The sequence below is a fragment of the Pelophylax lessonae genome (assembly GCF_965119305.1).
Source record: "Pelophylax lessonae genome assembly, chromosome: 5".
NCBI classification, from domain to species: domain Eukaryota; kingdom Metazoa; phylum Chordata; class Amphibia; order Anura; family Ranidae; genus Pelophylax; species Pelophylax lessonae.
In genome coordinates, this window is record NC_138772.1 from 84090557 (window position 1) to 84378914 (window position 288358).

Here is a 288358-nt window from a genome sequence, read left to right on the forward strand (position 1 = left end):
CCCATAGCAACTATAAAAAGGTATTCTTTCAATTAGAATTACTGCAACAAACTGATTAAAACTGATCAGAGATTGGTTGCTATGGGTTACTGCACATCATTGCAAGGGGTCTTTACATGAAACTCTGATTGTGGTCATGTCTCTATTGTCGCCCATAGCAAAAAAGTCAGCTCTGTTGCACAAAATGTAAGCAAATGGAATGTTAATGCACTGGATTGGTCTTGCTGCATTGCTGCTTATCATTTATTTCCTGTATTTATAGAGCAGCAATATGCTATGCAGTGCTTTACAGAGAGCCTAGATTCATTCACATCTGTGTAGTGCCATTAAATAGAGGTTCCATGTTATTCGTATTTATTATAGTCCTTGCAGATGCTTGTAATTGTACAAATATAAGTTCTGCAACTCTCTGAGGCTAGATTTTGACTTGCTTCTAAATCCACAGCTCCTCTGAAGAGCGATCCACATTCAGATCACTTTTCAGAGGCGAATGCCAGGTGGTGAGGAGGTGATGAGATGCCTCCTAACTACCTGTTTTAACCCATTTTTTAAATAAATATTGCCTGAAAAAAGGCTAAGTTCACGACAGCCAGTGGTACAAACAGGTAATTGAACTTTGTCTTTACTGCCCCCCACTACCCACCTGCAAACAGACAAAGCGGCTGCTCGGGTCTGTTTCCATTGCCACGGCCACGATGCTTTGCTTTGTTGTGCAGCAATTTTACCTTGGCAAATCTAGTTTTGACAGGTGTCACCAGCTGTCAAATTTGCCTGTTGACGTCAATGTGACAAATGCAGCTATGGTGGTTGCAGGGCTGTAATTCAATATAAAATCCCTATTGGTGCCTCCTCCATGCCTGTAACTGTCCCTAAACCATCTCTGAAAAAACAATTCACCGCTGATTGCTTTTCAGAGGGGCGGTAGAGCCTGCCCCTCATGTGAATGAGCCCCTAGTGTTGTGAACCTCAGTAAAATGTCAGAACATTAGCAGACTTGCATCCTAGCCTCCTGATTATTATTAACTGATTTAAAAATCTAATCTATACCTGTAATAATATATGTATGGATACATCCTTTTTATTTTAGCAAAAACATGTAGGCTATTGGCAATTAGCACAGCAAAGCTTTGCCATGTGAAATACACAATCTGCTCTTTACTGATAATATATTACCTTGGCTATAAAGCACTGAATAATGATATAAAGGCAGCAATGTAGTGCAAAGTATGGGGAGGGGAGTGAAAACATCTCACATTAGTTCTGCCATGTCTGATCACAATGTTGTAGAACCTGTAGGTACTACTTTTACATTCTGCATCCATGGCTGGTATTGTCAAGTAGTCAGCAGTGTAAAATCAATAGTTTATGTATCATCTGGTACAGGTTCTGACTCCATAGCAGAAAGTTGCGGAACTGTTGTGTCACTGGAAATAATTCTTTAGAATGGTGATGTGCATGATGAATTTGGTATTGTTTGTAGGAAATAGAAAAGAAGGAAAGGGATGTAGTTTGGCATTGCTGACTTCCTTCAGGAAATGCTATTTGCCTGACTGTCTCCAACTTCAGTTTTTTCTGGAACAAGCAAGCAGCAAGTAATTTCAGTTAACTCCTGCTATGCGTGCTTACTTCTGGTCAGTGGCTCAGATTCTTTTTGAAACCAGTGGATCAGTATGACAAGTGGGTCGGCAGCAACCTCTGGGGGAACCCTGGTTGGTTTGGACTGTAAGGTCACTTGAGCAGGGTCCTCCTAACCCATACTTTCCAACTGTCCCTTTTTTCCTGGGACAGTCCCTGCAAATAGGAGCCTGTCCCAGGTAATTTATATTGTCCCTGGAAGCGCCTGTTAGTTGGGCTGCCCAGAAATGTTATGCAGAAGTAGTGCAGCTGAATGGGAGAATTATTCCAACTCTGCTACTGTGGCCTTAAATTTGAAATTCCCTTTTTAATTTCCTGTAGTTCTCTCTATATTGAGTAGACTCTATAATCTGATAAATAGGCGAGATTAATTATGGAGAGTGGGCGGAGCTTCAGGGAAGTGGGTGTGGTAATTGATAGCTGTGCTGCAAAGTGTCCCTGGAATTTTTTTTTAAATGTTGGCAACTATGCTAACCTGTATTGAATTGTATTGTAACTCTACTGTCTCTTTATCCTGTATAATAATAATAAAAATAATAATAATCATAATACTTCAATATAATGCATTTAATGGTGCATTTCACACTGTGAATTTAGAGGCGATCAGATTAGCTGCATTTCAAGAAAAAAGGATTGTGTGCATCCGGTGTCCGATCGGAAACGCTAAACGCATGTAAACGCGGCTAATCCCGCGTGAAGGCAGGTGCATCTAAATGCAAGCAAACTTGATCTAATACGCATTACGTTTTTTTACACTTCCAATATAATTTATCTCACTTTTAAAGAACCGCAATGCAAGAATGCTAGTATAAGGCTGCATTCTCACTTTAGCGTTTCCCAAACAAGTGCGATTTTGTGCAAGTTTATGAAATGCGCAAAAATGCATTGCCTTATACTGGTAATGGCACCCCAAATGCATTAAAAAAAATGCGCGTTTGTCATGCAAATAAAGAGCACCAACTACAGAAAAAAAGCGTTAAAAAAAACTTACAGTTAAACGCTCCAAGGGGTTCAATAGCTACTTTGCTGTCTGATGGTTGAAAAATGCGCACAAATGTGTCAAAAAAAATGCACAAAAAAATGATCATCAAATGCAGAAAAAAACGCGGTTAAAAAAATGCACAGTTCAATGCTCCAAAAAGTTCATCAGCTACTTTGCCACACTTGTCACACGTATGGCGCAAATACGCACACCAAATCGCAAAAAAGCAGGGCGATTTTGCGTGCGTTTACAAAACGCAAAATGTGAACGCAGCCCGAATGTAGCCTAAAAATCCTCCATACAGCAGCGAGCTTTCCTTTATTTTGACATTGATAGAAACGAGCTATAAACGCGATAAATGTCTGCGGATGCGATTAAGGCGCTAAACTTTGGCGTTTTGCACCTTTAAAACTTTCAGACTGGCTGCAAAATCATTAAGCTGTTGAGGGAACCTTATCCTCTTGTCGCTGCTTTTCCAAGTGGCTGCATTTACTAGGCATGCTCACCAGTAGCTTCATGCAGTGCTAGATTACAATTCTGGAGCTGCTGCACACCAACTAGACGGGGATGCAAGCATGGGGGACGCACAAGGTAAGTCCTTGCCTTTCCTCAGTGTCTCCCTACACACCACCAATTCTGCACTGCATACATGCACGGTGGGGGGGAGAACGTTTAATCCGCCAAACTAATTGGAAGCCCACGAAATGAAAATCAGCAGAAGCTACGACAGAGGGGGGAGAATAAAAAAAAAGAGCCAGTCAGCAGCTGCTTGTGATGAAGTGGATCTAAGTTTCTCTATGGATTTTAGGCAGGTTTCTTGTATGGCTGGAAGATTTGTTCCATGTCTGCTATGGCATGCTTGTCACAGAGGCTATGGCACCATAACCTTCCCGTCCCACTGTGCCCGCTGCCTAGATTCCTCTCTGCATGTACAAGTGTGCCTCCGAGGATAACCTTCAATCCTACAGAAAGAAGTGTCGGAGAGACACAGACGCAGGGAGGCACGCTCTCATCAATTCTGACAATTTGGATTTTTTTTGGGAAGGTAGCTGAGTATTATTTCTCAATGATTTTCCATTTGTTGTCTTTTTTATTTTAATTATTTTTAGGTTGCAGGGTTTAGTTTAGAAGCAGTTGCAGCACTGACACTTCTCTGGTGGTAGATTATGCATTTTGTGCAGATTCTGGGCTAGGGACTTGGGGGTGGGGTTCAATCACAGACATAACATAGATTTTAGTGGCAAAGTACTGTCCAGTCACAAGACAGATAAGGCACTGTAACCGGGGGACAGGACGAATGGGTAACAGGGGCACAAGATAGATGGGGCATTGTAACCAGGGCACAAAATAGATGGGGCACTGTAACCAGGGCACAAGACGAATGGGGCACTGTAACAGGGCACAAAATAGATGTGACACTATAACCAGGGCACAACGCGAATGGGGCATTGTAACCAGGGCACAAGACGAATGGGGCACTGTAACCAGGGCACAAAATAGATGGGACACTATAACCAGAGCACAACACAAATGGGGCATTGTAGCCAGGGCACAAGATGAATGGGGCACTGTAACCGGGGCACAAGATAGATGGGGCACTGTAACCAGGGCACAACGCGGATTGGGCATTGTAACCAGGGCACAAGATGAATGGGTCACTGTAACCAGGGCACAAGATGAATGGGTAACAGGGGCACAAAATAGATGGGGCACTGTAACCAGGGTACAAGACTGATTGGGGCATTGTAACCAGGGCACAAGATGAATGGGGCACTATAACCTGGGCACAAGATAGATGGGGCACTGTAACCAGGGTACAAGACTGATTTGGACATTGTAACCAGGGCACAAGGTGAATGGGGCACTGTAACCGGGGCACAAGATAGATGGGGCACTGTAACCAGGGCACAAGATAGATGGGGCACTGTAACCAGGGCACAAAATAGATGGGGCAATGTAACCAGGGTACAAGACTTATTGGGGCACTGTAACCAGGGCACAAGACTGATTGGGGCACTGTAACCAGGGCATGAGGCGGAGGGAGCACTGTAACCAGGGCATATGGCGGATGGGGCACTTTAACAAGGGCACAAAATGGATGGCGTACTGTAACCAGGGTACAAGACTGATTGGGGCACTGTGACCAGCACACAAGATGGATGGGGCACCATGACCAGGGCACAAGATAGATGGGGCAATGTAACCAGGGCACAAGAAGGATCGGGCACTGTAAACAGGACATGAGATGGTTGGGGCACTGTAACCAGGGCACAAGACGGTTGGGGCACTACAACCTGGGTGCGGGATGCATGGAGTACTAAAACCAGGACACAAGATAGATGGGGCACTGTAACCAGGGCACAAGATAGATAAGGCACTGTAACCAGGGCACAAGATGGATGGGGCACTGTAACCAGGGCACAAGATTGATGGGGCGTTGTAACCAAGGCACAAGACTGATTTGGGCACCATGACCAGGGCACAAGAAGGATAGGGCACTCTAACCGAGGCAAAAGATGAATGGGGCACTCTAACCAGGGCACAAGATAGATAGGACATTGTAACTAGGGCAAAAGATAGATGGGGCACTGTAACTTGGGCACAAAACTGATTGGGGCACTGTAACCAGGGCACAACAAGGATGAGGCACTGTAACCGGGGCACAAGAAGGATAAGGCACTGTAACCGGGGCATAAGAAGGATAGGGCACTGTAACCAGGGCATAAGAAGGATAGGGCACTGTAACCGAGGCACAAGAAGGATAAGACACTGTAACTAGGGCATAAGAAGGATAGGGCACTGTAACCGGGGCATAAGAAGGATAGGGCATTGTAACCGGGGCACAAGAAGGATAAGGCACTGTAACCAGGGCACAGGAAGCATAAGGCACTGTAACCAGGGCATAAGACGGATGGGGCACTCTAATTAGGGGCACATTGCTGCCTATTTTAGTGATATTTCAACGGTTGAATTGCCTTTGAATTGCAAATTTAGTATGGAATGGAGGCTGCCATTGTGGACATCCTTTTGGAAATGCTAATTACCTAGCTGCTTTGCAGGACTTCTGGCTTCAATTTTTTCTAGGTCATAAGTATGCAGGAAGTTTGCCACCTCGCTGACTTTCTAATCCACATGCTCCTTCTGGGTCATTGATTGGAGTGTAAGAATCCAGAGACAGCCAGGCAACTGGCATTCTCAGAAGGATAGCAACCCTTGTATACCCCCCAGTATGGGTTTACTTTAAGACATTTAAGAAGAAACATCAAAAGTCTTTATCAGCATCCTTGTTTGCGGTTAGTGAGTTAGTACTGCAGTCAGCGATTCAGCATACCAGACAGGCATATAGCATTTCCAGGAGAAGTTTAGCAATGGCATCCTTTATATCTCTCTCAGGACAGTTTTACATTCAGACAACTAAGAACAAAAGTCAAAAATCCTTTTTTGCATTCTTGTTTGGGGTTGGTGAGTTAATATTAAAGTCAGCAATTCAGCATAACAGCCAGGAATCTAGCATTTCCAGTAGAAGGTCAGCAATGGCAGCCTCCATGATTGTCTATGAAAAGGTTTCCTATAAGGAACTGTCCATGGAGGTATTTGTGCATGGCGGTTCCTCTGAGATTGATCATTTGTCTTCTGCTTCCCGTACTGCTGCGCGGACTGTAGTCCTCAGTTTCAAGTCAGGATAATACATTATAGTGACTGTATTCCGGAATAACATTTGGAGCGGTTGAGTGTTGGAATAAGATCCATTACTACAGGAAATTAAAAGCTACTCTTTGGGCTAGTGTGAGAGAGTAGTGTTAAAAGTCACCGACAGGAACAACCTACCTGCTAAATGTCTCTAATGTTTATTCTGACATTCATTTTCTGCAAACTGTTACCCCACTCATTAAATCCTTGGGATTGCCAATGTCCTTACTATTAGGATAACCCTATGAGCATGGAAAAATGCAGACTAGTGTGTTATCTGAGCATCACTAAAAGGGAAAACTCACAGCACAGAATCATGTGACAAGAGGCTGCAGATCCACCCAGAGGCACTGTGGAAATCCTGTTGAATGAGACTGTAGCTGTTTATATGAAATACAGAGTAAAGGAGGCCATGCATCAAGCAATTTTCTTTCGGGTTACAGGTAATTAAATTGCTTGGTTCCCCATTAACACATTAAGTGTACTTGGGGGAATCCCTCCCATGGAGCTTTTGTATTTTGACAGGGAGAGGTTTCCCAAGAATCAAACTAAAATCCTGACAGGCTGGTTATACTGAAGTGGATCGATGGATCCACTTCAGTACAAGCAGCCTGCCCATAGATGGATCAAAATGTAACCAGTCCCTGCTGACCTGGGCGAATTTCGATCCATCTATGGCCTAAAGGTATGTTGAGGGGTATTTCTTTCCTTTAGCACAGATCTTGATAGTAGCACCCTAATGCAGCAGCATAAGAGAGGCATCTCCGTTTATTAGGCCCTGATGCTGACTGGAGGAGAGAGCAGAGTGATAACCTCATCTGTATGCTGCTGCTCCTTCGTTGTCCAATCACAGATAGGGCAGGCCCTGTACTTAGCTGTATTGCTCAATTGCAGTGAATTGTGCAAGGAAATCCAGGATGTTGCTCACATGCAGCTTGTTTACTGGCGGTTTTAGCCACTGCGGCTTCAGATTGCATGACCCAGAACCAGAGGAGGAGTTAACTTTTTTGGGGTGTAAGGTCATTTTTTGTTGTCTTGCACCCTTCTACCCTCCCTTCCAGATTCTTGGATGTAAGGTTATTATGGATCTACAGTTTGGGAAAGGGTTAATAATACATACCCTATATAAAAATCCCCAACACAAAAAAGCAAAAAGAACATAACATGGCAGGAAGGGGGAGGAGGGGTACTGTTGGTCACAGAGCTGGACCCTTCCATGGACTGTCAGTCCTATAGATATGGCTGTCCCCATTGCTGTATTATTGCATTGATTGAAATGGATGTGTACTGAGATCTTGTCCTGCAAGCATAGTACATTATGACTGTGATGTCCTGTGTATCTATAGAGGTTGTCACACAACCTAGACTCGCCTGGCCAATCACTGAGTGTATCTAGAAGCCATTCTCCAATCCAAACAGGCAGGAGTTTCCCAGGCTAATTCACGGCTGCCTTTTAAAGAGACACATTTCTTCTCCTTCTGATACGGATTGGCCTTTTTATACATTTCCTATTTATATAGCAATCGTATCAAAGCGTTCTTTTTCTGCATCATCAGCATTCAGGAGTTAAGGCTTGAACAGTACACAAAAATGATCGTTACTCCAAAATAATCAATCGCTCTATTCGTCCAGGAATAAAATAACCGTCATTTCCATTCTATTTGTCTGTATGTTTGCCTTCGGTTTTAATTTAAACTGAATTGAATGAGATCTGTCTGGTGAAAATGAAAAATCTGCTGTTAGGTAGCAGCTCTCAGCTAACGCTATCCAGAATACAAGTCAGCAAGTGCAGTCAGTTTACACCTATCTGACTGCAATCAATCCATGGCAGCCAGGATGAGCAGGCTTTTCACGGTGCTTCTGAGTAGTGATGAGCTTGGGATCAGCCTTGGGATCAGTCCAAACCCAGAAATTAGCTGTTTTTGATGGGTTAAAGCCCAACTCCAGGAAACTTGAAAATTCTCCCTTGCAGTGGGGATGAGTCTGCACTGCAAAGGTTAAAGTATATTCCAGAATTCGCCCCTTCCTGACTAACGACATCACAAAACAACTTATTTACTCCTTGGTTAGTTCCTGCCTTGACTACTGCGACTCCCTTATCACTGGCCCACCTTTACACAGGCTATTAACCCCCCCCCCCCCCCTTCAGTCTTTTATGAATGCTCCTACACTAATGGCTCGTTTCCACTGAGCGGTACGGTACGGTACGGTTCGGTACAGTTCAGTACGGTTTGGTACGGTACACCTTGATCAGGCTTGCGTTTCCACTGCCAACAGTACCTAAGCTCAACAGTACCTCAACAGTATTGCTCCACCCTGTTGGTACGGTACTAATGTGCTTGGTACCCCAATGAAAGGGTACAAAAAAAGTGGTACGGTACGGTTCAGAATTATGCCTCGTTTCCACTGAGTGGTACGGTACGGTTCGGTTCAGTACGGTACGGTTCGGAACAGTACACATTGCGTTTCCACTGCCAATAGTACCCATTCATGATATGTGTGGTGTAGCCGGAAAGCTGTGATAAACGATTCTCTTTCAACCAATCAAAGTTCTGCAGAGTGTAGCTCCACCCTGTTGGTACGGTACTAATGTGCTTGGTACCCCAACGAAAGGGTACCAATAAAGTGGTACGGTACGGTTCGGAATTAGGGTACCATTCATAATGGAAACAGCAAAAATTGCGTACTGTACCGAACCGTACCGTACCACTCAGTGGAAATGAGGCATAATACACCTAATACACCTTATTCACCGATCCATAACTGCTGCTCCTCTCTGCCAAACCCTTCACTGGCTTCCCCTACCCCATTGTATAAAATTCAAAATGCTAACCACAACATACAAAGCCCCCAGCTACATCACCAACCTCTTCTGCAGATATCGCCCAAATTGTCCTCTCCGCTCCTCCCAACACCTCCTGCTCTCTAGCATAGTATGTATACTGTATATATATATATGTGTGTGTATTTTAGTGTAGCATTCACTCCTGTGACGACCATTGATCTGTCCCAGGTTCACTTCCCACTAATGTAGCAGCATCCAGGCAAACAGCAACATTCAATTCCCCTGGCTCAGTAAACAGTCTAGGGGTTGCATTTTTTAAAGTTTATTGCTGAGTAACTTTGATGAAGATAATCCAGAACACCAAACAGGAATGGGAGAACACTCTTCTCCCTGAAGCTACTTCTTTAACCACTTAAGCCCCAGAAGATTGTACCCCCTTCCTGACCAGGGCCTATTTTGCGATTCAGCACTGCGTGACTTTAACGGACAATTGCGCGGTCGTGCAACGCTGTACCTAAACGAATTTGGCATCCTTTTTTTCCCACAAACAGAGCTTTCTTTTGGGGGTATTTGATCACCTGTGCGATTTTTTAATTTTTGCGCTATAAACAAAAAAGAGCGTCAATTTTGCAAAAATAACAATATTTTTCACATTTTTTTATATGAAATTCCCAAAAAAAAAATGTAAAAATCAACATTTTTTAACATTTTAGGCCAATTTGTTTTATGCTACATATGTTTGGTAAAAAAAAAATCATAAAAGCGTATTTGATTGGTTTGCGCAAAAGTTATTGCGTTTACTAACTAAGGGAAAGATTTTTGTCATTTTTGGTGTTTTTTTATTTTAACGCGTAATGGCCGCAATCTGCGATTTTTTTTTTTTGCGGTACTGCAACATTGCGGCGGACAAATCGGACCCTTGACTGACATTTTTGACACTTTTGGGGTTACCAGTGACATTACTACAGTAATCAGTGCTATACATATGCACTGTTACTGCAAAATGACACTGGCAGGGAAGGGGTTAACTTTATTGGGGAAGGAGAGGTTAAGTGTGTCCCTAGGGGCGTGATTCTAACTGTGATTGGACATGGCTACTGGTGTAGGAACCGTATGATCACTATTCATACACAGGGGAGAATGACAGGCGGCTTTTCTACATCAGCCGCCTGCCTTTCTCCCTTCACAGCGGACGATCGCGAGTGACCGGTGGACATCGGGTCCGCCGGTCACACGCACGGACTTCCCAGGGAACGAGCTGGGGCGGGAGCGCGCCTCCGCAGGCGCGCGCTCGCCCGCTATTGGTTCACAAGCAAGTGACAGGCTAGTGACGTACCGGTACGTAACTTTGCCTGGCCGGGGCTGACCGCCGCAGTATATGTACTTGCGGCGGTCGGCAACCGGTTAAAAAAGACCCTTCAGAAAGGGCTCAGGAAATAATTAGCACTGGAACACCAAAAGTAATGTTCTAGGCCAGGCAAGCCTTAGTGTCAGTGCACCAGGGGTTAAAAGCAGCAACAGTCACTAGGATCCTGTCTGTACTGACAGTGTCCCCGGGTATCTGGATGCCTTCTAGCTTCAGGCAGAACATTTCCTCAGTGAACCTTCCAGACTGAATACCCAGTGGAATCCCTCTCTAGCTTCAGAGAATTGTAGCATAGTAGCCCCTCCAACTCTGTCACAGCTGGGACCTTGATGAATACAGGTGAATCTGTAGCTGGGCTGTCTCAGTCTTCAGACTATTTATGGACTCTCCCTGCCACCTTCTGGGTACCCTCCCACAGGGATTGGCTAGAACCACAGAAATTTTCAGACTGCTTATTTGACTTTTCTACCCACTATATTCTGGAATCCTCCAAAAAACAGGGGAAGCAATTAAACCTGCAGTGTGCAGAGCCCAGAGCAGCCCAAATCACACGCTGTTCTCCTCATTACAGGAGAGCCATAAGAACTACATTTACCTAACCTGGCTAGCAACCTATCTAGGAGGGTGCTGCCATACATATCATAGCCTCCAACATTTTTATGTACTTCTTCCATCCAAAGTTTCTGGTTGATCCTGCCAGTTCCCTTTTCTCTTGTTCTAAACTAACTATGCAAAGTTTAGAAGCTGATCTGTGCTTGTGTGAGCAGTCTGCGTCCCAGTGCTGACCATCCGGAGGTACTGTATCTTCCCTAGCCTGCTCAGCCACCATACCCCCCACCCATTGAATGCGGTCTCAAGCCCTAAATGCTAATATGGTAGCTAAACATTATGTACAGTTTAAGCATGTGAGTTCACATCTTTGTGTTCACGTATTCTATAGGGCTCATTCACACCATAACGCAGTGTGCTGTGAATGGGCCCACACAGCGTTATGGTGTGAACTGACCCTATAGAATATGCATTTTCCTGCATTGAGGCATATTGCAGGATGCTAAGTTAAGCAGCACATTTAAAATTAATAAACTGCAACACATCCCATCAAATAGACGCTGTTTGCAGTTTATCTCAGTGCAGAGCTATGCAGTTGTATTGTGGTGCGTTGCAGTGCACATGATGTTTGAAGAGGTGTTTGGGTGCAATTCACAATGAAATGTAGCATAGCGCACCAATGCACAAATCATGCATTACTTCAATGGTCTGGGTGTGAATGAATGAATAAGGGTGTGAATAAGGTTTAGGAGGGCAGTATTTTTTTTTATGAAACTAAGATCAGGAACCTGGGGAAAGCTTTACGAAATATTATTTTACAGGAATAGTAGTAAATGCCTGGAACAGACTTCCAGTGGGGGTAGAGGGTCAATCATGAGTGATTTGAATTGCTCATTCAGGGCAAAGTGACAGTGTCTTTGCAAAGTTGCCCCCCCTGAGCAATTGATACTCACCTTGCCAACACCCCCTCGCAGCCAGCACTAAATTCCCCCCGGGTATCAGAGGTCAGGGGGAGCAGTGACATCACTCCCTCTATCATACAACAGGGTTTAGGCCTAGCAAATGGCTGCTAGAGTCCAAGTACTGAGAAATGGGAGGAGGTCGCATGCTCCAGCATACAGGGCGTACTGGACACTGTCGGCGACGGCGCTGGGGGAGCGCTGGCAGGGTGAGTTTCAGCGGGTCTGGGGGGGGGGAGCATAGGTGTGCGCAGCCTGTTGCATTAGGGTGTGCACTCCATATACAGTGCCTTGCGAAAGTATTCGGCCCCCTTGAACTTTGCGACCTTTTGCCACATTTCAGGCTTCAAACATAAAGATATAAAACTGTAATTTTTGTGAAGAATCAACAACAGGTGGGACACAATCATCAAGTGGAACAAAATTTATTGGATATTTCAAACTTTTTTAACAAATAAAAAACTGAAAAATTGGGCGTGCAAAATTATTCAGCCCCCTTAAGTTAATACTTTGTAGCGCCACCTTTTGCTGCGATTACAGCTGTAAGTCGCTTGGGGTATGTCTCTATCAGTTTTGCACATCGAGAGACTGAAATTTTTGCCCATTCCTCCTTGCAAAACAGCTCGAGCTCAGTGAGGTTGGATGGAGAGCATTTGTGAACAGCAGTTTTCAGTTCTTTCCACAGATTCTCGATTGGATTCAGGTCTGGACTTTGACTTGGCCATTCTAACACCTGGTTATGTTTATTTGTGAACCATTCCATTGTAGATTTTGCTTTATGTTTTGGATCATTGTTTTGTTGGAAGACAAATCTCCATCACAGTCTCAGGTCTTTTGCAGACTCCATCAGGTTTTCTTCCAGAATGGTCCTGTATTTGGCTCCATCCATCTTCCCATCAATTTTAACCATCTTCCCTGTCCCTGCTGAAGAAAAGCAGGCCCAAACCTTGATGCTGCCACCACCATGTTTGACAGTGGGGATGGTGTGTTCAGGGTGATGAGCTGTGTTGCTTTTACGCCAAACATAACGTTTTGCATTGTTGCCAAAAAGTTCGATTTTGGTTTCATCTGACCAGAGCACCTTCTTCCACATGTTTGGTGTGCCTCCCAGGTGGCTTGTGAAAAACTTTAAACAACACTTTTTATAGATATCTTTAAGAAATGGCTTTCTTCTTGCCAGTCTTCCATAAAGCCCAGATTTGTGCAGTATACGACTGATTGTTGTCCTATGGACAGAGTCTCCCACCTCAGCTGTAGGTCTCTGCAATTCATACAGAGTGATCATGGGCCTCTTGGCTGCATCTCTGATCAGTCTTCTCCTTGTATGAGCTGAAAGTTTAGAGGGAAGGCCAGGTCTTCGTAGATTTGCAGTGGTCTGATACTCCTTCCATTTCAATATTATCGCTTGCACAGTGCTCCTTGGGATGTTTAAAGCTTGGGAAATCTTTTTTTTTTCCAAATCTGGCTTTAAACTTCTCCACAACAGTATCTCGGACCTGCCTGGTGTGTTCCTTGTTCTTGATGTTGATCTCTGCGCTTTAAACGGACCTCTGAGACTATCACAGTGCAGGTGCATTTATACGGAGACTTGATTACACACAGGTGGATTCTATTTATCATCATTAGTCATTTAGGTCAACATTGGATCATTCAGAGATCCTCACTGAACTTCTGGAGAGAGTTTGCTGCACTGAAAGTAAAGGGGCTGAATAATTTTGCACACCCAATTTTTCAGTTTTTTATTTGTTAACAAAGTTTGAAATATCCAATAAATTTCGTTCCACTTCATGATTGTGTCTCACTTGTTGTTGATTCTTCACAAAAAATGACAGTTTTATATCTTTATGTTTGAAGCCTGAAATGTGGCAAAAGGTCGCAAAGTTCAAGGGGACCGAATACTTTCGCAAGGCACTGTATATAAATACTATAAGTGTATATATATATATATATATATATATATATATATATATATATATATATATATATATATATATACATATGTGTATTTATATATATATCAGTATGGCAATGGACAGTGTCAGTAGAGCAGTGGACAATGTTAGCAGGACAGAGGTTGGTGTTAGTAGTTTATTTGTATTATTTTTTTATTATTACTTTTTTACAACTTTTTTTTTTAATTTTTATTTTTTTTTAAATAATTTAGTATGACTTTATTTTTTTTTACAATTTTTTAGAAGCCCCACAGACCCCTAATGTCTAACATTTGGGACAGAGAAAGGGACTGAGGACAGAGATTCCCCAGTCCCTTTCTCTGCAACCAAGCAGCAGGGGAAATCTGCACAGCACAGGGTGATTAGGGTGTGCCTGTGCGCACGTCTATGGGGGGGGGGGGGGGGAGCCTGAATGGACAAGGTTACTGTATTTACAGTTAGTCTATATCTCCTCTGCTGTCCTGGAATACTCCTAGAAACATAGTTACCGGTAAGTCTAACTCTGGTTTTTCAGCCTGTCATTGATTTTGACAGGCTGCTGACAGTGCTGGCAGTGGGTCGAACACACCACATGTTGCTCCTGAGCGCAAAAATAGGGCAACTACACCTGAGCGCGTGGGGTTTTCATTATTTTTGCACTTTAAAATGGAACTTCACTAAAACAATGAAGTCCTGCTTATGCGCAGGTAGACATCAAGTCATCTTCATTATGGAAATAAAATACAGCTGGAAACATCCCCATCTTACCTACAAAATATTGAGTAGAAGTCAACAATATATCAAGCTTTATATAAAGATTTTGCCTTGCCCTGCCCCCTCCCCTCCCTCGGCCTCCTGGGATAAATCACATGTCCCAGGTGGCTGCAGGACCATTCACAAAGTGCCATGCGAGCTTGCGCATGCGCAGTGGGAGCCAGCTGTGATTCCTCAGGAAGCCTCAACTGGCTCCGGTATCCATGAAGAACCAACTGTGGGAAGACATCGCCAAACCCCAGGCAAGTTTGTAAGTAATAGATACAAGAGAATGAGAAGCACCTCTAAGTGTAGGAGTAATACCACTTTAATAGTTTAATTGCCAGTTCACCCATATACGATGCAGGAACCCTGCGAATCCACTGCGGGTTCCTGCATCGCACTCAACTCACAGACAGTTCACACTGCCATATGCAAATCGCTGGGGGTGTCAATACAAAGTTAACGACACCCCAGATCAGTTTGCATATCATAGTGTGAACTGTCGGTTCGGACATGAATCGGATCACATAGGTGTTAACACCCATGCGATCCGATTCTGGTGGGGACCAAAAAAAGGGTCCTGTGCGACTTTGGTCTGAATGCAATGCAAATTCAGCCATACAATCTGTATGGCTGAATTCGCAACACACAAAAAAAAGAAAGATTCTGCACTTCCTAACTCATGATGATGATAAGAAGACCCTCCCCGTGGGGGCAGCCTTCTCATCCAACATCCCTGTCTAAACGATTGGTTCCTCTGGCAGTCTTGACCCGGCGAGCAGTCCACTCCTCCAAGGTGGTCCTGAGCCCTGTCACTGACTACCTACTTCAGCCCATTAGGTTTCTCCCCACATAAATTCGGTCGCTGGAGCCTGAGCGAGCAATCCAACAGTACCATGGGGAATAAAAAAAAAGGATCTCTTCAGGGGTCCCTAATGACATCAGGGCACCCCCTATCAAACTCTTAATATGCTGCCCACTTCCTCCTGGGCAGCTGCTTTCAACGATCTAGGCCTGGCCCGATGGCCCAGTAGTCCATCTGGAACTTGAGGTAAATCCTTTTTTATTATTTATTTATTTTTTTTTGTAATCCGTGACCCCAGCCTGATGGCCCAAAGGGTCTCGACCCTGGAGAGGCCCCAATTCTGCACACGACAAGGCCCGAGTGACTCCGGTCTCCCACAGCACACACAACTTCTTGGGTCGACCTTCACTCCTCTCCGCCTGCAGCAGCAGATGGCTGCAATGCCTGCACTGGCTCCAAGCTTTCACCCGCATGGTCACATTCAAACACTGGGGACATACCAGGCCCAAATGCTCCATGCCTCCTCCGATGCATAATGCCAGTCCTCCATCAGGCACCCCTGTAACCCACAGGGTGGACGTCTTCGGCTCTCCAGTCTGCTGCCCGGTCCGCCCAGCAGGTTCTCCGCCAACATGTGAGGTAATCACTGATGTGCTCCGACTTGTTCCGACATTCGCCATTTGCTCCTCCGCACATGTGTCTCCTTCTCAGCCACACCTGGAGGCGGAAGTAATTTATGGACTCTACCGCTCGCTCCTGATTGGCTGTGCGTGAGCGGTGTCTCCACCCACATTTCCTTATTGGCAGTGGCTCCTCATGCTAGGCAGAAACTCTTCAGCGGACGCTTTCCCGCGCGTTACAGTAACCCCTCCAACGCCGCTCTCTCTCAACTCAGCCGACATGGAAAGTGAACCGTGCCCCTCACCAGACACGTATCCACTCTTCTTGCTTGTAACAGGGCTCCAGCTGCGCCTCCATCACCCTGAGCCATCTGACCCTCCTTGCCAGTCCGGAGAATTGTCCCGCTGTCGTATGCACGGTCAACAGTCCTCTTCCCAGAACATGTACAAGCAAGGCCCACCATACTGTATCCGAAAAATGTCCCACTGTCATTAACTGCATGGGCGACAGATTTCTTCACAATATCCACACTGCCACTGTACAGAAAGAATGCCCTGCTGTCATCATATGCACAGTCAACACTTTTCAATATAGTCTTGGCACACACATGGCCCCCGACACACCGATCCACGTGCCCTGGGCCACCATTTTCTCTGTCCATACTTGCACCCTTTACTGTTAAGCAGACACAGTCAATTTTCACAGAAGAATGCATTTCTCTCACCTCCCAGTACTTTACGGGATTGTACAACTTATAGCTCAGGCGGAAACTTTCCGGAAATAGTAGGTACAGATTGCGATTCTGACAGGAATCTTTCCATGGCCACAGGCAACCACTATTGTGCATTTTTTTTTTTTTCATCCAACTCTCCCTATCTCCTGTAGAGCAGGCCTCACACTTGTATTGAGAATTAGAACACAGTCTCTGGAGCAAAAACTAAATTTTTGAAAATTTTCTTAGGCTGTTGCCATTAGCAACAGGGCCAGTAACCCAGGGCTACATCCCGGACGAGCCCCCAAATGTAGCACTACTCAATTGGGAGCTGCTGGTTATGGATTCCCCTGGGTTACACATAGCAACAACTTGACAAAATAGCAAATTCTAAATGCTTGGCTCAGTCAGAAAACAGTCCAGGGGTTTCGGTTTTTGTTGATTTATTTGAGAACTGGGATAGGAGAAGGGATGAGTGGCATACTCCAACTGAAAAAACTATGCACAATTGCTGGGACTTCTATGTAACACTGAGTGCGGCAAGGCCGCTGCTTCACCTTGCCACTTTAGTGAAGAAGAATTAACTGAACTGTACTGTACTGCACTGTGAATCACTCTTCAGGGTCCTACTCGGCACCCCCTTTGTTCCTAGTCTTCAGGGTTATAAACGGCACCCCCTTTTACTCTGACACTCTGTGTGAGCTGGCCCCTTGATCCTCTGACTTCACTGTAGTGGTCCCCCTTCCTGGGCAGACCCTTTGGCAAGTCCCCCGGCACTCACGGACTCTGTTTTTCCCGGAAGACTCTGCCAGCAGCTCCACTGTCAGCTCTACTGGATCCTCTGCAGCTCAGCTCCACATCTGGTTCAGTAGGCCGACTGCCTAAGACCATCTTCCTCATACAGCAGGAGGAGAGACCAGCCGTCAGCCTCCTCCTGGAACTCTGCTTCCCACCAAAGATGCCCTGTCACATGTCCCCCCCCCTCACAAAAGCCAATGTGTCATTGGCCTGGTTTCCTTCACTGCCCAACAGGCTCCCCTATTGGATGCAGTGGGGACACTCCCTTAGACCCAGTGAATCACACATGGGAACATGCAACAGGCAACCTAATATATCAGGCTTCCCTGATAGGCAGAAGGAGCATAAGATGCTTTTACCTAGCACCTACCTATGAGGGTGCTACACATTTGTATGAACCGGCACTAAAACAACAATTGGCAACTGACATAGTGAGTATTGAGGATATAGACACATCAGAAGGAAAGTATCCTGTAAGAAAGTCATCAGTGTTGCTCAGCCATTTTAGCTGCTGCTGGAATCCATTTCAGGTTTCAAACCAGGAAGATGCCTTTTGTGAATTAACTATAATATTACCACTATAAGGCCCCATTTACATATTGGCGTCCCGGATCGTGGGCAGAATCGCCTCAATTTTGCCTGAAATTCTGAATCACAGCTAATCGCTTCCCATCACTTCCAATAGCACATCAAATGTGGCATGATTTTGCCGCGATTGTCGCCCGATGAATCGTGGTAAAATCGTGCAAACAGAATCGCGGGATGCTTGTCGCCCAAAAGAAGTTCTTGTACAAGTGACAGGAATTGCGTGGGCGTCCCACGATTTGCCGTGATTCGGAATCGCGGTCAGAATCACAGAGATTCTGCCCACGATCTGGGATGCCAAAATGTGAACGGAGCCTAAGACTTTTGAGACAGTCAGTGTCTCTTCTTATGGACACTTTTATTATTCTTCAATAATCTTTAGCGTTCCCCCTTCCTCTGTTTTATCCAGATTCCCTATACAGTATTTATATTCTTCCCTGGTCACATCACATTGTTATTTTACAAGTTTTGCGCCATCACTACTGTAAGTTTGTGAATAAGTACCTGATTTTTAGGCCTCATGCACACTGGACGTTTTTACAGCTGCTGTTTTTGGCTTCAAGATTTTTTTTTCTGCAGCCAGTAAACTCCCCAGCATGTTATCCTGTGTGTCCATGTAAACAAAGTAGAGCTTCACGATTAGGCCCCTTTAACACTTGTGTGACTTGTCCTGCAATTTGGGACTGCAAAGTCGCATGACAAGTCGTACTCCATGATTTCCAACGAGTACCGTTCATATCTGTATCTTACTCATATCGACTTAAAAAGTTGGCCCTGCACTACTTTGGGCCGATTTTAATGCGTTTTGAGGTCCAAAGACATAGGCATTGCTTCAAGTCCAGTCAAAATTGCGTCAAAATTGAGTCAAAATCGCGGTAAAATCATGGCAACAAAATCGAGGTAAAATTGCACAACTTGTAGGTCGCGCAAGTGAGAAAGGAGCCTTAATCGTTAAAAAATGTGATCTCGATTCAACCCCCCTCACAATCTTAATCCAGCATTTCCTCGATTCATACAGTGCAGAGCAGTTCTCTGCTCACTCACAGCTGTAAGATAACTATAAACATTGTATTATTTGGTTCTTTTAGATCAAAGGGATGAGCTTTGGTCTGTGAGCGCCAGTTCACATATATGCAATGACAGACATCGCATGTGATTCTCAGCGCACTGCTCTGCAAATCACATGCTTTGTCTGCGCGATGCGAATTCAGGCATACAGATTGTATATATATTAATAGACAAAAAAGAGGTTCAGCTCAATCTCACATAAATAAAGACAGGGAGAAAAAATTCCCATTAACCCTAACCTAAACCGTCACTCTCCAAGAGTGTTCACCTCTAGCCTATATGAACATCTCACAAGAAAGAGGATAACCTCAAAAGTTGCATCACAGTAGCAAATATATGTGAATGCTTTATTGAATTTACAAAAAAACCTACCAATTAGAACATATTCTACAAAACACCTCCACCAATCTAATTAAAAAGTGACAATGTTGGCAATCCAGACAGGCAGCTCCATCAATCAACCTGCCAAGCAAACACCCATATAAAAAATAGGAATGAAACCAATTGGAAATATTGTCATACTCCTGGTTGAGATTAAGATATTGGGTAATGGCAGTCAGTGAAAATTACAGTAGAAAGGAGGTTCATATAAACTTGTATATACAGTATCTCACAGAAGAGAGTACACCCCTAGCATTTTTGTAAATATTTTATTATATCTTTTCATGTGACAACACTGAAGAAATTACACTTTGCTACAATAAGGCCCCTTTTACACGGGCGCACCACCCGACAGCTCCGTCTCCACTCTGTGTGCAGAAATTGAGCTGTCAGATCCCTGCTGTCCTCTATGGGGGATCAGATAGGGTTTCCATCCATCTGGACAGGTTTGGAATCAGATAGCAGCGGGTGTCAGCGGAGATGTCTACGCTGACACCCGCTCCCCCATAGGGATGCATAGAGCATCCGATCAGGTCTGCCTGAAAAACTGACAGGCGGATCGGATCGGATCAGATAGCCCGTGTGAAAGGGGCCTAACAGTGTAAATTTGCTGTCCCCTCAAAATAACTCAACACAAAGCCATTAATGTCTAAACCGCTGGAACAAAAGTGAGTACACTCCTAAGTCAAAAAGTCCAAATTTGGCCCAAAGTAATAAATAAAAAAGGTACACGCCTCCATTCCTAAATATACATGAAAAGAAAGGAGAGTATAGCTCTGGGACTTTGAGTGAGGTGAACACAATTGGCCATTTGTAATAAAGTAGATATAGTTACAAATTTATTGAAAATGTAAAAAATCATCATATAAAATTGCATATGCATATGCCATACGGCAGGGCCGTCTTTAATATTGATTGGACCCTGGGCAAACATTTTCTTGGGTTCACTTATAAACTATTTGCAGACAGTGCGGGCTCAAGGGGCAGCTGCTTTTGGTCCCACAACAATGACTGGGCCCGGGGCAGCTGCCCCTTTTGCCCTGTGTTAAAGACAGCCCTGCCATACGGACATTTTTGCAATACATAGTAGTATACATGCTTGAAAATATATATTTTCTAGACATGTTTGTGCGCATCTACTCCTGAAGAGTGAGTAGTGACTCACGAAACACGTCGAGTTAGAAAGATGCTTCTTATCTACTATGTTATATTACAATTGTTATTTTCAAGCATGTATACTATTATGTATTGTTGAAATATTATGTTTATTAAAATGTCTGAATGGCATATGCATATGCAATTTTATATGATGATTTTTTACATTTTCAATAAATTTGTATCTATATCTACTTTATAACAAATGGCCAATTGTGTTCACCTCACTCAAAGTCCCAGGGCTATACTCTCTTTAATTTTCACAAATTTGGCCCAAAGTGTCATTATTTTGTGTGGCCACCATTTTTTTTCAGCACTGCCTTCACCCTCTTGGGCATGAAGTTCACCAGAGCATCACAGGTTACCACTGGATGCCTCTTCCACTCCTCTATGACAACATCACTGAGCTGGTGGATGTTAGAGACCTTGCGCTCCTCCACTTTCCATTTGAGGATGCCCCACAGATGCTCAATAGGGTTTAGGTCTGGAGACATGCTTGGCCAGTCTATCAGCTTTACCCTCTAATTCTTTAGCAAGGCAGTAGTCATCTTGGAGGTGTGTTTGGGGTTATCATGTTAGAATACTGCCCTGTGGCCCAGTCTCCGAAGGGAGGGGATCATGCTCTGCTTCAGTATGTCACAGTACATGTTGGCATTCATGGTTCACTCAATGAACTGTAGCTCCCCAGTGCTGGCAGCACTCTTGCAGCCCCAGACCATGACACTCTGTTAGCTCAAATCTCGTCAGAAGGCAATTACAAGATGATATACAGCCCTTCAGTCCTCACTCCCCCTGTATAGTGAATTCTCTCTCCTCTGGCCAGGAGACGTAACGACACATAGCACTCAAGCTTAGCGTAGAAACATCTGACTTTATTGCAAGTTTCGCTCACATTTAAAGGACGTTTGAGCGGCAAAAACTGCTTTAAACCGGTTACAATTCATGGGTCAACTTAACAATAGAGCATATCTCACAGAAACAATACATGAAAAGGTCCTTGCGTTCCCCATACATCTGTGTCAATATGAGGTGTCTTGTGTCTGAAATTGTGTTTTGTGGGACAGCCACTCCATCTGTGTTCAGCTATCTGATGTGTTAATGTAAGCAATTGTCAATTGTGTTCAGGTGTTGTCTGTCATCTCTATGCGAAGCCTTAACTTGTCAAGTGTCCAAATGAATGAATGAAAAGGTGTTTGACATGTAAACACCTATCACTGTCTGTCGTCTATATGCAAAATACAGCTGTCTGATGTCCAGTGTGTATGAATGAGGTGTGTCAAATGGCTCGTTAATGTCATTTGCAAGAGCCCACATTCCATCGTAGAATGGGCCCTAGCTGAAATGAAATATAATATTTTAGTAAGGCATGTTGATACACTCTTTCACACTCCTAATACAATGCTTGACTGTAGGCAAGACACACTTGTCTTTGAACTCCTCACCTGGTTGCCGCCACATGCGCTTGACACCACCTGAACCAAATAGGTTTATCTTGGTCTCATCAGACCACAGGACATGGTTCCAGTAATCCATGTCCCTAGTCTGCTTGTCTTCAGCAAACTGTTTGTGGGTTTTCTTGTGCATCATCTTTAGAGGAGGCTTCATTATGGGATGACAGCCATCCAGACCAATTTGATGCAGTGTGCGGCGTATGGTCTGAGCACTGATAGGCTGACCCCTCACCCCTTCAACCTCTGCAGCAATGCTGGCAGCACTCATACATTTATTTCCCAAAGAAATCCTCTGGATATGACTCTGAGCACATGCACTCAACCTCTTTGGTCGACCATGGCGAGGCCTGTTCTGAGTGGAACCTGTCCTGTTAAACCGCTGTATGGTGTTGGCCACCGTGCTGCAGCTCAGTTTCAGGGTCTTGGCAATCTTCTTCTAGCTTAGGCCATCTTTATGTGCAGCAAGAATTCTTTTTCTCAAATCCTCGGAGAGTTCTTTGCCATGAGGTGCCATGTTGAACTGCCAGTGACCAGTATGAGAGAGTGAGAGCAATAACACCAAATTTACCACACCTGCTCCCCATTCATACCTGAGACCTTGTAACACTAACGAGTCACATGACACCGGGGAAGGAAAATGGCTAATTGGGCCCAATTTGGACATTTTTATTTGGGGGAGTACTCACTTTTGTTGCCAGCGGTTTAGACATTAATGGCTGTGTGTAGAGTTATTTTGAGGGGACAGCAAATGTACACTGTTATACAAGATGTACACTCACTACTTTACATTGTAGCAAAGTGTCATTTCTTCAGTGTTTTCAAATGAAAAGATATAATAAAATATTTACAAAAATGTGAGGGGTGTACTCACTTTTGTGAGATACTGTATGTATATAGCAAGGAAATATTCCTCAGTACGGACTGATGCCAAGCCAAGCTTCAAACTACACACCGCCGAATATTGGAGAACTTTATAGGCTAGTCCATAGCAGTTGATTGTAAATAATTGGAGGGTGAACAGCATAGAGTTCAAACACTGAGAGGATGCTGAGCAGGGATCGGGTAGAGGGATGTGCGTATTGTTCAGCATACAGCTGTTAAATTTCTCCCCACCCCCCGTCAAGCCGATCGTGTCATGTCCTGCATACAGTTCATCATAGACATAAAACCTTCTTCAGTGTATAGTGATCCCCGCCTGCGCTCTCCTTCAGACTGCACTGTGTGCTCAGGCACGGGGGTCTATGTCCAACCCACCTTCAGGAGGTATGATGATGGTTGCCTGTCCTGGTTTTTTTTTTTTAAACACTGTAACAAACATGTTATACTTACCTGCTCTTTGCAAGGGTTTTGGCCATGATCCTCCTTCTCTGGGGTGCCCCAGCAATGCTTCTGGCTCCTCTTTTTCATCGAGTGCCCCCACGGAGAGCCGTTTTCTATGGGGGCACCCATGCGGGCACGCTCACGAGTCCCGCTGCTGCATCCATTGACACAGACAGCAGGACTCGGCTCCACCCCTGCTCTCGTGTCGTGGGATTTGAATGACATTATTAATCTATCCAATGAGGACCCGAGACAGCAGCTAGAGCTGCTGGGCTCGTACTTGTCGCTGGAATGTTCGGGTTAAGGTAAGAATAACGCAGAGTTTGGGGGGCAGCAGTAACCAAGAAGGTTTTTCACCTTAATGCAATGCATTAAGGTGAAAAACCTTGAAACTTTACAATTCCTGTAAACGTAAAGGATGTAAACGCACTCTGCAGGTTTGTACCTACAGGTAAGCCTAAAAAATAGGCTTCCCTATAGGTACTATGAAAATCTCCTAAACCTTTACGGCTTACCGACACACGTGCTCTGAAGGGACGGTATGCCCGTGCTGTCCCTTCAGAGCTCTGTGCTGCGGTTCGTGACTCCTGTGCACATGCATGGGAGTGACATTATCACGGTGCTGCCAAACAGACAACCCGAGGACGCAAACCCTGAAGGAAGACCAGGTGAAGATGGAAGTGTCTGACAAAGCTGACAGCGCGGCGGTGCAGGGCTTTGTTCTAAGGTAAGTATTTCATAATGTGCTAGTATGTTATGCATACTAGCACATTATGCTTTTACTTAAAATCAGTATCTTTTGCTTGAAAATTACTTATAACCCCCAAAAATTATATAAATTCTTTTAGCAGAGACCCTAGAGAATAAAATGGAATATTTTATGTCACACTGTATTTGCGCAATTTTCAATCGCAATTTTTTGGGAAAAAATACACCCAATTAGCCCAATTTTTTTGTATAATGTAAAAGATGATGTTATGCAGAGAATCATGAGAGAATTGTGATCCTTATTCTAAGCAAAAAAATTTGGATTCTTGTTTTATACAGAATCATGCAGCTCTAATACATAGGCTGTTTTTGGCAGGGGTGTTTTCTAGCTAAAAACAAAACCCCAGAACTAGGGGGTTTTCAGAGGAGTTTTTCAGCTGTAAAAATGCTCTAAGGCTGGCCATACATTATACAATTTTCTTCTACAATTTTCCTTTAGATTTACCAAAACCATATAATATGAGGTCACACCTAAACACTCTCAAATTTGGATGTAGTCAGGCAGGCCCTTGTATTAGTACATAGTTGAAGATAAATCTAAAGAAAATTGAACAAGAAAATTGTATAATGTATGACCAGCTTTAGTTTGATAAAAGCTTAACCTCTTCTGGACCGCCCCACTCATATATACTGCGGCAGGGCGGCCCTCCTGCGTGAAATCACGTACCTGTACGGGATTTTGTGCAATGGGCCTGGGGCACGCACTACCAGTGACCCGCTCCCGCTGTGATTGGGCACAGCAGGATCCGATGTTCGCCGTCACCTCACGATTGTTCAGGGGAGAGAGGCAGAATGTGTAAACAAGGCAGACCACCCATTCTGTGAGAGGGGAAGATGGAGATCTTATGTTTCTTATGATCTCTGTCTTCCCCAGTCAAAGCACCCCCCCCCTTCCTACAGTTAGAAAGCACTCCCAGGGAAAACATTTAACCCTTTAATTACCCCTGATGTTAACCCCTTCACTGCCAGTGTCATTAGTATAATGACAGTGCACTGATCACTGTATTAGTGTCACTGGTCCCCAAAAAAGTGTCAAAAGTGAATGTTATTGTCCAATTGTCTTCTGCAATGTCGTAGTCCCACTAAAAATTGCAGATAGCCGCCATTACTAGTAAAAAAAAAAAAAATTCCATAAAAATATCCCATAGTTTGTAGACGTTATAACTTCTGCGCAAACCAATCAATATACACGTATTGGGATTTTGTTTACCAAAAATACATAGCAGAATACATGTTGGCCTAAATTAATGAAGAAATTAGATTTTTTACATTTTCTTTAATGAGTATGTTTTGGAGCAGAAGGTAAAAAATATTGTTTTTTTTTTTTTCAAAATTGTGGGTCTTTTTTTGTTTATAGCGCATAAAATAAAAACCGCGGAAGTGATCAAATACCACCAAAAGAAAGCTCTATTTGTACTGTAAAACGCTGTAAAACTTGTTCTACAGCTACAGCTTTCTACAGCTAACTTTTCTGGCATTTTTATATCATGTCCAGTGTGCATGTGGCCCTAAAAGCCAGCAGCTGCATTATTTGCAGCTGCTGACATTTAAAAAAAAATGTTCCTCTTTAATATATACTTCCCTAACAACTATTTTTGTTGCTTCAAAATTGGCCAGATAATATAGCACTACAGTGTTGGAAAGCCCGCAGCTACTTCTGTGTAAATTCATTTTTACTGTGCTCTTCATCCTCACAAAGTACGGGGTTGGAATTTGTACTTCTGGGTGTGACAATAAAACCTTCCTGGGAAGTTACAGCTGAGTAAATCTAAACCAAGAAAATAAGCTCAATTCTCATTTTATAATAACGGCTTCTCCTATTTTGTCACATGTAGAGTGTGTTGACTATGTAATAGAAGGGATGATGAGCCTAACAACTTCATTTGTAAGGGTGACAGGGACTGGACTGCATGTAAGCTGCCCCCTGCTGGAAGGAAAGTAGCTAACAGTATTATGTTATATTAAAAGATTTAAATTCGTATTTTAAAGCAGAGCTGTCATGAGTCCACGGGCGTCCTCAAGGGGGGGCAAGTGAGCCCCCCTGGAAATTTCCTGGCCTGCTCTAAGAGGGGAATCTATGGGGACCCTGGCCCCGCTCTAAAGGGGGATCTATGGGGGACCCTGGCTTGGCCTGCTCTAAAGGGAGATCTATGGGGACCCTGCTCTAAAGGGAATCTATGGGGGACCCTGGCCTGGCCTACTCTAAAAGGGGACCTATGGGGACTTTGCAGGGAGTGCCTGGAGTACCTGGTGGTGCAGGAAAACCTGGTAGCACGGGGAATATAGGTGAAAAGGTAAGACTAAAGAGGGATCTATGGAGACCCTGGCCCACTATAAAGGGAGATCTATAGGGACCCTGCTCTAAAGGGGATCTATGGGGGACCCTGGCCTGGCTTGCTCTAAAGGGGGATCTAGGGGGGCAAAACGGGGCAGAGCATGGGTGACCATAAAATGATGCCCCCCCCCCCGAAAAATGTTCTGCAGACGCCCATGCATGAGTCCACTCTATGTGGGCTTCCAACTGCTCTCTTTCTTCTGAAAATGCTTGCTAGCTGGCTGTCTTGTTGAATTTCAGGGTTCATCTTCTTCTCTTTTCAATAACCCAGAAAATATATACAGATTAAAGCTGGCCATACACAGATCTAATTTTTATCTGGTTCCTAATGAACTGGCCGAAATTCAAGCCATGGGTGGTCCTTCCACTTGACATCCTTCAACTTGAAACTCAAAGCAGTCGGAGGAAAATTGTCCACACAGATGCAGCCACTGTTTGAGTATTCTGACAGCTCTGGGCACCGGCTATCTGAATACAATAGCCAGCAGGAGAGATTAATTCATCCAGGGGCACAGGGGGCTGAACTAGGGAAATCTTCCAGTATATGGCCAGATTAGGAATGCATATACTGCATATTTATTGTGGGTCATTAAGTCACACTGTAGTGATTCCAAGAACTCGGTAAGAGAAACATACAGCTACCAGGTGTCAGTAGTAGTAGCCCTCATATGAAAGGCTTTCTATAATGCTGAATTGTGTTTAACATAAAAGGAGAAGTATGGTCAAAGCTTATTTGGTTGTACTTCTATAGATCACAGGAGTGCAGTTAGTTCTGCACTCCTGTGACCTGTTTCAGCTGACTTTGGTCTAAAGCTGGTCCAGACTGGGGAAAGCTCTCGACTTTACAGTCGGGATTCACCCAGATAACTGGACTGGCAGCTGGCTTGCCCTCTCAGCTGCGCCCCTGGGACACTGAGCCAGCCAATCCCTCCCCAGACCAGTGCTCCAGTGAGCAGAGATTTGGTGACTGACAGTTGCCGCTCTCTGCTCAGAGCAGAGGGCAGAACTGAGTGAACAGCGGTGTTTCTCAGTGCAGAAGCAGCAAGGGATAGATGCAACATTGGATCGATGCTGCATCCACCTAGGTTAGTAAAAGGTTTTTTTTTTCTCACAAACTCATCTTTTCATTAAAACTTTTAAACACGAATGAACACAGAAATGCATTTATTAAAAGCGCTCAGTGTATTTATAAATGCTGTCTCGATATCAGCCTCTGGCAATTCTCTGTACAGCATCATTTCCATCAGCACTAGCAGCCAATCAGATCCTACTTCAGTGTACATGTATTGAAAAGAAACATGCTGACAGAAGCAGAGATCTAAGTGACCTCCTAATTTTGCTGCTGCTCCTTCATTGTCCAATCAGTGGATTGGAGGTGTAGTCTTCAGGCTGTGCTGCGGTTTCCATGGAGGTCAGTGACATGGCTGTATTGTCTGGCAGAGGTGTCTGGATCACAAGAATGTCTGAGCAGAATTATAAATGCTTTGTGAGGTTTAACAGTTTCCATCTATGTATTTCTGCTGTGCATTTTGCTGCTTTATTGGGGTTCCACCTTAATACAATATCCTGCTGGCAGCTGGAAGAATCCGCCATTCGTTACTGGGAAACCCAGGGAGCACATATGGATGCTTTTGCCAACGCTTGTTGCTATAATCCAGGGGTTCTACTCCTACAGTTTCTTTTTCCACATGATTTTTTTTCCCCTCTTGCCAGCTTTTCTTTACAGCAGGTAATACACAAGTTCTTCTACTTAGAAAAGAATATGCATTCACTCTTAGACCCCCCTCCCCGAGCAATTATAATAAAACGTCTGCAGATTTGCATGCAGGCAGAACATAGCACAGTGGTACTCTGTTGTGTGCCCACAGAAATAGGAAAATGCCGTTAATGCAAACAGAGGTGCTGACTGCCGGTGTCCTTCCCGAGCAGTGACGGACTTCTGCATGCACAGGGAAAGGCATCCAGCGTGAATGGTGTCTGAAAACACAAAGCGCAAACTCCTGTCTCCCTGCACTAAAAACACAATCTCGGTAATTATAGCCTTGGGCTTTTAGAATGTTTGGAGATGTCACATCTGACTATCGCAGAAAATTGCAGCAGTTTTATCTAGTTCAGATAATCTCCGAGGGACCTCTACCACCTAACTGCACCGGTTTTACTTACTGAGCAGCAGGTAATAAAAGAAAAAGATTCCCATTGTATTGGAATTGAAGCAGCATTGAATAACAGACATTATATTTATTCTCAGGTGCCACAAATTATTAATTTGATGATATCCTCTTTGTAACCTTTATTCTGCAGGGAGTTTTGGAGGAGTATAGGTGCGCTAAACTCAACAGCTTCTTGATTGGCTGCTGGAAGTTAAGAAACATTCAAATAGAGAAGCCTTTTTTTTTTCGGTTCTATTAGACTACATGCACGCTTGACATCACGGCCATGTGCATCAAATCTTGGTACTTTTGGGTGCCAAGGAAGCAATGGTGCAGCATTCAGCCTCGCTGCCAGCAGCCTGTCAAAACCATTGACAGGCTGAAATACATGGCGACTGGTCACTGTACCAAGTGTTACTTGCGTTACGGCTACATGCATTCAGGGACATATGCCTGGGAAGGCAGAATACCTGAACTTGGGGTATTTGGGGCATATGTCCCTCAACGCATTGTGACAGTAATGTTCCCTGTTATGGTGTTTGTCGCCCAGGATTGTCAACCAGACAGGTTAAGGGGCTCTAGGATGATTATTTAATGTGGAGGAATCTGTTTTGTCAGTTTCCTCCGAGGTTTGTTAAATCCAGTTGGGGACCTGGAGCCTAGAGATTTCACAGCGATCTCGGTTGGAGGAAATCTCCAATCCTGGGACCAGGATTTAGGATTGGCCAGGACACTGATTGTGCAGGTGGGTTCTGGGCTTTTTGGAAGAGTCAGGACCAGGGTTCTGGGCTCCACCCTCCTGAGGAGTCCTGGTGTGAAAGGGGGAAGCCAGAGGGCTGCACAGTACAGTCAGCCAGAGGGCCCAAGCCTGTTGGCTGGAGCAGCAAGGAAGCTGGAAAAAAGAGTGCTAACCGATGTACGGTGTTTGCACAGGAATACAGGGACTCTGTTATATGGTCAAAAGAGCCGAGGCACAAAGCCTAAGCAGCGGTGCTACTAAAAAGAGCCAGGAGGCTGAACATTATTTTGTGTTGATGGTGGATACCCCTGCGAGGGCAACTGTTCTGTTATTGGACTTATTTTTCTTTTCCTTTACTAAAATGGTGCCAACAAGCCCTTAAACGTCACAACTGGTGTGGACTCAGCTCACTAGTAGGCTCTACACTAAGCTAAACAGCCCCAAATATCACAGCATACAGGCCTAAACGAAAAGGTTAACTAACTCCCTTCACCCTCCCGATCACCCAGTCCTCACTATAGATACCTCTGTAGGTGATGAGTCGCTCGTCAGTGCCCACACAGCCGGTGTAACAGTGTGAGAATTTGAAATTCCAGCACTTTTCCCCCTTTTTTCTGTAGGGCTTTCGGGATGGATCAGAGTGATTCTGATTGGTCAGCACCTGCAGACCGGCCAATTTGAATCAATCTGATCCATACTGGAAGCCCTACAGAAAGAAGGGGCAGAAGATGCGGATTTCAAATCCCTGGATCGTTACACCAGCTGCATGGGCACCGACAGCTCATCACCTACGGAGGTAAATACAGTGAGAACCGGGGAGGTGGTTGGGTAGGGTGTTGGGTGTGAGTTCACCTTTTCATTTTAAACCCAAATTTTGATTTTGAACATTTATTTGCACTATTGTTCTAAAAAGTGCCTTGTCTGGATTTTTAAAAAAAAAAAAAAATTATTGAAAGTAAACCCAAATTTTGCTATTCTGACAGTAATGATTGTCAGGACAAAAAAAAAAAAAAAAACTCGATGTATTTCCAGCATTGTTTCCTTGTACAGGATCTTGAATTATATATTGTGCCTTATTAGATATCACATTTAATTTTTTGATATGGAGGAACTAATAGAACAGCTGTATTTTTTTCGGGAATGCTGTGTAAAGCTGGCCATAAACAGATGGAAATTTGGGCCATCTGAGCAGGAATTAATTCTGTGGGTGGCCCGTTCTGTTAGCCCCAACTGGCTTGACAAAAGTCCATCTTTATAACAATTTTTTGTTGAAGGAGCCAAACAGAAAACTGAAGAGTGCCTGCATCAGGGCTGTAACTAGGGTGGTGCTGCAGTGTGTCTAGTAGTGCACCACCAGGAGTCAGTTCCAGTGCACAGGATGAGTGCACAGTGCCCTGCCCAAAGCACACAGGATCCCTACAGCTAGATGTTAAGGCAATGCATCAAACATGAGATCCCAGAAGCCATTGGACAGCTCACTCTGCATACAAGGGAAAATTGGTGATCTAGAGCAGGGGTGCCAAACTCAATTTAATCATGGGCCGCAACAGCATTATGATTGCCCTCAAAAGGGCCGTTGTATGTGTAAGACTATATGTCCATTGCATTCCCTACTCTTACATAAGACATCAAGAGCTCTTCACCATCAGAAGTTGAGTCCTCTCCCCTCCCTTACATCACAGTGCACCCCCCCCCCCTCCTTTGCCTTGTGCTGCTGTTGGGCGGAAGCTGGAGGCATTGCTGGAAAGCAGAAATTACAGAGTCTGGAGGAGGACCAGAGGAGGGAAGGAGCTCTCCTACAGCTGCAGGAGAGGTGTGAGTGCTACATAAAAAAACCTGGTGGGCCAGATTCGGCCCGCGGGCCTTGTGCTTGACACATGTGATCTAGAGTGTTTGACAGCAGGAGAAGTCATGGAGAATGCGGGCCTCCCCTTGGATGCAACACAGCTAGCTGGCTGGTCACAAGATGGAGAGTCTGACACAGATATGCAAACCTGAAAGGGACAGATAGGACTGTGAATGAAGGACATCTAGGGGTATAACTGAGAGACATGGAGGGGATAACAAGCAAGGCCAGATATAGGTTGCCAAACACATACTATGCAGGGAAGTCAACTAGGCATTCCCTGCTCACTCCAGCACTGCATCTCCTCTGTACTACTTGGAAGCATTCTGGACCGGACTCTTGCACCAGATTCTCCAAAAAGCTTGCTGAGTGAAGTCCACTGAACAGAACAGTGTATGCTGCTGGACTGATGGTTCAGTTCGTTGCATTTCTGTCACTTTCTGTCACATCATCACATGGGCAGTGCCGTTATGCCAGTAGGGAGAGAGAGCCAGAAAGACTCAACACGGTTACAGGGAAAACTAAAACTAGCTGTATGAAACAGTTGAAACTACAGTTTACGTAAAATAAGAAAACAAAATTAAATCAACCAGGAACAAGTTCTCTATAACCTATGGACAGAAAAACGGGGGCTGGAGAGAAAGGAAAGCAGAGCAGCAGCGGGGTGGCATGGGGCTCAGCAGTTTCATCTGTGGTGTGGTAGTGCACCAGAGTCTGTGCAGCACAGCATGCGCACGTGTTAGGCACTTTCACAAGGGCGGTGCGCCCGACGGACTCAGTTTTTGCTCAGCGGGTATCGATCCCCGCTGAGCAGGCGGAAGACAGCTCCATCTCCGCTTACTTTCCAGAGACATGTCTGTCTCCTCTATGGGAGATCGGATGAGAACAGACCGCCTGTCCACTTTCATCTGATCTTATCCCATCCGATCCTCCAGACGGATGGAAAATAGGGTTTCCATCCGTCCGGATTTCACGGACTGGATCGGATCGGATAGCAGCGGGTTTCAGCATAGGGCTGCATGGAGCATCCGATCAGGTGGACCTGATCGGAAAGCCCGTGTGAAAGGGGCCTTATGCCCCATACACACGTGCAGATTATCTGCAGACTTTTGTCTGCAGACTTACCAAAACCATATAATATGAGGTCAAACCTAAACACTTTCAATTTGTATGCAATCCGGCAGGCCCTTGCACTACATAGAAAAGGTAAGTCTGCAGACAAAAGTCTGCAGATAATCTGCACGTGTGTATGGGGCATTAGTGTGCTTTATTTGTCTGACGTTACCTAGCTCATTGAGTATCTGTTTTTTTAGTTCACAAAGCAGACACTTGTCTTTGACCCAGATAGCAACACATGCTCCCAGTTCGATGTTTCTCAGCTGAAGAATCCACCAAAGCTCCCATGCACCAGCCCTAATACAAGCACTACCCCAAACCCTACTAACCATAGTGCGGTTCTGTGGCCAAAAGAGGGAAATGCCACAGCAAATATTTAGATCATGGTTTAAATTGGTAGTAAACCGCAAAAAAGTAAAAAAAAAATAATACTTCTCCCTGCACGTTAAGAGCACAATGTGCTAGCATTCCATCTTCATCTGGTCTTCCTTCCATGGGCCGCGGCCATGTGACTGGCCAAGCCGCAATGATGTCAGTCCACGTCATGGTCGCAGCATGGCTCTGTCTTTGGATGCCACGCTGTGCATTGAGAGCGCAATGTGCATGCGCCGATGACATCACCAGCACTGCAAAAGTAAATATCTCCTAAAGGGTGCACCTTATTATAGGCTTACCTGTAGGTATAAATCATGAAAAGACCTTTACTTCCACTTTAAACACCAACACACCATCACAGCCTGTTCTGAATTCATACCCACTGTGAATTTGTAGCTAGGGTTTCAGCCATGGCTAGAATACTCAGCAAAGAAATGTTCTTGCTTTTGCTCTCCAATGTTAAAAATTCACAGCCTTGAATGATAAGTATGTTGTGTTTAATAAATGAGGAAAACATTTTTGGAAACACGTATTAGAGAAGGAACTAGGATTCAATAAGCACACATGTAGCCACTTCCATGTTCAAGCTTCTTCCCTGTGGTTGAGATGATGAAGAGAGGGGCACCCAGTAAGACTGTATCCCGGTATCACCCGTAGTAGTGTAGTCCAAAACCAGATTGAGAAGAAAAGGTACTATGTGAAAAGCCTAGAAGGAGTGGTAAAATTCCTCGCTGTGAATAGGTTTACCCTGTGTGGGACCTCTGAGAGCCGGGAGTCTAAGAAAGATGATAATGTGTCTGCTGAACTTTTCCTGAAGCTATTTGGATTTACATTGCTAAAGGATACCATAATCTCTCAATTGTGATCCAATTTGTCTGCGGAACACCTGATTTGCTGGAGCAAGTTGAATGCCAAGTACATCACAACACAGATGCTAAAACATCTCTCAGATGGGGGCAACAGTACTGACAACATAATCAGTCAGTGCTATGATGGTGCTTCAATAATGAGTCGAATAAGTCGAATAAGAGGTCGGGTGCAGGCATTGATACAGAAAAAGATTGGTTGACATGTTCTATGCATACACTGCTACAACCATCAGCTTCATCTGTCAGTGGCCACTGGCTATCAGGTTCACTACACCATTTATTTTATTTTATTGTCACCACATTACACAGCAATACAACGTGCCATCTCTTAAAAGACTACTGGAAATAGCTGGACCAGTCACTACGATGTGCCATCTACTGGAAATTTGCTGGATCAGTCACTATTATGTGCCATCTACTGGAAACACACAGGACTAGTCACTATATCGTGCTATCTACTAGAAATACATTGCACCAGTCACTACGATGTGTCATCTACTGAAAAAATGCACTGCACCAGTCCCTACAATGAGCCATCTACTGGAAATATGGTGGACCAGCCACTGCGATGTGCCATCTACTGGAAATACATTGCACCAATCATTACGATGTGTCATCTACTGAAAAAATACGCTGCACCAGTTACTACAATGTGCAATTTACTGGAAATATGGTGGACCAGCCACTGCGATGTGTCATCTACTCTCAATACACTGCACCAGTCACTACAATGTGACATCTACTAAAAATATGGTGGACCAGCCACTGCGATGTGCCATCTACTGGAAATACATTGCACCAATCATTACGATGTGTCATCTACTGAAAAAATACGCTGCACCAGTCACTACAATGAGCCATCTACTGGAAATATGGTGGACCAGCCACTGCTGGTCCACCATATTTAGTATTTAGAATAGTGTTGCAGGAATGAATATATGTACAGAAGCATTAGGATTTTTAGTACACCTAAAAAAACAGACGTTCTGTTACATAGACTAATTTCTTCTTCAGATTCGTGGTGTCTTGAAGCCTGCTAATTCTTTTCTACAAGCTTACTTTGTGGACCTCTGCAGTGCTGGGGAGGTTATCATGGTCTCTGTGAAGTTACTGAAAAATAAGCAAGGAAAATCTTTTATGTACTCAGTTTGAATCAACACATAATCTACCTCCTATGAAGCACCAGAGAACAATGACCAAATAGCTCACTGACAGGGCTGTTCTCTAAACTCCTGGTCATGCTGAGACCGATTCCTCCAAAACACAGTCAGTGTCACTAAATAAGAGCCCTTCTAGACATCGTGGACCCAGGCCATTGCTAAAACTGAAACTCTGGGCTACGTGAAGGCAGTAAATTGCCTTCTCAATCAGTCAAGTCATTTTCTAGATCTGGTGCTTTTGCATCCTCTTCTGCTGCTGTAAAGCCTCGTACACACGCAACGAATTTCCGCTGACCGGTCGTCCATCTTTTGTCCAGAGTGGTGTCTGTTGGTTGGAATGTGCCTAGACTGCACACTAATTTTCCCGCACAACAGAATTCTACTTCAGAAGCGATGTCATGTGTTGGATTGCTTTCTATGTGTTCTTTCATCTCTGAGCATGCCTAGTTTTGCTCATAAGATTTTTTCCCATCGAAATCTGTAATAATGAGACGAAAATCGGACGTGTTTTGATGGTCGACAAAAATTTTATAGCCTGCACACCAGGATTTTTTCGGTCGGAGTCGGTTGTCGGAAGCATCATACTAACAAGCCGAAAATCGGCAGATCGGTCGTCGGACGAAAATTCCCAGCCGAATTTCCACTCGTGTGTACGGGCCTTTAGTCTCAAAATGTACTGAGAGATGAAATTCCCCTCAGTGGGCGTGTCTGCATACATGGCGGAGAATACAGGGGTGTATGGACTGTATGAGACTGCTTTGATGATTGGGGTAATCTCATGTGTGAGTTCATTCTGTAACAATGTTAACAGGAAATAAAATTCAGTGATTTTGGCTCGTGAGGAAGCAATAGCCAGAAATCTAGACTACATGGGTTTTTCAGAGTTTTTTTTTAACCAAAAAAGCAGAAATAAATCTGAATGTGAAATTTTACAGGGGGAGGAATAAAATAGAATATGATAACACCAGTTTTGAATAGTCAGTATTGCTCTGCATGATTTGTCCATGTACTTCAGGTTCATTATTACTCCATTTATGTGAATGCACATTCTGCACTAAAATATAAAGACCCAGGGTAGAAATAATAATTTCTCAGAGGTCGTGACACACAAAGAGAAAATGAAGAACTGTTCAGACACATAGAACCACACAAATAAAACAAAGGGGTGATAACAGGATGCTCCCCCCCCCCCCGGCTTTTTTTTTTACTGCACCCCCGGATCAGACAGGTTGATGCAGCCATGGTCGGCATCCAATCGGATTCTGATTAAGATTTTGACAGCCACAGATAGGTAAATTGAGTGAAATCCTGATGTGTATGGCCATGGCCAACTTAAGGCTTGCTGATACCCATTTCTATAGACGCAACTGAAAGAGCTGTAGTACACTTTAACCCCAAACAATTTAGTGCAGGCTGCATTATTTTACTGCATAGTGCACCTCAAATCATATGTTCAGATTTACTGTGCATTGCAGTAACAGGCACATTTTAACATGCCTTTATGCAATAGCCAGGTGTGAATAGTATCCTAAGGAGTGATCTGTAAGTGTGTGCTGTTAAAAATCTGTCCGCTAAGCATTTTGTACATAATTATGCAGACACAGTTTTATCTGTGGTTGCTGGCAGCCATTAGAAGAGATTTGTGAAGATACAATCACATTAAGTTAATCCAAAAGAAAAGGAATAGTCTGACTTTACCGGTACATATTGAGACCACACAACATGTAACGGTAATGTCATCTTTTTCTTTTTCTTTTCTGATTTTATAATTTATGGATGTGGTACCAGGGTGATCTTTTTAATTTTTTTAAATATAATCCCATTAAGTTAATAGAATTTAGGAAATGCTGTGGTTATGCATTCTGGAAACTAGGCAAGCATTCTATTGACATGGACTGTGTTACATGGACACAGCTGTGTCTGAGAAATGCTTTTTCTGTGCATGTTGAGAACTGTCAGGATATTTAATAGACACAAATGAGTTATCTAGACCAGTCTTTCTCAACCTTTTTTCAGTCAAGGCACCCTTTAAAATTATGGGCAATCTCGAGGCATTCCATTCTAAAATGTAAAAAAACGAATGTAATAATTTTATATAATACATCAACATCCACACACATAGGACACCCATCTTTAGAGGTGATTTATTCTTCCTAACCCAATACACCTTTGCACACTGGTACTGACTGGTATTCCAATGTTTCTCTTCTCCCTCAGTTTTTCTCTATCACTCAGCTAATGTGACCCCCAGCACTGACAGAGAGGGGCAGGGGAGGGTCCTTAATTGTTAGGACGCCGGCAGCTAGAAGGTTGTAATGGTGCACAATGAAAACCTGCGGCTTTGTGTAACTTAAAGGCAGGCTTAGATAATAATGATAAAACAGCGCTTGCCTACGTAAACTTATATATATATCAAAATCAATAAAGTGTTCATGTGCAAAAATATGGTAAATTCATAACATCAATAAAGTGCTATATTAATCCAATATAAGTGCTGAAAGTGCTCCAAATGTCCACAAACGTGTATTAAGTTGCTTAAAGATATAAAATTGCTGGAGTGCTTCAAACAAATCAAACTATGAGGGGTGCTTCACTCCCCTCCTGTGCCCCCACTCACCAGAAATAATGGACCCTCAGCTATTTCAGTCTGGGGTCAATAAGGCTTAGGATTGGTGAGGTGAAGGCCAATACACCTGCTTGATACTGCCACACTGCCCCTGTACACCAACTTGCATAGGGTCTTTGGGGCTCAAATAAAATAGATAGCTGACATAGTGAAGTCCATTCAAAAAGTAAAAGGCAGGCTTCATCCATTTGCTATACAATTTTGGGTCAATTGTTAGGCATTTCGTCTGGGCACCCTGACTGAAAAAGGCTGATCTAGGCAATGGATAAGTAATTCTGTATGAACGTGAACCATTAATTAGAAGAGAAGCGGTTTAACCTTAAACTGCATAAAGGGTTCTTTACCGTCAAAGCGGTAAGGATGTGGAATTCTCTTCCACAATATCACGTACCTGATCCGAGGCCAAGGTGCTGAGAGGGTTCCCCTTGCGGCTAAGTGCAGCACATCCCTGAAGAAGGTACAAGAGGATGTATAGCGCCCAAAGAAGCACAGTTTGCCAACAGGGTGCTAAAGAGCTGGCCACCTGGTGGGTACTGGAGAAATCAGGATACACAGCCAGACAGATGTCTATCAGGAGCTTCAGAAGAACTTGGCAAACTTGTGCACACAAGAAGCAGTGGTAAAGACAAGGCTGAAGATCAAACATGGGTAGTCAGTCCGGGGGACCGGGGATAAGGCAGATAACGGAAACAGGAACTTGGCCGAGGTCACAACAGGAAAGCAGGCAGGAGGTAATTGCAAAGTCTGTAAAGTGAGCCGGGGTCATACACAGGAAAGCTGGCAGGTAGTATTTAGGAGTCCATGAGGCAAGCCGGGGTCATACACGGGTGATCAAACAGGAGCAAGGTTGGTAAAGCAAGCCAGAGGATCAACGGCAGGGGAATGAGATCAAGCAGGTCAGGAACAAGCCGGGTCACAACGGGGAATCCAAGAGAAGTACACAGAAGATCAGGAACACATGACAATCCAGCAATCTAATGGATCCCACAGCAGTCCTTTATAGGCCACCGAGTGGCCGCATCTGCCACGCATCGCCAATTTGCACCGTTGCATATTTACATTCGTCTGTTCGCCGTTCCTGCATCGGGGAGCATGGGGATGCCCCGGATGCGCCCATTTCTACTTTTGGCAACATTGCCAGTTCTCATACGGCCATTTCCCCTGACACACAAGCAGTGGTATCAGCAGAGAGCATCAATAGTTTAAAAAAACTATAAGATGGCCACCTTAACGACCACAACATACAGAGGTATACAATGGTACTACTGACATAAACACACAAACACATACTCGCATCCTTGGTTGAACTTGATGGACTGCTGTCTTTTTTCAACCTCAATAACTATGTCACTAACTATGTAACTATGTAATTAAGGGAGCATGCTTTAGGCATGGCTACATTATATAGTTAAGGTGACAGTTTTCATTCAATTCCAACCACTTTCAATGCATCAAGATTCGTAAATACATTAACAAGTAATCCCCAAACTACCACCCACAAGTATGATCAACCATTAGGATTCAGACAACTGTGAGATAAATATTGGACAACAACTCGACAACTTCAATTCAGTTTATTGATAGGTTGAACAGCAATAGAATCAAAACAAGAAAAACGATGTGATTTTATAAAAAGATCTAAAATGTTTCCATTACATTCAATTGGAGCAGTTTTAATACCATCTCCTTGAAGTTGATTAAAATCTTCATTTTGTGGCTTTGAATGCTTTGCATATTCAACAAAAAATGTAATCCAAAATTTGACTGCTCCATAACAAGTGTAAGGACAGTTTAAGACAGACCGTTGAAAAAACTGGGCTTCCAACAAATTAAATATCATACATGTTACAAATTTTTGGCTGCAACACATCATAGTTCATTGCAATGCATGTGTGTTGCTTTAGTGCCTTGGGGTGCTATTCGAAATTAATAATACTGCAATGTGTCAATGTATGTACCATGCTATGCTCTGTGTTGCAGCAATGTGTTTGTTAATGTGAGCATTGCTACAAGGCATAGCTATAAATCCACTCCCAAAGTAGGACCTAATTCAGAGATTTTAATTTTTGATAGTGCTCGCTTCCGAGTGTAGGGCAATCCTCTAACCCAGACTGCACACCAAAGAACCCTTGGATAGACAAAAGATCAGTTGATAATGAGGATTTCGGGAGCTCCAAAATCCCAAATCCTCATTTTCAACTGTTCTTTTGATGGTCTATCCCATTGGTCTTTGGTTTCTGAAAGTTTCCTTACCCTTACTGCCCCCACCACTAAACGGAACCAACCAACTCTCAACCCTCAAGCCGCATACTTACCTAGTTCTGGTACTCAGTTAGGCTGTGTCTCACCACTATGTTTACCTTCGACTAGCCATCCACTAGTTGTATGTGTGTATGTTGCCTAGAATAGTCCAGTATTAAAGCAAATGGAATGAAATTACATATATGCGTGTGCATGTATGCCAGTACGTTCCATGTAGCCGCATATGTGCTTTTGAAAGTCTTACATGGAGGGTTTTAGCTCAAAAGGTGGCAACTTTTTGATGCTGGAAGGATAGACACGATTGCATCCAGAAGCCACATGATTGAACAATCTATTGAAGGACCTGAGCTTTGTAATGGCAGGTTGGGGTGTGCTTGCTATCCAACTTTCAGAAAGTCCAAATTTAAATAAGCAAAGCACTGGAGCCATTTTTAAAGAAACTGGATGTACCTGCCTGCATCCATCAGTCCAACTATAAGTTAAAGTGTTACTAAACCCACAACAGTAAAATCAGTCTATATATGCAGTAAAGCATGCTTGTTATTCTCACTGTGGAACCGAAGGGGTTTGCATTGTGTGAAAAGGCTGTTTGATCCTGTCTCCTCTGATCCTTTCCTTCTTCCACAGTCCCCAATCTATCTCCTGAAAGTACAGAGCCTTGGGGGCACTCTGCACATGCTCAGTTTTGAGTGTCTTGCTAGAGAGTTTATTTTCTTTTTGGGTGAATGCATGTGATCAGCACTGTCCAGACAGAGGGTCAGGGGTCATGCAGCCTCATAGGACAGTCAGAGGAGAATGAAAAATCATCCTACAAGGTTTAAACAGTGCTCGGCCAGACACTGATAGAAGTCACAAGACTGCTATACAATATGCTGCTGATGGGAAAAGGTATTTAGCAGTTTACATTTACTAAAATAATTGAATTTCCATGTTCTGTGTACTGTGAGAGACCAGATATAGTGAATGCAGGCTCCTGGGTTTAGTAACACTTTACACTCAAACTTAGACAAAATAAAGGTTCACTTTAAAGTGAATGCTGCATCTCTGCCCAAATAGAATATCTACCTCATTAAGCTTTGTCGCCGTGCAAGTGAAAGGCGGAAGATTGCTGCTATACAGCCAAAAACAAAGGCCAAGGGGAAACATTATCCAGTGTTGCAGAATAATTAGGCCTAAATTATACTTGAGTTTATTTCCCTTTTTAGAAATGTTAAAAGAGCACTAAAGAAACTGCATCGCTAAAAATATTTTACAGTTAGTCTATATCAGGCACATTTAGGGCAAAGGGCAAAGCTACAATGCGAAGTTAGGTAGCTTGTAGAAACCAATGAGATGTCTCCTTACTGTACCAGTATCAGTAATAGAGCAAATTTGTGAAACAAAAGGTTAATGCTGCGCTATGGTGATATATAAGGTGCCTCCAAAAGTGCTGCTGTGCGTGAAATCAAAAGGATTTTATAAATGTTGATGCAAAAAAAACAGCGCAGATTTGGTGTAATGGATCATAAAGTGCTCAACGTGGCTGAATATATATAAATATAACAAATTTCAAACTCTATAATAAAATTATGACACCCCGTGAAGTGAATAAATAAATAGAGTTCATGAAAAATAATAATAATAAATTTCTAATAACAATCCAAAAAATGTCAGTCCATGTTATTGATTCAGTGCTTCAGCAAGTAGCCAGTGAAAGTTGCTGAAAATAAAATAAGGTGCTCAGGTGCTGGAAATCAAGTGCAATGGCATGCTCCAATGGTGTGGTGACAAGGTGACTTTATCCTCTCCCCTAGGTTATTCCACTTACCGGACTGAGTGGACCCCCAGACCTTATAGTATAAGGGTCACTCAAGCAGAGTCCGGCATACAATCCGGGTGGTGATCCTTAGATCTTGGCTGTGACCACTAAGTGTCTCCTATGGACTCCCGGCAGGATATGACCATATGGAAAGGGCAAAACCCAAATAGCGTAATATTGCTACAAAATATTTATTAAAGAATCCAAGATTAAAAACTCACATTTGATACGATATGTACAGGCGGTGAATGTCTATATTTCGTGACGTCATTTCCGGTAGCGGTGGAACGCACGCCGGAGCCAAGGGAGCCCGCTGCACACCGTAATCCTAGAGATCTACCGATCTATGACATTCACCGCCTGTACATATTGTATCAAATGTGAGTTTTTTATCTTGGATTCTTTAATAAATATTTTGTAGCAATATTACGCTATTTGGGTTTTTTCAGAAATAAAGAGATTATTCTCCCACTCTACAAGACGGCCACATCTGGAGTATGCTGTCCAGTTCTGGGCACCGGTCCTCAGGAAGGATGTGCTGGAACTGGAGAGAGTCCAGAGAAGGGTCACAAAAATAATTAGGGGAATGGATGACATCGGCTATGAGAAAAGTCTACAAGCATTGAACCTATTCTCTCTGGAGAAGAGACGCTTGAGAGGGGATATGATATCAATGTACAAATATTGTACTGGTGGCCACAAACTTTTCAGAGAAAGGGAATACAATAAGACATGTGGCCACTCACTAAAACTAGAGGAAAAGCGGTTTAACCTTAAACTACGTAAGGTGTTCTTTACTGTGAGAGCAGTAAGAACATGGAATTCTCTTCCACAAGTAGTGGTATCAACAGGGATCATAGATAGTTTTAAAAACTATTAGATGGGCACGTTAAAGACCACAACATAAAGGGGTATGCAATGTATGGTTAACAACAAACACACATCATAGGTTGAACTGGATGTCTTTTTTCAACCTAACTATGTAACTATCCTGGTTAGTTATGGCAGCCTTAGTCCCTCTCTAAGCACTAAGCTTTCCACAATTTTACGCTACTTTGTAGCTGGTTAGTTTATTCATGTAGTAATTTTACCCTTGATTTTCTCCAACAACTTACAAATATTTATTTTAGAAAGTTCCCCCTGATAGCACTGTGTGCATCTGGTCCACCATCCACATCAGCACTACATGTATGATAGACACCAGTGCTGTTGCTGTGTCTTAGCCCCTGCCTCCTCTTGACCACAAGCTGCATTTTGGAAATGGCCCAGAGGAGACAGGGGCAGAGACACGGCACCGCGCTGATATCCAGAGGTGGCCAGCAGGCCAATGCATGTACTATCTGGGGAAACTGAAAAGGAGGTTGTTTGAGCTGTTAGTCAAAATAGCAAAACTAGCAAAGAATAATACTTAAAGAGGAACTGCAGTCTGTTCACATAATTGGTAATAAAAACATATTTGTCATTCTGAAGCTTCCCTCCAACCACTTTGCATATTATATTATATATACTGTGATTCTGCACATGCAAAATATGCTGCAGAAATCTCCCTCCACTAAGTCTCGCTGCAGCCTTTTAACTGTGGGCAGCTGAAGCTGCTGCCTTTTCACTTCCAGAATTTACACAGACACACACATACATACACAAATACACACATACACACACACACACACACGCACAAATACACAAATATATACTGTACAAACAGACATGCACATTTCTCCTCTCTTGATAATAACTCATGGATCTCTGCAGTCTCCTGCTATCTTAACCCTCACCCAGCCCCCTCCAGCTCTGCAGCTCTCCTTGGCTCTCCTATGACTCATCCCTTGCTGGCAAACTCTCAGAAGAGTGAGAGAGAGCTGCGCATGATGTTATTAGCCTAGGCTAATTACCAGACAAGAAAGAGAAAGTGAGCTGTATAAGGCATTTAGTGGCAGAAAAAAAATGTTTCACAATCCAAAGTTAAAATAACAAGGGCAGAAATTTTAACAGATGGAAAGATGAAAAAATGACTGAAGGTCCACTTTAAACTAAAAGTCCAGTTTGGAAAAATAAAAACTAAGTAGCTCAGCAAGTAAATGGAAACAAAGTAGTTCTCACTGCAATACTCCCAAACCAAAATTTTCCCAGTACACTTATCAGCTAGCCTGGAAAAAAATTGACCTTGTCCAATGATATACACGCAATGTGCAACTAAACCCTCTTTTTTAATCTGAAATGTTAGACAGGGTCAGTTTTTGTTTTTTTTGCAGGCTAGCTGGTAAGTGTGCTGGGACATTGTCCTTCCGTGTGCACCTTGCTGCAAAGGCTAGTTAAAAATTTGGGTGGTAGCCATTTTTTGTATAGCTTGCTTACTGCAATACTCACCTCCTCCCCAGCACTGTCTCCCAATGACTCCCAAAAAATGACCACTCCAAACATACAGGGCTGGTCCACTTCCAGTGAGCCTAGGCGCACCCGCACTTCACACGTGTGGGCATACCTGCTGGACAATAACCTTCTTCTGTTAGAATTGAATTACATGGGATTACTGCAGAAAGTAGACCAGTGTAATGATGTCAGCAACACTCTCTACCGTATAGATGACCATCCACTGCCAATGGGCAGAAGAAGGGGACCCATCACATCCCATATTCAACAAGAAAAACCCTTGATTTTAGATATGTATAAGGGGAAAATACGTTTTAGCGGAACATATACAGTAGATGGTGGATCAGTGGATCAGAGCTACACAGTAGCAGTTATTAGATCAGTACTCAAAATGTCAGGAAACATTTGGACATAAAATAAACAGAAGAGTAAGGGAAAAAAAAGATTAAGCTGGCCTTACACTAGTAGATTTTTGAATGAACATTCATGCGAATGTTTGTACGAATATTGTCGCTACATTAGATGACCTGACAAATGTTGTTAGAACGGGCTTCAAAATTTTGTTTTATTTTATCATTCCATTTTGGATTGAATGGACTTCCAATTAAAAACACATTAACTGTTAGAAATACGTTACTTTGAGAAAAATTTTCCACCTCTCCTTTGAATGATTTAATCACACGTTGAAAACAAATGTCAGTTTGATAACACTAACGATTAGAAAATTGAACAAACATTCTTGAAACTAAACATTTGGAATAAGTTCTACCAGTTTATGACAAACTAAGCGATCAAACAGTGTGAATAAATTAGTATACAGAATAAACACATCGTAAAAAGCATTAATCAGTGCAAAAGTGAATCGAAGGTAAACAATAAAAAGTCCAAAGTGAATCAGAAGTGAAAGATAACAAAATCCCAAATATGACTCCTTGTGTACTTGAAAAGAAATCCAGGAGCAACCCAAGTGTCACTCGAATGTGGAGAAAGTCCACACAGGAGGCTTAGTAGAAAGCCAGTGACCCCCTTTTACAGGGTGGTCAATGCTCGCTTTTATAACCAAAGGGAAACCAAGGCCAGCACATAGGAATCCCAGTGGTATATTATCCGGCAAGCAATCTTCCATTTGTTCTCAGCAGACCAGAACATATGCAAAATGAAGGCTCCACATAGCGTAATACTGTAAAATCCAAACAATTTATTAAGAGATATATTGCACTTACATGATACAAACTTGTAAACCACATGTAGAACGCCAGAGGTGCAAGATAATCACTTCCTCCAGTCATAAAAATGGCTGTCGTTCAGCCTCGCATGCAAAGTAGTGTGTGTAGGTGTTCCTCCCTATGCGTTTCGTCATACATGACATCATCAGGGGCACGTACATATGCCCCAACCATGCCATTATATAGTAGATTGAACGGGGAGGATCCACCTGTGATTGGACAATTACCATTCCAAAGCAGGCTGAAAACTAATGAGCGCAAAGAGCTTGTGAAGCTGAGCGGCATCATTTAAGTATTGCCATCTTGTGGAACAAAATAAGAATACATCAGAATTGCCTAAGCCAATAGTAGAAAAATAGAATTAACCTATCGCGTCCACTAGTCGCTCCTTAAGAAAAATATGTATAATCCCTTTCAACACAAAACTGCGCCGTCTTGTGGTCTAGTTCAAATAGTCACAGAAATATAGTATAAAAATTCAAAATTTTAATATATTCCAAATATAAAAATTACACATGTGGATCCTTACCTTTCAAGTCTCCTAGAACAACTATCAATTGTAATCAGATACATAATCCACAAATGGTAAATAAAACAGTATTTAAAATTAAATATTACCATATATACTTGGGAATAAGCCGACCCGAATATAAGCAGAGGCACCTAACTTTACCACATAAACTGGGAAAACGTATTTACTCAAGTATAAGCCTAGGGTGGGAAATGCAGAAGCTACTGGTAAATTTCAAAAATAAAAATAGATACCAGAGGCTGCGGGCATGGTACAGGAGAGGAAGAAGCTGCAGGCATGGTGCAAGAGATGCAGAGGCTGCGGACATGGTGCAAGAGATGCAGGGGCTGCCGGCATGATGCAGGGGCTGCGGGCATGGTGCAGGAGATGCAGGGCTGCAGGCATGGTGCAAGAGATGTAGGGCTGAGGGCATGGTGCAGAAGATGCAGGGCTGAGGGCATGGTGCAGGAGATGCAGGGCTGAGGGCATGGTGCAGGAGATGCAGGGCTGAGGGCATGGTGCAGAAGATGCAGGGCTGAGGGCATGATGCAGGAGATGCAGGGCTGAGGGCATGGTGCAGAAGATGCAGGGCTGAGGGCATGATGCAGGGCTGAGGGCATAGTGTAGGATATGCAGAGGCTGCGCAGGAGTCTTACTTACCCATCCCCGAGGCGCCTTACATTTAAAAATGGCGCCGTCCTGCGCCACACAACATTGCGCATGCGCCGTCTGCCCGAGAATGTCCAAGTGCATACAGGCTCTCTCGATCGGCGGCAGCGCATGGGAAGTGTAGATGTCGGGCCGGCCGGCCGGCCGGCCGCCGCTGACATTCGGTCAGCCCCAGGGAGAACAGGTAAGTGGGACCCTCACTCGAGTATAAGCCGAGGGGGTCTTTTTCAGCATAAAACATGTGCTGAAAAGTCGACTTATACACGAGTACATATGGTAAATAAAATAAATTATTATACAAAAGTTATAATGTAAATAAAAACATGAATAACCATAATATATCCCTAATAGCCCCATCAATTGAAATGAAGAAAGAGGAGAAAGAAAACCAGGAACTTTAACAGTTATTAATATAACAGTTGATATCCCACTCTACATTCAAGCCCAGAGGGGTACGACCTGAGGCGATAAATCCAGCTGGTCTCTGCTTTGGAGATACTCCTTTTTGCGTTTCTACCTCTCCAATGGGTAATGTGTTTCTCCAAAGCTGCAAAAGTAGTACCTCTAGGATCCCTTCCATGCTTAAGGTCATAGTGTTTAGACACACTGTGTGTACTAAGGCCTTTTCTGATATTTGCCACATGTTCACCTAGCCTGATATGTAGCATATGTGTTTTTCGCCCCACATATTCCAACCCACAAGGGCACCTTAAAAGTTATACTTTATTTTTAGTTGCACAGGAAATAAAGGAAATCATTTTGTATGTTTTTCCAGTGCCCAATGAAGTGTACCCCATCATTCTCCTGCCTCCAAATTGATTTATTCTACAGGCCTGGCATTTTCCACATAAAGAGAAACCAACTAAATTGCCAAAAAAAGTTGGCCTAGAGGGGGGACGTCTAGAACATTAGGTGCAACCTGATTCCTCAAATGATATGCTCCCCTAAAAATAACCAGTGGATTAGCAGTAAAGTGTTGACATGAAAAAGTAGCAAAAAAAGCTGTACCAAAGCTATCCACGTGCCCTATCCACAAGCAAATCATCACGGCTGAGACGCACCACTTCTTGTATGGGTTTTATCCAGATAAATCTCTCGATACCCTTTATCCAAGAATCTAGCTTTTAAAACAGATCAGGAGCTGGCAAGTATATAGTTCGATATTTGCAGCCTCTGGTGATAGGCACCCCTTCCTATTTGAGGGATACAAGGCATATGATTAATATATTAGGTGAAGTACAGTGGAAATCCACATATCTTTATTTTGCATATGCTCTGGTCTGCTGAGAACAAACAGAAGATTGCTTAACTGCGGGTTAACATAAATATTGCCACCAGGATTCCTATGTTCTGGCGTTGGTTTCCCTTGGGTTATAAAAGCGAGCATTGACCACCCTGTAAAAGGGGGTCACTGGCTTTCTGGTAAGCCTCCCGTGTGGACTTTCTCCTGAGTGTCACTTGGGTTGCTCCTGGATTTCTTTTCAAGCACACAAGGAGTCTTATTTGGGACTTTTTTATCTTTTACTTCTGATTCACTTTGGACTTTTTATTGTTTACCTTCAATTCACTTTTGCACTGATTAATGCTTATTACGGTGTGTTTATTCTGTATACTAATTTATTCACATGGTTTGTATATGCACAGCACTGTTTACTTATATGATTTTCTAGATTTCTGGTATCAGAGATATTAGTGTTCAGCTGCATCACATTATTTAGGATCACTAGCGCAGTTTTTGTTCCATTATTTATTTTTTTGGGGACAGATGCAACACTGGATCGATGCTGCATCCAGCTAGGTGAGTATAAATGTTTGTTTTTTTACAAACTCAATCTTTTCTTTTAAATTTGATGGAAGTTCCAAATTTTGCTATACTGCTAAGGGGTCACTTACCAAAGACAACCAAAGAAAGATACACAAAAAGAGAAAAAGTTCTACATGTAAAAAGCAGATATTACAATAGCTTGAAACAGACTGAACTTCATTCATGGGAATTTTCTTTATGCCATCAATGAGAGACAGGCATAAAATAGCATTGAGCCGAATAACATTAAAGCTGATATAATTAAGTGAATAAATGCTTAAACGAATTATGTTTAAACAACACATTTTTGGCAAAGACTTTACACCTAATGCCAGATTTTTCTTTTTAAACCAGGACAAAGTTTAGAGTTTTAACGAACTTGGCCACAGTCCATCCTAATTAACCCTACGGGATTTAGCGGCAGGGAAATCGCTGCAGGAAACAATTGTTCGCTTGTTATTCTCTTTATAAAAGAGCGTTGACCCAACTCAGGACCGTATCCCTAATTTTGTTAGGTCTAACCACGAGCTCCAGTTTATTTGGATTTCCACCTCTTTAGTGGAAAAGATTATCTCATTTGCTGAAAATCCTATTCACTATTGTGCTTTGCTTCACGGAGGCTTGAATGTGTAGAACATCAAGGGGAAACATGTTCACTTCTTCCATCCACATAGGAAATTACTGTATATCTGAAGTAAGGTGTTATAGAAAAAAGTGTTTAAGGTTCCAGGGAACTTTGCACACAGCCCACATGGGGTCAGTTAGAAGCAAGGTGCTATACATAAATCTGTGCAGTATTAAAGTGCCATAGTACAAATAACTTTGCAACATTAAGGTGATATAATAGAAATAAAGTGCTTGTAATGAATCAAATTCATATAATATATAAATAATTGATAGATCCAACGAGTCCAGTGTTCTTGTGCTGGAATTGGTGCAAAATTAGCTTGATGACGATAATCCAGCCAGTGTTTTACAAGTGAATCTGTGCGTCTTCCACCACCAACATCTAAGATAATTTGCCTCTCACCTGAAGTTTTGACCACAAGGTCAAAATATGACCCCTACTGAGGAAGTCGAGCGTCTGATTGATGGATGACGTAACGCGTATAGGGGGGCGAAGTCTTCTCCGGCAACCTGGAAGCTTGCAGCTAGTTTGCTGCTCTGTAATTGCTGTTTCCATGCACTATCAGTAGTGCCTGTACATGTGAGTTTTTTACCATTTTTTGTCCTGAATAAAAACCCCTGTTCATACTAAGAGCATTAGATCCTGTGCCTTTTATTTTTTATGTGATATCCATGATGAGATCCGTGTGCCTATGTTTGGCTATCTTCGGGCAGCAGTGTGTCTACTGAGAGGCTGTGAGAGAGCCTGCTAATCCCTGCTGGTGATTATTTGCTTATTTTGACCTTGTGGTGAAACACAGGTCAAAACTTCAGGTGAGAGGCCAATTATCTTAGGTGTTGGTGGTGGAAGACACACAGATTCACTTGTAAAACACTGGCTGGATTATCGTCATCAAGCTAATTTTGCACCAATTCTAGCACAAGACCACTGGACTCTTTGGATCTATCAATTATTTATATATTATATGAATTTGATTCATTACAAGCACTTTATTTATATGATAGCACCTTAATATTGCACAGTTATTTGTACTATGGCACTTTAATACTGCACAGATTTATGTATTATAGCACCTTAATATTGCATAGATATATGTTCTTTTATTTTTACATATTATCACTGAATGCACCTTATTAGCGCTGTACCGTTGTTTTGGATTATTGAATTGCTTTGTAGTGGTAAACTCAGTTGGTATAGCAGCTTATTTTAGCACCTTTATTTGATTGCATTCAGCCAATTGTTTGCGCCAATATATTCACTTTTGCAGTTAGAAGTAAGCAACACATTCTAAAATGCATCTGTTTGTATGGATAAAATATAAAACAGATATTCTGTATACAACTCACTGCCGGGTGCCATTATTTATTTTATTACAGGTACTTATGTAGTGCCATCCATGTAAGCAGCACTTTACATATTGTATATATTGCATATTACCATTGGTTCCTGCCCTCAAGGAGCTTACAATCTAAAGTCCCTAACTCACATTCATACATACACATACCGGGGCCAATTTAGACAGGAGCCAATTAACCTACCAGCATGTCTTTAAGTGTAGGAGGAAACCTAAGCAAGCAAGCACAGGAAGAACATGCAAACTACATGCAGATAGTGCCATGGTTGGGATTCTAACCAACTACCCTAGTGCTACTAGGAAGAAGTGCTCACTAAACCGCTGTCATGGTTGATTCTCCATAAAGAGCCCTGAATATCATGCTCTGTATGTATTGATCACTGTACATGGTTACTAGCTCTCCCTGCCCCCTCCTGCCTTGTATGTCCTAATGTGGATTAATGAGGCTGCACATCATGATGGGGCAAAAGAAATGCATAAAAAATAGTAGAGGATAGCCAAAACTAGTAACTATGCAAGGTGAGTGCTTTTTGCAGTGCCTTGGCACTTGAGGGTTCCCAGAGGGCGCTACAGATAAGTACTAGTGGGTGACTCCAGAAGAAGAGGTAAGGAACTGCGCTGTGCAACACCATTGCACATAGCAGGTAAGTATAACACTTTTTTTTTTTGTATTTTAATGAAAAAACATAAAGCCTTTACAATCACTTTAAGGCACAACATCACCATAAGCAACAACAGCAAAACAGCACACCAGTGTGGCCAAAAGGCCTCTCATCACTCTCATCTCATCAGAAATCAAAGTTCTCCTGGGGGTAGTCCATGTTGGGAATGGCTGCTGTCACACTAAGGGTGGATGTAGATTAAGCTGGACCACACCTTCTCAATGGAATCAAGAGAAAGGTAACCCATTAGGGTTTTGGCCTACCTCTCAAGCCTGCACCTCACTGATTGTCCAGCAGTCTGCTTCTTCCTTGCTGCACTGCTCAGCAGCCTGTGGTCTCTGCAGCTCAGTTCCCTCCAGCAGCTCTCACAGCAGAACAGCATGCAGTCCTGTACAGCAGCACAGTCTCTGGTGCCAGTCCAATACAGGCAGAAACATACTTCAGGAGTAGCACAGCAATAGCAAAACATAGCCTTGGGGTTCTTCAGCACACTGATCCCCAAGACCAGCATCACAGCCGTCTTTTTTCATCTAATGTTCAGTCACACTTCTTTTGCCAAGCAGCCCAACTACCTCTGGGTTCCTGGCTCAATTTACCAAATGAGGGTTCCTGGCTCAACTTAACAGCAGTCCTGAGACCTTTACTCCTGGTCTCCAGACAGCTTGGGGAATGGCTGTGGCAGTTGCTAATGGAAACCCTTCTAACCCCATTGCTGGGGCATACAGTATTTGCCTTTTGGCTGTAGCATCAGCCAACCAATGTCCTCTTTTCAGCCTCCTCTCCCTGTGCTGTCAACTACATGCAAAGAAGAAGGAAACAAGCTGTAGCAGCCAAGGAGGAATGCGCTGCAGAGTGGCTTAAAGGGGCCGCCAACTGGCATTGCCTATAGATCATGCCTGGAGAGCTTGCTAGAAAAATAGTGTTCTTGTCAGTTCCTGCACATTCACATGGGGTGAAGGTATACCATCCCAGGCCTGCCAATCAAGATGGGGGAGGATACCGACCTAGAAAATAAGGAAAAACAGTATAGTGGACTTTAGTTCCACTTTAAGCTCAAAACTCCCAGAAATCTGCAGAAATCTCTTTCTGTAGAACAGTTTAAAATATTTCCACATTTTATTTTAAAACTGTTTAAAGGAAATCTGTACAGATGAAGTAGGCAGTATGTCACTGCTGACCTCCCTACTGGCTGTCATACTTATCCTCTGGCTTCAGTACTTTCTGAGTCACTGACTTTGAACAAATATGCAGATTAAGAGTTCTGATTTCCAGACATGGGAGTAAGTCACACATGTGCAAGTCACAAGCAAGTCTCAAGTCTTAACCTTCAAGTCTCAAGCAAGTCCCAAGTTACTGTGGCGAAAAGCAAGCAAGTCAAGTCGAGTCACTGCTAGAAGTCAAGTCATTTATTTTGGTCAAGTCACAAATCAAGTCAAAATACTGATCTACCCCAGTTTTCACCTTTAAATCAGTTAAAAGTCAGTGGTCAGGAAAGGTTTTGTTTTATTTTTAACATTAACAAAACTGCTTAGTGCTTTTTGTGTCCTAAAAATCAGAACACACTGAGGTGTTTTTAGTGACTGTGGTGTCAGAAACATAACAGGCACATTCATTTTGCTTTAACACATCTTGAGAAAATGCAAATATTTAATAACTTAAAAAATTAAAGTAATTTCGAGTCATATGTCTCAAGTCATGAATACCAAGTCAAAGTCAAGTTGAGTCTTTTATTCATTTTAGTCAAGCAAGTCTCAAGTCCTCAAACTGGTGACTTAAGTCTGACTTAAGTCAAGTCATGTGACTCAAGTCTCCCACCTCTGCTGATTTCACTCTTTCACTCTTTCACTCACAGACTTTCCCAATCTGCATGATTGTTACAGGTCAGTGTTTTAAAGTCTCAAGTATTAACTAGAGATTTAGCCAAGCAAGTAGCATTTTCAGAAGGAGCTGTACAATGTCATTCTCAGTATTTCCCTCGGTACATGTTTTCTCTTACCTACAAGTATGTCTTTGAACTGTGGAAGAAAATAGAAACAACCAACGCAATCCAATACAAACATGGTGAGAAATTGGGACTGGTAGACATTTGTAAAGTGAACTACTTGAGATTTGGTTATCTCTATACTTGACCTACACATTCCATGCATGCTAACAAAACAGAGCAGTACTTAATAATGATTATTTATCTTAGTGGATGGTGCCCTATATGTAATAAATTCCCTGTTTACAGCATATTTCATATTTGTGTCCCCCTTCAGATTTATCCATTGCAGTAATAGGAGGTTAAAACCAGTGTCTTACTGGGTGTTGCCAAGAGGCAAAGTAATTTAATCCATGGTGCAGTGTGTTGCAATGCCATTCATTTAGAATGGCAATCCAATGCACAACTACAGTAGCCGGCAACACACCTATCCTGCAGCTCACCTTAGCCCACATACTATATATTGTGGTATGCTGCATCGAAAATAGTTACATCTTTATTTTTGTGTATTAAAGTGCACTGCCTACCCATTCAAAATATGGGCTGCCTTAAAGTGGAATTTTAGTCAGAAAATTAAGTCCTGCTACATCATTTCAGGCTGGACCATTTTGCAGGTATAGCTATGTAAAACATTAAAAATAAGTGACTATACTGGTTAAAATCCAGTAAGTAAGTAAGTCCACTGTCTCACCCTGCTCTGCACATACTCAGTTGCTCTCCCATTTTAGGCATTTTTAGGCACTTCCGAGTTTTTATAGGTCGATCTGTTGACAGCCTTAAAGCAGAATTAAACCCTCCTATCCTTTACAGCCAAGGCAGCTGCTTCTGTTTGATCTGCAACTGCCATGGTGCTGCACATGTGATCAGTTATGACACCAGCCATTTGATGGTTTGACAGTTTGGTTGAGGACACAAGCAAATGTGACAGTTAGCAATCCCGTCATTCCAGAAATGTAACTTTTTTAAACCGTTAAATCAATGGGTTTAGTTCTACTTTATGTTTTAATGCTTTTTGGGGGCCTTGGGCTTCAGCAAAATGGCAGCCTCCAGCAAGAAGCAAGTTGTTTTGGGTAAAGTTCCACTTTACCATGCACCAACACCTTAAAGCGGAATTACCCCATCATTTTCTCCTCTCCTGACAAACTGGAATATTCTGTAAAACTCAATAACCATAGGCGGTCATTGCGTTCACTAAGGTTTTTTTAGACAGATAAAAGCTGAATATTAGAAAACACCATGCAGTGGGGTATTCCTTTGAAAATGATTCAATGTATGTTTGCATACAATCAGCATAATTACCTAAACCTTGATATTAGCTGGAACAGGGAGCGTGCTGATGAGAGGAAAGTAAGCAGAGTTAATGATTGGTGCTGATGGTAGAACTTCAAAGGGAAGGCACGGTGGGGAAGGTAATATTGGGCGTATGCTATAGGCCCCCCAACCTGAGGGAGGAGGGGGAGGTGGACCTCCTTTTACAGATAGGATTGGCAGCAAAAATGGGAAATGTCATTATAATGGGGGACTTTAATTATCCAGATATAGACTGGGCAGAAGGAACCGTGCATTCAGCCAAGGCTCGGCAGTTCCTAAATGTTTTGCAGGACAATTTCATGGGTCAGATGGTGAATGCACCGACAAGAAACAATGCAGTACTAGACCTACTGATTACCAACAATACAGACCTGCTCATGGATATAGAAATATGGGGCAACTTAGGAAACAGTGACCATAGGTCAATTAGTTTCAGTATTAATCATAGTAATAGGAAACATAAGGGTAATATAAGAACACTGAATTTCAAAAGAGTCAATTTCCCAAAACTGCGCTCTCTGCTAGAAAATATCAAAGGGGATAGAACCCTGCGAACAAAGAACACAGAGGGAAAATGGGAGTGCTTCAAGAGCATACTAAACAAAGGGATTGACCAGTGCATTTCAAAGGGAAATAAATTTAAAAGAGCAAAACTAAACCCTGGGTGGCTAAACTCCAACTTAAAAATGCATATTAATGCTAAAGAAAAGGCCTTCAAAAAATACAAGACTGAGGGGTCATTGGCAGCATTCAACAGCATTACAAAGAGTGTAATAGGAAATGTAAAGATGAAATCAGGGCGGCTAAAATAGAACACGAGAGACATATAGCGGAAGGGAGTAAAAAGAACCCCAAGAAATTCTTTAAGTATATAAACAGTAAGAAAGCGAGGCCAGAACACATTGGCCCCATAAAAGACGACAAGGGAGATTTGGCAACAGAGGACAGGGAAAAGGCGGTAGTGTTAAATCATTTCTTCTCTTCAGTCTTCACAAAAGAATTGGGGGGCTACACTAACCCAGCTTGTAAGGCCAAACTAAACAACACACCTCAGGAAGTACCGCCATGGCTAACAGAAGATAGACTTAGAACTAAACTAGAGAAACTTAACATAAATAAATCACCGGGACCGGATGGCTTGCACCCGAGGGTTCTTAAAGAGCTCAGCCCGGTGATTGCCAGACCATTATTCTTGATCTTTAAGGATAGTTTACAGACGGGTATGGTGCCAGCTGATTGGAAAAAAGCCAACGTGGTACCAATATTTAAAAAAGGGCCGAGATATATCACAGGTAACTATAGGCCGGTCAGCCTAACATCAGTAGTCTGCAAGATTTTGGAGGGGATGTTAAGGGACTATATACAAGACTTTAGTAATGAAAATGGTATTATTAGTAGTAATCAGCATGGATTCATGAAAAATCGTTCTTGCCAAACCAGTCTATTAACCTTCTATGATGAAGTGAGCTGCCACCTAGATAAAGGTAAGCCTGTGGATGTGGTGTATCTGGACTTTGCAAAGGCCTTCGACACCGTCCCCCACAAACGCTTACTGTTCAAACTAAGGAAGGTAGGTATGGACCATAAGGTGAGTACCTGGATAGAAAACTGGCTCCAGGGGAGAGTGCAAAGGGTGGTGATTAATTGGGAGTACTCGGATTGGGCGGGTGTGGAAAGTGGGATCCCCCAGGGTTCTGTCCTGGGGCCAATCCTGTTTAATTTATTCATAAATGATCTAGAGGAGGGGATATCTAGTACAATCTCAGTATTTGCAGATGATATTAAAATAAGCAGGGCAATATCTTCTATGCAGGATGTGGAAACCTTACAAGCGGACCTGAACAAAATAATGGGGTGGGCAACTACATGGCAGATGAGGTTTAGTGTTGAAAAATGTAAAGTAATGCACTTGTGTGCCAGAAACCAGAAAGCAAGCTACTCACTAGGGGGGGGGGGGGGACCTCTGGGTGAGTCTAGGATGGAAAAGGATCTGGGGGTACTGGTAGACAACAGGCTTGGCAGTGGCATGCAATGACAAGCCGCTGCAAGCAAAGCCAACAGAATACTGGGATGTATAAAAAAGAGGATTCACTCCAGAAATAAAGAGATTATTCTCCCACTCTACAAGACTCTGGTCCGGCCACATCTGGAGTATGCTGTCCAGTTCTGGGCACCGGTCCTCAGGAAGGATGTGCTGGAACTTTAGAGAGTCCAGAGAAGGGCAACAAAAATAATTAGGGGAATGGAGGACATAAGCTATGAGGAAAGACTACAAGCACTGAACTTATTCTCTCTGGAGAAGAGACGATTGAGGGGGGATATGATATCAATGTACAAATACTGTACTGGCGACCCTAGCATAAGGAACAAACTATTCAGAGAGAGGGAATACAATAAGACACGTGGCCACTCACTAAAACTAGAGGAAAGGCGGTTTAACCTTAAAGTACGTAAGGGGTTCTTCATTATCAGAGCAGTAAGGATGTGGAATTCTCTTCTGCAAGCAGTGGTATCAGCAGGGAGCATCGATAGTTTCAAAAAACTATTAGATGGGCACCTTAAAGACCACAACATACAGGGGTATACAATGTACGGTTAACAGCAAACACATACACACACACACACACATCATAGGTTGAACTGGATGGACTGATGTCTTTTTTCAACCTCATTAACTATGTAACTATATCTTTTTAATTGTCCAAATAGCATTTTGTGGGTGGGGAAGTGACATCACTGTATTTCATGACTAATAGAGAAAGCTGCATCACCCTTTGATATGTGAATTATTGCTTTGTTTTAGCTGTTTTTCTGGAGTTTTAAAGGCCAGTTTTACCTTTTACATAAACTGGCCTATGCTGACAAGGGGTCCCGATAGTTTCAAATGCGCTTTGTCATTTTTAAAAATGTTATGCAAATTCCATACCTGTAGGCCTTTTCTGTCACTCATGAAGTCTGGCCAAAATACTTCAAATGTTTACATTCCTATGTTCTGGTCATTGAGCACTTGCCCCCAGTGTCACAGGAGTGATTCATAAGCTAGGCATGTGCAGTCCACTCTCTCCCGTTTTAGCAAAGACTCTCTAGAAGCACATCCCTACCAGGATTCTCCTACTGTAGCATCTTTCCATCTTATACTCTGGACTACAAAAAATGGCTATTGAGCCTCCTTCTTTGAGGACAACTAAATGGATTCTCACTTTAGTTGTCCACAAAGAAGAGGGATCAGAAGCCATTTATGTTGTAGCCCATGTTCTGGAAATAGGCCAGAGCACAGAATGTAAACAGTAGGAGTATTTTAGCCAGGATTCATGGGTGACAGAAAAGGCCTACAGATGTGACATTTTCATTAAACAAAAATGTTACAAACATCATTTTGTTTTTTTAACTACCAGGGCCTCTTGTCTGCATGGAGCACTTCAATGTAAAAGTTGAATTTCGCCTTTAGGAACAGTACATAACATTCAAATCCACTAAAAACAAAGGACATAAGAAAAGCACATGGTTTGTTGTGAAACAATAAATGATAACAATTTGTAATTAAATAACTTGATGTCAGGTTTATAAATCCTACACTTGAAAATGTCCAGAAATATAATAATAATAATATAATTTGTCTCCTGTCAGTACATTTTTTATTTGGTTGTAGATAACTGCACTCATCCCCGACCCTCTTAGCTGTTCTTGGAAGCGTTAAAACCTTTCTATATCAGGGAGGAATAGTTCACATACTTCTATGTGATTTATAGCAAGTAGAAGTCAGTTTTGTGTTTTGGCACAGCCAGTCTCCAAGGTTGTGCAATTAAGATAAGAAAAGGAATCTTGTTTCCTAATGCAGATCTCTCCAATATAGACTCACAAAGGGTGGCACCATTTAGATTCTTGAGTAAGGGTCATAACTGACGTATACACTTTAGTCTGAAGGCCATTATTAGAGCTTAAGTCCAGAAGCCCTGGCAGTCGTGGTTCATCTCAAGGTCAAGCATGTATCTTTTCAAGTATACCGAGAGTAGACCCATGGCAATCAATCTACCACAATCCATATATTTGGATAGAATTGTTTTCAATGCATTGTGCATAGTGTCAATGTTCTTGTGAACTTCTCTTCTCCTTTAATAATTATATTTGTTCTTATTTTCTCTGTGATTTGATACATTCACATAACAATTGTGTTATAGCAGAAATATAATAACAATTACAGAAGATGAAAGCACCACTAATATCACATAACAGTGGGACTGTTTGTGGTCAATCATTGTTTTAATGCACCAAAAAATGTACATTTGTAACTGAAGCTGGTGATGTCAGAGGGACAGCAATTTAATAAACGATATGTAGATAGCACATGTACATGCCTAAAGAAGACACACTTTGGGACTTTGGTATGCTGGAAGTGGAGAGGTAATGAGCTGGGATAGAAAACCACTGGTGGTAAACAGCGGCTAGTTATTAAAAGTTGCTTGACAACCCTAGAACTTCATGAGCAAAGGTGTCAATCTAGCTGTAGGATCTGAAACTCATCTGACCTTGATCATAGTCCAGTGAACCCTTGCCATTAAAGAGATTGTATATAGTTGAATGTCCTGCTTGTAAAGCAGAAAAGGTATAGCTTTCATCTCTCCCTCTTGGGACCTGATTAGCAAAGTTTGTGGCACCGTTTAAGCCAAAGGTGGCCGCTTCCCTGGATCCACTGGAAGACAGGGTGCCAGGGTGTCTGTGTACCACTACAGAAGGTTAAATAGAAGGATCAACGCTCTCCCGATCAGCGGTGTAGACTGAATATAAAAGGGGTGACTTAGTCATAGGGTTTATATGGTCTTTCTTAGTCTATATGACTAAGCCCTGGTGGCTGGGGCAAAACGCATCAGTGGGGCGTGGTTGTGGCATAGACACGTAGGCTGAGCCCACCTATTATTTTCTGTCTACAGGGGCTGATCGGGAGAGCAGCGATCCTTCTATTCATATAAGATATCCCTCTTGGGAGCCATATTTCCTTGCTTTTTTTTCCTCCACGTTTGTCCTTTTTTAGATCTGATGGATTCTGTAGGATGAATACTTCCTCAAAGAAAAGGATTTGTAGGATGAACACTTCCTCAAAGAGAAGGGATTCTGTAGGGTGAATACTTCTTGAAAAAGAAGGGATTCTGTAGGGTGAACACTACCTCAAAGAGAAGGGAATCTGTAGGGTAAACGCTTCCTTAAAAAAGAAGGAAAGAGCCAGAGAGAGCAAGCAATTAGGGTTGGATATGAAGACAGTTTTAGACCAGCATGTGTGACATATATTCCATACTTGATTCTTGTTAGTACATCAATAATCAAAATTGGTATGTATTTTCTATACAGGGTTAGTTACGAGAGGCTTCAGGGTGTTATTATTCGTCCACATAACTCTTTCTCCATGCCAAGATTTGAAAGTAAATAATGTTAAACACATTTTTTGGCCTTTCTAACCATTAACATTTTGAAGTTTATAATTTAAAAAAAAAAAAGAAAACGTTTGTATTGTACTGTATACATAATATAAAACATAAATCACCTCTGATGGTTTTAACAAATATCCTAATATCAGGGGTGTTCAACCGTTTGAAGAGCAAGGGTTACCTAAGTGATCTGGTAACCAAACGTGGGTCACAATCAACAATGGTGTTTTACCCCTCCCCCCCAAACCGCAAATGTAAACGAGCCCTTACTGTCCTTATAAGGCTCTTTTCACAATGATGTGCTGCGGGTTATCCTGAACAACGGGTGCAGTGCACTGCACCGTTGACTTTCCTGCAGGTTAGCTGTGCTTTGCTATAGACTTCTTTTACATCTTGCAGGTGTGGTGCACTTTTGAAAGCGCACAAAATCTCCTGAATTCAGGATGTTTGGCGCACTTTCAGAAAGTCCCCCGAACTTGCAGGATATAATAGAAGTCTATGGCTCAGTGCGGCTAACCCGTAGGAAAGCAGCAGGTGCATTGCGCTGCACCTGCGGATCAGTGTAAAAGCAGCCTGAGCCTAATAACCCTTTTTATAGGTTCTAATATGCACATTGCAAAAGTGCAGTGTATGCTATGTGATGTTTCATACACTAATCTTTTTCTTTTCCAGCTTCTGCTGGCATCGCTCTCCAGGCTGCTAGAAAGGTCCCAGGCGAGGTGCACTTGGTAACACTCCTCTTGGGACAGGAGCCAGCGCTACAGGGGAAGCATCGGCTTATGAGGCTCCTGCTCCCTATGCTTCTGGCACTGGCTCCATGCACTCCTATGCTCTAGGATGGCGGGAACGGCAACCCATTGATCGTGATCTGGGCTTGCCGACTCATCATTCCAGAGCATGAGGTCGCGGGCCACGACAATTCTTACAAAGTGCTGTAAAGTAGTTTCTCCTCCTAGTAGGCATGTCAGTAACTGGTTGTCGGATTTACATTTGAGGACACAGCCATATTATAAATGATGATCTCAAGAAGAAATTTAGCTTAGATATGGAGGCTACATTACTTTTCTTTTTTTTCTGGCATTTTTTTCCACCGGCAGAGGACACTTTTCCTGTCCTAGGGTAACAACGCTAACTCCGCCACTATATCTATGAAGGAACCATAGTTTACACCCTAGGCTGCCTACCTGATTCCAACCTCAAACTCATCCTCTTATCTTCATCTCCATTACATGAAGCAGGGTAATTTGTAGTTTGCAGATAATGGCATTTAAGGAAGATAACATTTTATATGATCTTAGTTCAAATCACAAGAATTGACAATGACAAGGCATTTCTGGTGAAATCAACAGGTATTTTTTGGCCTTGCAGTAAATATTTTTGACTGAAAAAAGAAAATGAATGCAGCCTACACATCTAAGGACTTGTAAGATGCAAAATAATGCATTTTTGTTCTGAGGTTTAGATATCCTTTCAGTGGGGTTACAAAAAGAGGGAGCTCAGGTTGAAGTAAATTCATGTGATAAAGAGCAAACAGGAGAGACAAGTAACACCAAATGTTGTGAAAAGTGTTTTCACCATGCTAGTCAAAGTCAAATACCACTGCAGGGGTGGCTAGGTTTATGGCTCGATTCACACTACTGTGATGTGATTTTGACTCAATTTGCAGTGTGATGTAGTATGGGGCCAAATCGCATCAAAGTAGCAAACGACTCTTTCCCAAAGTCACATTGCAGCTGCCCTGCATTGATATGAATGGGTACCATTGGAAGCAATGTTATTTCCATTTTCATGTGATTCAGGGCAACCCAAGTCGCATCTTAAAATCACATCAGTGTGAACCACTCTTCATCATGAATTTAGTTGATTGGCTAGATATAATATTATGTCTTGTGAATGCTTTGCTTTACTGTGTACATCATTACCATTCACATTACCCCTGGTGCTTGGGCAAATTCTCATGCAGTAGTTAAAAGCTGATTTTCCTTCCAGTACAGTGCCTTGAAAAAGTATTCATGCCCCCATTTTTATGTCTATCACATAAAATCCCAATAAAATACATTTACGTTTTGGTTGTAACATATCAAAATGTGGAAAATTTCAAGTGGCATGAATATTTTTCAAGGCACTGTATGTTTTTGAACCAAAAGAGGACCACACAGACACAGAACAAACAGACCTTACACTGATAACATCCCTGGTCGGGACTGGAGCCATCGCTGCAAGGCCACTCCAGCGCTGTCCTGCCCTGGAATCATCACATGACATGCAAAATCCTCCAAAACTGTGCAGTGCAGCATCTCAGGGACACCATTTTTTACTATTTCTGGAAAATTATAAACTAAAAATAATTCATTGCCTGGAGCTATCTGACTTATTCAGAGTAAAGACTTGCAATACAAGTAATCTTTCTCCTCTGCTTGCCCTCTACACGTCAAATCCATGCCCATACAGCATAGAGGAAAAAAAAAATATTTCAGTTGCCGCAGGTAGACATGCTACTTAGGATAGAGAGACATAACTAAGTAACCACTCTTATGCAAGGACGCAAAACCGTTTTCTAAGAAACACAAGGTCATTTACATGATATTTGGCTTGCTAGATGATTACAAAGAGCGCTTTGTTTTATGTCCCAATAGGCCCAGTTTTAGGTGGAGTGACGCAGTTTTATATATTCAATTGAAGCCATATTTAACAGGATGGAGATGATGTGCAGAATTCTTCTGCGGGATCTACATAGGACAGTGATGATGGTGTTAAACAGAAAAGCACCTTTATGGTAGTAGATGTGCTCCAGAACATAACGTGTTTCCCTGAAAACTAGACCGGGTCTTATTTTAATTTTGGCTACAAAAAAAAACTCTAGGGCTTATTTTCAGGGGATGTCTTATTTATTTATGGTATGTACAAAAATCTACATTAGGAGTCAGTATTTTAACATAATTTAAATCCCCAAAACCCCATCTTGGTTGAAAAAAGATTATACCAGTATAAGGTGCAGTGTCTCTCCCTTTGTAACTGTATTATGGAAAATACTTTATTTACAGCGCCCCTGGGCACTTACGTGACCTGCCTGAGCCTTTTTTCTCCACCCTGAGATCTCCATTGACGTCAGCCTGCTCTGAGCACTGCAGAGGGAGGGGCCACAGAGGTCAGCCTGGAGGAGAGGAGAAGAGGCAAGGGCTGAGATTCCCGCTGCTGTCAGCCCGCTCCAAGCACTGCAGAGGGAGGGGCTGCAGACCTCAGCTGGAAGGAGAGGAAAAGAGGCAAGTAGCAAGATTCCCGTTGACGTCAGCCCGCTCCGAGCACTGAAAAGGGTGGGGGCCACAGACGTCAGCTGGGAGAGAGGAGAAGAGGCAAGAGCTGAGATTCCCACTGATGTCAGCCAGCTCCGAGCACTGAAAAGGGATGGGCCACAGACTTCAGCTGGGAGGAGAGGAGAAGAGGCAAAAGCTGAGATTCCTGCTGACATCAGCCTGCTCCGAGCACTGAAAAGGGAGGGGGTCCACAGACGTCAGCTGGGAGGAAAGGAGGCAAGAGCCGAGATTCACGATAATGTCAGCCTGCTCTGAGCACTAAAAAGGGTCGGGCCCAGACGTCAGCTGGGAGGAGAGGAGAAGAGGCAAGAGCTGAGATTCCCACTGATGTCAGCCAGCTCCGAGCACTGAAAAGGGAGGGGCCACAGACTTCAGCTGGGAAGAGAGGAGAAGAGGCAAAAGCTGAGATTCCTGCTGACGTCAGCCTACTCCGAGCACTGAAAAGGGAGGGGCCACAGACATCAGCTGGGAGGAGAGGAGGCAAGAGCCGAGATTCACGCTGACGTCAGCCTGCTCTGAGCACTGAAAAGGGAGGGGCCACAGACATCAGCTTGGAGGAAAGAAGAAGAGGCAAGAGCTGAGATTCCTGCTGACGTCAGCCTGCTCCGAGCACTGAAAAGGGAGGGGGCCACAGACGTCAGCTGGGAGGAGAGGAGAAGAGGCAAGAGCTGAGATTCCCACTGACGTCAGCCCGCTCCGAGCACTGAAAAGGGAGGGGCCACAGACATCAGCTGGGAGGAGAGGAGGAGAGCCAAGAGCTGAGATTCCCGCTGACGTCAGCCTGCTCCGAGCACTGAAAAGGGAGGGGCTACAGATGTCAGCTGGGAGGAGAGAAGAAGAGGCAAGAGCCGAGATTCCCGCTGATGTCCGCCTGCTCCGTGCACTGAAAAGGGAGGGGGCCACAGACGTCAGCTGGGAGGAGAGGAGGCAAGAGCCGAGATTCCCGCTGATGTCAGCCTGCTCTGAGCACTGAAAAGGGAGGGGCCACAGACATAAGCTTGGAGGAAAGAAGAAGAGGCAAGAGCTGAGATTCCTCCTGACGTCAGCCTGCTCCGAGCACTGAAAAGGGAGGGGGCCACAGACGTCAGCTGGGAGGACAGGAGGCAAGAGCCGAGATTCACGCTGACGTCAGCCTGCTCTGAGCACTGAAAAGGGTCGGGGCCCAGACGTCAGCTGGGAGGAGAGGAGAAGAGGCAAGAGCTGAGATTCCCACTGATGTCAGCCCGCTCCGAGCACTGAAAAGGGAGGGGCCACAGACGTCAGCTGGGAGGAGAGGAGAAGAGGCAAGAGCTGAGATTCCCACTGACGTCAGCCTGCTCTGAGCACTGAAAAGGGAGGGGCCACAGACATCAGCTGGGAGGAGAGGAGGAGAGCCAAGAGCTGAGATTCCCGCTGACGTCAGCCTGCTCCGAGCACTGAAAAGGGAGGGGCTACAGATGTCAGCTGGGAGGAGAGAAGAAGAGGCAAGAGCCGAGATTCCCGCTGATGTCCGCCTGCTCCGAGCACTGAAAAAAGGGAGGGGCTACAGATGTCAGCTGGGAGGAGAGGAGGCAAGAGCCGAGATTCCCGCTGATGTCAGCCTGCTCCGATCACTGAACAGGGAGGGGCCACAGACGTCAGCTGGAAGGAGAGGAGAAGACCTCTGGTGGGTCAGTGGTGCTGTAAATAAGGTATTTTACATAATAAAGTTACAAAAGGATTACATTTTTTTACATGAACTTTGATAGGTCTTATTTTTGTTGTTAGGCTTATTTTTGGGAAAACACAGTATTAGAGTTCATGTACAGTACTTTTCCATTTTTATTTGCATCTCAGGTGAAATCATTGTGAATGCAAATACAACTCAAAAGCCATTCAAAGCAACTCCTTGAACGACTCAAAGCAATATATAGCAATCCAGAAACACATGAAAGTATACAGCATTTGACAATGCATTAAGTGAGAGGATGAATATGGGTTAGAAGCAACATAAGTGCTTTTATAAACTTTTTGTATATTTCTCTTGTACAACTCTCCACATCAGACACAAATAAGGACTATTATGGAGTAAGAAAGGACAGGGAGATTTAGCTCCAAAGGAATGTTCACAAACTATATGGATTGAAGCCTTTACCACTTGGCCTCTGGAAGATTTACCCTCCTTCACGACCATGCAATTTTTTTGCGATACCGCACTGCGTTACTTTAACTGACAATTGTGCAGTCGTGCATCGTTGTACCCAAATAAAGCTTATGTCCTTTTTCCTACAAATCGAGCTTTCTTTTGGTGGTATTTGATTACCTCTGCGATTTTTATTTTCTGCGCTATAAACAAAAAAAAAAGGCTAACAATTAAAAAAAACAATATTTTTTTACTTTCTGCTATAGAACATATCCCATTAAAATTGAAAAAATCTAATTTCTTTATAAATTTAGGCCAATATATATTCTGCTACATATTTTTGGTAAAAAACAAAATCACAATAAGCGTATATTGATTGGTTTGCGCAAAAGTTATAGCATCTACAAACTATGGGATATTTGTAATTATTTTTATTTATTTATTTTTTACTGGTAATGGCAGCGATCAGCGACTTACAGGCTGGACTGTGATATTACGGTGGACATTCAGACACTAACTGACACTTTTAACACTTTTTGGGGACCAGTGATACAAATACAGTGATCAGTGCGATCAGGAAGGGGCTAACATCAGAGGTGATCAAAGGGTTAACTGTGTACCTACCCAGTGTTTTACTACACTGTGTGAGGTGCTTTTGCTAGGGGAAGACATGGAATTTGGCTGTTCTGCCTTTCTGTCAGATGATCGGCAGGTGCCGACAGAAATTGAGTCCGCGGTACCCACCGATATACTCCTGCTGTGTATAATCAAAGTGGGAGCGAGCCCCCTACCTGGACGAGTCAGAATACATATACTGTATATACGTGATCCAGGGTAGAGGTGCTGCCCTGTAGCAGTAAAACTGCTATAGGGCAGACCTTAAGTGGTAAAGTCTATATAAACTTAAAGTGGAACTATGGCCTTCAATTTAAAGTGATTCTAAATCTTACTTTTTTTAAAAATAAATAAATAAACATGTCATATTTACCTGCTCTGTGCCATGGTTTGGCACAGAGCAGCCCCAATCCTCTTCTTCTAGAATCCCCCACCGGAGCTCATGGCTCCTCCTTTTTGGCATAGGAAGCTACTTCCTGTGGAGGCACTCGTGTCAGCTCGATCCCATGCCGGGAATCTAGACAAAGACAGTTTGGCTCGGCCCCGCTCCCTATTCACAGGCTTTGATTGACAGCAGCGAGAGCCAATGGATCCCACTGCTGCCTCTTTGTCTTGTTTGGAGAGAGAGAGCAGAGAGCATTGGATCAGTATTAGGTTCAGGTAAGCTGGGGGGAGAATTATCGATTGGGGAGATTTGAAGGGAGGTGGGAGAGCATAGCAAGTTGTACATTTTTTTTACCTTAATGCAGGGAATGCAAAGGTAAAAAATGTTTTAGCTTTAGAACCACTTTAAGTTTTCCTTACCTGCTGAAGTCAGTTATACTCACTTAGGTTCCCCCATCCTGTTCTCTCACTGACACTGGCTTCAACTGTTGGAACTGCTAGTCCAGATCCCTTCACTCCCCTCGGTCTGATGTCAGTCCCTTTCTAGATTCTGAGAGGACCCCTCTGCTGGCCAGCCATTGGGAACTTTCTGCATGATGCTGACCCCCAGAAGAAGGACACATCCTGGGAAGTAAACAGAAGAGAAGAGCTCATCACTAGATGATCGTGTGACTGTAGCCTAATTGGAACTGAGAATTTGGAAAGATATTTTGTTTAACCCAGCAAACTTGTCTCATGTAGTTGGGCTTTGGAAAACAAAGAGTGATATTTTTCAGCTTACCGGCCCTTAGACAAGGTGGCCACATTAGTTTTCCTTTTTTAGGCTTTTATTCCTCGTTAGCACGTCCTGTCCTAGGGTGATAATGCTTTCTCACCATGGTATATTTACCAGACCAAAAGGTAGCAAATAATAGAAGTTCACTGTCAGGGTTTAACAAAGGAGGGTGCTGAAGCAATAGGATGGCACTACTGATTATATAAGATTATGAAAAAAAAAAACATTCTGAGGGCTGTTTATTATAGGAAATGCGGTTCGCTTTTCGCGCACTGGATACTTCTCCAATTATTGCACAGTGGGCCTGCATTTTACATAATATTTAAAAATTCAGAGTGTAGTGTGGATCCTGTGAGGTGTTCTCTGCATTACGCTACAGAGAACAAGCCTGGATAGGAAGAGACTGAGAGCCCTGTCATATGACCTGTCAAAGCAAGAATTAACGGGGTGGAGCAAGTTTGATGCCTCAGGTCAAGAGATTGGGACTTTGCGGGCTTAGTAAAATGCTATATTTATTAAAAAATAAAAATAATATGCTGATAGCAAAATAATGATACAAACAATATAAACACAGTAAGTGCCAATGGGTTATAGACCCATGTGAGTAGGTGAAGATAGAACGAAAGGTGACAAAGTGGAAATGGTGACTTTAAAGAACTCTGTCTATTTAAGGCTCATAAATGTGAGCTTGAGAGAGAGTATCTTTGTCAGACTTCCGACGCGTTTCGGCATAGGTATATTGCCTTTGTCAAGGAAGTGGGAAGGGGTCACCATATCTGAAAAATATAGTGAGTATATATTAGAGATTTATTGTAGTATAACACTATTTGTAAAAATAGTGAATAATAGAATATGCACATACATGTGATTCAACGGTCAGGTCCCAGGATTTGGTATTCCCATTGCCCTCCAAGAATGTTCAACAGGATTTCTGGAGGAATGGCTGTCTGTAAAGATATGTGGTAATGGTGAATGTTGCCAACTGAATATAAGTAAAATTGAGTAGAAATGTGTGAAGCAAACTTACATGTTGTAAGAGTTGCTTGATAATGTGAGGAAGGGGGTAATCCTTCTCAATGGCCTGAAGAATATATGACATATATGACACCAATTAGATAAAAATATTTATTGTGATTGTATTTAGAGCACTATCAGAGTTAGTGCTGATCACTTACAATTGGTGTTGAAGGTCTTGGTTATGGTAGTCCAAATGCAGTAGAGGCTGTGTTCTCACTTTGCTTTATTTTGAGCCTGCATGATAGGGCAGATTGGGTTTGGTGTTGGCCGGATTTCTTTGCTTGATATGCATACATATTAAAATATTAGTGACTTACATTTGCAGGGAGTTCCGGATTCTAGACAGCAGGGGGAGCCCTGGTTAAGGATCCTGGTGTTTCCCTGGTAAGAATAATTAGTGCTGATGAGCCTTAAGGCATTGTGAGCACTAGTAAAAAGTACATCCAACAGTGCAAAAGGTAAAGCATTGTTGGATGATGAACTTACGTTTAGGTAGGGCTGTGTGGTAGAGTGGGAGTCCAGAGCTGCGTATCCTGGGGCGTCCGTATCATCCCTCGGCTGGAGGGAAGTGACGGCCTGTTAGAAATCCCCGGCCTTTTATATCCCTCGGCGCATGCGCAGTAGCGCCGCCGTACGTCATGACGTCGATCGGGAGTCCGGGTCGACGTGGGAGATTGATGCGCGCGCCGATGGAGTTGCGCGCGCATATCTCAGGACGGTCCGGGCTCAGGTCGGCGTAGGGCCGTGGTGCGCGCGCCGATGGGCTGCGCGCGCACCCTGCCTATTTGACGTGAAGGATATAATGAAGATGTTCCGAGGCCGCCGACACAGGAATGGGACAAGGATTTGAGGGGGTATGATCCCCATCGTCCTTGTCAGTCCCCAGAGTGTCATGCTCTGGGGTTACCTGTGCCGGGTGAACTCTGGGAGGGCAAAGAGGGGAATATGACAAACCTGGGTGATGGAACCTGTACTAATTGATCACAGTGTAATGGGCATATGTAGCATATATATAAAAGAGAGTTTTTTTGGTAAATACAGTAAATAATGGATAATTACAATCATACAATAAAGTGAAGTAACAATATTAACAGCAATATAAATTACAACAGGAGGAATAGGGGACTATCCAAATAAGGGTGACTCCTGGGCACGGAGGGGTAGAGCCCAATGCCAACAAACATGTCACGTACAAGAAGGATTTTATGAATGAAAAAATGAAAGAAAAATTATATAATGGAAATAATAAGAAAAAAAAAAAAAAATATATAAAAAAAAAAAAATATTAAAGAGAGAAAAAAATATATTAATAAAAAATAATAATAATAAATAATAATAATGAAGAAAAATAGAAAATAAGAAATAAAATAATATAATAATATAATAATAAAAAATAAAAATTAAATGATGTCAAGGGATATGTATTATCAATCGGTTTTGCCTGAGGCAAAGCCTTCTAGGAAAGGGCGATAACTCGCGCTTTCGTTTAGTCCAGGGGGTGTGGTTGCGTTAAGTTTTTTTATCCAGCGCAGTTCTTTCTGTAGGAGGGATTTGTTCCAGTCCCCTCCTCTGGCTGGAATGTGGATGCGTTCTAATGCAGTAAAGGAAACTTTAGGCATCTTATATTTATGGTGTTGGGTTATATGGCGGCCTAACGGAAGATGGAAATTGCCGATGGTCATGCTTTGGATGTGTTTATTGACTCTCAGTCCAAATTCTTGTTTTGTTTTTCCGATGTAGAATGCTCCACATTCGCAATTCATAATATATACAACCCCCTTAGTTTTGCAATTAGCAAAATGACGGGGGATGAAAGTTTCACCATTCGGTAAGATTAGGTGTGTGGATTTGAGTATTACTGCGCATTGGGCGCAGGAGCCACAGGGAAAGGTTCCCACGGTGTTGCATGGGTCTTTTTGGGACTTCATTTCACTCCTTACTAGAGTCTGTTGTACAGATCGTGATTTCCTGTAAGTGATGAGAGGATGAGTAGGTACCAGTCCTTTGATTGTGGGGTCCTCAGTGAGGATAGGCCAATTCTTTTGTATAATATTTCTTATTTTTTTGTGCTCGTTTGAGAAGCGCATGATAATTCTTGTGGGGGGTACATCTGTTGTTTTGTCCTTTTTGGTTTGTTTGTACAGAATCTCATGTCTGTCCAATTGGTTGACTCGGTTAAACGCTTTTCTCAGGCATGTTTTTGAGTATCCTCTGTCAATTAATCTGTCTCTTAAAGCATTAGCTTCTTTTTGGAATTCCAAGGGTTTAGAGCAGTTTCTCTTAAGTCTGAGGAACTGGCTGTAGGGTATCGAGTTTTTGAGAGGATCTGGGTGGAAGCTCTTGGCGTGGAGTATTGTGTTACCAGCTGTTGGTTTTCTAAAGAGTGTTGTTAGGAGATTACCCGCATCATCTTTATAAATGTAAGTATCCAAAAATGGTACTTTTGTTTGGTTATATATGATAGTGAAATACATATTGAAGTGGTTCTGATTCATTTGGTTTAGGCATTCCAATAGAAGGGCTTCAGATCCAGTCCATATGAGAAAGATGTCATCGAGAAATCTTTGCCACAGGATAATGTGGCTCGTGTATCTGGTGTGGTATTCGGATGATAGGAAATCCTCTTCCCATTCGCCTAAATATATGTTAGCGTATGTGGGCGCACAGCTTGTGCCCATCGCTACACCGCATATTTGAGCATAATGTGTACCACAAAAAGAGAAGACATTGTGGTTTAGTATAAATCTCAACATCTGTAGAATAAAAGTGCTAAAATTGGCATCATATCTACTTTCTTGTTGGAGTACTTTTTCTATCGTTTTTAGGCCTTTTGAGTGAGGAATGTTATTATAGAGAGTTTCGACATCAATAGTAACGAGAAAGGCATCTATTGGTATAGAGATATTATCAAGTATCTGAAGTAGATGTCCGGTGTCTTTGACATATGATGCCAGTTTGGTGACAAAAGGTTTTAGGTGAGCATCAATCACTTGACTAATATTTTCAGTAATGCATCCGTTACCTGAAACTATGGGTCGTCCGGGCGGGTTTAGTGGGTTTTTGTGCACTTTGGGGAGTGCGTAGAATGTTGGTACTCGCGGGTGTTTTGTGCGTATGAATTCCCAAAGGGTTTTGGTAATGGTTTTATTGTTGTAGGCTCTGTCAACGAGTTTGTAAAATTCCTCATTGAAGCTGTGTATCATTAGGGGAGAGATTGGTTGATAGTATTTTTTATTTTGCAAGATGTTAAGACACATTTCTTGGTATTTTTCGTTGTCCATTAGGACAACGTTGCCTCCTTTATCCGAAGGTTAGATAGTGATGGAATCATTTTCTTGTAATTCTTTTAATGCTTGTCTTTGATTGCGTGTGAGGTTAGTAGGATATGTTGTTTGACGCAAGTTTTCAAGGTCATTTGTGGTTTGGCGTACGAAAAGTGCAATAGCCGGATTTGAGTTGAGAGGGGGAAAAATGTGTGATTTCTTCTTAAATTATGTCTCTGTGGTGGGTCCTGTGTTGATATCTTCTTCTTCACTGTCTATACATTGTTCCGTATCCTCGAGATCATCTAATCCTCCTTCCTCTAGCAGTAAATTGAGGTCTCTAATTGCTCGATATTCAGCCGCAGTTAATGGTGTGGTTGTAGGTTCCGTCGTGGGTTGTTTGCTATACATGGTTTTTAATAGTAAATTTCGGGCAAATAAGTTGATATCTTTTATAGCCTCGAATTTATCCATGCCCTGATTAGGGCAGAATGAGAGTCCGAAAGAGAGTACTTCTTTTTGTGCTTCTGTGAGAATATGTGAAGAGAGGTTAATAATATTTAATCCTTCTTGTACTCCGGTCTCTTCTCCGTGAGGTCTTGGTTTGATGAGTTTTTTGTGCTGGGTTTCCCTAAAAAAACCCCCTTAACTTTAGATCTAGTAAATATTTCATGAGGTTTAAGGTTTTTTTGAGATGCTGCGGTGTCGAGTGTCTCAATATCGGTGACATATGTGTCTCCTTGTTCTTGCGGTGTTTCACGTAGGCGTCTATCAAGGGTTTTCTGTGGGTGACTTCTGTCTTTTCCCCTGTTTATTTCGGTGCCGGAGTTATGGGAGGATGAGTCAGAGGATTGCTGGTAGTATTGATTTCTTGGAATGCGATTCCTGTTGCGATTTGTTCTAGTTTGATTGGTCCATTTGTAGGCACGACCTTGGGTGAACGCGTTTTTGTCTCGCCAGTACTTTTTTTCTTTTTTGACTAAGATTTCTTTACTGTATTCTTCAAGATGGTCTTTGAGTTTTTTTTCCTGGTCACTGTATAGGACAGCTGTTTTTAGAGGTGTGAGTTGATCATATATTTTCTTTATTTCTCCTTCTAAATTTTTGCTTTGTTTGAGGTATTCTTCTTGCAGAAGTAACATGAGATTTTTTGAACATTGATTGAGTACTTCCTCCCAGTCATGTTTTAACTGTGAGGTGATGTTTTCAATTGTGGGAAAAATTTGAACCCTTAAACCGGCCGGATTTATGTTTTCTTTGATATATCTATCAAATGTGCGAACATGCCAGTGTAGGGATGCTTTCCTTTCCAAGTGCTTTTTTAGCGTAGCGAAGAGTGCGAATATGTCTGAATTGAGTTGTTCTTTCTCCTTGAAAGTGGACTGTATGTTCGACATAAGGGAATCCCACTCAGTGCCCATGAGGTCACCCATGGTGTCCCTCCTTTCTCCTGGAGGTGCCTCCAGCTTGTAAGGAGATTTTTCTGGAGGGGAAGGGGGGTGATTATCCTGCAGCGGCTTGGCTGTGAGAGAAAGGACTCTCAGTCAAGGAATGCCGGGATTGATATTAGTCACAAGAAAATATTGTGTTTTTGCCTTGCTGTTTAGGCAAAAACAAAAAATGTATTAAGGTGTTAGGTCAGGGGTCTAAGAGGGCGCGGATGTGTTATCCATCCAAAAACTAGACAGGAGAAAAGGGTCGATCCCTGATACCTAGATAAGTAGGTGTAGCCTCCGTCCCAGAAAAACGTTTTGGAGCAAGTTTGATGCCTCAGGTCAAGAGATTGGGACTTTGCGGGCTTAGTAAAATGCTATATTTATTAAAAAATAAAAATAATATGCTGATAGCAAAATAATGATACAAACAATATAAACACAGTAAGTGCCAATGGGTTATAGACCCATGTGAGTAGGTGAAGATAGAACGAAAGGTGACAAAGTGGAAATGGTGACTTTAAAGAACTCTGTCTATTTAAGGCTCATAAATGTGAGCTTGAGAGAGAGTATCTTTGTCAGACTTCCGACGCGTTTCGGCATAGGTATATTGCCTTTGTCAAGGAAGTGGGAAGGGGTCACCATATCTGAAAAATATAGTGAGTATATATTAGAGATTTATTGTAGTATAACACTATTTGTAAAAATAGTGAATAATAGAATATGCACATACATGTGATTCAACGGTCAGGTCCCAGGATTTGGTATTCCCATTGCCCTCCAAGAATGTTCAACAGGATTTCTGGAGGAATGGCTGTCTGTAAAGATATGTGGTAATGGTGAATGTTGCCAACTGAATATAAGTAAAATTGAGTAGAAATGTGTGAAGCAAACTTACATGTTGTAAGAGTTGCTTGATAATGTGAGGAAGGGGGTAATCCTTCTCAATGGCCTGAAGAATATATGACATATATGACACCAATTAGATAAAAATATTTATTGTGATTGTATTTAGAGCACTATCAGAGTTAGTGCTGATCACTTACAATTGGTGTTGAAGGTCTTGGTTATGGTAGTCCAAATGCAGTAGAGGCTGTGTTCTCACTTTGCTTTATTTTGAGCCTGCATGATAGGGCAGATTGGGTTTGGTGTTGGCCGGATTTCTTTGCTTGATATGCATACATATTAAAATATTAGTGACTTACATTTGCAGGGAGTTCCGGATTCTAGACAGCAGGGGGAGCCCTGGTTAAGGATCCTGGTGTTTCCCTGGTAAGAATAATTAGTGCTGATGAGCCTTAAGGCATTGTGAGCACTAGTAAAAAGTACATCCAACAGTGCAAAAGGTAAAGCATTGTTGGATGATGAACTTACGTTTAGGTAGGGCTGTGTGGTAGAGTGGGAGTCCAGAGCTGCGTATCCTGGGGCGTCCGTATCATCCCTCGGCTGGAGGGAAGTGACGGCCTGTTAGAAATCCCCGGCCTTTTATATCCCTCGGCGCATGCTGAGGGATATAAAGGACATACCCCCTCAAATCCTTGTCCCATTCCTGTGTCGGCGGCCTCGGAACATCTTCATTATATCCTTCACGTCAAATAGGCAGGGTGCGCGCGCAGCCCATCGGCGCGCGCACCACGGCCCTACGCCGACCTGAGCCTGGACCGTCCTGAGATATGCGCGCGCAACTCCATCGGCGCGCGCATCAATCTCCCACGTCGACCCGGACTCCCGATCGACGTCATGACGTACGGCGGCGCTACTGCGCATGCGCCGAGGGATATAAAAGGCCGGGGATTTCTAACAGGCCGTCACTTCCCTCCAGCCGAGGGATGATACGGACGCCCCAGGATACGCAGCTCTGGACTCCCACTCTACCACACAGCCCTACCTAAACGTAAGTTCATCATCCAACAATGCTTTACCTTTTGCACTGTTGGATGTACTTTTTACTAGTGCTCACAATGCCTTAAGGCTCATCAGCACTAATTATTCTTACCAGGGAAACACCAGGATCCTTAACCAGGGCTCCCCCTGCTGTCTAGAATCCGGAACTCCCTGCAAATGTAAGTCACTAATATTTTAATATGTATGCATATCAAGCAAAGAAATCCGGCCAACACCAAACCCAATCTGCCCTATCATGCAGGCTCAAAATAAAGCAAAGTGAGAACACAGCCTCTACTGCATTTGGACTACCATAACCAAGACCTTCAACACCAATTGTAAGTGATCAGCACTAACTCTGATAGTGCTCTAAATACAATCACAATAAATATTTTTATCTAATTGGTGTCATATATGTCATATATTCTTCAGGCCATTGAGAAGGATTACCCCCTTCCTCACATTATCAAGCAACTCTTACAACATGTAAGTTTGCTTCACACATTTCTACTCAATTTTACTTATATTCAGTTGGCAACATTCACCATTACCACATATCTTTACAGACAGCCATTCCTCCAGAAATCCTGTTGAACATTCTTGGAGGGCAATGGGAATACCAAATCCTGGGACCTGACCGTTGAATCACATGTATGTGCATATTCTATTATTCACTATTTTTACAAATAGTGTTATACTACAATAAATCTCTAATATATACTCACTATATTTTTCAGATATGGTGACCCCTTCCCACTTCCTTGACAAAGGCAATATACCTATGCCGAAACGCGTCGGAAGTCTGACAAAGATACTCTCTCTCAAGCTCACATTTATGAGCCTTAAATAGACAGAGTTCTTTAAAGTCACCATTTCCACTTTGTCACCTTTCCTTCTATCTTCACCTACTCACATGGGTCTATAACCCATTGGCACTTACTGTGTTTATATTGTTTGTATCATTATTTTGCTATCAGCATATTATTTTTATTTTTTAATAAATATAGCATTTTACTAAGCCCGCAAAGTCCCAATCTCTTGACCTGAGGCATCAAACTTGCTCCAAAACGTTTTTCTGGGACGGAGGCTACACCTACTTATCTAGGTATCAGGGATCGACCCTTTTCTCCTGTCTAGTTTTTGGATGGATAACACATCCGCGCCCTCTTAGACCCCTGACCTAACACCTTAATACATTTTTTGTTTTTGCCTAAACAGCAAGGCAAAAACACAATATTTTCTTGTGACTAATATCAATCCCGGCATTCCTTGACTGAGAGTTCTTTCTCTCACAGCCAAGCCGCTGCAGGATAATCACCCCCCTTCCCCTCCAGAAAAATCTCCTTACAAGCTGGAGGCACCTCCAGGAGAAAGGAGGGACACCATGGGTGACCTCATGGGCACTGAGTGGGATTCCCTTATGTCGAACATACAGTCCACTTTCAAGGAGAAAGAACAACTCAATTCAGACATATTCGCACTCTTCGCTACGCTAAAAAAGCACTTGGAAAGGAAAGCATCCCTACACTGGCATGTTCGCACATTTGATAGATATATCAAAGAAAACATAAATCCGGCCGGTTTAAGGGTTCAAATTTTTCCCACAATTGAAAACATCACCTCACAGTTAAAACATGACTGGGAGGAAGTACTCAATCAATGTTCAAAAAATCTCATGTTACTTCTGCAAGAAGAATACCTCAAACAAAGCAAAAATTTAGAAGGAGAAATAAAGAAAATATATGATCAACTCACACCTCTAAAAACAGCTGTCCTATACAGTGACCAGGAAAAAAAACTCAAAGACCATCTTGAAGAATACAGTAAAGAAATCTTAGTCAAAAAAGAAAAAAAGTACTGGCGAGACAAAAACGCGTTCACCCAAGGTCGTGCCTACAAATGGACCAATCAAACTAGAACAAATCGCAACAGGAATCGCATTCCAAGAAATCAATACTACCAGCAATCCTCTGACTCATCCTCCCATAACTCCGGCACCGAAATAAACAGGGGAAAAGACAGAAGTCACCCACAGAAAACCCTTGATAGACGCCTACGTGAAACACCGCAAGAACAAGGAGACACATATGTCACCGATATTGAGACACTCGACACCGCAGCATCTCAAAAAAACCTTAAACCTCATGAAATATTTACTAGATCTAAAGTTAAGGGGGTTTTTTTAGGGAAACCCAGCACAAAAAACTCATCAAACCAAGACCTCACGGAGAAGAGACCGGAGTACAAGAAGGATTAAATATTATTAACCTCTCTTCACATATTCTCACAGAAGCACAAAAAGAAGTACTCTCTTTCGGACTCTCATTCTGCCCTAATCAGGGCATGGATAAATTCGAGGCTATAAAAGATATCAACTTATTTGCCCGAAATTTACTATTAAAAACCATGTATAGCAAACAACCCACGACGGAACCTACAACCACACCATTAACTGCGGCTGAATATCGAGCAATTAGAGACCTCAATTTACTGCTAGAGGAAGGAGGATTAGATGATCTCGAGGATACGGAACAATGTATAGACAGTGAAGAAGAAGATATCAACACAGGACCCACCACAGAGACACAATTTAAGAAGAAATCACACATTTTTCCCCCTCTCAACTCAAATCCGGCTATTGCACTTTTCGTACGCCAAACCACAAATGACCTTGAAAACTTGCGTCAAACAACATATCCTACTAACCTCACACGCAATCAAAGACAAGCATTAAAAGAATTACAAGAAAATGATTCCATCACTATCAAACCTTCGGATAAAGGAGGCAACGTTGTCCTAATGGACAACGAAAAATACCAAGAAATGTGTCTTAACATCTTGCAAAATAAAAAATACTATCAACCAATCTCTCCCCTAATGATACACAGCTTCAATGAGGAATTTTACAAACTCGTTGACAGAGCCTACAACAATAAAACCATTACCAAAACCCTTTGGGAATTCATACGCACAAAACACCCGCGAGTACCAACATTCTACGCACTCCCCAAAGTGCACAAAAACCCACTAAACCCGCCCGGACGACCCATAGTTTCAGGTAACTGATGCATTACTGAAAATATTAGTCAAGTGATTGATGCTCACCTAAAACCTTTTGTCACCAAACTGGCATCATATGTCAAAGACACCGGACATCTACTTCAGATACTTGATAATATCTCTATACCAATAGATGCCTTTCTCGTTACTATTGATGTCGAAACTCTCTATAATAACATTCCTCACTCAAAAGGCCTAAAAACGATAGAAAAAGTACTCCAACAAGAAAGTAGATATGATGCCAATTTTAGCACTTTTATTCTACAGATGTTGAGATTTATACTAAACCACAATGTCTTCTCTTTTTGTGGTACACATTATGCTCAAATATGCGGTGTAGCGATGGGCACAAGCTGTGCGCCCACATACGCTAACATATATTTAGGCGAATGGGAAGAGGATTTCCTATCATCCGAATACCACACCAGATACACGAGCCACATTATCCTGTGGCAAAGATTTCTCGATGACATCTTTCTCATATGGACTGGATCTGAAGCCCTTCTATTGGAATGCCTAAACCAAATGAATCAGAACCACTTCAATATGTATTTCACTATCATATATAACCAAACAAAAGTACCATTTTTGGATACTTACATTTATAAAGATGATGCGGGTAATCTCCTAACAACACTCTTTAGAAAACCAACAGCTGGTAACACAATACTCCACGCCAAGAGCTTCCACCCAGATCCTCTCAAAAACTCGATACCCTACAGCCAGTTCCTCAGACTTAAGAGAAACTGCTCTAAACCCTTGGAATTCCAAAAAGAAGCTAATGCTTTAAGAGACAGATTAATTGACAGAGGATACTCAAAAACATGCCTGAGAAAAGCGTTTAACCGAGTCAACCAATTGGACAGACATGAGATTCTGTACAAACAAACCAAAAAGGACAAAACAACAGATGTACCCCCCACAAGAATTATCATGCGCTTCTCAAACGAGCACAAAAAAATAAGAAATATTATACAAAAGAATTGGCCTATCCTCACTGAGGACCCCACAATCAAAGGACTGGTACCTACTCATCCTCTCATCACTTACAGGAAATCACGATCTGTACAACAGACTCTAGTAAGGAGTGAAATGAAGTCCCAAAAAGACCCATGCAACACCGTGGGAACCTTTCCCTGTGGCTCCTGCGCCCAATGCGCAGTAATACTCAAATCCACACACCTAATCTTACCGAATGGTGAAACTTTCATCCCCCGTCATTTTGCTAATTGCAAAACTAAGGGGGTTGTATATATTATGAATTGCGAATGTGGAGCATTCTACATCGGAAAAACAAAACAAGAATTTGGACTGAGAGTCAATAAACACATCCAAAGCATGACCATCGGCAATTTCCATCTTCCGTTAGGCCGCCATATAACCCAACACCATAAATATAAGATGCCTAAAGTTTCCTTTACTGCATTAGAACGCATCCACATTCCAGCCAGAGGAGGGGACTGGAACAAATCCCTCCTACAGAAAGAACTGCGCTGGATAAAAAAACTTAACGCAACCACACCCCCTGGACTAAACGAAAGCGCAAGTTATCGCCCTTTCCTAGAAGGCTTTGCCTCAGGCAAAACCGATTGATAATACATATCCCTTGACATCATTTAATTTTTATTTTTTATTATTATATTATTATATTATTTTATTTCTTATTTTCTATTTTTCTTCATTATTATTATTTATTATTATTATTTTTTATTAATATATTTTTTTCTCTCTTTAATATTTTTTTTTTTTTTTTTCTTATTATTTCCATTATATAATTTTTCTTTCATTTTTTCATTCATAAAATCCTTCTTGTACGTGACATGTTTGTTGGCATTGGGCTCTACCCCTCCGTGCCCAGGAGTCACCCTTATTTGGATAGTCCCCTATTCCTCCTGTTGTAATTTATATTGCTGTTAATATTGTTACTTCACTTTATTGTATGATTGTAATTATCCATTATTTACTGTATTTACCAAAAAAACTCTCTTTTATATATATGCTACATATGCCCATTACACTGTGATCAATTAGTACAGGTTCCATCACCCAGGTTTGTCATATTCCCCTCTTTGCCCTCCCAGAGTTCACCCGGCACAGGTAACCCCAGAGCATGACACTCTGGGGACTGACAAGGACGATGGGGATCATACCCCCTCAAATCCTTGTCCCATTCCTGTGTCGGCGGCCTCGGAACATCTTCATTATATCCTTCACGTCAAATAGGCAGGGTGCGCGCGCAGCCCATCGGCGCGCGCACCACGGCCCTACGCCGACCTGAGCCCGGACCGTCCTGAGATATGCGCGCGCAACTCCATCGGCGCGCGCATCAATCTCCCACGTCGACCCGGACTCCCGATCGACGTCATGACGTACGGCGGCGCTACTGCGCATGCGCCGAGGGATATAAAAGGCCGGGGATTTCTAACAGGCCGTCACTTCCCTCCAGCCGAGGGATGATACGGACGCCCCAGGATACGCAGCTCTGGACTCCCACTCTACCACACAGCCCTACCTAAACGTAAGTTCATCATCCAACAATGCTTTACCTTTTGCACTGTTGGATGTACTTTTTACTAGTGCTCACAATGCCTTAAGGCTCATCAGCACTAATTATTCTTACCAGGGAAACACCAGGATCCTTAACCAGGGCTCCCCCTGCTGTCTAGAATCCGGAACTCCCTGCAAATGTAAGTCACTAATATTTTAATATGTATGCATATCAAGCAAAGAAATCCGGCCAACACCAAACCCAATCTGCCCTATCATGCAGGCTCAAAATAAAGCAAAGTGAGAACACAGCCTCTACTGCATTTGGACTACCATAACCAAGACCTTCAACACCAATTGTAAGTGATCAGCACTAACTCTGATAGTGCTCTAAATACAATCACAATAAATATTTTTATCTAATTGGTGTCATATATGTCATATATTCTTCAGGCCATTGAGAAGGATTACCCCCTTCCTCACATTATCAAGCAACTCTTACAACATGTAAGTTTGCTTCACACATTTCTACTCAATTTTACTTATATTCAGTTGGCAACATTCACCATTACCACATATCTTTACAGACAGCCATTCCTCCAGAAATCCTGTTGAACATTCTTGGAGGGCAATGGGAATACCAAATCCTGGGACCTGACCGTTGAATCACATGTATGTGCATATTCTATTATTCACTATTTTTACAAATAGTGTTATACTACAATAAATCTCTAATATATACTCACTATATTTTTCAGATATGGTGACCCCTTCCCACTTCCTTGACAAAGGCAATATACCTATGCCGAAACGCGTCGGAAGTCTGACAAAGATACTCTCTCTCAAGCTCACATTTATGAGCCTTAAATAGACAGAGTTCTTTAAAGTCACCATTTCCACTTTGTCACCTTTCGTTCTATCTTCACCTACTCACATGGGTCTATAACCCATTGGCACTTACTGTGTTTATATTGTTTGTATCATTATTTTGCTATCAGCATATTATTTTTATTTTTTAATAAATATAGCATTTTACTAAGCCCGCAAAGTCCCAATCTCTTGACCTGAGGCATCAAACTTGCTCCAAAACGTTTTTCTGGGACGGAGGCTACACCTACTTATCTAGGTATCAGGGATCGACCCTTTTCTCCTGCAGAATTAACGGGGTTTCCATTGCTTTGGAGGAAATAACACACAAATTTCCAGCTGCTTTTATCTTTTGTGTTGGAGAACAGGTCAGAAGTTATCATGCTGATAACAGAGGAACGGAGAAGCAGAAAGACACGAGACTTAGGGCTTTGGAGAGAGATAAGTAAACACTACAGATATATGTGCCCAAGTCAAATTTCATGAATGGGGTTTACATCCACCTTAATTTACAAAACTCTGCTTTGTGTGTTATTTTGATTGGTTCTCCCTCAGCATGCTGCCCTGTGTGCCAGTTAAGATGACTCTGTATGAAATGTCATTCAGCGGCATGTAACACCTCTTTCATGGCAGCAGGTGAAGAAGACTCCAAGTAGCCAGGCCCAAATTAAGAGTCAACTGGACCTGTAGTAATAAAGACATACGTAGGTATTTTTACAAGCTTTGGTTTTGTTTTTTGTTTCTCAAAGCCTTATTAGTGCTTTAATTCTGTGTATGTGCTTACCAAGGCTGCAGATATTAGCTCTACGCAGATCTTTAACAATCATTTCCAATTCTTTGCATAATTACACTATTATAATGGTTTCCTGATGGAATGTTGTGGACCTGTGGTTGTTTGAATACAGTTACTATGTGGAACATGCTTTATCGGCTGATTAAATTAGCAAAGTGGAAATGAATACACTAGTCTGCATCCTCAGGAAGCAACATGTAATGCTGGGTGATGTCAACCCGTTATAACAAAGGGTCTCTTGGGATAGCCAGGGCCTTCGAATTTTATTAAAGAAACTCTGTTGCTAATGTAAAACTGTAAGAGAATGCAAAGAGGATAAAAGGATGCAAAGAGGATGATAGATACTCACCTCTCCTGCTGCCCGCATTTCTGATCTCTGTTTTAATAGAGAGAAACCTCCACTTGAAGACTCTTCAGAGACCAACACTTCTGGGAGTGTTAGAATCCTGACCCCTGCTTCACTCATTGGTTCTATTCCCCAGCCCCTACATTGATACTGTGTCTTGTGGTGGCATATTACATATGTATAGAGGAATTTTGATCTTCTACTGACTAAAGGGCCATACACATGGGCCAAATATTGGGACGCATCAGCTAGTTCAATAGAAACTGGCCGACATTTGGCCTGTGTGTACAGCAGCCAGTCCAACAGAAGCTGGCCCTGTGGGTTGCTTCTCTCGAAGGGGCATGACCGAAAAGGTCTGCCGATCGGCACCCAGTCAGTGCTCTCAGCCAATGGCTGAGAGAACTGACTGGTGTGTTCTGGTGGGGATGGGGGGCAGTCGCCCTGTCAGGACACAATAGCTTAGCGGGGGGATCGCTGTTCTAATATCAGATTGCTAGTACAGCAGCCCGAGCTCTTCAGGTTTTTTTTTGTTTAGCCCACTAGGTCGAAAAAAAAAAAGAAAGCAGTATATATATGAAACTTGCTGCGCATTGTATATATCATACGCCTGCGTAAGCTAAGATTTATACAGCAGCTGACATCCAATCCTGAATTAGAAAATCAGATCAAAAAGGCAATGGTAATAAATGATGTAGCACTATAGAGACATAATAGACATAAGCAGATTGTCCATCAGTCCCTAAATTAATCAAGTCCAAAAAATTGGTACATAAACATAATGTTAAGAAGATTCCACAGAACGTGCAGTCCCAATAGTAGTCATACAAATGATCCACCACTCCAATCAAGATGTGAGGATAGCCACCACCAAGGAGATAAGATGAGCCTCTTACCAGAGCACCATGATCCCCATCACAGAGATCATGAACAGCGGGGGAAAACAAGTCCTGGAGACAGCGAGGTAACTTACACCAGCTCCTTCAGCCACCGCACCCGCTCTCATCAGCCCTGAAAAGTTAGCCCACCGGATAGGGTAATAGATGGTAGATATAATATGCCCTAAATTGGCTTGAAGGCAAGGGTAGCCACATACAGGGATGATAGAATCCAGCTCTCAGTCCTGCTCAACGTGTTTCACGACAAGTGCGCATCTTCAGGAGCTTATTACACTTTCTCTTTATGGTGCCTTTGATTTTTCTGCTGTCTGCTTCCAAACACATTTGCAATTCACATGAAGAAAGCGTTAGTGTGTACCAGGCTTTATTTTGGATAACATTTTTAAAAATGCTGTAATTGTTTAAAAGATCATGCAGATCACCTTGCAAATATAAAGGTCCACCAACTGCCAATGGGTTAGTGGTTTCTGCATGAGGCATTTGAAAAATGAGGGTTGGTGTATGCTCTGCCCTTTGCTGAACTAGGAAATGTGTGCCCATTCATAAAAGGACCTGTTGCATGTAACATGTTTATACTGTACATCCTATTGGACTTCTTTGGACTGGCCTATCTAGTCCATCATAATGTCATGATTGCATAAGCTATAGTCTTGGAGAGATCCCAGTCACAAAAGTTAGTGGAAAAAGAGAAACCAGAAAATGTAGGGTGGGGTGGGTAGAGTTGACAAGAAACATTGGGACTGATTTACTAAAGGCAAATAGACTGTGCACTTTGCAAAGTGCAGTTGCATTCTGCAAGTACAGTTGCTCCATAGCAAGTAAATGAGATAAAGTTTCACTCTGCAAAGAATACCCAATCACGTGCAAGGAAAATAAAAAAAACAGCATTTTACATGCACATGATTGGATGATGGAAACCAGCAGAGCTTCTGCTCATTTACAAACTGCACTTTGCAAAGTGCATGGTCTATTTGCCTTTAGTAAATGAACCCCATAGAGTAGATTGGGGAAGTTGCCAGAAAACTTAGTGTGGATGTCAGGGTGAGGAGCTGTTATAAATAACATATGCAATGGCATATGTAGCATGGACAATGGTGGGAGGCGACAGAACCTACATTTCAGGATGCAAGAAGAGGAGATTTGACAGAAAACATTGTATGGATGAGTGCCTAGCATAGATTTTTGTAAATAAGGAAGAGGGTGTGCTGTCAGAGAACATGGATGGGGTAGATACCAGGAAATATTGTATAGGAAATGGTGTTGGTGAAAGTGCTTCCAAAGAGGCCATTTCAATCGCTGTTATTACATCTGTCATTTACCTCCTTAACCCATAGCTTCCAACCAGGGCCAGGACAAGGGGTGGGCAGGAGGGAAAGCTGGGCGCTGTAGTATCATGTTAGGTGGGGGCACCACAAGGAGATTGGGGGGGAGAGGGTTTGTGTTGGAAGGGGGAATTTGGGGGGTGGCAATGTGCTGGGATGAGGTCATCCAGCGCCCAGGGCAAAGATGCCAAACTGCGCCCCCTTTTCCTTAGGGTTAGGGTCAGGGTGCCCCCATCCCTGCAATAAACCATTGCGCCCAGGGCAGCCTCCCCTCCTGGCCACCCCTTGTCCCAGCCCTGGGCAAGGGGTATGTATTGTTCTAGTTGAGGAAATTCTGGGGGTAGTGCTAAGAGTGGTGATTTAGGGGAATATAGGTTGGGAGGGGGGGGATAATATTAATGCTTGCAGAGGGGAATTGGGGGCATTTGTGCTGGAAGGGGGGTTTGAAGTGGGGGGGAGAAGATGTGGGGTAGAAGAGTGATTTTTGTTTTGGGGGGGGGATGTTTGGGGGATGAGGGGGCAAATATTTGTGCTGAGAGGGGAGATTTCAGCAGGGGGGAAGATTTGTACTGGGAGAAGGGGGAATTTATGCTTAGGGGGTAAGCTTGAAGATTAGTGTTCAGTGTTTTTGTGGAGGGATTCTTTTCTGACACATAATGCTTATACATCTTGGAGGGGGGGGGGGCGCAGTTTGGCATGTTCGCCCTGGGCTCTAGTTGACCTTGTCCTAGCACGGCTTCCAACTGTCCCTCATTTGGAGTAATTATTACCAAGGAATTAAAGCCTACTGTCCCTCATTTGGAGGAATTATTCCCATGGAACCGTCCCTCATTTGTACCTTTTTTTTGGTCTGATGTATAGACCTCTATGAACAATGTACTATTTATCTCCCAGAAGTGTCATGCTACATTTAAAACCTAACTCCAGAAAATTTAAAAATCCATCTTTACATTGCAAGGGTTAAATGCTCATTTGGTCTAGGGGCCGAGGATTAAAAAGTTAATACTTACCTTACTCCTCGCTCCAGCATGCTTCCTCCGGCACTGTGACGGGTCCCCTGCAGCCTGCTCTGTAAGCTGCAACCAGCTCCAGGCACACTTCAGCCTGTTCAGTATATCATACAAGGTTAATGTCCCTGTATGGTACCCAATGACACCAAGGTTCTGCCTGCAGACTGTAACTTTGTGTGCAGGAGGAGAGCAATGGAGCTGGGTGTACAGGAGGAGAGCACTGGAGCTGGGTGTACAGGAGGAGAGCACTGGAGCTGGGTGTACAGGAGGAGAGCACTGGAGCGGGGTTTACAAGAGGAGAGAACTGGAGCGGGGTGTACAGGAGGAGAGCACTGGAGCTGGGTGTACAGGAGGAGAGCACTGGAGCTGAGTGTACAGGAGGAGAGCACTGGAGCTGGGTGTACAGGAGGAGAGAACTGGAGCTGGGTGTACGGGAGGAGAGCACTGGAGCTGAGTGTACAGGAGGAGAGCACTGGAGCGTGGTGTACAGGAGGAAAGCACTGGAGCGGGGTGTACAGGAAGTTAGCACTGGAGCGGGGTGTACAGGAGGAGAGCACTGGAGCTGGGTGTACGGGAGGAGAGCACTGGAGCTGGGTGTACAGGAGAAGAGCACTGGAGTGGGGTGTACAGGAGGTGAGCACTGGAGCGGGGTGTACAGGAGGAGAGCACTGGAGCTGGGTGTACGGGAGGAGAGCACTGGAGTGGGGTGTACAGGGGGAGAGCACTGGAGCTGGGTGTACAGGAGGAGAACACTGGAGCGGGGTGTACGGGAGGAGAGCACTGGAGCTGGGTGTACGGGAGGAGAGCACTGAAACGTGGTGTACGGTAAGTGATAGAGCCTCTTCCTCTCTCTGCTACACATAACAAGCACTTAACCGTTCCAAGGTGGGGAAGCTCACTGCAAAGGTGGATTTTTTTCATTCTCCTGGAGTTTTGCTTTAAAACTGTCAAACAACCTTTTAAAATTACTGCAACTGTTATTAGGAAAAGTCAGTAAAAAGGAAAAGTTTAGTGAAAAGAAAGTTCTCTGGGGTTTATCCAATCATATTTTGTGTATCAGTTTTTCAGGGTCTGTGTAACCGGGGTAACAGTGGTGTGTCCCTAGCCAATATACTTTGTGCTGAAAGGTGTCCTTCTTTCTCATCTTAGAGTGGTTTTAAACCCAAAAGCAAACATATATAATATTGCAGCTTACCAATTCTTAGATATGATGGTTGCATTTGTTTACTTTTTAACCGTTCTTTCTTTTGTTTTCACCTGGTGATCCAGCAAATAAGTCTCTTGTTTTTCAAAAGAACAAGCTCTCCAGCAGAATGTATCAGTTACAGAGACGAGACAAACCATTTAACACTAGCCGCAGTGCTTACAATGATCAGCTTTTATTTATTTATTTAAAACCTTTCTTCCAAAAGAAATAAGCTGTAACTGCTTATAAAGTATCAGCTGGAGTTTTTCTTCAATGGGTTAGTGTATTTATCTGTTAGTCCATCTAACACCCCCCCCCCTCCCCTCAGACTGATAATGTTGCTGTCTAAAGGTGTCCCCTGTGCCCATTCATCCAGGGTGGGGGCGCTTTAATACAAGAGACGTGTTACTGGCCAGATCTTCAGATGAAAAGAAAAGGGGAATGAGCCTAAAAAAAAATAAAACTAAAGCAGCCACCACAACTAGTGATCGGTAAGCTGCATTATATTACATTTTTGGTTTTGGGTTTAATACCACTTTAAGCTAACTATATAATAAGCAAATTTCAGTTGGTTCCTATATAATGCTGGTGCCAGCAGTCAGATTACAGTAGACCAGCGTTCACCAACCGTTAGTCTTTTGACCACTGATGGTCCACGAGAAAATGTTGCTGGTCCCCAGGGGTTCTGCTGGAAATGATGTATACCACCCAATGTCGTTTCCAGTATTGTTCTTAAACCAGAGTTCCACCCAAAAGTGGAACTTCCGCTTTAAATCCTCCTGACCCCCTGACATGCCACATTTTTTTTGGGGGGGGGGGGAGCGGATACCTAGTTTTGCTAGGTACCTGCTCCCACTTCCACTCGGGCCGCCTAGGTGGCTCAAGCGGAAATTTTCCTCTCCCCCTCCCTCCCTGCAATCTTCTGGGACACATCAGAGGTTCCTGAAGATTGCCTGGCCATTCACAATGCACAGCAACCCAGCTGTGAAGCCGCAAACTGTCACAGCCAGGTGCCCATGCTAGAGATGCCGGTGCCGTCGAGAGGAAAGGGCGAGGAGCGAGACTTCAGGCGGCCACTTTGCTGGAGCGTGGGACAGGGGAGTGTGTGTTTATTAAAAGTCAGTAGCTACGCTTTTTGTAGAACACAAAATAAACACAAAAACAAGTGGAACTCCGCTTTAATGCATACTGACAGTCAATACTGTCGGCGCACATTGATAACCGATGCCTCCTCTGTAGTTCCCACTCCTGTGAACTCAGAGGGAGTTGCTGGGAGTAGCGCAGAGAGCTGGAGGTGAAGAACGAGGGGACTTCCAATGGCAGTGCTGATCACAGACTGTGGGAGGGAGCACAAAGCTTGATCACATGGCTAGATAAGGAGGTGAGATCCAATAATGTGTCTGTGTCTGTAAGCAATGTGATGCAGAGTGCAGGGGGGGTCGCAAAGAGCTAGAGAATTGTCTGGATAAGGCATGTAAAATCCATGTTAGTGGTCCGCGGGATTCAAAATTGTGAGTTTAGTGGTCTGTGGGGTCCGAAAGGTTGGTGACCACTGCACAAGCCATAGTGGGGGATTCGTCCATCTGTGCCGTATAGTGTGGATGGAAGAATCTGTTAGAATTGTTTGACATTCAGCTCACAAGCTACTAGATCTAGCAAAGAGCTAGAGAATTGCATGGATAAGGCATGTAAAATTCATGTTAGTGGTCCGCGGGATTTAAAATTGTGAGTTTAGTGGTCTGTGGTGTCCGAACGGTTGGCAACCACTGCACAAGCCATAGTGGGGAATTGGTCCATCTGCGCCGTATAGTGTGGATGGAGGAATCTGTTAGAATTGTTGGGCATTCAGCTCACAAGCTACTAGATCTAGCAAAGAGCTAGAGAATTGCATGGGTAAGGCATGTAAAATCCATGTTAGTGGTCCGCGGGATTCAAAATTGTGAGTTTAGTGGTCTGTGAGGTCCGAAAGGTTGGTGACCACTGCACTAGCCATAGTGGGGGATTCGTCCATCTGTGCCGTATAGTGTGGATGGAGAAATCTGTTAGAATTGTTGGGCATTCAGCTCACAGGCTACTAGATCTAGCAAAGAGTTAGAGAATTGCATGGATAAGGCATGTAAAATCCATGTTAGTGGTCCGCGGGTTTTAAAATTGTGAGTTTAGTGGTCTGTGGGGTCCGAAAGGTTGGTGACCACTGCACACGCCATAGTGGGGGATTCGTCCATCTGTGCCGTATAGTGTGGATGGAGGAATCTGTTAGAATTGTTTGGCATTCAGCCCACAGGCTACTAGATCTGGGATTTGGGTAATCAACTAGACCCACTCTAACCACGATTTGTTAGAGAATGTGTTGTACAGCAATCATGACACCGTGAAATATCTACTGTTCATTATATAGCAGAGCAGTGTGGAAGTAGTGAGGTTAAACTGAAATCAGCACAGCGATGTGACCTCTCCTCCCTTTCTGTCATCACCAGAAGAATAATCTTGGAGCACAATCCATCACACTTCCACTCGATTTGCACACTTAGTTGCTGATGGAGCATGTATTTTGGAAACTTGTTTGCTTTTATCTGCGTTCTGTCTGAAATGTGAACTGGATGTGGGTGCAGCCATTGGAACCTCTTATTTGTGTATCTTTATGTGTGGTTTCAGTAAAGGCAGGGCTCTTTGCAAAGAACATCCAAGTGGCTGTCTGTTTTAACTTTGGCCGGGGGCCAGCAGTAATCCAGCTGTGAGTCTACAGTAGGTATTAACTTCAAACATTAGGAATCAGTTCCATGGCCATCTATGGAGAGTTTCTGGCCCTATGTACCAACGAAGGTGAAGAGAAGGCAGATGAATGGGGCTGATTTATAGCTTAAGTATAACATGCTGTATGGGGCGTCATTTCATTATTGAATTATGGGTCTGAAAAGTGTGTAATGATTATCAAACTTCCATTATATAGCAATAGCAGAATTGAAAGGCTGAAAACTCTTAACCACTTGCCAACTGCCTAACGACGATTTACGTCGGCAGTCAGCCCCTCACAGGCAAAGTGACATAGTACTACGTCGCTAGCCTGTGAGGCTCTAGGGAGCGAGCGCGCGCCACTGGAGGCGTGCTCCCGCTCGCTCACGGACCCCCTTCCCCCCTGCGCGAGTGACCGGCGGACCCGATGTCTGCCGGTCACTCGCGATCAACGGTTACACCGGGAGAAAGGCAGGCGGCTAATGTAAACAAAGCCGCCTGTCATTCTCCCCTGTGTAACAGCAGAGATCATACGGTCCTGCTATGTAGGACCGTAGATCTGTGCTGTTACATCACAAGCCACATCCAATCACAGTAAGAATCACGCCCCTAGGGACACACTTAACCCCTCCTTCTCAAATAAAGTTAACCCACTTCACTGCCAATGTCATTTTTACAGTAACAGTGCATATGTATAGCACTGATTACTGTAGTAATGTCACTGGTAACCCCAAAAGTGTCAAAAATGTCAGTCAAGGGTCCGATCTGTCCGCCGCAATGTCGCAGTCCCGCAAAAAAAATTGCAGATCGCCGCCATTACTCGTTAAAAAAATAAACAATAAAAATGACAAAAATCATTCCCTTAGTTAGTAAACGCAATAACTTTTGCGCAAACCAATCAAAATACGCTTTTTGCGAATTTTTTTTTTACCAAACATATGTAGCTGAAAACAAATTGGCCTAAAATGTTAAAAAATTTGGATTTTTACATTTTTTTGGGGGGGGGGGATTTCATATAAAAAAATGTGAAAAATATTGTTATTTTTGCAAAATTGTCGCTTTTTTTTGTTTATAGCACATGATCAAAAAATCGCACAGGTGATCAAATACCACCAAAAGAAAGCTCTGTTTTTGGGAAAAAAAGGACATCAAATTCGTTTGGGTACAGCGTCGCACGACCGCGCAATTGTCCGTTAAAATCACGCAGTGCCGAATCGCAAAATAGGCCCTGGTCAGGAAGGGGGTAAAATCTTCCGGGGCTTAAGTGGTTTAATTAAACATAAAAAGTTTTGCATTGAACTTGACTACATGGGAACAACTAACCTGCACACAGATGTCCAGCTAGCTAAATTTTTATGGCTGTCATTATCATCTCCCCATTTTTGGCTTTGAGAGTGTAAAAAAAAAAAGCACAGATTGGTGCATTCCATGGTTCAAACACCACCCTCTTCAGCCATGCCCGCATACAATGGAACATGAAAGTGATGATGTATAGCAGGGAATCACGTGACAAGAGGATGCAGGATCACTCAGAAGTGCATGTGAGAATGCAGACGAAAGTTGTTTTATAGAACTTAAATTATAGGTAAAGGCAATTTTTTTTAGTTTTGGATGGAATGATGAAGGATTAGAACCCCTGTCCATTTTTATTGCTGTCTGTGCCCCCATTAGGGAGATTCTCCCTCTCTATTCATCCTGTTTACCATTATCATTGAAAGAGAAAGTAAAAGAAAATCCTATATTTTAAGTTGTCCTCAGAAAAGTAATAGAGGGGGGAATCTTCCAATGGAGACACTAGTTCTGGTGACCTGGGGATCCCCAAGGAATTCCTTTAATTTTCAGGGATTTCCTCTCACTTCCTGTTTGACTATGGGACAGGAAGTGAAGGAAAATCTTCACAATGGAACACAGATTGAGAAAAAAAACTCACAGAATTTATAACCCTCCCTTACTCTATCCAAAATGAAAAAAATATGTTTTGCCTGCTTTAAGCCAGCCCTAGATGGATAGAATCTCAGCCGGTTCAACAGGGACCGGCCTAGATTCGATCCATCTATGGGCAGGCTGGTTGTACCCAAGTACAACAGCCTGCCGGATCTTTTACATAGATTACTGCTGGTGGCCGGCAGAACACAATAGCGATGTGGGAGGAAAGAAGTTTGCTTGATTCCCCCATCAACACAGTCAGTGTTGATGGGGGAATCAAGCAAACTTCTTTCCTTCCATCTGTGGTGGAAGGAAAGAGGATCGAATCATCTATGACCTGCTGTAGTTTCAAGGAAATCTTTGATTAAAGAAATACAGACACTGCTGTTGCCTCCATTTGAAAATGTTATGTTAATGCTAATTTGGTAACTTCAGTATTTTCTGAGTGGCTGATTTAAAAAAGTATGAAGATCTGGAGTTCTGACTTCACTTGCAGCAGCGGTCACTTCCGTCACTCAAAAAGTATAGGCACGGCCAGCAGAAGGCCGTCCTTATTTCTTTAAAGTGGAGTTCCGGCCTATTTTGCAACTTTAGTGATTCCTGGAGTGCTCGCTATGCTGATCAACAATTGGGCATTTTCAATTTTTTTCGGGGTTCCCTTACCTTATTTTCAGGGCACTTTTGATTTTACTTCCTCCTTCTCCCCCCCTCTGTGGCCACGGCCACAGACATCACTTCCGCCTTTGCATTGCATCCTGGGAGCTTTTTGTCATCACTCCCAGGAGGTTGGAATCAGGAAGAACTCCCAGAACACTCCCTGGAATCAGGAAGAAAGACATAGCAGATTACACTGTGGCTTCAGATGCCCACATCCAAGATGGCCGCGCCCAGACAGCGTTTTTAAAAGTAAGATTTTGACTAAAATCCAATACTGTACACCTTGTAAGTATGAGAATAGCGGTTCTGTAAGGGGCGATGGATTAGTATTATAGGGGTATTTTTAGTTAAAAAAGGCATTTGAGGCCGGAACTCCGCTTTAAGCATGGGTTTCCTCTGACCTAAAAAGACTGTGTCGGTATACTTTTTATTTTTCAAATCTAGCCATACTCATAAAAAAGAGCATACAAACTCCCCTTTCCTGCAGCCAGTACTGCTGACCGCTTCTCCATTCCTGAGAAACCTTCTTCTGAAATCTGCATAGAAGCCAACACGTCATGGGGTATCAATCTCCTGGCTCCCCTACAGCTCTCATTGGTGCCTTCTGCAGACATCCAGCTATTACAGGAGACAGCGGTGATGTGGAGGTCAGCAGGAGGAGTCATTGAGAGCTGTGGGGAACCCACAATATCGACACTCCAGGAAGTGTCAGTTGTCCTGCAAACTTCAGTAGAAGACTTCTCAGGATTGGAGTAGATTGGCAGCAAGAAAGGTAAGTGAGTATATTCTTCTTTTACAGGTATGTCTTGATGTTTATTATGGCACTAGATTAACAGGGTTACTTTAAAATGACGGACATTCTGTCGCTGTTTTCAGACTTTAAAACATCTGCTCTGAGGCTGCTGGAGCACTAGAAGCTGCTCATCCTTGCTCAGCTCCATGGAGCTCTGGCATTAAGTCACTGACTGCATTTGTTGTATCATATGCAATGGAAACTCCAAACTTTAAATTAAAAGGTACAGAGAATGCCATAATGGTAAAATATATGGTGGAACTAGTCATGAATGGTCTTATGTAAGCATCTCAATAGTAAAAATGATCATAACTTTGCAGGCTTTTGTATGAAAGATGTATACTTGCCCCATTACTTTCTTTTTCTGAACTTGACTCTGTCTGAGGATGACTCTGGAGGGGAAAGGACATCTGAAATGTGACAACTACTACTCTGCCAACTTTTTTGACCGCTGATAACACACACCGCCTCCTGAATGTGCATAACAGTATCACATAACAGAGCCCTGTAGTTGGAAGGAATGTAAATAACTACAGCGCCATGTGTTCTGGGCTGGCCATACATTATACAATATTCTTGTACAATTTTCCTTTAGATTTACGAAAACCATATAAAATGATGTTAAACCTAAACACTTTCAATTTGTATGCTATGAGTCAGGCCCTTGCTCTACATCAGGGGTCTCCAAACTTTCTAAACAAAGGGCCAGTTTACTGTTCCAGAGACTTTAGGGGGACTGGACTGTGGCCATCAGGAGTACAAATTGTCCCAGCATCAGTGGGAGTAAATCCCCCATCATTGGAGTCATTGGGAGGAATTGTGCCCTATTGCTGGTGTCATTGGGCCCCAATGTTGATGTCATTGATAGGAACTGTGCCCCACCGTTGGTGTCATTGGGAGGAATTTTGCCCCTCACTGGTGTCAGTGAATAAAATAGTGCCCCAAGGGCTGGATAAAAGCAAGCAAAGGATCACATCTGGCCTCCAGGCCGTAGTTTGGAGACCACTGCTCTACATAGTTTAAGGCAAACCTAAAGGAAATTTAATAAGAAAAGTGTATAATGTATGGCCAGCTTAACACTGTTATAGTGACTTAGGAGCTGGAAGATAACGTGTATTATCATCAGTTTACAGGGCAGAAATTCTGACCACAGAAGGTATCTTACCTCTGACTCTGAGCTCCGGGAATCATCCCCTGACAAGGTAAGATAGCTAAGAGGGTAAATATAAATCTTTCATTGTTTCCCCTGCATATTTATATTAAATTCACTATAGATGTACAGATTTATGTGTCAGCACACTCATGACAGGTTTTCTTTACAATGTGTTCATACAACCCATTTGTCACCTTTTTTAAAAAATGAAATACTGTCTGAAACTTTTTAACTAAGCTATGAGTATAGCTGATACCGATTGGTGATCACACTGTGCAATCGTCTGGAGCCTAATGGCACTTTTCCACTGCAAGTCCCGGCTCAGGTCTACTCGGCCCTGCTTGGCCCTGTTTGGTTTTCCACTGCATGGTACCGCATGGTACGGGGTTGGAACGGTTCTGTACAGTTTGGTATGGTTTGCTTTTCCACTAAAGTAGTACTAAAGTAAGTGGGTGGGATAACAACGATTTTCTGACCAATCAGTGGCTAGTAGTGACTGCATGCAAAGGATTGTGGGATATGGTACCTGTATGGTACCTCTTGGAACCACAATCGAGGTGGTACTGTTTTAGAGAGCCGTACCGTTCGGTTCTATGTAGTGGAAAAGCGCCGCCGTACCGTACCGAACCGTTCCTACACCATACCATGCGGTACCAGCGGTGGAAAAGCACAAAAGCGAGCCGAACCGTTCAGTTCCATGCAGTGGAAAAGCCCCATAATAGGACCTCAATGTTGGACATCCAGTAGAAAATGTCCACGTCATTCAGGTGGTGGCATGCACACCCGCGACACTCTTTCTCCATAGTACAAAAGATAGAAGACTCAGGATCTGCCAAGTCAAATTACCAAGGATTAAAGTGATTAGGATAGTGTTTTGGCTTTTGATATTTTTTTATACCTCTCTTTAAAACGAGAGAGAAGGGACAGGAAGCCTGTGTATTATAGGTCTTGCTGGAAAAATTGCCACTGCTTTACATGGATCCATCCCGTTTTACTACTATGACAGAGCAGCTGTTAGGACGAGTACCCCCTAGTGCTACAGTAGGATGTGGCGTCTTCTTCCTGAGGACCATACATTTGCAGTGCGCTCTTTTTCTGTCATCTCAAATGAGCCTAGTGGAGACTAGGCTCCAAATGAGAGAATGGAGAGAGAGCACACTGCCCATGTGCAGGCCCTCAGGAAAGGATTTAAAGGATTGTACTACCTCCTATTGGACTAAGAGATGCTCATCCTAATGGTATCATGGTAGTAAGACAGGACAGAGCCATTTAAAGCAGTAACAATGTAGAAGTAGCAATCAGTTAAGTTACCAAATGAGAGGCATAGTTGTAAGATCTGATCAGCACAGGGTGCTGCTATGGTGTAGAGCAGGGGTCTCCAAACTATGGCCCTCCAGTTCTTCAGGAACTACAATTACCATCATGCATAGTAGTGTCTGTGAATGTCAGAGTTTTACAATGCCCCATGGGGCGTGTAGTTCCGCAACAGCTGGAGGGCCGTGGTTTGGAGATCCCTGGAGCAGAGTTACAGCATAGTGGGTATTTTTTCTAAAGGTATGCTAACCTTTTAACATATCCAGGGCCCCTCTAAAGTGTATGCATAGCCAAAAGATGGAGAATGCAGCAGAGTGTGGCACCGCTCTTTGCGGAATTCAGGATAATTCCATAGCCAGAGGTAAAAGAAGATGAACATGACCTGTGATGTCATCAGACTGGGCCAAGTACACCAAGAATAAAGTAAAAAAAAAAATAATACATTTCGGATGAGGGGATTGTGAGCCCAAAGTTAGACATTTATGCACTGTCCTGTCAAAGTTGATTTCTACAAAGCAAGGGGTAATTCTCTCTCGGATAGCTGTCATCAGAATAGGTTTTTGTCTGTTGCTCACTGAACCAATAATGTGGGGCAAATCCCCCCAGAGGGGACACAGACAGCAATAACAACCTAACAGAGGGTATAACCCCTCTACTCTATCCAAAACTTTAAAAAATGCTGTAACGTTACATGCTCTCTAATGGAAACCCGTACTGAGGGGGTGTAGAGGCTGCAATTGCCGAGCTCTTCTATAAATGTCGGTTGCATGTCTCCCATTCTAATCCTATGGCTTCAATACTATCTACGCATCTGATCCAAAACAAGTGTGCAGAAGCTCTGATTGCATTCTGATTTGCAAGCTTGTTCTAGGTCATAAATTGGGAAAGTACTGGATCCAGAGACAGCCAGGCAGATAGAATTCCCAGAAAGAGGTCAGCAATGGTGGCCTTTCCACTGAAGGACCACTGAATGGCCCCATTATTTACTTTTAATGGCTGGACAGAACTGGGACCTCTGGTAAGTGTATCTCACAGCTAGATTCCCCCAGAATATATGAGAAACTATCCTATGATTCAGCTTGCTAGCTTCCAGGCAAAACTGAAATCTGTAGAGTTGTTGGGTGGCATTTCTCGTTACAGTTATTCTTTGGTTTATGCACTGCTGTGAAAAGCTGTGGGTCTCCAGCATTACATTCGACAGCTCAGGAATGCAGATCTACTGCGAGGACACACACACTCTATGCACTCCCAGGCCACAGAGCTCAGCAAAATGTTTATATGTCTTGGTCCTTAAATTATGCAATCAGTTATAGCAAGGACTTGGCAGAGTAACATGAAAACAATGTATTTTGTATTATTTTCTGCACATTGGCCAGATTGCTGAGGCTTTCTTTCCTTGTACATAATGTTCACGCAGTTTCAAACTGAAGTTGTTTCATACAATATGTTCCCATGCTGGGCTGCTGAAGAGTAAATGCTTGACATGTTTAAATGGTATTTGCAATTATGTATTTTCAGAACTTTATTTGATAAAATGGTTTGTAGATTCTCCCTTTCATGGTGATCTGTTTCAGACAGGGCGGTCAGCATAAAGTAAACCTTAAAAGAGTTCTTTGGTCACAGGATACACTTTTATTTTATAACACCAGCATTATAATAACAGTACAAACAATAGTTACATTTTTCATTCCATATAAGCTTATTTTAAAAATCTACTTTAACCAGTTCCTACCTGCCCGCCGTCAAATGACGGGGAGCGGGGCATCCATTGTTCTGGGAGGCCGTCATATGATGGCGTACCAGAACTGCCACTCTCGCGCGCCCGCGGGGGCGTGCAGATCGGCGATTGTGGCCGCGCCGTGTTGCTAGGACACGGCGCCACCTGATCTCAGTAAAGAGTCAATGACATGACTCTTTACCCATGTGATTGGCTGTATCCAATTACACCTGGTCACATGTAAATGAGGAAGTGCCGTTATTCAGCTCTCCTCGCCTGACACTGTCAGAGTGTCAGGCGAGGAGAGCCAATCAGCGGCTTCTCCTCACAGGGGAGACAAAGACAGGTAATCAGGGCACTGATCATCAGTGCCCTGATTACACAAAAGTGAAATAAAGTGCCAATCAATGCCCACCATCAATGCCAACAGTGCTCACCATCAGTGCCCACCATCAGTGCCCATAGTGCTGGCAGTCAGTGCCCATCAGTGCCTGCTCATCTAGGCACTGATGGGCACTGATTTGTAGCACTATGGGCACTGATTGTGGGCACTGATGGTGCCGCCCATCAGTGCTCATCAGTGCCGCCCGTCAGTGCCCATCAGTGCCATCCATCAGTGCCGCCTCTCAGTGCCCATCAGTGCCACCTTTCAGTGCCCATTAGTGCCACCTATCAGTGCTCATCAGTGCCGCCTATCAGTGTTCATCAGTGCTGCCTATCAGTGCCCATCAGTGCAGCATATTAGTACCTCCTCATCAGTGCCACCTCATCAGTGCCCATAAGTGCCACCTCATCAGTGCTCATAAGTGCAGCCTATCAGTGCCGCCTCATCAGCCCACATCAGTAAAGGAGAAAAATTATTTATTTTCAAAATTTACTCACAGAAAATAAGAAAAACTTTTTTTTTTCAAAATTTTCTGTCTTTTTTCTTCTTTTTTGTAGGAAATAAAAAAACACCAAAAGAAAGCTCTATTTGTGTGAAATTTTCATATGGGTACAGTGTAGCATGATTGCACAATTGTCATTCAAAGTGTGAGAGCGCTGAAAGCTGAAAAATGGCCTGGGCAGGAAGGTGAAAGTGCATTGCATTGAACTGGTTTATATTGTGAGTTCTGCCTCAGTCTGTCTGCTGCCCATCTCTTTCCACAACTTCCTAGGTTCCCTGCATGCTTTCTAGCTTCTCTACTGCTGTTTACTTTTCATTTCTAAGGACTACATATCCCATAGTACCTTGCTGCCTGCAAGCTGTGATTCTTATACTGACTGCTCCTCCTGAATCTCCTCCTCGCAGCACCTCTGTAGCTCGTAAGGCAGCCTCTGTAAATGTGTGACACAAAAGTGCATAATTACAGGGCATAGTGCATACATGTTACAAAAATTCAAGGAAGTAAATATGTGTGGCCCTTCGCAAAGTTAGTTTAAAGGGGAAGTATGGCCAAAACTTTTTTGTTTTTGGCTATACTTCTCCTATGGATCACAGGAGTACAGTTCGTTTTGCACTCCTGTGACCCGTTTTCAGCCAACAGCAGGCTAAAGTCCACTGTTGGCTGACATCACTGAGCTGGTCCATGCTCCTAAAGTAATTGTAAAGTCTAGTTTTTAAAAAAAAATAATAATCATCTTATACTTACCTCCTCTGTGCAGTTCATTTTGCACAGAGCAGCCCAGATCCTCCTCCTCTGGCCCCATCCTCCTGTTGAGTGCCCCCACAGCAAGCAGTTGCTATGGGGGCACTGGAGCAGAGTCGTGGTTCCCTGTGTCCATTTAGGCACAGAGTCGCGATCCAGCTCTCTCTCCTGACTGGCTGAATGATTTTGATTGACAGAAGCCGCGCTGCTGTCTCAGCTAATACGGAGGGGACTTCCAGATAGCTTAGGCACTCTTGCAACATCACTGGATAAAGACGGGCTCAGGTGAGTATTAGGGGGGCTGAAGAGTGAAAATGTCCAAATTGGGCCCAGTGTGTCAATATTTTGTGTGGCCGCCATTATTTTCCAGCACTGACTTAACCCTCTTGGGCATGGAGTTCACCAGAGCTTCATGGGTTGCAACTGGAGTCCTCTTCCACTCCTCCATGATGACATCACGGAGCTTGGGGATGTTGGAGACCTTATGCTCCTCCACCTTCCATTTGAGGATGCCCCACAGATGCTTAATAGGGTTTAGGTCTGGAGACATGCTTGGCCAGTCCATCACCTTTACCCTCAGCTTCTTTAGCAAGGCAGTGGTTGTCTTGGAGGTGTGTTTGGGGTCGTTACCTTGTTGGATTATTGCCCTGCGGCCCAGTCTCCAAAGGGAGAGGATCATGCTCTGCTCCAGTATGTCACAGTACATGTTGGCATTCATGGTTCCCTCAATGAACTGTAACTTACAAGTGCCAGCAGCACTCATGCAGCCATAGACCATGACACTCCCACCACCATGCTTGACTGTAGGCAAGACACACTTGTCTTTGTACTCCTCACCTGGTTGCCGCCACACACGCTTGACACCATTTGAACCAAATAAGTTTATCTTGGTCTCATCAGACCACAGGACATGGTTCCAGTAATCCATGTCCTTAGTCTGCTTGTCTTCAGCAAACTGCTGGCTTTCTTGTGCATCATCTTTAGAAGAGGCTTCCTTCTGGGACGACAGCCATGCAGACCAATTTGATGCAGTGTGTGGCGTATGGTCTAAGCGCTGATAGGCTGACCCCCCACCCCTTCAACATCTGCAGCAATGCTGACAGCACTCATACGTCTATTTCCCAAAGACAACCTCTGGATATGACGCTGAGCATGTGCACTCAACTTCTTTGGTCGACCATGGCGAAGCCTGTTCTGAGTGGAACCTGTCCTGTTAAACCACTGTATGGTCTTGGCCACCGTGCTGCAGCTCAGTTTCAGGGTCTTGGCAATCTTCTTATAGCCTAGGCCAACTTTATGTAGAGCAACAATTCTTTTTTTCAGATCCTCAGAGAGTTATTTGCCATGAGGTGCCATGTTGAACTTCCAGTGTCCAGTATGAGAGAGTGAGAGCAATAACACCAAATTTAACACAGCTGCTCCCCATTCACACCTGAGACCTTGTAACACTAACGAGTCACATGACACCAGGGAGAGAAAAAAGCTAATCGGGCCCAATTTGGACATTTTCACTTAGGGGTGTACTCACTTTTGTTGCCAGCGGTGTAGACATTAATGGCTGTGTGTTGACAAATTTACACTGTTATACAAGCTGTACACTCACTACTTTACATTGTAGCAAAGTGTAATTTCTTCAGTGTTGTCACATGAAAAAATATAAGGAAATATTTACAAAAATGTGAGGGGTGTACTTACTTTTGTTAGATACTGTAAGTGCCCAATGAGCAAGTGGTTAAGTACAGCTAGTGTAAATACCATAATATGACTTTATTTTAGCATTGTGTAATGCCCCATACAGGAGGGACAGCACTAGGGACCAATAAGGCTCTGCTACAGGAGTATATGCTCACAAGCAACATGCTGATTGGAGAAGAAGGCAGGATTTTAATTTATTGCTGCTTTTTAATGTTCAAACGTTATTGGGAAGCAAGGAAGTGACAGAGTTGTGTTGCTCTACCTACAAAATACTGTGGTCAGCTTGGCAGCCTGGCTGTGCTGCCCAGTGGAGATGTGTAAATCTCAGAATTTGATGGACAGAAATATAAATCCTTTAGCAGGTAAAACAGTTGCCATGAGTGTATTTTCACATTGTATATAGTTGTTTGCCTGTAGTTCAGCTTTACCTCGACTCCGAACACAAATGTTACCCCTTACAGCCTTACAGCCTAATACCTAAACCAAGGTTAAAGTAGAACAATAGGTATTTATTTATTTTTTTGATAAAGGAGGGTTATAATGCTGGCCATACACGCACAGAATTTCGGCCGAAAATGGTCGATTTAGGAAAGATCGTTCGATTATCGGGCCATTAGTGAACACAAGTTTACCGACGATTTCGATCCTGCTCCCGGCTAATGTCGATGGATCCATAGCGAAAATTCTTATCGCTTCAACGAAAGTGTATACGTCTATGGTAAAATCGAAAACGAAAATAATATACTGAATCGTACTGCGCATATTGTTATCGAACGATCATTATGCTCATCAAAACGATTCTTGAAACGAGTTTATTCTATCGGTTAGGTGCCAATTCGCTTTCGACCGCCGAATAATCGTTCATTCTGCAAACGACCGAAATTCTGTGCGTGTATGGCCAGCATAACACTTGTATGTTGTTTTTTTTTGTTTTGTTTTTGCTTTGCCATCTGTGTCCCAGCCACACAGACCAAACACTTAAGAAACCACTTAAGGACCACTTAAGGACCACCCCACGCAGATATACTGCAGCAGGGCGGCTCCCCTGCACAAACCAATGTACCTGTTTGTCCGCTCGTGCTCTGGGTCTGGAGTGCGCGCCACCAGCGACACGCTCCTGATGTGATTGGACACAGCAGGAGCCAATCAGCGGGTCTGGCAGATACAATGTCCACCGGGACCTGCCGATCGTCCCACCGACACCAATGAGGGGACACTATTCCTCCCAATGACAACAACTGTAGGAAAAGGAAAAGGTTTAAGAGGTACACAGAATCCCTGCAAGCTTCATGTAAACCAGCTGTCTCCAAACTTCCTGGGGTTGAATGCGGCCCTTTGTTCTTGCCTATATCTGGCCCCCTGGGGAACTTTTCATCCTACTGGTGCATAACACTATTTCTCCCACTGACACAGACAATGGGGTATAATTCCTGTTACTGACATCAAAAACAGGGCACTAATTTTCTCCCATTGACACCAATGATGGGGCGCTATTCCTCCCACTGACACCAATGATGGGACACTATTCCTCCCACTGACACCAACGATGAGGCCCTAATCCTCCCACTGATACCAACTGTAGGGCACCATCTCCCACTGACGCCAACGATGGAGCACTATTCCTCCCCATTGACACTAATAATGGGACACTATTCCTCCCACTAACACCCACAATGGGGTATAATTCCTCTTACTGACATAAAAAAACTGGCACTATTGTAGCAATATTTCAAGGCCTTGGGCCTGAGGTAGGTCTGCCATCAGTACCGGTAACACTTCCAACACATTTAAGTTGTGAACCCAGGTGTGAGAACTGAGACAATGACCATTCCGGCATCTTTGGTTTGTTTTGTTTATTGTATATTGGGGATGGGAGAAGGGAATGAGTGGGATACTCCTCTGGCTCTTCTAGGCTTAACTGGGACTTTGTACAAAAAAATGCTCACTAGCGCTGTGCTGACGCCAGCTGAATGCCGACCAGCGCTTCCTGACACTTGTAAATACTACTTGGCTAAATTAGTGCTGGAACCTCGACTTGTTTGTTAACTCAGAAGATGCAGGACTGTCTTGACTCCTGACACTCGATTTAGCTCAAAAATCATTGCACAGCTCCCTCCAGCTCTTCACTGGCTGAGGTAGCTCCTTGTCACTGCTTGTGCTGCTGCAACTCTTAACTCTGTACACTACCACACTGTACACTGACTCTTCAGGGCCCAACCACAGGTACCCCCTTTACACTTCAGTGTCCTCTGACTAGGTACCCCCTCTAACACTTCAGGGTCCTCTGACTAGGCACCCCCTTTACAGCTATTTGACTCCTGGATCCTTGGAACCTTCTCTGGAGTGGTCCCCTCTACACTTGGCAGACCCCTAGGGGCAGTTCACAGTACTCATGACCTTGGCAGGCTTTCCTGGAACTGAACCCCTCTTCCTCCACTGGTCCTCGGCACCCCGGATCCCCTCTGCAGCTCAACTCAGCACTCTCTGGATTCCCAGGCAGCCACCCGGAACAGCCGAACCTTCTGACAGGAGGAGAGACAGCCTGGGACTCGGCTTCCTGTCAAAGACACTGCGTCATGCGTTCCCTCAAAACGTATACCCACTCCCAGAATCCTCTGCAGCAGAATCTGCCTTCTGGGGTAGATACAGGCATGAGTGTGTCTCTGATTGGGTTTCCTCCACTGCCCAATGAGAACCCTCTCATGGAGCCAGTGGGGAGACTCCCCTCTCAGCAGACACACCTGGGAGAAATGACAGCCAGCTGAAATCATGGCCCTGCTTTTAGGCAGCCAAGGCCCACTATACTTTTACCTTGCACCTACCTGTAGGGTGCTACACTATTTTTCACATTGACACCAAGAATGAGGCACTATTCCTCCCACTGACACCAATGATAGCACACTTTTCCTCCCACTGACACCAACAATGAGGCACTAGTCTTCGACTGTCACCAACGGTGAGGTACTATTCCTCCCACTGACACCAACGATGAGACACTATTCCTGCCACTGACCCCACCTATGAGGCACTGATCCTCCCACTGATACCAATGATGGAACACTAATCCTCCCACTGGCATCAATGATAGGACACTATTCCTCCCTCTGACACCAATGATAGGACACTATTCCTACCAATAACACTAACTGTGGGGCACTACTGTTCCACTGACACCAACAATGGGGCACTATTCCTCCCACTGACACCATTGATGAAGCACTATTCCTCCCACTGACACCAATGATAGGACACTATTCCTCCCAATGACACCAACTGTGGGGCACTATTCCTCCACTGACACCAACAATTGGGCACTATTCTCCCCACTGACACCAATGATGAGGCACTATTCCTCCCACCAACACCAATGATAGGACACTATTCCTCCCAATGACAACAACTGTAGGAAAAGGAAAATGTTTTAGAGGTACACAGAACCCCTGCAAGCATCTTGTAAACCAGTGGTCTCCAAACTGCCTGGGGTCGAATGCGGCCCTTTTTTCTTGCCTTTATCTGACCCCCTGGGGAACTTTTCCTCCCACTGGTGCACGACACTATTTCTCCCACTGACACCGGCAATGGGGTATAATTCCTGTTACTGGCATCAAAAACAGGGCACTATTTTTCTCCCATTGACACCAATGATGGGGCGCTATTCCACTCACTAACACGAATGATGAGGCACTAATCCTTCCACTGATGCCAACGATGGGGTACTATTCCCCCCACTGATGAGGCACTAATCCTCCCACTGATACCAATGATGATACACTATTCCTCCCACTGGCACCAATGATGGAACACTATTCCTCCCTCTGACACCAATGATAGGACACTATTCCTCCCAATGACACCAACTGCGGGGCACTATTCTTCCACTGATGTGAACGATTTGGCACTATTCTCCCCACTGACGCCAATGAAGAGGCACTACTCCTCCTACTGACACCAACAGCAAGACAATTTCTACTCCTATTGGCCACAGTTCAGCCCCCCTTCAAGTCCAAAGGACAGTAACCTGCTGGGGGGGGGGGGGGGGTGGGGGATGCAAACATAGTATAGTACACTTGATGGACAGCATGCTAAATACAAAGAACTGTGTTTTTTTTAATAACTCTTGATTCATCTTGAAGACCAGACTCCTCTCCTCCACTTTAAATGTAACCCAGTGTGAGATCCTGACCTTTTGCTCTGGCACTCTCCTACTTAGAAAGATAATTTATTGTGATACAGCAATCCATCATCCAATCAGCTTCAATCTTCACCCTGCCTTCACTATCTCCCTCCATCCCATATTTCTCTAATTGCAGGAATTCTTTGACGAGGCACCAAGTGCAGCCTGTAACACCAGCGGAATGAACATAGCTTATAATGTTTTATTATTTTTTATGTTTTGGCCACATAACATTGCTGTCACATATCGCTAATAAATGTAGTGTACTATTACTCCACACATATTTAAAGTTTGTTATTGCAATACTTACCTTAAATTGGAGGTTTAGCTACAGTTTTACTTACATTACTTACCTGTAATCAAGTAAGTCCCATCATGTGCAGACTACTGGATTCTGTACAAATCTTCACTGCCCTGTCCTTTTCTGTACAAATATTCACTGCCCTGTCTTCTTCCGTACAAATCTTCACTGCTTTGTCCTCTTCTGTACAAATCTTCACTGCCCTGTCCTCTTCTGTACAAATCTTCACTGCTTTGTCCTCTTCTGTACAAATCTTCACTGCCCTGTCTTCTTTTGTACAAATCTTCACTGCCCTGTCCTCTTCTGTACAAATCCTCACTGCCCTGTCCTCTTCTGTACAAATCCTCACCGCCCTGTCCTCTTCTGTACAAATCTTCACTGCCCTGTCCTCTTCTGCACAAATCTTCACTGCCCTGTCCTCCTCTGTACAAATCCTCACCGCCCTGTCCTCTTCTGTACAAATCTTCACTGCCCTGTCCTCTTCTGCACAAATCTTCACTGCCCTGTCCTCTTCTGTACAAATCTTCACTGCCCTGTCCTCCTCTGTACAAATCTTCACTGCTCTGTCCTCTTCTGTACAAATGTTCACTGCCCTGTCCTCTTCAGTACAAATCTTCACTGCCCTATCCTCTTCTGTACAAATCTTTACTGCCCTATCCTCTTCTGTACAAATCTTCACTGCCCTGTCCTCTTCAGTACAAATCTTCACTGCCCTGTCCTCCTCTGTACAAATCTTCACTGCTCTGTCCTCTTCTGTACAAATGTTCACTGCCCTGTCCTCTTCTGTACAAATATTCACTGCCCTGTCTTCTTCTATATAAATCTTCACTGCCCTGTCTTCTTCTGTACAAATCTTCACTGCCCTGTCCTCTTCTGTACAAATCTTAACTGCCCTGCCCTTTTCTGTACAAATCTTTACTGCCCTATCCTCTTCTGTACAAATCTTCACTGCCTTGTCCTCTTCTGTACAAATCTTCACTGCTCTGTCCTCTTCTGTACAAATCTTCACTGCCCTGTTCTCTTCTGTACAAACCTTCACTGCCCTGTTCTCTTCTGTACAAATCTTCACTGCCCTGTCCTCTTCTGTACAAATCTTTACTGCCCTGTCCTCTTCTGTACAAATCTTCACTGCCCTGTCCTCCTTTGTACAAATCTTCACTGCTCTGTCCTCTTCTGTACAAATCTTCACTGCCCGGTCTTCTTCTGTACAAATCTTCACTGCCCTCTCCTCTTCTGTACACATTTTCACTGCCCTGTCTTTTTCTGTACAAATCTTCACTGCCCTGTCCTCTTCTGTACAAATCTTCACTGCCCTGTCCTCTTCTGTACAAATCCTCACCGCCCTGTCCTCTTCTGTACAAATCTTCACTGCCCTGTCTTCTTCTGTACAAATCTTCACTGCCCTGTCCTCTTCAGTACAAATCTTCACTGCCCTGTCTTCTTCTGTACAAATCTTCACTGCCCTGTCCTCTTCTGTACAAATCCTCACTGCCCTGTCCTCTTCTGTACAAATCTTCACTGCCCTGTCCTCTTCTGTACAAGTCTTCACTGCCCTGTCCTCTTCTGTACAAATATTCACTGTCCTGTCTTCTTCTATACAAATCTTCACTGCCCTGTCTTCTTCTGTACAAATCTTCACTGCCCTGTCCTCTTCTGTACAAATCTTCACTGCCCTGCCCTTTTCTGTACAAATCTTTACTGCCCTATCCTCTTCTGTACAAATCTTCACTGCCCTGTTCTCTTCTGTACAAATCTTAACTGCCCTGTTCTCTTCTGTACAAATCTTCACTGCCCTGTCCTCTTCTGTACAAATCTTTACTGCTCTGTCCTCTTCTGTACAAATCTTCACTGCCCTGTCCTCTTCTGTACAAATCCTCACCGCCCTGTCCTCTTCTGTACAAATCTTCACTGCCCTGCCCTTTTCTGTACAAATCTTTACTGCCCTATCCTCTTCTGTACAAATCCTCACCGCCCTGTCCTCTTCTGTACAAATCTTCACTGCCCTGCCCTTTTCTGTACAAATCTTTACTGCCCTATCCTCTTCTGTACAAATCTTCACTGCCTTGTCCTCTTCAGTACAAATCTTCACTGCCCTGTCCTCCTCTGTACAAATCTTCACTGCTCTGTCCTATTCTGTACAAATGTTCACTGCCCTGTCCTCTTCTGTACAAATATTCACTGCCCTGTCTTCTTCTATACAAATCTTCACTGCCCTGTCCTCTTCTGTACAAATCTTCACTGCTCTGTCTCCTCTTCTGTACAAATCTTCACTGCCCTGTCCTCTTCTGTACAAATCTTTACTGCCCTGTCCTCTTCTGTACAAATCTTCACTGCCCGGTCTTCTTCTGTACAAATCCTCACCGCCCTGTCCTCTTCTGTACAAATCTTCACTGCCCTGTCCTCTTCAGTACAAATCTTCACTGCCCTGTCTACCTCTGTACAAATCTTCACTGCCCTGTCTTCTTCTGTACAAATCTTCACTGCCCTGTCCTCTTCAGTACAAATCTTCACTGCCCTGTCCTCCTCTGTACAAATCTTCACTGCTCTGTCCTCTTCTGTACAAATCTGCATTGCCCTGTCCTCTTCTGTACAAATCTTCACTGCCCTGTCCTCTTCTGTACAAATCTTCACTGCCCTGCCCTTTTCTGTACAAATCTTTACTGCCCTATCCTCTTCTGTACAAATCTTCACTGCCTTGTCCTCTTCTGTACAAATCTTCACTGCCCTGTCCTCTTCTGTACAAATCTTCACTGCTCTGTAGGGATGATCGAACGGTTCGGGTCCACCATCGGTTCGGCCCGAACATTGGGTGTTCGAGGTTCGGCCGAATTTAGAACTTTTTGCCCAAAAAGTTCGGAATTCGGCAACCAGAACCGCCCAAAATGCAATGCTTCAGGAAATGGGCTTTAAAAGCCCGTGATTGGACCAGAACCATTAGCAAAAGCCAATTGAGGGGGCAGGAGAATGCTAGGAATGTGATTGGAGTGACTAGGGGGTCCCTAGACCAATCATTAGTGAATACGCCCCCCAGTATATAAGATCGCCCCCGCCATATTCCCAGCATTGTTATACTGGACATGGAAGAGAGTGGAAGCAGTTCGGTTAATTTTACTTTAAAAGTGTCATTTAGCTATTTTTAGTGTGAGGAAAGGGATATCTAGTGTAGTTAGAGTGCTCCTTTACACTTAAGTTAGCTTCAAAAATTTAGTTTCTGTAGGGAAAGTGTTAAGTGTCAGGGGACCGTAGTGTAGTGTAGGGTTAACTGACAGTGACTGCTATGGCAGGGTGACAAAACCCTTCCATAGCAGGGTGACCGCTATAGAGAAATGATCATTTCTCTGAATAGCTTCGGGACACCAATATGGCTTCTCACCAGCCAAGCATTTTTTATGCTGCAGGGGCTGCCACTGCCAGTGCTTTTTTGAGGACATGTTTGATGTCAGACATGACATCTGAACATGTGTATAGGGGGTATATATAGACATATATGTCTGAATATATTCCCCTAGACATATATAGGTGTGATAGTAGCAGAAATAAATGCTTGCGCTAATGAAATCATTTACAGTAATATATTTCTGCTACTATCACACCTATATATGTCTAGGGGTATATATTCAGACATATATGCCTATATATACCCCCTATACACATGTTCAGATGTTTTGCCTGCCTCAAAAGAACCCCAAAAAATGCCAAAAAAACGCTAGCGTCAAAAAAAAAAAATGCCCAGGTGTGTTTTTGCTGGCATTTTTTGGGGGGTTTTGGAGGCAGGCAAAACATCAGAACTTGTGCACAGTACCACTATACACAAGTTCAGATGTTTTGCCTGCCTCAAAAGAACCCCAAAAAATGCCAAAAAAAACGCTAGCGTCAAAAAAAAAAATGCCCAGGTGTGTTTTTGCTGGCATTTTTTGGGGGGTTTTGGAGGCAGGCAAAACATCAGAACTTGTGCACAGTACCACTATACACAAGTTCAGATGTTTTGCCTGCCTCAAAAGAACCCCAAAAAATGCCAAAAAAACGCTAGCGTCAAAAAAAAAAATGCCCAGGTGTGTTTTTGCTGGCATTTTTTGGGGGGTTTTGGAGGCAGGCAAAACATCAGAACTTGTGCACAGTACCACTATACACAAGTTCAGATGTTTTGCCTGCCTCAAAAGAACCCCAAAAAATGCCAAAAAAACGCTAGCGTCAAAAAAAAAAAAAATGCCCAGGTGTGTTTTTGCTGGCATTTTTTGGGGGGTTTTGGAGGCAGGCAAAACATCAGAACTTGTGCACAGTACCACTATACACAAGTTCAGATGTTTTGCCTGCCTCAAAAGAACACCAAAAAATGCCAAAAAAAACGCTAGCGTCAAAAAAAAAAAAATGCCCAGGTGTGTTTTTGCTGGCATTTTTTGGGGGGTTTTGGAGGCAGGCAAAACATCAGAACTTGTGCACAGTACCACTATACACAAGTTCAGATGTTTTTCCTGACTGCAAAGAACCCAAAAAAATGCCTGCTATTAAACCGGCAAGGTGTTACAGCAGAGAAGCCATATTCCTGTGCTTAAAGTTTTTATGGTTCTGGACATGCTACAGAGCTGAAACTTCACATGTACACTTTTTAGACCCCCCCAGATCTGAAATCCAAAGTAAAAATCAAAAAATCTCTCTTTTTTTTTTTTTTTATAATTTTTCAATCATTGGCTTTTTTATCAAAAATGACAATTTTTAAGAACTTTTTTTGTGTGATTTTGTGTCTGGGGGGTCTAAAAGGTGTACCTGTGAAGTTTCAGCTCTGTAGCATGTCCAGAACCCCAAAAAAAGATCATATAAGTGTAAAAGAGGGGTCCCACCATCCCTGCTCTACTGAAAAATGATCTTTTTTCTGGTTCTGGACATGCTACAGAGCTGAAACTTCACAGGTACACTTTTTAGACCCCCCAGACACTAAATCCAAAAAAAGTCATGCCTGCCTCCAAAAATGCCCGATAAATGCAAGAAAAAGCGCCGTAGAGAAGCCGTATACCTGTTCTAATAAAAATTATAAGAAAATGCTAATTTTTGGGGGGTTCTGGACATGCTACAGAGCTGAAACTTCACATGTACACTTTTTAGACCCCCCAGATACTAAATCCAAAGTTAAAATCAAAAAATCTCTTTTTTTTTTTTATAATTTTTCAATCATTGGCTTTTTTTTAATCAAAAATGACAATTTTTAAGAACTTTTTTTGTGTGATTTTGTGTCTGGGGGGTCTAAAAGGTGTACCTGTGAAGTTTCAGCTCTGTAGCATGTCCAGAACCATAAAAAAAGATCATATAGGTGTTAAAGTTAAAGGAGGGTCCCGACCCACATCCCTGTTCTACTGAAAAATTATCTTTTTTTTTCATGGTTCTGGACATGCTACAGAGCTGAAACTTCACATGCACACCTTTTAGACCCCCCAGATACTAAATCCAAAGTAAAAATCAAAAAATCTCTTTTTTTTTTTTTCATTTTTCAATAATTGGCTTTTTTATCAAAAATGACAATTTTTAAGAACTTTTTTTTGTGTGATTAATAGTTAATGGGGCATGACCCAGAACCCTAGGCACTTTTTAGGGGCATTTATTGGGTTTTAGGGCTTAAAAATGGTGTTTTTTGATTACAGAAGTTCGGGTCCCATTGATTTCAATGGGGTTCTGAAATCCGAACCGAACTTTCGTGAAGTTCGGGTGTTCTGGTCGAACCGAACTTTTCAAAAGTTCGATCATCCTTACTGCTCTGTTCTCTTCTGAACAAATCTTCACTGCCCTGTTCTCTTCTGTACAAATCTTCACTGCCCTGTCCTCTTCTGTACAAGTCTTCACTGCCCTGTCCTCTTCTGTACAAATCTTTACTGCTCTGTCCTCTTCTGTACAAATCTTCACTGCCCTGTCCTCTTCTGTACAAATCCTCACTGCCCTGTCCTCTTCTGTACAAATCTTCACTGCCCTGTCCTCTTCAGTACAAATCTTCACTGCCCTGTCCTCTTCTGTACAAATCCTCACCGCCCTGTCCTCTTCTGTACAAATCTTCACTGCCCTGTCCTCTTCAGTACAAATCTTCACTGCCCTGTCCTCCTCTGTACAAATTTTCACTGCTCTGTCCTCTTCTGTACAAATCTTCACTGCCCTGTCCTCTTCTGTACAAATGTTCACTGCCCTGTCTTCTTCTATACAAATCTTCACTGCCCTGTCTTCTTCTGTATAAATCTTCACTGCTCTGTCCTCTTCTGTACAAATCTTCACTGCCCTGTCCTCTTCTGTACAAATCTTCACTGCCCTGTCCTCTTCTGTACAAATCTTCACTGCCCTGTCTCTTCTGTACAAATCCTCACCGCCCTGTCCTCTTCTGTACAAATCGTCACTGCTCTGTCCTCTTCTGTACAAATCTTCACTGCCCTGTCCTCTTCTGTACAAATCTTCACTGCCCTGTCCTCTTCTGTACAAATCCTCACCGCCCTGTCCTTTCCTGTACAAATCTTCACTGCCCTGTCCTCTTCTGTACAAATCTTCACTGCCCTGTCCTCTTCTGTACAAATCTTCACTGCTCTGTCCTCTTCTGTACAAATCTTCACTGCCCTGTCCTCTTCTGTACAAATCTTCTCTGCCCTGTCCTCTTCCTGCTGCTGAACTTCTGGAAATGTGGAAAGTAACCGCTTTAGACTTAGTTGCACTAAAGATGATGTGACGGGGACACACCCCTCCTCCATTGACAAAAGTTATTTCACTGATTTTCACTGATTATACAAATATTCACGGCCCTGTCTTCTTCTATACAAATCTTCACTGCCCTGTCCTTTTCTGTACAAATCTTTACTGCCCTATCCTCTTCTGTACAAATCTTCACTGCCCTGCCCTTTTCTGTACAAATCTTTACTGCCCTATCCTCTTCTGTACAAATCTTCACTGCCTTGTCCTCTTCTGTACAAATCTTCACTGCCCTGTCCTCTTCTGTACAAATCTTCACTGCCCTGTCCTCTTCTGAACAAATCTTCACTGCCCTGTTCTCTTCTGAACAAATCTTCACTGCCCTGTTCTCTTCTGTACAAATCTTCACTGCCCTGTCCTCTTCTGTACAAATCCTCACCGCCCTGTCCTCTTCTGTACAAATCTTCACTGCCTTGTCCTCTTCTGTACAAATCTTCACTGCCTTGTCCTCTTCTGTACAAATCTTCACTGCCCTGTCCTCTTCTGTACAAATCCTCACCGCCCTGTCCTCTTCTGTACAAATCTTCACCGCCCTGTCCTCTTCAGTACAAATCTTCACTGCCCTGTCCTCCTCTGTACAAATTTTCACTGCTCTGTCCTCTTCTGTACAAATCTTCACTGCCCTGTCCTCTTCTGTACAAATGTTCACTGCCCTGTCTTCTTCTATACAAATCTTCACTGCCCTGTCTCTTCTGTACAAATCCTCACCGCCCTGTCCTCTTCTGTACAAATCGTCACTGCCCTGTCCTCTTCTGTACAAATCGTCACTGCCCTGTCTTCTTCTGTATAAATCTTCACTGCTCTGTCCTCTTCTGTACAAATCTTCACTGCCCTGTCCTCTTCTGTACAAATCTTCACTGCCCTGTCTCTTCTGTACAAATCCTCACCGCCCTGTCCTCTTCTGTACAAATCGTCACTGCCCTGTCCTCTTCTGTACAAATCCTCACCGCCCTGTCCTTTCTTGTACAAATCTTCACTGACCTGTCCTCTTCTTTACAAATCTTCACTGCCCTCTCCTCTTCTGTACAAATCCTCACCGCCCTGCCTTTTCCTGTACAAATCTTCACTGCCCTGTCCTCTTCTGTACAAATCTTCACTGCCCTGCCCTTTTCTGTACAAATCTTCACTGCTCTGTCCTCTTCTGTACAAATCTTCACTGCCCTGTCCTCTTCTGTACAAATCTTCACTGCCCTGTCCTCTTCTGTACAAATCTTCACTGCCCTGTCCTCTTCTGTACAAATCTTCACTGCCCTGTCCTCTTCCTGCTGCTGAACTTCTGGAAATGTGGAAAGTAACCGCTTTAGACTTAGTTGCACTAAAGATGATGTGACGGGGACACACCCCTCCTCCATTGACAAAAGTTATTTCACTGATTTTCACTGATTAGACCGCCTGAAACATGATCTGTGAATAGAGGCGAGTCTGATCAGCAATTGTATCCCAAATGTTGAGTTGTCGCTAGAAAAGTAATAGAGAGGAAATCTTCCAATTTGGATGACACTAATTCTGGTGACCTGGGTTCCCTTAATTTGCTGAGATTTCCTCTCACTTCCTGTTTTGGCTATGGGACAGGAAATCAAGGAAAATCTCCCCAATGTGACAAATATGACAAAAATAAAGTCTACAGTAACGCATGCTTGTTATACTCACTGTGGAACCTAAGGGGTTAATCCTGTGCATCTGTTTAAAAAAGCTGTTTTCTCTGATTCTCCCCTTCTTCCACAGTCCCCAATCTATCTGCTGATACTACAGAGCCTTTGAAGCAAGCTGCACATGTGCAGTTTTGTGTGTATTGCTATTGAATTTCTTTTTGTCTTCTTGGGGGAGTGCATGTGATCAGCAAAGGGCCAATCATCACTGTCCAGACAGAGGGTATGGGGGTCATGCTAGGACACAGCGCGACCCCGATCTTGGTAAAGAACCAATGACATGCCTCTTTACCCATGTGATCGGCTGTGTCCAATCACAGCCGGTCACATGTAAATGAGGAAGTGCCGTTTATTGGTTCTCCTCGCCTCACACTGTCAGAGTGTGTGGCGAGGAGAGCCGATCAGCAGCTCCTCCTCAAAGGGGAGACTACGACAGGTAATCAGGGCACTGATCATCATACTCATCCTGCCTGCTTATTTGAGAGGGCCTATGAAGAGAAACCACCGCTTCTACAAGGTGCTGGCCTGGGACAGGCTTTTCTACTCAGGCTGTGTCTGCTTTTTAAAGAAAAAAAAATGTAAGACTGCAAACATTTTGCTTTAATGCATCTGGAATGTATTTAGCCTATTTAAACTGAAAGTACATTTGAGCTTTAGGCCCCATTCACACTTATAGCAGGAACTTGAATTCCCGCTCGGGATTTTGTGTAAGCGATTTTTTACGCGATTCCGCGTGTCATGCATAGGGAAGCCATTCACTTCCCAGCTCCTTTCTGGGTGAAAAGTTTCCCGTGATTTTATAAAGTTTGTGATAATTGCGGCAAAGTTGCACCGCATTTAGGCTGCAATTTAGAATGAATGGCGCCCAAACGCACGTTAGGCTTTTTTTTTTCGCTGATTGCCTTGCAATTTGGAATCATAGACAACTGCTCATTCACGCTGTACGTACCACAGCATCCGAGTGAATGAGTCCTAAGGGCTCATTCACACCATAGGTGCATAAAAACTGATGGAAAAAACACGGAAAATTCACTTGCAAAGACATACAGTTCCATGCCCGTTCCAGTGAGACGTTGACATCAGTTTTTATGTGCGTCAGTTATGTGCCCTGTTCACACAGTGTTGACTTTGTGTCAGTTTTTTTTTCTCGCAGAAAACTGCATACACTTTGCAGATTCCTGCGCAGGAAAATCCGCACATGACACCAGTGTTGTGGTATGAACAGGGCATATAGCGAACAATTGTTTTTTTATTTGCTCTTGCAGATTGCATGCAAAACAAAACTGACGTCTCTGCACCATGATGTGAATGAGCCCTAACTCTGATCTATGGTCAGCTTTGGTCTCACTGTGATACTAAAGCTCAGAGTCCACCACATGCAACTCTTGTGTCATGTCACGTCATCCTATTTTGAGTATTTTAGACATACGCTATATTGTCAAAAGCATTAGGACGCCTGCCTTTACACGCACATAAACTTTAATGGCATGTCAGTCTTAGTCCGTAGGGTTCAGTATTGAGTTGGCCCACCCTTTGCAGCTATAACAGCTTCAACTCTTTTGGGAAGGCTGTCTACAAGGTTTAGGAGTGTGTCTAAGGGAATGTTTGACCATTCTTCCAGAAGCGTATTAGTGAGATCAGGCACTGATGTTAGAAAGAAGGCCTGGCTCGAAGTCTCCACTCTAATTCATCCCAAAGGTGTTCTGTCGGATTGAGCTCAGGACACTGTGCAGGCCAGTAAAGTTCCTCCACCCCAAACTCACTCATCCATGTCTTTATGGACCCTGCTTTGTGCACTGGTCCAAATCATTTGGTGGAGGGGGAATTATGATGTGGGGTTGTTTTTCACGGTTTGGGCTTGGCCCCTTAGTTCCAGTGAAGGGAACTGTAAAGGCATCAGCATAGCAAGACATTTTGGGCACTTTTATGCTCCCAACGTTGTAGGAACAGTTTGGGGATGGCCCCTTCCTGTTCCAACATTACTGTGCACCAGTGCACAAAGCAATGTCCATAAAGACATGGATGAGCTAGTTTTGGGTGGAGGAACTTGACTGTCCTGACCTCAATCCTGATAAAACACCTTTGGGATGAATAAAGCCCCGTACACACGTACCGATTGTCGGGCGTAAATATTCGGCCGACGACCGATCAGCCGATTGTAGGCTTGTTAGTATGATGCTTCTGACAGCCGTCAGCGCATTTTCAGCCGAACAGAATCTGTCGTGCAAGCATTAAAATATTTGTTGGCCGTCACCAGAACGGCCGATTGTTCGCTAGTCAGTACAGATTTCGGCCGACAGACAGCAGATTAGCAAGACTGGGCATGCTCAGAGAAGAAAAAAGACAAGGAAAGTTAACCATCACATGACATCACTTCTGCAGTCGGCTGTTGTTGGCCGACAAAATTCGTGTGCAGTCTTTTGCAGTTTTCAACAGACACGACAGCCCTGGACAAAAGATGGCTGATCGTTCGGCCGACGATCAGTACGTGTGTACGGGGCTTTAGAGCGCAGACTGTGAGCCAGGCCTTCTTGTCCAACATCAGTGCCTGATCTCCCAAATGTGCTTCTGGAAGAATGATCAAACATTCCCATAGACACACTCCTAAACCTTGTGGACAGCCTTCCCAGAAGAGTTAAAGCCGTTATAGCTGCAAAGGGTGGGCCAACTCAATATTGAATCCTACAGACTAAGACTGGGATGCCAATAAAATTCATATGCGTGTAAGAGTGGGCGTCCCAATACTTTTGACACTATAGTGTATACCATTTCATAAACTCTTCCCGGTTCTAAGGCACCTTCTAAAATAAGCAGAGTCAGCAGCCTAATCTCATCCCTGCTGCGGCTTCATATACAGGCCCTTTCTTGGCTAGGACCTCACATTAGTCATCAAAGCATCTGCATATAATTTACCATTAGGTAACTTAACAAAGTCTGTCATGAAAAAAAAAAAAAAAAGTTTGCAGAGTGCTGGATTCTTAAACCAGCATGTAACACGTGCTGAGTGATATTTATTTTACTCTTCTTCCTTTCAGTGATGAAAGACCCTTTGAAAGTAAGGTTTGCCCCGGCATAGCAGTTCCTCCAGGAAACACAGCATGTTCAGCGTGGAGGACCTCCTAGTTTCTCATGGGTATAAAGTGTCCAAGAGCACGCTCGCCTCATTTCAGCACAGGACTGACGGCTACCAACATGAAGCAGCAGACTGCAGGGCTGCCAATGGGATTTTGAATGGTTTTCAGCCTGACTCAGAGCTTGTTGCTGCAAACCCCACACAGACCAAGGGCCTCTTCGGTGACCATGAAAAAAATTGTGTGAACAAGAGAAGACAGATCTCTGCCGCAGGCTATCCCAGGAGCAATCAGTCCTCGGACTCATGTCATACATCAGAAGTGGGGTATGTGCCTAACCTACATTTCCCATCGCATGGTAAAACAATGCGCCACTGTGCAGCCCTCCTCTTGCGTTAGCATTTTTGTCATTTTTCATGCTAACTCTCCTTTTGCAGAGGCTACTATATTTAGCAAAGGCTATATCGTGATGGTACGCGTTAAACTATCAGAAGGGAGCGCAGTCCTGGAAGCGAATCCGCTCATTTGTATGCGGCAGATTCATTTTTAGGGTGCTTAGGGTATAGATGATTCTGTAAAATAAATAACTAAAACAAGACAGAAAAACATTTCTCTAATAATTTTCTTTTTGTAGCGACTTTATGTTAATTTCAGTGAAATTTAGGTGCTTAGGTGTCGGATATTCCCGATGAGCAGTGGTGTATTTTGGTTTTTGTGCTGCCCTAGGCAAGACTAAAATAGGGGGGCCCCCCATCTAAATTTGTCCCATCCCAGCTGCTTTGAAATTGAGCACACCTGTGCAATGGAGACAAATGGCGTACATTTTATTATCCATAGGCGACGCTTTAAAAGCCTTTACAGGTTACCACTTTAGATTTACAGAGGAGGTCTGGTGCTACAATTACTGCCCATGATCTGACGTTCATGGTGATACCTCACATGTGTGGGACGATCGCTGCGTGCGGGACCGACACGCGCTTTTCTCTTTGTGTAGAAGGACGAGGGCACTTTAGCTGTTTTATTTATTTATTTATTTGACACTGTTGCTTTAATTTTTTTAATCACTTTTATTGCTGTCACAAGGAATATAAACATCCCTGTGACAGTAATAGCCATGTGACAGGTACTTTTTATCGAGAGATCTGGGATTCCTAAAGATCCCAAATCCCTCCTCTGCATTTAAAAGCATTTAAAACACCAAGATTGCCAATGGTTTCACCAAAACACCAAGATTGCCAATGGTTTCACCAAAACACCAAGATTGCCAATGGCTTCTGAGTAAACCAGAAGTGATGTCCATGGGCGTCCGCAAGGGGGGGCAGGTGCCCCCTCTGGATTCAGGGATCGGCAAGGTGTCCGCACACTGACACTGGTCTATTGGGGACAGTGGCCTGGCCTCCTCTAAAGGGAGATCTATTGGGACCCTGCTCTAAAGGGGATCTATGGGGGACCCTGGCCTGGCCTGCTCTAAAGGGGATCTATGGGGGCGAAAAGTGGCGGGGAATGGGTGACCTTAAACCAGTAAAGGTAAACCTTGGCAACCCAGATGTTGTGGAACTACATTTCCCATGATGCTCATGCATTCTGCAGTGTAGTTGAGCTTCATGGGAAACGATAGCGGGGTGATTCCCGCAACTGCAGGCATTATCCCAGGTACAGGCGCCACCCCCCTGAAAAATGCCGTCCGAGGCAAACACCTTGTTTGCCTTGCCGTAGATATGCCCTTGTTGATGAGGATTGACCCTTTCTGTTGAATCTGTAAAATAAATAACTAAAACAAGACATCAGAGAATTTTTCTGTAATACTTTATCTTTGTAATGACTGTCTGTGATTTTTATTTTTTATTTTAAAGCAGAATTAAAGCCAATATCAAAAATGTAATATGTTGCAGCTTACCAATCCTTTAAGTGGTGTTAGCTTTGGTTCACACCATGGGTTTAAAATCTTGCTACTTCAGGTTGATTTCAAAGCTGATTTTCATGCAATGAAATCAGAAAAAAAGTAGTAGTACCTTTTTGAAAGTCGCTGCGACATAAGTTGCAGCAATTTGAACAGTTCCATTTCCAGCAATGGGGTGCCACTTGTCAGTTACAAATTGCATGGCAAATCGCACTGGTGTGAATGATGCATTGAACCCAAAAGCAAATATTACCAATTGTTAGATATGGTGGCTGCATTGGCTTTCTTTTACCTGCAGATTTAGCAGTTAGAGGGTTGAGAAAATCATTTACTATTAATAGGGGCACTTACAATGATTAACTTTTATTTATTTATGTAAAACCCTTATCTCAAAAGAATGAAAAAACTGTTTCTGTAATTTTTTTTATAAAATGTTAACTGGAGTTTGGCTTCAATTTGTGATTTAGTTTTTCAAAATCTGCAAGTACATCTAACATTCGTCTCCCCCAAGACTGACAATGCTGATGTCTGCTGTGCTCCTTCATCCAGAGTAGCAGCACTCAAATACAGGGGGAGTGTTACTGGCGAGATCACTAGGTGAAAACAGTGAAAAGTGGTGAAAAACTTAAAAAAAAGGAAACTAATGCAGCCATCACATATAAGGATTGGTTAGCTGCAATAAATATAGTTTGGGTTTTATCCTGCTTTAGGTGTAGTGGCTGTTTTCCTTTTTTAGGTTTTATCTTTGTTTTCACCTGGAGATCCGACCAGTACCATGCTCCCTGTCTTAGGGTGTCTCTACTTTATTGGGGGAGCCAAAGAAATACCCTTGTACAGCCACTTCGTTACCCAAGGGAGAGGATAGTGTTAGATGCACTGGCAGATTTAGATGGACTTGAATAACAAATTAAAGCCAAACTCAAGCTAACACTTTTACCAGTAACAGTTTTTTCCCTTTTGGGATAAAGGTTTTAAATGAATAAAAGATGACAACTGTAAGCACCCCTGTAAGCGTTAGTGGTTTGTCACAACCCTCCAGCTGCCACTTTTGCTGGACAGCTTGGTTTGTTGAAGAAAGTTGAAAAATAACAGACTTATTGGTTGGATCCCCAGGTGAAAATAAAGAATAAAAGCTTAAAGCTCCTTTCACACGGTCCACTGTCCGGTGCGGACCGTTATCTGCTCAGCGGTAATCGATCCCCGCTGAGCAGGCGGATGACAGCTCCGTCTCCGCACTGTGTGCAGAGAGGGAGGTGTCAGAGCCCCGCTGCTCTCTATGGGGGAATAGGATGAGAACGGACCGCCTGTCCGCTCTCATCCGATCCCATCCGATCCGATCCCCTGGACAGATGGAAAATAGGGTTTCCATCTGTCCTGATTTCACAGACAGGATCGGATGCGGATGGCAGCGGGTGTCAGCTGACATGTCACCGCTGACATCCGCTGCCCTATAGGGATGCATGGAGGATCCGATCAGGTCCGCCTAAAAAAAACTGACAGGCGGATCTGATTGGATGGTTTGTGTGAAAGGGGCCTAAAGCAGAACAATGGGCAATACTTTTGTTTTCATTTTGGATAGAGTAAGGGAGAGTTATAACCCCTGTCAACTTTTGTCGCCATCTGTGTCCCGTTGTGGAGATTTCCCTTCACTTCCTGTCCCAAAGCCAAAACGGGAAGTGAGAGGAAATCCCTGCAAATTAAGGGAATTCCTTGTGGACCCCCAGATCACCAGAACTAGTGTCCCCATTGGAAGATTTCCACTCTTTTACATTTCTGGGGACAACCCAAAATTTGGGATTTTCTTTTACTTTCACGTTTAATGATAATTTTAAACAGGACAAATAGAGAAGGTGAATCTCATTAACAGGGACACAGACAGCAATAAAAACTGACAGGGGTTCTAATCCCTCTCCACTCTATCCAAAACTAAAAAAATGTTTTGCCTTTAGTTGTGCTTGAAAAAAGGAAAATGAATGCAACCACCACATATATTCCGCAATATAATTAATGACTGTTTTTGGGTTTATTACTGCTTTAATTACAGTAATGAGGTTTATGTTTTTAGGCATCTTGTATGACTGATGAGTGTCAAGACATCCATTCATCTGTTAGGACTGTGAAAGGAGCAAGCTTTTTACCCATGCTGGTGAGATCTTTGACAGCAGGACCAGGGGGTATTAGGGGGTGTTCTTTTTTCTAGAGGGAAAAGGAAGAGTGATAGGCTACAGCGATTTTCCAACATGCTAGAACATTTCTAAAAGCAATAATGAGGCTTTTGTGTCCTTGCTCAAGTTGTAATATAAATAAGTGGAATTGTACAAAAAGCTAAAAAGATTGGGACTTTAATTATACCTTACCAGTGCTATAAAAAGTTTGATAGCACAATATTACATAACATATCCATTTTATTATACAAAATAATTAAAATTCTGTAGAAAAATACTACATCACATGTGTCACATATAATGTTATAGATATTAAAGCTTCTGTCGTCTACGCGTTTCGTGGTTGGGTCTCGCTTCTTCAGGACATTGGCTTGAAGTAGTTTACATAACAAATGAAGTAAAAAAAATATATTCCAACTGAAAATAAACTATAACATAGGTATACAATAAACACAGGTCTTACCAGGTTTTAATATAAATACTTGATTTTTGTAAGAAAATATCACATCGGATAAAAATTGACCCATATGTAGGTGAGTGAGTATATTCTAAATTCTGGCTGTCCATGTCCCACTTTGTAGTCAAATATATTTTTAGTAGCTTAGCTGGCAATGCAAAGAAGACCCTGGGTTTAGCTTGGTGTGTCGTTCAGGCTCGTTCCAATGTAGGGTATGTGTATGTGGATTCCTCCGCCTCCACTGCAGGGAATGCTGGCAAGGGACAGAGCCCATCCCTAAACTATGGCTCAAGGGAGAAGAAAGAGGTAATCCCCAATGCCGCGCATCCATGCAGTCCTGCAATGGTAATGAGTGTGACAACCTCAGCCAGGACTCCAACCAGGCCATGCCCCCAATGTGTTTCGCTTCACCCCCGGAGCTTATTTATGGGAATCCCTATGGTTAAGCTCCAGGGGCAGAGCGAAAAGCGTTTGGGGCGTGGCCAGGCTGAGGTTGTCACTCTCATCACCGTTGCAGGACTGCATGGATGTGCGGCATTGGGGATTTTCTCTTTCTTCCTACAATGCAGAGAAATCACCTTCTTAGCACTCATTTGGTTTTGTATATGTGATATAAACTTTATTTACAGATTCTGTTCCTTCTTTAGGGCAAATTGATAAAGCAGATATTGATCAATAGACAATAATTAACACTTTTTTCCCATCTTATAATTGCTAAAATAAATCTGTATTCTGGATTGACCCAAACACTCAACCAATAGAACATTTGCTAATGCTGATGTTTTTCAGGGAAAGATTTGGCCGATTCAGCAGGAACTAGTTGAATTTTCAATCCATGTATGACCACTGCGGTTGAACAGAAGTCAATATACCGATCGACTTCTGTTTAACTACCCTGTCTGATAAAAAAAAAAGCTCCTCGATCAGCACAGCAGGCAGTATGCTGCAGCTCTGATCTGCATATTCTGAGGGCAATAAAAATATAACTTTTCCTTACTCTATTTAAAACAGCAAGAAAAATATTTGAGTGGTAATGCAATGCGCCACAATGCTGAGGTGTGGAGGGCCAGTTATCAGTTGTGCCTGCTCATTGGGAGCTTCATTAGCAGTGTAATCCTGCTGATTACCTGTCCATTAAAGCAAGAAATGTGGGATACCTGTAAAGCACTAGACTGTCTGAACAGAAGTAAAAATCCTTTGACCGTTCTCATGTGTATATTTGAGCAATGTTTTTAGCTGTTGCTCAAGTGTTCTCCTTAAAATAAGATAAGCTGCCATATTGAGAGGCGGTCACATTCTCCTGATGTGCGAATCGAATGCAGGGAAAGCCACATCCAATTCTCACTAGTGTGAACCCAGCCTAAATATTTTCATTTTTGGACTCCCTATTATTGCACTTCAAGTGTTTTGAGTTCTTTGAAACTATGTTGAGCACTGCAATGTTTCTTTGTTGCTATTACCATAGTGTTTTGTATATCTGCACTAATTGCTAGCATCTATATATACTAGGCATGTCCAACCTGCGGCCCGAGGGCCACATGCGGCCCAGAACCACAGGCAATGCGGCCCACTGCCCCCTGACAATTTTTTTTTTGCTGGGGAGGAAGGGAGTTGGGTCGGGGGCACGGCCACAGTAGCTTCCAACTAATGGTAGGCAGAGGCTGCTTCGGAGGGGAGGGGAGGGGGGGGGGGAGGCGAGCATGTGCAGGGTTTCTGACTCCTACCACCATGGCCACTTCAAATCACTGAAGTGGTCATGGTGGTTAGAGTGTTCCTTTATTATCTCTCAGAAGTAAACCTCTGTATACTGATTCCATTTCATTTGATCATCCTCTAGTTGTGTTAAATTAGTGCGGGGGGGGGGGCGCGGTGGCGCAGGAAGGGCGCAGCGGCATTTTATTACATACCTTAACTATAGTATATATTTTATATGCGGCCTGAGAAAATATCTCTACACTCAATGTGGCCCAGAGAAGCCAAAAGGTTGGACACCCATGATATATACCATGAAGCACAGACACTTGTTTCCTATATTACATTTTTGAATAGAAATTAATATTTTTTAATTAAATGAGACAACAAAAGAACCTTTTATGTGGCCTTTTATTGGGGTCGAAAAGAAATAAATTAAGGAACACCATAATCATTTAGAAATTGCAAAGAATTTAAAAAAATATATACAAAGGTAATCAAGGCTGCAAAAATTGAAAATGAACAACAGGTTGCAAAAGTAGGACAAACCCAAATCAATAAACTTTCTATAAACCTTATAACCATAAACAAGCCAATTTTTTTTTTTTCAATAAACACCAAACACCATTAAACGTGAACAGTCCAATAAAGTCTTTAATCACACTGTCCACCCACAATAGTGGGCGATAATACCCCCTAAAAAGGATAGCCGGGACTACGGGAATGGAGAGCGGGAAAGTTTGTCTCAACTGAAGAGCTATCTGCTGGCAAACATCTCAATGAGAAGATAGTTAAAAGTGAGCGAGAATTCTGATTGGATAGCAGGTTTCCCTCGAAAAGTCCAGGGCCAATCAAAGGTTGACGTGCAACTAACCGATCCACTTATGCCTCGTTTCCACTGAGCGGAACGGTTCGGGTCGGTACAGTTTGGGAGGGTTAGAGTGGTCCGGTCTATTTAGGTGAGCGTTTCCACTGCAAGTCGGGCCACCAGGGACCATGCGGGGTTTACACCAAATGAGGTGTTTGTTTTGCTCTTTCATTTGACGTGAGCATTGAAGTTTTCCTGTCCGCCAATCAGTGGAATCTATTGTGTGACGCCAGTAGCTCCGCCCTAACCGTACCGTACCATTTCCTATGGCCCTACATCTGAAGCAGGACCAGGAATGGTGCGGTTTGGTTCGGTTGTATGGGCCACTTTCATAATGGAAACACCCAAAATAGCGTACCGTACCGAACCGATCCGAACCGTTCCGCTCAGTGGAAACGAGGCATTAGCGATAGCTGAAATCTTGCTTAGATACAGCAAGGGATGGAACCTGAAACAGGAGAGCCAAGAAACTGCCCAATACAAAACCCTACCAGATTTTTTAAATGGGCTATAATGAATCTAACAAGGGGTTCCGTGGTTTGCAATCCTATGGGGTAATTGGGTTTTGGGGTAAGTTGTCGGTCTGATCTGAGCAAAGAGCAGTGACTGTAAATCACCACCACGCCCCTCCAGCACTCACAGGAGCGCCAGGCTGGGGAGGGGCAGGAGCAGAATCTGAGAGCATTTATGCTTGCACATGATCAGATGATAGAAGTCAGCAGAGTTTCATCTCATTCACTAAGCTCCAGGGAAAATTCCCTTGAAAATTGCAATCTTCATTTGCAAAGTTAACAGTCTATTTGCCTTTAGTAAATCAACCCCATGGTGTGAAAATCCAGCGTCTTGTGATTAGAATGGTTTATTGTGCAGTTATTTATACAGAGTATTCAACATAGAGAGAAAACCATAAATAGGTAAAACTAAAAAAATCAAGTGCACATTACCTGATAGGTGTTTTTTTGGTGATTTATGTGTTGACTGCAGTTATCTTTAAATACCTTTATTGAATATTGTCAAATCAGGTGTTTTGTTTTTTTATTGGTGCATAATAATAAGAAAAAGTTCTAGACATATTCAAACACTCCTTTTTCAAAAACAAACACAGGAAGTGTACAGGATGTAAACAGACATGGGAAAAATGGCAGGCCGAGCACTTCCTGTCAGTCTGTCCAGGTGGCCTGTTCTGTTTATTTATTCTGATTGTGTTAGATGGCTGTATTGTGTACTCAGCTAAACGTAATGATCTAGTGTACATAAAGATATGGCTATCAGTTATAAAAAATGGTTCAGAAAAATGAAAATATTTGCTGAAGCCTGCACATTAAATTTGCCGTTTATACAGATCAGTGCAAACAAGCAGATATTAAAGGGGACCTTAGGGTTAATTTAGTAAATAGGCAAATGGACTGTGCACTTTGCAAGTGCAGTTGCAATCTGCAAGAGTGTTTGCTCAAGTGCTCCTCCAATAATGAGCAGTTTTTTTTTCCTTGCATATGATTGGATATTCTTTGCAAAATGAAGTTTTTCCTCTTTTACTAAGTCCTGGAGCAAATGCCCTTGCAGAGTGCAACTGTACTTACAAAGTGCACAGTCTTTTTGCCTTTAGTAAATCAACCCCATTGTGTAAGTTAAGTATATGATTAAAGCAGTAGTAAACTGCGTTTAAAAAACTTTGCAGGTTCCCTACCAAAAATAGGGGGAGACATACAGTATATACTGCCGTGCATACCCTTTACCACTGGCCAGCTGAGTCATAAGAGCCAATAGTTTACCTTTGGAGCATGTTACATGTTTCACCCGTATTTAGGGTAAAACATGTACTTTATTCCATCTCCTGCTCTCCCCCCCCCCCCCCCCCATAACAGTGGGCGGGGTTTCTTCACCCTGCACCCGCTGTCACTTCTTAAAAACATCATGGCTGTGTGGGGTTCTGCTCATACAGAGGCGTCATTCATTCTCAAATTCCTGTGAATGAATAAGCTACTAGTACCGTTTTCCACCATGGCAGACAATTGTCGTGTCAGTGGGCAGCAGGGGCGCCGATGAGCCCTCTAGTAGTCCAATTCCATTTCCTCCAGCTTTCAAACTAAAATTCCATACAGAGGTACGGGCTGAAAGCCAGAGGACATGTGTGCATTGCACCCACAACCAGTGCTTTCCAGGCTCCTGCAAAAAAAAAAATAATAAACACATTTTTTATTTTTTTTTGCAAAAATGTATATATTTATTATTTCTTCTAAAGCCTGTCAGTGCTCAAATCATACGCTGCACACTGCATCAAATTGGTCTGCATGGCTGTCATCCCAGAAGGAAGCCTCTTCTAAGGATGATGCACAAGAAAGCCTGCAAACATTTTGCTGAAGACAAGCAGACTAGGGACATAGATTACTGGAACCATGTCCTGTGGTCTGATGAGACCAAGATAAACTTATTTGGTTCAGATGGTGTCAAGCGTGTGTGGCGGCAACCAGGTGAGGAGTACAAAGACAAGTGTGTCTTGCCTACAGTCAAGCATGGTGGTGGGAGTGTCATGGTCTGGGGCGGCATGAGTGCTGCCGGGACTGGGGAGCTACAGTTCTTGAAGGAACCATGAATGCCAGCATGTACTGTGACATACTAAACCAAAGTATGATCCCCTCCCTTCAGAGACTGGGCCGCAGGGCAGTATTTCAACATGATAACAACCCCAGACACACCTCCAAGACGATCACTGCCTTGAAGAAGCTGAGGATAAAGGTGATAGACTGGCCAAGCATGTCTCCAGACCTAAACCCTATTGAGCATCTGTGGGGCATCCTCAAATGGAGGGTGGAGGAGCGCAAGGTCTCTAACATCCACCAGCTCCGTGATGTCATCATGGAGGAGTGGAAGAGGACTCCAGTGGCAACCTGTGAAGCTCTGGTGAACTCCATGTCCAAGAGGGTTAAGGCAGTGCTGGAAAATAATGGTGTCCATACAAAATATTGACACTTTGGGCCCAATTTGGACTTTGTCCCTTAGGGAGGTACTCACTTTTGGTGCCAGCAGTTTAAACATGAATGGCTGTGTGTTGAGCTATTTTGTGGGGACAGCAAAATTACACTGTTATACAAGCTGTACACTCACTACTTTACATTGTAGCAAAGTGTAATTTCTTCAGTGTTGTCACATGAAAAGATATAATAAAATATTTACAAAAATGTGGGGGGTGTACTCACTTTTGTGAGATACTGTAGTTCTGACAGGTACCTGCTCCCACTTCCGCAGTGCTCGCCTAGGCAAGAAATATGTCAGCTTAGCCTGGTTCCTGCCTGCTCTAAAACTCTAGGGACTCCTCACACATCTAAGAAGGCTGCAGAACCAGTCTGAAAGCACCACGTAATCTTGGGCATGCACAGAGGAGGTCGGCTGTGAGACATCAAGAAGTCATTGCCGGCTCCCACACTCAAGACCCGAAGCTCAGAAGGATCAGTTCCAGTAAAGACAGCACTGGACTTCTTGGCTGGTGAGTGTCAGTTTGCTAAAAGTCAGCAGCTACAGTGTTTGTAGCTGCTGACTTAATTTAATAAAAACAGGACTGAAACTTTTCTTTAATGTGTTACCTGAGCATGGCCCTACTCCTCACTCATGTAGCCCCTTTGACTGCAAACCATTACATACTACACCATTTATTAAGCTATTTGTCATTCAGCCTGCAGCTCTCAAGTGCCATAGACTTATGCCTCGTACACACGCATCGATTATTGGCCGGGAATTTTCGGCCAACGTCCGATCGGCCAATTTTCGGCTTGTTAGTATGATGCTTCCGACAACCGACTCCGACTTTTCGGCCGAAAAAAATCTGATGTGCAGGCTATAAAATATTTGTTGGCTGTCAACACAAAGGCCGATTTTCCGTCAGTCAGTACAGATTTCGGCAGACAAAAATCTGTTGAGCAAGACTGGGCATGCTCAGAGAAGAAAAAACACACGGAAAGTAAACCATCACATGACATCACTTCTGAAGTAGATTTTTGTTGGCAGAGAAAATTTGTGTGCAGTCTAGGCACATTCCAACCAACAAAACACCACTCTGGACAAAAGACGGACGCTCGGTCGGCCGATAATCGTTGCGTGTGTACGAGGCATTAGTTCTAACATTGTGAGTCCATTCACACCAGCAGCTGCACCAGAACACAACCAATGATGTGCGGTAGGATGACAAGGGTGCTAATGCACAGATTGTGGCACATTACACTGTCTAAGTTTTTCAAGTAAAATTAATTGAAATGATCCAAAATGACATTTCATTCAGTTGTATTGTCTACGGCGCTGTACAAGAATTGCTTTGCACTGTGCAGTGTGAAAGAAACTACTGCATGGCACACTTTTTTTTAGCACATGCCAGAGCAACACTGATTGTGGTGGTGTGTGCTGAAAAAGTACACCATGCAGTAGTCTTGACTAGGGTAGCTCAGATCCTACCTGTTTAACCATATTACCTGGATCAGTACCCAACACAACCCCTTTTACCTTAAAATGACAACACTAACTCAGCACTGGCATTAAATGGCCGGCTCGGCCTTTTATTAAACAAAACCATAAATAACAGAAAACATAAAACAGTCAAACCAATCCAGATCAAAGAATGGTTCAGATCCTTGACGATACCGTCTCCCACAACTTTGGAGTCTGTGGTACCATTAAGTTAGGTTCTGTCCCCAGCCGCCAAAACACCGCCTCGAGGACTATCCTAACTGACCACAGACCCCTATCACCTTACACTACCCGGTGGGTCTAGACTGAACCAGACCAACCATAGGACTCCATACCTTAGATGGGTCCCACCATTTTATCGTTCGACACCATGTTTTGGACCCTCGTCAAGGACCCCAATCGCCAACGTCCAACCTCCTTAGCAGAACAACAGAAAACGGCATCACCAGGGCAGGCGGGAGGGACGTTTCTTCTATGATCTCCAGTCTGCAAGTGAAGCCCCTTCACTCCTCCCCTCCAACTACTCTCTCTCCTGCTTCTCCCCATGACCTTGTCTGCTCTGCCAATAAGGTAAAAGTCCTGACCTCTCATATCCCAACAACTAATTTAACCCCCAACTGCCTTGTTTTCCTTCCACCCTGTCATGTATGCCCTATGCTTATCATTTCCTTCAAGCTCTGGGAATGTCTTTTTGTCTTGTCTTTTGGTGTGACTAGTAGTAATGCATGAAAAGTGAGGAGCAATTCAGAAGGTGGATTTGCTCACAATCTACAGTTAAATCTCAAAAAATGTGAATATCATCAAAAAGTTAATTTATTTCAGTAATTAAATGTAACCACTTAAGGACCAGGCCTATTTCTGACACTTGTTTACAAATTAAAATCAGTATTTTTTTGCTAGAAAATTACCTAACACCCCCAAACATTACATATATATATTTTTTAGCAGCGACCCTAGAGAATAAAATGGAGATCATTGGAATACTTTACTTTTATGTCACACCGTATTTGTGCAGTCTTACAAACACTATTTTTTTGGAAGAAATACACTTTTTTAAAATTAAAAAATAAGAAAACAGTAAAGTTAGCCCACGTTTTTTCTATAATGTGAAAGATAATGTTACCCCGAGTAAATAGATACCCAACATGTCATGCTTCAAAATTGCACATGTTTGTGGAATGGTGACAAACATTGGTACTTAAAAATCTCCATAGGCAAGCTTTAAAAATGTCTACAGGTTTCCAATTTAGAGTTACAGAGGAGGTCTAGTACTAGAATTATTGCTCTTGCTCTAACGATTGTGGCGATACCTCACATGTGTGGTTTGAGCATCGTTTACATATGTGGGCGTGACTTTTGAATGCGTTTCGCTTCTGTGTGCAAGCTTGGAGGGACGGGGGCGCTTTAAATTTTTAATTTATTTTAATTTATTTTATTTATTATTACTTATTTTACTTTTACTTTACTATAATTTATTTTACTTTTTATTTTTTATTGTTATACTGTCCCTTAAAAAAATGTTTGATCATTTTTTTTCCTATTACAAGGAATGTAAACATCTCTTGTAATAATAAGCAGGATAGATCCTCTTTAACTACCTCCCACCCGGGCCATTGTAGATATACGGCCGGGCGGGAGTCTCGTCCTTCTGAATGGATGTTCCGGAACGTCCTTCAGAAGGAGAGAGATCGCGCCGCCGCGGGCACGCGCAGCGGCGCGATCTCGATGTGCCTGTGTCCCTCGGACACAGAGCAACATCATTCGGCAGGAGGGCCCTGTGATTGGCCCTCCTGATCACATGACGGCTGTGTCCAATCACAGCCGTCATGTAATGTAAATAGAGCCGTTGTAACGGCTTCGATCTCTTCTCCTCCTGACAGATCCTGTCAGTGAGGAGAAGAGAAGAGGATCGGTGCTGCTGCTGGGGTGATCAGTGAGTATTTCTAATTACTCACTGATCACAGGGGGGGGTCTGTGCTGGTAATCAGATGATTGATTACCAGTGCAGCCTTGGGGGGGGAGGGGTGCCACTAGAGCCACCAGGGATGCCCACCCATGACCACCAGGGATGCCCACCATGGCCACCAGGGATGGCAAGCAGGGCTCAGAGAGCCCCCCAGTGCCCTCCCTATCAGTGTTGCCCACCAATGCCATCTATCAGTGCTGCCCACCAGTGCCGTTATTGCCATCTATCAGTGCCGCCCACCAGTGCCCATTACTGCCCACCAGTGCTGCCTATCAGTGCCCATCAGTGCCCCCCATCAGTGCCGATCAGTGCCCCCCATCAGTGTCGATCATTGCCGCCCAACAGTGCCACCTATCAGTGCCCATCAGTGCCGCCAATCAGTGCCTATCAGTGCCCATCAGCGCTGCCTATCAGTGCCCACCAATGCTGCATATCAGTGCTATCTATCAGTGCCCATCAGTGCTGCATATCAGTGCTACCTATCAGTGCCCATCAGTGCTGCATATCAGTGCCACCCCATCAGTGCCACCCCATCAGTGTCTCCTCATCAGTGCCTGTCAGTGCGGCATCATCAGTGCTCATCAGTGCAGGAAAAAACATATCTATTTACAAAATTTTATAACCTAAACAAAAAAACTTTTTTTTTTTCTTCAAACTTTTCAGTGTTTTTCTATTTGTGCACCAAAAAAGAAAAAACCTGACGGTGATCAAATACCACCAAAAGAAAGCTCTATTTGTGGGGAAAAAATGACACAAATTTGGTTTAGGTACAGTGTTGCATGACCGCGCAATTGTCATTCAAATTGCAACAGCGCTAAAAGCTGAAAATTGGTCTGGGAAGGAAGGGGGTTTAAGTGCCCAGTATTGAGGTAGTTAATGTGAGATCTGTGGTCAAAAAGGAGATCGCATGTAATTCGGAGCGCACTGCTCCTTCATTACATGCGATCTGATGTGCGGTGCGAATTTCAGCCATACACTTTGTATGGCTGAATTCACACTGCATTCACACCAAAGACGCACAGGAGGCATTTTTTCAGCCGCATCAGAATCGGATCGCACAGTGGTTCACACTTGTGCGATCCGATTCTGTGCGAACTGTCAGATCGCACTGCGATATGCAATCAAACTGGGGGTGTCGTTAACATTTAATTGACACCCCCTGCGTATCGCATATGGCAGTGTGAACTGCCAGAGGTGCGGATGCGATGCGGGAACACGCTGCATATTCGCAGCGTTCCCGCATCGCACAAGTGTGAACCGAGCCTAAAAGCAAAAAAAAAGTTGTTTCTCTTTTGTTCATTGACAGACAGCTCCTGATATTCTTAACTATTGGGTTATACTGCCCCCTGCAGGAGTAGGACACTGGCATTTTTTTTTTCTTTTTAGATAGAACATTTTTCTCCTGGATTTTTTCAGGAGAAAAGATTTACAATCAACTGCCGGACTGGGTGACGGGCTGCATAATCTAGACCCAGTGGTCACCTCAGTCTGGCCAGCAAGCGCACGCAGACCTCAGCTCTGCGCTAGGTCGGCCACAACATAGCCCCACTTGACGAGGGCATGGCCTGTGAGTTAAACGCTTTGTGAGGTCGCATACTACCGGGTCTCAGCCCAAATCGCAAGATTCCTCCTGGCTGACAGCCCTCTCATTTTGATGGAGAGGGGTTCTGTCTGGGGCGGTGCCCGTCTGGTTCCTGGTATAGTGAGCAGCTGTTACCCCTGTCCCCCTGGAGGGTTTTGGGGTGGATGTGGGCCCCTTCTTAGGACGGTCGGACCCCTGGGTTCCCCTCCTTACCATCAGGCACCCCCCCTTTCCAGTGTCCCCCCTCCCCCCCCCCACATATGCTGGGGCTGTTTGGGTGGTCTGGTCCACCTCCTAGGGTGGGGGCAGGGTGCTAGCTGGTGATGGGGGCCAGGGGGGTGTGCTGCCATGAACCATATGATCGACTGTGCAAGGAGGGGTTGTTCCTGATGAGGGCTCCTGCCAGGGCCCCCTGTCCTGCCTGTGTACAATCTTGAGGCCTGGGTTCCCTCCTCTGTCCCTGTACGCCTCGTGGTGCCGCACAGGGCCGCCATTTTGTTATAGCCTGTGTTTCTATAGTCCAGTGGCCATTTTGCTGTAGTTTCCCTTTGAAAATAGCAGCGGCCATGGCAGTGGAGCTCTGTGGGCGCCGATTTCGGCAGGGGGAGCCCTTCCACCTCCCCTGGTGTTGACTCGTGAATCCTTTCACTTCCTGATCGCCACACGTGTAGTGTAGATTATCCTGGTGGCTGCAGGTTCCTATTTCTGCTGGGTGGCGAGTCTGGTGGGGTCCTCTCCCTCTCTGCAGAGGATTGCTTGGTGCTTGTGCCTGGCAACTGGGTGGTGCTGCCAACGTGGTGGGGGTTGTCCCTTTGCAGTGTTTTACACTTTTTTTGTGGGGTCCCCCTGGTGACTCATGGAATCTTTGAGGCACATCTCCCCACCTGATCCCCTCTTTGAGGCTGCGGGGCCCTCTGGTTTCCGACCATCCATCAATGCACTGACGGCAGTCCTGGAGTTGTTTGTGTCCCGGGTGGAGGTGGCTTTCAGGCGACAGGCTGGCAAAAAGCGTCCCTCGCCTTCCCCTGCCTCCTCTGTCTCATCAGATCCTAAATCTGATTTGGCCGCCGCAGACGTGGGTCACCTTCCTGGGTCTGCAACCTCGCGCCCTCTGATAGTGAGGATGATTCCTCCGCGTCTGCAACCGGGCACGAAAAGGCGCTGGTGGAGACACTGATCGTATCTCTGCGTAAGACCCTAAAGATGGATGATGCAGCTGCGATGGAGGCGCAGATTCCCTTTTGCACTCACAAGCCATAGAGAGCGGAAAAGGTGTTTCCTTTCCCTGCTTATTTTAACAGAATTGTCGCTAAGGAGTGGGGATGCCTAAAGCGTCCCTGTGGGGTCCCTAAGCGCTTTACTAGGCGTTACCCCTATGAGGAGTCCCTTCTTATGTAGTGGACTAGTCCACTGGTTGTGTTTAGATTGGTTTAGATTTAGATTGGTTTCCAGATTAAACAAGACAATCATGATTCCGGTTGAAGAGTCCCTGGCCTTTAAGGATCCGGCAGACAGGAAGGCGAAGGCTGTGGCCCACAATATGTACACTCTGGCTGTTTTCGACAATGAGGCTGGTATTCACATTGCTCTGGTGCTGCAAACTCTGACCTAGTGGGCTATGCTCTTACGCCGTGACCTGGAGAGAGAACAGCTTCCCCCTGCTTTTGCTGAGCTTGGCTGCAGTTTATCTGTGATTCTGTGATGCCTCTTTGGATGCGGCTTCCCTAGTGGTTAGTCTCTCTGTTTTGACAGTGGTCCTTCGGAGTGTCTTTTGGCTCAAGTGCTGGTCTGCGAACCAGACTTCTAAAAAGGCCTTGACTGATGTTCCTTTTTAAGGAGATCGTCTATCATTAAAAGTCTCACAGGGGGGAAGAGTCGTAGACGTGGGCCTTCCTTCTCGACTCATGAAAAGTTTTTTCATCCTTCAGGGTCGACTGACAAGGGCTCAAAGCCTTTTAGGGACTCCTCTGGAGGATCCAAACAAACCTAGTCTGGCATGCCGAGAGCCCTGGTGCAAGGCAAGTGGGTCCACAAAGTAATTTGGTCCGGCTACAAGAGCGACTTTCGCTCTTGTCCCCCGGCAAGGTTCTTTCCTTCCAACTTGCGCCTGTCCCCAGATCGCTTGCAGGGCCTGTTTGGGGCAATACAAGATCTGTTACTTCAAAGGGTGATTGTCCCGGTTCCGACTACGGAATGTTTTTTAGAGGTTTTACTCAAACCTGTTCACAGTTCCCAGGAAGGAAGACAAAGTGCATGCAATCCTTGACCTCAAGGCGCTAAACTGCTTTGTGCGGGTGCAAAAGTTCAGAATGGGGTCCAATTGAACGGTGGGGGCATCCCTGTGTCAGGGGGATTTCATCACCTCTATGGACATAAGGGATGCCTGCCCTCACATTCCAATATGTGCCACTCACCAGCGTTTTCTCAACTTTGCTGTGCGAGAGGAGCATTATCAGTTCGTGGCGTCACTTCTGCGGAAGTTCGGCTGGTTTCTGAGTTTTCAGAAGTCTGCTCTGGTTCTGTCCTCCAAGCTTGACTATCTGGACCTGACTCTGGACTCGGCCTTAGCCAGAGTGCTCCTTCCTCTGGACAAGCTCCAGAAATTGCAGGCTGTGTTTCGTCTCCTTCTGTCCAGCAGATGGTAATCCCTATGGACTTGCATGCGGATGCTGGGCCTGATGGTGTCAACCTTTGAGGCGGTTTCGTTTGCACAGTTCCATGTGAGGTCCCTGCAAAGGGAGATTCTGACCAAATGGGACAAGACTCTGCAGTCTCTTGACAATCAGATCTGGCTGAGTCAGGGAACGAAGGAGTCCCTGATATGGTGGCTTTGTTCCCTGGCATTTCGGCTGGGCAAATCCTTCCTCCCCTTGTATTGGACAGTGGTCACCACGGATGCCAGCCTGTCCGGCTGGGGAGGCCTCCTTGGCAAGAATTCTGTTCAGGGGATTTGAACGCTGGAAAAGTCCAGACTACCGATCAATGTCTTAGAACTCTGAGTGATCAGAATGTGTCTAGACCATTGGACGGATCGTCTTCAGGGTTGTCCAGTGCGCATTAATTTGGACAATGCCACATCCATGGCTTATATCAGTCACCAAGGGGGCACAAGAAGTGTTCTGGCAGCTCTGGAGGTAGCCGGCATTCTAAAGATGGGCAGAATGGTTCGTTCCAGCCCTCTCCGCCGTACACTTTCCTGGGGTGGAAAATTGGCAGGTGGATTACCTCAGTCGGCAGGCGTTGGACCAAGGGGAGTGGTCCTTTCATCCGGAGGTGTTTCATTAACTGTGTCTCCGATAGGGCACCCCCGAGGTTGATCCGTTGGTGTCTCGGCTCAACAGAAAGGTGCAAAGGTTTGTGGCTTGGTCAAAGGATCCTCTGGCGGATGCCGCAGACGCGTTGGTGGCCCCGTGGGGTCAGTATCGTCTGATTTACACCTTCCCTACTCTCAAGCTTCTGTCAAGACTTTTCTGCGGGATTGAAGCAGAAGGGATTTCAGTCATCTTAGTAGCTCCAGACTGGCCTTGCAGGGCTTGGTACGCCAATCTGGTGCGGCTAGTTGCTGATGTTCCTTGGAGCTTCCTCTCAGGGAGGATCTGCTGTCCCAAGGGCCGATCTTTTATCCTGCTTTACAGTCACTGGCTTTGACAGCTTGACTGTGGAACGCCAGGTGCTGAAGGATAGGGGTTTATCTGAGTCAGTGATCCCTATCTTATTGAAAGCTAGGAAATCTACTTCTTGGAAGATCTCTATCGTTGGGATTCATCCTCACTCCTTCTTGCTGGCTCGGATCTTGACCTTCCTTCAACGGGGGGTTGAACAGAAATTTGCCTTGAGTATCATCAAGGGGCAGGTGTTGGCTCGGGCGGTCTTCTTTCAAAGACCTTTGGCCACACACTCCCTGGTGCATACCTTTCTTCAGCGTGTCCGACACTGGTTCCTTCAGTGCGGGCTCCGTTGCCGCCTTGAGATCTCAATTTGGTGCTTTAGATTCTCCAAAAGCCTCCCTTTGAGGAACTTCAGTCAATTTCCTTGCTTACATTGTCCCAGAAGGTGGCCTTTTTGGTAGCTATCACCTCTGCATGCAGGGTGTTGGAACTGGTGGTGTTATTCTGTCATTCACCTTACCTGGTGATTCACAGGGATAAGGTGGTTCTTCGCCCCTGTCTGTCGTTCCTTCCAAAGGTTGTCTCTGTTTTTCATTTGAATGAAGACATTGTGTTGCCTTCCCTGTGTCCCAGGCCTAAATATCCAAAGGAAATTGCCTTGCATACCTTGAATGTGCAAAAAGGAAAATTAAGCAGAAGGGAGCTCCGCGGCTAATCCTTCTATCGGCATCCATCCTACCTATTACACCGTTCCATCGGGCACTATATCCCCTAGGATCGCTCCACGAACTCACCCGCACTCTGCATCAAGCTTTTCGGAGCCTGTAAGACCCACCATCCGCCTCTGCAACACCGAGGCCTAACCGCCGACTGATGCCGCGGTCTTTCCTGCGGGGGAACGTGACGCGGCAATCGACACGGTAAGAGCAATCGATCTCCTGAACTGTGCATTCTCTACCGGAACTCACTAAGCCCTAAAAGGTATATTACCTGGCAGCCCTGATCACCAACAGAGGAGTGGAAAAAAGGAAAAATTAAGATACGAATACCTCCTACCTGCGCACTCTAAGTGAATTCTCAAATGTAATGTGTGGAAAATAATTAAGTACTGATCTACAAAGGAAATTAAATAAAATATCAAAATTGTGTATATATGAAGCAGCTGGTTGTAAGGCATAAAACCTAAATTATAAAAAATAAAATAAGCCGCACTCCCTTACAATGTGCAAAACCACTCAATGTACAAGTGAATGGAAATATCTTAATGCAAAAAAGAGTCCATTAAACACCAAAGTGCTCCAATTGTGAAAAAAACGAGGGTTACAGGAATCTTCTCCAGATCCTCCATGCAGTGACCTGTAGTATTTGTGCTCTCATCCACCCCCATCAAGCAAAATTCCTACTCACCAGAGAAAAACCCTCATATCATTAGATGTTCCCCTCTTGCACTCCACTCCAATCAGACTCCAAAGTGATAAACCATTAGATCAAGGAAAGCAGAACAACAGATCCTTCATAGTGCAGTATGTTATTGCGCAAATAAAAAACTCACTTACAATGTTGCAAATCAATTATGCTTCTATCATTCAGCAGGGACGCCGGTGTGTGTTCCACCGTGTCACGTTGATCCCACTCTATGCGTTTCGTCAGAGGCGTCTGCCGTCATCAGGGGTCACATGACCGGACACGTCGCTTCTTTTAATTCATACTAGCCACCTTAATAGGATATCCACTCCATATCAATCTTGGCAAATCACAATTAAAAACAGATCCCAACATCCATCAATACAAATGAATGCCCAAAAACTACATTTTACTGCTCATCTTAATAGAAAAAAAGCTGGATCTAAAATCTTTATTAAATACATAAATCAAGGATTAAATACATAAATCAAGGGGAAATATTCCTTCTATAAAAAGTAAGCTAAAACCATCCCTAATACATATCTAGCCCCATCTAGTGGGGATGAGAAAAATCACACACTAATACATATCTAGCCCCATCTAGTGGGGACTAGAAAAACCACACACTTGTTGGGGCATATAGAAAATAAAATATAGATTTGAATATAGAGTGTGTGAAGTCTCAAATGAATGAATAGAATTAATTAGGATTGAGACAGTTGAAACACCTTTACATTTAAAAATGTGAAATCTAACAATTTAAATCAATATCCACTTTCATTCATGCCGGACACAAAGTACACAATTGAAATATCCATTCTCTTTCATTCTTTGATATTCTCTGTTTCATGTTACCTCCTCTCCACTGTGGTTCAATCCTATCAATCCAATAAAAAATGGGATTTCTATTAAAGAGGAAGTAAACTCCCCCCAAAAAAATGAAAAAAAAAAAAAAACCCTGAAAGACAAAGGCATAATGAGCTAGTATGCATTGCATACTAGCTCATTATGAAATACTTACCTTAGAACGAAGCCCCTGCAGTGCCGCCCGCACAGCGACAGGACGGCCGTCACGTTAGACCGTCCTGCTTCCTGGTTCGTGTTCTCCGGCCATCTGATTGGCCAGAGGCACGATTACATCACTCCCGCACATGCGCGCGCGAGCCGCCATTCACGGCACAGGGCTTTGAAGGAATGGCACGGGTGCTTAGTGCCTCCTGGGCTTTCCGTCATCAGGCGTCAGTGACGCAGGTTTGCAAGGTTGCCACCTGGTTGTCAATACACACTTTCACAAAGTTCTATAAAGTGGATGTGTTGGCATCTGCGGATGCTTCTTTTGGCCACAAGGTTTTGCAGGCTGCTGTTTAAGAGGACCTGATCCTCTTTGAGGTTGTATTGTTTTTTTCACGTGGGCTGCAGTTGGTTTGGTTGAGCTCCTGTTTACCTGGTTAGCTATAGTTTAGCATTGGGAATTTATTTTCGCTGTTACCACCCCTCATGTTTTACACTGCTTTGGGACATCCCAATGGTTAAGAATATCAGTAGCTATTTTTTGCGATATGGCACTGCCATACTTTACTTTAACTGACAATTACGCGGTTGTACAAAGCTGTACCCAAATAAAATTGATGTCCTTTTTTTTAACCACAAAAAAAGCTTTCTTTTGGTGGTATTTGATTACCTCTGCGGTTTTTATTTTTTGCACTATAAAAAAAAACAACAAATCTGAAAAAAAAACAACAACGTTTTTTACTTTCTGCTATAAAACACAGCCAATAAAAAAATATAAAAATCTAATTTTTTCATTATTTTAGGCAATTATGTATTAATATTTTTGGTAAGATTTATAGCATTTTTTATTTTTTTTATTTTTTTTACTAGTAATGGTGGCGAGCAGCAGTTTTTAGGGGGACTGCGACATTGCGGTGGACAGATCGGACACCTAACTGACACTTTTGAGGGGACCAGTGACATTACTTCAGTAATCAGTGCTAAAAATATGCACTGTTACTGTACTAATGACACTGGCAGGGAAGGGGTTAGCACCAGGGGTGATCAAAAGGGTTAAATGTGTGCCTAGGGGATGCTTTCTAACTGTGAGGTGGATGGACTCACTAGATGAACATAGAGATCTGTGTTACTGAATTGCAGGAACACAGCGATCGCGGGTGATCAGCGAACAGCGCGTCTGCCGGTCCCGCTGTTTGGCCCCCCACTGGCTATTACATGAAACGACGTACAGGTATGTTGTTTCATGTAATAGAACTGACTTGCCACAGTATATGTGCAGCGGCTGGTCGGCAAGTGGTTAAAAAGTGAAACTCATATATCAGGGATTCCCAAACTACAGCCCTGCAGCTGTTGCAGAACTACACATCCTATGCTTTCTAACTGAGGTTGATGGACTCACTAGATGAACATAGAGATCTGTGTTACTGAATAGCAGGAACACATGATTCCTGTGTTAATTACTGACAGAATGGCAGTGTGCCTTGTTTACATAGACAGACCGCTGTTTTGTCTCTATGGGGAGCGATTGCGGGTGGTCGGCGAACATCGTGTCCACCGGACCTGCTGTTTGGCCCCCCTTCTGGCCAATCAGCGTGCATGCCCCCACTGGCTTTTACATGAAACGCTGCACAGGTACGTCGTTTCACGTAATAGAACTGACTTGCCACAGTATATGTGCAGCGGCTGGTCGGCAAGTGGTTAAAAAGTGAAACTCATTTTATTACATAGATTCATTACACACAGAGTGATATATTTTAAGCATTTTTTTTTCTTTTTTTTCTATAATTATGGCTTACACAGCTAGTGAAAGCAAAAATTCAGTACCTCAGAAAATGTGAATATTACTTATGACCAATATAAAAAAAAAAAAAGGATTTTTAATACAGAAATGTTGGCTTACTGAAAAGTATGTCCATGTACAATATACAGTATAGTATGCACTCACTACTTGGTCGGGTCTCCTTTTGCATGAATTACTGCATCAATGCGGTGTGGCATGGAGGCGATCAGTCTGTGGCACTGCTGAGATGTTATAGAAGCCCAACTTGCTTTGATAGCGGCCTTCAGCTCATCTGCATTGTTGGGTCTGGTGTCTCTCATCTTCCTCTTGACAATACCCCACAGATTCTCTATGGGGTTTAGGTCAGGCGAGTTTGCTGACCAATCAAGCACAGTGATACCATGATCATTAAACCAGGTATTGGTACTTTTGGCAGTGTGAGCAGGTGCCAAGTCCCACTAGAAATTTAAATCAGTGTCTCCATAAAGCTGGTCAGCAGAGGGAAGCATGAAGTGCTCAAGAATTTCCTGGTAGAGGGCTGTGCTTACTTTGGACTTGATAAAACACAGTGGACCAACACCAGTAGATGACATGGTTCCCCAAATTATCACTGACTGTGGAAACTTCACACTGGGCCTTATGCATCTTGGATTCTGTGCCTCTCCACTCTTCCTTCAGACTCCGGGACCTTGATTTCAATATTAATTGCAACATTTATTTTAGTCGGAAAAGATTACTTTGGACCACTGAGGAACAGTCCAGTCCTTTTTCTCCTTGGCCTAGGTAAGACGCTTCTGACATTGTCTCCGGTTCAGGAGTGGCTTGACACAAGGAATGCGACAGTTGTAGCCCAAGTCCTAGATAACTCTGTGTGTGGTTGCTCTTAAAGCATTGACACCAGCCGTAGCTCACTCCTTGTGAATCTCCCCCAAAATTCTTGAATGGCCTTTGTTTCACAATTCTCTCAAGGCTGCAGTTATCCCTGTTGCTTGTGCACCTTTTTCTACCACACTTTTTCCTTCCACCCAACTTCCATTAATATGCTTGGATACAGCACTCTGTGAATAGCCAGCTTCTTTACCTTCTTGACCTTTTGTGACTTACCCTCCTTGTGAAGGGTGTCAATGACTGTCTTCTGGACAAATGTCAAGTCAGCAGTCTTCCCCATGATTGTGTAACCTACTGAACCAGACTGAGAGACAATTTAAAGGCTCAGGAAACCTTTACAGATGTTTTTAGTTAATTAGCTGATTAGAGTGTCACCCCATTAGTCTACAACTTTTTCACAGTATTCTAATTTTCTGAGATACTACATTTTGGGCTTTCATTAGCTGTAAGCCATAATCATCAAAAATAAGACTGGGTTCACATATATGCAAATTTCCATGACATGCGAGTGTGCCCGGCTCTCAATGGAGCCGCTTCACACATGGTCGGGGCAGGCATGGTCCACATTCCAAAAAGGTCCTGTGCGTCTTTGGGTCCAGTTAAGGTGCAAATTCAGGAAAAAATTCAGACCTGATTTGCACCTGAACCAGTGAACAGCGACGCACAGGACCCCATGCTGTAGGCCACGGCCGCACATATGTGAACCCGGCCTTAAAATAAATACTTGAAATATATTACTCTGTGTGTAATGAACCTATATGCTGTAATGTATGAGTTTAACCTTTTGGATTGAAATACTGAAATAAATTACCTTTTGGAAAATATTCAATTTTTTGTTTTTGCAGATGCACTTGTAATTGCATAAGGCATAGGTGATGGTTCAGAAACTGGGAGACCTTTCAATTTACTATGATAAAAAGGAATGATATAGAAGACGCCATAGATTACAATCATGTAAAAAAAAAAAAGGAGCAATACAAATGGTTGGGGATTGTGTTTTTGTTGATACACGCCCTAGGTCCCTGTGTGGTCTTATTCTGGCTCTGGAACAAGGACTCTGTCATAGTTGAAATATCTGTCAGCCAAGTGTATGGGAACCCCTTCTGTGTTACTACATTGCTATTGTTCCTGATTAGAGAAGAGTTATTTCAGAGGCAATGATTTCACTGCAAAACTCCCAGATTCGCTCCTTGAGTTGATTAAGCAAAATTTGCTTGAAAAACAAATGTTTTTAGAGGGTGTATTTAGAGTATATTTGTTTATTTAATTGAGTGTTCTTAGTATTTATTTATTTAATTATTTTTTGTATATTTAAATGGTTGTTTACTGTCATTTTAAATGTTTTATTTTCCTTTTTTTTATTTCTCATTGGTAAATAAGGGTCCATTTTTGGTCACAGTAACTGTTTTTAAGATAGTTGAAAGCAGCATCCAAAATCCTCAGATTTAGGCCCCGTTCACACTAGGGCGATCCGACTTCCCGGGGCGACATTGAAGTCTATGACGGTCGCTCCGGGTCGCCCCAAAGAAGCTACGGACCCTTTTTCTAAGTCGGAGCGACTTGTGTCGCTCCTATTAGAACGGGTCCGCAGCTTCCCTATGGAAGGCGACCTACGGCGACCTGTGAGGCGACCAGACCAGGTCGCCTCACAGGTCGCCCCAGTGTGAACGGGGACTTATACTCTAAAGCCCCGTACACACGTAGCGATCGTCGGACGAACAATCGGCCATCTTTTGTCCAGGGCTGTCGTGTCTGTTGAAAACTGCAAAAGACTGCACACGAATTTTGTCGGCCAACAACAGCCGACTGCAGAAGTGATGTCATGTGATGTTAACTTTCCTTGTCTTTTTTCTTTTCTGAGCATGCCCAGTCTTGCTAATCTGCTGTCTGTCGGCCGAAATCTGTACTGACTGGCGAACAATCGGCCGTTCTGGTGACGGCCAACAAATATTTTAAAGTCTGCACGACAGATTCTGTTCGGCCGAAAATGCGATGTCGGCTGTCGGAAGCATCATACTAACAAGCCTACAATCGGCCGATCGGTCGGCGGGCCGAGTATTTAAGGCCGACAATCGGTACGTGTGTACGGGGCTTTATGCTGCATCTGTCCCCCGCCACCTCTTGCTGAATGAACAGAGACCTGCGTACCTAAATAGGAGGAACACAGGATCCCTGTGATCATTACTAACAGAACAGCGGTCTGCCATTCTGTTTTGACGGGGAGAGATCGCGGGTGCCCCGTGGACATCGCAGCCATCTGACCCAGTGATTGGCTCCCCCTGTAGCCTATCTGCGCGTACGTGCCCCCACTAGTGGTCCTGCGAAACAACGTACAGTTATGTCATTTTGCGGAACAGAGTCGACCTGTCGCAGTATATGTACTGCGGCAGTCAGTAAGTGGTTAAGCAGTTACATAAACAGTTTATTTTTCTTTTTGGATAAAGGTGTTGCATGAATGAGTAAAAGCTGACGATTATAAGCATTGTGCCATTTTTGTTGGACAGCTTGGTCAGATAACAGACTTGCTCGCCAGATCACCAGAAAACAAAAATAACAGAAAGCATAATAGAAAACAAATGCAGCCATCAAATCAAAGAATTGTTAAGCTGCAATATATATTTTTTTCTTTTGAGTTTAGCACTATCATTTTATTTTTCCGATTGGCTACAGTAGATTTTACCAAAATGGTGCAATTTTGTCAAACTTTCACTTAAATGAAAACTCTCGGTTTCACTCATTCCTATTCCTGATGGTAACTAATCCAAGGCAATCAATGCTGTCATCCTTGGGTCTTCTATGTGCATCCAGGAACAGAGGAGGGCCCCTTCACACAAGGGGGCCGTTTGTCCTTTTTCATCCATCCGTTGACAAATGAAAAACGGACATCAATGCATCTCTATGGAAAAACGGATGTAAATGGATGATCATCCATTTACGTCCATTTACATCTGCTTCTGTCAACATCCGTTTTTTTTTTGGAATGGATCAAAACCCTATTTTTCCTTTTATTAAAAAAATGGATTGGGTGTCAAACGGATATAAATGGACAAACAGTCCACTTTTGCATGAAAAACTAGCTCCAAGACTCAAGTAGTTATAGACTCTATTTGGCAGATGTAAAAAACTGATGTAAAAACGGATGAAAAGTGGATGAAAAACTGATGACAAACTGATGTAAACGTAATCCGTTTTTTCTTTAAAAAAACGTGACTGAACTGATCAAACAAACAGTCTGCATGTAAAAAGGGGTCGTACAGATTTCAAAAGGTATAGAGACAAAACTACAAAACCTGACCCAAACCTTTCCATTAGTGCACTATCAATGACTGTTATTCAAGAGAGAAAAATAAATGTTTTGCCCCTTTCACATTAATGTGACGCAATTTTGCTGCGACTTTGCCGCGATTTTGACGCGATCTTGAAAGCAATGGCAAGGCTATATGCCTCAAAACGCATTCAAATCGTGGCAAAGTAGTGCAGGAACTACTTTGAAGTCGGTGCAACTTCAAAATGCACTGATATGAATGGGGCTCATTGAAAATAATGGAAAACGACTTGTCATGCGATTTTGCGGTCCAAAATCCCGGGGCAAGTCGCACTAGTGTGAATGGGGCCTTACAGATGTTGCAGACAATTTGAGATCATTTGTTTTATAAACTGTAAATTTCTGGCTGGATTTAGCGCCGGTTCACATTGCAGCGACGCTACTCGCACCGCGACCTTGGAGCGGCCGCCACGGACTTCATAACATTGAAGTCTATGGCGGTCGCCTCCGGGTCGCCCCAAAGAAGCTCCGGACCCTTTTTCTAGGTCGGAGCGACTTGTGTCGCTCCTATTAGAACGGGTCCGCAGCTTCCCTATGGGAGGCGACCTGCGGCGACCTGTGAGGCGACCAGGTCGCCTCACAGGTCGCCCTAGTGTGAACCGGCACTTAGCTAGCTGGCATCCAACAGTGCAGGTTAAAAAAGAAAAAAAATCGGTCACAAAGTAACAGGTAGATGTATGTAATGTAAATATCTATTATTTGGTGCTACACTGAGTCTTTCTGAAGTTTCATATGTTAAATTTTCATAGGTACTGTAATGTCAGGCCAGGAATGGCAGAGCTCCCGTGGTGTACATGTTTTCATAATTATAGTGGAAAGCATTGGGGGGAAATTTACTAAAACTGATGCACACAGAATCTGGTGCAGCTGTGCACAAAGCGTAATTGAACAAGATGAAGATAGAAGCTGATTGGTTACTATAATTACCATGCACAGCTGTACCAGATTCTTTGTGCTCCAGTTTTAGTAAATCTCCCATTGTGTCCCATTCAGATGCTTAATGCAGAACCCTGGGCAGTTTTTTGTCTACCATGCAGTGGGGCCGTGTCCGCACTGCATGGATTAGCTGCTTGTTCTGGTCAAGGGGTTCAGAGAGCCTAGATATACTCACCTAATCCTCTGATCCTCCCAGTGCAAGACCGGTCCCTTTGGCTCCTGCCCCCCCCCCCCCCCCACACCCCCGTCCAGCGGTCCTATGTGGTGTACTGTTCCTGACGTCATCAGGCCCATAGACCGGCTCTGGACATGAAGACGTCAGGAACAGTCCCACTTCTGGACATGGGGGACATGTTTTTTTTTTTGCCTGGAGTTGGACTTTAAAGATGAACCCTGCAAATGAGTCGGGCAGAAGTACACACCTCAGGAGTGCTGGCGCACCATGCCCAAGCTATAGACATTTAACTATTCATATACTTTTAACAAACTGTACATAGCTTAGTAGTCATTGCCGGATAATGAGAGCAGCAATGCAAATCATTCTTTTCATCATCATCATCATCATCCCATCAGGAGATGCACACCCAGGACTGCTGATGTATAGCACAAATTATTATTATTATTTAACAGGATTTATATAGCAAAATATATGAATCAGATGTAAAAAATGCATAAAAGCATGGAATCACATTAACAGGAGTCTATAAAGTCCATAGGTATAAAGTGCATATAGCAATGACAGTGCAAACATGAAGGATCGCAGGTGCGACTTATGGGGAACAAACAATGATTTCTTCTGAATAACAAAAGAGGAGTCTGTGCAGCACAAATCAGAGATCTGGAGGAAACCTGATTTTACTATATGCTGTTCTTGCCTCGTCCATGAGAGTGGTTAGGCATAGGCGTCTGGTGAGTCTGAATATTAGATACTTCTCCCGACCTTGCTTGTGGTGGTGGCAAGCAAGGGTGGTCCCCATAAGTCGCATCTGCGATCCTTCATGTTTGCACTGTCATTGCTATATGCACTTTTTACCTATGGACTTTATGGACTCCTGTTAATGTGATTTCATGCTTTTATGTATTTTTTACATCTCTTTTATGTATTGATTACATCTGATTCATATATTTTGGTATAGATTTTATCACCATCCCTGCGCTACTGAAATTCTAATGAAAAAGCAAGTTCCCATTTTTTTTTGGGATACATTTTATTTTTTATATGTACTCATTTAAGTAGCAGCAATTTCTGTTATTTGTGTTTCTGTCAGGTTTGTGTTACCTGTATTTCCTAAGCGCAGTGGATTACAACATCGTCTATAAATTTAGTACAAGTAGTAATATCTATATAAGGATTTATATAGCGCCAACAGTTTGCGCAGCCCTTTACAATGTGAGGGAAGACAATACAGTTACAGTACAATTCAATACAGGAGGAATTAGAGGACCCTGCTCGTTAGAGCTAGCATAATATTATAAATCTATTTATTCCAGACTGCTAAAAACTGTTTCAGGCTGTCTACACTGGCCATCATCAGTACAGTGTATGGAAGCCATGGCTTGTGTGTGTATTTCGAATATATTCAAATGCCCAATCCTGAGGGGCTCTCTTTAAGGTCAAAACTGCTGGGAGAAGTGTGGGGGCTGCCAGTGCTTGTGCTAGTTGTTGGCTATCTCGGTTCCAGTAGCACCAAAGTCACCAACCCAGTACAAGCATGCAACAAGTAAAGTCAAAGTAATGTCAAAACTGCATATTTGTTCTTTGTCAGTAATCACTTGATCAACCAGACAACCAGACAGCTACAAGTTTTAGAAGATGAGATTAGCAATGACATCCTCTATGTTTCTCTCAAGGTAGGGTTCCTTTAACATGGCAGCAGTGCTCCAATCCTCCTAACTAAAAGTGATTGTATCTTAATAGTCAGGACCATGATGACGGGTCTCCAGTACTGTAAATTATGGCATAATAGTGGTTTTGCTGGTATATTATGACTAGAATACTATAAACTAGCTGTGCTGTCAAGGTTATGTTTGAAAGCTTCTGCATTTTGCTAATATAAGGAGAACACTGTGGGGTTAATTTACTAAAAGTAAATGGACTGTGCACTTTGTAAAGTGCAGTTGCACCCCACAAGTGCAGTTGCTCCAGAGCTTAATAAGTGAGCAGAAGCTCTGCTGACTTCCATCATCCAATCATGTGCAAGCAAGAATTTATTTTTAAAAATTTTCCTTGCATGTGCTTGGGTATTCTTTGCAAAGTGAAGCTTTAGCTCATTTACAAAGCTCTAGAGAAACTGCACTTATACAGTCTATTTGCTCTTAGTAAATCAACCCCTTGTACCTTATCATTCCACATGACCGAATGGGGCTATGAGCCATAATAGATATACTGTATAGCCAGCCATATAGATCCATGTATGGCAGAGTCATTTCAACATGCAATTTAAAGAGGAAGTAAACCCTCCTCAGGAAGTTGTACCTATAGGTAAGCATATATTAAGGCTTACCTATAGGTACTGTAAATATCTCCTAAACATGCACCGTTTAGGAGATATTTACCTTTAATGCAGCCAGTGACATCACTGGCGCATGCGCTCTGAAGGAACGGCAGATCGTGCCGTTCCTTCAGAGCCCCGTGCCGTGACCGTCGGCTCCCGCGCGCGTGCGCGGGAGTGACGTCACCGCGGCTCCGGCCAATCAGATGGCCGGATGCCGCGATCCCGGAAGACGGGCGACTATACATGTCGCCCGTCATACAGGTAAGCGGACGGCACGGCGGGGGCTCGTTCTAAGGTAAGTATTTCATAATGAGCTAGTATGCGATGCATACTAGCTCATTATGGGTTTCTCTTTCAGGATGTAAAGAAGAGAAAAAAAATTTTTCTCGGTGTAAAACCTCTTTAACTATGTGTCCCAGCCAATCAAGGTTTTGAATCATGTGTCCAGGTTTCAATCAGCCTGAAACAAGGACACTTTATTCAGATCCGACTGTGGCTCCCCATGTGGCCTCCCTGTCACACCTGGACAAGAGGGGCAGTGGGGGGGGGGGGGGGACCATTTACTAGAACTGATTGGCTGCATTTTCCTCCTGAAGTAGCTGAAAGCCAGCTTCTACTCCTCTCCCTCCTGCTGGCATTCAGCGGTTGCAGGTGGAAAATACAGCCGATCGGTTCTAGTAAATGCCATCCCTGCTGCCCCTCCTGTCCAGGTTCCACTTCTTCCGGCTGCCCGGGCCCCCCACCCATGCAGTGCCGCCAGCCTTTCTCCTCTCCTGCCATCTGCTTCAGGGATGTTTCAGAATGGAGAGTGGGGTAAAGGGCTGGTAAATATGTCATTTACCAGCCCCTTCCTTTTCTGAATTACCATGGTGAGTGATCAGTACCTATCACTCCTGTGTATATTCAGAACTAAAGCATAGTAAACAGTTTACTGTGCTTTCGTTTGTGAATGAACAGTAGGCTGCTCACCGCAGAGCACTCCTCGTTCAATTTACTGTTCAGTGCAGTTGAGACTGCAGAAAAAAGGGACCGGGGAGTCTCGAAAGTGAGATATCTGAGATATTTCACCTAAGCCCCCCTAACAGGGATGGTAACACAATTGTAAAAAATAATTCAATCTTGAATTGTAAAAATAATTAAAATACATTGTTAAAAAATAATAAAACCTAAAAAACTACTGACACCATCCTCTGCCATTCTGTCCTACTGACAAACACCATCTACTGCTCTGCCGACACCAACCTCTGCCCACTCTGTTGAGAGTGGCAGCACAGCCTGAATTTACTACAATTCGACCTGAATCGCATTTTCAGGATACCAACCAACCGCAAGGCCATCCCTCAAGCGCAGGAGTCATTTGCTCTTTGTACCAACCTCTGCCCAACTGACACACCTACAGCTCTACTGACACCGTCCACTGTCCTGCTGACACCATCTACTCCCCTACTGACACCATCCTCTGCTCTTCTGATACTGTCCATTGCTCTTCTGACACCTTCCACTACTCTACTGATACAAATCTATGCTCTTCTGACACCATCCATTGATTTTCTGACACTGTTGACTGCTCTACTGACACCATCCCCTGCCCTACTTGCACCATCCTCTGCCCTATTGACACCAACCTCTGCCCTACTGACACCAACCTCTGCCCTACTGACACCATCTACTGCCCTACTGACACTGTCCATATGTGGTCAATGAGCTCACCCAGGATCTCCCGGCTGCTTTGTATACAAACTGAAGCTGATGGGAATAAAACTGTTATTTAGTAGCAAGGTTTTTTTACCCTCACTGTTGCTTGAGTACATTCTACAGTTGCACATTCTACATGTTTACATGCAGGGTCCAAGGACCCCCCAAGCGTGTTATTTAACCCCCTCCCATCCGCGCTACAGCCTATATACGGCTGCAGCGCGGACTCAAATTTTCGGGAGGCCGTTTTTTAACAGTGACACGCCCCCCCCCCCCCCCCGCGCGCTCCCGCGAGCGCGCATCGGGGAGAATCTGTGTCGGCCATGTCCCTTGGACACGGCCGATCACAGATCGTGGTGAATGGCCAATCACAGCGGCCATTCACCACGTGATCAAGCCGTCCAATGAGAGATGATCTCATATGTAAACATATGAGATAATCTCTCATCGCCGGCGCTCCTTCCTCACACAGACACTGCAGTGTGAGGAAGGAGGGGGAGCCGACAGCCGCTGGGGACACAGACAAATGTAATCAGGGCACTGATCACCAGTGCCCTGATTACTGAAGGTAAAAAAACCACACACATTGCCCCCCCATCAGTGCCCACAGTGCCCGCCATCAGTGCCCCCATCAATGCCCACAATCAGTGCCCATAGTGCTGCCAGTCAGTGCCCACTCATCTAGGCACTGATGAGCACTGACTGGCAGCACTATGGGCACTGAGTGTGGGCACTGATGGTGCTGCCCATCAGTGCTCATCAGTGCCGGCCATCAGTGCTCATCAGTGCCACCCGTCAGTGTCCATCAGTGCCATCCGCCAGTGCCCATCAGTGCCGCCTATCAGTGCCGCCCGTCAGTGCCACCTCTCAGTGCCCAGCAGTGCCACCTCTCAGTGCCCAGCAGTGCCGCCTATCAGTGCCGCCTATCAGTGCCGCCTATCAATGCCGCCTATCAGTGCTCATCAGTGCGGCATATTAGTACCTCCTCATCAGTGCCCATAAGTGCCACCTCATCAGTGCCCATAAGTGCCACCTCATCAGTGCCCATAAGTGCAGCCTATCAGTGCCCATAAGTGCAGCCTATCAGTGCCCATCAGTGCTGCCTCATCAGCGCACATCAGTGAGGGAGAAAAATTTATTTTCAAAATTTACTCGCAGAAAATAAGAAAAACTTTTTTTTTTTTTTCAAAATTTTCTGTCTTTTTTCTTTTTTTTTGTAAAAAATAAAAAAACTCAGAGATGATTAAATACCACCAAAAGAAAGCTCTGTTTGTGTGAAAAAAATGATAAAAATTTCATATGGGTACAGTGTAGCATGACCGCGCAATTGTCATTTAAAGTGTGAGAGCGCTGAAAGCTGAATTGGCCTGGATGGGAAGGGTGTTTAAGTGCACAGTAGGCAAGTGGTTAAAGAATCTTTGTATTCTTTGTTGTTGCTCTTTATCCACATTAAAAGACCCGCTCCCCGCTGAACGTTTTTTCTTTTTAAACATTTTGCTTTTTTGCATTGGTCCATGTCCCCATGGCAGGGCCCAACTACCCACCGCATTTGTTTTAGCAAAGGCTTGTAAACTGAACTTGAAAAAGGCCAGAGGAAAATTATATGATTGGGCTCCCGGAGATTTCAATGGGATTTGGGCACTATTTTCGGGGTTTGTGGATTGTTTTACACAAACGTTCTTCGAACAGAACTTTGCTTTACTCATCAACAAACACAGGTCTAGACATGGAACGGATACCTACAGTATGTAATACTCAGCTTGTCACTGACTGCAGGTCCCACTCTAAGTGAGGGGGGGTTTCTTAACTCAGGGTCACTAGCTGAACATGTATTTTTTGTTTTGACCCAAGAAAAAATACCCAACAGCTCAGTCCTCCCCTGCTGTCAGGATTTTATTGCTGTCAATACTTCCACTGGAGACAGTTTCCCTCACTTCCTGTCCTGTGGACAAGGTGTGAGAGTAAGACTACCCAAAAGGGTAAAAAACCTTAGGAATTGGGGTGGTGGAATATTTTGAACTTGGTGGTAGTTTTGAATGACTGTTGTAATGTGGCAGCTCTCTATTGCCCATGGAATTTAAATGCCCAATGGGGTTTAGCTTTCAAAGAGAGAAAGAATGAGAGCATGAAGACATAGGGACTGGTCCAGATATGAATTTTAATTTTTTTTACAATAAAAATGTATATAAAAAATTGGCAGCTGTTTTGAAAGATCATTTTATGGTGAAATAAAAATGATATCTTGACCAATCCCTTGGCAGGCACTCTCATCCTTTCTCTCTTTACACATAAAAGAAAAACCTGACCAAAACTAAAAAAAAGGGGAAAAAGAGTTTTGGCTGAAGTTCAGCGTTAAGGCTCAAAGTATCCATGTACAAAAAATTAGCAACTAAGGCTTGTAGACAATCTTCTTCTAGTCCTTATTATGAGGCAAATTAAGCAGTAAGTCATTTCTTAGCAGTGACAGACAGCTTTGAGTATGAGGTCATGTTTCTGGTATACTTAATGTACAGTATAATTGTAACATAAAATCAAGAGAATAGAAGCAGAGCAAGACTTTGCAAATGTTATTTGTACCATTTGTTGTAGCAGGGTTATCCAAGGTGGAGACGTCTGCCTGAGGCTACATCCGCTTTTCTTTCCTGGATAACATCCAACACACATTTTACAAGGAACATAGGTCCTCATTACTGCAGAAATCAGCTAGAAATGGTAGAGTATAACTCCTGGTCTGAGGATCTCGTGATATAGTCAATAGCACAAAAAATGCCACCTTAGTGCCATAGCTGGAAATCTGTTTAAAATCGTTGTTAAGGCAAAAGGGTTTTTATCTTAATGCATTCTATGCATTAAGATGAAAAACCTTCAGTGTGCAGCAGCCTCTCAGGCTCCCTAACACTTACCTGAGGTCCATCTAGATCCAGCGATGTTGCACGAGAGACTTGGCTGTCCAGCACTCCAATCCTCATTGGCTGAGACAGCAGCACAGTGCCATTGGCTCCCACTGCTGTCAATCAAAGTCAGTGAGCCAATGAGGAGAGTAAGGAGACAGGGCGGGGCCACGGCTCAGTGTTGGATTGGACACAGGGAGCTGCGACTCAGGTGCCCCATAGCAAGCTGCTTGCTGTGGGGGCACTCGACAGGAGCACAGAAGAGGGACCTGAGAAGAGGAGTATCTGGACTACCCTGTGCAAAACCACTGCTCAGAGCAGGTAAGTATAACACGTTTGTTATTTTTAACGTAAAAAAAAATTGAGACTTTAGTAGTATTTTAAGGCTTTACACCCATGCGTTGGCAACCAGTGGCAAAGTGCTTTTTTTCAGAGTGCAATCATAATGCACGGCACTTTGCGGGGTGTGCGCCGCCATTCTTTTGACCCATTATTTACACATAGTGCTGTAGGTGCCCACAGACCCGCACTGCAGCTCTCCAAAAAAGTGACGCAGGACTGATTTGTGTTTGGGTCTCAAGTGTTTGCAGCCATATGACTGGGCTGCATTAATACAACGCTCTTTAATGCATGAAATACCACATAGTAATATGTGTGCAAAAGAATGGCATAGTGTAAAAGGGGTCTAGAGTAACCTGTGCTGAGAGAACTATGGGAGCTGAAAATTGTAGATGACTAGCTGTTATGTTTACACATTACCTTTAATACTTACTAAATCACTGACCTCAAACAAGTGTGCAGATCAGGGAAATTGGAAAAGTGTTGGAAATCCCAGTTTATACATTAGTAGTGTTATTTTAAAGGGGCACTTACCTTAGAACAAAGAGTTGAAAACCTGCCACAAGCCACTCATTAGAACTGAAGATCTGGCTTGCAAAGGCAACAAAACATCTTCAAAATTACAGTCTAGTTCATGGGTGTCCAACCTTTTGGCTTCTCTGGGCCACACTGAGTGTAGAGAAATTTTTTCGGGCTGCATATACAATATATACTATTAGTTAAGGTATATAAGTAATAAAACACTGCCGCACCCTTCCCGTGCTGCCGCGCCCCCCCCCCCCCAACACTAATTTAACACAACTAGTGGATGATGCCCTCAGAGGCTGCCTCTGTGGCCGTGCCCCCGACTCAACTTCCTTCCCAGCAAAAAAATAAAAAAATTGTCAGGGGGACAGTGGGCCGCATTGCTTGCGGTTCTGGGCCGCATTCGGCCCCCGGGCCGCAGGTTGGACATGCCTGGTCTAGTTAAATGTGACTAACTACATCAAGACAAAGGCAAACAGAATAAATAGCAGGAATGCTCCAGTGGCTACACGCACCTCTTAGTGTTTTTTTCTGATATCCAAATATTAAAATAACCAATGTAGTGAAAATTTGCCAAAAGTCAGGTAATCTTGTTAGCCTCATAGGCATCATTTTTTATATAATGCTTTCTATATAATGCTTTCTATCTTGTCAGTGACCTGAGCAATTGGACTTGGTGTCCCAGCCCTAGTTACCCCTCTGTCCCTGCTTGATGAAGCGTTGCCTATTGCAAATTGTCAGAACCATGAACTCAAGTAATCTCAAGTTCACTAGAAGTACATCACATCAGTAGATAAAGCTCCTGGCGTGCTCCTCTAATTGTAGCCTGTAACGTTCTGCAGGTTTTTTAAAAAAAAAAAAAACGAAGGCACTAATATATTATTGCTACTGCAAAGCAAATATATTTCAACCACATGTTCTTTTGTGTGAAGAGTTTTCCATCTGTTATCCAAGACAGACACGGAAGAACCTGGTTCCTTCTATTGTAGTAAACTGAGATCATCCCCACTGGTATCAGAGTAATCAGTTCCAATGATGTTACCGTATGGCCAAAACAAAGGTCACTATTGTACAAAACACTGTTCTGTTGAACAGATGTACACTGGACAAGCATTATAGTATAGCTAAAGGCAAAACTGATTTTTTTAGTATAGTTTTGGATAGAGTGGAGAGAAATTAGAACACTTGTCAGTTTTCATTGCAGTCTGTGCCCCCTTTGAGGAGATTCGCCCTCTCTATTTAGTTCTGGTGGTCCCCAAGGAATTCTCTTAATTTGCAGGGATTTTCTTTCTCTTCCTGATTGTCTATGGGACAGGAAGTGAAATATCTGCAAAGGGAAACTGATGGTGAAAAAAAAATCTGACATGGGTTATAACCTTCCCTTGCCATATCCAAGATGAAGAAAAAAAGTTTTGTCTACAGTTCTACCAGTGGCAGCTAGTGCATTGGGGGTGCAGGGGCGCCGCCCCCCCCCCCCCCATCCATGCGTCCGGCCCCCTAATCTACATGCAGGGCGCTGAGCGCATGGATTCCAATGTTTTTTTTTGTTTTTTTTGAAGCACGTGATTAGAGCCAGAGATTCTAATAGGCTTCAAAAAAGGGTGGGCTCAGGGGCGCAGAGCACTGCGCCCCAAGCCCACCCAGTTGTGTGACAATAGCGAATGAATATTTGCTATTGCCACACTGATTCTCCTCCTGGCCAATCAGGAAGCGGGTCCTGAGACCCGTTTCCGGATTGTCCGAAAGGAATAGCCATGCTATTGGCCAAGGAGCGGAGAAGGAGGAGGGAAGAGGCTTAGGGGGAAGCCGCCGCCGCTGCCTGCCCAGGGCGAGTGAGCCAGCGACTGAGTGGGGGGGACAGTGAGGGCTGGAGCTGGTGGGGGACAGTGCGGGCTGGAGCTGGTGTGGTCGTGGGGGAGTATGGTGGGGTACCTCTGCCGCCCCCCGGCCCATGGAGCACCAGCCGCTACTGAGTTCTACTTTAAATTTAGTCTTTGAGCTAAATTCAGTTCTATATCAACTTGATTTTTCATCTACAGTCCCCATTCTGCAAAATGCAAGTATCTGTACATGGTGATATAATAGTGGCAAATTAGACCAAAGATGCCCACAGACATGTGCTAATTGGCTACTAGATCTTGCATGGTCTAGCCTTTTTCATCCAGGGTGCCTTCTGTGTTTTTCAGGTGTGCCTAATGCAAAAATACCTACAAATTGCCCAAAAATTGTTTACAAGCCAGCGGGTAGATCAAGCCCGCATTTTTTTTGTTACACAAATCCACAGGTTTTTATTGTGCAGCATTACAACCTTGGGCACCATGCAGGACAACCACCAGCTTCCTAACAACAAAGAGGATGTTGGGCTTCTAAGGACGGTCTTGTTTGCCCCTCCCCTGACAGCACTGGGGTCATGTTAGCTGAGTAAATGAGTAAAACCGGAGGGAGAAGAGATTGTGCATAATATTGGCGAGTGCTTTGACTGTAAAAAGCTTGATAAACACTGGTCTAGATATTGAATTGTTAATGTTCCAGCTAGCTCTGTACAAACATGTATGCTTGTTTGTTGCAGACTAGAATGCTTTATTGACATCCCCAGCATTAGCCTGTCTTTGGAGAAAACAAAATTAATTGGCCAGAAGAAATCCATCCATGAAAATGGATTCCCCACCCAAGATGACTTGGCTAAGGGGTGTCAGCAAAGACTTGCCGACATGAACAGTTGGATTGAACCAATCGTATCTAATGTCTGTAGGCATATCTGATCTCCCAGTAATCTCTTGAATTAAGGCCCGTACACACATGCAGATTGTCGGCCGAAAATATTTGGCCGACGACCGATCGGCCGATTTTCGGCTTGTTAGTATGATGCTTCCGACAGCGCACTTTCGGCCGAACAGAATCTGTCGTGCAAGCATTAAAATTTTTGTATGCCGACACCAGAACGGCGGATTGTTCCCCAGTCAGTACAGAATTCGGCCAACAGACAGCAGATTTGCAAGACTGGGCATGCTCAGAAAAGAAAAAACACAGGGAAAGTTAACCATCACATGACATCACTTCTGCAGTCGGCGGACAAAATTCGTGTGCAGTCTTTTGCACTTTTCAGCGGACACGACAGCCCGGGGACAAAAGACGGCCGATCGGTCGGCCGACGATCGGTACGTGTGTACGGGGCTTTACGCCAATGTGTCTGCTACATATTCATCAGAGAATGTGTAGGACTCCTTTTTTCTCTAAGGTAGTCACACAGATCAACAAAATTTATCAACAGCTTTATTGCATCAGGACCTAAACAGTCAATTTAAAGTGGTTCTAAAGGCTCAAGGTTTTCTAGCTTCATGCATTATATGCATGAAGCTAAAAAAAAAATCTTCTGTTTGCAGCAGCTCTCCCTGCCAGCAACACGGTCCAGCAATGTGCATGAGAGCCTTGGCTGTCAGGGGACTCTCCCTCATTGGTTGAGACAGAAGCGGGAGCCATTGGCTGTCAGTCACATCCAGTGAGCCAATGAGAAGAGTGAGGGGGCAGGGCTGAGCCATGGGTCTGTGTCTGAATGGACACGCAGAGCAGCAGCTCCCCCTGCCAATACTTTTCTGAGCCGCATCACGGTGCAGCAATGTGCATGAGAGCCTTGGCCTTTCATTGGTTGAGACAGCAGCGGGAGCCATTGGCTGTCAATCACGGCGAGTCAGCCAATGATAAGAGTGAGGGGGCAGGGCTGAGCCATGGATCTGTGTCTGAATGGACACACAGAGCAGCAGTTTGGGAGATTGCAAGCTTCTTGCTCTGGGGGCACTTGGCAGGAGGGAGGGACCAGGAGAAGACCCAAGAAGAGAGGGATCGGGGCTGCTCTGTGCAAAACCACTGCACAGAGCAGTTAAGTGTAAATGTGGTACTGCATTATGAACCTTTTAGATGTGCTTCGGGTTGAGACTACATGTGGCCATGCTGACACAAATTGCACAGGCATAGTCCAGCATTGTCAGTATCAGGAAGCTGATACAGAGCAAATGATGTGCATTTGACAGTGGAGCAAGTGTGTATAGTGGGGTTGTGCTGGTGAAGAGGGGATTGGCGGTAAATTGGGAAATAGGCCAGGTCACCTAATCTCTTTGTCATTTTCAAATTGTTTACATCTGCAGTTTCATTAAAACAGTACTTGGTGATCCTGCCATGAAGGCCCCTGTTCGGGAACTTTCTGTTATAGGGTTGTAATTGTTTGTTCCTGTCTACCATTTATGCTCCTGTGTTGTCACCCTGTCACATGGACCTCCGATGGAGACTACATGTGGCTGTTTCAGCACATTACATAGTTGTCATCAGCAGGAAACTAACCCTGACAAATGACACACACCCATCGCTGCAGTGCATTTAGTAAGGAAGTGGCTGCAAGAGATCAGCAGCACTTAGATGTAATAAGGGATTAAAAAAAAAAAGGTGAAAGCTATTATTTTTTTTTTTCTTATAGGAGCTTTGTTTAGGGTTCACATATACTTTAACCTCTTCAATACCAGGCACTTTCACCCTCTTCCTGCCCAGACCAATTTTCAGCTTTCAGTACTCTTACACTTTGAATGATAATTACTCAGTCATGCAACGCTGTACCCAATTAAATTTTTTATAATTTTTTTTCACACAAATAGAGCTTTCTTTTGGTGTTTTGAAAAAAAAAAAAAAAATTTTGTTTTAGTTTCTATTATAAAATTTTGCAAATAAGTAATTTTTTTTCATAAATTTGGCCCAAGATGTATACTGCTACATATCTTTGTTAAAAATAACCCACATTAGTGGATATTATTTAGTCGGTGTGAAAGTTATAGAGTCTACAAGCTATGGTGCCAATCATTGAAAATTGATCACACCTAATCACACCTGATGTACCGACGGCCTATCTCATTTCTTGAGGCCCTGAAATGTCAGTAAAGTACAAATAACCCCCAAATTACCCAGTTTTGGAAAGTAGACATTCCAGGGTATTTAAATGGTAAGAGGCATGGTGAGTTTTTTGAAGTTGTAACTTTTTTCCCACAATTCTTAGGAAAATTAAAAAATAATATATTTATTTATTATATATTATTAAATAATATATTTATTTATTTTCTCCAGAAAGATCTGGAAGTCTTAGTGGAAGATAGACTAAGCAATAGCATGCAATGTCAAGCTGCAGCTGCCAAAGCTGGCAGAATATTAGCTTGCATAAGGAAGGGGATGTATTCCAGAGATAAAACTATAATCCTACCACTTCATAAAACTCTGGTCCGACCACATCTGGAGTATTCTGTCCAGTTCTGGTCGCCAGTCCTCAGAAGGCATGTGCTGGAGCTGGAGAGAGTCCAGAGGAGAGCAACTAAACTAATTAGGGGATTGGAGGACCTTAATTATGAAGAGCGCTTACAAGCGCTTGATTTATTCTCCCTGGAAAGGAGACGCCTGAGAGGGGACATGATAGTGATATACAAGTAACTCAATGGTGATCTCAGCATAGAAATAAAACTGTTCAGTCGCAACGAATGCATGAGGACACGTGGCCAAACAATGCGATTAGAGGAGAAGAGATTTAACCTTAGGCTGTGCAGGGGGTTCTTTACTGTTAGGGCTACAAGATTGTGGAATTCTCTACCACAAGTGGTAGTAACTGCAGGGAGTATGGCTACTTTTAAAAGACTCTTGGACGTACATCTCAAGGATCATAACATTCAGGGGTATGTGAGATGATTGCGTCCACACACACCTACACAGGTTGAACTGGATGGACTGTTGTCTTTATTCAACCTCAACTGCTATGTAACTATGAATATATATATATATATTGTGAGGGATTAGCTCGGTGGTAGGCGTGGATGACCCCTTTGGGGGTGCGTTTTCACAGAGAGATAGCCGATTAGAGGTTGAAAACAAGACTGATTTATTCATGCAATTTACTTAACACAATTGCAAGCATCAAAACAGCCAAAATAAAATAAAAGACAAAATAAATCCTTGCCTCTGTGGGCGGCTACCTTCTCACGCTGGAACCTACCTAAGAAGTCTTTCCAACCTACTGTTGGGCCGACACTGCTGATCCTACAGCAGACACTCAAATGTCCATTTGTTTACTTTTCATCTGAGCACACTGCGTCTCCATAGCAGTTTCATCAGTGTTGCTAGGGACAACAACCTTCCTCTTTAGTAGACTCTCTTTAGGCATGGATGGGGCTGGTTCAGACGGCAACATCCCCTCCATCCAAAGAATCCGGTCTCTCATTTCATCTATCTTTGCATTTTTCAGGCGTTTGGACCGCCCCATCTTCAATAACTCCACAAACAAATTTTTCACAGTCCAGCAAACAATTTTCAGACCACTGTCTCTTCAACACATGTAGTTTTTCTCTCTCTTGCAGGATCTCTTTTCCTGCGCACACAGTTTGTGCAGTCACTCGCACCAGACACAACAAAGTTCATCAAAAAAAATTTTGAGACCCCTGTCTCTTTAAAACACTTTTTTTTTTTTTTTTTTTCTGTCAGGATCTTCTCTCCTGCACACATAGATTGTGCAATCTCATGCACCAGACAAAGTTCATCAAACATTTGCACTTCCTTGCAGGGATCTTGCTGCTTCTGCCCGCATCCTCCACCATATGTGAGGGATTAGCTCGGTAGCGGGTGTGGATAACCCCTTTTGGGGGGGGTTCGTCACACAGGGAGATAGCCGAGGAGTGGTTGAAAACAACAGTTTATGGTTTATTCTTCCAATTTCTTCAAAACAGTGCATGCAGCAAAAACATCAAAATAAAATAAAACACAAAATAAATCCTGGCCACTGTGGGCGTCTACCTTCTCACACACCGGAACCTATCTAAGGAGTCTTCCCAACCTACTCTTTGGGCAGACCCTGCTGGTTCTACAGCAGACACTCAAATGTCCATTTGTGTTTTCTTTACACAGAAAAAATTCAACACCTCACCTTTAGAAGTCTCTCATCTGACTGCTCTCCCCAGCTTACACAGCCTCAGGAGACAGCAGTCCTTCTCCCATGCCCACACGGCGTCGGGAGGTACACGTATGTCTGTCCTCCTCTTCCCAGCTCACACAGCGACAGGAGGCAGCACTCAATAGATTTTCTCTGGACAAATTATAGAGTCCTTGATCTCCTCATTCTGAACAGCTGAATGGTTTTCAACTTCCTGCTGGCTCTCTCTGCAGCCAACACCCTATAGTATCAGTGAACTTTCAAAGCAGGTGGGAATGTGTCTCCTCTCAGTGACTACATTCCCAGATTTACCTGACTTCCTGTCACAATATATATATATATATATATATATATATTTGTTTTACACAAAATTGTCAAATAAGTTATTTATCTCACACAGTATATGCATACTTGCAATTACACCACAAAAATATGTTCTGCTACTCCTCCTGAGCTACTCCTCCTGAGTATGGCAATACCACATGTGTGAGACTTTCACACAGCCTAGCCACATACAGAGGCCCAACATGCAAGAAGCACCATCGGTTGTTCTAGGAGCATAAATTACACATATAATTTCCTAACGACCTATCACACTTTTGAAGGCCCTGGAGCACCAGGACAATGGAATTACCCACAAAATGACCCCATTTTGGAAAGCAAACATTCCAGCGTATAATCTATGAGGCATAATGAGTCTTTTGAACATGTCATTTTTTTCCACGAGTTTTTGTAAAATGTGGAAAGAAAATTAAAACATATTTTTTTTTACACAAAGTTGTCACTTTATAGGATATTTCTAGCACATAGCATGTACATAGCAAAAATTACACCCCAAAATACATTCTGCTACTCCTCCTGAGTATGGCGATATGTCTGTATCCTTGTGCTCAGTGAATCTGTATGGGAGTGATTTTATGATTATCAATCAGCTGCTGCACCTACAGGGCACCAATAAGGAAATTTTCAGGGTCTGCATCCCTTTAGACATGATTTCCCTTTCGGGAGCATCTCACTAGAAATGACATTTTTGTTGCAGGGGATGCTCAAAATTGAATTTTTTTATCTTAGTGAAGACTTAATCAGTATGCCAATTACACAAGCAGGTAATGAAATTTCGGGGGGGGGCATTCTGTACACCATCTGCGTACAGAACGCCTCCAGGTAGTCATATTGCATTGCATTTTCAGAAAATTGCAGCGGCTGCAGATTAAAAAGGAAAGGTAATTTTTAATAACATTCAATTACACTATGACTTGTGTCACAATTGCATATGCTATAATAATTTTTTTTATTTGCTATTTTTTTACCCTTTTTTACATTAATTTAAGCCCTTCGTTCCTGTGTTAAGATTTTCGTCAGTGGCATTTTTACAGTGACGAAAACAAAACGAAAAGTATACCACATTTTCGTCCAGTGACGAAAACTATGACGAAAATCAATTCTGTTTTCGGTAACAAACGAAACGAAAATGTGAAGCAGGGACATTTTACTCTCTGAACTTCCGATTTCCACAGAGCTCTGCCTGCTTCTGCTCCCAGCAAGCGAGTCGAGTATGTAGCATGTATCACTTAGTAGCAGTTGCAGCACTGTGCATCCAGCACTACAGGCCTCCTCCGAGTCCTCAGACAACTGTCCAGAGTAGAGCAGCACTGTGCAGCCTCCCAACGAGAGTCTCAGTCCCACTCCTGACTCACAACAATGATGACCTTCCAGAGTAGAGCAGACGAAAGCACTGTGAGTGTGTACATTACAATTACTGCCCTGAGGCTTCCCCTCAGACCACTGTCAAGCGTCCAGAGCACTGTGTGTGCATTACAGGCCTCCTCTGACCACTGGTATCCAAGGCACTGTGCATTAAAGGCCATCCCACAGACCCTAGACCATCATCCAGCACTGAGCAGCATTACAGGCCTCCTTTGGCTTCTGACCAGTGACCACCGGCATCCAGAGCACTGTGCATTACAGGCCATCCCTCAGACCTGAGACCACCATGCAGCATTGTGCAGCATTACAGGCCTCTTCTGACCACCTGCATCCAGAGCACTGTGCATTACAGGCCTCCCCTCAGAGTCACCATCGTCTAGAGCACTGTGTGTGCATTACAGGCCTCCTCTAACCACCGGCATCCAGAGCACCATGCAGCATAAGGCCTTGCAGACCAGCTCCAGATCACTGTGTAGCATTACAGGCTCTTCAGACCACTGTCCAGAGCACTGTGTGCAATGCATTACAGGCCTCCTTCTCAGACTGTCTATGTCCAGAGCACTGTGTGCATTACAGGCTTCCTCAGGCCACCGTCCGGAGCACTGTGCATTACAGGCCTCCTCAGACTGCCCAGAGTGGCTAAATCTGTAAATTTGTTCAAACCTTAATACCATAAATAATAACACGATATTAGATTTTTTTTTACTCCAGGAGTATATAATAAGTTTGGAAATTCTATAGAAATGCCTAAATAATGCATTACAATTTAATTAAACACAGTAGATTTTAGTTGACTAAAATTATGTTATTCAACCAAAATGTACTGGAGATTTTAGTCAACTAAAATACAGCTATTGCTAAAACAATTGCAGATGACTAAAAATGAGACTAAAACTAAAATGGCATTTTATTCAAAAGACTATAACTAAAACTCAATCTAAATTTGATGCCAAAATTAACACTGCTTTATTCTTATGAGATGCCAAGTACAGAATTTCAGCACCTTCTGGTCAGGGCCCTGTTTTGTCCAAAATAGGCCTAGTCTATAGATTTACATGGAATTAAAATTTTACTTAAGAAATACCTTGGCAGCTGGAGTATGGATTATTTGCAGTATGGATCAGTTCATGCTGACTACACCTCTAAACCTCTTTTGTGTATATCGATGATTTTCCTAGGCAGACATGGGTCGTTTCCATTTCTCAACCCCAAACCATGTGTTTATAGTTAGATGCTTTCACTTTCTGTGTGTCTGCAGTGAGTGGTGAATGTCTAAAAATGACTATGGGTCAGTGCAGCATTAACTGCGCTCAACCATATAATTGACTGAGTGAGCCTGTCTGAATTAGGTCCATGACGATGGACAATCTAGCCAAACACTGTGTTTTCTAATCAAATGCATGCTGTATTTTTAAGGCTATGTTTGACCTGCTTTGCCTGCAGTTCAATCACACCTCAATAGAACATGCTGCACCCAAAGGAATGCAGCACAAATGAGGTCAAACACAGCCTCTGAGCTGCCTTGTACTGCTTAAATAAAGTCAATAGGATTTTCGCTGATTGCGTTTGCAGTGCGTTCCAAACAGGAAAAAAATGCCTGGTGACATGATCCCTAACTCTATGTCTATCTTTTAGAGCTCTGCAATACTTATTAAAGTGGTTGTAAACCGCTGGACGTTTTTTGTTTTTTACCCTGCAAGGTAAAGCCATAATGTGCTTGTATGCATCGCATACTAGCACATTATGGTAAACTTACCTTAAAACAAATGATGTCACTGGCTGCATTTACAGTAAATATATCCAAAACGGTGCACATATAGGATATATTTATACTACCTATAGGTAAGCCTTATTATAGGTTTACCTATAGGTAAAATTCAGTAATGGAAGTTAACTTCCACTTTAACCACTTGCCGACCGCCGCACGACTATTTACGGCGGAAGTCAGCCCCTCACAGGCAAAGCGACGTAGGGCTACGTCGCTAGCCTGTGAGGCTCTAGGGAGCGAGCGCGCCCCGCCGGAGGCGCGCTACCGCTCCCCTGCGTGGTCACGGACTCTCCCGCGCGTGTGGCCGGGCACTCGCGATCGTCCGTTACACCGGGAGAAAGGCAGGCGGCTAAGGTAAAAAAAGCCGCCTGTCATTCTTCCCTGTGTAAGAATGGTGATCACACAGTTCTGCTATGTAGGACCGTTGATCACTGTTCTTACACATCAAGCCACAGCCAATCACAGTTAGAAACACGCCCCTAGGGACACACTTAACCCCTCCCTCTCCAAAAAAGTTAACCCCTTCACTGCCAGTGTCATTTTTACAGTAACAGTGCATATGTATAGCACTGATTACTGTAGTAATGTCACTGGTAACCCCAAACATGTCAAAAATGTCAGTCAAGGGTCCGATCTGTCCGCCCCAATGTCGCAGTCCTGCAAAAAAAATCGCAGATCGCCGCCATTACGCGTTAAAAAAAAACAACAAAAATGACAAAAATCTTTCCCTTTGTTAGTAAATGCAATAACTTTTGCGCAAACCAATCAAAATACGCTTTTTGCGATTTTTTTTTTACCAAACATATGGTAAAAAAAAAATTGTCCTAAAATGTTAAAACATTTTGATTTTTACATTTTTTGGGGGAGAATTTCATATAAAAAAAATGTGAAAAATATTATTATTTTTGCAAAATTTACGCTCTTTTTTTGTTTATAGCGAATGATCAAAAAATCGCACAGGTGATCAAATACCACCAAAAGAAAGCTCTGTTTGTGGGGGAAAAAAGGACATCAAATTCGTTTAGGTACAGCATTGCACGACCGCGCAATTGTCTGTTAAAGTCACGCAGTGCCGAATCGCAAAATAGGCCCTGGTCAGGAAGGAGGTAAAATCTTCCGGGGCTTAAGTGGTTAATATGAGCTGTGTAGCAGAGCAAAATAGGCCCCCCTTTTGCCTTCATTTATGGAATGGCAGGAAGGATGTTATACTTAAATATTTACCTAAATAACATAGCTATCAATCAATAATAAAAAACAGGCACAACAGACACTTGAGCTTTTGGCAAAATAAGGCCGCGGCTGTTTATTACTGGTTTAATATAATAAATAAACATAACACAGTAAATCGCATAACAAAACAACCCAGTCAGAACAACTCGGGCCGTAATAACCAAATAACATATTTCTTAAAATAATTCACCCATACATTTAAAACAGAGAATAACATTGTCCCCCTCAAAACATAGAGGTGACCTTACCACGTAATAATTATGGCCGCGACAAACAAGGGGAGGGAGGGAGGGGAAAATTTGGATCGGAAGATTTCAAGGAAAAGATTGATTTTCAAAGACATGAGAACTGATTATATAGCCCCAAAAGCTGGTCTGAGCGGGCTTATGGGGCGGGAAGCAGGATCAGAAATAACTCCCATTCGCTTACAAATATAGAGGTAAGCCAAATCTACCTAGCTACCTGACTAAAACTCCCTAGCTACTAAAAAGCGGGAAATAAACAGCGGGAAAGAAGGTGCTGACCTAGCTAAGGGGTCAAAAGTTCAGCTACCTAATACCTCAGAGTCTCTTATACTAAACTACCTATATCTAATACTAATAATTGATCAGTCACTAGGGCCTAATATTACCCCTTCCGCCATCCCATAAGAAAAGGGGGGGCTAAAAGCTTCCCTTTTCCCATATTTGTTTAAATGTCCTCCTCCCCATCCCATGGAGACTGTTGCTGGATTTTTTTAGGGGGTGAACTAGCTCACAGGAATATTCACCTTACTCCCAGTTCTGTGAAAGATGGCTGCCCAGTCTTCTACTCTAAAGCGCTGGAATGTGAGTAGACACTTTTCCTATGCTGATGTTGTGGCAATGGGTTGTCCACTGATTGCGATGGAGGCATGGTGGCATCTGCGAAGGGGCAGCAACAAAAAACTATTTGAGATTGGCATGAAGAGTAACTTAGACAAACAGGTCACCACAACCAACACTGGTGGGAATAAAGATCATGGGACTGTGGAGTAAGGTGAGTATTACTGTGTGCTAGCCCATCCACATGCAAAAACAAGTTATTCCACTGAATTTGTATGGATATGACACCATATAGTTACAGGCTTTAAGGGTCAGTACATGTAAAAATGATGTTTCGTTTATATGTGGAATCTATGGTGCTGAGTCACCCACTGGTGCCCTTGTGCCCAACATGCGGCCCGCTTTAAAGGTAAAGTGTCAGCTTGGGGAGAGAAAGAAAGAGGCACGTGTAATAGGGAATGTAAAAGAAGTGATCAACAATGCAGGAGGGATGGGGTAGTTAACTTTCACTGACATAACCACCTATTGTGGCTAACTTTCACTGCCAAGACCGCCAGTGCGGGGGTTGTGGGTGTTAACTTCCACTGCAATGTCCAACGATGCAGAAAGGGGGATGGAGAGTTAATTTTCTCTGGTATAACCACCAGTTTGGGGTGGGGGGGGGTGGGGGAGCTAACTTTCACTGCTAACTTTCACTGCCACTGACCATCAATGGGGTGGTGGGGGGGGGGGGATAGATTTTACTGCAACTTGTGCAATGTGTGGGAGATGGTAGTTAATAGCACTGATGCTGTCATTGCGAAATGTATTCACTGGCACTGATGCTGTGGGTTAGTCTTGCAGTCACTGACACCAGTGTAGGTTGTTATTACTACGTACAATGACACCAATGTTTGGGGTTAATTTTTGCATTCACTTACACCAGTGTTAGGGTTTATTATTACATCCACTGACACCAATGCTGGGGGTTACACCTCTTTATTGTGCATTGCGATATGCTGCAAAAATGCAGCAGGATCAACATTTTTGGGGGTAGAGGTGTGAAATGCACTGCTGTTGTGCTGCCCTCTAGATATTTTGAGGGCCGCACTTGTGACCCTCTATAATTTTCAAGTTGACCACCACTTAGTCCCTCCAAAAATGACATCAGCTTGCCATAGTTTCTGGTTCCTCCCACAACCACCTTAACTTATGGTGCTTCCACCTTCCACCTACCACTGTTCTACTCCCCTAAGGTGCCTTTCACATGGGGCGGATTCTATGTGGGTTCCGTTACGATTAGAGGGGGATCAGCTCAAAAAGCCTGCTCTGCTCTATGGTTGGCCAAGAGTAAACAGATTCCACTGTTAGTTTACACCTGTCTGCCCTCCAATTCAACCAGCCGAAATGGAAGAGGACAGATCCGTGTTTGTTTTTAGCAGACCAGATCAGACACAGAGGTAGGCAAGTGTAAACAGACACAAGTCCATTTACACCCGCCTGTCCATTGGGATGCATTGACCATCTGATCAGGTCTGCCTAAAAAAAGTGACTGGTGGACCTCATCCGATGGTCCATGTAAACTTTACACATGAAATATGAACAAAGCATATCCCTCTATAGAGTGTACTTGTCTTAATTAAGAGCACCAAGTGTCATTTCTGTCTGCTGCTTCATACCTCTGCTATCAGCATGACTCAATTCACTTCTGACAAATTTTCCTAACACCAAGAGAAAAAAGATGGGATCTCCAGCCCACTTCCTGTGATTGACAGCCTCAGCTCTTTTCCTGTGTGATGATGGGGGGGGGGGGGGGGGGTGTCCCTTCCCTCCAATCAGCACTCCTCACTGAACTCTGCAGTGTGTAATCTCAGCTCTCCACCCTATTTTCTGACAGCTCAGATGGGCATTATGTATGCTGGAGTTTGAATAAATGTAGAGAAGAGAGGACTGCAGATAAACAGGTACACTTATGTAGGAGGATTTGTTTTATCTCTGTGTATTACCCAAGGCCAGTCACTTCACTGGAAATATGTAAGCATTTACAACCACTTTAATGTTAAAGTTGCACTCCGGCCTTACCTTCTTTGTTGCAGAATTGTATAAATTCTACCTAAATTATAAGTAGAATGTAGTTTGGGTAGGAGCAATAAAACCAGGTCTTTCTTACAGAAGATATTTGCACAGAGCAGTTAGCAAAGAAATAAGTTTGTGCACGTTTAACCTAAGAAGAATATTTGGTGTTGAATTCTGCTCACATCCTTGTCCTATTTGTGTCAAATTCAATTCTTCTCTGATGTCATTTTGCTAGTGGCTCAGATGAGAAAGGGAATCATATCAGATCGTTTCTAGACACCAAACCCAAAATACAAGATATAATGTATCTAGTGTAGTTTCTATGTACTGTATGCTAGGTTAACAAAATTAAAGGAAAACTATTGCCTTTTAAAATGTTCTGATTTTACATGCAAATCTGATCAGCATAAGGCTAGGCAGTTTCCCTGCGCCTGTGTATGCGTGGTCACAACAGCCCATTCATTTGAATAGTCTGCTCTACCTACAGAAAACGCAGGGAAAAGGTCCCTGCACCTTTCCAAAATTTCAGCCTCAGGGAAACCTCATGATGATATGTAGTTGTACAGCACAGTAAAACGTGCTGTGGTTTCCAGTGCATGGGGGTGTCATTAAGAAGTAATGGCACTCTGGTGTGTCTGCTATGTGGGTGCAGGAAGGCGTGCGATTACACACAGTCCCTCAACTGCCTATAGGGTGAGCCTAGCACTAATGTGGGAGTAAACTCCATTCTATGATTTTTACCTATAGGTAAGCCTATAAAAGGGTTTACCTTTATGTACAGTAAATATCCCCTAAGAGCCCATTCACACCAGCACGACTTGTGAGGCGACTTGTGTGCCCTCAAGTCGCCCCAAGTCGCTTGACATAACAAAAGCAATGTTAATCAATGAGTGCCGTCTTAATTGGCACTACTGAAGTCGCTCCGACTTCAGAAAAGGGTCCTGTACTACTTTGAGGCGACTTGTGATCCGACTTGTCCCATATACTTCAATGGGAGTCACCTCCTTGTCTTATTGGAAGCGACTTGTGATCCGACTTGTGATCCGACTTTCCATAAAAATGGTCCTGAACAAGAAAAAAATTTAATTTTTCTTATAATTTTTATTAGCACATGAATATGTCTAAAAAGTGTCCCTGTGACGTTTCATCACTGTAGCATGTCCAGAACCAGAAAAAAAAAAGCATTTTTCTTATAATTTTTATTAGCACATGAATATGTCTTCTCTCCACCTGGCCGTTTTTCTTGCAGGCATTTATCGGGCATTTTTGGAGGCAGGCATGACTTTTTTTGGATTTAGTGTCTGGGGGGTCTAAGAAATGTCCCTGTGAAGTTTCATCTCTGTAGTATGTCCAGAACCAGCAAAAAAACAGCATTTTTCTTATAATTTTTATTAGCACATGAATATGTCTTCTCTCCACCTGGCCGTTTTTCTTGCAGGCATTTATCGGGCATTTTTGGAGGCAGGCATGACTTTTTTTGGATTTAGTGTCTGGGGGGTCTAAAAAATGTCCCTGTGAACTTTCATCTCTGTAGTATGTCCAGAACCAGCAAAAAAAAAGCATTTTTCTTATAATTTTTATTAGCACATGAATATGTCTTCTCTCCACCTGGCCGTTTTTCTTGCAGGCATTTATCAGGCATTTTTGGAGGCAGGCATGACTTTTTTTGGATTTAGTGTCTGGGGGATCTAAAAAATGTCCCTGTGAAGTTTCATCACTGTAGCATGTCCAGAACCAGAAAAAAATGCATTTTTCTTATAATTTTTATTAGCACATGAATATGTCTTCTCTCCACCTGGCCGTATTTCTTGCAGGCATTTATCGGGCATTTTTGGAGGCAGGCATGACTTTTTTTGGATTTAGTGTCTGGGGGGTCTAAAAAATGTCCCTGTGATGTTTCATCTCTGTAGCATGTCCGGAACCAGAAAAAAAGAGCATTTTTCTTATAATTATTAATACAGCAGTGTGGCGGCTTCTCTACACCTTGCATTTTTTATTGCTGGCATTTATCGGGCATTTTATGGGCGTCTCTGGAGGCAGACATGTCTTTTTTGGATTTAGTGTCTGGGGGGTCTAAAAAGTGTACCTGCGAAGTTTCATCTCTGTAGCATGTCCAGAACCAGAAAAAAAAGCATTTTTCTTATAATTATTAATACAGCAGTGTGGGTTCAGTGGGTTCAGTGTGGGTTCTGGACATGCTACAGAGCTGAAACTTCACAGGTACACTTTTTAGACACCCCAGACACTAAATCCAAAAAAGACATGCCTGCCTCCAGAGACGCCCAAAAAATGCCCGATAAATGCCAGCAATAAAAAATGCAAGGTGTAGAGAAGCCGCCACACTGCTGTATTAATAATTCTAAGAAAAATGCTCTTTCTCTTACGTCCTCCGACAGTCGCCGCCTCTTCATATTCGTCACATATGGGGTATTAGACTTTGCTCCGAAGGAGTAGCTAGGCAACAGAATATGTTAACAATAAAGCTTTAACATATCCCACCCTCAAGGGGTGGTCCCCTCAGTCAATACCCTCCTACTTCCTGCAACCATATCTCAGTTTTAATGTCTAGCTTGTCAGGAGTGGCTGGCTCTCTCTGTGCTGGGACTTTTTGTCCCAGACTCTTTCTTCTTTTTGATATTTTGTTTGAGTTTTCTCTCTACCTTTACTTAGCTGTTATTTTTGTCAGCATTAGTTAGTTCTTCGGACGAAGAGGATCATGCGGACTGGGTCTCGGGCTGATCCCCCTGGTCGCAGGTCGTGGGTCAGTGGCTTCCCAGTCTGCCATCGAGCGTTCAGCCAGGTAATGCTCCTGGCACAGTGAACGACCCATCCCTGTTCGGTGCAGGGATGATTGGTGAGGTGGCTACCTCACCGGACGCTGTGCGGTTTCTGAACCGCCATTGTGTGCGTCTTGAATTGCGACTCTCCCTGCCTCATGTGCAGCGGCTTGTTCGCCTGTGCGGGTTCCCCACGCCATGTGAGGTAAGTGTATCTATGTGGGGACCTGTCTGTCTGGGGGGGGTCTCAGTCTGGGACTGTGTAACCTGCCTTTAATCACACTGCTTGTCTCCCTATCTCTCGGCTGCATGCTGTGGGCTGCAAGGGGGGGGGGAGCTGTATGACACTGAGTATGTCAGGCTGGGCAGTGTGAGGAGCTGTGTGCTGTGGGGCATGTTTTTAATGGCATGTTGGGGCATATACAGCGATCGCTGCGGCGATCTAACATGTATCCATATAATGGGATAATATTGTGTGTGATTTTATGCACTGTGGAGCGGCGATTTCGGCGCCAAACGACGCCATTTTACCGGCGCCCGCTCCGGCCGCATGGTTTACATGCACGGCGGCCATTTTCTTGTAGCCTCCATAGACTTACATAGAGCGCCCTGGCAGCATCACTTCCTCTCTCCTGGAAGCACCGATCGAGGCAGCAGCAGCAGCGGAGTCTCCTCAGGTTTTATCCTTCTATTCCTGTGTTCCATTGCCTGTATTCAGTCTGTATATTCCCTGTGGGGGTCTCATTGTGCCTGAGTGTGGTGCGGTGGGCTGCACTTGCCGCGCTTGCTGTAAGGGGGCAGTTAACCCTTGGTTGTCTGGCATACAGGGGCAATGGATTCTCAGGAGGGCAAGTTTCCCACAGTATTGGTGGAAAGCCAGGGGACCGCTGTTTCCCCCCCAGGGGGGGATTTAGCCACTATGTGGCTGGCCTTGCTGCACAGGTGCAAATGCTGGTGGCTGCTCAATCTACTAAACGGCCCAGAGTTGCTCTGTCCTCTGATTCTGAGGGTGAAGGTGATGGGGCTGTTCTGGCGGGGACCCCCCTATCGGGGTCCCGCTCCTCTCTTGATCTAGTGGGGTCTGAGGTAGAGGCTGAAGTTGAGGGGGTTGATAATTCTCCCCCTGGCTCGCCTGAAGAGCTTGCAATCATGGATGAGTTGATTGCTTCCATTAAGCAGACGCTACGTTTGCAGGACGAGGTGTGTCCCCCAGCTGCCTTGGCGGCTTATGGGACGCAGAGAAAACGCAGGACGCCGCAGGTTTTTCCCTGCAATGCTGATTTTCAGCGCGCTGTTAAGGACCAATGGCGCGATTTGCGCAAGCCTTTTGCGGTACCAAGTAAATTTAAGCTGCGTTATCCTTTCTCGCCTGCCACTGATGAACGGTGGTGTGTGCCTCCGCCAGTGGATCATGCTATTGCGGTTTTGAACAAAGCCACTGCGATCCCTGCAGAGGGATCCCCTGTTTTCCGTGATGCCACGGATAGGAGACTGGAGTCTCTTGCCCGTCATACTTATTCTGTTACGGGTTCTATGCTTAAGGCTCTGTTTGCTTCTCTCATGGCGGCCCAGGCGATCGCAAGTTGGACGCAGATGCTTAGGCGCGTCCTAGTGGCCGATTCGGCCTCGGTGGCGACCCTGGATATGGTGGATCAGATCCACCAGGGTGTCATGTATCTGTGTGATGCGGACCTGGACCTGATTCCGTTGGCCGCGCGTGTGCACAGCGTGGCGGTGTTGTCTCGCCGCCTGGTTTGGTTGAAATGTTGGTCGGTGGACCAATCTTCACGTAAAACCTTAGCCAATCTGCCTTATGATGGGTCCCGCCTTTTTGGGGAGTCCCTGGATGTGTTGATTAAGGGGATTACCGGGGGTAAGAGCACTCTCTTGCCCCATTTCCCCAAGGCTAAGGGGGCTTCTGGGAAGAAGCATGCTCATTTTCGGCCCCCTCAGGGGTCCTTTCGTGCCTTTCGGCCGCACTACAAGGGCAAACCGTTCAAGGGCCAAGGCTCTCAGAAGAAGCCCTGGTCTGGGAAACAGAAGTCCGGTCAATCCGGACCTGCGGCCCATAACAGTTCGGCCTGAAGGGGCGCCCTCACCCAGTTTTGGGGTGGGGGGACGCTTGCTCGGTTTTCTTCAGCCCTGGTTGGCCCGTGTGAGGGACAGATGGGTTCTGGAAATCGTTCGATCTGGTTACAAGATCGAGTTTCTCTCTCGGCCGGAGAGCAGATTTTTTCCCTCAAATCTTCAACTGTCTCCAGAGCGCCTGCGGGATCTGCACCTGGCGGTGCGGGACCTGAGGGCTCAGGGAGTGGTGGTTCCGGTGCCTCATCGGGACAGATTTCGGGGGTTTTATTCCAATCTGTTCACCGTGCCCAGGAAGGAGGGCAAGGTTCGTCCGATTCTGGACTTGAAAGCTCTGAACCGCTCTGTGCGAGTTCGCAAGTTCCGCATGGAATCCCTGCGCTCGGTGGTGGCTGCCCTGGTTCCGGGGGAATTCATGGCCTCCATCGATTTGAAGGATGCGTACCTTCACATCCCCATATTCGAGGGTCATCAGAAGTACCTTCGATTTGCCATTGCGGAGGATCACTACCAGTTTGTGGCGTTGCCCTTTGGGCTCGCCTCGGCTCCGCGGGTCTTCACCAAGGTGCTTGCACCGGTTCTGGCATTATTGAGAGCCCAGGGCATTTCTGTCCTGGGGTATCTGGACGACATTCTGGTTCGGTCTGCGACCAGACAGGGTCTGGAGAAGGACCTGTCTGTCACAATGCAAACTCTGCAGGAGTTCGGTTGGACGATAAATGTTCCAAAGTCGACACTGAGTCCGTCGGTTCGTCTCCCCTATCTGGGAATGATACTGGACTCGGTGCAGGCGAAGGTCTTCCTGCCGGAAGACAAACTCAGGACTCTTCAGGAGGAAGTCAGGTCCCTCAGGGACGTTCCACACTCGTCTCTGCGGACGGGTATGAGATGTCTGGGATTGATGGTCTCGGCCTTCGAGGCGATTCCTTTCGCGCAGTTTCACACGCGGGGTCTCCAAGCGGAGATCCTGTCCAGGTGGGACGGGCGACCTCAATCTCTGGATCTTCAGATCTCGTTGAGTCATCGCACCAGGGAAAACCTTCTGTGGTGGCTCCAGTCCCCGTTGGTGTCCGGGGGCAAGTCGTTTCGTCCGATCTCGTGGACGATAATCACCACGGATGCCAGCCTGTCGGGCTGGGGTGGTGTTCTGGGCGTTCTGTCCGCCCAGGGGACCTGGTCGGAGGGGGAGTCTTCCCTTCCGATCAACATTCTGGAATTGCGTGCGATAAGGCTCTGTCTTCATCGCTGGACGGACCGGCTGCAGGGCTGCCCGGTTCGGGTGCAGACGGACTATGCCACGGCGGTGGCCTACATCAACCACCAAGGGGGCACCAGGAGTGCCCGAGCGGCTCGAGAAGTGGCCGACATTCTGTCTTGGGCCGAGACTCATGTCCCGGCGATAACGGCGGTTCACATTCCGGGAGTGGAGAACTGGCAGGCGGACTATCTGAGTCGCCAGACCCTGGATCAGGGGGAATGGTCTCTCCACCCGGCTGTCTTCCAGATGTTGTGCGCGAAGTGGGGTCTTCCAGATGTGGACCTGTTCGCGTCTCGCCTCAACTACAAGGTGAAGAGGTTCGTGGCAAGGACGCGCGACCCTCGGGCAGACGCGTCGGACGCGTTAGTGGCCCCGTGGCATCAGTACAGGCTGATGTACGCGTTTCCACCGATTCAGTTGCTGTCCAGGTTCCTTCGCAGGTTGCACTCGGAACGCAGCACGGTGATTCTTGTGGCACCGGACTGGCCTCGCCGGTCCTGGTACGCAGACCTCGTGAATCTGGCGGTCGACGCTCCTTGGCGTCTGCCTCTTCGAGACGATCTACTGTCTCAAGGACCGATTTACCATCCTGCTTTACAGTCGCTGGCTTTGACGGCCTGGCTGTTGAGACCGAGGTCCTGAAGGAGAAGGGTCTCTCTCCAGAGGTCGTTCATACTTTGATCAACGCGAGGAAGTCTTCCTCGGGGAAGGTTTATTACCGTACTTGGAAGGCCTATTTTGCCTGGTGTGAGTCCAGGGGGTTTTCACCCCGCACGTACTCGGTTTCCCGTGTGCTGTCTTTCCTTCAGACGGGTGTCGATCAGCGTTTGGCGCTGGCTACGATTAAGGGTCAGGTGTCGGCGCTGGCCGTTCTGTTTCAACGTCCCGTGGCTTCCAACTCCTTGGTTGGCACTTTTATTCAGGGTGTGCGGCATCTGGTTCCTCCTAGGAGGGATCCTTTGTCCCCTTGGGACTTGAATCTAGTTCTATCTGTGTTACAACGTGCTCCTTTTGAACAGATCAGGAAGATCTCGTTGTCTATGTTGTCCAAAAAGGTCGCCTTTTTGGTGGTGATCACTTCGGCTCGCAGAGTGTCGGAACTGGCGGCTTTGTCCTGCAAGTCTCCGTACCTGGTTGTTCATTTGGATAAGGTGGTCTTGCGACCTAATCCTTCTTTTCTACCGAAACGAGTTTCGGAATTCCATCTTAACGAGGATATTGTTTTGCCTTCGTTGTGCACGAAGCCTAAACATCCGAAGGAGGTGAGATTGCACTCTCTGGATGTTGTTCGGGCGATAAGGGTTTACCTTAAATCGACTGAGTCTTTTCGTAAGACTGACTCCTTGTTTGTTCTTCCAGAGGGTCCTCGGAAGGGCATGGCGGCTTCCGCCTCTACCATTGCCAAATGGATCAGGCAGACCATTGAACAGGCCTATGCCTTGCAGGGGAAGGTTCCCCCTGTGCCTGTGAAGGCGCACTCTACTAGATCACTGAGTACGTCTTGGGCCTGCCGTCATGGGGCTTCTGTAGCCCAGGTGTGTAAGGCGGCGACTTGGTCGACCGTACACACTTTCACAAAATTCTACAAAGTAGATGTTCAGGCATCGGCGGATGCTTCCTTTGGCCGCAAGGTTCTTAGTGCGGCTGTTCCATAGGGTCCCTTGTTGGGGACTCCTGGCTGTTGGGATAGTTTTTTTGTATCCCCTGGTTTTTTTGTCTTTTCCTGGGTTGTTGCTCCTGTTGAGCACTTATTTTTGCTGTTGCCCAGCTGGTTTCCTTCCTTTGGTAAGGTTCCTTTCTTTGATGTGGAGACTGCGTTGCCTTTCGGCGCGGATGCGTTTCCCACCCCTCATGTTTGCACTGCTTTGGGACGTCCCCATATGTGACGAATATGAAGAGGCGGCGACTGTCGGAGGACGTAAGAGAAAACTGAATTTTTGTAAAATCTTACCTGTAAAATTCCTTTCTCTGAGTCCTCCGACAGTCGCCGCCCCCGCCCCTCTTTTGGGGTTTGAATGTATACTCTACTGCTATTCCACTAAAACTGAGATATGGTTGCAGGAAGTAGGAGGGTATTGACTGAGGGGACCACCCCTTGAGGGTGGGATATGTTAAAGCTTTATTGTTAACATATTCTGTTGCCTAGCTACTCCTTCGGAGCAAAGTCTAATACCCCATATGTGACGAATATGAAGAGGCGGCGACTGTCGGAGGACTCAGAGAAAGGAATTTTACAGGTAAGATTTTACAAAAATTCCGTTTTTTATTCTGGTTCTGGACATGCTACAGAGATGAAACTTCACAGGGACACTTTTTAAACCCCCCAGACACTAAATCCAAAAAAAGTCATGCCTGCCTCCAAAAATGCCCGATAAATGCCTGCAAGAAAAACGGCCAGGTGGAGAGAAGACATATTCATGTGTTAATAAACATTATAAGAAAAATGCTTTTTTTTTGCTGGTTCTGGACATGCTACAGTGATTAAACTTCACAGGGACAATTTTTAGACCCCCCAGACACTACCCCCCAGACACTATCCAAAAAACATCATATTCTGATTGGCCAAATACAAAGTCGTACAAAGTCGTCTATCATATAAGTCGCGTAAAAAAATTCACAAGTCGCGCTGAAGCCACGCACAGTCGCGCTGAAGTCACGCTAAAAGTCGCACCTTATGAGACGACTTAGAGGTCGCGGCAGTGTGAACCGGCACTAAACGTGCACCATTTAATGTATATTATACTTAGATACAGCCAGTGACATAACCAATGCAATGCTCTGAAGCCATGTCGTAAACAGTGACTCCTGCGTGCATGCACAGGAGTGACTTCATTCATATCACTGAAGCCCGCAAACCCGGAAGGAAGACCGGTTGAAGATGGAAGTGCCTTCAGCGGTGACAGCACACCGCTGGAGGGCTTCATTTACAGCAATGTCTGTCATAAAACGCTAGAATGCGATGCATACTAGCACATAATGACTTAAACTGCTCAATGCCTTTTTTATGTTGTTTACTACCGCTTTAAGAAGCAATAATAATAGCTAAATATTTTATATTGCATTCTAAGGCCCCCAACAGCTCCCCACCCCCCCCCCCCCCCAAATCCAATAGCTATTGAAATGCATATACTGACTGCTTCCAAAAAGCATCACTATTTTTAATGAAGTATTTTATTTTTTCTTGATTTCTGCATCTTGCTGCAATTTTCATCTGATTAGAATTTAATAAATAATGACCACGCAGGGATTAAAACTGCAAAAAAAAAAAACTTGCCTAAATCTGCATTCTTGCTTTCTGCGATGGAAAGATGAAATTTTCTTTTGTATTTTTATTTTGAACTAATCCCCAGGGGAGCTTAAAGGGCTGCAGGGAAGAAGTGTAGCACTCATTGGAGTGGATTTACTAAAGGCACATAGACTGGGCACTTTGCAGGTGCAGTTGCACTCATCTTACCCAGAGTTTAGCAAATGTGGTAAAGCTCTGCTGATTTCCATCATCCAATCCTGTACAAGAAATTATGTTTTTTTTTTTTTTTTTTTCTTGCACCTGATTGGGAATTCTTTACTAAGGAAAATGAGTGCAACTGCACTTACAGTCTATTTGCCTATAGTAAATCAACCCCCTTGTTTCTCCTAAAGTAGCAAGTAACCCATTCCTTTTTCTCTCCGGAAAACTCTTGATTGGTACATAACCTAAATACATTTATTTTTTTTATTTTTTTGTGAGAAGATATCTTGTTACTTCTAATTGTGTATTTGTTGTTTTCATTTTCAAGGCTGGTGATAAAATGAGTCAGATCTGCATGGGCTTTTAATTGTTACAGCAGTTTTGCTAATACTATGGATTTAGAGATTAGGTAAACGTATGACAACTTTTATATTATCATTAATGTAATTAGATGTAAATGTATTCGATCTTTCATACTGAATGCTTGTTTATATTGCAGGGTCTTGGACAGACTTCACTCTGAACGACCATGTTGGGCGAGGACAGATAAAGACATTCAGTACTGGAGAAGGAGAGGCCAAGATTTCAGTGTTTTATTCAGACATGGAGAAAACGGAGCAGCAGACAAGCCAGCCTTGCCAATAAATGTTGATGGAAAGAAGAGATGTAACGTAGTAGATAAAAATGCCAAGGAATGTCACAACACTGTCATAGAAAATGTGGAGAAAACAAGAAAGAAAGTAACAGTAGGTGTAAAAACAGTAGAACAGCAAACATCAGATGGCAGTTGTGAGAAGTTAGAGGATTTAATCTCATCAAATCCAGAATGTGGTCCATTTGTGTGTCCCAGTAAGCAGAAAATACAATTTATTTCAAAGGGTAATTCTCCTGAAGGTCCATGCCACATGGCTATAACGTCAAGTTCAGGTGACAACTCTTGCATCAAAGAAAATACAAAGCAAGATAAGGATAATTATATTGTAAATCAGGACTGCAGCAAGAGTTCTTTCGCAAAACCGAAATATAGTCGACCCTCAAAGCCACCATCATATGAAGCTCACCAGCAGACATGGGGAGCTGTAGACGTTGGTGAAAATAAGGATAATCAACAAAAAGATGAACATCACTCATCTCCTAAAGTTCTAGATCCCACCCAGGACTCTTGTTCTCATGACTCAGGCATGGAACCCCCTAATTACATACCTCCTCCATCATACAAGTCCCCACCTCTCCTACATCCAGCCAGTAAAACTTTTAAAAAAGTGCCTAGACCAAGTGACTGCGTTCGGCAAAATCTTTCAGCTGAGAAAACCAGCACAAGTGACAAAAAAAACATCTGTTTTCTCGGAAACAACGGTCCTTTCACTAAACCAGCCAGCCACAGGCACTCAGAAAATTGTAAACACTCCATACAATATATTCCTTTTGATGACCCTCGAATCAAACATATAGCCAAGGAAGCTGAGAAACACAACCACAGTAAAAAACACTCTTCCACAAATGATCCTTGTAGGGTTGAAAATGTGAATCAGGATAGTAACCTTCACAAGCGAGAACAAGATAGTGCCTTTATCAACCCCAAAAACTTGGGACATCATCATGTAAAAAGAGAAGGTATTAAACATAAGCAGTGGTTGCACATCTCCATTCCAGATCAAATGTGTTGTCCGCTACCCGAAAATAGAGATGGAGCTACAGCATGCAGCTTGCCAGAGGACAGTGAGCCCACTCACAAACTGTCTTTGAAAAAGACCCATTCTGACAGCGTTTGTGAAACTGTGACAAAAGTTAAAAAATTTGAACCTGAGTCTTTTGTTTTTAGCAAAAAAAGTTCCAAGAGGAAACTAAATGAAACAATATTTTGCTTGGTTTCAATTCCAGTAAAATCTGATTCCAGCCCATCTGATATATGCAAGAACAACAAGCGTTTAATGGACAATACAGACAGGATGAACATGCTAAAACACAGTAATGCGGGTCTCCCTGAGCAAAGGCTTTTAAGTGCATCTTCCAGTGACTTAGAGCTACAAACACTTACAGGAAACCTGAACAATAATACAGAGCTACTAAAACAAGCCCAGTTTAAAACAGAGGAAAACAAACAAGCAAATGACCTCAAATCTGGTGAGTTGCAACACAGGGAGCTGACATATTCTGGCTCGTGGCCAGGTGATCAGTACAAAGATCAGCAAACTCAAACATTGGTAACAGACATAGAAATTTATAATGGGAAAAAACAGAGTGAACAATCCCAGATTGTTCCTCCAACAGGACTAATAGATGGAAGGCCATCTGCAGAAAATATGAGACAAAATGTATTTGGTATTAAAGGTCAGATAGGATTTGCACCTTCCACCAACAGTGCATTTTCAAGGACATCCTTGTTATTGACACAAATACCTAGAACAGAGCAATCTCGTGAATTTCCTGGCGTAAATGTTGATGGGAAGGTAAAAGCAGTAAAGAGTGAGAAGAGTGAGGTTGAGGAAGACCATCCATGCAATAAGAAAGAGGTTTTTGGTCAGTTTCTTTTAAAACCTGTCAACCGACGCCCTTGGGATGCTATAAGAGAACTGGAAAGTTTAAATAAAGAATTTCAGGAGCCAGAAAGTTGTGCTAGTGATGGTAAAACGAATGTAGTTAGTGAGCAAAGTAAAGTGATTCCAATGGAAATGTCTTCCACAAGAACAGCTTTGAGAAGAGAAATGTTGAACAACAGTCGTCACATTATAGAGGTAGAAGAGGTGCCAATGTTTGGGGTCCTCCAAAGTAAGTCAGAAAAGTGGTGTACAGAAAAGTTAACATATGATATTTGCGAGCGGACTTCTGAAATATGCAAATCTTCCCAAGTGAAAGAGGCCAACAATCAACTAGGAAAGCTGTCTGATGGATGCACACCAGAACAAAAACAAGCTCAAATTAAAAGGTCTGAAGAGGCAGTTTCTAAAAATGCACCTTTGAATCCAAAAACAGAACAAGAACCTTTAGAACAAAGTCATGCAAATAAAATTATTTCCACCAAAAATCAACATGTTCCAGATGCTTTAGTCCACCATTTCAAAGAAGACAAAACTTGTTTTGACCATACATTTTTTGATGTAGTTAAAGTCAGCTCAGCAAAATTTGGCCAAATTGGTGATAATATGATAAGAAAACTGTCACTAGCTGACAGAAATCATGGGCGTTCTGTTCCTGACCTGAGTAAACATTTTAGTGGCACAAGTCAGAATGGAGACTTTTTCGAGGAGCACAACTTTTTGGACATTCCAGGGAATGAATCCCTTCACGAAAGAGCTGCTAGGATTCTTGGAATCGAAGTGACAGAGGATTCTTTAGTATCAAACGGAAGCTCTGAAGCTCAAAGCCCAGAAGATGTTATGTTTGGTAGTGGAGCACAGCCACAGAACAATGAAAGTCGTAAAGTGAGTGACATTTCATTTTCAACAAACGAGGCAGTAAGGATTTTCAAGAGTGTCCTTCGTTTGCCTGTAGACAATGAGAAAGCTGTTGAAAAATTCAAGAACATACATCAAGATCAGGAACTAGATTTGGCATGTCCATCAGTTTCAGAGCGGAATGAGACAAATATTATGCGTAGTGCTGAGAAAAGGCTAAGGAGCACATCCAAAATGATAGAAACATTACAGGGGAAACTTGCATCTACGCCAGTTCGCACTGCTATAGACCGTCTTGCTCGCATGAAAGAAGTTGATTCTGTTTCCAGAATGAGGCGGCTAAGCATTAAAAGCACAGATTCTGGTGATGAATTAGATGAGGAAAAACAGTTGCATGGAACACAGGATGGAAGAACCAGAAAATTCTCTATGGGTTCCATTTATAAACGAGTGATCTCCCTAGATGAAAACCTTCTCATAACACCAAAAGGCAAAGATAAATTGGATTTACCTTGTGCAGGTAAGAAAACTGTAGAAATCACTGTTTTTAATTTTTGACTAATGTGTATATAGAGGAATGTGTTCAAATCTTGCTTACATTCTACCATACCAGCAAATCATTTGGCAGACACCAGTGGGTTGAATCGCAAACAGGCTTCTTATTGCTCACAGAGAATCATAAGGAAAGACTTTCCGGCATTACTTTGTGTCTCCAACACCTGGCACAAAGCAATGATGACGGTGTCCCATTCCCACAGCTGAATTCCCCAGTTAGTGGTCTGCTCTTCTTTTTTGCAGAATATGTTAAGGTAACATGAAACCTAATTCAAATTTCAACTCAAATAATTAAAACATTTGTTTCTGTGTATCAGATTGCCTTATCTAAATTTCATATATTTCACCCCATGTTAGCCTGCACACCGATAGACATCAGCCAACACTTGTTAAGCTTAATATAGAGTGAAGAAGGGTTTGAACCTTGTCAGCTTTCACTGCTGGCTGTGTCCTTTTGCAGGAGATTTCCTCTCACTGTCTGTTCCAGTAACAATCTCTCAACTTTACAAGAAGTAAGAAGAAATCTTCCTACAAATGGACAGCATTAAAAACCTGACACATATTCTAACTGTTCCCCATGCTGTTAAATAAAGTGTGTTGTCAGGGTTGGTGCTAGACTATTTTGTGCCCCAGGCAAGACCAGCTACTTACACCCTCCCCCCCCCAAAAAAAATAAACAAAACATCTAAATTAATTCAATAATTCTAGCACCAGAACTCCTGCGTAACACTAAACTGATGATCTACAGGGGCTTTGCGTACGTGCGCCCATGAAACGGCGAAAAACATCAGTATCCTATATTTTTTTCATAGGCAACACTTTAAAAGCCCCTACAGGTCATCAGTTTAGCATTATGCAGGGGTTCTGATGCTAGAATTATTGCTCTCACTCCGGCGTGCGCGGTGATACATAAGATGTGTAGGCGCCAAAGCGCATGCATTTGTGTGTGTGTGTGTGTGTGTGTGTGTGTTTAGGGGGGCTTGAAAAAATGTTTTGTTTTTTGTTATGTGTCTCCTTAAATGTTTAAAACTTTTTTATATTTTTACTATTTTTATTTTTTTTACATTACACTTTTATTGCTATCACATAGGGGACCAATAGCCCCCCTATGTGATAGCATATAGATGACATGTACTCTTTATTAGACATTCAGGGTCAATTACACCCTAGATGTCTCCTCTGTATTCCGCTACAGCTGATGGAACACAGATGATGTTCCATTAGCCGCTTGCCCAAGCACAGCTCCTGTAGAATGGCAGTGCCGGTCCAGTAAATGATGTCATACAAGTCCCTTCCTGGTCTTTGCTCAGGAGGGAGGCTTAGTGGAAGGATGTTCATAGTGCTTCTGCCGTTCTTCCTGAAGCACCCCTTATAACTGCACCGGGCCGGCAGGTGGGATGGTGGAGCCCGGTAAACATGACGGGGGGGGTCTCTGGGGGGGGGACAGCACATTGTAAAAGTGATAACCAGCTTAAGAGCTGCTTGTATCACTTCCACATTGAAAACTGATAGTCGGCTTTACTGACGTACACACACTCCTGGCTGGTATAGCTGCTGGGAGTAAAAAACATACTGATGTAGCACTGGCTTGTGCTGGCAATGGCCCCTGGGGAAACTAGAGGCCATGGCTGCGCCCTAGGTGGCTACCTAGTTTGCCTAATGGTAGCGCTCGCCCTGTGTATAGTAATACTAACTGTGTCCCTGTGTACATACAAGGCCAATGTATTTGGTATTATAGGTCAGAAAGAATTTGCACCTTCTAGCAACAGTACATTTTCAGATACCTAGAACCAGAGTGTCCCTGTGCATTGCCTTTTACACATGTTGATGGAAAGGGGAAAATGGTGAAATATGATAAGAATGAGGTTAAGGAAGACCAACCATGCAATAAGAACAAGGTTTTTGGTCAGTTTCTTTTAAACCTGTCAACCGGCACCCTTGGAATGCTATAAGATAACTGTAACGTTTAAATAAAGAATTTCAGGAGCCAGAAAGAAGTGCTAGTGATGGTGAAAAGAATGTAGTTGTAGAGTAAAGTAGTGTTTCCAGTGGACATTTCTTCCACAAGAATGGAATTGATGAGAGAAATGTTGAACAGTCATCACATTATAGAGGTAGAATAGGTGCCAATGTTTAAGGTCCTCCAAAGTACATTATGTCTGAAAATTGGTGTACGGAAAAGTTAACATATGATATTTGCAATTTCTATCTATATGTAATAGATTGTAAAATAAGATTGCAATATGTAGCTTTTAACTAGGATGACAACAATACGGAATTTTGGGGAAGAAAATTCTCAGGACTTCCAGGATGAAGGAGAATTTGACTTGATACTATCTTTGACATTTTAATAATAGCCCCAGTACTGTCAATATGAGAAAGAAGACTCCTCGGCCATGTGTAAGCTGACCCAAGGATAGGCTTGTTTCTTTTGTCCCCTACATCCCATAGCTCATGCATTTCCTCCCACTACAATGGCCATATGCTAAAGCCTTACACTGGGGTGGTCAAATCACTGCCTAATTCAGGATGCTTTCAGCCCAGTGGCACTTTTTGGAAAGTAACAAACATCTACTTTTATTGAAATTGATTTTAGACAAAGTGGGAAAAAATTATTAGAATACCTATATCGTTTTTACTATTATATGTGGCTTTGCTAAAGAGATTTCCTCTTACTTCTGTCCTATTGAAAATAGTTTTAACAGACAGAATTTAGGTGAGGGAAAATCTTCAACTAGGATAAAGACAGAAATATAAATTTAAAATATAACAGGGGTTTTAGCCTTCTCCTACTCTATTGAAAAAAATATATATTTGTCTGTATTGTCATTGGAGATTTTCTGTCACTTCTAGAGCAGGACAGGACATGATTCCTGGAAAGTAGTAAAATCCAGCAAGGATTCTAATCTTTCCTCACTCTATCCTAAATAGGAAGGACTTACACTTTTAGGCATTTTCTGTGACAGCAATATGCCATTTTAGATGCATGTAACACTGTTTGTTTACTTTCCTGTTTATATTCCACAGATGTATATGACCCAGCCAGAGTTGAGCGAGTGTAACTCTTGTCTTGGTAAATGATTGTGTGTTACCGTGAGCATTGCGGGTCAAGGCAACAGAAGGTTTGATGTTCTCTGCTTTCTTATCAAAACGTATTCAAGCTATCTACGCCATTTTCACATTGCCATTACTACTGCCAAAACCAAGTCATCTGTCTTCTGCACCGTTACCACTAAATATCTGAAATGCAAAGGAAGATATGAAAGTCCTTTCCTGAGAAGCACATGAAGGAAAATCCCAGGAGACCTTGACCGACAATGTTCAATAAAACAAGTAATTGTTTTCTAGTTTGCACACTGCGTGCCACAGTCCCGATGAATGTAATGTTGAACTCTGCACAAGTATGAACACAGGAGTCCAGTAACACAACCTGAATGTATCCACACCAACGTATCTTATACTTGGAGAGACCATCGTTGCTTTCTTTTACCTGTTTTATTACTGTTTTATTATATGGATGCTTGTTCGTTACCATGTTTTTGGACAGATGGGTGAACATGAAATGAATCGAGTTCATCCCACATCATTAAACCTCCACGTTGATGACAGTTCCACAATGAAAAATAGGATTGTGTTGAAGAATTGATGTGTGTTCTATGAATGCAGAAACACTTCTAAACATGAGCTTGGAAAGCGAGCAAACACATCTAATTGGCTGTGTATCTTTTCTGTTGGAGAAGCGCAAAACATTTTGACTGTGGGGGAGGATTTAAAGACATGTATGAAAAGGAACTGGCTGCAATATAGAGTGTGGGCTTTCTTCATTGTAGAGGAACCAGTAAACATATTTTTGACAGCTGATTTTTACAATTGAAGCAAGCATTGTTGCTTATCATTAACAGTTGAGAAAAATTGCAATTTGGAACTTATTTCTAAAAACCTTTAAGGGCTTGTACACATATATAGCCTTTAGTAAAAAATGACAGAGGAAGTTTTAAAAAAATGGATGTGCCTATTGCTGAGTCTATCTGTTGGTGAGCATCCAAAAACCAATCATATTATGTCTTTTTTAGAATATGGGAAAACTCTTCCATTTTTAATGATAGTCTTGCTACATCCCTCAGCTCCTACATCTTCTCCCACTATAATGGCTGTATGCCATAGCCTTACAAAGCGTGGACAACTCACTGTTTAATTCGGAAGCCACACTGCACTTTTTAGAAGCTTGCAAACATTGCCTTTTATTGACATTTGACATTAGCAAGCTAAAAAAAAAGAAAATCTAACAAAGTTAGACACAACTTATGATGAAAAAGGAGCATTAATAACTTGACTTTTGGAACTTCTTAAGATCTGGCCACTCAAGCAGTAATTATCTGTAGTACTTAGCATGCAAAAACATTGCCTTTAACTATATTGCTTTTACTTACCACCAAATACCACACCTTGACAGACTTGCAAACCAACATTTGGCCTATTTACAAATTGGGACCTGCTCATTGCTGACGCCTAATGCCATCTATGTGTACAATCCTTAAGTCTCACTTTGGTCTCAACTTCATGAATGAATCATAAATAGCACTTTAACTATAAAGTAGTGTATGCAAAGGTAAAACTTTTTATTTTGGATAAAGTTGGGAAGGGTTCAAGCCTCTCGTTTTTTAAGTTTTTTTTGCTGTTAGTATTCCTGTCGGAAAGATCCTTGTATTCCATTGGAAAATTGTCACAACAGCAAGGGGTGAGGATAAATCATTGAATGGGGACAATTATTAGGGTGACAACTGTCTAAGCTGGGAATTTGCTTCACTTTGAGCACTTTGATTTCCTCTCATTTACTTTTGCTTCTCCAGGACAAGTCATGCAAGAACATCACCCCAGTGGGACACAGACAGCAAAAATAACCCTATAGAGTATTTAACCCTTCTCTACTCTATCCAAAACTTAAAACTAAAAGTTTTTCTTTACATACACTTTAATTTAAAATAGAATAAAATAGAACACTTTTTATTTATTCTAGGTTTGAAGATATATCAATAACAAAGGCCTTATATCAAAGGCCATATATCAATTAGTAAAGGCCTAATAGTATGACATGACTGACTGGTATTTAGAGAACCAGTCTGCCCAAAACAAATATTTCAGTTTCTGGTGGATGCTGTAGAATTGAATCACATGCTGCCTTTGTTAATCTCTCAGCAGTTCTCCGATGACAAAATCTTTGTGTTTCTATGTTAGCTCATGCCCTGCCTCCAGTACATGTGGTCATATTTTACTTGGAGTAGTAAGATTTAATTGTAGGGTAGGCAGTATCTGGGACTGCTGGCACAGAGAGCTCACCATCTAAGTATCAAAGATACAGCAACAGACAGATAACTCAACTTGGCAGTGTCCACCCAGCTCTGATATATCAATGTTGCTTTGATTGACCCTTTTTACAATGAATTCCTACAGTACAAATCTCCGTTTGTAGTCATTTAGGTCAGCCAGTCTGTTCAAGGATGCGTTCAGCGTGACTTATTTTACTGTCGGTAAATACATTTTATTCTTCTTGACATGTTTTTCTAAACTTCTGTAGGACAGAGGTGAGCACTGCTGGGTCTTATGCCTAAAATTGTGGTTCGGTCCTGTAATATGTAAATACGGATCAGTCGTTTTTCATTTAAAGGGGATTACCTTTGTAAGCAATACTGTTACACAGGACAAAGAAGCGCTTTTGTTTACATTCATCAATGCTGTTACTGTAATGTGCAAGGAACACACTGGTCAGTGAATGTGTGTGACCGTCATCTGCTTTTTCAGTCCCTGTCTCCCTCTCTCTTCCCTGGTATTCTACCTTACTATACCTCTCAAGGGCTTGTTCTGTAGAAATGTCTGTGTTACATGTAGCAACCAATTGCCCCTGTCATTTTCAAAATGATACAGATCTGATAGTTAGCTATGAACTTATTTCACACCCAGAGCAATACAGTCACTATTCCCTTATGATTGAAGACAGTTGGGCAGCAGAGATAATTCTTAGCATTCATGCTTTGTTATGGTCGGCCATCAGATAGTCTGCACAGCAATGAGGGGCAGTATCCCATAAAAGCCAATCAAAAATCTGCAATTATCAGAACTGCTATAATCTGGTTTCTGATTGGTTGCTGTCTCTGTTATTTTTTTTGCACTGTTAATAGTCATTGCCTTCTGGGTTCCAATCTTCCCCTCCATACCACAACATGTTTTACGATGTCTCGCTTCCCCTTAACAGGCTTTCAGTTAGATGAGTGTAGGACTATGAGGGGAAAGATCACAGTGTTATAGTCATTGAGATATATAAGAAGCTAATATGTGATTTAGCTCACCAGTATTCACCCACGATTTAAATATCAGTTTGGAGTGGATTTAACCATATATGTTGCAAACCCAACTGTATGTTAAATGCTATTTGCTTTGTAGTTTATAACAATCACTGTTACACCAGAACAGCCTATTGAAGCCCTTTGTTAATGAACTGTTCTAGGAGCCCACGTCCTTGTTTGAGTGTTCTTATACAGCTAAAGGGCCATTGGCTGCAAACTTATAGAAATATGTATTATATGTAGTTTTATGACATTTAGACAATGCTATTAGCTTAAGTGCCTATGTTAGCTTACACCTGGTCACATATGCAAGAAACCAATAGACCCTACATCCAAAGACGCTTCCCCCATCTCCTTACATTTCATACTAACCTGCACTTTATATAACTTGTCATTTTTGGTGGTTTAATGGCCTGTATCAAAATAAGACACATCAGCGCTCACCGTTCTTATTTTATGTGTGCAGCTCAAAAATATAAAGGTAATAACTGTGTTGCTATCCAGATATTGTTGGCTGAATGCCAAATGCTGGGGGAGAGCAATAGGTAGCAGCTTCTCTAGAGCCCGTAGTCTCTGGGGACCCCACTAGACTCTAGGAGGCTCAGTTGTTTTCCAACTTTCTGTAACCATGGAAGTGGCTCTGTTGCCTGTTTATCAGTAACCAGAGCTTTTAAATCACTGTGTGAGAACTGCAAAGAAATAATTCTACATTGTATAGGCCAAGGAAAATATTCTAATTGTGCTGGGTCCATTAAATGGGTCAAAGATCCTTCACAAGACAATTGCTCAAATTTTCACCACAAACCTGCACAAATACATTGGTGGCCTCACATGTAAAGTGTGTGATTGAAGAATGGTGTTTATTTGTTACTCCTAGTAGCCAATCAGTGACTTACTCATCTACTCAGCTCTAGTAACAGGTGACAGCTTGATTGGATGCATGGATGGAAATGCAAATTATTCTTCTGTCAAGCTCTTCATACATGAGACGCTAAGTGGTGGGCAGGTGTGCCCACCTGACATGAGGGTGATCTCTACAGGATTAGCAGAAGTGGCCATTTTCCACACAATTGACACAATTGAGTGGGTACAGGCCGGGGTTTTTAGGTGGCAATGATTATTTTGCAAGTGCATTATGGTCTACCACTGGACCTTTATTAAGACTTCTAAAGGGAGAAGATCCTCCCCCCCCCCCCCCCCAATAACCTAACCTTTAACATAATAAAGATTTATTCACATCTGCTTTGCTTTTCAGCTGAGTCTCTAATGTCACCACATGAAGTGAGCTCATATATTGTAAAGCCCACTAGTAGACAAATTGCTCTTCATTATTGTGTCCACACCCTTTAGTGGATCTTCCACAGGGATTTTCTAAGTGCTTACTTCCGGCTATGGCCATAGTGCTTCAACTAAAATTCTAAACTTAGACCATCACAGCTATATTAGGGTTATCTAATGAAGGGATCCAGGATAGCTGTAAAGGAACAAATCCTTCTCCACATCATTTGAAATCCAGCATTCTGGTTTGGTGTGTTCTGTCATGGACTTTTAAGAGTGCCATATTGTGATGTTATGAAGGGTGTTTACAAGAATGCAGAGTAGAATTCTTTCTAAATGTTTTAAAGTACAGAAAGTTAAACCCCCACCACCAGCCAGCCTGGGCTAGCCCACAGATTCACATTTTGAAACCCTGTCTTTCAATAAATCTCTAATAAATATAGTTTATTATCAAAATAGGCATGAATTAAGAGGCTATAAAGACCAACATCTTTCCAAATGCATATTCCAGTTTTGTATATTTGCTGGGAAGTTGAGTTTTTATAGTGGCATTTGTTCTCTCTATAGCCCCGTACACACGCACAGATTGTTGGCCAACCGATCGGCCGTCTTTTGTCCAGTGTTGTTTGTTGGTTGAAATGTGCTCTAGACTTGCACTGGACTTTTGTTGGCCAACAAAAACCAACTTCAGAAGTGATGTCATGTGATGGTTGACTTTCCGTGTGTTTTTTCTTCTCTGAGCATGCCCAGTCTTGCTCATCTGATTTTTGTCTGCCGAAATCTGTACTGACTGAGGAACAATCAGCCGTTCTGTTGTTGGCCAACAAAAATTTTATAGCATGCACACCAGATTTTTTTCGGCCGAAAATTCGCAGTTGGTTGTCGGAAGCATCATACTAACAAGCCTACAATCGGCAGATCGGACGTTGGCCAACAATTTACGGCCAACAATCTGTACGTGTGTACGTGGCTTAAGTGTCTGCAGTAGCTATAGTAGTAAATAGGTTAATGAGAATTCCTAGCTTCACATACAGTACCTGTGCTATATGCACTATGCTATTGCAACGCCAAAGCCAAAATTGTCAAATAAATGGGGAGTTCAAAGTGACATCTTCGTTATGTCCTTTCCACAAGTTGAATACAGACTATTGCTGGTAAATCCCCCCATTAGAGTCAGTGAAAGATAAGATTCCAACAATTTTTTCAACATACTGTAACTCACACAAAAGCTCTGGGTCAGCTCTTTGTGGGTTTTGGACTTTAGAAAATTGTGATACACAGGGCATGATAGATTTCTTGAATACCTAAAACAGGGTTTCTCAACCTTTTTTAAGTCAAGGCACCCTTTAAAAATTATGGACAGTCCCGAGGCACCCCCATTCTAAAATTTAAAAGCGATTCTAATCGTTTTTCATAATGCAGCAACATTCACAAGTCCAAGTAGGACACCCAACATTAGAGGTTATTTATTTTTCCAAAGCAAATGTTCCAATGTTTCTCTTCTCCCTCAATTTTTCCCCATCACTCAACTAATGTGGACCAATGCTGATGTAGAGAGGCAAGAGAGGGTCAAACAAGGATGCTATGCAGGTGACTGACATCCTCCTTATCAACTCATGACACTATTTGTTGTTAGGATGCTGGCAGCTAAAAGGTTGCAATGGTGCACAATGAAAACCTGTGGCTTAGTATAACTAAAAGGCAGCCTTCATCCACACGCCAGCTTGTATACAATTTTTGGTAAATTTTTAGGCATTTTGCCAAGGCACCTCTGAAGAAACCTCAAGGCACCCCAGGGTGTCTGAGCACCCTGGTTGAAAAAGGCTAATCTAGAAACTAGGGCAGAAGTAAATAGGTAGATGTGACACAATGTTCAGCCTATGCTGTTTTACTTTATACATTTATTGTATTTTAGTGTCACTAGTAGCAGAGTCTAGAAGGTGAGATGGAACAATTTACGTGAAATGGGTGTTTTAGTCATATGTTACATATAGTGTTAAACTACTTTATACAAAATGACTATTTCAATAGCTCTAGCTGTGGGTGGGCCCCTAGCCTCACCAGCAGTGGTCTTATGATATTAGTGATTCAATGTGGAATTCCACTCAGGAGAAGAGTTTCAATAAAAGTAGGTTAATAGATTTATGGATAAATTGTTGAAGGTTAAAGATAACTTTAGTCCATGAACATGATAACCTTACTGGTTTGCCAGTTGCCCCAATAAAACCACCAATAAGATTGTTTAACACATTGTGCCATTTTTGATATATAGCATATTTTAGACTCATTAACATAATCACTAAACCTTTGCAACCTTTAGTATGGTGTGTTGTGATTAGAGACCACAGAAATATGGGTATCTGTCATGATGGCTAGGCATTACTAGATGGACATTAGCATGCAGACTGCTGTAAATAAAACCACAGCTATTCAATTAAGTAAAGGTTTGGCCCGCTGACAGCCAGGCTGGGGTGGACTCCGGTCACCAGAAAGTAATACAGCTGTTATCATAGAAAGGACGACTACAGGTGCACACTGTGAACTTCTCACAGCATAAAGGAGTATCTATATAAAATTGTTAAATTGCCTATATGCACCTACAACTCTTGGCTAATATGGGGCTGGTAAGCAGCTCATAAAGTTGATAAATCTAGGATGAGACAATACTTTTTTTGAACTATGAATCCAAAAACTAAAACTAGATACTGGCATTAGCTATTGATGTGAATTGTGTTATGACTGGTGTTCTTTAACATGGAAAGATTGCTTTCTACCCTGAATCTTGTATCTTGTAATGCTTACGTTTAAGTTTTTTTAGGGGAAACATGTGGAAGAGACCATTATGATGTGAGCTGCTTTCAGATGCCACACATTCTACTCAGATGTGTGCTAACTACTATGGACCTTTTGTTACTTTTTTTTTTAGAAATGCACTTTTCTCAGAGCATGACGTAACCTTTAATACTATTAGCAACATTATCTCTTTTATATGAAAGGATGTTCAATGTGAATATACAGCACTATTGCAAACAAATGGTGTTGTCACTGTGGATGCTAAATGTATACAGGTGTTTGCTTCGACTACATGATATTATCTCATGTTAAATACTCTTTCTCTTCTTCTAGAGTCAATTAATGCTAATTATGGCATATACAAGCTTACTTAGCAAAGCTGTGCAAGGGAAGGTGTACAAGGTGTGATAACCCACAGAAACCAATTTACCCAACTGAAGTGAACTGCAGAACACTGAAATCTGATTGATTGCCATGAATTTGGTTCATTGGTCGCTATGGGTTACTGAGCGTCCCCTTTCTTCTGTACACTACTTTATTGAATAAAGCTGTTGAGTGGATAGCATATAGAACTATGTTGGCCCCGCTGTAATTTCAGGTTCTCCCCATCTCATCCCTTTTGCTAAAACGTTTCTGGGTGTTCCCACTTCTCCTGTTGCATGCTTGGTAATAAATGACAGTTCCAACAGGGAGAGTCAAACTCTTTTGCAAAAGCCATGTAAGAGATACTGACCTTGGAGCTCAAATTAGGAAATCTCCCAGCCAGAGTCCTTCAGAAATAGAACAACATTATTTACCTCTCTAAGACCCTCAACGACTGAAATGTCAGTTTTGGCTGAATTGATCATTTAAATGCTGGACAATCTAACATTTCAAACCAAAATATATTTTGAAGCTTTTGAAATTTAATGCTTCTGTTGAAGCTGAACATGTTTGTAAATATTTTAGTATATCTATTCATGTGACAACACTGAAGGAATTACATTTTGCTGCAATGTAAAGTAGTGAGTATACAGCTTGTATAACAGTGTAAATTTGCTGTCCCCTAAAAATAAATCAACACACAGCCATTAATGTCTTAATTGCTGGCCACAAAAGTGAGTACACCCCTAAGTGAAAATGTCCAAATTGGGCCCAATTAGCCATTCCCCCCCCCCCTGTGTCATGTGACTTGTTAGTGTTACAAGGTCTTAGGTTTGAATAGGGAGCAGATGTGTTCAGTTTGGTGTTATTGCTCTCACTCTCTCATACTGCTCACTGGAAGTTCAACATGGCACCTCATGGCAAAGAACTCTCTGAGGATCTGGAAAAAAGAATTGTTGCTCTACATAAAGATGGCCTAGGCTATGGGAAGATTGCCAAGACCCTGAAACTGAGCTGCAGCACGGTGGCCAAGACCATACAGCAGTTTAACAGGACAGGACAAAATGAGTTGAGTGCACATGCCCAGCCTCAGAGGTTGTCTTTAGGAAATAGATGTATGAGTGCTGCCAGAATTGCTGCAGAGGTTGAAGGGGTGAGGGGTCAACCTGTCAGTGCTCAGACCATACGCCACACACTGCATCAAATTGGTCTGCATGGGTGTCGTCCCTGAAGAAAGCCTCTTCTAAAGCTGATGCACAAGAAAGCCCGCAAACAGTTTGCTGATGACAAGCAGACCAAGGACATGGATTACTGGAATGATGTCCTGTGGTCTGATGAGACCAAGATAAACTTATTTGATTCAGATGATGTCAAGCGTGTGTGGCGGCAACCAGGTGAGGAGTACAAAGACAAGTGTTGTGTCTTGCCTATAGTCAAGCATGGTGGTGGGCATGTCATGGTCTGGGGCTGCATGAGTCCTCCCGGAACTGGGGAGCTACAGTTCATTGAGGGAACCATGAATGCCAACATGTACTGTGACATACTGAAGCAGAGCATGATCCCCTCCCTTTGGAGACTGGACCGCAGGGCAGTATTCCAACATGACAACGACCCCAAACACCTCCAAGACGACCAATGCCTTGCTAAAGAAGCTGAGGGTAAAGGTGATGGACTGGCCAAGCATGTTTCAAGACCTAAACCCTATTGATCATCTGTGGGGCATCCTCAAACAGAAGGTGGAGGAGCACAAGGTCTCTAACATCCACCAGCTCCGTGATGTCGTCATGGAGGAGTGGAAGAGGACTCCAGTGGCAACCTGTGAAGCTCTGGTGAACTCCATGCCCAAGAGGGTTAAAGCAGTGCTTAAAAATAATGGAGGCTGAACAAATTATTGACACTTTGGGCCCAATTTGGGCATTTTCACTTTGGGTGTACTCACTTTTGTTGCCAGCGGTTTAGAAATGAATGGCGGTGTGTTGAGTTATTTTGAGGGGACAGCAAATTTACACTGTTATAGAAGCTGCACACTCACTACTTTACTTTGTAGCAAAGTGTCATTTCTTCAGTGTTGTCACATGAAAAGATATAATAAAATATTTACAAAAATGTGAGGGCTGTACTTTTGTCAGGTACTGTATATGGGAGATGTTTTACCTGCTGGGGGGGGGTTGTATTTCCATTCATCCAATTTTAACATTTTCACTGCTCTGCTACACAGCAAAATCTTGTATGGCAGTGCAGGTAACCTGATTTTTCTCGGCTGTAGTTAAGTAACATAAGAAGTGAAATACAGCTAACTGACTCTCTTCTCCCTCTCCCAGCCAGAGCCATGCTGTGCAGTAAATGGCAAGTTTGGTCACATTCCCCCCCCCCCCCCCCCCACCCCAATGCCTACCTGAACCAGGCCATGCGGCAACTCAGGGCTGTACACATTCAGTTGTAAAAATTAAACTGCATGACACTTTCAGCCAGCAGTACCAAAGCCCAATGCGACCTAATCAAGCAAATGGGGCCACAACATAGACGCCCTGCAATGCACGTGGTTGCGGTGCAGAGGTGCAGCATCTTGAAGATTAAAACAGGTGATGAGGAGGGGACTTATCGTCAAACACCATCTGAAAATCAATCCACCATGGACTGCGTTTCAGTGAAGCAGCTATGTTAGTCGCATATGTGAATGAGCTCTAAATGTGATCAAGAATACTGATGAATTCCTAAAAGCATTGATATTTGTGTGGCCAGCATAAACAAACTGGAAAAATATCAAGATGAATCAGCTGCTCTGCGTAGTAGCAGCTTTTTCTATTTTAACATGAGACAATGCTGTGTTTCGACATACTGCTTGAGTATGACACTAGGGACTTCAATCCATTTTCTTCCTACTTTGTATACATTAGGCCTCAGATATAAAATACTGTACCAAATGTAAAACGTATATGTTGCTAAGAGCATTGGGTGCCCAACCTAGGCCAGACAGAAGGCCTACTGAGTTTGGACTGGCTGTTATGGGCAACACAGCCTTTTTTTTTTTTTTATATACAGTTTTTTATTCTGCATAATGGCCTAGTTTGTGAGGTTGAGAATAGAGAGAATTATTATAAGCCACGTAAGTCTCCGGCCTCAACGGAGATTCACAGGCTCACAGTAAACACTGGGAGCAGAATACCCTTCTCCCACAATCTGTGTGTGATAGCAATACGTCTGAACCATGGGGTGGTCCATAAAAATGAGGCAAACTAGGGTAACAGGGTTCTTGTGGCCTCAAAATGGCCAAAGCAATGTCATAATATCTGCCATAGTCTATCTCGCTGGCAACCATTAACATGACAATATTTGTCCCTACTGTGTATGCTTGACGAAAATATTTATAAGTGTAGGAAGGAATCCATTTCATTCTATGCCTTAGGCACCACCCCTGGTTTAAACTGTAGTCCAACACAAATGGGCCTAATTAATAAAGCATTGAAAAAAGCAAAGAGAGTGTGCAGTAACTTATTCTATTCAGTCATATTTCAGTTTGCTTTTGCAAGTTCAACCGAAAGATGATTTCTAAATGAACGAATGACTGTACTTTACACCATGCTGTTTGCCTTATTGAATAAGCCCACAAAAATGGTTATGAAGTTAAATATATATATTGAGCATCTGCAAAACATTTCTTAAGATGTATTTTAAAAATTAGCTGTTTCACTTACACCTGTTTTTGTTACGAGTATTTTTTTATGTAGAATATCTTATAAAAAAAAAACATTAAGCTGTCTTGTAATCATTGGCATACACTATTGCATTTCAGTAATAAAAATGTGTATAAATGATAAACGTAATAAAATGTGACAGGTGACTAGACACAACAGAGTCTACCATTATGTGGACGGAGCTAAAATTTAGCCCATGAACTCCCTAAGATATAGTGACGCGTCTCCTGTCTTAGTGATGTCACCAATGGCTGGGATTTCATTGGCTGCCTAATCAATGGTTCTGTCACAAAATGGCCGCCTCGTTGTGTGTAGGCAGCTGATACGCTAACCATTTCAACTGAAATACCACTGATGTTTGCACTTAATGTGACCTATTTTGTTTTCTATATTGTAGAAAGAAAAACCATTTGTATGGCAAATATGTCAGTGACAAAAAAAAAAAGAAAAAAAAAATAGCTCATTTAAAGTATCTATTGCTTTTTACAGAATATGGTCTATTTTTTTAACATGTACACATGCCACAAGTTGCCAAATAAAAGGAAAATATTATATGTAGTAAATGTGGTGTATTTGTTTTTTGAGCATTTTGGAAGGATTATTGTTTGGTAACTGTAATATAAAGTATAGTTTAATGTTATATGGTTTTGGCTTGCACAATAGAATGTTGGCTATGATGTTATCTCACCTCGTCTATGTGGAAACCCTGAATACACTGCAAATCGCTCTGCAAGGGCCCACATTCCATAAACATTAGGCAATCCCTGGAGGTGCTCCATAGCATGGCTCTGCTTAGTTATTGGATCTTTCTTTGTTCATATAGGTTTCATTTCACAGACAATTTAAAAGGAGAAAGTCTGGTTCTCCTCAAGCACATCTTGTGAAACCTACTGGCAGGTAAATTAAGTATTTTAAAGGAAAGAGAACGAAGCAATGTAGTGCTCATTAAAATCTAAGAAGACAGATGGAGCAGCTTTATATGAACTAACATACATTTACATGGCACTGCTAGATGAAGCACAAAGATGGACATATTGGCTGTCCATCCTGTGCTGCTGATCAGTGGTCTGTAAGGACAGAAGGGCAAAACAGTGTTACTATTAGATTAGTACAGGAGTAAGGATTACTGTCGTACAAGTACAGGTGGAGTCAGGGTTGTCATCAGAAGACTACAGGTGGAGTTGGACATTGGGTTGCCAATTAGATAGACCTAAAAAACAGTCCAAAGGTAATTTGAAGGAGCATACAAATGTAGCGATCACCCCATTGGAAATTACCTAGGTCCCCCTTACCTGCCAGCCCAGGTACCAGTTACAGAGCACACGGAAAAGGCTCTGGATCAGTCTAGGAGTGCCTTTTTTTGAAGATTTATTGGAGTACTTGTAGTGAAGAAATCAGGTGCGCTAAATCAACAAGTGTCACAAATCAGGAGCGGATATGATACTTCAGAAAGCATCTACCACATTCCTGTGATGTGTACCTAGGTTGCTGTGCAATCAGGTGGGTATATGATGCCTCATATACTCATGTTGTGAACATAAATAAACTGGAATTCATAATAAACTCAAAATCATTGAAGTGAAATCCAAAACACAAAAGTGTCCAATAAGGTGGATAATAACATAAAGTGTCTCTTGAAAAGTTCATAACCACCACCACATCATTTGTGTGAAAAATAAATTGAAAACAGAAAGGTGCATAAGTCCCAAATATTCCACACAAGTCAATAGCGAGATCCACGTAGCAGAGTCTCCCAGACTTGTTGGGTGCAAATGGGTTCCCCCACCTTATTGGGGACTCGCCCCTTACCAGAAGGAAGAAGATCTAGGGCAAGTGGTCAGCTCAGCAGTGTAGTGGACATACAGGAGGGTGAATAGATCACACCAGTGGGAGGTTCAGCCTCTTACCGGAACAAACTGCAATAGGGCTTGTATCACACGTGTGTCAGTATTGCTGAAAGTAGAGGGGACAGCCAGCTAGTCTGAGACTCAGTAAGAGCTGTTACAGTCTTTGTAGCAACCTCTGGCATCTAACACTTAAAGCACTAGCTCCCCTGGAGCTCTAGATAAGGTCCTACTCACAATGTCCAGAGACAGTTCCCAACCAGCTTTCCTGCAAAACTCTTCAGTGAATGGGTTCCCTATTTCAGCCGAGCTTCACAGGTAGCATCTCCCTCCAAGTTTCCTAAGTCCAAGTTTCTCCAAGTCCCTTAGCCAAGCACATGCTCTTCAGTAACACAGGCTACCTCCCAGGGGGCAGAGGCCCCAGGAGAGAAAGAGAGCCCTGATCAGACCCTTCCAAACATTAATTATCTCCCCAGCCACACTTCCTGGGCCAGCCTCCCAGGGATTGTCTGAAGTCAGATAAATATTCATAACCCAGTGGATAGCCCTGCCACTCTATTTCTGGAAGTTTCTTCCAGAAGCAGTGTCACAGCCAGGGGTCAGGGTCAGAGATCAGTAGTTACAGCAGTAGAAAGGCTCATACTGACCAGAGGGTAAATACACAAGCAGAGCACCCTGACAGATGATGTGGGCTCACCTGAGGTGCGGGGTCTAAGCATTAACCAATATTCACCAGATCTCTTCATGGTGGAGATGGTTTTGCTACATGTTAGTACTAGGTCGCGAAGCTTATGATTGCCCCACCAGGAGGAGAGCAGGCCAGGGTCCGGTAGCAGATATAGCAGGCAGGGAATAGGCAGAAGCATAGTCAGTAAACAAGCCAAAGGTCAGTAACAAGGGATTGCAGGTTGGGATTAAGCAGAAGCATAGTCAAGGAACAGGCCAATGATCTGTAACAACTGGTTCACAGTTCCCCATAAACAAGGTACATGACAAGATAATCCAAAGGTCCAGCATCTTAGGTTGCTCAACAAGAAGGGTTACTGCTGGTCCTTGGTTCAGATCCTGGTCCAGGCAGTAGCAATCAGCCACCAGGCTTAGGGATAGACCTGACCAGACCAAAAAAAAAAAAAGGCTGCCCAACTGAGTACAGTAGAGTCAAAAAACGAAATTTATGCAGCCTAAGGCAGAGGACTACACAAGGAAGGCTGACAAATGCTGCTAATTGTGAGGCAGTGACTTAGCATTGTTAGCCTGCAACGGGAAGTGTTGTTACTGGCAGGATTTCATAGTAAGAAACATTGCAATAGATTCACAGAGAAAATGCCCTTATCCTATTTGCCCCTTTAAGCTGACCTAATAGATCCCAACTCCCATCCCCAGAAGTGCATACCTACCTTGATCCCACAGCCTCTGGGGATTGCTTACATCCCGTGCCATAAGTCCTCTGTCTTCTGGCCATGTTTGAGCAGTAGAGTTTCGTACAAGTCTATGGGGCCAGTGTACCTCTATCTCCATCCAGAAGATGGATCAGAGATGGAAAGCCAAACTATTTTTTTAAAGCTACTAGGGCCACATGTCTACGTGGTACATTTTATTACAAAGCCTTTAACATTTCCCACTGCCACCCCAGCCCCTAAGAGAATCTGAATGCTAAGAGGTAGAGGCATAGGCAGTCTTTCTGATCATGTGACCGATGTAATTGATTGTAACAGTCCATCATATTATTGGAAGCTTCCTATCTGCTTTCCTGGGCTGGGAGCATGCAGTGAGTGTGCTTTAAGCCGAGAAAAGCCATTCCCTATCAATCCATATGTGCAGCCCACCCACCCAGCCATCACTGTTGGGAACAGGTTAACTTGCAAATATGGTCCATTCCTTGAATAGCTAAAATGCTTTTGTATCATATAAATAACAAATCTATTTTTCATTTATACATTATTTTTTTCAGGTAATGATGATACATTACATTTTTAATTTCAGTCTTGTCACCATGGTTATGAAATTATAGTTATGACTGTTTAAGACCTATTCTTTTTTCCAGATCTGATAAAAAGAGGCATTTTTAACTGGTTCCCCACCAGCCACCGCAGATATACTGTGGCAGGCTGGCTCCTACAGGCAAATCGCCGTACATGTACGGCGCTCGCCTGAAGGCCACTAGGGGGCGTATAGATATATCTTTTTTTCATTGAGGGACACAAGAGAAATGGATTTTACGCTAAGTCAAAAATCCCATTTTTTCTTTATAAATGATCACATATTCTCTGTCTGTTCGTTGAGGCATATGAGGTTTAGAGAGGTGGGGTTGGAGACTGTAGGGGAGCGTGTCAGCTGGAGAAGAAACAAAAGTACACTAATATTCCCAGTGAATGGCTGTGCAGGGTGGGTGTGTCAGCACAAGTCTTGACCATTGGAGGACAGGCAGTCTGTGCTGCCAGCACAGCCAGAAAACCGACCAGACTGGAATGGATGTGCTCTCATACCTAGCATGGTCAGTTTTAAATAGAAAAGAAGGTGGACTAGCATCCAGTATTTCACACAAAATAAGAAATGCAAAGAGAACAGGATAACACAAGTACATGGTAACACAGACACATATCAGGAATATAAAATGTTGGGGTAACAAACACTTTAATACAAGTGAAAGGCATTCCCAAGTATCAGATTTCTATATGGCTTTATTAGGGATGGACTACGGTATAATGTGGGATGGTAGAAGTGTACCTTTTTGAATGCCCTGGTAATGTGACTCAAACATACAGTAGGAAGGGGGGAAATAGTCCCAACAAGGGGAACACAGAAAAAGAAAAGGGAAGAGATGGGGTCATGAAACAACTCTACCCACTTTATAACATGGTATGCCAAAAACGCCCCACCAAAGTTGTATAAAGTACTCAAAACCCATACTTGAGTAAAAGTACAAGTGCTCGATCAAAAAGTGACTTGAGTAGAAGTGGAAGTGCTCGATCAAAAAGTGACTTAGTAGAAGTACTAAAGTATTCAACATTTTTTGTACTTAAGTATTGCAAGTAGTTTTTTTAAAAGTTTTGCTACTCAAGTACTGAAAGTAAAAGTACCAGTAGTTTTGAAAAAAAAATTGCTACTCAAGTACTGAAAGTAAAAGTACAAGTACTGTGTTATGTAGTTATTAAAGAAAGAAGTCAAAAGTTTGAACATCATATTGTTTTTTATTATTTCAAATGCAGCTTTTATTTATACATACACTAGCATTTATTTTCGTATGCGCTGATAATACAGTAAAACCTTGGATTGCGAGCATAATTCGTTCCGGAAACATGCTTGTAATCCAAAGCACTCTTATATCAAAGCAATTTTTCCCATAAGAAATAATGGAAACTCAGATGATCCGTTCCACAACTATTTATTCATAAGTCTTTCAGTTTATAGTCTATATACAAAGATTATAGCAATGTGATAGGTTGTGTCATCATAAAATGTCCATCCACAAATGGCGCCTCCACAAGGGGATTAGAAGCAAAATCCAGCAGGAGCTACAGAGTATAAAAGAGAAGAGAGGTGCCTCTAAGTGTAGCAGTATGGGGACATTAAATGAGGGTACAACATTTAGCAACTCACATGGTTGATGATTAAAAGAGGCACATCTAAGTTTGCAGGCATCGGGGGTAAAGCTGTCCACATAGACCATCCTCTGAACCACTGGCTCTCACCGATGTGAGTCTGCAATTGTGATTGGGAAGACGACCCTGCAGTAGAGTGATCTGAAAGTGAGACTTTGAATCGCTTGTGGAGCGCAGCGCGGAAGGGTGTGATGAAGATGGCAGTGCGGAGGATGGGCTTTACCCCGGATGCCTGCATACTTAGATGTGCCTGTTTTAATCATCAACCATGTGAGCTGCTAAATATTGAACCTTCATTAAATGTAACAATATTGCTACACTTAGAGGCGCCTCTCTTCTCTTTTATACCCAGTTGTGACATGACGCTACTTGTATATCAAGACATCGCTTGTATATCAAGTCAAAATTTATTTTAAAAATTTGCTTGTCTTGCAAAGCGCTCTCAAACCAAGTTACTCTCAAACCAAGGTTTTACTGTACACATGTTTTGAGCTTCATGAAACCTGCCATCTACTGTTCTGGCAGTGGTAATTTTTACAATTGTAACGAGTAACTATGCAGCACAAAAAAAAAATATCGGAGTAGAAGTATTGAAATCATTGAAAAAATGTAGTGAAGTAAAAGTGGAAGTAGGAGAAAAAAATTCTACCCTAGGAAAGTACAGATACCGCCTTTCCGTACTTAAGTACAGTAGTGAAGTAGTTCTACTTAGTTACTATACATCTCTGCGCCCCACCCATGATATTTTCCAGCTCACAGGACAACAATCTAAGTGCCAGCCAATTGAGAATGATCACTGCTTGGATCAGTTAACTTCACGGTGAAGTCTTCACACACAAAACAATAGCTTAACAGGTTTAGCTTAATGTAATTAAACGACATGGCTCTCTTTTTTTTTTTTTAACTTAAATACATTCCTTGTATTAGGGAAAAAAATGTTTATGCATCAGTATCCCCCCTCACCCTCCATTTATTTACCTGAGCCCTCATTCGATCAAGCGCTAAGCCCATCTGCAGCTCATTTCACTCCTCACTTCCTGGTCTCACTGGCTTTGCTAAGGCAATGGAAGCCATTGGCTTCTGTTGCTGTCAATCAAAGCCAGTGACGAGGGAGCGAGTGACGGGGCCAAGTCCCACTTTCTGTGTTTATAGATGCAGACAGCTAGGCTCGTGAGCAAGCCTGCACGAGTGCCCCCATAGAAAGCAGTTTTCAATTAATCACTCGCCAGAGAGGGGGAGCCAGGATCTCTGCTGGGGACCTGAAAAGAGGAGTTTCAGGGCCGCTCTGTGCAATAGAATTAGAACAGGTAAGTATAAACAAGTTTTTTTTTTTTTTTTTAAATAAATAAAAATTTACAATAACTTTAAAATCCCCTGCTTATTGGTTTTCTGACCAAAGCCTTTGTCCTGGCAAAACTTACTGTGATGGAAAAGAGATGTAAGATAGACCTCATTGAAAAACTTCTGTTTTTTCAGGCTCTGCTTTAATGATATTTAGGACAATCAATTACTGTAGCTATTTATGATTTGATTTCATTAAAGGTTTTGCAGATCCTCCTGGTATGATACCATCCTCTAGTTTAAGCTATGCTCGGGTGGGGTTATATAAGATGGGTCTAGCCTTGGGTACAAGAAATAAATATGAAGTCTGTTGCAGACTTGCAAATTTTCAGTATGACACCCCGTTCTCTAATCAGTTTGGTGTTTACCAGGCCTCATTATTCTGCTTATGATTTCTTTATTATTAAAATATTGACAACTGACACCTTTTCACCAGCCCAAGAGGTGAAAAGTAGCCAGGTCAATGTGGCAACTGGAGCAGCATCTAAGCAGTGTTAATTTTGTCGACTAAAACCGACTAAAACGTTTTCGTCCACTAAATTAACACAATTTTAGTTGACTAAAATACGACTAAAACTAAAACAATTCAGATGACTAAAATACGACTAAAACTAAAATGGCATTTTAGTCATAAGACTATCACTAAAACTAAATAAAAAATTGACATCATCAAAATTAACACTCCTCTGCTGGCCATTTCTATATCGGCAACACAAGTCCATCCAGAGCATGTAATAATAGCACATTAAAGTTTAAACATGTATTGCACCACCGCATAAGCATAAGTAAGGAGCATCTACTAAGCTGCTGAAAACTAAAAAAATTAAGAAAAAGGCTTTTTTTTATAGTTTTCCCTAATATTTAATGTTGGTAATATATTCAGGTAATATGTGCAATGACATTACAGCCAATGGAGTTTACAGTTTTTTGGGTTTTTTTTATTTTAAAGTTGCACTTCGGTTTGTCAAAAAGCAATATTTCTGTTTGTTTATGAAACTTGGTTTTATTTGTAAAGATGTTATATATCACAATGGCTAAGCCCCCGTTCAAACTAGGTCACTCCGACTTAGGGGGGCGACCTGTGAAGTCGCGGGCAGCGCGACTTCGGCGCGACTTGCATGGACTTCACATAATGGAAGTCCATGCAAGTCGCCTCCAGGTCGCCCCAAAGTAGTACAGGACCCTTTTTCTAAGTCGGAGCGACTTGTGTCGCTTCTATTAGAAGGCTCCTGTACTACACAGTGGGAGCGGGAGGACCGCGACTTGTCAGGCTGACAAGTCGCCTGACAAGTCGGATCAATGTGAATGGACACTAAATCTGTGTCTGTAGTGCGTGTTCAAACCTTATAATAATATATTATTCGATTTTTACTCCAGGAGTATACAATTCGTTTGGAAATGCTAGAGAAATGTTTAAATAATGCATTACAATTAACCTAAACCTATTCGATTTGTAGTTGACTAAAATGTATGAGATTTTAGTCGACTAAAATGTACTGGAGATTTTAGTCGACTAAAATATGACTAAAACTAAAACAATTCAGGTGACTAAAATACGACTAAAACTAAAATCGCATTTCAGTCAAAAGACTAAAACTAAAATCGCATTTCAGTCAAAAGACTAAAATACGACTAAAACTAAAATGGCATTTTAGTCAAAAGACTATAACTAAAACTAATGGGCCATACACACTATCAGATTATCTGAAGACTTTTGTCTGTAGACTTACCAAAACCATATAATATGAGGTCAAACCTAAACACTTTCAATTTGTATGCAATCCAGCAGGCCCTTGCACTACATAGAAAAGGTAAATCTGAAGGAAAAAGTCTTCAGATAATCTGATAGTGTGTATGGCCCTTAAATCGAAATTTGCTGCCAAAATTAACACTGCATCTAAGTCCCAGAGGGACCGTGTGCCGCTGCACAGATGGCAAATCTAAAAGCACATGTTGCACCCTCCTAGTTTAGAATAGGCTGCTAGGTAAGTTTAGTTTAGCTTCTCTGTACACAGTGGAGCAGGGGGTTAATTTCTTAAGGCTGGTCAGCGTTTCATAGGCTGCTGTTGTGCTTCTTCTCCCTGTCTTCTAGTGGCTTATAGAAGCATAGTAGGAGGGGGAGCATAACAGGCATCCTGAATATTTATGGGACTCCAGCCTATTCCTGGGGAGGTGTGCCCAGAAGGTGGAGAGAGAACCCATAAGTAATCTGAGGCCTGAGCAGCAGAGTTGAGCATTCCTGGTTCCAGTTCTGCAGCAAGAGACCACTGTGGAGGGGCTTTGCCCCCTAGGGCAGATGTCTGGGAGGAAGCCAGCCAGAAGACACAGAGGCCCCAGCAATGCTTAGCTGGGGGGCCTATTTGCAAGATTGAGTCCAAAGATCCAGCTGGGTCAAGAGAAAACTCATGGAAGAGAGCTGGGAGGAAGTTGTTGAACAGAGGCCAAGCTGTTCTGAGGTGGTATGAGTCTACATCTCCCTCACTGGGAAGAGCATCGTAGATATCCTCAGGAGGCTAACAATAATCCTGTGGCTAAGTGTGTACAAAACTCCAGTGCTGAAAGTGTCACAGCTTTAAACTCTGGAATGAGTACAGGTCACAGTCAGCCTAGAGATCCACTTATTTTATTCAAGTGCAGCCAGAATTGTGTGCAGTGCAGCCAGTAGCTTGTATAGGGCAGCCAGATGTTGAAGAGTCCTCAAGTTGTACAGTTTCACAGTTTCAGGGTATCCTATGCTCCCTACCTTTATCCAAATTTTATGTTCCCAATAAAACCTGAAAAAATAACTCTTAGCTTGTTTTTTGGGCCAGTGAAGAATAAAGAAAATGCTGTATGCCTGGCTGTGTGTGCCACAAAAGGGGAAATAGAACCAATTTCATCAGCAGCTCTTTAGAGGGTGTGCTACACACATAAAAGTGACTTTGCTGTATGCAGAATGGGGGTGTCCTGTATGTGTTCTTGAAAACCAAAGTGGTTAGAGTTCACAAACTTTGCGTTTTAACCAACATGAAACATACAATTTGTGGGAGACCACGCCTTGCGTGTGATTTACATTTCATTACAGCCTTGTTTACATGCACTGTAGATCAGCCACAGCTGGAGTGTTAGAAGTTGCTCATCCCTGGGTTTAGGCGCTTTGTAGTGACTCTCCATTGCCAGGGTGCATGTCCAGAGTAAACGGGACCTCACAGAGGCCTTTGATGTCTGGAAGCTTCCTGAAGAGCAATGACCTGTATGAGGAGACATAAGTTGCAGAGGAAGTTTTCTGGGTGTTTGTGTGGGAGAGAAGAAAAACACAGGTTGCTGGGAATCGGGAACTAAGCAGCAGATTGAGGAATATGAAAGGCATCTGTGGGGCGAGGTGCTAGATGCTTATGGATGAGATAACATGTCAGTGGAAAAGATGCTTGGAATGACTATGCTTTGTTTATACACCATTCACTAACACATTTCATCATCCATGTTTTGCGCAAGTGAAAAATATTTCCTTTACATTACTATGAAATATTTTGCTGACTTTTCCAAATGTTATTAAGCCGAGTGTGTGGACAGTGAAAGCATTGGGACAGTTTATGAATGTTATGCTACTTAACCACTTTACCACCGGAGGATTTTGCTGTCTTCCGTCCAGGCCACTTTTTGCGATTCGGCGCTGTGCGACTTCAACTGACAATTGCGCGGTCGTGCGACGCCGTACCCAAACGAAATTTACGTCCTTTTTTTCCCACAAACAGAGCTTTCTTTTGGTGGTATTTGATCACCTGTGCGATTTTTACTTTTTGCGCTATAAACAAAAAAAGAGCGTTTATTTTGAAAAAATAACAATATTTTTAACATTTTTTTATATGAAATTCCCCCCAAAAAAGATGTAAAAACCAATTTTTTAAAAAATTTTTGGCCAATTTGTTTTCTGCTACCTATGTTTGGTAAAAAAAAATCGCAATAAGCGTATTTTGATTGGTTTGCGCAAAAGTTATTGCGTTTACTAACAAAGGGAAAGATTTCTGTCATGTTTGGTGTTTTTTTTTTTAACGCGTAATGGCGGCGATCTGTGATTTTTTTTGTGGGACTGCGACATTGCGGCGGACAGATCGGACCCTTGACTGACATTTTTGACACTTTTGGGGGTACCAGTGACATTACTGCAGTAATCAGTGCTATATATATGCACTGTTACTGTAAAAATGACACTGGCAGGGAAGGGGTTAATTTTATTGGAGAGGGAGGGGTTAATGTATGCCTGGTGCTTACTGACGTGTAGGGGGGGGAGGTGACTGAGTGAGTCATGGACAGATCGGATGTCCAGCTATGCTGAACAGTGCGATCTGTCACTCCCTGTCACTATGGAGATCCGTCCGCTTGTGTTTACACAGGCGGGCGGATCTCCACACTAGATCCCCGGCGATCGGGGCAGAGCAGCGGCGATCGCCGCTGCTCCTCCCCTGGCCCGACTCCCGCTGTGAATGAAAACAGCGGGAGCGAGCCTCCGGCGGCGCCCAGGCGCCGCCCAGAAGGGGGAGTGTCTGACGACGTTAATACTACGTCGTCAGACGATAACGAGCCACTCTGCCGCAGTAGTATTACTGTGAGCAGACGTAAAGTGGTTAACATGTAAGGCTTGTTCTTCGGAAAAAGCAATCACCTCTAATGGAATGAAAAAGTTGTTTTTGTTGGCCAAAATCTTATGGAGGAAATCTACATTCTTGTTTTTTTAATTTTTTTATATACCATGGAAATGCAAGGTTTACAATGAAGCTGACAATACTTGGCTCATACACTGTCTGATGACATACAGCTTATCACGTCAGGCTTGTCTGTACATGCAGTCATCAGAATTAAAGCAGAACTTTGCCAATAACAACAAATGATGCTCTTTATCAAGAACATGCATTCCACAATGTCACTATTGGTGAGATGCTCCAAAAGGGAAATCATGTCTAAAGGGATACAAACCCTTCCACTTTCCACATTAGAGCCCTGCCAGTGCAGCAGCTACTTAATAGTTATAAAAGACTTGATAAAATCACTTTCACATAGATTCATTCTACACGTGCACACAGACAAACTGTAATGTTCTGGTACCTCTGGTACCCCTATTCCACTTTCCAGTTCAGTGTATGCGTCCCACCATTCTCTTCTGGTAGGTGCACATACACCTTTAAGACCGATGCTGTCATCACTGAGCGCCGCAGAGCGGCTATTTCAACCGCCGGCGTTCTCACTCACATGTTCGTTCAATGTGCCTTGTTGCTGACCTGCCTTGAAGCTCATATGCTTGCAAGCGTACCTCGCTGTCGGAACCTCGCTACTGATCCCTGTATCCCGCTAATGGATCACTCGCTCATACCGAACCTCTCTACTACTGCTTGCTATTAGTGATAAGTACCCCGCAGGGGAATCCTCCATAACCTTCCTACTAAGCTTACACTATCTAGCTCTGCATATTAAGGACTGTTACTATCATCTGCACTAATTAGATTGCTAGCTCTTGAGCCTACTAACATCTATCCTTGCACTGGGTTAGTCTCTCCTGTATGTCATCTGCTATCCTACCACCTACTACCATACATGATTGCTAACCTATCTGCATCCTACCTGTTACCATCTATGCTCTCATGAACATTTCTCTCAACTGCTGTTCACCTATTGTCACTGTTCATACCTGTCTCTTCAGCTCATCACCACTATACTGCTATATACATCTATCACTCCAGGAACATCTTATTGAGTGTGTATATTTGTATGCTGAATCAGACAGACCACAGTGATGAGTCTTGGGAGTTGGAATTGGTATTTCAACGTATCTCTACATGACTGCTGAGTGGAGTTTTTCTGCAGCTGAAAATCCATCTTGTTTCAGAAAACGCAGGAGCGTTACACAAACAGAATAACAAAAAGGTAGGAATGTGCAACGACGTTTGATAAAAATACCTGCAATGTGCATAGATCACCCAGAGGGGAATGTTTTTTCTCAACAAAAGTGCAGTCACTCTTTAAAAAAGTGGTCTGCTTAATTTGGCTTAAAAGGAATTCATATAAAGACTTAAGGGATAATCTACCTTAAAATGATATTTCAGTGTAGCACCCCCAATGGGCTACTAGAGTTTAAATTTCGTTTTTGACCTCAATGGAGCAATTATCATTTGTTGATGTCTGTTCTGGGTCCTGTTGGTACAGGCACTGTTACTTTTCCCTGCATCCCACTGAACTATGGGATATAGTGGGTGGAAGAACACAGACCATAGGCTGCACTGCATATTAATACTTCTCCAGCAAATCCCTGGCCAGGGGAATGAGTGACCAACAGGGGGCTGAGAGGGTAATAAATGGGCTAGGATCCGGAACAGAGGGCTCTTGTTCCTGGTGGAATAGGATCCAGCCTGAGGGCTGTGGCATCCCTGAGATTATACCTGCAGCTGAAAGAATCCTTTTTGGGGGTCACAGCTTTTGCTTTGGCTGGGTGACCTCTAGCCTAGCCTCCTGAATATTTGCAGAGAGTTCATCTAAGGATCTAGGACACAGGCAAATCAATTATAGAAACTGACTGATACTGCAGGCGACTATACAGTTGTAGCACTAACCCCATGAGGGCTGCTGATTGATGGGTGTTCCTCAGCACTCCCTGTGAATTGTCCAGCCCACCTTGCACTTTAGGTTCTGACATTGCATATATACCTTTAAGAACACACTGACACAAGATAAAGGAGTTTTGACCTTTTACATAGTGAATAAATGGATATAACTATGTCAGTCAGCCGAATCCTGCCTAAACCAGCAGGGTTCAGCAAGACTGACGCAAAGAAACAACAAAAATAATAAATTGCAATATCAAAGAACAATATTAAAACAACACTCTATGATTTAAAACAGTAAATGATGATCTTTATGATAATGATGCAATTCTCAAATTAAAGGAGAACTCTGAACTATCTCTGTACAGTTAATATTCTAACTAGCAATACTGCAACCAAATAGAGCATGTCCCCTTTAAGAAGTAGCAGGTATCAACACCCCTCCTCTTGGTAAGGCCTTGCTATATCTTCACTGGTAGTTGGAGCTCTTAACACTGTCCAAGGTGATTATAAAATAGCAGGAGAATCAGATGTCAATTTGTAATCCCATAGGAACTGATGTATATTGCAGTGTCTGCAGTCAGTGTGTATTTGAAAAGGTTATAGTTGCGGTCAGAGCCCGACACAGGCACCCTCTCTCTCTCTTGGATGTCCGTCCATGAAGGCCCCATAGAATAGGCAATGTGCTCTGCCTCCTCAGGCTGTCCGGTCGACCTTCACTCTTTTCCTGTTTAGTTATACTGTGACAGCATCCACAGTACAGCGATCAGCATCCGCTCCACTGAGGATGAGTTTGTGAGCCAGTCAGGCCTCGTGCACTAGGCCACAGATGCAGCCGGTCTTTCACACACAGCAGGCTGATCTGTACTCACTGGGTCCCGGCAGCAAGAGAGCATTCAAGCTGATGAGCAGATAGATTTATATCTTCTCCCATGGTCCTCTGCTTCCCCATCGCACCCCCAGAGCAATCCAGATAATGATCTGCTACTTGTCCAGAACTATATCCCCCACAATCCTGTTCTTCCACTTACTGTGAGAAGCCGACCTCTTCTGAAAGCAATCTTTAAGGGGCACAGGAACAACTCCAACAACAATGATATACACTGTATATATATATAGATACACTGTATCTATATATATATATATATATATATATATATATATATACACTGTGAGGGATTAGCTCGGTGGCGGGTGTGGATGACCCCTTGGGGGGTTCGTTACACAGGGAGATAGCCGAGAAGTGGTTGCAAACAACAGTGTATGGTTTTATTCTTGCAATTTTCTTCACACAAGTGCAAGCATCAAAAACATCAAAATCAAAATAAAACACAAAATAAATCCTTGCCACTGTGGGCGGCTACCTTCACACACAGGAACCTACCTAAGGAGTCTGTCTCCAACCTACTGTTGGGCAGACTTTGCTGATCCTACAGCAGACCATCAATAGTCCATTTATTTTCTCTTCACACAGAAAATGTCCCTTTTCTCTTCACATAGAAAACATCCATTGGTTTTTCTCTTCACTTAGAAAATGTCCCTTTTCTCTTCACATAGAAAATATCCATTGGTTTTTCTCTTCACATAGAAAATGTCCCTTTTCTCTTCACATAGAAAACATCCATTGGTTTTTCTCTTCATTTAGAAAATGTCCCTTTTCTCTTCACATAGAAAATATCCATTGGTTTTTCTCTTCACATAGAAAATGTCCCTTTTCTCTTCACATAGAAAACATCCATTTGTGTTTCTCTTCACATAGAAAACAATCCAAGACCTCAGCTTGAGAAGTCTTCAGTCTTTTTACCCTCCTCAGCGCACATCGCTTCAGGAGGCATTCCTCTCCTATGCTCACACAGCTTCAGGAGGCATACATCTGACTGTCCTCCTCTACTCACACAGCGTCAGGAGGCAGCAATCAATAGACTTCCTCTGGACAAATTATGGAGGCCTTAATTTCCTCATTCTGAATAGCTGAAGGTTTTTCAACTTCCTTAAACCTTCCTGCTGGCTACCTCTGCAGCCGACACCCTATAGTAATTGGTGAATTGTCTAAACCAAGCAGACATGTATCTCCTGTCTGTGACGACATCCACAGATTTACCTGACTTCCTGTCACATACCCCCCCCTCTTGTTTCAACCCTAGGGTTGGGACACAGATTTCCAGGCACGCATGTGTCAGGCACTGCTCTTGACTCTCACTGATAAGCCTCCTAGTATCTTCCCAAGTAATGTTCAGTCTATTCGATTCTTTGTCTGCTTCAGCTGCCAGAGATACATCCTTCTGAGCAATCTGCTTTGCTTTTTCATTCAGCCACTGTCTTTCATGCTGATATGAATTTATTTCCCTCCACAGTTCATTAACAACTGCTAACCTTTGTTGAAATGCTTGTAGGGGTGGCTCTTTCTTTAAGTCAGTTAGCTTGTCTATATACACTTGTTTTGGCTGATCCTCTCCATCTTCATATAGCCAATTCTCTGTATCTTCAAGCTTCAGGATGAAACTGTTTCTGTCATCTTCATTGACAGATTTCTCATAAATGTCAGACTGCTTGTCCCTCATCTCATATACACATTCCTCAACTGCATTTTTGGCTTCATTTCGCTCCTTCTCAAGTTTGTCCTGCATAACCGTCTGTCCTATCCGCCATGGAGGACTGTGATCCATAGGCAACTCAATTGTGCTAGTCTTAATGTCTTCAACAATCTTGAGCTTAGCTTGCTCTAAGATGCTGTGCAGAGGGCCTTCCATTTGCGTCAACGGGCGGTCACACATTTCTTCAAAGTGACCCCTGTTCCTTTTTCCAGAGACATCATCAACTTTCCTTCCACCAACATATGGGTCAAAGGCAACAACACAGTCTATTACAGGTTTCTTCAATGCACTTTCTGCTATTGCACTACTTTTCCCTTGTAGCTCCTTTAGTATTTCCTTGCTTTGGTTGAATTGCATCTCTGCTGAACTATTTGACCGTTCAAGGTCACCTAGTTCCTTTTCTTTATCTGAACTCCACATGGAATGTATCTCAAGATCATGATCAAACTTCTGCCACCTGTCTTTCACCAGTTCCATTTTGGAAATATTCCCGGAAAGGCACTTGAAATTCATTTGCTTCACGTTTTCACCAACAGCCTTAGTTTTCTCCACTAGGTGGTGTTTGCTTTTTTCTCCAAGCTTTATATCACTTGCCTTCTTCACTAGACTTTCAGCCTGAACTGAGAAATCATCACATTTCTTACACAGCTCCTTTGTTTGCTGAAGTTCTAATGATACATTTTCCAGTGCTTGAAGTTTTTGAAGGAACTGTTTATTCCAGAGGGGTGATTCAAGCAACATGTCAAATTTCTGATGCCCACTCAGGACAGACCCCAAAACACGGATCCTTTTATAAACTGCATCAGGCACACTATCCCCTCTTTGGGACAGATCCTCTGTTGCCTGTAATTCCTCTTCAAGTTCTTCCAACTGAATCTTCATCTCTTCTACTTGCTGTTCTAAGGCTCGCTTAGACTTTTCTAGCTCCTGAACGCTTTTCCCAACATCATCCTTGGAGCTGACTAAATCTTCCGTTTCTGTACGCAGCTGTTTGTTAACTCTTTCTAGTTCAGCCTTTGCTTCTGTACGGTCACATTCTTCTACATATTTTGCAGACACAGTCTTCTCCTCACCAAGCATCTGATCAAACTTCTTTTTCACATCTTCAACATTCTCTAATGAACCAACGCTTTCTTCCATTCGTTTTTTCATATCTCCTATCTGAGCTTGCAGTGTTGTGACTTGCTCTGATAGGTTTTTCTTTGCTTCCTCCTCCTCTTTTAATTGTTCCAGGACGCCATTTTTCTCATCTTGCATTTGTTTGAGCTCTGTGCTAAAACTCAGCCTTTGACACCTCTCTTCCTGTAAGAGTTCCTGAGTGTCTTGCAGCTGCGATTCCAAGATAGAGAAATCTTTGGCAATTTCTCTAGATTTTCTGTCTGCTTGAGAAAGCTGATTTGTGACATTGTCCAACTCAACCTGCAGTCGGTTTGCCTTCTCTGACAGCTTAGCACACAATCGGTCACCTTCTGATACTTTGACTTGCAATTCCTGCAGCTGTGCCTCTACTTTTTTTCTCTTGTGTTCAGAATCTACTTTTCCCTGCATAAGAGCCTTCACCTCATTGGCTAGTTTCTGGGAATGAGAATGTAATTCTGCCACACAGGCTTCTTTCTTCTTTAGCTGCTGCTTGACACGTTGGGCTTTATCTTTCCAACTTTCACAGTCTGTACGTAATTCATCTACCACATTGCTCAAAGTGGTGAGCTCATACACAGTACTCAGTAATTTAGCCCCTCTTTCATTTTTCTCCTTGTAGCTGAGAGACAAGGTAGTTTTCAAAAGACTGAAGACTTTTTGCCAGCTGATTACGAAACTCCAACATATCATCCATACTTTGCTCCTGCAAAGTCTTAACTTCAATTTCCTTTTCCATGAGGATGGTATCTTTCTCCATTATAGTCTCTCTACGTTTTTGCAACTCCGAAAAAAGAAGAGCAGTGGATTCTTCCCACTGTAACACCTGAGCATGCAAGTTTCTATGCTCCATCCTAAACAACTCCAGGGCTTGTTCCTTTTCTTAAATTTTCCGTTGCAAGGCATCCAGCTCAGCCCTGCACACATACTCGGTTTCCTCCAAACCGATTGCCTCCATTTGCTGCTGGCGTCTCTGTTTCCAGCCTGCATTTGTCTGCTGTTTAGCTGCAAAGCTCCGTTGTTTCAGCATCTCCTTGTAATGTTCCGGTACCTTTGGTACCCTAAATTACACTTTCCACAAGTGTATGCGCCCTACCATTTACTTTTGGAAAGGTGCGCATACACCTTTAAGACTGGAGCTGTCATCACTCAGCGCCGGACTAGATGGCTATTTAAGGCGTCGGCTCTCACTCACATGTGTTCGTTCAAACACCCTTATCTGGATGCTAACCTTGCTTGAAGCTTCCATGCTTGCAAGCTTACTTCGCTGACGGAACCTCGCTGCGCTGATCCCTGTATCCCGCTACTGGATCATCCGCCTCTCCTGAACCACCCTTCGGCTGTATCGCTAATAGTGCTAAGTACCCCACAGGGGAATTCTCTATAAACTTATACTAAGCTTACACTATCTAGCTCTGCATAGTAGAGACTGTTTATCACATCTGCATAAACTAGATTGCTAGCTCTTGAGACTACTGCTACTTTTCTGCACTGGGTTGATCTCTTTTGTATGTCCACCTGCTATTCTATCATCTGCTATCATACAACATTGTTAAACCTTCCTGCATCCATCTGCTACTGTCTCACCTTCAAGTGTCTATCACCTACCACCTCCACTCAACCTATCCCTCAAACCTTCATCATTGTGTTACCACATACATAAAGTCATTCTAGGAACCAGCTTGCTAATTGTGTGTATTTACTGGCTGAAATAAGACCTTCCACACATGATGAGTCATTGAGGTTGGGAATGGTATCTCAGCATATCTCTTACATGACAACTGACGTGGAACTATTTCTGCAGCTGAAAATCCACACCATATAAGAAACGCAGGAGCGTTACAGATTGAACGAACCTAAAAAATGGATTCAGCAGAAATAACCACTCAGATGACACAATTAAAACAGCAAGTATCTGCGTTAATACACGCACTTGCTGAATTAAAAGAAGACAATCAGGCTCTGTCGCAGCAGGTAATTAGACTGACACAACCTCTGCTCAGTCCCCTGAACCCAAGATAAATCCCCCTTTGGTATTTACAGGCGATCGCAAAAAATTTCGCGAATTTAAAAACGCATGTGAGTTACTTTTTTTGCTAAAACCTCGTACCTACCTTACTGATCACATTAAGGTTTGTACTATTATTTCTTACCTATCAAGCGATCCTCGAGCCTGGGCAGATTCTCTTTTTGAGAAAAACGACCAGCTTCTCAACTCCTATGCCTTGTTCCTGGCAGAGCTCACTAGCCTATATGATGACCCCAATAGGCAGAGTACTGCTGATCTTCAGTTAAGATCCTTGAAACAAGGAAGGAGGCCTGTGGAAGACTTTGTCGCAGAGTTCAAGAGATGGACCCTTGATTCAGAATGGAATGATGCATCTCTGAAAACCCAATTTAGGCTTGGCCTATCAGAAGCCGTTAAGGACGAGCTCGCCCGAGCAGATCTGCCAAAAACCCTGGATGCATTAATACAACTCAGTATTACCATAGATAGAAGACTACGAGAAAGAAAGGCTGAAAAGATGGGAATGCCATTATCCGTTTCCTCTCGGAGTCTGGCCGTTGACCCCGTTCCTATGGAGATAGGAACCATACGCCCACCGCTATCAACTATGGAAAAAGCCAAAAGACGAAATGAAAATCTCTGCTTGTACTGTGCATCCCCGGATCACAAGATAAACGTCTGTCCCCTAGTCAACAAAAAGAAGGGTGAGTGTTCACATGTCTCTCTAGGAGGATTGACAACTTCATTCACTAACCCCTACATTTCTGTTTTTTTGACATTACAGTGGGACCAGAACAGGATTACTACTAAGGCCATGATTGACACAGGATCTTGTGGAAATTATATGGATATATGTTTTGCTGCTTTAAATAAAATTCCTATTATTTCTAAACTCAAACCTGTCTCAGTAAGTCTTATTACCGGTGTTCCGTTATCCTCTGGTCCGATCACCGATCAGACACAAGCACTTCTAGTCACTATTAACGAGTCTCATAGGGAGACTTCTACCTTCGATTTAATACCATCACCCCACTTTCCCATTGTGTTGGGACTTCCCTGGTTGCACACACACCAACCAACCATAGATTGGAAGAAACGGTCCTTGACCTTCCCTTCTTGTTATTGCGAGGAAACGTGTAACCTCCCGTTTTCCGGGAAGATTCTGTCTGTGGTGACAGATGAGATTGCACCACTATGTTATCAGGATCTTTCTGAGGTTTTTCTTGAGAAAAATGCTCAAGCATTACCTCCTCATCGAGACTATGATTGTAGCATTGATCTACTCCCAAATAGCAAATTGCCGTTCGGTCATGTTTATCCTCTTTCACAGGATGAACTTGCCCATCTCAAAACCTATTTGGATGAGAACTTGGAAAAAGGTTTTATTAGACCTTCCACTTTTTCCACAGCAGCAGGACTCTTTTTTGTTCGCAATAAAGATTCAAGTCTCAGACCTATCATCGACTACAGGAAATTGAATGCTATCACAATAAAAGATCGCTATCCTCTACCACTTATCCCTGAGCTCATTGAGCAGGTGCGTGGAGCTACCTATTTTTCAAAATTAGACCTGAAAGGAGCATACAATCTCATTCGAATCCGTGATGGACACGAGTGGAAGACTGCGTTCAGAACTAGATACGGATTGTTCGAGTATCTTGTGATGCCATTCGGCCTATGCAATGCCCCTGCAGTTTTCCAACGATTTATAAACGATATTTTTAAAGACTTACTAGATGTCTGTGTTGTGGTATATCTGGACGATATACTTATATATTCACGGACCCTGTCTGAACACATAAGACATGTAAGACTTGTATTATTGAGATTGCTTGCACATAATCTTTATGTGAAGCTGAAGAAATGCTTGTTCCATAAAGATGAGGTACTCTTTCTAGGCTACATCATATCCAAAACAGGAATCGAGATGGACATGAGTAAAATATCCTGCATTCAGGATTGGCCTACACCAACTACACGCAAGGCGCTACAGCGATTCCTGGGATTTTCAAATTTCTACAGGAAGTTCATAAAAAACTTTTCTGCTATTGTGAGACCCCTCACACAGCTCACTAGCATAAAAATACAATTTAAATGGTCAGAAGAAGCAAATAACGCTTTCCACTTGTTAAAGACAAGGTTTACTTCCGCTCCCATATTACGCCATCCAGACCCATCCCTCCAATACATTCTGGAGGTAGATGCGTCAAACCTGGCAGTAGGAGCAATACTCTCCCAACGACCTACCCCCACTTCACCACTTCATCCAGTCGCCTTTTTTTCTAAATCCCTGAGCAGTCCCGAGATAAATTACCCCGTGGGTGAGAAGGAACTGCTTGCTATAAAATTGGCTCTGGAGAATTGGCGACATTTACTCGAAGGCACCCAATTACCAATAATTATATACACGGACCATAAAAACCTCCAATATCTTCAGACTAGCAAAACTCTCTCGCATCGACAGGTACGATGGTCACTATTCTTTCTAAGGTTTAACTTCCTAGTGACCTACACACCTGCAGATAAGAACAAAAAGGCGGATGCACTATCACGACTAACTGAAGAAAATTACTTTGAAATTCCTTCCGTTCCTATAATACCTCACAAACGCATTATTGGAGTTGTCCGTTCCTTGAAGGAAGAGGTTCTGCATGGTATAAGGTTGGATTCACCCCCACCACAACTAAATACCGATGCAGAAGGCTTCCTCTACTACAACGACAAACTTTACATACCACCTACCCTACGCACCAAGATCTTGGAATTATCGCATGATGTGCCTATGGCAGGACATATGGGTATGACAAAGACTTTCAATTTGATTTCTCGGCAATTCTGGTGGCCTGACATGAAAACATCTATACAAAAATTCGTCTCTTCATGCAATGTCTGTGCCAGGTCCAAAATTGACACTACGAGACCATCCGGCCTACTATGCAGTCTACCAATACCCCAAACTCCATGGGAGGTTCTGTCATTGGACTTCATCGTAGAATTGCCTCCTTCCAAAGGATTTAATACCATCTTGGTGTCAGTGGACCATCTGACAAAGATGGCACATTTCATTGCTATTCGCAGACTACCTTCGTCCAAACAAACGGCAGAACTCCTGATGAAACATGTCTTCAGATTACATGGTATCCCAAAAACTCTTTTGTCTGACCGTGGATCCCAATTTATTTCTAAATTCTGGCAAGAACTATGTCACATACTACGGATTGAGCGGAAGCTCACTTCTCCTTACCATCCGCAGACCAACGGACAGACTGAAAGAGTCAACCAAAGCATCGAGCAGTATTTACGTTGTTACACTTCTTACCAACAGGATGATTGGTTGGATCTTCTCCCCCTGGCAGAATTTGCCTACAACAACGCAACTCACAGTACAACCAAGCAGAGTCCGTTCTACTTGAACTATGGGTTCCATCCCTCTATTCTCCCTCCACGCATCCTTCCTTCAAATAACCCAGTAGCCTCAGACTATCTTTCCCAAATAAAGGATTCTCTGGGTTTACTAAATACTACCATTGCACACGCTCACAGTCAACAAAAGAAGTACTATGATCTTCGTAGAAGACCTTCTCCACAGTATACTATCGGGGACCTCGTTTGGCTCTCAACAAAAAACTTGAGACTGAAGATCCCTAGCAAAAAGCTTGGACCTCTGTTCTTGGGACCTTTCCCAATCAAGAAACTTATTGGAAAAGCTGCAGTGCAGCTTACATTGCCAATGGACCTAAAAATCCATCCCATTTTCCATGTGTCGCTACTAAAACCCCATGTTCCGGACCAAGGAATAAGGCCTAATATTCCACCTCCCCCTCCTGTACAAGTTGAAGGTGGAGAAGAATACGAGATAAAAGAGATTCTGGATTCTCGTATCTACAGAAGAAGATTTCAGTACTTGGTTAGATGGAAGAACTATGGGCCCCAAGACGACACCTGGCTAAACACCTCTGAAATACATGCCCCTAGATTAATCCGCAATTTTCATGCGAGATACCCAGACAAACCAGCTCCAGAGGCCTTCAGGAGCAGGCCTTAAAGGGGGGGTATTGTAATGTTCCGGTACCTTTGGTACCCTAAATTACACTTTCCACAAGTGTATGCGCCCTACCATTTACTTTTGTAAAGGTGCGCATACACCTTTAAGACTGGAGCTGTCATCACTCAGCGCCGGACTAGATGGCTATTTAAGGCGTCGGCTCTCACTCACATGTGTTCGTTCAAACACCCTTATCTGGATGCTAACCTTGCTTGAAGCTTCCATGCTTGCAAGCTTACTTCGCTGACGGAACCTCGCTGCGCTGATCCCTGTATCCCGCTACTGGATCATCCGCCTCTCCTGAACCACCCTTCGGCTGTATCGCTAATAGTGCTAAGTACCCCGCAGGGGAATTCTCTATAAACTTATACTAAGCTTACACTATCTAGCTCTGCATAGTAGAGACTGTTTATCACATCTGCATAAACTAGATTGCTAGCTCTTGAGACTACTGCTACTTTTCTGCACTGGGTTGATCTCTTTTGTATGTCCACCTGCTATTCTATCATCTGCTATCATACAACATTGTTAAACCTTCCTGCATCCATCTGCTACTGTCTCACCTTCAAGTGTCTATCACCTACCACCTCCACTCAACCTATCCCTCAAACCTTCATCATTGTGTTACCACATATATAAAGTCACTCTAGGAACCAGCTTGCTAATTGTGTGTATTTACTGGCTGAAATAAGACCTTCCACACATGATGAGTCATTGAGGTTGGGAATGGTATCTCAGCATATCTCTTACATGACAACTGACGTGGAACTATTTCTGCAGCTGAAAATCCACACCATATAAGAAACGCAGGAGCGTTACACTCCTCCATTTTGGGTTTACTTTCCATCTGAGAACACTGCATCTCCATAACATGTTCATTTGCACCAGTGTTGCTAGGGACAACAACCTTTCTCTTTAGCAGACTCTGTTCAGGCATGGATGGGGCTCGTTCAGGCGGTATCATCCCCTCCATCCATAAAATCGGTCTCTCATTTCAGCTATCTTTGCTTCTTTCAGGCGCTTTGACCGCCCCATCTTCAATAACTCCACAATAAATTTTTCAAAGTCCAGCAAAAATTTTGAGACCACTGTCTCTTTAAAACAAGTAGTTTTTCTCTCTCTTGCAGGGTCTCCTCTCCTGCACACACAGATTGTGCAGTCTCATGCACCAGACAAAGTTCATAGAACAGATGAACTTCTTTGCAGGGATCTCTGCTTCTGCCCAATGCATACCTCCACCATATGTGAGGGATTAGCTCGGTGGCAGGTGTGGATGACCCCTTGTGGGGTTCGTTACACAGGGAGATAGCCGAGAAGTGGTTGCAAACAACAGTGTATGGTTTTATTCTTGCAATTTTCTTCACACAAGTGCAAGCATCAAAAACATCAAAATCAAAATAAAACACAAAATAAATCCTTGCCACTGTGGGCGGCTACCTTCACACGCAGGAACCTACCTAAGGAGTCTGTCCCCAACCTACTGTTGGGCAGACTTTGCTGATCCTACAGCAGACCATCAATAGTCCATTTATTTTCTCTTCACACAGAAAATGTCCCTTTCTCTTCACCTAGAAAACATCCATTGGTTTTTCTCTTCACATAGAAAATGTCCCTTTTCTCTTCACATAGAAAATATCCATTGGTTTTTCTCTTCACATAGAAAATGTCCCTTTTCTCTTCACATAGAAAATGTCCCTTTTCTCTTCACATAGAAAACATCCATTTGTGTTTCTCTTCACATAGAAAACAATCCAAGACCTCAGCTTGAGAAGTCTTCAGTCTTTTTACCCTCCTCAGCGCACATCGCTTCAGAAGGCATTCCTCTCCTATGCTCACACAGCTTCAGGAGGCATACATCTGACTGTCCTCCTCTATTCACACAGCGTCAGGAGGCAGCAATCAATAGACTTCCTCTGGACAAATTATAGAGGCCTTAATTTCCTCATTCTGAATAGCTGAAGGTTTTTCAACTTCCTTAAACCTTCCTGCTGGCTACCTCTGCAGCCGACACCCTATAGTAATTGGTGAATTGTCTAAACCAGCAGACATGTATCGCCTGTCTGTGACGACATCCACAGATTTACCTGACTTCCTGTCACAACACATATATAAATAGATATATATTTTGGTTGTCCGGTCCTGGCTACATCCTCCCCCGTCTTGAAAGTCTTTGGTTCCCAAAGACGGAAGAACCTTCCCTAAGGTAAACTTATTGCATATCAGTCCAAAAGGGGAGCTGAATCAATCACTTCACTAATAAGAACTTACAGTGGCTAATAACTGACTAATAGAAGAATTCTCAGATAACAAACTATACAAAGCATCAGAAAAAGTTGAATCTCTCTCACAGCAGGCCAATAATAAGTTAGTGGCCCACCTAGTAGTGCAGATGGTGGAGCAGGGTTATCCTCTACCAAAGGCTTGGTGGAAGAGGCTAGTGCCTGGCTAGAACGGTGAGTAGTTGCAATGAGCTCATCCGAACTCTCTCCAAGGGTATTGTATGCAAGTCTCTTAGGTGGGTGAATCTCCCTTCAAAGTCTGGAACACACATTCTCTGTGGACCCAGATTCAGGCTCCTGGCCCCAATATTTTTTTACTTTCTGTTACATACCATATCTAATAAATAAAAATTGAATTTCTTCATCGATTTAGGCCAAAATGTATCCTACTACATGTCGTTGCTAAAAGAAAAATTCCAAATGGTTGCTGTGAAAGTTATAGCGTCTACAATCTATGGTATATATACTGGATTTTTCTATACTAGTCATAATGCAGCAGTGGCGATCAGTGACTTATATTGGGGCTGTGATAGTGCAGTGGGCAATCTGACACTAACTGACACTTTGTGGGAACTGACCTACTTGCCGCTGACATCTCCAGTGACACTAAAGTGACACAAATACAGTGATCAGTGCTAATTATATACGCTGTACATCACTGTACTAATAAAACTGTCTGGGAAGGGGTTGATATTCAGCAGCAATCAAGGGGTTAATTGTATGCCTAACAATGTGTAATGTGTGCTGATTTTAACTACAGATCATTTTCTTTCTTTTTCCTCCCTTGCATGGAAAAGAAACAAAGCAATTTTTCCCTCTGTTTAGAGCCCTGTATTGTTTAACAACACAGGGCTCTGGGCTGTGATTGGACACATCCGATCAGCACGTCCCGGCCATGAATCATTTGCCGGGATCTTTTGGCAGACTCCCGCTGTTTTAAATCTCAGGGGAGTAGGCGGGTGGGGGTGCGTGCCTGAAACACGGAAACAGGCAGCAGCATACGGGCACGTCGCGATGCCTCTAGGAGCCCCCCCCCCCGTCGCAGTATATGGTAGTTAAAATCATTTTAATAAAGTGCAAGGGGTGCAAGTATGAAAAAAAGAGTTTAAATCAGAGTTTTACTTTAACAAGACATGACATCACTGCTTCCAGGCTGAGTGTGTATGACAGCCAGCTGTCCCTGTGATTGGAGTCCTTCCATAGCTGGTTTGCTTGGAGATGCTGTATGTTATACCACAGTAATTAATATCATCCATCTGTCTCCCGGGCTCGGCTAGCTCCTCTCAGCAGTTGTATCCTGAGGTTACAGTGGAAGAAATAACAAACAGGAAGATTACATATGATTCTCTTTTATTTATACTGTAGCTAAAACTACCAAGCAGCCCAATATTATTGCACTATCCCACCTACTGCCTCGTATAATAAACACCAAACCATTGGCTTTAGGTTATAATTGTTTATGTTCTCTAAAGAGAGATCACAGATCTACTGCAGGTAAAACAACATTTTTTATGTGGTTGCCAAGATGTTAAAAAAAAAATATATATATATATATATATATATATATATATATATATATATATATATACACACACATACATACATACATACATACATATACATGTTCAAAGTATATACATTTATATAAGTTCAAACATATGAAATAATTCAATAGAGATTCCACTTTCCACTGATAATAAAGACTTTGCAAGTTCTATGCAAATGAATACATTACATTTAAAGAATCTCAGGCCCAGGGCAAAACTACATGTGGTACAGAGGATATAGCTCCTCCTGGGCCCTTGAGGTCAGGGGGTGCAGCCAGAAATTCCACCGCCCCAGTGTATTAAAGAGAACTTCTACTGTGGAAGCTTTGCCAAAATAGGTTGATCAAAGGGCAGCAGACAAGTCATCAGTATTTCCTGTATGTCATACCTCCCAACTTTTCTGAGATGAAAAATAGGGCCATCTTTCAATACAAAAAAATGCAGGCAAGGAACATACCCCTGCCATGCCCCCAGCTCTGTGGAAGAATTATTACACAAAAAATGATTTCTTAAATTGACACTAAACTCTGGTTTGAAAAAACATCTTATCAAGTATATATTCTCTATATATTTCTCAAATTCAACTCCTTTGTAAAAGTGAAGGTAGACTACAAGTTAAGTACAAAGAGCTGCATGACATCTCATGGGTTTATCTCTGTTATTAACATCTGACAATTTTATTGCACTAACGGAAGGTATTTTCGGGACCCCGATGCTGATGCTTCAAGTAAAGCATCTTCAACATTAGAGTCGATGTAGCTGCTATGCCTGCCCCTCCCATCCTCCTGCCCATTTACAGAAGCCTTTGTATTATGGGAACTCATTCATAAAATACAAAGAATTCTGTGAATGGGTATCAGAGTAGAGGGGTGGACTTAGCTGCTCTTTGTGCCTCTCGCTCCTCTCTCACAGCCCCAATTGTTAGTATGTGCCCTGGCAGAGCCATAAACCTGTCAGATATAATAGAGATACGTTCAGGAGATGTAATGCACCTCATTAGACATAATTCATAATGAGCCAGGATTGGCTGGATTCCTGGAATTCAGCTTTAACTCAAAATTTTACCTTTTATTGCTCTCAACCTCTTCCAAATCTCCAATTTTCTCTTGTTTGTTTTATGATGTGATCTGACTACTAGTTAGAGCATGGCTACGTTTATTCCACATGGTGCCACTGTATGCCACTCTCTCTTGCTTACTGTGGAGCTGGACTAAAACTATAGACTATGGGAATTGTAGTGTGTATAGAGCAGTGCACATGACTGTAACAAATGTTCACTGCTTGTTCCAAACAATCAGAAGTGAGAGAGAAGGGGACTGGTTCAGAAACTCACGGAGGATGTTACAAGGAGACAGTGAACAGAATAAGAAAAAAATGTATGAAAAAATTATTACAAGGCCATTAAAGTAGTACTTCACCCAAGCTTTTCTGCTTCCTCCCCCTCCCTTCTCTTCAACTTTTCGATAGAGGCCCATAGCCTCTTGGGACATGTCACAGGTTTAAGAAGGCTTCAAGACCATTTACACAGCACTGCACAGCCCGCGCATACACAGTGGGAGGATGGCAGCGCCAGGGACCTAAAGACCAGCGAAGAACAGGCCCAGGTGAGGACAGTGCTTGATGCCTGCACAGGTAAGTGTCCTTTTATTGAAAGGCAGCAGATACAGTATATGTAGCTTGTCAAACAAGTCTAAGGAAAAATGCAAGGAAAATTCCAAGCTCTACTTACCGACCAGCCTGAGGCCTTGCGGCCATTGTGCTATATGCTGGGTGTTTAGTGTGCCCCTGTACCTTTAAGGTGGGATGGGCTCCCTCCAGCCCATCTGCTCTCTATCTATCCATCAGAATACATGTGCTACCACTGTGGAGCCCCTGTTTTTAACACATACTGTTAGACCGGTCAATTCGGTTGGTCGCAGGCTGGTTGGTAAGTAGAGCTTGGAATTTTCCTTGGCTTTTTTTTTATTTTGACATATGTTACCCTCCAATGCTCCTTCCTGCAAAGGCCAGTTATAGATGGGGGCAGTGGCTAACTTTTTTTTACTGTTGATATATTGGTCAGGCAACAAACTGACGCCTTTGCGGCCATTGTGCTATATGCTGGGTGTTTAGTTTGCCCCTGTACCTTTAAGGTGGGGTGGGCTCCCTCCAGCCCATCTGCCCTCCATCTATCCATCAGAATGCATGTGCTTCCACTGTGGAGCCTCTTAAATCTTAGAGGTAGGGACTAAAGGTAACAGGGTACCTTGGCGGGGCCTGCAGCTTATGCATGTATTTGCAAATGTGTGCAGACTAAACCCCTGTTTTTAATGCATACTGTTAGACAGGACAGTTTGGTTGGTCGCAGACTGGTCAGTAAATAGAGCTTGGAATTTTCCTTGGATTTTTTCTTGCCCTTTTTTTGACATATGTTGCCCTCCAATGCTCCTTGCTGCAAAGGCCAGTTATAGAGGGGGCAGTGGCTAACTTTTTGTACTATATGTAGCTGCTCACTTTTATTAATTCATTTTTTTTTTTGTTTTGAGGGGGTGGACTGAAGAGCTTCTTTAAGTAGTGGATGTGTATGGATTATTTTTGGAGAGTAAGGAGATAATTTGGTGTCACCCACAAATGCTTTTGTCACCACTGCTTTCCTTTACATTGGCTTTTCAAAATAGCAAACACAGTAATTATAGGTTGGATGAAAAGGTTAAGCTGGCCATACATGGCTCGAATTGCAGCTGATTCCTGTGAATTGGGACAAAATTTGAGCTGTGGGTGTTCTGTCAGCACCACCATGTGGGTGGGTGCAGTGTGGTGTGGTGCCAATAACACACATTGTGTCCAGGAGTAATGCAGAACTTGTATTGCACAAAGGTGAACAGTTCAGGACAACCCAGCGGAAGCATCTCTCTTGAGGGGCGGAATGCGGCCTGACCATCCAAGCCCAAGCAGGGAAATTTCTGGGAAGAGTGGCGTGTCCCTAGACTGGAACATGTGCATATCGGGAAAGCATGGACTTTTTGGGCACCAATTGTAAAAACAACGTTTATTCATAACAAAAAATTACATATATATAAAACCAAAAAAGCACATAAAAATCAGACTACTGTAATTAGCGTCAGACCGACCCAACTCTAGCAGCTAGACAAGGGCCAGCTTCTGAGCCAGAACCCTATACCGATCGCAAGAAGAATTGGAGTGGGTCAGAATAACAGATTGGAGCTCGACATGTTTCACGATGATTCACTTCTTCAGGAACTTATTTACTCTAGATAGAAGAACAACGATAAGTACATGTTACAGTATTTTTAACAAATAGGTATAGCTTGAAAGTATGTGGGCTAGAAATACCAGAACCGTGCTCAAGGTCAAAAAGTTAGAGGCCAGCATGCAAACAGGCTAGGGGCAAACGTGGGGACACACCAGGAACCAAAGAATAGTATAGAAAAGGATCCCCTAATAAGGTGAAATATATGGGTAAAGTCGGAGAGCGAAACAAACCACCATTCAATGAACAAAGTGATAAGTTACATCTGCAAAAGCCTACCCCGAACATCTATAATTATAGAAATGGGCGCGGGCAACCAATCCTCAATAGTGGCAATACCACATGATTTATAACTTGGACAGCTAAACCAGTATGAGATGCTTAATTAGCTATCTGAAGTTGTAAACATATATAGCAATATTAGCATAATTTAGTCTATTTATGATAGTCGGGCACCTTTAATTATAATTGGCTATTGAGAAACGGTGCTTACCTTGACTAATACAATCATGCTTGGAGTAACCAATGGATAGATATTAGAGTAATGGGACTGTAAGTAACAAGATGAACCAGTATTTAACTGGAAAACATACAAGTCGCTGACCAATAGGCCATACAGACATACAGGGCATTCGGAAAGTATTCACAGAGCTTCACTTTTTCCACATTTTGTTATGTCACAGTCTTATTCCAAAATTGATTAAATTCATTATTTTGCTAAAAACTTTACAAACAATACCCCATAATGACAATGTGAAAGAAGTTTGTTTGAAATCTTTGCAAATTTAAAAAAAATAAAAAACAAAAAAATAACATGTACATAAGTATTTGCAGCCTTTGCCATGACACTCAAAATTGAGCTCAGGTGCATCCTGTTCACACTGATCATCCATATGATGTTTCTATAACTTGATTGGAGTGCACCTGTGGTAAATTCAGTTGACTGGACATGATTTGGAAAGGCACACACCTGTCTGTAGAAGGTCCCACAGTTAACATTGCATGTCAGAGCACAAACTAAGCCATAAAGTCCAAGTAATTGTCTGTAGACCTCCTAGACAGGATTGTATGGAGGCACAGATCTGGGGAAGGGCACAGAAACATTTCTGCAGCAGTTTGGAACTACCAGGACTTCTCTTTGAGTGGGCTGCCCGGCCAAACTGAGCGAACTGAGGAAAAGGGCCTTAGTCAGGGAGGTGATCAAGAACCTGTTGGTCGCTCTGACAGAGCTCCAACATTTCTCTGTGGAGAGAGGAGAACCTTCCAGAAAAACAACCATCTCTGCGGCACTTCACCAATCAGGCCTGTATAGTAGAGTGGCCAGATGGAAGCCACTCCTCAGTAAAAGGCACATGACAGCCTGCCTGGAGTTTGCCAAAACCACCTGAAGGACTCTCAGACCATGAAAAACAAAATTCTCAAATTCTCTGGTATTGAACAAATATTGAACCTGAATGGAAAGCATTGTGTCTGGAGGAAACCAGGCACTGCTTATCACCTGGCCAATACCACCCCTACAGTGAAGCATGGTGGTGGCAGAATCATGTTGTGGGGATGTTTTTCAGTGGCAGGAACTGTGAGACTAGTCAGGATACAGGGAAAGATGAATGCAGCAATGTGCAGAGACATCCGTGATCATGAGACATCCAGAGTGCTCTTGACCTCAGACTGGGCGAAGGTTCATCTTCCAACAGGAAAACGACCCTAAGCACATAGCCAAGGTAACAAAGAAATGGCTATGGGACAACTCTGTAAATGTCTTTGAGTAGCCCAGCCAGAGCCCAGACTTGAACCAGATTTAACATCTTTAGAGAGATCTGAAAATAGCTGTGCACCGATGCTTCCCATCCAACCTGATGGAGCTTGAGAGGTCCTGCAAAGAAGAATGTGAGAAGCTGCCCAAAAATAGGTGTGCTAAGCTTGTAGCATCATACTCAAAAAGGCTTGAGGCTGTAATTGGTGCCAAAGGTGCCTCAACAAAGTATTGAGCAAAGGCTGTGAATACTTACGCACATGTGATTTTTTTCATTTTTTATTTTTAATAAGTTTGCAAAGATTTCAAACAAACTTCTTTCACGTTGTCGTCATTAGGGATGATCGAACGATTCGGGTCGACCATCGGTTCGACCCGAACATTGACTGTTCGAGGTTCGGCCGAATTCCGAACTTTTTCCTGAAAAACTTTGGAATTCGGCAACCAGAACCGACCAAAATGCAATGAGACAGGAACTGGGCCAGAACCATCAGTAAAAGCCAATTGAGGGGGCAGGAGAATGCTAGGAATGTGATTGGAGTGACTAGGGGGTCCAGAGGCCAATCATTAGTGAATACGCCCCCCAGTATATAAGATAGCCCCGCCAAATCTCTACCATTTTAATACAGGGCTGTGGAAGAGAGTGGAAGCAGTTCTGTTACTTCTGCTCTCAAAGTGTCATTTAGCAATTATTAGTGTGAGGAAAGGGATATCTAGTGTAGTTAGGGTACTATTTTCCACTATAGTTAGATTTAATAATCTAGTTTTTGTAGGGAAAGTGTTAAGTGTAAGGGGGCCGTAGTGTAGTGTAGGGTTAACTGACTCTGACTGCTATGGCAGGGTGACAAAACCCTTCCATGTCAGGGTGACCGCTATAGAGAAAAGATTGTTTCTCTTAGAACACTTATAGAACCGGATAGTGGCTTCTCCCCTGCTTTTTGTTGCAGGCGTTTATAGGGCTTTTTTGAGGACATGTTTGGAGTCAGGCATGACATCTGAACTTCTGTGTAGGGGTATATATACACACACACACACGTATGTATATATACACATACACATATATAGGTGTGAAAGTAGAAAAAACCTATGCTTGCGCTAATGAAATAATTAACACCCATGTGGCTTCTCTGCTATAACACCTATATATGTGTATAAATACATATAAGTGTGTGTGTATATATACCCCTATACAGAATTTCAGATGTTTTGCCTGCCTCCAAAGACCCCCAAAAAATTCCCAAAAAAACGCCTGCTGCAAAAACACACCTGGGCGTTTTTGTAGCTGGCGTTTTTTTGGGCATTTTTTTGGTGTCTTTGGAGGCAGGCATAACATCTGTACTTCTGTGTAGGGGTATATACACACACACACACACACACACACACACGTATGTATATATACACATACACGTATATAGGTGTGAAAGTAGCAGAAACCTATGCTTGCGCTAATGAAATAATTAACACCCATATGGCTTCTCTGCTATAATTTATACACATACACACATATAGGTGTTATAGGAGCGGAGACATATGCCTGTTAATTATTTCATTAGCGCAAGCATAGGTTTCTGCTACTTTCACACCTATATATGTGTATGTGTATAAATACATATAATTGTGTGTGTATATATACCCCTATACAGAAGTTCAGATGTTATGCCTGCCTCCAAAGACCCCCAAAAAATGCCCATAAAAAACACCTGCAACAACACACCTGGGCGTTTTTTTTGGCGCAGGCGTTTTTTTGGGCATTTTTTGGGGTTCTTTGGAGGCAGGCAAAACATCTGAAATCCTGTATAGGGGTATATATACACACACACTTATATGCATTTATACACATACACACATATAGGTGTTATATGCCTGTTAATTATTTCATTAGCGCAAGCATAGGTTTCTGCTACTTTCACACCTATATATGTGTATGTGTACAGAAAAAAGGAGTAAAACTTCAGGGCGGAGCCCTGTTCCACCCACTCAGCGCTTAAATAAATGCAATCCCTCACCAGGGGTAATGAGCCTCTGAGGATGAGTAAACAAAAACTCTTAATTAGATCACTCACAATATTCGAACACAAAAGCTGCTGCTATACTGTAAATGTTATGGTAAAGGGTGCGTATATAAAACCAGCCTATATATGCACTAGCAGCGCTGATAACCTCTTACTAACAAGAGAAACGAATATGTCTATATTCAAATTAATGAATGTGATCAAATATATCATACACAAACAATCTGAATATCGTGATAGCAGATCGGCATGCAACAATCAATATGAAAGTCTCTTATTCCCAGTGATGGAAAGGAAGTGCGGAATAGTCCCAAAGAGAAAATCCTCCTCTATTCCTTTAAACGCCAAAAGAGCCTTCACCACACCGACGTGCTACCTTAGGTATTAAACACGTACCCTGAGGGCGTCAAGTTGAAGTCCGTGATGACGAAACACGTCAGCGCGTGAGCACGCGGCTATCTAGGCAACCCTGCATAGCATCATACATCACGCTGACGATACATCCGTCCAACCAGGAAGCTGGCTACGGAGGCATCCGGGCTTTGCGGTGCGGTGAAGTCAGCGGCGTTGGCGGGAGATACAGGGGGACATTCCTTTGGTACATCCTTTTGCTTGAAAAGGTCTTATCCCATGTGAGTGCAATCTTTTTTTATTAATAAACAATCTGTGTGGTACATGTTACGCTATGGGCCCCCTTATTTTCATTTCGTGTGAATATGGTATGAGTATATGAGGAATCGTGGATCCTTAGTTTTGAACTGATACCTGGACCTGGAGGTGGATCGTTATTTGACTACGGATGATCACTGGATTTGGTGAAAAGGCAGTTGATCCTTTTAATGAGGGTACGTGTTTAATACCTAGGGGAGCACGTCGGTGTGGTGAAGGCTCTTTTGGCGTTTAAAGGAATAGAGGAGGATTTTCTCTTTGGGACTATTCCGCACTTCCTTTCCATCACTGGGAATAAGAGACTTTCATATTGATTGTTGCATGCCGATCTGCTATCACGATATTCAGATTGTTTGTGTATGATATATTTGATCACATTCATTAATTTGAATATAGACATATTAGTTTCTCTTGTTAGTAAGAGGTTATCAGCGCTGCTAGTGCATATATAGGCTGGTTTTATATACGCACCCTTTACCATATGTGTATGTGTAAATATACATACATGTGTGCGTTTATATATACCCCTACACAGAAGTTCTGATGTTATGCCTGCCTCCAAAGACCCCCAAAAAATGCCCAAAAAAACGCCTGCTACTAAACCGGCAAGGTGTGAAAATAGCGGAGCCACTATCCTGTTCTATTGCAATTCTAATACAAACAAACTTTTTTTTTCTGGTTCTGGACATGCTACAGAGCTGAAACTTCACAGGTACACTTTTTAGACCCCCCAGACACTAAATCCAAAGAAATCTCTTTTTTTTTTTTTCAATAATTTTTTCAATATTCTCTATCAAAAATGACAATTTTTAAGAACTTTTTTTTGTGTGATTAATAGTCTCTGGGGCATGACCCAGAACCCTAGGCACTTTTTAGGGGCATTTATTGGGTTTTAGGGCTTCAAAATTGTGTTTTTTGATTACCGAAGTTTGGGTCCCATTGATTTCAATGGGGTTCTGAAATCCGGGCCGAAGTTTCGGGAAGTTCGGGTGTTCTGGTCGAACCAAACTTTTGAAAAGTTCGATCATCCCTAGATGGGGTATTGTTTGTAGAATTTTTTAGGAAAATAAAAGAATGTAATCCATTTTGAAATAAGGCTGTAACATGACAAAATGTGGAAAAGTGAAGTGCTGTGAATACTTTCCGGATGCACTGTATCACTACAATCCCATAAGGCTCTAGTGCTGTAGAGATCTGCAATACAAAACAATCAAATGACAAAGGGCCTTCCTATATATCCTTAAAGTCTATATAGGTACAGGTTCCACAACCCTAAATCAAAAGAGGGAAAAAAATGAACTATAAACAGGCTTTACATGCCGCATGTGTCGCTGAGGAGAGCTAAATCCCGGCCTTGTAGCAAGGGTGATCATACTGAAGAAGGTGTCTGACGCAAAAAAAGGCTCACAGCTGAGCCTTATATGTGCATCTTGATCAGGGTGCCCACGCAACCCGATCCGGCTGTGTGGGAGTGCGCATGTCCAATCTCCACCGCGCATGTGCGGGTGATCAGATTGTTTGCCAGCCCATAGAGTAAGAAAGGGTGTGAAGAGCACTCCAGTGGGGGCACAAGCAGGGAACAGCACCCCCTAGTGTACCCTCCAGATGCCGCAACCCATTCACAGCCCCAGTAGAGCTAAGGCTGAGAAACAACAAACTGCGACTACTCGGCCGCACATCCGCTCAAAAAGCCTAACACCCATGGTTCATCACAATGATGGACCTCCAGCACATCTAGGTAGCACGGTACAGGTTAAAAAAAAAAAAAACACAAAATACACTGCTCAAAAAAATTATAGGAACACTTAATATTCAGAGTATAGCATCAAGTCAGTTAAACTCCTGGGATATTGATCTGGTCAGTTATGTAGCAGAGGGGGTTTCTTAATCAGTTTCAGCTGCTTTGGTGTTAATGAAATTAAAAACAAGTGCACTAGATGGGCATCAATGAGACAACCTCCAAAACAGGAATGGTTTTACAGGTGGAGGCAAATTACATTTTTTCCCTAGTTGACTGTTTTTCACTAGTTTTGTTTTTGGCTAGGGTCAGTGTCACTACTGGAAGCATGAGGCAATACCTGGACCTATAGAGGTTGCACAGGCAGTCCAACTTCTCCAGGATGGCACATCAATACCTGCCATTGCCAGAAGGTTTGCTGTGTCTTCCAGCACAGTCTCAAGAGCATAAAGGAGATTTCAGGTGGCAGGCAGTCACTATAAGAGAGCTGGACAGGGCCTTAGAAGGTCCTTAACCCATCAGCCGGACCAATATCTGCTCCTTTGTACAAGTAGGAACTGGAGGAGCTCTGCCAGAGCCCTACAAAATGACCACCAGAAGGCCACTGGTGTTAATGTCTCTGATCAAACAATTATAAACAGACTTAATGAGGGTGGCCTGAGAGCCTGACGTCCACTAATGGGCCTTGTACTCACTGCCCGGCACCATGGAGCATGATTGGCATTTGTCATTGAACACCAGAATTGGCAGGTCCACCACTGGCGCACTGTGCTTTTTACAGACGAGAGCAAGTTCACCCTGAGCACATGTGACAGACGTGAAAGGGTCTGGAGAAGTCATGGAGAATGTTATGCTGCCTGTAACATCATTAGTCATGACCGGTTTGATGGTTGGCCAGGGATGGTCTGGGGAGGGACACACAGACCTCTACAGGCTAGACAATGGCACCCTGACTGCCATTTGGTATCGGGATTAAATCTTTGGACCCATTGTCAGACCCTACGCAGATGCAGTGGATTTTGTGTTCCGCCTGGTGCACCACAATGCCCTGCCTTATGTGGCGAGTGTATGCAGCCAGTTCCTGGAGGATGAAGGAATTGATACCATTGAATGGCCCCCACGCTCGTCTGACCTATATCCAATAGAACGCCTCTGGGACATTATGTTTTGGTCCATCTGATGCCGCCAGGTTGCACCTCAGTCTGTTCAGGAGCTCAGTGATGCCCTGGTCCAGGTATGGGAGGAAGTACCCCAAAACACCGTCCGTCTTCTCATTAGGATCATGCCCCAACGTTGTCAGACATGCATACAAGCACATGGGCATTTTGAGTTCCTGCAATGAAATTTCAGCAAAATGGATTAGCCTACTGCATCATTTTTTCACTTTGATTCTCGGAGTGTCTTTGAATTCAGCCCTCTGTAGGTTGATCATTTTCATTTCCATCAAACGATGTGGCATCCATTAATTCCTAACACATTACCCAGTCCATATCAGTATAGATATCCAGCATGATATTTTTCCCCATTGAGAGGTGTTTTCTTAAAGTTTTTTTTTGAGCAGTGTATAATACAAATAAACATACAAACTTGAGGCATATAGTAATTCACAAACAAGACCCCCCCAATGTATCTGGTGACTTATAAACAAAAAACTGCATATACAGATTGCATGGTCACCTCTCAAAATAGATTATGGATCTACTGTATAAGGATGTAACTCATAGAAATGGTTTGTAAGACTATTTCTTTAATGCCAGGTGGATAAGTAGAATTGAGTCACTCTATCCACAAGGTTTATTTTTGAAGTATTTGCTTGTCCCAGTCGCCCCCCGGGGGTCCTGGGGGATGACTTCCAGGAAAATAAAAGTAACCATGGATTTATTGAATCTGGGATATAAATCAAAATGTCTGCTTACATGGGTAAGCATTTTGCTATTTGCTGAATAACTAATGTGGTCATTCAGTCTCTGCTGCAGCTGGCGATGTAGAAAGCTCCACATCTGCAAAGCATAAGATAGACAACACCTTGAGTGCTAAAGTCTGCCAAAAATTTGGGGTAAAAGAATTCTCTCTTCGGAAGTATGAAACGTGAGCTGCTAAGAATCCTTTCTAGTCCATAGGATGTGGCACCTTTTACTATTAATGATGCACTCACAGTACCACCCTGTGATGGTGTAACTGCCACTTAGTGTCCCTAGACTTTCCCTCCTCATCTGGAACCTTTTTCTATCGCTAATGCTGTCCCTGACAGACAGTCAACCTGTTCCTACACTGTCCACATGGGAAAAGCGCACCAAACCCAGGAGGCAGGGTCTAAAATAGGCTCTGCCTGCCTCAAGATGGACGCCAGAGTCACATGGACCATCAGCATACAACCGGAGCGCTGCCCCAGTGACCCAGAAAACCATACAGGAAAAAGAGGCTGCACCTGCATACAGCTCAGCTGGTTGTCAGATTATAATAGCTGTGGAATGCAAGCAGAAAGAGAGTTGGCAACTCTGTAGTCCGTATTGCAAGTTTATTGGCTACATCAGAGCGAAATTAAAATGAAAAGCTAACGTGTTTCGGTGACAGCCTTAGTCATAGCATATTATAGACTGGAATAATAAAACATTTATAAGTGTATAAACTTCCCCAAAGGGAAATCAGCATAACAAATTGATCCAATTGACTCATTATACAAATATACAATAAAACCAAGATAGAGAGGTAAGGAAAAATGCTGATGGGTCCTAAAACCAGCAATCCTAATACTAAACATAACATTGTCAATAATAAAGAGAACCCATACAAAAATAAGCACAAAAATAAAGTGTATACAGGAAATTTGTATTGATCCAAAAAAAAAAGATTATAAGATCATTATGTATATCACTGCTGCATGTAGACATAAAAGAGCTGATGATATATTGCAACAACCCAAAAGTATATATAACAAATGATAAGATATAGTTCCACATCATTTTAGGAAGAGGTCCACATCCCATCTATAATTTAAGCCTTTGGGGATCCTTGTCCCCAGGGAATAAATCCACCATACTTCCCGTTCAAGGAGTTTGTGATGTATATCACACTGTGTGCAGGCTGTTTTACTCTCTGTACTGCACAAAAGGAAAAAGAGCTCATGTTGCCATAATTTACTGTTTTAAAGTGTTTTGATACATTTGACATGTTTGTCTAATTGATATAGGATGCTCCATTATAGTGCTTACTAGACCTGATGCATAAGGACCTGGAAGTACATCCTAGATATTGTAGTCTGCAAGCATTGCATTCAATCACATAAACTACGATCTTAGTACTGCAATTGATAAAATATAGAGAATTCCTTGCCATTATGGCATGAGATGACAGACTTGTGGTTCATACTGTGTTTGTTGCAATAACGACAAGTATTTAACCCGCAACTGTAGGAGATAGTACTAAGCAAGGTTTTCGGTTGGATGGATGACTGGTAGAGGCTGGGGGACAGAGAATTGCCTAATGTGCAAGCACGGCAGCTGGAAAATTTGCAGCCACGAGAGAGTACCACAAGATCTTTATCTCCATATAAAACAAAGATATTTCTTAATAATCTTTTTGATTTGGTTGTACTCCTTAGAAAAAATGGTGACAAACGTTACTCCTGTTAAGGGTCTTTTTCTTTTTCTGAATGAGACTATCCCTGTCCTTTTCTTAGGGCATGGTCAATAGCTCTATTTAAATGCCAGTCTTGATATTAGTCCCACTTCATGTTTGCTTCTCCTTACAGGTGAAGCAATAACATAGGGTTCCCTTATTAAGGTAGGTGGAGCCCTGGTCAGGATCTGTTATGTTCTGGATCTATTGTCTATGGAAGGAGGGTTTTCGTGTGCTATTACCTTCAGGGGAGGGGTGACATACCTTAGAAAAGTTCCTGATGAGGGTCTAACTTGAAAGAGGACACTAGGGTATAAGAACCACTGTAGAAACTAACAGAACACTCCTTATAGTGCAGGCGTCTCAAGCCAGTTTATTGTTTTTTTTATTTTAAAAAATATCACTCACATGATAGCAGTAAAAACCGGCATGTCTTTACAGCCTCAATCAGCGTTTCAAACCAACAAGATGGCCTCCACGTCCCAGCATGTACCAGCGCAGTGCGTCTCCAGCTCCTCCTTTAGCGTTTCGTCATCAAATGACGACTGACTGATGACGTCATTTGATAATGAAACGCATAGGGAGCAGCTGGAGATGCACGACACTGGTACATGCTAGGACATGGCAGCCATCTTGTTGGTTTGAAATGGCGATTGAGTCTGTAAAGACATGCCGGTTTTTTACTGCTATCATGTGAAAAGAAATTTAACAATAATATTAATATGGGCACATGTGTTTGAGTACTCTAGGCAGGAAGGGGTTAAACATGGTTTGGCTGAATATATGCATGACAACCTGCAACCCTGTATGTATAGATGGAACTCAAATGTGAATGTCAGCCATGTGGAAATAAGCTAATCCCCCCCCCCCCTCCCTTACATATGTGCTGGGATGACTGCATTCCAATCAAAATGGCTGAAAACCGAAACCTAAAAGAACCAGGAAGGGATTTGCCTCCTAAAGAGGCCCACACTCTTCAAATAAGGGACAGTTTGGAGCTTTGGTTAGAGGCAGCAGATTCGCAAGACTGGGCATGCTCAGAAAAGAAAAAAGACAAGGAAAGTTAACCATCACATGACATCACTTCTGCAGTCGGCTGTTGTTGGCCGACAATATTCGTGTGCAGTCTTTTGCAGTTTTCAACAGACATGACAGACCTTGGACAAAAGACGGCCGATCGTTCGGGCGACAATCTGCACGTGTGTACGAGGCATTAAAGTAATTGTAAAGAAAAAAAAAACCCCAAACATGTTATACTTACCTGCTCTGTGCAATAATTTTGCACAGAGCAGCCTCGATCCTCCTCTTCTCAGGTCCCCCGCCGGTGCTCTGGGCCCCTCCCTCTTGCTGAGTGCCCCCATAGCAAGCCACTTGTGTGTGCTTGCTCCATAAGACACAGAGAGCGTGGCTCAGCCTCCGCCCCCCCCAATCCAGCCTCACTGGCTGTGATTGCCAATGGCTCCTGCTGCTGTATCTTAGTCAATCAGGAGGGAGAGACCCTGGAGAGCCTCGGCTTCTGTACACATTGCTGGATCAACATGGGGCTTAGGTAAGGGGGGAGCTGCACACTGAAAGTTTTTTACCTTCATACAAAGAATGCATGAAGGTAAAAAACTTTCAGCTTATACAACCACTTTAAAGCAGTAATAAACTGCCAGAAAAATAAAAACAATTGGCCCCCCTGCACAGCACTGTCACGGCGCTTCCATTTTCACCCCCTTATCTTTCTGGGTTCGCATGCTCCCACTGTATGAATGGCCGGGGCTGTGATGACGTCTCTCCTGCAAATGCGCAAGGAAGTCCTTGGCTCCGGCACGGAGCTCTGAAGGCCTGGCACGGTATATCATCCCTTTAGCACACATGCGCTGGTGATGTCCCTGGCTGCATGTTGTGTAAATATCTCCTAAACAGTGCAAGTTTAGGAGGTAGTCACTGTACCTAGAGGTAAGCCCTAATATAGGCTTACCTGAAAATACAAGTTCAAAAGTGGAGTTTAATTCCACTGTAAAGGAGGCTATTTATTGAAGATGCCCTGAATGTAAATTTTGGTGCCGAAACCAAAACTGCTGGATACATTTGGCCAAAAACCAAAACAGTTTTAAAAATATATATATTTTTATATAATTGTATTGTTTTCGACTTTTTATTTAATTTGATAAATTTAGATGAATATGAATTTATTGTCGGCCATTATCGGCACCTTTAGTGCAAGAAAAGCTCAAGAAAAATGCATCCCTTTAAATTCAATATGTAGCACTACTCCCGTGGGAGCCGCTGGTTATGGGTTCCCCTGGGTTACCTATAGCAACAACTTGACGATTTAGCATATTCTAAGTACTTGGCTCAGTCAGAAAACAGTCCAGTGGTATTTTTTTTTGTTGACTTATTTGAGAAATGGGATAGGAGAAGGGATGAGTGGGATACTCCAACTGAATAACTATGCACAATTGCTGGGACTTTCTGTTTAGCTGAATGCGGCAAGGCCGCTGCTTCACCTTGCCACTATAGTGAAGAAGAATTAAATGAACTGCACTATATTGTGAATCACTCTTCAGGGTCCTACTTGGCACCCCCTTTGTCCCTATTCTTCAGGGTTCTACACAGCACCCCCTTTACTCTGACACTCTGTGTGAGCTGACCCCTTGATCCTCTGACTTTACTGGAGTGGTCCCCTTCCTGGGCAGACCCTTTGGCAAGTCCCCTGGTACTCACGGACACTGTTTTTCCCAGAAGACTCTGCCAGCAGCTCCACTGTCAGCATTACTGGATCCTCTGCAGCTCAGCTCCACACCTGGTTCACTAGGCCGACTGCCTCTGACCACCTTCCTCATGCAACAGGACGAGAGACAGCCATCAGCCTCCTTCTAGGACTCTGCTTCCCACCAAAGACACCCTGTCACGTGTCCCCTTGGCTTTTATGAGCAATCCCAAGATGCACTGCAATAGTGCCCACCCACTGAGACTCCCACAAAAGCCAATGTGTCACTGGCTGGGTTTCCTCCACTGTCCAACAAGCTCCCTTATTGGATACAGTAGGGACACTCCCTCAGACCCAGTGAATCACACCTGGAAACATGCAACAGGCAAACTAATAGATCAGGCTCCCCTGATAAGCAAGAAGGAGCATAAGATGCTTTTACCTAGCACCTACCTAGGAGGGTGCTACATATATATATATCTTCACACTGGTCTATTGCACTTCTGTTGTGGTGTTAAAAATCTTGCTTGCTGCATTTTTGGTCAGTTAAACAAATAACATCAAAAACACACCTCCCTGTTGAAATGCATTGAAAGCGTAGCAAGAACGCATCAATATTGCACCCATGGTACATTTTTGATGCGTTATGGAGTCACATGAGCTATGAAAAACACACAGTAAGAACAGTAAAATCACTGCAAAATCACGGTGAAATCATGGCCATTATCTGGCACCTTTTCTTTATCGGCAAAAGGCTGAAAACACTATTTTCTGCAAATATGTTTCAGCCACTGAAATTTTGGTGCATCCGTCCCTATTTATTAATGTTTTCACCCAAGATACACACAACTTTTATCCAAGACTCACAGATTTTTCTAATTGGATTCAAATGGGAAATGTGTGAATCCTGAGTGAAGCTGTATAAATCTTGTGTGAAAACATTTACAAAATGTCAGCACCAGAGGAACCAGAGACAAAGAAAGAGATTCAGAGATATATCTAAAGCAGGCAACAGATTTCCAATCATGAATTAGAACATTGTAGAGAATTTTTTTCTAAAACCGTAAAATAGAGACAACTCTCAGGACGACTCTCTAGAGCCTATGTCTCGGAAGCATTCTGTTGTACAGAGAAGGAAGGCGTCTCTGCTCCCCATTTAGATCATCATATTAGCAGCATCGTGGAAACCAGTGAAAGGACCGTGTTTCATCATGTCCATAGTCTTTACTGACCATTGCCTTAGAAGGTTGCATGGCTGGATAAGAAGAGGGCAGACATGAGCCATGAGCCAACCTTTCACAGACCTGGGCTCTATTTAAATAATACACAATAGCTGGCAGGAAGAGGACATCCCCAAACAATGCCCAGTGACAGTGATCTATAAGATATACATCCCGATCATGTATATAAACACAGGCATTCATCTTCATGTACTATATACATATGTCTGTGAAGAATGATTGTAAGTGCAACTGTATATTTTACCTCAAGTGTCTCAAACATGGACACTTGTTCACCTTTAATTCTGATACATTCCAGATTTTATACATTGTTAACACAACATTAATATTTTAAAGGGTCAGTCCACCCTAAAGCTCATATTTCAGCTTTTGGTAGATCTCAAAGAGTTAAACCACCTTAGAATTTCATATGTATGTAGAAATAGGACCCCTGATAGGTCCGGCTGATTTGTCCCAGGTTCTTTTCCCCTGTCGGGTGTACAGGCAGCCAGGCACATGACTGTTCAGACAGTCTCACTACTCACTGACCAGGCAAGGGGTGTCTTTTTACCCTTAATACTGGCTGAACTTTGTTGGGGTACAAGAAATCTTTGGGATACTCCGAATTTAGTGCACAAAGTAACCAGAGAACACTCTTTGTCCTGTCTACTTTCTTCAGGGTAATCTCCCTCTTGGCAGAGACTGGAAACACAAGCAATGCTGGGACTTCAAGAAAGGTCAGTCCCAATACAGCAACACTGAAGCAGTCACTAGGATCCTACTTCCAGGCCTTTACTCACCATGTCTCTGGATACTTGGATACCTCTGTCCAAAATCAGCCAGACACTTCTCCTGTGAATCTCCAAACCAGAGCTGGGACCTCGATGAACTCCTGAAACTTTATCTATCCTGCCCAAAAAGACAGTAACCCTGCTATTCCAGGCCTCTAACTGTCTAGGCCCATCTCAGCCACCAGCTGGGCAGCCCCTCCCCCCAGAAATTGGCTGAGACCCCATAAATATACAGGTCCAGGGTCTACTTCTACCAGCCCTCAACATTCTTCTGAGACTGCAGCCAGTGAGACCCAGAACAACCATAATATAAATGGGTACTAAAATTTTCTTTAGGTAAAGTTGAGGGAATAACCGATTGCCTCTCGGGGGATCAGGAAGGAATTTTTTTTCCCCTGCTGTAGCAAATTGGATCATGCTTTGCTGGGGTTTATTTTCGCCTTCCTCTGGATCAACAGCGGGTATAGGATTGTGTATATGGGATTGTATGTTTGGGTTTTCAATACTGTTTTTTTTTTTTTTTTAATGGTTGAACCGGATGGACTTGTGTCTTTTTTCAACCTGACTAGCTATGTAACTATGTAACCAAAAGAAATCACACACTGCTCCAGAACAGAAGGCAAAAAAGACACATTTACCTATCTCTCTAGCAACATATTCTTGGTGGATGCTACATAAATTTTGCACACTTTAGTTTCTGGGGTCTGCCTCCTGCCGTGTCCACTCTTCTTGTTGGATATTTTTATTTGTATTGTAGGGAGCACACAAATGTGGGTGGGAACACCCACAACTCCTAGGTGGACAGCGACAGTCATGAAGTATCGCAGGGAGATCTTAGAGTTGGTGCATTCAAGAATGAAGCCTCGTACACACACACAGATTGTTGGCCGTAAATTTTTGGCCAACGTCTGATCGGCCGATTGTAGGCTTGTTAGTATGATAATTCCGACAACCGACTGCGACTTTTGGGCCGAACAAAATCTGGTGTGCATGCTAAAAAATTTTTGTTGGCGGTCACCAGAACGGCTGATTGTTCGTCAGTCAGTACAGATTTCGGCCGACAAAAGTCAGATGAGCAAGACTGGGCATGCTCAGAGAAGAAAAAACACACGGAAAGTAAACCAGAACATGACATCACTTCTGCAGTTGGCTGACAAAATTCGTGTGCAGTCTAGAGCACATTTCAACCAACACAACAACACTGGACAAAAGACGGCCGATCGGTCGGCCAACAATCGGTGCGTGTGTACGAGGCTTTATAAGAAACCAGGGGCTGACTTAGCCCGTCATGCTCAACTGATGACTAAAATTTACCTTTTGGGTGGTTGCACCTGTTACCTTGAGTTCTGCCATTCCTCTCAGCTGCAGCAGCTTCCATTAACCACTTTACCACCGGAGGATTTTGCTGTCTTACGTCCAGGCCACTTTTTGCGATTCGGCGCTGTGCGACTTTAACTGACAATTGCGCGGTCGTGCGACGCCGTACCCAAACAAAATTTACGTCCTTTTTTTCCCACAAACAGAGCTTTCTTTTGGTGGCATTTGATCACCTGTGCAATTTTTACTTTTTGCGCTATAAACAAAAAAATAGCGTAAATTTTGAAAAAATAACAATATTTTTAACATTTTTTTATATGAAATTCCCCCCAAAAAAGATGTAAAAACCAATTTTTTTTTAAATTTTTGGCCAATTTGTTTTCTGCTACCCATGTTTGGTAAAAAAAATCACAATAAGCGTATTTTGATTTGTTTGCGCAAAAGTTATTGCGTTTACTAACAAAGGGAAAGATTTCTGTCATTTTTGGTGTTTTTTTTTTAACGCATAATGGCGGCGATCTGCGATTTTTTTTGCGGTACTGCGACATTGTGGCGGACAGATCGGACCCTTGACTGACATTTTTGACACTTTTGGGGGTACCAGTGACATTACTGCAGTAATCAGTGCTATAAATATGCACTGTTACTGTAAAAATGACACTGGCAGGGAAGGGGTTAATTTTATTGGAGAGGGAGGGGTTAATGTATGCCTGGTGCTTACTGACGTGTGGGGGGGGAGGTGACTGTGTGAGACAGGGACAGATCGGATGAACACTCCGATCTGTCACTCCCTGTCACTTGGGAGATCCGCCCGCTTGTGTTTACACAGGCGGGCGAATCTCCACACTAGATCCCCAACGATCGGGGAAGAGCTGCGGCGATCGCCGCTGCTCCTCCCCTGGCCCGACTCCCGCTGTGACCGAAAACAGCGGGAGCGAGCCTCCGGCGGCGCGCAAGCGCCGCCCAGAAGGGGGAGTGTCTGACGACGTAGTACTACGTCGTCAGACGATAACGAGCCACTCTGCCGCAGTAATATTACTGTGGGCGGTGGTAAAGTGGTTAATGACTTTGGCAAGCTTGTATCATTTTAGGCCCCTTTCACACATATGGACCGTTTGTCTGTTTTTCATCCATCTGTTGACGGATGAAAAACGGAAATCAATGCATTCCTATGGAAAAACGGATGACAACGGATGATCATTCATTTACATCCATTTTCATCAGCTTCCGTTTTTTTTTTTTTTTGAATGGATGAAAGCCCTATTTTTCTTCCATTAAAAAAACGGACCGGACGAAAAACGGATGTAAACTGACAAACGGTCCGTTTTTTATCCTTTTTTGCATTGGTATTGGATTTTAAAAAAACGGATGCAAAACGGGCGAAAAAATAGATGAAAAACAGATGTAAAATGGATGAAAAAATGATAAATACTTCATCCATTTTGACGTGACTCAACTGATGAAATGAACGGTCTGTATGTGTGAAAGGGTCCTTAGGTATAGCAGTCTAATGTAATGTGAATATTGGAGGCCAGAAAAGAGTTTCATGATTGAGGCTAATATTGTATTTGGAGCGGGGCATTAAACTCCCTCCCCCATGAGGGGGTACTAGGTGCGAGTGTTGACAACTTCAAAAAACATTTAGATGTCTTCCTCAGGAAGCATAATGTGCATGGCTATAGGACTTATTATAGGATAAAAAATCACACACATATACACACATGTAGGTTGAACTAGGTGGACCTGTGTCTTTTTTCAACCTTATAGTGTAAATGTTACAGAGGAGACTTTATGAGACACATGTGACAGACATGAACTGGGAACTCTGGTTCACACATAACCATTGCATTTTTACTTCACCCTCAGACTTCTAACTTGACAGTAAAAGAGCAACAATAGACTGATGAGGTTATCCCTCTTCTCATTTAACTTTTCCACAATCAGCATGCTCCTAGTCAACACAACATGCAATAAACTAGGGATGCACTGATACATGTTTTTTAAGAGTGAGTACGAGTATCAATACCAACTACCAATACCATGCTGTGCTTTGCAATTTGAGTCCATACCAAATGAATAGGGTTAAATACACTGCAAATAATCGCATGTGATTTGCACAGGAATGCGGTGCGATCAGGCAGTGTGAGGTGACTTGTAGGGGGGAGAAGTATAAACTGGTAGTGGGGTGTTCGGTGATTGAGGATGAGGGGGGGTTAGGTGGTGTTAGGGGAGGTGACTGGGGGGGGGGGATGCAGTGTACCTGTATTGGTGATTATAGATGGCCGTATGACCTGATAACCCCTACCCTGGACTCTCACATCTGAGAGCCATCACTTTCTTGCACTTTTGTCACTGCTGATTAGATGAGTTTCCAGCTTCCCATCCTCTAGAGGAGAATTCTTATCTGCACACAAGCCCGCTCCCTTAGGCGGCAGCCGCCCAGGGCCGGTGCTTCCACTAGGCAAACTAGACAGCCGCCTAGGGCGCATTGCCACCGCCAGTGGCGGAACTACCAAGCCTTGGCTTTGGGGGGACCCCAGAAGGCAGGAAGGGAGCCCACTGGAGTGCTGCCTGCATGATGATCCTCTTCAGCTGGAGCTGAGCGACCTAAACCCCGGTCAGGAAGTGATTCTCTGCACTGAGCTGTTGGGCAGCCGTCATTTCCCTGGGTCGGTATTAAGCAGGGAGTGGAGGAGAGCTGAACCTGAGCCGGAGCTGGGCACTGGAGGGCGACACCTTTACTGGGGCAGAAGCGACGAGGCACCGGAATGGTCTGAGGAGGTTGGTGATGAAGGATGTGCGGAGCTCTCTGACTGCTGCTTCTTCCTCCACCAGGAGCCGGTTGGAGCTGTGGTGAGCACTGTGGTCCAGAAGAGGAGCATCCTGGGAAAAGGAATCACAGTGAAGAAGGGGAGAGTGCGGGCCACTCTCTTCATACCGCCCAGTGAGTGTCCCCAGAACAGTGGATCCGGGTCCCTGGGTGTGACATGGAGGGTCCCTGGTGTGAAAGGGAATTGGGGTCACTAGGTGTGCCATGGGGAATGAGAGTCCCCAGGTGTGACATGGGGGATAGGGGTCACTGGGTGTAAAAGGGGTTCGGGGTCACCAGGTGTGCCATGAGGAATTGGGGTAACTGGGTGTGCCATGGGGGATTGAGCTCCCCAGGTTTGACATGGAGGAACATCAGGGTCCCCAGGTGTGACATGGAAAAACATCAGGGTCTCTCCGGGTGTGACATGGAGGAACATCAGGGGCCCCTGGGGTGACATATAGGAACATTGGGGTCACTGGGTATGACAGCATTAAATGGAGAAAAACGGGGGTCCCTGGGTGCCACATGGAGGAACATTGGGGTCAGTGGGTATGACAGCAAGACATGGAGGAATATTGGGGTCCCAGAATGTGACATGGAAAAACATCAGGGTCCCTTGGTGGGACATGGAGGAATATGGGGGTTACTGGGTATGACAGCATAACATGGAGGAACCATCAGATCAGGGTCACTGGGTACGACATAGAGAAGTTTTTAACCCCTTCCCTTTTTTTTTTTTGGGTGGGGTGGGGCGCAAGTAGCTGGTCTTGCCTAGGGCGTAAAATAGTCTAGCACCGGCCCTGCAGCCGCCATCTTTGAGTAGCCCAAATAGCACAGAAGTCTATGGAAGGTGTGGAACAGAGAAGTGAGAACAGAGCGTTGACAGGGGACTTTCCCCTTCTCTCAATGCTTAGCCTGGGTTCACACAGGAAACTGCATGTGATTCAGACAGGAATTGTACCACATTCCTGTTCAAATCACATGTGATTCTTTGCAGTGTTTAGGTATAGGTTTTAGGTATCAGAGCATTTGCACGAGTACAAGTACAGTACTTGTGCAAATGCTTAGTATCGGCACCAATACCGATACTATCGGTGCAACACTACAATATGCCTTATTGGTAGCAAGTCCAACCCCTCCCTCTCCCAGTCAGAGGGGTGAAACAAAGTCAAATTTTGTTATTCACAATAGTTGCAATAAAAAATACATTTAGTGGTCTATTTATCAATGTCTTCACCCAAGATCCACCCAGTTTTTACTCATTCACTTGTAGGGATCCACTGCCCTCTACTGTCACCTGCTAGTATCACACTGTAATGAAAAATGATGTACGTCACTTCTTGACTAAAGCCCCGTACACATGTACCGATCGTCGGCCGAACGATCGGCCGTCTTTTGTCCAGGGCTGTTGTGTCTGTTGAAAACTGCAAAAGACTGCACACGAATTTTGTCGGCCAACAACAGCCGACTGCAGAAGTGATGTCATGTGATGGTTAACTTTCCTTGTCTTTTTTCTTTTCTGAGCATGCCTAGTCTTGCAAATCTGCTGTCTGTCGGCCGAAATCTGTACTGACTGGCGAACAATCGGCCGTTCTGGTGTTGGCCAACAAAAATTTTAATGCCTGCACGACAGATTCTGTTCGGTCGAAAATGCGCTGTCGGCTGTCGGAAGCATCATACTAACAAGCCTACAATCGGCCGATCGCTTGTCGGCCCGAATATTTACGGCCGACAATCGATACGTGTGTACGGGGCTTAAGGGGTTGTTGGGAAAAGATCCTGGAAAGGGGAAATGTAGACAGAAGGTTTCAGCCTCTTGTCCTGTCCATCCTACTAATACCATCAGAAGAGAGGATTATGCAAGTATTTCTATGTTCCAATAGTTTAACTGCACCTGCTCATCGCTTATTGAGTGTGTTGCTGAATCCTTGTAACAAACAGAGTATTGGTGTCCTATTACTATTTCACATGTACAGTGCCTGTGCCTAGGACTTTGTTCCAGACTGGTTGGCTAACGAATGGATGGTCTCCTCTTCACTGTAGATCATGTCTTCAGGTCTCTGACACAAAGACAGACACAGTATCATTCTCAGGGGCCCCTGTAACTGGACTTTGTTGCAACATTCATCTGGAGTTATCTCTGTAAATAACTATATATGTATACCCAGGTATATGTGCACAATTACACCAGAACTCCTATCAGGCCCTTTGCTGATAATATCTGTTTGTACATTGAATGTATGTAATGTTATTAATCTTTTATAAAGCTTCTATTATTTCCAGCAAAGAGACATCCCCATTTAGCAAAGAGACACCCCCCATATAGCAGAGAGACATCCCTATCCAGCAAAGAGACATCCAAATCCAGGAAAGAGACATCCCAATCCAGCAAAGAGACAGCCCCCAATAGAGCAAAGTGATGGCCCTATCAAGAAAAGAGAGACATCCCCATATAGTAAGAATACAATCCAATCCAGTAAAGAGACATTCCCAATCCAGCAAAGAGACAGCCGAGTCCAGCAAAGAGACATCACTAATCCAGCAAAGAGACATCCCCTGTCCAGCAAAGAGACGACCCCATCCAGCAAAGAGACAACACCAGTCCAGCAAAGAGACGGCCCCGTCCAGCAAAGGGACATCCCCATATAGCAAAGAGATTGGCCAATCCAGCCAAAAGACATCCCCATATAGCAAAGAGACATCCCCAGTCCAGCAAAGAGACATCCTCATCCAGCAAAGAGACATTCCCAGTCCAGCAAGGAGACATCACCAGTCCAGCAAAGAGACATCTCCATATAACAAAGAGTCATCCCCATATAGCAAAGAGACATCCCTAGTCCAGCAGAGAGACATCCCAGTCCAGCGATGAGACAGCCCAGTCCATCACAGAGACATCCCCAGTCCAGCAAAGAGACATCCCAGTCCACCATGAGATGGCCCTGTCCAGTAACGAGATGGCCACATCCAACAATGAGATGGCCTAATCCAGCAAAGAGACATTCCAAGTCTAGAAAGGAGACATCTTCATCCAGCAAAGAGACATCCCTAGTCCAGCAAAGAGACATCCCCCATATAGAAAAGAGACAGCCCCATATAGCAAGGAGATATCCCCCAGTCCAGCAAAGAGACAGCCTCAGACCAGCAATGAGACATCTCCATCCAGCAAAGAGACATCCCTATATGGCAAAGAGATAGCCCAATTTAGCAAAGAGATATCCCATATAGCAAGATGACAGTCCAATCCAGCAAAGAGACCTCCCAAATCCAGGAAAGAGACATTCCTAGTCCAGCAAATAGACATCTCTAATCCAGCAAAGAGACATCCCAGTCCAACAATGAGATGGCCCATTCCAGTAAAGAGACTGCCCTGTCCAGCAAAGACAGTCACATCCAGCAAAGAGACAGCCCAATCCAGCAAAGAGACAGCCCAATCCAGCAAAGAGACATCCCCAGTCTAGCAAAGAGACATCCTCATCCAGCAAAGATACATCCCCAGTCCAGTAAAGAGACATCCCCATATAGAAAAGAGACATCCCCGTATAGAAAAGAGACATCCCCAGTCCAGTAAAGAGACAGCCCCAGACCAGTAAAGAGACATCCATACAAAGCAAAGAGACATCCCCATATAGCAAAGAGTCATCCTCATCCAGCAAAGTGAAAACCCCATATAGCAAAGAGATGGCCCAATCTAGCAAAGAGACATCCCATATAGCAAGAAGATGGCCCAATCCATCAAAAAGACATCCCAAATCCAGCAAAGAAACATCTCAAGTTAGGCAAAGAGACAGCCCAGTCCAGCAAAGAGACAGCACCAGACCAGCAAAGAGACATCTCCAGACCAGCAAAGAGACATCTCCAGACCAGCAAAGAGACATCTCCATATAGAAAAGAGGCATTCTCAGACCAGCAAAGAGACAGCCTCAGACCAGCAAAGTGATATCCTCAAACCAGCAAAGAGACCAGCGGTTCAGGCCCTGGTGTGTGCTGCTCCACAGACACCTTTCCTGACATCAGGCCGAAAGGGTCTCCCCCAGCTCCTCCCCTTTCATGGTCAGCTGACACCTAGTTTCTGCCCCCCCCCTGGCTCTGATGGCCTGAACTGCATAGGAGGCCAGGTAGGCGGCGCTAGCCTAAGGAGCAGCCCAGCTGCCTTGGTTCCGGGACCCAGCCAGAAGGACATGCGGCCCTCTCTACGGAACCAGCCGCAGAGAGGCCAGGTGAGCAGCACTGACCCAAGCAGCAGCCCAGCTGCCTAGGAAGTCAGGACCCAGAAGGATATACAGCCCTGGCCCACCTGACAGATGCCCTGTGTGCCCAATGCCCAGTCCAGGCCTGACTCTGCATACTTATGTGCAGTTAGGGCCTTCAATTTGGAATTCTTAGATTTGTTTTATGCATTGCACATAATAAAAAAAAATAATTAAATAGTGCAGCATTGTGTTGTGATCTTTTCACACTTACATATGTCATAAGAGAGATAAAAAAGGAGTCTTGACTTACCAATAAAATCAGTTTCATGGAGTACAGTAAAGGGCATAGGCTCTTTAGTCATTACGGCTCGGTTGCATGCAGCCACTTTCAGGTGATTGGACTGTGACAAAAAAAAAAACTGCAGGGCTATCCCCCTATATACAGTCCTGTCTCAGTCCAACTGAGGAATGGGCAATACAATAAATACAGGCCTACATAATAAAATGGGTGAAGAACGCTATGCAGACTCAGAGAGCAGCTTGCAGCAAATTACCCCAGAAACTGACATCAGAGGAGGTTTGATCATCCACCTGGTAGAATTTATCAAAAGTGTGAAAAGAAACAGAACCTTGATGCTGAAAAGCTCAAAAAGCACTAGCAGATCTGGAAAAGTGTGCTTTAACAGCGAAGGCAGAAGCCCTATACTTCAGACTAGAGGCCCTAATGATAACTTGTCCGATTCACCTAGCAAAAGTGGAATGAGAGGCAGGAAGACCCTTTTATTAACTATCAGGAAGCACAAAGAGGGAATTAAATTTCCTGAAAGTGGCAGGACCTAAAGATAACTGTCACAGTACACTCTACATCTAGACAGTGGAGAGACATTTCCCTAGGATGTTTTATAGCTGGATATGAGAAGGAAGAACTGCATCCTAATTAAGGTAGAAAGCAGAGACCACATTCAGGAGGAAAGAGGCCTTGGACCTCATGAAAACGTTGCCCAAGTGTACCTGTAAAAGTCTCCTTGCAGGATAAGGAGGCAAAGGCGCAGAGAAGGAAATATGGAAGGCTCTGGCATGAGAATGAAGGAAAAGACGATTGGTCCAAAGCAGAAAGGTTCTGAAAAGAGCCGTGTCCTGCATAGAACCCAGGTATTCTAATCTGTGAAACATGTTCAGATGCTCTACCTGGTGAATGTTAGAGACCTTGCACTCCTCCACCTTCCATTTGTGGATGCCCCACAGATGCTCAATAGGGTTTAGGTCTGGAGACATGCTTGGCCAGTCCATCACCTTTACACTCAGCTTCTTTAGCAAGGCAGTGGTCGTCTTGGAGGTGTGTTTGGGGTCATTATTATGCTGAAATACTGCCCTGCAGCCCAGACTCCGAAGGGAGGGGATCATGCTCTGTGTTGGTATGTCACAGTACATGTTGTCATTCATGATTCCCTCAATGAACTGTAGCTCCCCAGTGTCAGCAGCACTCATGCAGCCCCAGACTATGACACTCCCACCACCATGCTTGACTGTAGGCAAGACACACTTGTCTTTGTACTCCTCATCTGGTTGCCGCAACACATGCTTGACACCATCTGAATTAAATAAGTTTATCTTGGTCCCATCAGGACATGGTTCCAGTATTCCATGTCCTTAGTCTGCTTGTCTTCAGCAAACTGTTTGTAGGCTTTCTTGTGCATCATCTTTAAAAGAGGCTTCCTTCAGGGACGACAGCCACGCAGACCAATTTGATGTAGTGTGCGGCGTATGGTCTGAGCACTGACAGGCTGACCACCCACCCCTTCAACCTCTGCAGCAATGCTGGCAGCACTCATACATCTTTTTTCACAAAGACATCCTCTGGATATGACGCTGAGCACGTGCACTCAACTTCTTTGGTTGACCATGGCGAGGCCTGTTCTGAGTGGTACATGACCTGTTTTATGGTCTTGGCCACCGTGTTGCAGCTCAGTTTCAGGGTCTTGGCAATCTTCTTATAGCCTAGGCCATCTTTATGTAGAGCAACAAATTTTCTGGTCTCACAATTAATTGGGATAAGTTTCAAATTCTCCCCATTGAAGTATTCTCCCCTCGGTTGACCAGGTGGCGTTGCCACTAACTCGAGTCTCTACGTTCAAACATCTCGGTGTACTGGTTACGCGCTCCCTGTCTGACTACATTTCACTCAATAGCGAACCTCTCTTTGACCTTATTAAACTTAAAACCCAGACTTGGGCGAGACTCCCCTTGGGTGTTATGGGCCGGGTGGCTTTAATTTAAATGATTCTTCTACAGAAAATTCTTTATGCTCTATGGCACTCCCCGATTTATATTCCTCTCAGGTACTTTATGATTCTTGACCGACTGCTTAAAACCTTTATGTGGGGCACTTGCTGACACAAATTGGCATGGCAACATACTCAGAAACCTGTAAAGCTGGGGAGCCTGGCAGTCCCTGATTTTCACGCGTACTATGTGGCAGCTCAACTTTCCCACTTGTTTCAAGTGGGCAAACTTGACTGTGGCAGATACCTCTCACTGGCATGTCCCCACCCGTTCTGTGACATCCTGCGTGGGGGGGGGGGGACTTCTGGGTCCATCCACTCGTAGCAGAACCTCGGCCCATTTCAGGAAAATATGGGACATTGCTATGTCTAAGACTGACAGCCCAACAATGCATACTATGACTCCCTTGTGGTACAACAGACACCTTCCTGAACTCCTTCAAGTCCCTGACCCTAGCCTATGGATGACTAATGGGATATACTACCTCTCTCACGTATTGCATTCCGGCACCATTAAATCATTTGCTCAACTTCAGGAAACGTTTCCTCTGCCTAAGCATATGTTGTTTTCAGTATATGCAACTCAGACATGCTCTTCGTAATCCTATTACTGCCCCTGCCTTGCCCTCCCTGGATGTACTGGAGGTTATCAAAGGTCAAGACTCGCAGAAACTTATTTCTATTTCTATTTTCTATGACTTTCTCACTACTTGGGCCACCTCTAGATTAGCTTATAATATTAAAGACTACTGGCTAACTGACATCGGGGACCTAGACAATGACAAGTCGAGTGATGCCTTGGAGGCCTGTACTATGGTCTCTCCGAAGGCTTCTGACAGACTTACACAAGTGTACCTTGTTCACAGGGCCTAACTCTCCCTTGACAGGATGGCTAGATTTGACCCCTCCCGGGACCCCACCTGCCCCAAATGCCTCCTTGATGTTGGTACTTTTGGTCATTTATTGTGGCACTGTCCTCGCAGCCAGGGCTTTTGGGCACAGGTGGTGCAGTTCCTCCATGATCAAATGGGTACCCCTGTGACCCTGGATTCCAAGGTGTGTCTCATGGGTATACTCCCTGATGGCGATATGGATAAGTACACTATCAGATTTTACATGAAACTCTGTTTTGTGCCCGGAAATTAATTGCTCGAGTGTTGATCCAGCCCTCTCCACCCACACTAGCTGCCTGAATCGCTGATATTAACTCCTCCCTCCCTTACAAGAAGGTTATCTACACTAATAGGGGCTGCCCTTCCCGTTATCATAAAATATGGGACAGGTGGCTTCAGGCCTCGTCTACATGTGCCTTGTGATTACACGATGTGACTCTGTCAGCCTCTGTTGGTCCCGGCCTGCTTGGGTGCCCCTCCTATGACTGGTCCCCACTTGTCTAGCTCTTAGCTCCAATATGGTCTCTCTCCCTAATTGTACTGTTATGTGCTGTTGCTATTTCCATATGTACCAACCTTTATGCACTTTGTTTTGGTTCTCTGTACTTGCAAATTGCCTTGCATATATTGTTGTTTTGCACATAAACGCATGTTTAATCTAAACATATGCTTGCAAGATACTCATTATAAAGGCCATCAGCTCCTCCCCCCCCCCCCCACTAACCCCCCTTCCTCTTACCTCTCTTCTCTCCTCTATCCCCTTAAACTCCATGGTGTATCCCGGTTTACTATAATGATTTACTTTCTGCTGTTTTCAGATTCCAGGATGATTCTCCAAGTCTGACATTACTATACATCGTACGTATATTTCTTCTTCTAACACCGTACTGGATTTGAGCTTGTATTCTAAGTATGCTGATTTGTTATTTTATTTTATTCTTTTTACAAATAAAAGCAACTCTGTTTGTTAAGAGTCGGTTCACACTGGGGCGAAACGACTCCTTACTACTTCGAGGGCGACTTGTGCATTACCATGCACCACGACTTCGGAGCGACTTGCAGGGACTTTACATAATGGAAGTCTATGCAAGTCGCTCCGAGGTCGCCCCGAAATAGTACAGGACCCTTTTTCTAAGTCGGAGTGACTTGTGTCGCTCCTATTAGAACGGGTCCTGTAGCGGTCAATGGACTGCGAGGGAGCGCGACTTGTCAGGCTGACAAGTCGCCTGACAAGTTGCGGTAATGTGAACCGAGTCTAAAAAAAAAAAAAAAACCCATCAGCCTATTATCATGCATTAAAAACATTTGCTCAAGAGATAAAACTATTCTTCTACCACTTTACCACTTTAAACACTGGTTTGGCCATTTGTTAAGTGTCTGGTTCAGCTTTGGTCACCAATCCTCAGCAAAGATGTCCTCAAACTGGAGGAAGTTCTCAGAAGGGCAACAAAATTAGTAGGGAGGGCCTGTTATGAGGAAATAATACAGAAACTAAACACATTCTTATTGGAAAGAGGCACATATGAGAAGAAATGATAACATACAAAGTTATTAATGTGACTACAATATTGAAAATAAACCGTTCAATTTAGGGTCTCTGAAGAAGACACTTTGATTACAACATGAATTAGGGCAAAAAGCATTTTAAGCTTAAACTGTGTAGGGGGTTCTTTACAGTCAGAGTGGTAATGATTAGGGGCTCCGTTCCACAGTTAGTGGTTTCAGTAGAGAATGTAGTTGACTTAACAAAAAACCTCCTAGATGAGTTTCTCATTGACTACAGTATTCAGGGATATGAGAATCACACACACAAATATAGCTTAAACTGAATGAACCATTGTCTTTATTCAACCTTACCAACTATGTTACAATTAATATTGGGTGAAAACTTTGATATATAGACCCTTTAGTTATGGGCTGTTACACAATTTAAATTTAAACAATGGAATGAGCAGATTGTCAAGGCTATAATTAAATTTTTTGGAAATGCACAGGCTCAGTTTAAATAAAAAAAAGGAGTTTACAAAGTTGTAACCTAAAAATTGTGCACCAGCAATTTTTACTTTAAATATTCTGATTATTTCATGGCTCTGTGCAATAATCAATAATTACACTAGATGGAGACAAAGCACCAGTTTATGGAGGGAAGTAAACTAGCCATGAAAAATAGAGAAAATTGCACTCATATGCGAGATCCAAATAACCTTTAAGAATTGTTCACACTAAACAGCCATTCTGAATGCACAGCCGCCGGTGTGGGCTAGCAGAAACAGTGCTGGAGTTTTAGTCGACTAAATACGACTAAAACTAAAACACTTGCAGAAGACTAAAATGGGACTAAAACTAAAATGCCATTTTAGTCCTAAAACTAAGACTAAAACTAAATTGAAATTTGCTGCCAAAATTAACACTGGTGCTAATGTGCCAAAGGGGTAAATTAAGCACTGACCACCACTGTAAGCAAGCACACTGAGTACTGAGCACAAAAGGCACTGACCACCATATTGAGGAGTACACTGATCACTGACTACCAATGTAAGGGTTCACACCAAGCATTAACCCCAAATGTAAGAAAGCGCATTGAGCACTGATCTTTAATGTAAATGAGTACACCAAATACTAACTGCCAATGTAAAGGAGCATACCAATCACTGACTGCAGATCTGGGGAGGTACACTGGGCATTGACTGCCAATTTAGGGGTCACACTGAGTACAAACCAACAAAACTAGAAGGCTCACTGTGCACTGATCGTCAGTGTAAGTGAGTGCACTGACCTCCAATGTACGAAGGGGGGGGGGGTAGAGAATCAGAGTACTGAGTGAGCACCAGTGTAAGGGAGCACATTGAGCACCAATAAAGGGGGCACCCTGAACAACTAATGTACAAAGTCTTGACACCTACATTCCATACATTACATATTGCTGACCTCTTCACTCTCTACACTATTTTCTATGTTATACTCTTAAGGGGCACACTGACTACACAGTCCTGACTGCTCTATATGCTATGTTATGTGTATATTCCTGACGGCTGCACCACATATGATGTCTTGTGTTTTACACAGTCCTGACCATTACATTAAATACACTATGTTGTACAATACTGACCACTGCGTTCTTTACACCCTGGTCTACATTATCCTGTTCTGAACCTATTCATTATTCTACTTTAAATAGGCTCTATACATAAAGAAGTGTCTACCTTTTCTCCCCTCTCTGCCCCGGCATGGGGATTGATAAGGCCCTGGGATTGATCCTTCCATATACAGGTCCTTCTCAAAAAATTAGCATATTGTGATACAGTTCATTATTTTCTGTAATGTACTGATAAACATTAGACTTTCATATATTTTAGATTCATTACACAAACTGAAGTAGTGCAAGCCTTTTATTGTTTTAATATTGATGATTTTGGCATACAGCTCATGAAAACCCCAAATTCCTATCTCAAAAAATTAGCATATCATGAAAAGGTTCTCTAAACGAGTTATTAACCCAATCATCTGAATCAACTAATTAACTCTAAACACCTGCAAAAGATTCCTGAGGCTTTTAAAAACTCCCAGCCTGGTTCATTACTCAAAACCGCAATCATGGGTAAGACTGCCGACCTGACTGCTGTCCAGAAGGCCATCATTGACACCCTCAAGCAAGAGGGTAAGACACAGAAAGAAATTTCTGAACGAATAGGCTGTTCCCAGAGTGCTGTATCAAGGCACTTCAGTGGGAAGTCTGTGGGAAGGAAAAAGTGTGGCAGAAAACGCTGCACAACGAGAAGAGGTGACCGGACCCTGAGGAAGATTGTGGAGAAGGACCGATTCCAGACCTTGGGGGATCTGCGGAAGCAGTGGACTGAGTCTGGAGTAGAAACATCTAGAGCCACCGTGTACAGGCGTGTGCAGGAAATGGGCTACAGGTGCCGCATTCCCCAGGCCAAGCCACTTTTGAACCAGAAACAGCGGCAGAAGCGCCTGACCTGGGCTACAGAGAAGCAGCACTGGACTGTTGCTCAGTGGTCCAAAGTACTTTTTTCGGATGAAAGCAAATTTTGCATGTCATTCGGAAATCAAGGTGCCAGAGTCTGGAGGAAGACTGGGGAGAGGGAAATGCCAAAATGCCTGAAGTCCAGTGTCAAGTACCCACAGTCAGTGATGGTCTGGGGTGCCATGTCAGCTGCTGGTGTTGGTCCACTGTGTTTTATCAAGGGCAGGGTCAATGCAGCTAGCTATCAGGAGATTTTGGAGTACTTCATGCTTCCATCTGCTGAAAAGCTTTATGGAGATGAAGATTTCATTTTTCAGCACGACCTGGCACCTGCTCACAGTGCCAAAACCACTGGTAAATGGTTTACTGACCATGGTATTACTGTGCTCAATTGGCCTGCCAACTCTCCTGACCTGAACCCCATAGAGAATCTGTGGGATGTTGTGAAGAGAAAGTTGAGAGACGCAAGACCCAACACTCTGGATGAGCTCAAGGCCGCTATCGAAGCATCCTGGGCCTCCATAACACCTCAGCAGTGCCACAGGCTGATTGCCTCCATGCCACGCCGCATTGAAGCAGTCATTTCCGCAAAAGGATTCCCGACCAAGTATTGAGTGCATAACTGAACATAATTTTTTGAAGGTTGACTTTTTTTGTATTAAAAACACTTTTCTTTTATTGGTCGGATGAAATATGCTAATTTTTTGAGATAGGAATTTGGGGTTTTCATGAGCTGTATGCCAAAATCATCAATATTGAAACAATAAAAGGCTTGCACTACTTCAGTTGTGTGTAATGAATCTAAAATATATGAAAGTCTAATGTTTATCAGTACATTACTGAAAATAATGAACTTTATCACAATATGCTAATTTTTTGAGAAGGACCTGTATATATATATGCTCACCATATGTGTATTGGTAAGTTTATTTGATGATGTTGTATACAGATATTTTATGGTTGATTTATAAATATTGTGCCTCACATTTTTTCTGTATCTTCTTAGAGTAATTGTTATACATTCTACTGAAGAAGCAGTTATTTCTGCGAAACATGTCAAGAAATATCAATACTCAGATGTTGGAATGGCATACATGCAGATATTTGTGATTGGTTTGTCCCTTCAATTGTGTAGGGATTTTTTACTCTGCATACATAAGTATGTGCAGATACCTTTTACATTTTAACATAATGTTTTTTTGTTTGATGTTTTTTTGATTAAAATAAAGATTATATTTTTATAAAATTGATTTTTCCGTTTAACATGTCTATAACAATGACGTATATTTGGCTACTATACCCTGAAAAATCCCCCTCCTCCACATTTGAATGGAGTGACTGAACTGTGGTTCTCCTCCCTTCTTTCTTTCTATACCTTATGTGCTTTGTTTTTACACTGTTGCTCATTACATAGACTTGACCACTGCACTCTGTACACTACAATGTGCATCATAGTTCTGACTATTGCGCTCTGTATGCAACACTGTCCATCATATAGTCCTATTTTTCCTGACCACTGCACTCTATACATCAGAGGTGGACAAAGTCATATGGAATTTAATAGCCACCTTGTCCAATCCAGGATCCGGCAGGGTTTTATTTAGAGCCAGCTCCTTTGACAACAATTAGAGAAAACCTCAAAAGTTTGGCACCAGCTATAATTTTTAAAGGGCACTGGTTACCTGACTTCTGGGACACTGTTTTACATTACATACTACCTTTTTATTTTTTATTTTTTGTCCTAACATTTGCTAGTTGCAAAGTAGTTCTCTGTATTTCAAAGAAGTTGTTCTTTAAAGTGGACCTTCAGTATTTTTTTCATCTTTCCATCTCTTAAACCTTCTGCCTTTGTTTTAACTTTTGATAGTAAAACATTTTTTTCTGCCAGTAAATACCCTATAAAGCCCACTTCCTCTTTCTTGTCTGGTAATTAGCCTAGGCGAATGACACCATGCACAGCTCTCTCTCTCTCTCTCACTTTTGTGAAAGTTTGCCAGCAAGAGAGGAGGGGTGAGTCATAGGAGAGCAAATGAGAGCTGCAGAGCTGGAGGGGGCTGGATGAAGGCGGAGATAACAGGTGACTGCAGAGATCCATGTGTATTCATCAAGATAGGAGAAATGTTCAGCCAGCAATTGTGTGAGCGTGTCAGTCTGTATACATGTGTATATGTGTGTGTGTCTGTATATATGTGTGTCTGTATATACTGTATGTGTGTGCCCCTGTGTAAATCCAGGAAGTGAACAGGCAGCAGCTTCAGCTGCCAACAGTTAAAATGGCTGCAGCCAGACTTAATGGAGGTAGATTTCTGCAGCATATTTGGCAAGTACAGAATCACAATATATATAAAATAATGTGCAAAGCGGTTGGAGGGAAGCTTTAAACAGGCAGAAAAGCTTTTATTAGAAATTATGTGAATAGACTGCAGTTCCTCTTTAAGGAAAATTTGGTCAAACTGTTCTCTGCCTCTATATATTCTGTCTCCAGAAAAGCATACTGTACATAATCATAGATTTTACTTTTTTTTTTTTTAAAAGATGCTTTGTGCCAAGGTTGATGTGTGTCTGTCAGTAAAAAGGGTGTGGGTAATTTTGTGGGTACAAGGACTGCTAAATGTGCAATGTGTATAGCAAATAGGCTCACACTTTATTTCCCCTTAAACTACTCCCACTGGTAGGTACAATCTCTACATGCCCACTGCTTGATGTGGTATGCTAACTGGTCCACAGAATTGCTTTTACCATAGTGCACCTGCGTATCGTAGGTCTGTCACAATCCTAGCAACACCCTTGTGTCATGGTCAAATTCTGCATTTAACATTTCCTAGCTACGAAAGCAATGGCAAAGTGGAGTTAGGGACGTATCTGTGGTTGTTGGCTCCCAACACCTGTCTATAGTGCCGGCAGGCTTTTGGGGCTCAGGGAAAGAGCTTGCGGTGTGGATCGGACTGTCTGAGTGAACTGGATATTTGGTTTCTCTGGAGCTGTTCAGTTACTATATTTATATTACTCCATTGACACCAATGACTGTGGTTACCAGTGTCTGGGGGGGGGTTATTGTGCTTGTTGGGGGTTCTTGCTTTTTATTATTACTGGAGATTATCATTACTAGCGCTGACACTTGCTAAGGAGTAGGATTGCTGGCCCGTACAAAGGCTTGAGGTTTTCATTGCTGGCCCTGACACTTACTGGAGGTTATTGCTGGGGTTTACTATAGCTGGCCCTGACACATATATACATAGGTCCCTTTCACACTACCCCGCAGCAGTTTCTCTGCAGCACGGGTGCAGCACAGTGTACCTGTGGTTTTCATGCAGGTTACTAGTGCTTTCCCAAAAACTTCTATTAAGTAGAGCACTTATTCTGCATTTTTTGAAAGTGTATAAAAGATGCAGCATGCTGAACAATATTCCACTGCATAGCTTGGTGTCATCTGCATTTATGCTTGATCAGTTGGAATTGAGGGCAAGGGAGACATTAGCAGGGCCATCTTACCAAATGGGCATGCTGGGCAGTTGCCCAGGGGCCCCACTTACCCAGTGGGCCCCACCTGCTCAGCGACCCTGCCCCAGCCGAGCATTAGTCCTGATTCCCGTGTGCATCTCGCCGCCAAACTTAGCAGGTGGCAAGCGCCTGTTGGCCCTGCGTTGCTTTCAGGCTGCTTGGGCCATGGAGGGGGAGCCCACAACTGCAGGAATGGCTGTCCGCCTCCACGGGAAATGGCACACACAGGACAGTTGAGTCTGACTCCCATCCGTGTGTGTTCACCAGACCCAGCCTCCGAACTTGGAAGCTGTCATTAGCCTGGCACTGCTGTACCAATAAATATCATCTTATCGATAATTCGCATTTTTATTCTCGTGGGTGATTGTGTAGGCAGGGCCCCAATGCACTGCATTGCCCGGGGGCCTATAATGCTCTTAAGATGACACTGGACATTAGGGGACCCCGGATTTCTCTATAAAGAAAACTTGTCACCCGCTGATCACATTTTCATAGCAATAATGTTAAATGCAAAAAAAATTAAAAAAGTGTTTTAAAAAAATGTAAATGATCAAATAAATACAAATAACACAAAAATATAAAAAGTGAACCAATTGTACTACGCAAACAAGAATGCAAATGCAGGTGTAGGGTGCACATTTGTATGTTAAAGCAGAGCTCCAGTCTGAAAAAAAAAAAAATTAAAAGTCAGATGCTACAAATACTGTAGCTGCTGACTTTTAATTTAAGGACACTTACCTGTCCAGGGATCCCACAATGTCAGCACCCCAAGCCGATTCGTCAATCAGCTTCGGGTGCAGGCGCCGGCATTGTAAGAAATAACAGAAGTGAAGCCTTCAGGCTTCACAGCCGGTTTCCTACAGAGCATGTGCAAATAACGCTGCACTTTCTGAATGGTCCTGCCATCTTCTGGGACACACACAGGTCCCAGAAGGCAGCGGGGGGGGGGGGGGGAGGAGGGTCTGGACATGTCATATATTATCATATAAAACGTGTAAAATTCCGCGCCAATATATGTGATTGATTGAAAAAATAAGTGAAGAAATCAGCTGCTGCACATAGGAATCATAGAAAAAATCCCCACATAACATAAAATAATAATATGGGCTGCACTACAAATTAATTAAATGATAAAATGTGCCATAATTAAATGTGACATAATATATAAGATAATAATATAGTGGATATAAACCAATATAAAAAAAAATTCAAGTCCATGCAGATATCCAAAACCACTGTGAAGTGATGTGATGAAAAAAACAAATCCAAGATAAAGAGCGAGCCACAGAAAATCCCAGTAGATGTTACATCCACAGAAAATCTTGATAGGTAAAATCACCACCGTGCAGATTACCATGTGATTAAGGGAGATTAGCAGCTTACCAAATAGAGTGGGTCACTCAGATCAATGAGTAGACCTACAGAAGCTTAAAAGTGGTAATACCAATTATGGCCACAAGGTGGCACTTCATCGACTCAGAATAAGGATCCATATAATACATGTAGGAGAGATGACAACAGGAACATAGCGTAATACTGTAAATGATTCTTGTTTATTAAAAGATAAGGTATCACACTCACATATTCGATGAGAATCAAGAGCATATACAGCGGTAACCAGACATCTAGGAGGGAACGAACATTTCCTGCAGAATGGAACCACGAGAAAGCCGGCTGTTTGGGGGCGTGGTATCGTCACGTCTGACTCACCCGACCGGTTTCGTCATACGCTTGACGTCTTCAGGGGCGCTTTGCCTGTGAGGGGCTGACTGCCGACGTAAATCGGCGTTAGGCAGTCGGCAAGTGGTTAACCCAAAACCAAAAATGTAATATATTGCAGCTTACCAATCATTAGATGTGGTTGCTGCATTTGTTTTCTTTTTTAGTTTTTTTTCCTACTGATTGTATCAGAGACGAGGGCTCTTGAGAGGAGTACTGGGACAGGGTGCTATGACATTTTCAGGTAGCTTCTTGTTGGACCCTCCAACCAACCATGATTTGCCTGACCTGCCCAGAGAGGCAGAGAGATTCAGTGATGACATCACTGGGTCTAAAATAAGGTATGTAACAAAAATAGAAGGATTATATTTATAAGTATAGTAAGAATGTTGATCAGGTGAGAGAGGTGGAACCAGTGAAGGCAAAAATTAAATTTCCCCTGTACAAAACTATTAAATTATGTTTGTAGCTCAATTATGGTGACAGGGCATCTAAAACCAGCCACCGTACAGTTCCATGATGTAACCTATCCTGTGCATTGTTTGAAATGTCATCTGTCTTTACTTTGCAGAAGAATTTCTGGGTCTTTCCACTATTAAAAGTTATGAGCCTTGGCATCAAGACCCATCAATACATTTTGGGGATGAATGATTTGGATTTCTTTAGGCAACCAAATGCCTTCTTTGACTTCTGCAGAGAGGGCGATGAGTTACTCTGCTCTGAAAGTGTAAGGATTATTTTCCACTTATGAGATCTGATCTATCCTTTCAAGTGCTTAAGAAAATAGCATATTTTATATGGCTTGTGACGGCGTTTCATAAAATCTCTTTTGATATTGAACAAACTTCATATATGTTTTGTTAATGCTAAACCTTTCACTTGGATATATGATACTGCAGGCAAAGCTTTTGGGTCTGTGTGCAGAGAAATTTATATTCCTGAGAGAACACAGCTAGAAATGGCCACATTTTCTAAGTATTCCTATGGGTGCATTCACATGGATGATTAGGGCACATAGCAGATCCCTGTAACAAGAATTAGTTTCTTCTTGTTGTGGAAATCACATGTGTATGTGAACAACTATGGCTGGGAATCCTGTATAAATGAATGACAGGCTGACAGCAGCCACGGCTGTCTACATGATATTGCACACGTAGTGATAACCTGCGGTTATCGACAGATCTGCCCTGGACCTGTGTCCATGTTTTTGTTCTTTAATTAACCTGTTATAGCGATATAATAATGTTAGAGATCTTTCAGACTTTAGCTTTTGTGGTAGCCAGACACCAACTAGCCATAGCCCACAACACATTTTCTATATTTGCCAGAGTGATAGATTCCAAGCAAGGTAGGTTGGCATGTTTCATGTTCTCTATAGTTCCTAGAGGTAGGTTACACCTCCACTGACTATTTATCAGTGCTGTTATATATTGTTTTCCTGTGGACTATTTCTCTGTGCTGTGTCCTATTGCCAGCCCTCCTGTACACTCAAGTTCTCCAAAAAAACACCTGCACGTCAGCTTCCATGTGATTCACCTCTGTGTACTCTCTCTCTCTTTGTGCTCCTAGGCTGTCACTCACACACCCTCTGAAGTTCACAGCGAAAGGTTCCACATCCTCGGTAGTTCACAGAGAGGTATGTTAGTCGCCCTCTGTAGTTCCCAAACTAAAAGGTTACATTTCACTCTGTAGTTCCTAGTGCAATGGTTGTGCGCAATGAGCCCATGAAAAGCTGTATGCGGTGGCCATGTAGCCCCCTATGCCATTTTGTCATAAGGAGAGACATAGCTGCAGTGATCTTCCCCCTTCCTCCACCTTCAGTTTATACACCCCTTATCAGTACTGTGATAGTGACCTCATAAAAAGTCATACTTGTAAGCCTGAGTAACTAGAGTTTTAATAGACACCTGCCTGGTCTCAGGCCTATCAGTCATTTAACAGTCATAAATAGCTCAGCTGGTGAAATGGCCAATACGCATTTCCGATTGACTGGTTATTAGCAAAAACTCAAAAACTTCAGTGTATTTTATAGCTTCTGAAATACTAACAGTACAGCCAGAATAAGGACATTTTTTCTCCAGTTAACGTAGCTAATTACTAATGTTATAAGTACAAACACCCCTATCTTAGACATATGAACAGCCAACAAGACACATTACCCCTCCTAGGTAAAGTAGACATCTGCAACCTATCATATTTACATCCATTCCAAAAGTAATTCAATGCTGGACAATCATATGCATGTTAGCAGACTATAATCTGTAGGTACTCAAAGATATTAATATCTATAGAAAACTGTATCTGGGACAGCCCAGCAGCCACACTTTAGACCAGATGAGTGGTCAGATTACTTCTATTAACCCCCCCTCACCGACAAGAAAAGTGGGCTGCCCCATGCAGTTGACAGCTTTCGTGGACCATGAAATGAAGGAAGATCTGTCAAGTTTATGAGAGACACTTTTCCACTTTGCTCATTGATTGAACTTTGCTGAAAACAGGACTTGATAAGTATTTTAATTTTTCAATCCTTTTGTTTTGCTGTTGAATTGTTTTCTCTTTGTTTTCTTTGTAATATCCTTTTTCTGTAAATACATTATTTGCAAAATTTTTTCCCTCTTCATTACTAAACCATTTTTTGAAAAATGTTAAAACTGTCCCGTCCCTAATGCCCTAATGCAAAGCTTAAAGAATCCCTGTCTCCTGAAGAGCGCTGCTGTATTGTAATTCTCTGGATATTCTTGTCTGTGGTGACAGTGTGTGTTACAGATGTTGATTCTGAAGTCATAGTTGCTATTGCTAATTTTGTGAACGTTTAATTTTCTCAAAAAATAGTTGGTGGCAGTTTAAAGAGTTAATTGGTTTGTTACCTAAACCCAGTGATAATAGCTCTCAGCCGGTTGGCACTTAGGTTGTGGTCCCACAAGCTTGAAAATCTTTGTTCAGGGCGAAGCTGAGAGCTCCATTGTTGCAAAACAGTGACAGCCTGGTGTGAGGTTGGCCAGCCATTTGTCATAAGTTGGTTAAGGTGACAGTGGTCTGAGCCATGTTTCTCACACCTAGACGTAGGCTTCACACCTTCTATAGTTCCCATACAGGTGAGGAGGGTTACATACTCTTTAAAGTTCGCAAAGAGGTTTATTATATGCCTTCCATAGTTTTCAGAAAGATAAGTTACATGCTAAGGTAGATTTCACACCCTCTGTAGATCCCAGACAGGTGTGGTCTACACCTTCAATAAATTCCAGGTTATATACCTCCTTTAGTTTTTAATTAGATTGGTTTGACAAATTCTATAATTTCTAGAGAGGTAAGGTTTCACAGGATAGTTAAATATAAAATAGGATTCAAGTAATTCCAGATAGCATTTAAGAATCCTGATGAATCTGCCTCCAACAGATTTAGAACTCAGATAAAGTGGACTTTCTAGCACTCTAACAGTTCCAGAGTTTCTTGGATAGCTTAAGCAGTTCACTAGCATATCTGCTTGTTGCTTGCAGTTGCTCTAAGTGCTGGTGGTATAAATGGCTTTCTACCTACATCATAGTACATGAAAACTAAAAGGAATTAAAAAGCCTATAATTATTTTAAAATGACTAGATTTGTTTCCACAAAGAATACACATGCATCATGTAACAAATTAAAGCTGACGTATGACTTTCCAAAAAGCTATTGAGGTATGTTTGTTTTTAACTTTTCCTAAAATGCAGGTCTGAGGTCACAATGTACCTGTGTACAGCTTGTAACTGAGACCAGATGATATACACTGCTCAAAAAAATTAAAGGAACACTTTGAAAATACCTTAGATCTGAATGGGGAAAAAAATCATGCTGGATATCTATACTGATATGGACTGGGTAATGTGTTAGGAACTAAAGGATGCCACATCTAAGTCATTTATAGTTACAAAGTTAGTCAGGTGGAAAAAAGACACAAGTCTAGCTCAACCAATACAAACAAAAAAAAAAAACACAACCATACAATCCCATATACACAATCCTATAGCCCACAGTTGATCCAGAGGAAGGTGAAAAACCCCAGCAATGCATGATCCAATTTGCTACTACAGGGGAAAAAATTCCTTCCTGATCCCCCGAGAGGCAATCGGATATTCCATGGATCAACTTTACCTAAAAATATTAGTACCCAGTTATATTAAGTACACCCAGAAAAGAATCTGGGCCTTTTTTAAAGCAATCTACTGAGCTGGCCAGGACCACCTCTGGAGGGAGTCTATTCCACATTTTCACAGCTCTTACTGTGAAGCAACCTTTCCGTATTTGGACACGGAATCTCTTTTACTCCAGACGTAAAGAGTGACCCCTTGTCCTCTGTGATGACCTTGAAGTGAATAACTCAACACCAAGTTCACTATATGGACCCCTTATGTTTTTTGTACAAGTTGATCACATCCCCCTTAGTGCCGGTTCACACTATAGCGATGCCAGACATCGCATGTGATTCGCACCGCACTGCTCTGCAAATCACATGCGATGTCTGTGGGATGCAAATTCAGCCATACATACCTGCTCTCACCTGGGAAAAGCACAGGGCACCAGAGGCAAATCTGCCAATTCTGGTGTTCAATGGCAAATGCCAATCGAGCTCCACGGTGCCAGGCAGTGAGCATAGGCCCGCTAGAAGACATCAGGCCCTCAGGTTACCCTCATGAAGTCTATTTGTGATTCTTTGGTCAGAGATATTCACACTAGTGGCCTGCTGGAGGTATTTTTTAGGGCTCAGGCAGTGCTCATCATGTTTCTCCTTGCAAAAAGGAGCAGATACCCATCATGCTGATGAGTTAAGGACCTTCTATGGCCCTGTTCAGCTCTATTAGAGTAACTGCCTGTCTCCAGGAATCTCCTCCATACTCTTGAGACTGTCCTGGGAGACACAGCAAACCTGCTGGCAATGGCATGTATTGGTGTGCCATCCTGGAGGAGTTCAGCTGCCTGTGCAACCTCTACAGGGTCCAGGTATTGCCTCATGCTTCCTGTAGCAACACTGACTCTAGCCAAATGCAAAACTAGTGAAAAACAGCCAGAAAATATGAGTAGCAAAAAAAATGTTGGTGGCCTCCACCTGTAAAATTATTCATTGTTTTGGAAGTTGCCCATCTAGTGCACCTGTTGTTAATTTCATTAACACCAAAGCATCTGAAACTGATTAACAACCTCCTCTGCTACTTAACTGACAAGAGCAATATCCCAGGAGTTTATTTGACTTGGTGCTATACTCTGATTAAAAAGTGTTCCTTTAATTTTTTGAGCAGTGTACATAAACCATTAGGAGAGTGTTTGCAAAGTGAGAAGGGATGTGAGAACTTCACACTTAGAAGAAATATATCCTACAGAGACAGTGACTGAGACAATGAAGCCCATGCAAATCAAGTGAAAATGTATCATTCTTAATGAGCCAGAATAGCATCTTAAAATGTAGTTTATCCACAAAATCTACAGATTGCCAAATTTACAATTAATTTTTATTGTACACTATTTTTCAGTCTTGGAATAATGGATAAATCCAGGTCTGGAATAGTCATCTGGAAACTCTGACAATTTAATTGTCCCAAAATCCCTATCCAAGCCAAATTATATTAATAGTATTCTAAAATTATATTTCCTACCAAACTCAGCATACCAGTCAATGAGCTATGATGTAGAATCCAAATTATTCTCTTGAATACCTGTAAATCTAGGCTAAAGTACCAATATTGCTCCCTACCAATTGTTTATTTCACAACCATCAGCTGTTAGTGATCCTTTTCAGTGACCATACATAGAGCAAATTTATTTCCTGCAACCACGGGTTGCAGGAAAGAAATTTGCTTGATTCCACCATCAACACAGACAATGCCTTCCCAGACCATAACTGACCCACCACCAAACAGGGCAGTTCGAATCTAAGCCAGTTTCCTGCTGAACCGGTTGAGATTCGAACCATGTATGGCCAGCCTTAGTCTGAAACTTAAAGTACCTAATGCATTGAACTATAAATTCAAACTTTAACATCACAAACTAATGTAGCAGGTGCCTCGTGGCCCCGCATCTCCCGCTGGCCGCCGCCAGGCTGACACAGGCTCTCACAGAGGGAGAGCGTTCCTGTCAGCTTCTGTTAGGGATTCCTATCCCTCTCTCTCCTTCTCTCTAACACTGTGTTATTGTGATTGGCACTCACACAGCCAGAGCCGCCTGCTCTGTACTCTCCCCTGCATCCTATTTGGCAGGAAGGAGGGAACCAATCAGAAGCAAGCAAAGTTTCAGCAAATGGTTGTGGGACATGTAGTTCCTAGCACAAACGGCCCCCATAGCCTTTTATTGGGCTAGATAATAAAGTCCAGTATGCTCTGGGGGAAAAAGAACAGAGGACACTATTTTGTCTGCCTGGGACCAGGGCAGACACCACGAGGCAGGGGAAGAGACTGGACCTAGGGGAGAGGTGTTGCCTCTTGGGTCATCATATTGTTCTATTCAGGCATTCACAGCTGGTCAGGGACATCCTGCCTGAGAGGGGATCTCAAGTGCATCTCCAGAGGTATCTGTACCGACGACGTGAAGTGTTCCAGTGTGAGGTAGCCAGTCGGATTACCTGAAAAGCCTGCCTTGTTCCAGGACGCTTTGCTTGGGCCATGACCGCAAGATTGGTGAGCAGGCACTTGCCCATTTGCAGGAAACAAGGACACTGCATGCAGACAACGTTGTTCATTTTGCCCACACTTGCCAGAACCTGGGTCACCCTGACACCCTGCTAAACAGTCCCAGTGACCGCTTTTTTATCCAGATATTGTCAGCATACTTCAATTACACTCTGCCAAACGGGGGTTCTAAGTGCACAACTAAAGTGGCTAGCCAAAAATTAAAGGCCTTCTTCTTCCAAGGGACAGAAGTTACTGGTGCCATATAGACACACATACACATACCCAGGGCTCTGTATATGTAGCGTATGAGCGGGGTAATCTGATTTGGGAATTACGCCACTGACCACTGAAGTAGGTGCAGTGTTTATGGTTTTTGCGGCCTGTGGTGTCAGGGGGCAGAAGGGAGAGGTCTGACATAACTCAGGGTTATTCCTTTGCTCTTTGCCTGGACTCATAGAGCCTAATTGAAGTAGAGAGTGACTAAATCATTATAGTGTTTGCTATTTGGGGATCTGTCACTGTTATAGCATTTTGCTGCTGCTCTTGGGGTTATTCGCTGTTGAGGAATTCCCTGAAAGCAGACAGTTAGTACCACTGAATTATAATGCTCTTGATCCTCAGTCATAACTATACAGTTAAGTTATTTGTGATATACTTGCCTACTGTTCAGACTTATCGCTACTGTTGTTACCACTTTAAAGAAACTTCACAGTAAAGACAATCTCTGTGTTTTACCATAAAGTGTGTCTTTCATTGGTGGTGTTGCACTAACATTATTGCCAGGTGTGCCAGAGGGGCTGAAATTGTTCTTGGGGTTGAGATGCAGAGTAAGGAACCAAATAATACTCAGCGGCTCCTTAGGGTGTAGCGATACACTAAGATGAGTGAACTTCTTTAAAGTTTGATTCGTTGCAAACCTTTGAAATTGAAATGCCCAAACTGAAAGCCCCATTTAAGTCTAATTGAATTCCAGGCCCCCAATTGTGTAGCAAGTGATTTAGAATTCTGCAGAATGGTTTGGGAAGCTCCTGGCAGACCTGCATGATGAGTTGATAAAATATGTAAAAAGTGAGTTGCTGTCTCGAGAAATCATAAAAACTATCAGCAGCTACCATAAGCCCTGGTACCCATAAAAAATTTAGTTGCTGTATATTTATCATGTGACAACGGAATAAAGTTTTGGACCCTTTCAAGGAATCCTTGGTGTGCTGATGACATTTCTTCACTTTGAGTATCCACGGTTTCCAACCTATGGTCATTACAGCACCCAGCATCACTGAACAGCCAGTTATCATGAATGTGTGTGTGGTGAATATTGCGTTGGGATATAAGGGTGGGACCTGGTGGTACTGGCAGTCAAGCTAAGGGAGTTCAGGCAACAGCTGAAGCAGGTATAAGCCAGAACCACCAAAAATAACAGTGACATTTGGATTGGACTTGGGACATCCAGATTCATGAAATTCAGTCTAACTGTATTTGAATTTCCAAATAAAATATAATCACAAATACCAGGGCCATTCTTCATAAACATCAAGAACCCAATCATGCATTATGCATATAACTCGATACTGAACAATAAATATATTGATTGTTAAACATAGTCCTTGTTAGCTGTAGAACATTGTAAATCGAAATGATTTTCATTTATTCAGATGTATTTAAATGTTTAATGTTTTTCATGATTGTAGAGGCACTACATTATCATCCCTATATAATTATTTCCAGCACCCAGAAATAAAATAAACCGCAAAAAATTAAGCTGTTTTAGATGCAGTTGAATCTAAAGCCTGAAATTCACCTGTGTATAACTTTCCACAACCTCATTTTAGGAGGTACTTGAAAAAAGGAAATAGAGTGAAGTCATTTGGAAAATATTTGTTATTGTAAAGTGCTACAATTATATAATTAAGTTCGGAAATGCTGAAATAGAATATATTTGAGCATCAGCTGCTCTGAGAACATATTTTTAAGTCTGCAACTCTAACACTAGGACACATTGCCTGTGTGTGTGGCTTTTCCATGTAGTTATCCTCACCTGGAGCACAGACGAACGTTGGGCAAGCCAAATTAAAAACTAGACATAATATCATCCATTTACCATTTGTCTGTATCATCCATCTCAGCCAGCCCAAGATGCAGCTGCCTCCGCACAGACAAATTTATACAAGGTCACCAGAGTCCGATAACATGTTCTTACCCTCGTCGATATACAATATTTATGTCTTCCCCAGGAAAGTAGCCAAATCTCTTATTCCTATAAGTTATACCAAAAGTTGTTGAGAACCTATAATATCTGGTTTGCAGATGTTCCAGAAATGTGCTAATGTTAACATGACCAGTGCTCAGGTTTCTGTTTTCATCCATACTTTCATTAGTAAAGAGATATTTTCGGCATATGTGTCATCGGACTAATTCTTCAAAATCATCAGTTATTAGCCTGTAGTATCATTTTGTAATGTCCAGGTATTTTATCAACTGTGTAGCTCTGAGGTCAAAACATGACACATACCCAGGACCTCAAGGGAGGGATGTCTGCAATGACTGTACAACAATGTTATCAGTTATTTTGCAGTTAGTAATTACTTTCCCTCTGAATCCTTTGTTGTGTCTCATACAATTTTAAAGCTGAACTTGGGGCAATGGCTTACTACATAGATTACATATGCATAGGCGAGCTGTTCCAACCAACAAAAGGATGTATTTGTCCATCCAGGTCCTGAAATTTACAGATCTCTACCACACAGAACAGCCCAGTCTAGCAAGGCAAAAGACTGCTGTCCGGGCCAATTCTGACACTGTGCTCCTACAAGTAAAAATCTATTTTTTTGAGCTAGAAAATTAAATAGAACCCCTAGACATTATATATATATATTGCAATGTTTGGGGAGTCAGCTGGATCGCAGGACACAGGCGTTGCAATCAAAGAAATGTTCATTAACTTAAACAGGCTTCATAGCAGCAAAAAAACACAACAAAGAAAAGCAGTCTCACCAACTTGAAGAGTTTAGATCTGACTTTGTAGTCAGTCCCCACTTTTGGAGAGGGTAACTTTTCCTGGTAACAGGTTTCCAGTCAGGACACTGACATGCACCCTCTTGGCTGTACAAAAGTCCACCATCCACAGTCTCCTCTATACTCCACCACTCCCATCTACAACTTCCTGTCTTTCTTAAACCCACTTCCTCTGATCAATATAACCCCTTTTGTTCCCTTAAAGGGACTACAGTCCAAACAGGGGGGAAATATAGTGTCCTTCCAGGACCCACCATCGGCGACCTGTACAATATATATATATATATATATATATATATATATATACATACACACACATACAGTATCTCACATTTTTGTAAATATTTAATTATATATTTTCATGTGACAACACTGAAGAAATTACACTTTGCTACAATGTAAAGTAGTGAGTGAACAGCTTGCATAACAGTGTAAATTTGCTGTCCCCTCAAAATAACTCAACACACAGCCATTAATATCTAAATCACTGGCAACAAAAGTGAGTACACCCCTAAGTGAAAATGTCCAAATTGGGCCCAATTAGCCATTTTCCCTCCCCGGTATCATGTGACTCATAAGGCTCCATTCACACCTGGGCATTTTTGAGTGTTTTTCAGCTCCAAAAATGCTCAAAAAAATGTACCAAAACGCCCAACAAGTAAAACCCCATTAATTTAAATGGCCCCTGTTCACATCTGAGCGTTTTAATGCCTGAAGCAAAGCGCCTGTAGCTGAAAAAAGTACATGAGCTTCTTTTTGGGCTGATTACCAGCGTTTTTGATAGATGTCAATGCCTGCCTCCAAAAACGCCTGAAAAAAACGCCTGAAAATCGTGGTAAAATCGCTGTAAAATCGCGGTAAAAAACACGCGAAAACGCTACGCTGAAGTGTGAATGCAGCCTTAGTGTTACAGGGTCTAAGATATGAATGGGGAGCAGGTGGGTTAAATTTGGTTTTATCGCTCTCACTCTCTCATACTGGTCACTGGAAGTTCAGCGTGGCACCTCATGATAAAGAACTCTCTGAGGATCTGAAAAAAAGAATTGTTGCTCTACATAAAGATGCTATAGGAAGATTGCCAAGACCCTGAAACTGATCTGCAGCACAGTGGGCAGGACCATACAGCGGTTTAACAGGACAGGTTCCACTCAGAACAGACCTAGCCATGATCGACCTAAGAAGTTGAGTGCACGTGCTCAGCGTCATATCCAGAGGTTGTCTTTGGGAAATAGACGTATGAGTGCTGTCAGCATTGCTCCAGAGGTTGAAGGGGTGGGGGGGTCAGCCTGTCAGTGCTCAGACCATACACCACATACTGTATCAAATTGGTCTGCATGGCTGTTGTCCCAGAAGGAAGCCTCTTCTAAAGATGATGCACAAAAAAGCCTGCAAACAGTTTGCTGAAGATAAGCAGATTAAGGACATGCATTACTGGAACCATGTCCTGTGGTCTGATGAGACCAAGATAAACTTATTTGGTTCAGATGGTGTCAAGCGTGTGTGGCAGCAACCAGGGGAGGAGTATAAAGACAAGCGTGTCTTGCCTACATGTACTGTGACATATTGAAGCAGAGCATCATCAACTCCCTTCAGAGACTGGGCCGCAGGGCAGTATTCCAACATGATAATGACCCCAAACACACCTCCAAGATGACCATTGCCTTGCTAAAGAAGCTGAGGGTAAAGGTGATGGACTGGCCAAGCATGTCTCCTGTCTCCAGACCTAAACCCTAATAAGCATCTGTGGAGCATCCTCAAATGGAAGGTGGAGGAGCGCAAGGTCTCTAACATCCACCAGCTTCGTGATGTCATCATGGAGTTACTCCTCTGTAACTCAAAACTGGTAACTTGTAAAAATGTTTAAAGTGTCGCCTATGAGGATTTTAAGTACCAATGTTTGTCACCATTCCACGAGTGTGCGCAATTTTGAAGCATGACATGTTGGGTATCTATTTACTCGGTGTAACTTTATCTTTCACATTATAGAAAAAAATAGGGCAAACTTTACTGCTTTCTTATTTTTTAATTCAAAAAAGTGAATTTTTTCCCCAAAAAATTGCGTTTGTAAGACCGCTGCGCAAATAAGGTTTGATAAAAATATTGCAACGATCTCCATTTTATTCTCTAGGGTCTCTCTTAAAATATATATATATATATATATATATATATAATGTTTGGGGGTTTTAAGTAATTTTTTAGCAAAAAAAAACTAGTTTTAACTTGTAAACAACAAGTGTCAGAAAAAGGCTCTGTCCAGAAGTGCTCAAAAAAAAAAAAAAAAAAATAAACTTTACAATTACTTTAAGAAAATAAAAATAAGAAAATCCTTCTTCTCCCAGGAAAGAGAAGACATTCTTTTTCTTACACCATTGGCAAAAACTGAGGCTAGCTGCAAGTGGGAGGAGGAGCTGTCTTTTTCAGCTTTGTTTGCCAGTGTTTCCGTGAAGGCAGAAGCATAACCTATAACCATAACACATCTATCTGCTGATCCCTTGCTGATCGGAGCAGAACAGGCAGATGACAAGTCTGTGTCTGAAGTTTATGCAGAGCGGACTTGAAAAGAGCCCGCTTTGCTAAAGGGGCAGCCAGGTGTAAATAGACTTCGCTGTCTGTTTACACCCGACTACCTGCTATCTATCTACACGAAAGAGGACGAATCCCCTTCTGTTTGTTTTTAGCGGACCGGATGAGGTCGAGGTAGACCACAAGAATGGACCATCCAATCAGGTCCGCCTGAAAAGCTAACAGGTGGACCTGATTGGAACAGTCATGGGAAAGGGGCCAAAGTCTATATCAGGACATGGACAATACACTTGTGCCTACCTGTTGCACTGAAAGTTTGGCGTGCACACAGAGCAGCTAGACATCCTAGTGTGCAGGGCCCTGAGTTAACTTTTTCCTTTGTTTAGATGTTCCTGTTTTAAAGCAGATTTAGCTCTGTTTAGGTGTGTTAAGATGCAATTAGTGATGTTTACACTAGTGATCGGCAATGCCGATATATCAGGGGCCGATATGCACTTTCCCCAATATATCGGAATCGGCCCCTGAGGTTACCGATATTGCCGATATTTAGGGAAAGTGCTGTACTGGAGTGATGCCTGCAGCTAGAGGCATCACCCCCGGTACCAGCGTCCATAGCCGACGGTCGGCCGTCTTGTAATGACAACCGATGCGGCTGAGAAGTGGCTCTACTGTCATTACAAGGAGCGGGAGGGGACGTCTCCCCCTTCCCGCCGCCTTCCGCGGCTCGTCCGGGGCTCCCGTCCCACCGGGAGACCCGGGCATCCTACCTGCACGGCCGCAGAACAGAAGACCCGATCAAAGCCGCATTGGGCTCTGATCGGGTCTCCATGTAAAAAAAAACGGAAATGATCTCATGACATCACTTCCGGGTACTTGGTGGCAAATTCAAAAATAATGCGAGCATTCAAAACAGCCAAACTTGGCGTTTTGAATGCTTTTAAGTGCCGAGGAGGGATTTGGGGTCTTTTAGACCCCCAGATCCCTCCACCAGAGTACCTGTAAAAAAAAAAAAAAAATTTTTAATATCCGAAAATATCGGCCGATACCGATGTCCGATGACCAAAATATCGGTATCGGCAAAAAAAAAATGATATCGGTCAATCACCAGTTTTTATACACCACTTTCTCAAACTTAATCTTTCTAAAACTGAGCTTGTAATATTTTCTCCTCCCCGATCCTCTCCCCATTACTTTACCATTGAGATCAATGGCACATCTATTGGTTCCTCCACGCACACCAAGATGCTGGGTGTAATCCTGGACTCTGACCTCTCCTACAGCCCCCACTTTCAATTACTGGCTACATCTTGCCACCTTAACCTCTGCAACATTTCCAGAATTCGCCCATTCCTGACTAGCGACACCACAAAACAACTTATACACTCCTTGGTTATTTCCCACCTTGACTACCGGAACTCCCTCCTCACTGGTCTACCTATACACAGGCTACCCCCCCCCCCCCTTCAGTCTATTATAAATGCTGCTGCTAGACTAATACACCTTACTAACCGATCTGAGCCCTCACTGCCAATCCCTTCACTGGCTTCCCCTACCCCACCATGTAAAATTCCAAATACTAACCACAAGATACAAGACCATCCACAACATCGCCCCCAGCTACATCACCAACCTCTTCTGCAGATATCGCCCAAATCATCCTCTCCCTTCCTCCCAACACCTCCTGCTCTCTAGCTCCCTTGTTACCTCCTCCCACGCTCACCTCCAGGACTTCTCCAGAGCCTCTCCCATCCTCTGGAACTCCCTGCCCCAGTACTGTATGTCCTGTCAGACCCTACTCTGTCCACCTATAGGTCAACGTCTGAAAACTCACGTATTCAGGGAAGCCTACACCACCTCCACCTAAGAACGGTACCAGAGTCACCTCCATCGCATTATCCCCCACAGCTATTACCTTTTGTACCACCTCCCCCTCCCTTTAGATTTAAAGCCCTGTGAGCAGGGCCCCCCTGTTCCTTCTGTATTGAACTGTATTGTAATTGCTGGCAATTGTACTGTCCCCTCTCTAAATTGTAAAGCGCTGCAAAAACTGTTGGCGCTATACAAATCCTGTACTATAATAATACTAATAGTAATAATAATAGAGCAGTGTTTAGAGCTTACAGTATATTCAGATCCTGGACACAGAATTCTATTTTCTCTAAATGCAGTTATACCAACTGCACCTAAAAGTAGGAAAATGCTCAGTTTAAATAGCACCATTAAAAAATCATTATATGTGATTAGAAATGTCCTCTACATTCAGGTTTAACAATCCCAGTGTAAATGAGGACTAAAGGTAAAATCACAGGAAAGGATGGAAAGAAAAGAAGAGAAAGCAGAGGAAGGGGAGTGGAAAAGGCTATGCAATGCAATGCCTGATTTTCTAACGGACTTTTACGGTTATATTCGTTAAAATTGCTACTCTTTGTGGTTTCTCTTAGTAGTTCAACAGATTGTGTGTAACTACAGATATTACAATTGTACTTGTTTTCAGATTTCAAATCTTGTTCAGCACTATTTTTTAATGAACAGAAGGTGGCAGTGTGAGCCTCTAACCTCAACTGAACTTTTTTGATAAGCGTGGTAGATTCACATGTTCCATCATGTCAGCGCATCATTTAACACAAAATTATAGGTTTGGCCAAGATAGAGTAAGATAACAATCTTTTCCCCATGTATTGGTAAAACTAATCACAAGTAGTTTATATAACAAGTCTAGGCAGAGGCTGTGTAAATGAACCTATAAGAGAGAAATTAAGTTGTCTTCTAGGTTACAGAGTCAGCGCCTTTGTTCAGTAGGAGGACAGATTTTATCTCATCTAGACTTTTTATCTTCAGATTTAAAGTGAACCATCACTCAAAAAAAAAAAAATAATTTGCACCAGTCCAAGTTCTACCCTCACACAGACCTTTAGCCTGGGTTCACACCGGTGCGTCTTTTAAATTGCGCTACTTCAGCACAATTTCAAAGCCTCACATCAGTGCAATTTGCACTGCCCATTTCATTGTGGCTTGTGACTTCATTTAACAGAGGTCTATACAAGTCGCAATGAAATCGGTAAAAAGTAGTGCAGGGACCTATTTCATAATCGCTGCGACATGAGTCGCACTGATATGAACAGTTCCATTGCTGGCAATAGGGTGCGGCTTGTCATGCAATTTGGAATTGTCAAATCGCATGACAAGTTTCACCGGTGTGAACGGGGACTTATATACTTTTTAAAAGTATGTTTTTATTCTCTCTTTTAAGTTTGTCCCCATCCTCTGCCTCTATTCTCACCTAGGTGAGAGTGTTGTTTCGGTCTCCTTCCACAGCCACCTGGGATACTTGTGTCACATATCTACATTATTTTCACCATTCATTAACATTGTCCTATTATCCCATGAAGCATTTACATTTTGTTCTATGAATAGTGGAAAGTAATGCCTCCTGACATATGTGATGTCAATATCTCAGGAGGGTTTATTTTCCTTCACTCATAGAACATGTACACAGATGCAGTGCCAGATCTCTGTCTGCTGATTTAAGAAATCTGGTGCCGTCTCATGCGCTGCGTAATTCAGGGAGGCAGCCGCAAAATCCAAAAAGGGACAGCTGGCTCCCTATGACATAAAAAAGAAAATGGTGGCATGGGACAGGACCCAGAGTAATAGAGCAGAGAGACATAAGAGGCCAACATAGGATCCACTGGAATTACTGTATATAATACAGCATAAAAAGAAAACAAAAGGAGGGGGCGAAAAAATCAAATTTTCACTGCAAGTTTGAAGTTCCTCTTTAAGTCATTTATTGTTAATATTTTCATGGTAGATATTTTTATGTTGATTTCAAGTCATTAAAGTGTATTCTAACCTATTTTTTTAAATTTGGATAGAGGAGGATAGGGTTAGAAAATCTGTCAGATTTTTACTGCTTTCATTGTGTTCACTGGAAAGACTCACCTTCTTTAACTCCCCTGGTGAATGTTCCTGTAATAATAAGTCCCTGTAGCAATGTTCTCACCAAAATTTTATGCAGCCAGGTGCTTGGCTAGGAATTGAGAGTGGGAGAAACACTGGCTGCAGCTGCTCTCTGTAGTTTCTGCCCCACAGTGCTGAACTAGTAAACAGCTATTAAGAGGAGGGAGTTTCAGAGCATGACAAGTTCAATAGACTAAGTAAGGCAGCAATGCACTGTGGGAGTTGTAGTCCAGAGGAGAGAGACTCTACTGTATTTAAGAGTTTTTAAACTGCATTTCCTAGAGGGAGATTGCCAGGAGGAGAAAGAGCTGCATTTTCTCAGGCAGTAGAGGATACAGCTTCCTCTTGCCATAAGGGAGCCCAGAGAGTGCATATGGCTGTCCAATGTGCACCATCACTTCTGCTGAGCAGGATCCAAAGCACTGAGCTTAGGGGTGCCAACAGCCAGGATCACCTTGGTGCAGAGTAGACAGGGAACTAATTGCTGTGTGTGACCAGATGGTGAACTGCAATATCATTGGGACTGTTGAGCTGCTGCTGCTGCTGTCAGGATTTACTAAAGTATCTGCTGCTAGAGAGAGAGGCTGAGATCTTTAGGAACTACCAATACAGCCATCTAGTAGCTTTATTGCTGCCAACAGGCTTGACAGGGACTATTCTCATGTGCAGCAACGGCACAACTGGGCCCCAACCCTAGCTGGCTAAAGAGTTAGGACTAAAGATTGTCCCTTTACAGCTGCTACACAAAGACCTTTACCTATTGGTTATGCTGAGAGATGCCTCTCAGGGGACATTGCACCATATCCTAGCCATCCTCCTAGAGTGCACTCTAGACTAGTTATAGTATTGTTATTCACATGGCTGTAAATGCTTACTGTTTATGCATTGTTTATTGCTGACTTTGCAATATTGTGTTGATTCAAGTCTGCTGGTTCAGAACTCTATTCTAAGGTACCTTGTCATATTCTAAGGTACCTTGGCATAGTGATTATACTGTCTAACGACTGTGTCTGAACTTACCTTATGTATGCTCAAGCCACCATTTTCTCAAACCCATATCATTACATTGAGTTAATTTCCCACTAAACAATCTTGTAGGTATTTCCTTATACTAATTCACAGATGAGTTAAAGGTATCCACACTTCTGTATCTATAAGTGCTTGCTCTTATAGATTTCACTCAACTAGGTGTATCAGAGGGGCTATGATTGTTCTTGGAGTCGAGGTGCAGAACAGAGAACCCAAATTACCAAATGGCTCCTTGGGGGGAAGCTCTACACTTACTATTGTCACCAAGTTAGGAATAAAGAGAAAATTCTTGTCACCTGTTCCGTGGACAACTGTCTTTTCCTTTGTAGCACAGGAAGTGAAAGGCAATCTCCACAATGGGACATCAACAACAAAAAAAATGACTGATAAGAAAATGACTGATAGGTTTTAAAGTGCATCTATAGTCGCTACTTCTTTAAAGTTTTGAATAAAATGAGGAGGGATTAGGACTGCTGTCAAGTTTAATGTCCATTGAAGGTTCTGTTGCAGAGATTCCTTTACTTCCTGTCAGGTAAGAAGGTTGTTCCTAGGACAGGAAGTGAGGGGAATCTCTTTAACAGTAACAAAAACAGAAGGAAAAAAATGTTTTTCTAAGAGACGCAGGGGATTGCTAGAACACTCGTCAACTTTTTATTGTTTTTTTTTTCCTAGTGCAGTCTTTCCATCACCAGTCCCAGAAAGCCGTAAAACCTGACACGGGATTTAAAGTGATGTTAAAAGCTTGTTTGTTTTTGTTTTTTCCTTTTTTTTTTTTTAAATAACAAGTATGTTATAATCATCTGCTCTGTGCAGTGGTTTTGGACAGAATAGCCCCGATCTTCTTCTTCTTGGGTCCCCCACCGACACTCCTGGTCCCTCCCTCCTGCCCAGTACCCCAACAGCAAGCAGCTTTCTGTGGGGGCACCCAAGCAGGCTAGCGTCTGAGCTGCTGATATGCATGTGCATTCACACACAGAGCCACAGATTGGCCCTGCCCCCTATCTCTCCTCATTGGCTCAGTGGATGTGATTGGCTCCTACTGCTGCCTCAGCCAATGATGTGTGGCAAACCACACAGAAAATGCGCACTTTGCCATGCATTTCAGAAACACGCTGCAAATGTGCATCGTGCTTGTGTTGTCATCACATGTTAAAGGTACCCAAAGTGCAGAAAATGCCCCAAAAACTGCAGTAACGCATCATGCTCTGCTCCAAAAAAAATTCTGGAGCTTCTCTGGGGCAATTGTCATATGTAGGGCAGCCCATTCGAGTGAAAGGACTGCCCTATGATTGATGAGTGAAAACGCTCCAAAACATCCAAAACAAATGCATGCAAGAATGGTGCATTTTCACTACATGGAGATGTGAGCAAGGCCTCACAACTGAGTGTCTCCGTCCACTCCCTCCTACATACTTGTCTAAAGATGCCCATACACTATGCAGTCTGATTGTACAATCTCTGTACAATTTCCTTTAGATTTATTAGAACTATGGAATAGGAATGGTCTTTGATAACGCCCAAGTGGGAGGGCGAAACGCGTCGACGTACTTCTGGTTCGGCACTTTCTGACGTCACTTCCTGATCCTTTCCTGGTTTTCCGTGGAACGCACGCGGCCGCGCCGTTCCCGGAACCATATTCGATATGTTTTATCTGCTTTACAAGTATTATTTTAAGTGAGTATATTTCTTTTTGGCGGAAAATAAAGTTTGAAAATGGGCTTCACTATTTTGGATTTTTTAATATTTTTGAATCCACCAAGGAGAGGATTTTCCATGTTAAAGTTTCCAACCAACTAGGGAAACAGTTAGTAGGATCCCTCTGAAATACAAGCATTTTTGACCCCTGACAAGGGTCCATCCATTCTGCTGAGTGGGGTTTCTGAAGGGGATCAAGTCCCCTGGCACCAGTGATTATCCTAGGAGCACCTCAGCACTTACACTGGAGCACCTTATTATTGTATTTTGAACAACTTTCCAGCACCACCAGCACTTCCATTTATATCTATGGTTACAACTTGCGCTTTGTGCAAATAAAAAAATTTGAACTATCTTAATTTTGTGGACTTTATTATGAATTTGGTTTGTAGCGGGGTTAAACATGCCTAAAGACACTGTTTGATATGTGGGAAGGAACTAGGCTCCCTCTAGTGGTAGCTGCATGGAATTTCCCGGGCTGTGACTTCCTTTTCACAAGATGAAGAAACTACATCTCCCAGGCTGCTTTGCAAGATCCAGGGTGCACGGCGGCACCGCACGGCACTATGGGGGAGGTTATTTAAAGGAAGAGAGAAGCGCGTGAAAGGGGGGGGCCTTTCTGCGCTGGACTCTGAGGAACCAGCGAGCAAGAGTGAAGGACTGACACTGGATATTGGGCCAGAGCCTTTTAGCCTGGAGGGACGACGTGGAACCGTCCCATCTCAAGCACGAGGCACATTCCTGGAGGTCATACTGCTGTTTGCCGAGACCGGAAGTCATCCGCCAGAAGGACCCCGCGCGGCTGGCATATAGCCAAAGGACTGAGACCGCAGTGGAAGCGCGCGAAGGAGAAACTTCTGTTGGTGAGAGGGCACATGCCCAATAACTGACTTTATCTGCTGAAGAGACAGTTTTATCTACAGATAGCGGTAGCGCAGCAGGAGGTGATAAAACCCCGGGGTTTATCACCATACTCTCTCAGGAGACTCATAGACAAACAATAAGGTCTGTAAAGGAGTCGCCAGAGGCTTATCTCTCTCGCAGAAGTTATTGCTCAGTTACGCAGACACCCTGCGGTGACAACTAACAGCTCGTTGTTTTTTCTCTCTTGATCTTTATTCCTAATCTGGATTACAAATGAGCTCTATTCAATAACCTTGCTAGCGAAGATCAACAAGAAAGAAGAGAACTCTGGGGGAGGGACTCAGATAGGCCCACCTACCTGGTACTGTGTCTAGCCTTAATGCAGGAGGAGTGTGGGGGTATTCTTTTACCTTTTTAAAGCTGTTTTAAATAACCTTTTATGGACTTGTATTGTATTGTATTGTATCTCCCCTATTCAATTTGATACATAGTAAACTAAGTTTGGTTAATTACAATCTTGTGCGTTGTTCCATTGTGTCACCCAGAAGGACTACTATTCAAGAAGGTAACAAGGTATTGTTGCATAGTGAAGTATTGTATTCCAACCTGTGTATCTATTTGATAGTTCAGTCCTATTCTGGGTCAGTTGTGCCTGAGGAGGGATCGAGCCAATTTGATTGGGTTGTTAGGCAGGGTGTAGACCCAATAATATAATCAGCAGCTCCTGCGGGGGTGGTGCTACACGTGGGGGCTCGTCCGGGATTTCTACAGTCCTGCAACACAACCCTCTCAGCCCCAGAATCCCCCCCCATGCAGAAATGGATCCTGTCGCTGCTGCTGAGTGGTGCAAGGAAGAGAATGTCATAGTGGAAAATGGCCTGGTGGTTGAAATCAAGGGAGAAGCCTGGACTGAAGAAAAGCTCCTCCCTGTTTTAAGGGCACTATCCACAGACAGGAAATTCTGGGTGATTGACATAAAAACTGACACCACTGCCCCACACACGTATGCACTGTGTGAGTGGAGGAAAGGGGTCCCTGATTATTTCAATGGAAACAGTGTAAAAACTATTGACCAAACAGAACTTTTCCTGATACATCCAGGAGTTCCTACTGCGGGTCCCTCATCCACCACCCCTGGGGTATCCAGCCAAGAAAAAGGTGTCCAAGAAGGGCATCCTGAGTCATCACCTTTGTCGACTTTTAGCTCAGAACTGTGTGCTGTTCTTGGGGAGATTGTGGCAAAATGTAGCAGGGACTCCTCGAGCTATCTGATGACTGGATATAGGAAGCTCCGGACATTCTCTGGGAAACAGCCTGTGCCTTCAGCAGAAGATGGGTTCGAAGAGTGGCTAGATACCGCCACTCAGGCTTTGGAGGAATGGGAGGTACCAGAACAGCACAAGAAGCAGAGGATCACAGAGAGTTTAAGGGGACCTGCATTAGAGGCTGTACGTAATCTAAAGCTTAGCAAGAAGAACTGCACTGCACAGGATTATTTGGACATTCTGCAAGATGTGTTTGGTCGGACGGAGAACGCGGCTGAACTTCTCTACCAGTTGGACCACTGTTATCAAGAAGAGGGGGAGAAGTTGTCCGAATTCATTAAACGTCTGGATAGGATTATCCACCAGATTCTGTTAAAGAAAGGAATAGACCACCGGAAAATAGATGAGACTCGTGCACGACAGGTTCTGAAAGGGGCTCAACCTTTAGATCCCATTGCCATACTGTTACGAACTCGTCGAGATGGCGGCATTCTAGAATACCCCGATCTGATTCGAATGGTCAGAGAGGAAGAGGTTATGTTGGACAACAAGAAGAAAAGTCGGCAGTTTGACTCAACTGCCCGGGTTGGAGTGATAAGTGTGGAAGAGGGTGACTCTCAAGTTGAACTCCTAAAGACCCAAGTGTCTCAGTTGATAGAAATGGTGTCCATCCTGACTGGTCAGGTATCCACTCTACCCAAGGGGAGTATATCGGAGAGGCCAGATGAACCTGTTAGTCTCAGCACAGATCCAGAGCCACGGCCTGCAAGATTGTTAACTTGTTTCAACTGCGGGGGAGTTGGGCATGTTAGAAGGGTATGTCCCAGCTCAGGAAATGCTGCCGCGAAACCTCGCGAGCCAGCGGGAAACTTCAGAGGACACCGGTGAAGGAGTCAACCGGGTGTCCGCCAGTCTTAAGGGACTCCAGAAGTGGTGCAGGATCAGGGAAACTGAGTCAGGGGGTCAGACCCAAATATAATACCCCCAGTTCTAGACTCCGGGTTACTGAGGGAAGGAAAGTCAATGCACACCGGGTTCAGCGGGGGCCCAGATCAAGGAAGAAAAAGGAGAAGAGGGCCAGGGTACAGAGAACTGAATCAGACAACCAGGCTACATCAAGAGAATTCCCAACTAACTTGGTCGGGCCCTCCCCAGTGGTCTCGGTTCAGGTGGAAGGAATTTACACAAGAGCCCTCCTTGACACAGGGGCCCAGGTGACTCTTTTGTATAGAGACTTCTATGATAAATATCTTACCCATCTACCTTTGCAGAAGTTGGAAGATCTGGAGATATGGGGTATTGGGACCCAAAGTTTTCCCTATGACGGGTATCTGCCAATCAAGTTGACCTTTGATCCATCAGTGGCTGGTGAAGCGGAAACCTTCGACACCTTAGCGGTGGTCTGTCCTCGTCCACCCGGGGCCAACAAAAGCTCTCTCATCGTAGGAACAAACACTGACCTGGTAAGGCGCCTTCTGATACAACTGGTCCAGGGACAAGATGCTCAGGCGCCAAGGATCCATCCCATGCTACGGCAGGCCTACCAACGATTAGTGTTGGAGCAAGAGACCCCCGCAGAAGGAGTTGGACGACTCTGGAAGCTGGATAGAGCAGAAAAGGTCTTACAGCCAGGAGAGGTGGCCTGTTTTAAGGCTTCTGTTAAACTCACATGGCAACAGCCGGGTCCCTTCATTATCTTTGAATCAGGTCAAAAGGAGAGACAGAGAGGGATAGAAGTGATCCCTGAGGTGATCCCTTTGAAGGTGTTACAGGAAAACCGTGGAAGGGTTTTAGTGAGTGTCAGAAACACCTCTATTACACCAGTGAAGGTACCGGCCAGAGTGCTCCTGGGCCAAGTCAACCCAGCTACCCCAGTTGCCCCCATTGATTTCAAAGAAAAGGAACAGGGTGAAGCGGTTATAGAGGAGCTTTGCTCTGGAAACGCTGCCCTCCCGCCGGAATGGGTGAAGAGGGCCAAGGCACAACTTGCTCGATGTAGGGAAATATTCTCTAAGGACGAGTTTGACGTGGGATGTGCCAGGAGCGCCACTCATAAGATCCGCCTGAGTGAGGACAAGCCTTTCAGGGAGAGAGTCCGGCGAGTCCCCTTAGGTGACTTAGAAGATCTACGTCAACAGCTGGCAGAGCTCAAAAAGATCGGGATTATCCGAGAATCCAGGAGCCCGTATGCTTCCCCGATAGTGGTAGTCCGAAAGAAAAATGGATCTTTGAGGCTTTGTATCGACTACCGAACGCTGAACAGAAGAACCATCCCAGACCAGTATACCACTCCTCGAATCGAAGATGCCCTACAGAGTCTGTCAGGGGCGAAGTGGTTCAGTGTGATGGACTTAAAGAGTGGGTATTATCAGATCCCCATGCACCCTGAAGATCGGGAGAAAACAGCCTTCATCACCCCTGTGGGGTTCTTTGAGTTCAATCGCATGCCTCAGGGGTTGTCCGGGGCCCCTGCTACCTTCCAAAGGCTGATGGAGAGGACCGTTGGAGATATGAATTTGATAGAGGTACTGGTATACTTGGATGATGTTATCGTGTTTGGCAGAACTTTAGAAGAACATGAGGAGAGGTTGGAAAAGGTCTTGAAGAGGCTACATGAAGAAGGTCTGAAACTTTCTCCTGAGAAGTGCCAATTCTATCAGTCCTCGGTCCATTACCTGGGCCATATCGTGTCTGAAGAAGGGGTGGCCACTGACCCGGACAAGCTGGATGCTGTTGCTTCCTGGCCGAGACCCACAAATGTGACCGAACTCCGGTCATTCTTGGGCTTTTGCTCCTATTACAGGAGGTTTGTGGAGGGGTTCGCCCAGATTGCCCGACCCCTAAATGAGCTCCTGAAGAATGAAGAAGATGATGTCCCTGAGTTGGTAAAGCCGGCGAAGTCCACCATAGGCCCCCGGAAGGCTAAGGAATCCATCCAGGATCAGTGGACCCCGGAATGCGAAGGGGCCTTTGTCCAGCTGAAGGAAACCCTAACCACTGCCCCTGTGTTGGCCTATGCGGACCCCACAAAACCATATGAACTGCATGTTGATGCCAGCCGAGATGGGCTGGGGGGGGTACTTTATCAGGAGCATGAGGGTCATCTGCGACCTGTTGCCTATGTGAGCAGAAGCCTACTGCCTGCTGAAAGGAATTATCCTACTCACAAACTTGAATTCTTGGCCTTGAAGTGGGCAGTGGTTGACAAATTGAAAGACTACCTGTACGGAGCTGAATTCATTGTCAAGACAGATAATAATCCCCTCACCTATCTGTTGACTACGGCCAAGCTGGATGCAACAGGACATCGATGGTTGGCTGCCCTCTCTAGCTTCAATTTTAGCCTGAAGTATCGGCCAGGAATCGGAAATAGGGATGCAGATGCCCTATCCAGAAGGTTGCATGTTCCACAGGAACCTGCGGAAGAATGGACTCATTTGGCTCCAGAAGGGGTGCGTGCCCTATATCAGGGAACTGAATTTCGATCCCGAGGAGGGTCAAGAGCAGAAGAGATTGGGGTTTCGGCTATCGGAGTACCCAAATGCTACTGCCAGGTGACCCAGGTTGAAGGGGAGGGTTTGCCCCGGCTGTCCAAAAGGGACTTGCGGAAGGAGCAGTTGGAAGACCCTTTGGGAAAACTTCTTTTGGAAGCCTTGGAGATCCAGAGCCCTGAGTTGCTTCTAACTGACTCCCCTCAGGGGGCCCGTCTGTTACATAGAGAGTGGACCCGGTTACAGATCAGAGAAGGAGTGGCCTACCGGAGAGGTCCATCTGAAGATCTGGAGGAGAAGTGGCAACTGTTCTTACCAGCTAAATACAGAGAGGGAGTTCTGGCCGCTCTTCATGATAATCATGGCCATCTGGGGCCCGAAAGAACCTTTCAGCTTGTCAGGGACAGGTTCTACTGGCCTTGTATGAGGGCCGAAGTTGAAGGATACTGTCATTCTTGTGTCCGGTGTATACAGAGGAAGACTCTGCCACGTCAAGCAGCCCCAATGGGCCATCTACAAAGTCAGGGACCCATGGAGCTGGTGTGCATTGATTTCCTTTGCTTAGAGCCTGATCTGAGTGGCCAGGGGAATGTCCTTGTGGTAACAGACCATTTTACCAGATATGCTCAAGCATTCCCAACAAGGGATCAGAAGGCCTCAACGGTAGCCAAAGTTCTTGTAGAGAAGTTCTTTGTACATTATGGGTTACCACAACGCCTCCATTCTGATCAGGGAAGGGACTTTGAAAGCAGACTGATCAAGAGACTGTTAGATATGTTAGGCATTCAAAAGACTAGAACCACTCCCTACCATCCACAGGGGGATGCCCAGCCTGAACGATTTAACAGGACTCTTTTGGATATGTTGGGGACTTTGAGCTCAGAGAAGAAACAGCATTGGGGCAAGCACGTAGCTGCCATTGTGCATGCCTACAACAGCACTGTCAGTGATGCTACTGGATATTCCCCTTATCGGCTGATGTTTGGAAGGGAGGCTCGGTTGCCAGTGGATTTGGCCTTTGGCATTTCGCCTGATCATACCTCTTCAGCATCGCATAGAGGATATGTGGACCGACTGCGGAAGAGTCTGAAAGCGGCCTATGACAAGGCTCAGGCCACATCTGATCAACGTGGACTGCGGAATAAAAAAAATTTCGACCTAAAAGTTCGGATCCATGACCTGCAACCAGGGGACAGGGTTTTGTTGAGAAACTTGGGTGTCCCGGGAAAACACAAGTTGGCAGACCGCTGGAAGTCCCAACCTTATGTTATCTGCAAGCAACTGCCAAACCTTCCTGTGTACCAAATTCGGCCTGAAGGAAGTGTGGGTCCATTGAAGGCTTGGCATCGGAACCATTTGCTGCCTCTCTCTGAAGCGGTTCGTATGCCCCCTGTGGAAGACGTGTCAGAGGCCCCTTCGACTTCTCGCCGGTCCAGACCAGTTACCAGATCTCAGACGACGCTCCCAGATGAGGGAGAGGGAAGTTCTCCATCTGAAGATTTGGAAGATGAAGAGGAGGTACCCGACTGGTTGTGGTCATCTCAGTTGCCAGAACCCACACCTGCCTCCCTGTCTTCATCTGACTTGGCTGATAGAGGAGCCCTTCGGGCAGAAGCCCCTGAATTCATACCCTTTCATATGCTTCCAGAAGAAGCAGCTGAGGATGAAGATCCTGAGGAGGAGGTTGCACCCTTCTCTGAAGAAGAACTGACCTCTCTTGAACCATCAGGTTCCTCTGTGTTGGAACATGAGGAGGGGGACATTGAAGAATCCTCAGAAGTGCCTGATCCTAGCACCTCTGAGAGCATGCCTCCACGGGAACAGAGGGAAAGGAGAGTCATTCACCCACCTAAGAGACTGACCTATGATCAATTGGGTGAATGTTCGGAAGAAGCTGTTTTTACCTCCAAAAGATCTCCTGACCAGCCTAGTTCCTCCACTGTAGATTTGGTGGGGGACAACCCTAGCTCACCCCCAGGCACAACTGTACAAGCCACCCAAGTTTTGGGGGGTCTGTGAGAGATCATGAGAACAAAGTATTGAAGTAGAAAACGTTTGCATTTAAGTTTGTACATAAGGATATTGGGTTTGGCCATTATAATAAGCACAGTTTTTGATGTTCACAATTTGGTTTACTTTGTGAGTTAATGTTTGTGCACATTTTGTTGCTCTGACCTCACTATATGTTTTTTTCTCTTTCTCACCTTTTGATGTTTTTTTTTCAACACAAACTTTAAGATGTAAGTGTTTAAGAAATTGCAAAGGCACATGTGCTTTTTAAAGGAGCACTATATAAAAGCACTAGAAATCAGCACTATATTAACACTGTAGAAATCACTTATTTGCTTATTAATTGCACTTTATCGTTTTACTGTTGCACTGCTATTAGAATACAAAATTGGATGTATTCAGATTGACTTATTTCAGCAAAATGTTAATGTTTTTGTTGTATAATGCCAACCTATGCACTAGGGTACATACTGTTGACCTCTTTGGGGACCAAAGTTTCTCAAGTGGGGGGAGTGTGTAGCGGGGTTAAACATGCCTAAAGACCCTGTTTGATATGTGGGAAGGAACTAGGCTCCCTCTAGTGGTAGCTGCATGGAATTTCCCGGGCTGTGACTTCCTTTTCACAAGATGAAGAAACTACATCTCCCAGGCTGCTTTGCAAGATCCAGGGTGCACGGCGGCACCGCACGGCACTATGGGGGAGGTTATTTAAAGGAAGAGAGAAGCGCGTGAAAGGGGGGGGCCTTTCTGCGCTGGACTCTGAGGAACCAGCGAGCAAGAGTGAAGGACTGACACTGGATATTGGGCCAGAGCCTTTTAGCCTGGAGGGACGACGTGGAACCGTCCCATCTCAAGCACGAGGCACATTCCTGGAGGTCATACTGCTGTTTGCCGAGACCGGAAGTCATCCGCCAGAAGGACCCCGCGCGGCTGGCATATAGCCAAAGGACTGAGACCGCAGTGGAAGCGCGCGAAGGAGAAACTTCTGTTGGTGAGAGGGCACATGCCCAATAACTGACTTTATCTGCTGAAGAGACAGTTTTATCTACAGATAGCGGTAGCGCAGCAGGAGGTGATAAAACCCCGGGGTTTATCACCATACTCTCTCAGGAGACTCATAGACAAACAATAAGGTCTGTAAAGGAGTCGCCAGAGGCTTATCTCTCTCGCAGAAGTTATTGCTCAGTTACGCAGACACCCTGCGGTGACAACTAACAGCTCGTTGTTTTTTCTCTCTTGATCTTTATTCCTAATCTGGATTACAAATGAGCTCTATTCAATAACCTTGCTAGCGAAGATCAACAAGAAAGAAGAGAACTCTGGGGGAGGGACTCAGATAGGCCCACCTACCTGGTACTGTGTCTAGCCTTAATGCAGGAGGAGTGTGGGGGTATTCTTTTACCTTTTTAAAGCTGTTTTAAATAACCTTTTATGGACTTGTATTGTATTGTATTGTATCTCCCCTATTCAATTTGATACATAGTAAACTAAGTTTGGTTAATTACAATCTTGTGCGTTGTTCCATTGTGTCACCCAGAAGGACTACTATTCAAGAAGGTAACAAGGTATTGTTGCATAGTGAAGTATTGTATTCCAACCTGTGTATCTATTTGATAGTTCAGTCCTATTCTGGGTCAGTTGTGCCTGAGGAGGGATCGAGCCAATTTGATTGGGTTGTTAGGCAGGGTGTAGACCCAATAATATAATCAGCAGCTCCTGCGGGGGTGGTGCTACAGGTTATTTTAGGTTATTTATGACACTAGCACTTTAATTTATTTATATTTATGGTTGCATCTTGCACCTTGTGCACATGAAATCTGAATTTTTCAATTTTGTGGATTCTATTATAAATGTTGTTATTTTAGGCACTTTATATATTTTTGCAAGCGCTGTGTTTTTCTGTTTTACTATATGGAATAGGAATACCAGCCTAACCAATCCATTCAATTTGTAGCAAATCAGACAGGCCCTTGTGCTACATAACTGATGGGATAGCTAATATATGAGGGAGGTGTGGCCCAGAATGGTGAACACGTCCTATCACACCCTCTTCTGTTATGCAACAAGGAAGTGAAGGGTTCTGGGTGATGGCTTACAGGAAATGAATGCTGAGAGATGATCTGCAGGAAGTGGTGGAATCTGAAAATCATTTTAAAAATTCAGATAAA

The 288358-nt window shown here is 43.4% G+C and overlaps 1 protein-coding gene across 1 annotated transcript; it reads left to right on the forward strand.

Annotated features, from left to right (window-relative positions):
- The first annotated feature begins 3114 nt into the window (after positions 1 to 3114).
- Positions 3115 to 183935, forward strand: JCAD (junctional cadherin 5 associated). The gene is made up of 4 exons (XM_082258124.1): positions 3115 to 3208; positions 115772 to 116133; positions 176321 to 179784; positions 182847 to 183935. Exons 2-4 carry the CDS (start codon positions 115835 to 115837, stop codon positions 182879 to 182881), a joined length of 3798 nt encoding a protein of 1265 aa, XP_082114250.1. The 5' UTR covers positions 3115 to 3208; positions 115772 to 115834; the 3' UTR covers positions 182882 to 183935.
- The last annotated feature ends 104423 nt before the right edge of the window (positions 183936 to 288358 follow it).

Coding starts and splice junctions, on each gene's coding strand:
- JCAD (XM_082258124.1), top strand. CDS start 115,835: ATGTTCAGCGTGGAGGACCTCCTAGTTTCTCATGGGTATAAAGTGTCC. Junction 116,134..176,320: donor TGTCATACATCAGAAGTGGG/GTATGTGCCTAA, acceptor TAATGTAATTAG/ATGTAAATGTATTCGATCTT. Junction 179,785..182,846: donor ATTGGATTTACCTTGTGCAG/GTAAGAAAACTG, acceptor TATATTCCACAG/ATGTATATGACCCAGCCAGA.